Source organism: Bactrocera neohumeralis, chromosome 3 (assembly GCF_024586455.1).
Source record: "Bactrocera neohumeralis isolate Rockhampton chromosome 3, APGP_CSIRO_Bneo_wtdbg2-racon-allhic-juicebox.fasta_v2, whole genome shotgun sequence".
NCBI classification, from domain to species: domain Eukaryota; kingdom Metazoa; phylum Arthropoda; class Insecta; order Diptera; family Tephritidae; genus Bactrocera; species Bactrocera neohumeralis.
Window position 1 is genome coordinate 31,542,448 of NC_065920.1, and position 255,496 is coordinate 31,797,943.

Here is a 255,496-nt window from a genome sequence, read left to right on the forward strand (position 1 = left end):
TTATTATTATTGGAAAGAATGGCCGCGACTACGTCTAGATGGTCCATCCGTCCAATTTCCAATTTTCGATGATTTGTGCGAGCATTTCGACTGGTAACTAGCGAATGACACGCGTGATGTTTTGCTCCAAGGCGTTAAACGAAGCGGGATTGTCCGCATAGATTTTAGAGTTTGCACATTACCACAGAAAAAAGTCTAACGGTGTGATATCACACGATCTTGGTGGCCAATCGACCGGTCAAAACGTGAAGCCGGTCAAAACCGAAATGTTCTCTCAATAAATCCACTGACCGATGCGATGCGTGTCCTTATTGAAAACCAATGTCGCCGAGATCACGAGCTTCAATTTTAAGCAACAAAAAGTCATTTAAATATGGCGTGATAACGGTCCCCATTGACGGTTACGTTCTCACCGGCATCATTTTTGGAAAAATATGGACCGATGATTCCACCGGCCAACAAACCACTCCAAACCGTTCTTTTTAGGTTGCTCTTCGTCCCAAATGCTAAAGTTTTGCTGAACAAAACTTTTCTCGAAGACGTCGGATCTTCTTGGAACTTTTCAAAAGCCCATAGAGCGAAGCGATGTCGCTTTGGAAGGTCACGCAGCTTCAGTTCATGCACCAGCTGTATTTTGTACACCTTCAATTTAAGACCTCGACATAAAATGTGGCAAGTCGTTCTAATATACATATGTGCTGGTTTCAAAAAATTTAATTTTTCAATTGATGATGACTGTTGAGAAGCATAATTTTAATTTATAACGTTACAAGCAAATATTCTTATGAAGTATAATACGTAAATCATAATGGGATCAGTTGTAGTGAAATGTGGTTGAAAAGTGGTAGAAAAAACTTGCAAAAAATTATTTTAAAGCGCTGTGCTCTCCTGAGAATTCCGGACCCCAATCTTCCACCCTCTCTAAGTGGATATATCAAAAATCTTAGAGATAAGATTAGCAATTGCAATTCAAAAATTCTTTTTGAAAGAGCAAAAAGTAGGAAAACGAAACTCTGCTCACCTCTATGTCTATCATTCTTAATGTATTTTTTCTTATTTTAAGGATATTGTCTGAGTTATATGCTTCGCACTTGGTTCTAAATATTTGCTCGAAATTGAAAGAAACCTATTAAATATAGAAATAATTACAATTGACAGTCAAAAATACAAAGTAAATAATATTAAAGTGTACAAGTAAGGGAGCGTAAGATCAGGCGAACCAAATTTTGAACACTTTTCCAAATTCTAAGGATTACTATAAGTTAAAGAAAATTATTTCAAACTATTTAAAATATATTTTATTAAAACTAAAGCTAAGTTAGTTTGTCAGTATAGTTTAAAATATTTAAAGATCACTGCTCCCTAGCTATATTTGTGTTTCTAGAGTTCTTCGTTAGAGAACAGTAGAATTATTATAATTTAAATATTAAAATATAAGGCTGAACCCACACCGGATTAGACAAAAACGTCTTTGACTAATAAGACACAAAAACGTGTTGTGCTCTAATCCACAGCAAGCGAAGCACAATGCGACATTTTGTCTCGCTTGGTGTGACGATGAAATTGTGCCAGTCGTGCGTTCCAAAGTAAACAGGAATCTAGCGCCCCCTGGTGGCGCCGTCTATATGTCGACTGGTGCGTTAGAATCTGCTATCTTTATCGATTGTCCGATGAGACATTCTTCATGACATTTCATAGATTGGAAGTGAAGTTATTGCGTTTTAGGTGTCAGTATGTTTGTGTTATCGGTGCGAAAATGAGCTTCGAACAAAGGGCCAACATTAAATTTTGTTTTAAAATCGGTAAAACTTTTAACGAAACGTTTCAATTGATGAAACAAGTTTATGGCGATGATTGCCTATCCCGTAGCAGAGTGCACGAGTTGTTTTAACGTTTTCAAAGTGGTCGTGAGGACATAAATGACGATCAACATGTGGGCCAATCAAAATCCGTGATCACCGGAAATTCCATCGAAACTGTGCGTGAATTCATCAAACATCAGCCGAAATCATCATTGAAATTCATGGAAATGGAATTGAACATCTCCAAAACATCGATTTGTCGCATTTTGACCGAACATTTAGGCATACGAAAGGTATGTGCACGGTTTGTTCTGCACAAATTGGCTGACGACCAAAAATTGCTCAGAATCCGTCTCATCGATCGACGCTTGTTACCGATTATTTGACAAAAAATCACCTGATATGGCACCGTACGACTTCTTCCTTTTCGGAAAAATGCATTTGCCCATGAAAGGAAAGCGTTATGCATACGTAGAGGCCATTCAAAAGGCTTGCACCGGCATACTGGCGGCCATACCGGCCAATGAGCTAAAACACTCGTTCGACTTGCTTTTGGACTGTGCAAAAAGCCGTATTGAAGCAGAAGGAGACTATTTTGAATAAAATAAATTTTTGCCGAAAAAACCATTTGTTTTGTTTTTATTTTTAAGTCCTGTTTATTTGGAAAACATCTTGTACCAAAATTTTATATCAGTGAATGAAGTCATGATCACTTTCAAACGTTAAAAAATATACTATATGCAACTAATAACAGGATTTTCGAACTCCCGTCTAACTCTACTCCATATGATTGGTGATCGTATGTGAAGTATCTTAATGAATCTCAGGGAGCATTTTATTAGTATGTGGCAAGTTAATCGAAATATATAAAGTCGAACCAATACCATCCTCAACTCCCGCTTACTACTTATAATGATTACTGTTATTCTAACAAGTTTTGAACTAACGATTGCTTGTATCACCTAATAATTATCGAGTTAGATATATGATTACATATGTACATACATATATGCCTGTACAGGGTTTGTCCGAAAAGTAACAGTATTGAGTCGATTAAAAAAAAAAAATTATTGAACTGATAGTTACCATTCTTTAAAAACTTTCAAAATAGGCTCCGTCTGCGTCGATGCAGCGCTGCTAGCGCGATTTCCAAGCATTGAAGGCGTCACGGAAGGCATTTTTCGGAATAGCCTTGAGAGCCGAGGCGCATGCTGCTTGGATCCCCTTTGTCGTCCTAAAATGACGAGACGAGTTTTTCTATGCAAGAGATAAGATAAGAGATTGAGTAATAATTAAGATATCTTAAGAATCATGTGTTCCTTGGAGAAAAGTGGGGACGATCGTAGATCGGACCACTGCCACGCGCTCAAAACATTTAGTGAAAACCTATAAAGTGCTATGACCTAGCACAAAATTAAGATATAGAACAATAAATAGTCACATGGGATCGCAATAACCCCTGTGGGTTAAAAATTAAAAGAAAAATAGGCGTGGCTTCGTCCGCTAATTGTTTAATGTACAAATCTCCTAAACCACTTAATCTACAATAAGCAAATCCGCTTAGGGCACTTCCCCTATAACTGTACTGTTAAAAAGTACTTAATACACCGTCAGTAACTAAAACGACTGAAACTTAAAATTTTACACCAGAGTCGAAAATCACTATAATGGGTATGATTGGGGTAGGCATAGGTCTTGACTGATTTACTTTTGGCATTGAACTACTGTATGCTCACTTCCACCACCTGGAATATACTGAATTAATTTTATACATTTGAAGCACTAGAGCACATGATTATCAGAAGAAGATTTTCTCTGAATTTCGATAAGGCAGTTTATAAATTATACTGGGAAGTTGAAAACTTATAGAACGTTTTTAACTATTTTTAGAAGAAAAATATAAGAATTTCCTAGAAAGTTCAGTTAATATAGCTTTAGTAGGTTGCAAGACATATACATACATACATACATATGTACACTAAAGCTACTATTACAGGGCGGACCCATGCACACTTTTCCAAAATTTGGACCACAGTTGCTAATCACTACAGTTATAGCTAAATTTCCTAACGTTAATTATCACTTTTAATATTTTTTTAAATTAATGGCGTTTTGTCAGCTCCGAATTTTCAAAACAAAACTTTTCAGAGTGCCAAATGAGACGTGTACTATGTTTCATTAATCATTTCTATTTGCACGGGGAGACGAACGGGCGGGATAGGCAGACATCCGGAACTCAATTCGTCTTGACTTTCCGATCACTTTGATATACATATGTATATATATATATATAACTCTTTACGTATCTCGATTAGTTTTAGATGTTATAAACAAGCCTTGGGCGAACAAAATAAATAAGCTCTGTGAAGCATGTTGCGAGAATTTAAAAATCTGTTCAAGCGTTATATACTATATCTCCTGAGTATTGCAAGATTTAAGTCAATTATAACGGAATAATTAGTCATGGATTAGAGCAGAAGCAGAAATGAGTTTGTAGTCAGACAAATGCAAAAATACTTATATACTTAAGCGAAAACCCACAAAAGGGTCATAGCTAGCTGTGGTCAAGCAAACGTGAATAGCAGACGCAACCGGTGAGCTGCACGCCAATAGGTGAGCGACAACAACAATAACAGTGTAGACAAGCTATAGCAAGTGTTCATCACGCCATAAAGACGACGCTATGCGCTGGCCCTTTCCCGTAATCACCTTTTTTGCTTTTGCTATCTTAAAGTTATGCCAACTATTTCCACAATTTTTACTTAACAAAATGTTCGTATACATGTATAGTTTAGTATGTACATATGTATGTGTATAGTTGCATATAGAGGATTCTACGTAATCGCACGTTTTTGATTCAGCATATCCGTCCGAGCAAAACAAAACAAATTAATACCATCAGCAAGGAGTGCCCCATTTTCAGCTGTGGTGCAAGTAATGACCTGCCACTGCACAGTGGATCACGTTACGACATATTCTTCACAAATATTTGTGCAGGTATATGTGACTGGAGTAACTCAAATTAAGTAAAAAATTGTAAAAGCGCAGGTGCAGATAAATTTGAAAATATGATTAGGAACAGTGATTTTTTTTATATCCAAATGCACCGACATTTTAACTGAAGATTTGTTATATAAAATGAAAATTTTTAAAATGGCGATTTATTTCGCTATATATGTATGTTCATAGTTTCCACTTAGCTCGATACACTTAACGCTTCTTAAACACGTTTGTAAACTACATTTTCTGGAAGTCTGTCAAGCAAGCTTATGTGCCGGGGATAAACTACTTATTCCAATTGGGGTGAATACGGTGGATGAGACACCAATTCATCCCTACTTCCGTCAAAAGGGGCCAGCCGGTGCGCTATCATGAGGAAAGCGCCGTTTTTCTGCAATTCGGCTCAATAAATCGGTATATTAGAGCCCTGTGACCGTTTCCTCTCCGGCCGTTAACAAAGCCGTCACATTCTTCGTGAAGTCCACTGTTACTTTGCCTCTGCTGTTTACTAGTGGTTCCATGTTTTGTCATTGGCCACGGAAATATGGAGAAACTCCTCCGGACTTTGTTTAAACAGTGACTAACATTACTGTGAAATGATCAACCGGATGAGCAAAGGCGGCGCCATCAGACAGTTTTCTCATGATCAATAAGAATGCTTCATGCAGGATATGACTCATGCGATCTTTTAAGGTGCCTATGCCAAGCTATCTCGTGCGTCTTCAAACAAGTTTCTGTGCATATAAAATAATAGTTTTTATTTGCCCGCCTCCACTAACCACTGCAAATGACTCCGTTACTTATTTGACCATATCGGTATAGCAAAGATTTCGGTCTTGAATTCACCAATGATCTGATGTTTCTCGACGTAAGTTTTGCTTTACAAAGCAGCCTACCAAAAGACGTTTGTAGTAATCAAATCTGTCCTCGCCTTTTACACCGGAGCTTCGCAATGTTCTTTTTTTGCAAAAACTCATTAGTTTGAATCGCAATTACGCATCGTCTATTTGAAATCAGTTTCCTTTTCATCGTTTTTCATGTATTTTCGGGCAGACATAATAAGGTGGCGTCCATCGTTATTACTCTATCGACTACTTTGTTTAGTTTAAAAACTATGATCCAATGATGGGTCATACTCGTACATTAGTGTTTTATGGATCGCGAGTCGATTCTTGTTCTCCAAATATGACAGTATGTATAAAATATATTAATATGTTTCACGGTAGAACGTTGAGTCAATACAACCGAAGTAAAATTTTAATCGAACTAAAATTTGTTTTTTTTTTTGGAAAAATTACAAAAAATATTAAAAATATAGGTAATAATGGGTTGAAAAAGTCTTGCGGTATTTTTATTGTTTTTTTTTTTATTGAAATTGAAATGAATTTTTGATGACTCATGCCCAGCTCTTAACCGATGCTACGGCTGCTATTATGCCGGTCTCTTTCGACCAATTCAGCGATTTTAGCGACGACAGGCCTTCCGGAGCGTGGCGCATCTTCGACCACCTCTACACCAGAACGAAAACGTTGAAACCATCGTTGTGCGGTGAAAATGGAAACTGTATCGGGTCCATGAACTGCACAAATTTTATTGGCGGTTTGAGATGCATTTTTGCCTTTATCGTAGTAGTATTGTAAAATATGCCGTATTTTCTCTTTATTTTGCTCCATGTTTGCGACGCTATAACTCTTAACGACTTAAAAGAAACGACAATCAATCAAACACGTGTTAGCGCGTGAAATGAGATTTTCAAAAAGGTATAGCATGACCGATTTCTTCCGACGAATAAAACTAGAACTCTCTGAGCTTTCGAGATATGTATAAAAAAGCGCCATACTCGCGAAAATACCGCAAGACTTTTTTGGCAATCAATATATTGAAAATAGACTAGCCTAATGATTTTTTTATGTTCTAGAAATGAGGTAGAAGTAATAGTTCCTAATTTTGTAATGTTTGGTTCAAAGCTCTAACACTCGGCACCTCGAAAGATCGTTCTCCATGCTTCGCAGGCTAAAAACAGATTTGCGGTCCAATTTCGACAAAGCCAAAGACAAAGGTCAGTTTCTCGTTTTGAAAATTATTTGTAGTATTAAACAATATAAATACACATGTTATGTAAATATAAGTGAATTCTTTTAGAACTAGGCTACGTATTCAAAAAAAATATTGAGATATCCTTAGAGTATACATATGTACAAAAGCGATGATTAGAGACAGATTTTAATAGCTATTATCGGTTAGATTGCTTTCGAAAATATATTCAAGAGTTTTCTTAAAGCTTATTTAACAAGTAAATGATATTTCGAAAAGGTTTCGGTTGGTACTTTAATTTTAACTCATCATTAGCTAATGTCCTTTTACTGTGTACCGACATTTATCGCGCCATTCACAGAGCGTTTATGTACGGAGAACAATAGCGGTGACGGGGATTGAACGGTCGCTGAGACACATATCAACAATGTGCCGGCAGCCTCGCCTACTTGCACACGCTTCAGGTCATCATCAGGCCGCCTACATAAGGTATGCAAAGTCAGCGCCACCGTGTCGTATTAAATGAAAAAATTGTTGTGAAAACAACAACATTGGAAAGTGAAAGCTCAAGAATGGCGGTGAAAATAAATTCGCTTGCTGTGGCACTCCCAGTTCACAAATTCTGGTGTCACTTGCTGGCCTTTTTCTAGTTTACCACAACTTAGCATTCACCATCCTAACTTATGAGTGTACGAACACATAATAAAATGCTTTACATGCATACATACATATGTACATACGTAGATCTACTGCTATATCATATCAATATTAACGCACTATGCTCCCTGCTTTATGAGCTGAAAGCGGTGGGTGTATATAGGGTCGCGCGACATGTCACTTGGGCGAATATTGAAATTGCTTTATAACTCTTAAATTCATCGAATTTTGGAGAGTGGCGAATCGAAGTAACAACTGCTGAGAGTCGAAAGGCAGACGTAATTAAAGAGTTATATCACTTTAATTATTGTGAGTACTCTTGTATGTAATCAAATACTAAGTTATGACTTTGTTCTTGCTTTTACATAGTTCCCAGTGGCAACTTTTCCACTGTTACTCATATGTTCAATTATTCATTCATTCACTTAATATCACCACCCTGTATTTAATATACTGCACCCATACATGGGAAGATTAATAAATATACTCATTCTAGTAAGTTCGGCAAAGTTTACCGTTAAGGATATTTGAAATTCAGTATTCCTTTAGCTTTTGCACGTAGTGCTTCCTCCGAAAAATCTGCAACTTAGTCTACCATACCAAATTGAAAATATACATATACATGTAGACCGTAAAACAGTATTTAAAACATTGAAAATATCAAAAAATATCGCGTACATATTGTTTAAAAATACAAATCTGAAATTAAGTTCACGTGTTTAAACTTCCGATAATCAATACTTTGAGGCAACTCTTCAAATATCACTAAAATCAGTCAAATCTACTCAGCCTACTTACCATATTGGCAATGAACGTGGAAGAGGATCCCGAACCTGTGTGGCTGGAAACAGTTACTATTGGCGGTTTTCGTGTTTGGCATATAATTGCGATTTGTCTGGGAATATCATTAAGTATATGTAGGTGTTAAAGGACTTTTCATATATGTACATGTACATACATATATACATACATAAAGCGTGTTTATTCCTAATTGTATGAGTTGAGATATAAATATTAAACGAATGGAAATTTGATAGTGGGTTAGTTATAATTTATACATAGGTATAATAGTTTTTAAACCGGCATTTTTAAATAATACAAACAAATCAAGAATTCTCTTAAAATAAAATAAGTTTGCAATGAATAATAGATTACGAACTTCTTTATTCCTTCTGGGAATTACATATGTATATCGTTTGAAATCACATCTACAGTAACAAGTAAGATGTCTCAAAAAACCTTGTTTTCCTTGATGAGTAAGACATCACAAGATATATGTAAGAGTACATACTGACGAAGAGAAAATATTTCAGACTTACTACACTCAGGTGACTACAATGCCGGCAGGTGTATACTATAAAAAATAATACTCGTAGAATCCAAGTTTCGTGTGAGTGGTTTAAAAACTTAATATATTCATTGAAGTGAAAATTTGTTTTGAGGATCGAATACAACAAAATTATGTAGCACACTGAAATCCAATCAAATGAGCTGCTTTAAATATTTTAAATAGTTGTTCAGGGTATTAAACTTATAAAATTTTTAATGATCTGAAAAGTACGATTTTAGAAAAATATAATGCTCGCGTCGAAGATATCTAGCGCTTATCTCAAATTGTGATTGAACTTTTTCTCAACATTGTTGCTAATCCGCTATTTTTTTAGGTTGCATGTTCTATTTGATTTGTTATGAATGTCTGTGTGTACTCTGGCTGTAGCTATGTGATGTTATTTTATTTCTAAAGTAAAAAAAAATTCAAATGATTTTTACATGAATATTGAACACATGCTTATGATTGGAAATACAACTTTGTTTGTTTGTCATAAAACGGTAAAAATTAGCCTATGCTCGTCGCTTGGTTTTAAGCTAACTCTTCAGCAATTTACAGCCAAATCGGTTGAGACGTTCTCAAGTTATAAATATATACATACATATATTGCAAAATCGACGGTGATTTTGCAAAAAAAAAGGGAATACGAGTACCTGTACATAATCATCGTTACGCGGGCACATAACGAAATAGCGTTTAATTTGTATATAAAGAATGACCCATTTCGAGGTTCCCTACTTTTTTAAAGAAAAAACACAGAACTTCAAATTTAAAGGTGAATGTTTATTAGATTATCTCTTACAAATGTTAGCTGCGGCTACGCGACTCGCTCGAGCATTTCAACTTTTTTTTTGCTCCAAATCCTGAATCGAAGCGGAATTGTCCGCATAGATTTTAGACTTTACACATCCCCACAGGAAAAGTTTGACAGTATGATGTCACACAATCTTAGTGGCCAATCGAACGGCCCAAAACGTGAAATTATCTGCTCACCGAAGTGTTCTCTCAATAAATCCGTTGATTGATGCGATGCGTGGGAACCAAATGTCACCGAGATCCCGAGCTTCAATTTCAGGCATAAAATAGTCGGTTATCACGACGCGATAACGGTCGCCATTGACTGTTTCGTTTTCACTGGCATAATTTTTGAAGAAATATAATTTCTTTTCTGGTAGCTCTTCATCCCAAATGTGTTAATTTTGCTTGTTTACATACCCATTTGGCTCGAAAGGGTCGGATCTGCTTACAACTTTTTAAAAGAACATAGAGCGAAGCGATGTCGCTTCAGAGGGTCGAGCGGTTTCAGTTCTCGACTTTAAATGCACCAAGTCGTTCCCCACGTCAGTCCTAGTTGCTGCGAATGGTGCCGAATCCACGGTCTTCGAGTACACTCTCAGCTACGCCTGCTATATTTTCTTCACTGCGTGCTGTACGTGGTCTATTCGGTCGAATATTATCCAATAATGAATGCTTGGTCCCAATATATGGTGTTGCGAATAGAACGTTCAGTAGGCCGATTATGTTGACCATATTTTGAGCATAGCGGCGTTGAACGATTTGTAAACGTTGCTCATTCGTTAATCTTTCCATGATGAATTTCCAAACAATACTGAATAAAAATAACATGACAGCTTGACACGACTCAAGCGTGATCAGTCTGTATTTGGATCAGCCGTTATAAGATCACCTGTTTTATCACACAAAAAAGTACATTTTACCATCTAGGAAGTTTATAGTGTAAATTTTTGATGTACATATGTACATATGTATGTATGTATATCTGATTTAAAAAACTAAATCTTAAACAAATTATATAATATTGTTATTTATTTGAAATATTACTAATATATGTATAATGAGTATGCATTTACTACTTTTACTGCACTTATATTGAACTCGAAAACATAATAGTTGTATCTATCGTCCCCATTTAGTAATTATGGTCTGCTGTTGTATACGATTTCGGATACCACGCACCAAACAGGAAATAGAGGCAGACTATCAGCGTAAACAAATCACGAAGAAATTTCGAGAAAAACTTCAGCAAATCAAAAATTCTGACATGGACGAAATGGACCTGCAAAAAGGTAATTTTAACACACAATCAAAAACGTTTTACTCAGTGCTTTCTGGTTAATAAAAATATATTATTTTATGTTAAAAAGAAAAGCACCGTAATATTACAAATCAATAATTTCGCATGTACTAAATACCTTAGCACATGACATATTTTTACTGACTACTGTTTCAATTTATAAATAACAGATAATTGCGATAAAACATGCCTAACATATAAACGGTAATATCAGATAATCTTTGTACATATTACACAGGTCAACGATATGTGATCAAAATAGTTCATAATTATTATAAAAAAAGAGATGCAGAATATATCAGCGAAGTTACATGACACATGTGCGGTTCATTTTTTTTTCCTGATTTTTAACAGGTAGATTTAAGTAAGCTTGGTATGCTTCGCAAATCTTCAAATTTTTACTAAAATCATACTTTTTCTCTCTCATTTTAAAAAATTCGACGCTGGTACAGTCAGCTCGTCTCGAATATTTTGTACAGGTTTTTACAGGAAACAAAATTGTAACACAATACAAGTATTCCTCTGCAATTTGCAAACACATACTGTCGTACACAGCGAGCGGTACAAGTGACTCTCCCATACACTTCCCCCTCTTTGGACGGCAACAGCCCGCGAAGACCGCCATTACTCGTATATGGGCGCGAATACCAAAAATGTCAAGTCGCTATAATTGCTTAAAAAGCAAATATTTCAGATTTGTAATCGTCCCTTCCCACATATATTTGCTTACATATATAACCAGAATATATTAAGTAAAACCCTTGCTCAAAACCAAAAAAAAATTTACCTGTGTCATAAGAGAGCATTTTTTGTTTAAAAAGGAATTGTAATCGTGCGACTTCTTCAATCTATTGAAATAATTCAAGCTAAAGAGCTCAATAGAGAAGGCACCATCTTCTATAAGAGTGTATAGCTGCTGGCGTACGCCGATGATATTGATATCATCGGCCTCAACACCCGCGCCGTTAGTTCTGCTTTCTCTAGGCTGGACAAGGAAGCACAGAATATGGGTCTGGCAGTGAACGAGGGCAAAACGAAATATCTCCTGTCATTAAACAAACAGTCGTCGCATTCGCGACTAGGCTCTCACGTTACTGTTGACAGACATAACTTCGAAGTCGAAGATAATTTCGTCTACCTTGGAACCAGTCTTAACACCAACAACAATGTCAGCCTCGAAATCCGACGCAGAATAACTCTTGCCAACAGATGCTTCGGACTGAGTAGACAATTGAGAAGTAAAGACAAACTCTATAAATCATTCAATATTCTCGTCCTGATATATGGTGCAGAGGCATGAACGATGACAACATCTGATGAGTCGACGTTACGAATTTTCGAGAGAAAGGTTCTGGCGAAGATTTATGGTCCTTTGCACATTGGCAACGGCGAGTATCGCATTCAATGGTACAATGAGCTGTATGAGATATACGACGACATTAACATAGTTCAGCGAACTAAGAGACAGCGACTATACTGGCAGAATAGACAAAAACACTCCAGCTCTGAAAGTATTCGACGAGATACCCGCCGAGGAAGACCTCCACTCCGTTGGAAATACCAGGTGGGGAAGGATTAGGCTACCATTGGAATCTCCAACTCGGCTATAACCACGTAAACGGTGTCTAAAATAAGCGCACACTACTTTTAAAAGAGAGATGTTCCAAAAAATTTTGAGTGAAACACTGAAAAAGTGTTTATTGCACTAAAAAACATTTTCTATACCTTCTGTACTCAAAGGAATTAGTAGATGAGATATTTGAGTCACTCTGAAAACCAAAAGTCTTTTAACAAAAACAACAAGCCGAACATATTTTGCAATAGATAGTGAGATTTGGCATCAATATCAAAGTTTCCAGAGGCATGGTTATGTCATTCTATCAAAACCTAGATTGCCTGAAAACTACTTGAACCAATTTCGATATTCCTCTTTATACAATTTCAAAAGTCTAAATCGTCAAATAATTTCTAACGACTTACGTTCAAATACTATGAGGGGGGACCTATAATAACCATGCCAAGAATTGACTATCCTCTGGTGCATTTAGTACGCTTACTGTCAAAATTTAAGCCGAATCGGAGTCGTAGTTTGATTTTTAACTTCGAAATTAAAAGATACAAAAAAGGGAGTGATTCCATACTTTTTTTGGGAGGAAATTTGCAATGAAATCAAAGAACACTTGTATGCTGGGTATAGTGATTCTTCTCCTTCGATGGCTACTGTCAAACATTAATTTAACAACTGGCAATGTGGTCGGAGGTCGGGTTTTGAAGAGCCACACCTAGGTGCCGCGATAACTGCTTCCACATAGGATAACGTGACAACAGTCTAATATCTCGAATTAGCAAACTGCCAATTGAAGGAGCGCGAGATAGTTAAGATAGTAGGCACTTCAAGAGAATGCATTAGACATTCTTATAGTGCAGGTGTGATAAGCGCCATATTTGTTTACTCCGGGCAACAAGAGAAGCCGTAAGACCCCTTGGCGCTAGTAAGGTGTAAACCGATAGAAGTTTTTCTCCGTTTTGGGACTATTGAAACATGGATCCACTGGTGTATATCAAAGACATATCGGTTTCCAATTCCGAAATTGAAAAAGTCGCGCGTCGACCAAAAAGTTTATCCGGATGAAGAGATTGTCGCCACCATGGAAGACTCCAAAATTCATAATCGTCCTTATAGTGGTACGTTTGGATATCGAATATTTTTAATAAGGTACACATACAAGTATGTGTGTACATATTAGAATTGAGATAAATTAAGATTTCAATCCCATATTCATTATGGTGTCAGCGAAAATTATTTTCAATTTTAGTACTATTTCGACATTTGGTGCAATATGGAGCTGATTGTGCTGCTCAACGTTTATAGAGCAAATGTGTGTGACAACCGTCAACGTCTAAGAACCAACTTCGTCATACTTACAGTGAAACAAATTTGAAAAAAAAATCGTTAGTTACTTTTGTTAGTTACTTTATTTAAACCGTTATCTGCTATATATCTATTAGAAGATCAAATTTGAAAATATGTATAGAATTTAAATCTTTTTGGATGTAATTTGGATTAAAATTGGTTGCCCGTTTGTCTTCTCGAATATTTTTTCACATTAGGACATCTATTTTATTTTCATGGTTTCACCACCCCCCTCTTGCTTGAGAGATTTACCGATGTTGTAAAATTAGCCACACAAATAACGTTAATTATTATTGAATTTCAAAAATATTTGAACAAGTTATAGTTTACATATAGTTTTATAAAAATTTAAAAAAGGATAGTCCGTTTGTTTTGTTGTAGGCAAATAATCGCAATTTTTGCTTAAGATCCTTCATAAGCACTTGCAAAGAATCTTAACTGATGTCTTTGGTTACGTTTCGCCTTTTATTTTTAAAGTGCCTTTCATTTTTTACAACTTGTTGGGTTTTTAATAGTTTGGTTTTAGTAATGATCCAATAAGTCTTAATTGGTATAAACTCTAGAACTTCGGAAGATTCGTCTCTTTAGGAACAAAAGCCACTCCATTATCTTGGTATCCCCTAATAGCCATTTTTCCCTTAATGACATGTTACGAGATAGGCCAAAAGAGTACTGGACCCTTATGAAGCTGAATTAAAGGCAAACGACGCTGGCAACATTGCCCACTTGTTTGTTGTGTAAAACTGGCGCCATTGGATTTGTTTAAAGTTCTCTTTTACGTAGAACTCGTCGTCCATTACAACGCAGGTAAAGTAAGACACGAACTAAATTTTAATTTTCGAGAAACAACCCAACAAATTATGTTGATTCTCTTTGCGTTTTGGTGATACATTACCTTTGAAGGGACATAATCTATTCTATGTGTACTTTCTGTAAGTAGTAGTCCAGGATTTCGTTTCGCATAGCTCAACACCTTTTTTGGTGGATAGGAAATTCGAATCCCTGTTTTGTACCATTACCCGCCTTTCTTTTCACAGATGATTTAGTCGTTTTTAGTTGTTTAGCGATTTCGCTATGAGTCACGTTTTTTGCGCAGAACCAATCCGGGCACGTGTCGTATCTCTGTAAAAAATAATGATGCGGTAGTATGAGTGATATAGTTTTATCCATAAATTTTAATTTATCGTTACAAATTTTCAAGCTACGCGAATTTCGATGCGACTATTTTTTATTTGTGCCCATACTTTATATATTACCTCAATCCATTTTATCCATAAATTTTAATTTATCGTTACAAATTTTCAAGCTACGCGAATTTCGACGCGACTATTTTTTATTTGTGCCCATACTTTATATATTACCTCAATCCATTTTATACAGGGTGAGTTCCAAAGTAAACAGGACTTTTTGAATCTAGCGCTCCTGGTGGCGCCATCTATATGTCGATTGGTGCGTTAGAATCTGCTATTTTTATCGATTGTCCAGTGAGAATTTCATGACATTTCATAGATTGGAAGTGAAGTTATTGCGTTTTAAGTGTCAGTATGTTTGTGTTATCGGTGCGAAAATGAGTTTCGAACAAAGAGCCACCATTAAATTTTGTTTTAAAATTGGTAAAACTTTACGGAACGTTTCAATAGATGAAACAAATTTATGGCGATGATTGCCTATCGCATAGCAGACTGCACGAGTTGTTTCAACGTTTTCACAGTGATCGTGAGGACATAAATGACGATCAACATGTGGGCCAATCAAAATCCGTGATCACCGGAAATTCCATCGAAACTGTGCGTGACTTCATCAAAAATCAGCCGAAATGATCATTGAAATTCATCTCCAACACATCGATTTATCGCATTTTGACCGAACATTTAGGCTTACGACACACAAATTGACTGACGACCAAAAATTGGTCAGAATCCAACATTCCAAGGACATCATTGTGACCGATTATTTGATCAAAAATTACATTTTAACCATTAACCACTCCCCGTATTCACCTGATATGGCACCGTTCGACTTCTTCCTTTTCGGAAAATGCATTTGCCCATGAAAGGAAAGCGTTATGCAGACGTAGAGGCCATTCAAAAGGCTTGCACCGGCATACTGGCGGCCATACCGGCCAACGAATTAAAACACTCGTTCGATATGCTTTTGGACCGTGCAGAAAGCCGTATTGAAGCAGAAGGAGACTATTTTGAATAAAATAAATTGATTTTGCCGAAAGAACCATTTGTTCTGTTTTTTTTTTTTTAAGTCCTGTTTACTTTGGAACACACCTTGTATATTATATTCTCAGATCATTCAACCAGTTTTTAATTTTTTACTTATGTATTGCAACAAATGCTGTAAACTATCGAATTTGAGTTCCAATAACTCCTTGTAAATAATAATAATAACTACCTAACTGAAGCTTATACACACCTGTTAGAGGTAAGCGTGTCCTTTCTAAATCTGGTGTATCGACACCATTAACTTTGCCGTATTATGACTCCAAAGGTCATGGTCAAGAAGATTTTAAATTTGTTGATGTGAAAATATCTAGCACTTACATTGTACATTATATGCAATACTAACACACAACTACGTATGGGGACCTTATTTGAATTTGATGTCTTCTCCGCAATCGTTCTCATTAAAACAATTTGAGCAACATTTTCATTTATGTGATATACTGATACACAAACATTGTCATGAATTTCTCGTATTCGTTCCACAAACAAAATTTGCTAAAAATTCTTTGCTCAACAAAATCAACTATTATAAAAATCGAAAAATTAATTTTTAATTGTTTACAAAAGCAAGTGAAACTCGGAGATAATTCAACCTTTTGACGCATAGCAAATGTTGTAGTCAGGTTTGTAAGCTACCTTCCTGATACCCTTATTTAACTCGAGTACTTGATGATGAGGACTCTGAAGAAGAAATTATTATCATTTGCAATTTAAATTATTATCATTTGCAATTTTATTACGAGTACAACCGACGATCACTACAAAGCGTTAAACAGATTAGAATCTCTTTTCACTCAAACAAGTAGAAATTATGTATATGTCAGCCAAAAATTACAGAATACATGTTCTACGTACATAAAATGCTGTTATTGTGTTATTTATTTTTAACATTCTTCTTCTTCTTAATTGGGGTAGACACCGCTTATGCGATGATAGCCGAGTTAACAACGTGCCAGTCGTTTCTTCTTTTCGCTACGTGGCGCCAATTGGATATTCCAAGCGAAGCCAGGTCCTTCTCCACTTGGTACTTCCAACGGAGTGGAGGTCTTCCTCTTCCTCTGCTTCCCCCGGCGGGTACTGCGTCGAATACTTTCAGAGCTGGAGTGTTTTCATCCATCCGGACAACATGACCTGTCTTTAATTCGCTGAACTATGTCAATGTCGTCGTATATCTCGTACAGCTCATCGTTCCATCGAATGCGATATTCGCCGTAGCCAATGCGCAAAGGACCAAAAATCTTTCGCAGAATTTTTCTCTCGAAAACTCGCAACGTCGACTCATCGGTTGCTGTCATCGCCCAAGCCTCCGCACCATATAGCAGGACGGGAATTAGGAGCGACTTATAGAGTTTAGCTTTTGTTCGTCGAGAGAGGACTTTACTTTTCAAATGTCTACTCAGTCCGAAGTAGCACCTGTTGGCAAGAGCAATCCTACGTTGGAGGATGGAGTCATGTGTAGAAGTTCACGCAAGTGAGGAAAGTTCTCTGATCGCCATTCACTTGGGAGTGGCCAGAAACGATTCTTTTACACATGGCTCAAGCAGCTCACTACTTCCGGTCTTTGACCAAGTATCCTCTGGGTAGCCTAAGGACATCCGTCTCACTGATTGACTGATATTTTCGGTGCCCGACACTTAGGTCCGTCCACATATTCGATATCTGGAAACTTGAACAGTTTGCGACCAATCTTAAACTTTAGAAACCTTATCGTAAAGGCACTATTGGTTTTTATCCGATTTTAACCTTTTTTGCACGTTCGGTGAGTATACCCAAGAACCACAGATGTCCGTACCTATTGCTATTCATTGTTCTAAATAATCCCTAAGTTACGACAATTTATGTATAGGTTTGTGTATACTGGCATATTGTGGGCGTAGTTTTCCGATTACATCTATCTGCAATACTAGCTTGGGTGTGTATCAGGTTTCATCAAGTTATCTTAATTTTTACTGAAGTTATCGCTTGCACGGACAGCCCGTCGAACGGTCAGACAATTACTTGGAATGCATTTATATATAACTCCATATATATCTCAAATAATTTTAAGTACAACAAACAACCGTAAGGCGAACAAAATTATTATACTCTTTGTTGCACATGTTACAAGAGTATAAACATATAAGATATTCATACTTACAATCGCAATCTTCTATAAACAATCAATAATCTTTAATATCAAATATATGTAGGTACTTTTAAATGTAAATATTTACACATATATTCATCGATTTGTAAATATATATGTATACAAATTTGTAATGTACTCCATTGTCACTCACATTAAACAACTCTGCTTACTATCAGCACTTTTCATCTTTTTGTACAATCCTTGAAACTGCTTAATCCTACTTCTATAATTGCAAAACTAATTTTATCAATAAAACAGCACTACATTCTATCAAATTGGAAGAGTTTGAAGTGCCATAACATCCCTACACATTCTCTACATCCGCCTGCATGTCTTTGCTTTGTGCTTGTATATGTCGGTCCTTTACATACATATATCAAGCGATTTTAAACGAAAATGTGAGTAATTTATGCTAATAATTTATATATACATACATATATATACAAATAAGAATTTATACTCTTTAGATTTCTGTTTAAAAAATAATAATTACTATTCTTTCAAATCTGTTTACAGCCATCGCGCATATTCAGGCGGATTATTTATCAGCACAAAACAGCTGTGGCACCAGCGACGGTGACAATACAACCAAAGATCCATATAGCAGTTTAAAATTTAAGAGCAACATACAAGTGCCTGCGTAAACGAGCACTTATATACATATGAACATACTTACTTTCTTCATGTTATAAATTAATTATATCAGAAATATAGTTAAATATTAAAAAGTATTGTTTTGATTATCAATATTGCAATTGTTTTATTATTTTTGGATTCTATATCAAATTCTTTAATCGGCAGCGTTGCATACTGACGAAGCTGTGTTATTTCATAGTTCACATTATCTAGTATGTATTTTCAAATTTAATTTCTGTTTAATTATTTTTTACTTATTCCGCTTTTATACAGCGTCATTACATAACACGTTTACTCCGGTTTGGAACTTAATTGTACATATTTAGTTTAATTTCATTAGGGCTTTTACCAAATTATTAATCCTATTATGTATCGAGGAATTATTTCTTGTATTGTGGTGTTTTAGTTGATTAATTTAACCTTTAGTTTTTAATACCCTTAGCATTTTTTGTTTTATATATGCCGACAGAATATATTCCTGTCATGTTTTAAATCGCGCAAAATTCATTTATTATGTTTTTTTTTTAATTTCACGGCTTTTAATACAACTTCTTTCATGAAGTTATAATTATTATATAAATATAAAACAACTAGACATTTTCGGTAAATCATTCCTTGCGAATAAATGTTCTCCCCCTGTAAATAAATAAAATTTGCTCTTTTTAAATGAATTACACAAATACTTGACTAATTTCATTGAAAACGAACTTACGTAATTGTTTTCTTTTCCGTATTCTTAGTCTCCGGTCTAGCACGATTAAGCACTTTCAGGAAGTCGGACGTTTTTGCGCGCATTCTAGAATGAATGTACGCTTTTGAACACTGCAAATCAAAAGTGAAAATTTTCGAAATTTAATCAATTTGCATAAAAGAGCTATACAAAGTTTTAGCTTACCTTAATATGATAATGTAAATAATCTCGGAACATGTGTATTAGATTAATGGTGTTATCCCTGGTTTCCTTATTAGTATGTCGAGGGAACAACACTGAAAAAACCAAACAAAATTATTTGATTAATTATACTTTTAATGGTTAATAAGTTAATATGAAAAACAAGTAAGGATCGTTTAAGTTGCAGTCAAAATTTACATATACTGTCGATTTAATTGATCTAAATTTGTAACCAAACACAAGTCATCTGAGATAAAATGTGGTTTATTCAGGATGCCGTTTGATCTACAATTTAATTTAGGAGTATTTGAGAGACACAGACCAAACGATAGTAAATATCCCACTTTTAGCTCCACCTAACAATGTTCATTTATTTCTTGCTAGCTCTTTAAGTTTCCATTTGTAACCAAACACAAGTCATCTGAGATAAAATGTGGTTTATTCAGGATGCCGTTTGATCTACAATTTAATTTAGGAGTATTTGAGAGACACAGACCAAACGATAGTAAATATCCCACTTTTAGCTCCACCTAACAATGTTCATTTATTTCTTGCTAGCTCTTTAAGTTTCCATTTGTAACCAAACACAAGTCATCTGAGATAAAATGTGGTTTATTCAGGATGCCGTTTGATCTACAATTTAATTTAGGAGTATTTGAGAGACACAGACCAAACGATAGTAAATATCCCACTTTTAGCTCCACCTAACAATGTTCATTTATTTCTTGCTAGCTCTTTAAGTTTCCATTTGTAACCAAACACAAGTCATCTGAGATAAAATGTGGTTTATTCAGGATGCCGTTTGATCTACAATTTAATTTAGGAGTATTTGAGAGACACAGACCAAACGATAGTAAATATCCCACTTTTAGCTCCACCTAACAATGTTCATTTATTCCTTGCTAGTCTCTGAGATAAAATGTGGTTTTAAGTTTCCATTTGTAAATATCCCACTTTTAGCTCCACCTAACAAACCAAATCTTGGTTTACAAGTCATCTGAGATAAAATAACAATGGTTTATTCAGGAGTTTCCATTTGTAACCAAACACAAGTCATCTGAGATAAAATGTGGTTTATTGATCTACAATTTAATTTAGGAGTATTTGAGAGACACAGACCAAACGATAGTAAATATCCCACTTTTAGCTCCACCTAACAATGTTCATTTATTTCTTGCTAGCTCTTTAAGTTTCCATTTGTAACCAAACACAAGTCATCTGAGATAAAATGTGGTTTATTCAGGATGCCGTTTGATCTACAATTTAATTTAGGAGTATTTGAGAGACACAGACCAAACGATAGTAAATATCCCACTTTTAGCTCCACCTAACAATGTTCATTTATTTCTTGCTAGCTCTTTAAGTTTCCATTTGTAACCAAACACAAGTCATCTGAGATAAAATGTGGTTTATTCAGGATGCCGTTTGATCTACAATTTAATTTAGGAGTATTTGAGAGACACAGACCAAACGATAGTAAATATCCCACTTTTAGCTCCACCTAACAATGTTCATTTATTTCTTGCTAGCTCTTTAAGTTTCCATTTGTAACCAAACACAAGTCATCTGAGATAAAATGTGGTTTATTCAGGGATGATCCAATTTAATTTAGGAGTATTTTGATCTAACAATGTTCATTTATTCCTTGCTAGCTCTTTAAGTTTCCATTTGTAACCAAACACAAGTCATCTGAGATAAAATGTGGTTTATTCAGGATGCCGTTTGATCTACTATTTAATTTAGGAGTATTTGAGAGACACAGACCAAACGATAGTAAATATCCCACTTTTAGCTCCACCTAACAATGTTCATTTATTTCTTGCTAGCTCTTTAAGTTTCCATTTGTAACCAAACACAAGTCATCTGAGATAAAATGTGGTTTATTCAGGATGCCGTTTGATCTACAATTTAATTTAGGAGTATTTGAGAGACACAGACCAAACGATAGTAAATATCCCACTTTTAGCTCCATCTAACAATGTTCATTTATTTCTTGCTAGCTCTTTAAGTTTCCATTTGTAACCAAACACAAGTCATCTGAGATAAAATTGGTTTATTCAGGATGCCGTTCGATCTACAATTTAATTTAGGAGTATTTGAGAGACACAGACCAAATTATAGTAAATATCCCACTTTTAACTCCACCAATCAATGATCACTAATTTCTCGTTAGCTATTATACAACCATTTATGAGAGAGAAATGTCGGATACATTTGAGTGTACTTTGGCAAGGTTATTGAATATGTTTGGCAGATATCATGCCAAGCAAACAGTCAAGGCTCGTTCACAACAAACATTCCCTATCAACACATTTATAACACTTACTTCATACCGGTAAATGATCAGCGTGGCAAGCTTAGTCAATCTACGCTTGTCCATCGGTCTGTCCGATTTTATATACGTGAGCTAGTTTCTCAGTATTTGAGATAAATAGATACACCTTTTTTATTTGGGTTGGAAAGCCTAACTTCCTTAACATTTAAAGAAATCAACTACATGCATTTTTACTCACCGAAAGTAACGTATCCAATGTTATCGCCAACTCTTGCATCCGTTTTTGCCAATTCCAACGGTGGTTCACGATGTGAGAACAATACTTGTGGAGCTGTATGTGATGCACGGCGACCTTCTCTCAATTCCTGCATGAACACTTTACCAATAATCACGTCGTCCTCATCACGAAAAATCGTACTAAATACGACAGTTACACGATCAGACTTTGCCTCAACATAACTAAATGAAAAAAATTGTTAAAAAAATTCATAACTATGTATTATTTAACCAAAATTTACAGAGTTTCGTCGTTTCGGTAATTAATTACAGCACGCTTTTGGCCCTCTTCACCCTGTTCTTGAAAATCGAAATATTTTTCGAAAACAGATGCAAAGCAATTACGCTTCAACAGACCAATTTTTTTAGCAACTGCCTCCCAGTCAGCAGGTATATTTTCTAGGTCAATAAGTACTGAAACGTTGTAACCTAAAAAAAAAATCTATTAAGACTAAACTTTCATAAAGGAGTTATTATTTATTACCATCTTCAGTTTCTGTTAATAAGCCGCCATATTCACGCTTCAGCAATTCGTCAGCACCATGCTCTTGTAATTGCTTGTAGAACTTTAGCGAAATGCTTGTCTGTATGATAAAAGAAAATTATTGAATTTTTGGTATAAATAATATTGCTGATTTATGTTGACTTACCCTAACTTTAGTCTTATCGCCATTAACATTTGAAATGTGAAATAGCACACCATCAAAGTCAGCAATTCGAACATCAATAGACTCCGCTTTCGCTCTGTAATTTAGAAGAAAATATGTATAATGTATTGAAAATATGGCAAAAATTCAGTTGATAACTATAGATATTAAATTTAACAATGTGGCATATAAGATTGTTACATATCAAAGAAACACCTAAAAACCTGCACTTTACATTAGTCATTTGTATACTATACATACTGTTGCCATACATACATACATACATACATACATGCATGCATATGTACAAACAATAAATAACATTAATACTTCATCGACGAGTGTCGACCGAATGGTGGCATTATGGCTACGTTTGTTATCAGAGTTTGATAAGATTATATTGGGCAGTTATTTCAAATAATATGTATGCATATATGTATGTAAGCTAAAAGATCTTCAAGAATTTTTAATAATCAGACACATATATAATTGCATACATATGTATGTATATAACATTGAGTGCACATTTTACACACACACATAGCTTGTAAAAACAAATTCAAACATAATTGTGTGTTTGATTATTTATTTTTTTCATTTGAATGAATTGTTACAGAGCATACTACAATATAAGATACACAAATGAAAACACACTTTTGGTGCTGAAGCATAAACAACGTATGAGTCAATTACTCGTTAACTCTCATACATCTAATTTTCAGCTTTGGAGTGAAATTTATACTTTAATGTGGCTTTGACTGTTGCACGGATGATGATTAATGCACATAAATATATAGGTAAATGTGCGGAGCGGGTGACAAGTCAGTGTTAATAGCATAACAATTGCAACCATATGGTAAACGCCGGATATATGGTACATACATATGTATATACACATGAATATAAATGTGTACAAATGTACATAAACACAAAATGGTTTTTAATGAACATAACTAAACAATTACTCAACCAAAACTTTGATAAGAGCATTTTTGATAGTCAAAAGAAAACTTAATATACATACATATATACATACATACATAAATGCATGTTCAATTAAATTAAATAAATTTACTTACCCAGCTAAAGCATTACGAAATTTGACCAGAAGTGTCTCTTCGACGATGCGGTTATTGATTTCCAGTAAAATCATGTTATAACCTCAAAACAAATGACCAATACGCGTGAATGCAATTCTTACAACTTCAACTTCGCCTCCACTTTCCCTTTTCGTTTGGCGGTGAAATTTTGACAAAAGTATTATGGATGTTTTTAATACTTTCAGACAGTATGTACACTGATTTCTTAATATTTGGTATGTATCAGCACATTAATATTGTCAATTGGAAACTTGCATCCGTCTCTCGAATCTATTCAAATCAATCTCGATTTGGCCTGCCAACAACCGCTGTCAATTCACACTTGGTGGTCACTGGTTATTGACTTTTTAACATCACACAGAAAAAACCTTGTACGTGTGCTTAAGTAGCGCCAACTCTTTGCTGCGATACGCTGACTTTGATGACTGTCGTCAAGATCGGTGTAAACTTCGACTGCACCAACACCTTAGTTTTAGTTTATACTCGTACGTTACTACCGTTTTGTCCCCGTTCTAAAAATAATATATGTAAAATTTTAACAATAGTTATTCAAGTCAACTAAGTAAAAAATTCCAACACTTGATACGATTGCCATTTATGTGATTTGCTTATACTTTACATTTTTTTTATTCACCTTCTCAATATATGTATGTTTTTTCACAATTCCATTAGAGAGCACGACCGATATATATGAAATTTACTTAAACTACTTTCATAGCTTAGTAATTTTTTAATACTTAACGATAGCGAATCCTAAATAATTTTTCACAAATATCGCCGCTCCCGCAATGAGAAATCGTATGGTGTGTTTAGTCTAGTTAACAATTGCTGCAGTGTGTGTCATATTTTAATGGTGACAGCCTTCACAACTTGGGTACGTTCAACAAAATAGTTAATTTTTTAAAATACATTCAAGTGAAAAAAATTGGAATTATGAACAAATGGATTGATTGCTATCCTCCTGGGCTCAAATTATAAAACTTAGTGAGGGCCAAGTGATAATAAATAATGGTATTATAATTTTCGTTAAAGAATTTGACAAAAAATTAAAATCAGGATATCATTCCAAGTAGGGAAATCTACAACCGCTCCCAAATCGGGTCTGCTTAACCAAAACGGAAAGTCAAACCCCTATTATCAAAAGGTTAAGAAAGAAAATTTTATTGATTGCATCACTTTCTTCTTAAATCTATATCAAAATTTGATATTAACGGTAAGAAGTTCAGTACTTTAAACTTTCTTTTATTTAATTCAGAATTTTAATTATTTTTTTTTATAAACTATCTTTATGTATAAATATATAACCACAATAGTAACATTAGAGTTGAGATTTACTTCATTTTTATGTAATTAATAATCTTCTGTACCATCCACATCTTCTATATCCACATTGTTTAAAGTCTTAATTTGACATTCGCATAGAAATTGTACTATTCGACGTTCAGCTAGCGTTCGATTTGGCAAATTCAAACCATCCAGTAGTATATGCACTTTTTGGATCATACTAACTTCGGTATTAATTGACAAACTCACGTCGGATTGCATTTGTTGTTTTTGTTGTTCTTTTTGTTTTTGCAATGTTTTCAAGCACTCTTGTGATTGTTCTAAAACTTGTTGAATTCCTGAAATAACAACTGAAAGTTTTTGCTCGGGTTCTTCTAAATTTGTTCCTTCAGACATTTGAAAACTGGACTGTGAGGTATTTCCTGGCGGTGTTATTGATTCATCAATGACAATATCGTTAAAGGACTCGTTACTTTTGGGCATTATTATTAGTTCATCTAATGAGTTTGAATTAACTTCACTAAATGCGGGGTCAATATCATCTATATCTTCGCCGTTTGAATGATGCCCGTCTTTAACATATAGAAATGGACAATCTTCAACCCAAGTCTCATCTGTGGACGTTGTTGTTGCTGATTTAATTTTCTTCCTTTGTCTAATGGCATCTACTGGCAGCGGAATTCTTAAAAAAATTAAAACATTTGAACTAATGTACTTTTCTTATAATGTTGAAGTTTACCCTTTTCTATAATGATCTTCGAGAAAAGACAAATCCTGAAAATAGACCCACGTTACAGATCGCTCAGGATAAATTTTCTGGTGACGATATTCGCGTGCAAACCGGTCCCGCAATTTTTTCCAACGTTTGTAACACATCTCTTCTAATAAGGCATGCATTAGTTTATTTTATCAGTAAGGGTGTAAAATGAATTACCGGATATTCCCATACTCTCTGAAATGTCATGCCATGCGTCATTTTTCAGTGTCAAATTTTTCGAGTCCCTTATTTTATACTTATCATACAATACAGGATGTTCTTTTACTAATTCGATCAATTGTTGATTTTCAATTAATTCTTCAGGATCCACATCGTCATCATCTCGTTCTTCCTTAAATGCTTCAGCTTCAGCTTCACATTCTCTTCGGGGCTTCCGCCCACGTTTTCTTTTTTTGGGTTCATATTTTATGTTTAGTAGAGCTTCGCTGTTTGTTTGTCTATAAATGAGTTTCAAAGTTATTATCAATCATCATTCACTAATATTTTAACAATACCCATGTTTGTAATGCTCTCGTAAGAAGAGTAGATGTTCAAACATGTCCCAGTTAACCGCTTCCTCAGGATTTTCTTGTGCTCTACGCAATTCTTTTCCAAAGCGGTCGCGAATACTTTTCCATCGTGTTATACAAGCTCGCTCTTGAGAAGATTGAGGAAAGTTAACAAATACAACATTTTATTAGTAGATTCCTACTCACCAGAGCAGTTTAACTGTAGCGATAATTTCTTCCAAATATCATCTTTTAAAGAAGAAGTTTTAGGCCCTCTTGCGAGATTTCTATCATATAAAATAGGATGCGATTGTACCAGTTTAATTAATCGAACATCGTCTAATTGTGTGACCATTGTATTAATTTATAATAATAAACAAACATGAATTGTAGAAATACTTTTGTAAACAAACTAATAAATTGCATTTACTCTTCTTCTTATTCCGCACTGTTCACAATTAACTGTCAATCTTTTGAAAATCTAGCATTTTCGCCAATTCACATCGAACTTTCGCTTCGCTTGGCGTCAGACATTAGTTTTGACAGAAGTTCGGTGTACGCTTTTGAATGAGTACGTACACATAAAAAGTTTTCTACGCGAAACCAAGAAAATATTGGACAACTCTCATCTTTTTACGCTATGCTGAGCAATAGTTGCAATTTTTATTAGATAAAGACTTTGAATACAGTAATGTATTCCATCATTCTCGGCTGAAAGCAAGTCGTTCATTGTGGCTCGCCTTTTGTTTTCTGCGCGCTGTTGTTTCAGTTTCAACTGTCAAGTAAGGCCAGGAAAGTTGTATGTGAATGGGCCTTTATCAACACAGACCTATTGCCAATTTTGTTAAAACAAGTTTATCTCCTCTTTTACTACAGCTGTTAGTCGATACTGACAATACACTTGCTTGAAAGTAGTGAAAGTGTATGGTCGTGTTGATTTCGTTTATTGGACTTTAAAGGTAGTAAAACAAAAATGTCTGTGAAATCGACAACAGTGAAATCAGCTTCACAGCAACAGGGCCCTGCGGTCAAAGGTTACCTTTTTGTATACAACGCTACACAAGTGGTTGGATGGAGTTACATCCTCTTCCAATTAGTAAATTACTATTTGCTGCAAGGACCGGAATTCCGAGCTGGATTGGGACTTTGGGACTACACTCGCGTTGCAGTAATCGTATTCCAAAATGCCGCCTTTGTTGAAATTTTAAACGCAGCTTTCGGCTTAGTAAAGTCAAATCCTGTAATAACTACATTCCAAGTGCTGAGTCGAATGATGGTAGTTCTCGGAGTCGTTATGGCTACACCAACGGGTAAAGTGTCGCCTGGGCTACCGATAGCGCTTTTTGCTTGGGCAGTAACCGAAATCATAAGATATGGCTACTATGCTCTCAATATTATAAACTTTATGCCATACATTGTGGTTTTTCTACGATACACAACTTTTATAGCTCTTTATCCAATTGGCGTAACCGGCGAGCTGCTATGTTTTTGGTGGGCACAAGGATTTGCCAAATCAAATACAATTTGGTCATTGCAAATGCCAAATAAATGGAATGCCACATTTTCATATTTTGCTCTGCTCTGGTTTGTAATGCTCTTGTATATACCTCTATTCCCGCAAATGTACCTCCACATGTTTGCGCAACGCAAGAAGATTTTGGGAGGAAACGGCAATAAAACTCAGCAGACGAAAAAAATTAATTAAGTAATATATAATATTTACTATGTTATTTTGCATTTGAATATATGTATGTACATAAACCAATATATTTTAATTATCTTGCAAAACAGTTTTTGAACTTTGCAACACCTTTGGCTTATTATGCAAACATTATTAAGTTGCGCTCAAAACACACTTAATACAAAATACATCGAATAATTTATGTATACGAAAGCTCATTAGTTATACGACCACCGCTGAATGGCTCTTCACCCTTCACATTTTCGACTTGTGCAAATATAATTAAATACAGCTAGTGTTTTATAGCCGCTGTGTTGTTAATAAATTGCTTGTTTTGAGTATCTCGATCAAAGCATATATGTATACTGTTGTATTCATATTTAAACGGCTTATATAACCATGACTTTTGTAATGTCTTTAAGCAAATAAAAAAAAAAACAAATACACATTAAAGATTATTATTTAACTCAAGGGAAAAGTGTAAACTATTAATTACAAGATTAATAAAATTAATTTTATAAAAAAGGGGGAAAATTGTATATCTGAAAGATTAGTGTTTCTTGCTTATTCTGGTTCATATTGGATCGGTCAGTAATTTTTAAATTAATCTGTTACCTTTTACTAATTTTTTTAAATAAATGCATAGACGTGAATTGAGTTTTCTATTTAACTGAAGTATGCATATTTAATCGGTTTGTTATTGTATAATATTTGAGTGTAACTATGACATGCATATAACTAATAGCTCGTTAATATTATCTAGGTATTACGAAAATAGACCGTTATTCTGTAGACAAAAGCTTTTCCTTTTTCAATGTAAAATTCTTATTGAAAATTTCCATCGCTTTTATAAAACGAAAACATTTTCTTACTAACAATTGTAGGTACAATTCAATACAGTCCCTCGGACCCAATAGTTGTTGGAAACTAAAATTAATGCTGTGACCACTGAATGTTCTTCAAATCAATGCCTTCTTGAACCATCTCCCACAGTGGCGACATTTCACGTAGACGTTCCACATGTTTGATACATTTGTCAGCAGTGTAATCAACTTCCTCGATGGTTGTAAAACGACCAATACCAAATCTTAAAATATAAATATAAAGGTAAATATCGTTAACTAGGTATGATTACTTAAAGTTATAATTGATAATATTAACCTTATTGAACTGTGAGCCAGATCCTCATCGGTTCCTATGGCACGAAGCACATAGGAAGGTTCCAATGACGCCGAAGTACATGCTGAACCACTGGAAAGGGCCACATCTTTTAAAGCCATCAACAACGATTCACCTTCCACGTAGGCAAAAGACAAGTTTAAACAACCGCTATAAGTCTGTTCAGGATCGCCGTTGCGGATTACATGTGGCAAAGCCTGTGTTATACGGTCATACAAACGTTTTGATAGAAAATCGATCCATTTTTTATCATAATCCATTTCTTTCAAAGCAAGATCGCAAGCAGCGCCAAATCCAACCACCAGAGGTGCGGGAACAGTACCACTGCGAAGACCTCGTTCTTGCCCACCTCCACTTTGAAGTGGTTCAAGACGTACACGTGGCCTACGACGCACATAAAGTGCGCCAATACCCTTTGGTCCGTATATTTTATGTCCCGATATAGACATTAAATCGATATTCATTTTGTTTACATCAATAGGAATTTTTCCTACTGCCTGGGCAGCATCCGTATGTAAAAATACTTTTCGTGAACGGCAGAGTGCACCAATATCTGCTATCGGCTGTTTTACTCCTGTTTACCATATAAAAGGAATTTTTTTAATTGTCTTCATTAAGAGATGTCATTAAGTTTCTTTTTGATTTTAAACATTTGAACGTACCAATTTCATTGTTTACAGTCATAATAGATACTAATGATGTTTCCGGAGTGATAGATTCCTCTAATTGCTTCATATCAATGATTCCATTTGACTTAACAGGCAAATAAGTCACTTTGAAGCCCTCGTTCTCCAAAGCACGACATGAGTCTAGCACGCATTTATGTTCTGTTTGTGTAGTAATAACATGTTTTTTCTTGCTCGCGTAAAACCTAGGAATTAGCAATGAAGCCATAATCACAAATGTGTTAATAATCCTAATAATTTCATGCGTTATTTATACCTAGCAACACCTTTGATAGAAATGTTATTACATTCTGTAGCTCCTGAAGTGAATATGATTTCTTTCGATTCGGCGCCAATTAACTTTGCCACCTGTTCTCTTGCAGTTTCTACCGCTTTTTCAGATTCCCAGCCATATGCATGTGTACGAGAGTGTGGGTTTCCATAGTAATTCGTCATATAGGGCAACATGGCGTCTAATACGCGAGGATCCTTCAAACAAATTCATTAATAACAACAAATAACATTAAGAATTTTTAACATCAATTACCATTGGTGATGTTGCCTGAACGTCAAGATATAGTGGCCTACCTTCAACATGTTCCGCTTTTATATTGAAGCGTATTTGCTTCTTTCTAAAGTCTAAAATATATAAATATCATCAAAATACATCCGCAATTAACAAGCAATCATTTTTACCCTCAGATGTTAACGCCGGCTCTGCCTCAGTAGATTTAAATCTATTGTTCGGAAGAGCAAAACATGACGGAGCACTTACTTTCGGAGCTCTTTGGTTGATTTTTAGAACATTTGATGCAAGTACGTTACTTGGAATTCTTCCAACCAGCTGGAACATTTTGGTAAATTTTATTAGATAATTTATGATCAAATTATGCAGCAATTGTTTTCTAACAACTTTAATTTCACAAGTTTTCGCTGTTATCACACACGCCGTAGGTCTATCAGCTGATGGAACGAAAATGCGCAGAAAGAAATATAGAGGAAAAACTCACTTATAGATGTCCCCTCAATGTTTCCAATCAGAATTTGGCTATTTTACTCTTTTTTTATGAATGTTTAAAAACGAATAATTAATTTATTATTTTCTTATACCAAATAACTGCGGTAAAAAATACAAATACCAATAGCACTCGCAACATTACACTTTTTTTAAATTCTAACCTTTAACGTTAATTTGATATATTTTCTTTGAATGGCAATGCTATCGTTCAGATAGCTAGAAATATTTTTCTTGTCACATCCATTCCTCCAGGAGACGAAAGTATGGCATCAATCTTACGCACAGGAAAATTTCTTCGCTATTTCGCTGGTTTTACGCGAAATTTTGTTGTAGATTCAGTTAGACAAAGTGAAAATGGAAGCAGCCTGCTACAAAGTTCTCCAAGCGTTGGCATACAATTCCAGCAGTAAGTAATTATTTCCGGCCGGTGCCCTCCCCCTTCATCATAACATTACGCAATACAAAAGTAGTTTTTTGAAATAAAATAATTTTAATGTGCAATCTCCTTAATACAATTAAGCTTTTCAGTATTTGTTGAATTGAAATTGTATATATCTTTAAGAAAATTGTTTTTCTTAGTTCAAAAAAAATGTTTTAAATATTATCATATGTTTGTGATCTTAACCTAAAAACTGTTATACTCATGTTTGCACATTTCTAGTGGGTTCGCCAGCAGTCCAGCAGCGAAGTCGGATCTTAACTTAGAGAAACAAATACGCCGACTAGACCAGGATGTTCGTCGAGTCGGCAGAATTTCACGTCGCGATATTGAGGAAGTTCTTGAAGAAATACGCACTCAGCGATCAGCAACTAGTTCACAATCACTGCTCGTAATACGGTGCTGTGGCAATTTAGTGCCGGAAGAAATGCCTGAAGTAAGAACAGCACTTGTGCAGGAAATTTGGAAAACACTAAACTCTTTAAATGTGCCAATGGATATATCCCATTACAATGCACTGCTGCGTGTGTACTTAGAAAATGAACATCATTTTTCGCCAACAGATTTTCTCGCAGAGATCGAGTCAAAGAATATTGAACCAAATCGAGTGACATATCAGCGTTTAATAGCGAGATATTGTCAGCAGGGTGACATTGACGGAGCTACCCGTATATTAGAGTTTATGCGTTCAAAAAATCTTCCGGTTAACGAAAATGTTTTCAATTCCCTTATACTTGGTCACTCGCAAGTAAGTTAGTGGCATAGAAAATTACATTTTGATATTAAAATATATATGTATTTAATTTATTGATATAGGCAAATGATTTGGAATCTGCCAAAGGAATTCTGTCTGTTATGAAACAAGCTAACTTGGAGCCCAGCGCTGATACATACTCCACCCTCTTATGTTGCTATGCACGTCATGGTGATATTGATTCTATACTACGTACATTGGATGAATGTGAAAAAGCAGAAGTTATCTTGCTAGACAAAGATCTTTTGGACATCGTTTACGCTCTAAGTGTTAACGGTCACTCGGATAAAGTAGACCCAGTACTGGCAAGGTTGCGTATATCAACCGGATTCAATCAAGATGCTGTAAATGTTATATTGCGTTTGGTAAATAAGGGTTACGAGGATGTGGGTCTACAAATTTTGCGAACAATGCCACGTGCTACCCGACCTGATGGCCAACTCGTAGATACTGGTAACTTTTTTATAAAACAACTTGTCAAAGTGGACCGTCCCGTAGAGAAGATCTTGAGCATATGCAAAGTTCTGCAAGATGAAGGTATGTTTTAAATTGATTCAATACGCTGTTTACCTACATATATTCAAATTTTTGTATTTGTCATTCTCAGGTCTGAATCCTAAAGCTCTGTTAATCGCCACCGAAGCTGGACTAAATAATGGTGCGATTTCAAATGCACTTCCACTTCTTCGCGAATTGAAGAAGGCGGGTTTGCCTATACGTCAACATTATTTCTGGCCTTTGATTTGTTCTGCTGAATCCAACCAAATCATTAGTATTATCCGACACATGCAAGATGAGTTCAGTATAAATCCCAGTTCAGAAACTCTACGTGATTACGTCATTCCAAATTTAAAGGAGAAGAACTGGGATAAAATCGTGACAATTTTACGTGATGCAGGTATATCGAGTGCTAACGCAGCGGCTTCAGTTGCTTATGCGGCGTTAGCAACAAATCAACTAAAGTCCTCCGCCAACATTATGGAGTCATATCGCGCATTTTACTCACCCCAGCTATTTAGACAGCCCTTGATTCATGCGCTTTCTGCAACAGATGATTACGCCTCGTTTGTTCGTGTGATTAGACAGCTTTACGAGAGCATACAGAGCCGCTCAACAAGTGCTCAAAGAGCGGAACAGGAGGAGAGTGCTGAAATTCCAGCAACGGCTGAAGTGGTCGAAAATGATGGAGCTAACCAAAGTTATGATATTGTTGGTGTTATTTTAAATGACGTTTCCATATATTTCCGTCGCAATACCGTAGACATCTTGCGTAACATTCTTCCTAAGCTGGCAAAGGAAGGATTTACAATTAGCAATAAGAATGCTGCAAGAATTTCCGAACGCCTGGGTTCAGAAATGACAACTGAGATTTCAGAAAATTTGGGTAAACTTAGCTCTGGTGATCTAGAATTATCTCCTTTAAAAACTGCAGAACCGCGTAAGCGTAGTTTGGATTCGTTAACTGTTGATGGTAAAAATAATATATACATTGATTATTTGGTTTCTTTAAGACTACATTATATCCTTTCAGAACTTGAACGATTCATCGCAAATGTGGAAGCTAAAGGTGAAAATGCTAACAATTTGAAGCGTCAATTATTGGTTGCTTGCTTCCGTGCTGGCAATCTAGAGAAGACCTTGCAAGTTATTGCGAAATTAGAAGCCGAAAATTTCACTATTCCAACTGGTATATGGGCACAACTGATCGATTTGTATGCGATTGAGGGGAAAACAGCGGAAGCTCTAGAGCAATATGAAAAAATGAAAACAAAAGATCCCGAATTCGTATTAGACAACCTCAAAACAGTGCACATCGTTAAATTATTGATTAATGAGGAGCGCTTCGATGAGGCCATTAAATTCCTAGAACGTAATAAGAAAGTGGATTTGGTTGTAGATAGCGAAGGTTCTTTCAATTACACATCCACGGTATGGCGTTTATTAAATACACTTGCCGAAGCTGGTAGCGCTGATAAGCTGCAGAAACTATTTGACACATTAAAGGATGGCAATTATATATATCCCACTAATGTACTTTTGGGACCTTTGATAAAGGTATCTTTGTGTTCAGTTTTCCATGGCATAGAGATTATTAATTTATATATTTTTGTAATAATTTATAAAGGTACATCTAACAAATGACGACATCACAAAGGCTATGGAGACATTTGAGCAAATCTGTGAAAAGTATAAGTCAACACCGTGGAAAAATGAACTCGCATGCCGACTGATACAAAAAGAGGATGCTGCAAATTTGCAGAAGCTGACTGATTTAAGTACAAATATCCATGGTGAAGTTAACAGTCTGTATGATTTGGTATTTTCTTTCGTTGAATGTGGGCGTATACGTCAAGCGAGAAAGATTTTGGAGACACCTGGACTTCGCACTCGTCCACAACGTATCAACCACGCATGTGAACGTTACAAAAACGAAGGCATGGTAGAGCCTCTAGAAGGCCTAGTAGAAGCGACCAAGGACCTTAATCATATAGATCGCAACAAAATCTACTACAATTTATTGTTGAGCTACTGCAAGTCATCAGATGCAGAAAAGGCTTTAGGCTTATGGACTAAAATGCAAGAAGAAAATATAGCACCCACTGATGTTTTCCTAATTAAATTAGCAGAGCTATTGAATTCACAGAACATTAAGGTGCCTTTTGTAGTACCAAAATCAGAAGAAGTTTCTAAAACTAAAACTGTCGAATCAGTTGATAATTCTAAGAAAGTAGTCGTCAAACATACAAATAATATATCGCTTCTTCGGAAAGCTGTAAACGCTGGTGACATTGACGCCGCACTTAACTATAAAAATCAGTTGCAGTCAAATGAAACGCTGAGCATCAGTGATCTTTCTCATCTAATCGAACATTTAGTGCGTGCCGAACGTCTAACGGAAGCAACAAAATTTGTAAATGAATTGTTGGCGAATAATCGTTACCCCATTCCGAAAATTTTCAAATTTTATTTAAATAAAATCGCTGCCGCTGGCGATGTCCAAACTTTAGAGACAATTGGAGGGCAATTATCCGACGATCAAAAAAAGATTGTTTCCTTCGATAACCGTTTTTGTCACGCCAACATTGTAGCTGGAAAAACGGACCACTATTTGAATTCGCTATATGAGCAGATTTCTGCAGTAAACACCACCGAAGAAGCTGCGAAACTTGCTGAAAAGTTTCCACGTGGTGGTGCTCTTGGTATTTTGCAACAAAAACCTGAAGCCTTGCCTTTATGTGAGTAACAATTGTATAAATAGATTTTGAGGTATGACTTTAAATTTAAATTTTATTTTAGTCCAAAAAATCGCTGAAAAATATGCTGAGCACAATCAGTTGGGTCCAGTGAATGTACTTTGGATGCATTTACTCGCTCTAGGTGATGAGACTGCATCAAAAGCGTTATGGGATAAACATCTTTCGAATGCACCTCGCCTTATGTTCCAGCGAGTTTTGCAGACAGCGCGCGAGCAAAAAGACGAAAAACTCGCCCTAACGGTTATAAATCAATTGCGTGATTCAAAGATTTCGGAAGGAGCTATTGGTAATGCCTACTCCTGCTTAATAGACATTCATACCACCAGCAAAAACTTAGATAAAGCTTTGGACACGCTAAAAACCGCCATCAAAGACATATGCTTGGAGAATATAAATCGTACAGCTCTCTTGCGTCTTCAAACTGCTTTACAAGAACAAAATAAGGAATTCCCATATGAAATTCCAGAAAAAAAGTCACAAAGAGATAGCAGTAGTAGCTCACAGTCATCGGATGATGATGTTACACCGAAGCGACCTGAGACAAGACCAATTACCCGACCAACTAAGTAATAAAAATATATTAAATATGTTTGTAGCTCCTAATATTACCGCATAATTTTGCTTTTTATTTTATTTTAAATAAATGCTAAGTATCCCATGTTTATTAATATGTTATTTGATTTTAATTTTAGTTTATTAAACATATATGGCAGATCATTGGCAGATAAATAGCACAGTTTGAAAATAATTTATTCAAATGAGATTTTCTTTTATAATTATAAATAAGTGCATCACAATAATTTCCCACGTTAGTATATGGCTTGACTTCCACAACTTACTGTTTTATTGTTACCCCTTCAAATGGCATTCTAGCGAAATTTGATTGGGCAAAGAAAAAGCACGCATGTGGTTATTCGTAAAAATATGCATTATTAATTACAATCGTGGAGAAGATACATATATTGTTTTAACTGTATTTGTTAAATAAAATTAAAATACTTAAAATTTTGTGGAAAATCGCTTTATACTCTGGAAAAATCTCCAACTCAGATTGCCAATATTATGAATTGTTCGAGGAGAATTGTATTTAACGCCATACATTTCGATACATTAAATTATAATAAATTTGCTGAAAAATTAAAAAATCTTCAAAGCTTCTGCACGTAAAACAACGAAACATGCTGATAGAATTATAATCAGAGAAAGTAAAACTGAGCATCTTAAATCTTTTCGAGAAATTATGGTTGAAATAAATAAGTAATTTGGTGTAGAATTGCGAGGGGGCGTCTCAATGCTGCTCAGCTCAAACTTGCTACAAAATATTTAGAAAAGGATGACACATTTTGGAAAAGAGTATCAGAGAGAGTATTAATCGTATTGGATCCGATCTAAATCATTTGTTCATCGTCCCAGGAGTCGGGCATATAAGATACACCAAAAAAATTGTTAAGCACTGCGGTGTAGCTTGATGTTCTGAGGAGCGTTTTACTGGTAAGAAGGCTGTGAATTGAATTTTTATGTTTGAAAATGTTCCAAAGCCCGCAGCAAAAAAATGTGAAGAATAAGCTCGCTGCAGAAAATTTTTCGGTCCACCACAAAGTCCCTATGCAAACCCCATTAAAAATTTATAGAGCATTGTTAAGATGCAGATTGCAAAAAATAATTTCAAAAATATTGACCTATTTTGGACTGAGATGGTACTCGATTCCGTAAAGTAGGTACCAGAAGTTAGTAGATAGTTTGCCGCGACGATGCCAAGCAATTTGAAAAATTTCGGGCACACTACAAGATATTAATGCTTGCTTAGACATAACATTTAAAACATTTCTAATAAATTTTCTTAATTTCTGCAGAAAGGTCCTAGTGTGCTGTGTGCCCGGACCAAAATACGCAATTGAGAACTCAATAATTTTTTTTAAACAGAACAGTCGAAAAAATTCAAACAATTTAGTTTAGGCAACACAACATTTAAGGCTATTCGTTTGTTGGAACCGCCAATATCGAACCACTGTCATACAAATTGCACCATCGGAATAAAGTGCTTGTACAGAAAACTTTTTGATTTGGCGCAATATCTTCAAGAAATTTGGCAGAGATTATTACCCAAGACAACGCTACAATCTCCGTCGAAATTGTTCAGATCCTACTATTATAACATTTAGCTGCCATATAACTGACCGATCATGTCCTCTTGAAATTCCAGACTGGATAAGGAAGCAAAGCAAATGGGTTTGGCAGTGAACGAAGGCAAGACAACATAACTCCTGTCATCAAAAAAACAGACGTCGCACTAGCGACTAGGCTCTCACGTCACTGTTGACAGTCATAACTTCGAATTCGTAGATAATTTCGTCTATCTTGGAACCAGCATTAATAACAACAACAATTTCAGCCTGGAAATCCACTGAAGACTGGCGCCTTGTTGTTAACTCAGCTATAATCGCGTAAGCGGTGTCTACGCCAGTAAAGAAGAAGAACATATTGTTATGACAACTATAGCTTATAGGTGTCACCCAGAATGACCGATCAAAATCAGAATAAAGATCTCTTTATACCCCTTAAATTTATTCTGTTTAACGAATTTTATTTTAGAATTTGCTTGTCATTATAAGACCGTTAAATAACCCATATGCTAATAACCCACTGGTACCGGCATTTTTTTGTGAATAACGTTTAAATCAACGGGCAAAGTTTTAAATTCAATATTCTGTCACGGAGGACGAAATTTTGCAAATATGAAATTATAAACAAAATGATTATACTATGGCTTTTTTGTAGTTTTTTCAGCAATGTCTCGTAGAATACGTGATTTTCGAACTGAAGAAGAGCTAAGCGAGTTCGTTAATTCTATTGCGTGGTCGGAAAGCGAAGACGGCGGCGTTCTTGGACATCGAAGGTGCCTTTGATAACACGTCTCATAAGAGTGTAGCCAAGGCACTGGAGAAAAGGAATGTGGCAGCACCGGTGCGGACGACATTGTAATTATAGCAAAAGGTAAATACGAAGACACTCTCTGTGGCCTAATACAAAAAGGTCTAAACCTGGCGAAGAGGTGGTGTAGGGAGGTTGAATTGAATATCCATCCCTCCAAGACGACCGTAGTCCCGTTTACGAGACGCAGGTCCCTACCCGGGGACAAGCAGTGTCAAATACCTCGGTTAGACGCTAGATTCTACTTTGCGGTGGAAGCAGCATGTAAACCTGACCTTGGTCAAAGCAACAAAAGCTTTAATGGTGTGCAATAGGCTGGCGTGAAAGTCCTGGGGCTGTAAGCCAAGGATCGTTAGGTGGTTGTACACCATGATAGTGCGACCAATAATCACATATGGGGCGGTGCCCTGGGCCTAAATAGCGCCGCAGACTTCGGTAAAGACCAAACTATCGAAACTGCAGCGGCTAGCCTGTGTCTACATGACGAGCGCAATGCGCACTTGTCCAACGGCAGCACCGGAGGTTCTGTTAGAACTTACTCCGCTTCATTTGGTTATTGGTCAGGTAGCCAATCACACAATTCTGCAAATAACGGCAGAGGGGTGGGGCAAAGGCATGGTAATCTCGTCCCAGAGGATGGAAAAGATAAGTGGCGATACACCATCAGCCCTCCTCCCGAAGGACAGCACTACCAAAACAGTTAACTTCAAGAAAAAGTTTAAGGTCACCCTCGGCAGCAAAGACGAGTGGAATGACTCCAATCTCGAGCTGGCGTTGAGGAATAGCACGCTGAGGTGGTACACCAATGGCTCGAAAATGTCGGAGGGAATCGGTGCAGGGATCGCAGGCCCGCGCACTAAGCTCTCCATACCCATGGGAGAGTTCCCAAGCATTTTCCAGGCAGAAGTTTTTGCCATAAGTCGGTGTATAGAAATAAACCTCCATCGCAACTATCGCAATGAGCGAATAGCCATTCTCAGCGATAGTCAAGCGGCGCTAAAAGCGATCTCCTCTTACGAAATCAAATCGCTATAAGTGCACTAGTGCAGGCTGAACAGCCTTGCAGAACGTAACCAGGTACATCTAATTTGGGTTCCTGGTCACAGAGGTATAGCCGGTAACGAACTGGCGGACGAGCTAGCCCGCTCCGCAGCCTCCACCAAGATGGTGGTACCCGAACCCTTTATTGGGGTAGGTCCCCATAGCATAAAGGAGCTACTCTGCAAGGAAGAAGGAGTGGGCAGGGAAGAGAATTGGCAGCAAACACGTGGTATGAGACATGCCAAGTTGCTAATTGGAGGATACAACTTGAGTAGGTTCAAAGTTGTAATAAACCTCCCCAGGAACAAACTCAGGCTACTGGTCGCATGGTATACCGGCCACTGCAAGCTGAAGAGACATCTGTATAACATGGGCCTATCCTCTTGCGCTAACTGCCGGTTATGCGACTTGGAGCCTGAAACCCCGGAACACCTGTTGATCGACTGCACAGCAGTCTGTAGATGCAGGACTAAGGCCCTTGAATTCTTGTTTCCGGATAGGGATCGCATAGCCTCATTAGCACCCGGAAGTCTATTGAACTTCATCAATGTGCTGGGGCTAGGTGAGTCTATGTAAGTTAGGAGAGGGCACAATAAACCAAAGGTCGCGGTGCATTCCTCATCTTTCAGTCAATCAATCAATCAATCAATGCCGTCTTTTCAAATTTTAGTTTAAAAATTTAAAACGGTACTGTGCCATCAAAAGATGGAGTTCCTACTTTGGGCGTGACTTTTGACATAAACTACGCTTCCAACCGAGTTTCTAATGCAAGGACAATTGGGATTGCAGTCCTAATACCTCTGCTATTTGTAAGGTCATCTTTGATATTATCCTTGTGCCGATATTTCCGTTCACATCTAATTCCAATTTGAAAAAGAAAAACATATTCGTCAACACCAATGTTTTCCGATTTCATGGTCTCTCGAAACCGTTATTGTTATTCAACTTTTGTTTCATTAGTTGTGAAACCACGTTGCTGTAGCTCTTTTTTCAGTTTCGAATTATATCCTTGGAAGTTTATTCAACAGTTCCTCCTCTGACAGCAATTATAACGGATTTCTCGATAAAACATAATACCTTGTACCTAACTATTAAGTTCGAACATTGAAACTTTAAATAAAAATCCAAATTTAAAGGCTTTATATCTTGCATCTTTATCAATCAATCAATTTATTCAAGAAACGGTAAATGTTCAGCAGAGCGGCTTTTCCGAAAACGTGCACCAATTTTCACGGGAAATGTCTTAAAATACTCGTTTTTAGTTCTACTTTACGAATATGTTAGGCGCGTGCTTTTAAAAACAATATTTTCGGTAAAGGTTCAGGAGAACGGCTTTTCCGAAAACGTGCACCAATTTGCACGGGAAATGTCTTAAAATTCGTGTTTTTAATTCCGATTTACGAATATATACGGCGCGTTATCTATTTTTATGTTTTTTTGTAGTAAAAACAAAAGGAAAAATTATGATTTTGCACGATATTTACGCTATAAATGGCATCACTGTTCGAAATTCAATTGGATATTAGTGATACAAGCAGCGATCGGTTTCGAAATATCGATACTCTCGATATTAGAGACTAAACAAGAATTGATAAAAATGAGAGAAACATAATAGAAAAATAATAATAGTTGGAAAAATAGAAAGAAATTAAAATATCGATATTCTCAATATTCGGGTCTGAACGAGAATTGGTTAAAAGGAGAAATACGTAATAGGAAAATTTATAATTCATTATTATTGCAGAAAGAAGAAGAAGTTGGACACAGAAGAATTATGAACGCCGGGGTGTTGGACCGACCAGGGTTATTTTTTTTCGAGCGCTCTCATTTTTATCAATTCTTGTTTAGTCTCGAATATCGAGAGTATCGATATTTCGAAACCGGTCGCTGCTTGTATCAATTGAATTTCGAATAGTGATGCCATTTATAGCGTAAATATCATGCAAAATCATAATATTTCTTTTTGTTTTTATTACAAAAAAACATAAAAATAGAAAACGCGCCATACATATTCGTGAATCGGAATTAAAAACGAATTTTTTAAGACATTTCCCGTGAAAATTGGTGCACGTTTTCGGAAAAGCCGCTCTGCTGAACATTTACCCAAGAAACTTAACGTTTATTACTCGTTATTCGAGTTTACAACTTCTAACATTAACATTAATAACACTTTAATTTGAGCTGCGTCTGCGGTACAACTCGGTAGCCCTCAAAAAGAAAATTGTTACCAAGCATCGCTACTCGAACAGTTCTGGCAACTACGAATTTCGCTGTATGGTTGGTTACTGCAGTTCATCGTCGATTCCATTCTGTTCTAGCGTTCGCCTTCTCCACAATACGTCCTCTGAAGTAACCCTTATGGAGGACATACACACAACAATTAGTTGGTTGATTGAGTTGGGCTAGAAATTGCCCTTGTCGCCACATACGACACAACTAGAAGAGCGAGTATTTTGTGTTATATTATAGAAATACAGTACATTTTCAGAATAACCAAAAAATTAATATTTGAATATTCATATAATAAACTTATACTAGCGAAAATCAAAATATCGTTGCTTAAACATTATGACATAGTAGTCCAAAAAATTCGGAAGTTGTTGCTTTGCTTATTATATATGACGCGCTCTCTTTGACAGCCGAAATAAAATGGCGAAATCGTTTGAAATCGCATGACCAAACAAAACGCTACCCTACGCCTTTGCGCAAATGATTATCTTATGATAACAAATGCCCACATACAGATTTGGCAATGGCAATAGCAATTCACAAAATATGCCCTGTTATGGAGGACATACACACAAAAAGTTTTGATTATCATCCAACCAGTTTGCCACATACGAACTCTTTTAATTCAACTGCAACCATTTATGAATAACAATTAGTTGTAAACATGAATTCAATGCTCGATATATAACGCGCTCTTGGGACAGCCGAAATAAAATGGCGAAATCGTTTGAAATCGCATGACCAAACAAAACGCTATCCAACTTCACAAAATATCAAAAAATTTTGATTATCATCCAACCAGTTTGTACAACTCATTTCTGCGCCATACAAGCAATTTTAGAAAGTAATGGCCCGTTTCTACAAGCAATTTCTATTGCTATTCGCAACTCAGATATATTGCTATATACATCTTTTATTATTGGCATGAACGAAAAGTGCTTGAAGTGGATACTATTCGATTAGTGTGTGCATTATCATACTTTATTTTTGTAAACCAATTATTTTTAAGTTATAATTTGAAGCAAACAAAGCCAAAATAGTAACAGTAAAAACTTTTCGTAATCTCTATCTTCTATCATGTTGTATCCATTAGCAATATTGACTCTGGGATGATTTTCCAGTTAACATCTATTGCTTGTAGAGACACTAAGTAACCCGGTTTTGTGTAATAGTGATTTAACAAAATATGATAAATAATATTTAGAAAGATTTACACATAAGTTGTAAGGTGCATTTTATATTGTTCTAGATTTATCTTAGTCACAATTGCATTATATTTTTTGTAGAGTCTAAAATAGACAAGTGACAGCCGTATTAGTTGGTTCATTAGAAAACTTGGTTGAAAACAAACAAAAACAGTTATTCAGCTAACCAGCAGCTTTTACTTTTTTATTGGCAATTTAACCTGGCTGGAGGGACGATGGAAGCTGAACCGGAGAACTGTCCGGGAGTTGGTACAGAGAATGCAGGCAAGTCTAGCGCTTGCGCTGGTTGCCCCAATCAATCATTATGCAGTGATCCAAATACCAAATTGGAAGATCCTGGGAAAGCGCTTGTAGCTGAGGCAATGCGTGAAGTCAAACAAAAACTGCTCATCCTTTCCGGAAAAGGTGGTGTTGGCAAAAGCACTGTCACCACTTTATTATCACGTTATCTATCCCGCCAATACCCCGAACATAATTTTGGAGTTTTAGACGTTGATATATGTGGCCCATCGCAACCGCGCTTGCTTGGTGTTGAGGGAGAAAATGTACACCAGTCGGGTTCTGGGTGGTCACCAGTTGGTGTGGATGACAATTTATGCCTTATGTCAATTGGGTTTCTGCTCGGTTCACAAGACGATGCCATCATTTGGCGCGGTCCTAAAAAAAATGGCATGATTCGCCAATTTTTAAGTGAAGTAGACTGGGGGAAATTGGATTTGCTACTATTGGATACACCACCTGGAACTTCAGATGAACATTTAAGTATTGTGTCATATTTACGAAATAATGAGGCTCCTGATTCTTTAAAGGCTTTAATAGTAACAACACCACAAGAAGCTTCTTTATTAGATGTGCGAAAAGAAATAAATTTTTGCAAGAAACAGAATTTGCCTATATTGGGTGTGGTAGAGAATATGTCTGCATTCCGTTGTAGTTGTGGAGAAACGTCTGAAATATTTCCAGCAAAAACAGGAGGCGCAGCAGCGATGTGTGCGGAAATGAATGTACCGTATTTAGGTGCACTACCATTAGATCCGGAAGTGACTAAAGCTTGTGATTTGGGTGAAGACTTAACTAACATAAAAAATTCAACTACAGATGCTCTAGTCTGTATCTGCCAAAAAATTATTGGGACTTTAGAAATTGAAGAAGTCTATTAAAGTTTATATAAAATAAAGTTCATAGAACGAGGAGAAAATAAAAATATATGTACATTTTAATTATAGGTGTTCAAGTCTAAAATTGTATTGAACTTTTTGAAAAGATTACGGTACAATAGCACAAATTATTCAAGGTGGAAATAGGAAAAATATATTAGAACTAATTTGTATTATAAAAATTTTATAATATATTATGTGTAAAATAGTATTCACCCAAATAAAGAGTAACATACTATTGATAGATAGAAATAAATTAAGTCTTGCACCCCGACCTAAAGTCTATTGTGCCCACTCCACAGCACACTAATAAATTCTAGTGTACTGTCGGTTGATATGTGGTGACGTGATCCGTATTCTGATACATAGAAGCGAAGAGCTTTATCCTGCATCAAATACAGAAAGCAAATGTGAAAATTATGAGCTTGGATTGTGAACATGATATCTTGATAATTATTACGTAGCTCGAGCGCATTTGGATCCATTGCACTAGTTTGGTCAGCGATAGAGAACATGTCCTGTCGAATACCCAAAAAAAAAATAGTAGTCTCTTTGATTCGAAGAGTGCTGTTGTTGTTGTAACGGTTATCTGATACCCGCTTGAGTGGTAACGTCAAGTCTGATATAGGTGGGGCTTAACTCAAACTACTTCATTTTATCCGAACGTAGACCTCTCCCCACTACTGTTTAATTTTTACATCTCGGAACTCCCACAACCACCAGAGGGAGTTTCCATAACCTCGTACGCTGATGACTGCACGATATTGGCGTCGGGCAATCGAATCGATGGCATGTGTTCGAAGGTAAACAGCTACCTCTCCGACCTTTCTCGTTTCCTCACTGCACAAAATCTCACACTTTCCCCCACCAAATCCACAGCGACCATATTCACAAACTGGACGAAGGAGTATAGACTTGAGCTTAACATTGCAGTCGACGGCGTCAAAATTCCGACTGTCAATAATCCTAAGATTTTAGGTGTAACATTCGACAGTCTATGCTCCTTCTCTCCTCATACGACCGCGATTATCGCCAAGGTACAGAGCCGCAACAAAATCCTCAGGTCGCTAGCCGGCAGCACATGGGGAAAAGACAAAGAAACGTTGTTGGCAACATAAAAGGCAATCGGCCGGCCGGTCCTCAATTACGCAGCTCCCATATGGTCGCCTGGATGTAGTGGCACGCAGATGAGGAAACTACAGACCTGTCAAACCACTGCACTCCGGACCACTACAGGATTTCTTTTGATGTCTCCCATTGAACACCTCCACAGTGAGACGCTTATGCTCCCAGTTAAGGAGCATAATGAACTCTTCTCCAAGCAGATCCTGCTGGGATGCTTTCGCAGAAACCACCCTTTCAGCCATCTGCTTGGAGCGGAACCGCCTCCTAGGAGCATCAAAAGGTCATTCGTGGATTACGTCGACGACGTCGTACAGGACGCCGACCGGACTTCGGACGCAACTAACTTTCGACAGGTACTGACCGCCATTCACAGCGCAGCCATCAACACCTTCACCGACTCCCTTCCCGTGAATGGCGTTCTTGGAGTCAAACCACCACCCATCGCAGACGAAGAGCTCCAGCTGCCGCGAGGAACGCGTGTGACCCTAGCGCAACTTCGTTCTGGATACTGTAGCAGGTTAAACTCCTACTTATCCAGAATAGACCCTGACATACCCAATGTATGTCCTGCATGCATCGAGTCTCCGCATGACACTGACCACCTACAAACCCTACCCATCTAACACCTTCCTCCCTTTGGTCCGACCCCGTCGAAGCAGCACGTTTCTTGGGCCTTTCGTTAGATGACATCGACGGCAACACAAATGACATTTATCATCCCAACGGGGATTGAACTTCCGTTAAAACAACAACAACTGATGATGTTAAATCGTTTTCCAAGCAGATGAGAAGAGGGTTGTGTTTTTTAATTTAAAGAATGCAACCCTCACTATTTAAGTGTTCAATGGGATATATGAAGATGCATCCAGTTATCGTACGGAGTGCAATGTTTTGGAAAATCGGATACTCTTCGTCTGCGTTTCCCTACATCCAAGCTCTCATATTGATGCTGCATAGTTTATGACCGACCGGTCGATTGCCTTCTATTATGACAAGAACTTTTTTTTCTCTTCCCCACATCTAGCGACTGAGGATTTTGTTACGGCTCTTTACACTTCCAGAAGGGAAGAACTCCGGTAGTAGCGGAAAAGTTCTCTCAAAAGTTGATGGGCAGCAAGCTTCCCCTACTTCAGACAAACCTAAGGGTGCATACACCGGGTCTGTTGTAAAACGGAGTAACGCGACTCAGACAAGGCGTGCCAGCGACACTAACAACGCAAGTAGGACAAATCGCGAAGGGCAACAGCAGCCACCGAGTTCCTAAAGGCAGACGAACAATCAAACTTAGGTGACCGAAGTCCAACACTCCGGCCCAAGTCTTCACCCCATAGTGAGGGAGCAGCGCAAATATTCAGATGCTCTAGAAGATATTCTATAGATTATAATAGCTGTGTTGCCTCTTAGCTATCTGTCGAAGGCATGGGCACATCGTTGTCTAGATATAAAAGGAGTACGGGTACACAGTATCTTTCCATGGAGCATAATTGTTGCTAGTGGACGAGAGGTCTGCTACTTCGCTAAATGGTATATTGGAACGAAGTATGACTTACATTATAATGATAACCTGGCCACCTTATAATTACAAATTTTAATCGATAAATTTTTCAAAGCTATATCGACGTTCTGTTTAAATCGATATATTTTAATCATCTAGAGTTGTTTTGCATGGAAAATTGTAAAATTCAAAGCAAATTAAAGGCGTGCATTTAGAGTGAAATATTTTCATTTCGTAAAAGATGGCAGACAGTGATACCGATAGCAGCTCATCTAGCAGTGAGAGTGAAAGTGTAACTTCAAGTTCGTCAAGTTCATCGTCTTCTGCTGATTCAGCTCCAAGTCCAAAAGAATCATCTGCTAAAAAAGATGTTACTATTACAGAGAATGGAAAGGATTATAAATCTTCATCAGTTCCCTTGTTAGAAGAAAAAAAATCTTTAACACCAAGCGAAGATTGCTTGCCTGAGGAAGTCAGTGTAAAGAGTTGCGAAAATCGAGAGGAAAATGATGAAGTAAGGTTAACTAACACAGTAAGTCCTGACAGAAATAAAGTGTTAAGCGATTCCACTGTTGCGGCTGAATGTGATTCAAAGGAGAATAAAGCCCCTGGAGAACTTGAAGAAGGTGAAATAACTCATAACGAAGCAAATACCCAAGTAGTTGACGATAAGGATAGAGAATCAGAAGCATTTAATTGGCCGAATGGAAATATCGAACCAACCGCTACTGGTGATAATTCTGTGGAAAACACTATCGATTTGAACGAAAGCAAGGTTTGATTTTTTTTTATACTTTGTAAGTTATTAAAATAATAATTAATGTTATTTTTTGCAGGACCAACATTCCGAAAAAAAATCGGAATCCACTTCCGCTAAAAAATCTGACGAGAATAATAAAATACAGGAAACAAAAGAAACCCGTAGTGCAAACAAATCACGTCGACGCTCTAGATCTCGTTCTCGAGAGCCAATAAAATCATCTCGACGCAACCGTTCCCGCAACCGCTCTATTTCCAGACAACGTTCACGATCTCGTTCCCGTAAACGTTCCCGTCGGTCAGTATCCCTAGAAAGACGACAAGAGGAACGTAAAAGACGTCATGCCGAACGTGAGCGCTGCGAAAATGAAGATCGGAAGGAAAAAAGAAGAGAGAGAGGAAAAAGTCTTAGTGCTGAAAATTCGCCCAAACGTAATAAATTGTCTCCAACTCGTAAAGAAAAAGAAGATAATAAAAATGATGATAATGACAATGCTACGGTTACCGATCCAAAGGCAAAGATTACTGATCGCCAGCGACGAACTGTGGATCTGTTAACATCACGTACTGGCGGTGCTTACATTCCACCAGCTAAGTTACGTATGATGCAAGCCGAAATAACCGATAAAGCTTCAGCTGCATATCAGCGTATAGCATGGGAAGCACTAAAAAAATCCATTCATGGTTATATCAACAAAGTGAATGTAGACAACATAGCGATTATAACGCGTGAGCTCCTGAAGGAAAATATTGTACGCGGTCGGGGTCTACTTTGTCGTTCTATAATACAAGCCCAAGCAGCATCGCCAACATTCACACACGTCTATGCAGCTTTGGTCTCTATAATCAATTCCAAATTTCCTAATATTGGTGAATTGTTACTTAAGCGCTTGGTGATACAATTCAAACGCGCCTTTCGTCGAAATGATAAAGCGGTTTGTTTATCTTCGTCACGTTTCGTTGCCCATTTGGTAAATCAGCGTGTGGCACATGAAATTCTCGCATTGGAGATACTAACGTTGTTAGTAGAAACACCTACCGACGACTCAGTGGAGGTGGCTATTGCCTTTCTAAAAGAATGCGGCATGAAGTTGACTGAGGTGTCATCAAAAGGAATAGGAGCCATTTTTGAAATGCTTAAAAATATACTGCACGAGGGTAAATTGGATAAACGCGTACAGTATATGATTGAAGTGGTATTTCAGGTACGAAAAGACGGTTTTAAAGATCATCAGTCAATTATTGAGTCCCTAGAGCTGGTGGAAGAAGATGATCAATTTACACATTTGCTAATGTTGGATGAGGCCACAAATCCTGAAGATGTTTTAAGTGAGTAACATTGAAAATTAAACATCTATAGTAAATTTTTTATGTGTATTGAAATAGTTCTATCATTTATAATTTTTCGTAAGACTAAGAATTTTTTTGTCTTTTTAGATGCTTTCAAATTCGATGATCAGTATGAAAATAATGAAGAAAAATATAAAGGTCTTTGTAAAGAGATATTGGGAAGTGATGCTAGTGGTAGTGGGAGTGGTTCGGGCTCTAGCAGCGATTCTGAAAGTGGCTCTGGTGATTCGGATTCAGAAAATGAAGGAGAAGACGGTGGCCAAAAAACGGCTGGGGACATCATCGACAACACCGAAACTAATCTAATTGCTTTACGGCGTACAATATATCTAACAATAAACTCGAGTTTGGATTATGAGGAATGCGCTCATAAGTTGATGAAGATGCAGTTGAAACCAGGTCAAGAGATCGAGCTCTGTCACATGTTCCTTGATTGTTGTGCAGAACAGCGCACGTACGAAAAATTTTATGGACTACTAGCGCAACGATTTTGTGCCATTAACAAAATCTATATTGAACCATTTGAAGAGATATTCAAAGATACATACCAAACAACTCATCGTTTAGATACAAATCGCTTACGAAATGTAAGTAAATTTTTTGCACATTTACTATTTACGGATGCCATCGGCTGGGATGTGCTGGAGTGTATTAAACTAAATGAAGATGACACGACCTCCTCAAGCCGGATTTTTATAAAAATTCTCTTTCAAGAATTAGCCGAATATATGGGACTGGGGAAATTGAATACTAAACTGAAAGACGAAGTTTTAACGGAAAGTTTGGCTGGTCTATTCCCTAAGGATAATCCTAGGAATACGCGCTTCGCTATCAATTTTTTCACATCGATTGGCTTGGGAGGTTTAACTGATGAATTAAGACAATTTTTGAAAAACGCACCGAAATCAGTGCCAGCTATCAATGTTGAAATATTGGCAGTTAAGCCAGAAGAAAGCAGCTCTTCAAGTTCGTCATCATCTTCTTCAAGCTCATCAAGTTCATCAGACAGTAGTTCCACGACTAGTGATACGTCAGACTCTAGTGATTCAGAAAATGAAAAACGTAAGAAGAAAAAGCACAGCAAAGCAAAAACTAATAAAAAGAAAGGCAGCAACAAGGACTCGAAGAGGGAGAAGGTAAAGCGGAAGGCTCATTCAAGAAAAAATAAAGCCAAGAAAATTAACGAACATAATAGTAGCAGTAATTCTGACAATTCATCAGACTCCAACAGCAGTACAAGCGATGATGAAAGCAGTAGCGGAAGTAGCAGCAGCAGTGACGATAATAGGCGTAATCGTAACCGTAACAGCAGTTCTAAAAAGTCCAAAGATTCTTCCACAAAGTCAAAGAAAAAGTCGGGTAGAGCAAATGATGACAAGCTGGATAAAATGCAACGAAATCATTATCGTAATGATGATGAAGATAAAAGAAAATCAAGCAAAGCAAAAAGAGATAAACGGGACAACTCGGAACGAAATGAGCGCAATGAGCACAATGATGACGAGAAGAGTAGGAACGATAATAGATATTCTGACCGGCATATGGAGCACAGACGCCGAAGAGATAAGTCACCTGAGAGAAAGAGGGAAGATAAAGAACAAATACGTGAGCGAAAGGAACGTGCTAAAGAGTACGTTCGCCACTCTGATGAAGAACGACGAAAGGATCGTGAGAACAGACGCCAACGCAGTCGTAGCCGTAGTCGCAGTCGAGATCGCAGTCGTAAAGACCGTAACTACTATGACAAACGTAGTGTGCGATCAACGCGCAATGGTTCGAAAGAACGTGGATAATCGTTACAGTCAGTGTGACAATGGACTTAAATAGGCTTTAGAGCTATTGTGGATTTTTTATGTTAAAAAAACTGATACTGTACATGTCAGAAATATTTTGAAAAAAGTATTTTCTCTAAACTTGTATCAGAATAAGAGCTATAATGTTTACTTACACACAAATTTTTACATACATAAATGTTTGTATTTTAAATCATACAGATAAGAATTTTTAATTAATCAAAAGTCGTTTAAGGATCAAAGGTATCTGCGAGCATTGTCGTTCAATTGCTTTCAAATGAAATTTAAATACTTTGTATTACTCTGATTTGCGTCTCCCAATTTACAATGTCAATCTTTATGACTATTCATAGCCTGTCGTAGTTCATCTACTGATACCAATTTGTTTGAACGTTTTAATTTATTTTGCGCAGTTTCCCACATAATATCGAATTTTTCTGCATCTAATAAACGTTTAAATATGCGTCGCAGTTCCTCTTTGGTTCGTAATTTAGCGAAATCACTTGGGGCAAGCCCAAAATGCATTGGAATATCAGGAGATATAACATCTTTGACAGTTGTCGGCTCTTCTGCATTCTCCGGATCGAAGTGCTTCGATGGTATGGCTTCAGCGGGTGGTTTGTTTCGATCTTGACAGAGTAATCGGTAGGTGGTCTCTTTGTTATAAATATTTGGTGGCATTTTTGAGATATTCCCGGTTTTCGGTATTGGGTATTGTACATGTATGAGCTTCCATAGCTCTTCATATTTGACACCTTCTGTTGGTAGACCCTCGTTTTCAATCAATTTGAAATGACGTAGCGCTGTAGTTATCTTTTCTGAATTACAATAAACGCCCTCTTGCCTTAATATTTCAAACAATTCCTTCAATGTTAACCGTCCTGTTTTTTTAATGTCATGATTCTCCAAAGCCAATTTTAAATCTTGCATATGAAAGTTGTGGCGTTCGAATAGCTTCTGTCGCACTTTATTTAAATGTCCCAATGCAGTTATAAGAGGACTCGTTCCTTCACACTGATCTTGTATTTCCATAAGTGCTTTCACATTACATTCATCTGCGCCAGAGGGTGCACCGAAAGACATTTCGGGTGTTATATAACGATTTTCTCTAATAATAAAAGAAAAATAAGAATAAGCGTTAGTATCGGCAGTTATAATACCCTTCACAGCGCATTTTTTACAGCGATCGGTTTGTGTGGAAGCTAAATACTACAGGGGTCTGATCTGAAAAATTTGTTCGGAGATTGTACTATGGTCGCGGACAATAAAGATATCTTGTCAAATAAAAAAGTTTTCCATACAAGGACTTGAGTTGGATTGGTCAGACTGTACGTCCGATCTGAAAAATGGCTTCGGAGATTACCGATTCAAATTAAAAATTTTGTCATACAAAGACTTGATTTTGATCGGTTAGTTTATATAGAAGCCATGTCCATAGTGGTACTATATTGGTGGGTCCGCCAAATAAGCAGCATCTAGGTGAGAAAAAGTTTTTTTTAGGTCCCATTTAAAAACTAAGAGTATATAGTATAGTATTATTAAGTGAGTAGTGTATAAACATACTTAATATTCCAGACCAGAACTCAAAATTTCGGTCAAGGGTGTAATTACAACTTAAAATATTATTTCCTTTACCTATAAATACTGCGTCCCAAACGGCCCAAAGTCCTTTCAAGGAATTGCTTTTGCGCCTTACTGATAACAATAAGATTATCACATTGTTGAATTGCTCTCTTAACATATTTTCCATTGAAGTCCACATCGTAAACTATACCGAAGTGGTTATTCTTGTCGAACGGTTTTTTATAACTAAGAATTAAAATTTATTTCTTAAGTCTCAACAGTTGTGTGAAAATAGTATAATGCTTCTTACTGACGACTTAATTGTTCTGAAGGTAAGTAATGTCCATGGCTGATAATATACTTTTCATGCCAGCGAACATATTCGCGGTTCACTTCATCTGGAGACTTTCGCGGTAATATGAGATCATATAATGATTCGGATCGTATTGTAGAGTCCCCAAAGGTAGTATTATCGTTGGTTATATTTTGAGGTTTCGAGTCCAATGGAAAGACTTTACCGAGTTCAGGTTTCTTAAAATACATATTTTCGGCAAATTTTTCGCGGAATACAACAAATCTACTCTTTTTCAATTCAGGACTAAGTAATTCCTTTATGTTTTCCTCTGGTATATATCGCTGGAAGGGCAAAACATCGTTGTTTAAGTTCTTGTTATTGAGGCGGCATTTTGTGAGCAATATATTTTCCGCTGCCTCTTCCGTGGAGAAAATTTTCAGCGCGTCTTCCGCCTTCTCTTTCGAGACAAAACATTTTCCTGCTGCCCGCAAAGTCGGATTGCGATCTACATATTTACCGCAATTGCTCATGTCAATATATAAAAAATAAATAGCGCAATTTGGCGATACTATCTTTAATGAAAATTATAATATGATTTATCTATTGTCAAGAAGAAATTTTAATGCTTTTATTTTGTATCAAATAAGGTATTCAATGAGGTAAAAAGAAGCAAACGTGATTGTTGAGTAACATATAAAAAGTAAAATCAGGCATTTAAAAATATTTGTTGTGATTGTTGGAGTTAAACGAAGACGAAGAAGGTGAAAAACAATTCAAAATTTCTTTCTTCTGGAAATCACGACTTTGTGAGCTTGATAATGGTCGAATTGAATTCATTCGTAATATCGTATTCGTTAGCGTACGAAAGAAAACACTTTAAAGTCAACGGGATTGACTAATATTACACGATGTGTGGAAAGTCGGAAAGGTATTCCCCAAACTTAAATCTAAGAAATCCGCTAACCTGGGGAAATCTTATCATCCTATAACTCTTTTTTGCCCTGTAGTGAAGACACTTGAGGGCTTGTTATTCCCGATCTTCACTCACCACCTGAGTATCGTAAACCGTTAACATGATTTCCGGAAAGTGTACAGTACCACAAAAGAACTTGGACTTTACGTTCCCACGACAGTCGGGTCTAAGTAATGGGAATGGACAATTTCACGAAATTACTTTAGGAATGTTTTCTATCGTTAAAGCAACAAATGCCTTTAGCTTCAAGCCTAAATTAAAAACCACGCTTTGAGAGTACCATCATATTCTTCTCAAAAGCTTTTAATACTAGAAGACATCAAACACTCTACGTTCAAAAGTTATGTATTATTTTTTATATAATATTTTTTCGAGGTTAAAATTCTTTGTTAATAAGAGTAAACAGCGGGTCCGTACGAGGTGCTTCTTTCTTTTACTGCTTAGGTTCTTTATTTCGAATTTTCTGCAACAACTTGAGGGAATTCGCAGAGCCTGATACTTAGCTGATTGTACGATATTGACATTCAGGCTCTCTTAATAGCTTCTTCACTACAACACTCTTCCACACTAAATCCACGGCGACTATATTAACGAACTGGACGGATTATAGACTGGATTTTAATATAAAATAATACGACTGACAACAACCCTAAGAATACAGACGAAACCAACTTTAGACACGCAAGTTGCCCCCATATTATAGAGACCCTTGCCAACTTTGTTGTGGTTAATGTAGCAGCCCAAACTAGTACTTATTCAGAATCGACACCAACATACGAAATATATGTATGTTATATGTCCCGCATGACTCTAAACATCTCTTTCATCTAACACACCTTCCCCTATGGTATGAACCCGTCAAAACAGCAGGTTTCCTGGGCTCACTTTAGATGACTTTAAGGGGTCCCGGTGGTCTAGAACCCTCAAATTAAGGGTATTTTCTGGATTTTTTTTAGGTTTAAAAAAAGAGGAATCAGTTTAAAATTTTTTGCAGTTTATTTATACACTTATGAAAAGTACAAAAATATATTTTTGTTAAATAAAAAAATTTTTTAACAATATTAAAAATGACGTCCAAAAAAAGCTATCTTAAAAGATGACTCCCGGTGCCGTTGTTAATTTTGACTCTTCTGAGCATCTGAAACATAAAAACCAAATAAATTATTAATCAGTAGGAGTGCAGCTATCGTATAACCGACTATTGTGAGAGCATATTTACTGGTAACGCCTGTCTTTCATAGGATAATTAACATATTTTTGTTTTTTAAGTGAAAATGGTACAAAAAACATAACACAAGATCCCTGGGATTTAAGATTTAAAATCGATTTGTCGATATTAGCCGATATAAAAGATCGTTATCTTTTTATTAGCACTGTTATCGACACATCACTACCTCATAGTTTGTTTATATTCCAACATATTGTGACATATTCAGAAATATTTAATAAGACAAATATTAGATTTGTGTAGGCATATTTCCTATTATAGGTGTAACGTATTATTATAATATGCGCCGCAAAAGAAATAGAAAAAGAATGCCAATAAATTTGTTGCGACAATATCAACGTGAGCAACGTCATTTGACGCCGGGTGATAAAAAGCCGGGTAAGAAAAAACGTATTCCTAAATTGGATGCTGAAAGGAGAGATCATGAACTGTTAGTTCGGGCCACTGAACTTAAGCTGCAACAAATTTTGGAATCTGATGAGGTACTCTCAGATATTCCATGTGATATAACGCCAGAAGAACTTCATGGTGAGGTAATTATATTTACTTTCAAATAGTAGATAATTTTAGAATCGCTTTTTTGGGTCGACTAGAAATCTAGACACAACATTTTTGAGAATGTATGTAGTTATGTATTTATTTAAGGAAAAAAATCCTTCTTAAGTGAAGTATCTTAACAATTATACGTGCATACCATGTGGGTATGTTTGTATTCCTACAACTTTGCACTTATCTCTTATAAATTAGGTACATCTTCGATACAATCTGTGCGGCTCTGTTCGTTGATTTTTGATGTCCTAAGAAAACTTTCTTAGGGAATTTGTTTTTTTTTTTACAAAAAAATGTTAATATAGTAGATATTATTATATATTTTTTATCAGCTGTTTTTAATTGTACAAGTAGTAAATGTAATTTACATAAATAGTTATATTTTGACCCAAAATCATATTGTAATTTTCTCTTATTTTTTCAGATAGCGATAGCGAATGGTTATGCAACTACAATTTATATTGAACGTGATGGCTTATCAACACTAACAATAATTGTAAGTAGAGGCATATTCAAAAATGGTAATAATAGATATTGCTGTTGTAGCGGCGGAGTTGGCAGTTCGGATTTGTTCCGATTATATAGACACGATTTTCGTGAGAACGGTTATAAAAAAACTAACTCTTTTCGAGCGCTTTGTACTTTACTGTTGCAAAACGAAGAAATTACTTACAAAAATTATATAGATCGGCAAAATCAAATAGAAATTTGAATTGAACTCAATTGCATAGCTATGTAATCTGTATTGTATTTCTGTATTTTTCAATTAGGTAGGGCCGATTACTTGAAAAGTCCCTTACCTAATCTCTGAGAGTACGTTATTCAAGTATTTCTTTGTGGTTTACCCGAATGTTAATTTTTGAGGAAATAATTGCAAATTAAATTTGCTTTCAGATAATTACTAGTTCCTCGAAAATCCAATTATCTAACACAGAAGTTAGTTTTAAATTTGGTTTGTAAAGTCAATATAATCGAATAATATATAAATTGATTCCCGGTCTTTAGGGAGTTAAAATGGTACTAAACCTGCCACCTATATACCTCTTCGCTGAAAAATGCGCAGCAAAATAGGCGGGACTATTACTGGCTACAGGTGAATTTACCGAAAAGAGACGATGGAGTTGGTGTGGGGATAATACTATCCAGAGTTAGGCATAAGGCAGCCTTTTAATTTGGCGGTCCACTGCAGTATATTTAAAGCTGAGGTCTTTGTTATTGCCGCGGAGGTGGCCTCTAATGCACCTTCAGGCAATTCCACAGTCAACATTTACGTAGACAGTCAAGCAGTAACGTCGAATCGCATATCGCCCAGAAGTGTCTTGGGAAGGAGGGCTGCAGTGGAAAGGGTTGCCAGAAGCAGGCAACTTGACTTCTACTGCGTGCCAGGCCACAAAGGCATCGAGGGAAATGAAATAGTGGACGAGATTGCCAAGAATGGTGTACGACTAACACCCGAAAACGCGAACAACATTGGGAAACCCATGCATTGTCTATACGACGATCTGGACAGAAGCATAGTAAAGAAAATCAAAACCCGATGGAACGAGCTACCTTGATGCAAAACTGCAAAAGTCATGTGCAAAACGGTAGATCGGAAGTACACAAAATTCCTATTGGCACTCGATAAGAGAGACTGTAGGAAAATGGGACTCACATATCGAGAAGACTCCAGGAAATGTCGCATTGGCAAGACTACGCTGTAAGCTTCTGGGGTCCCCACGGTATGATACACTGGAGAAGGTATTGATAGTGGGACCGCAGAATCTGGTAAAAATCACGTCAAGCGCAGGTATCCTAAAGGACGACTAGTCCTCATGAACCTAGCAACTGAACTCCATCTGGTATTGCAAAAGACTATAACTGGTCTTTGCGTGTCTTATTGGAATACCAGATTAACCTAACCTAACCTTAGGGAGTTAAACGTTTTCCTGTAATATCAAAATTTCATATGAGAAATTACTAAATTACTATCAATATTAATATATTTACACCCAGAAGGAAAATTTTGAGGCCATAACAAATGTGTACATATGTAAATGATCAGCATTACAAGCTCAGTCGATTTAGCCATTTAACCATAGAAACTTGTATATTTGTAAAGTGTATAATAACTTCGGGGCAAACGAAGTAAATGTGTTTTCTAAGTTCATTTCTTCATAATTGAATTGAAAACTGACGGTTAATTTGCAATGTTTTTTATTATAAAGAATAACGGTAAAATGAATACGAAACATGAAAAATTAAAGAACTACAAACAATTATCAATATAAAACTAGTCTCAAATCACTTAAAGCTAAAATATACTACAGGGTGGGCCATATAAAATTTTAAATTTAAAAAGTCAATAAAAAAAACGGCTTGATATTTTTCAAAGGTCTAACATTTATTTAAAAGGTTGTTTTATGAAATTTATTTATGGAAAACAGTTTCGGACAAGTGACCACCACGGCTGAGTTTACAGTAGCTTATCCGATCCACCCAATTTTGGAGTACTTTCTCGATGGTTTCAGGCCTTATGGCAGCTACAGCAGTTTGAAAATCGTGCTTTAGGTCTTAAATTGTTTCTGGATGGTTGGCGTAACATTTATCTTTAACAACTCCCCACAGAAAATAGTCCAACGGAGTTAAATCGCAGCTTCTGGGAGGCCAACTCACATCACCTCTTTTGCTGATTATGCGATTTTCGAAGATAGGGCGCAAAAGATTGAGTGTAGCGTTTGCTGTATGGCACGTAGCGCCGTCCTGCTGGAACCAAATGTTGTCCAAGTCTTCCACTTCAATTTGCTTGAAGAAAAATTCGGTTAAGATTGCGCGATATCGCTCACCATTGATGGTTACGGCGGTTCCTTCTTCATTTTCGAAGAAAAATGGGCCGATGATTCCACCAGACCAAAATCCGCAATATTTTCGGTTGAACGCCGAAATGAATATTTTCGGCCACTTTGCACACGCTTGTTGCACAAATTGAACTGATGGCACTTTTTGTCTGTCCATTTTTTTTTTTGCCAAATTTCTCACAGTTTGGGTTGAAGACTCACCACTTTGGAAAAAAGTTTTCAATATTTCCCAGTTTTCTTCTAGTGAATAGCGGCCCATTTCGTAAATTTTAGACTTTTTACTGAATATCTGTCACTTTCCGAATGGTATTTGACGTTTCCAATGTCGAAATATAGATAATTATAATTTAAAACGTTAGATGGCCCACCCGTTAAAACTTCTAGATGGTTGTTGTTGTTTTGATTCTCAGAAGAATTTAAATTTTGTTCTTGGATTATTATACGCAAACTTTTTGAGCAAATAAGCATAATCACTTAGCACGTTACTTTTGAATCTGGGTCAATATGACAGAGCGATTGTAGTGAGAAAAAAAGAATTTATTGTAGAAATATTAATTGATTTAAGTAAATTCACACATACATAAATATGTATTCATAAAATTGAGTAGCGACAAATTATAATTGGAGATAGTATTCCCCAGCAAGTGGAATGGAACTGCTTACAAATAAATATATATACATATATTTGCATCTTCCCGATACTCTTGACATAAAGTTTTGCATATTTCGAAATGGCGGCAAATTCTAAACGGCTTAATAGGAATTCGTTTAGTTTAAGTGATACACACAACACAAAACTATTCTACTCTGGGATGGAGACATTGAAGACATAAATAAAATCAGTGCTTAAATGATTGTTTGAAATTTAAATTTATTTAAATGATTTTTTTATAAATGAAAGTTTGCAGCTTAATTAACCTCAAGTAACATTTAGCATCTTAATTGGCAAACAGAGCATTATTTCTTGATGATTTATGCTTCAAGTTCAAGGTTTTGAGCCGTTTGCGTCTATAGTAGTGATACTGCGTCAATTATGCATATATGTTCATATTATCATATTTGTTGTTATCTTTATATTATAAATGCTTTTAAGCGGCAATGAATGCAGTGGTCCTCCTGATTGCTGTCGTTAGTTAATATAATTTATACAAACGGTGGTCACAGTTTCTCTGATGTTTTATTAGTTATAGAAAACTGAAGCATTTGTATTCAATTAGCATCAACAGGGATAATTATCAAATTATAGCTATCTATATACATGTATCTATTAATTTAAATTTAAAACAATTTTTTTTTATAAATTTAATCGAAGCTGACATTTTGTAATACTCTTACAATATGTTACACAGAGTAGATTAACATATTGCAATACATGGTTTTTTCACCTTACCGTTGTTAGTAACACCTAAAATTTGGGACGTCTGTCCGACCGTCTTTCCATCCAGATGAAACTTGGTACATGGTACTTGTGTTATATGGGAAATAAGCGTGGTTGCTGTCCGATTTCGCTCATTTTAGCACTGTGACATAAAAATATGATGAAAATGTCACGTACTAAACGTCGGGTTCAGAGATATGTGATTTCACCAAAAAGTGAGCAATGCCACGCCCATCGTCCAATCCACACCGGCTCTCATAAAGCCGTCTCATACCATCTCGGAGGTAAAATTCAATGTCTCTGGCGTAATTAGTTATTGATTTATTGCGCTTTTAGTAGTTTTGAACAGTACCCTTACTGGCGGTTGGTTGCTCTAGCTTTAGTGGTTTAGGAGATATGTACATTAAACTTGTTAGAAGGCGGCGCCACGCTTACTTTTGCAAAACCAAATTGAAATTATCTATCTTAATTTAGGACTTAGTTATTGTACTTTATACGTTTTCGTTTAATGGCGTTTTGTGGGCATGGCCGATAACACCCATCTACGAACTCGGTATTTTTTTTTTTTAGTAGGAAACCCGCATACCAAGTTTCATCAAGATATCTCATTTTTTACGCAAGTTACAGTTTGCAGAGACGGACGGACAGACAGACAGTCACCCAGATTTCAACTTTTATCGTCATCCAGATCATTTATATATACTATATATAACCCTATATCTATCATGATTAGTTTTCGATGATACGTACAACCGTTAGGTGAACAAAACTATAATACTTTGTAGCAACAGGTTGTAAGAGTATAAATAGATGTCTTCATTGGGTGGCATTCGAAAAAAGTATGATTCAGGTAAAGTATGAATATAATATATAGTTCACCATGTCTGAAAATGTGCTTTTTTTTTCAAAATTGTTTGTTTGCTACCAATTTTCGAGGGCTCAACCATATTTGCGTGTAAACTTATTAATTGCAATTTTAATTGTTGCCATGTAAAAGTATTAAAACCGGTTAACGGTTATTGCTAGTTACCACAACTATATTTTTCCTACAGTGGCGTTCATGAAATACGAAAACATAAGAGCGCTCACCTATTACAACACGTTTTTTATTTGTCTTATATTGCTGATGCGCAAATATACCTGTAAATGAATACAAAGATAGTATGTATGTATGTATTTATATATGAATAAAAGCTAAGGTGTCAGCTAGTGTGTCAATTTAAGGTGGCGTGACTTTTAATGTGGCTTATTCTTACACCTTTCTAGACACGGCTGTTTGTCTAATAAACTTCCCAGCTTTTATGATTGCTGATGTTAAATAAAAACTTAAAAGTTTCAACTTCAAACTTTATAAACTAACATTTTATATTACTTACTTAAAAAATTATATTTCTTTATTTTATTGCTGATCAAAAGTTCAATCAAGCAATTAAGTTATTTAAAAATTCCGTATATGTACATATGTATGTGTGTAAAAGTTGTTCGTAAACCTTTCGCGCCTACAGAGGCTTTAATCTAAGTTTTTTGTTTTCTTTTTCCATTAGTTGGCGCAGCCACATCCAACAATAGCTAATTTAAAGAGAGCAATCGAATCAACCGCACGTGTACAACATAAAAGAGAGTTGCGTGAGCGATACGAAAGCCGACGACGCAGACGACATATGTCCGAAGAAACTGGAAATGCGAGCAATAGCAACGATAACTCCGACCATACTGACAACAGAGTGGCAGCATGTCAGCAACGCCAACAACAGGTTGAAACTAATGCCGCTTGGTTGGCGGCGAACAGAAGCACCGGAGAATTCGTCTACTCCACAACGCGCTGCGGTCATCCACATCGAACAACGGTTTCATGGCGTTTTCTATGGCGCGCCTTCATGTTGATCGATGCTCATACCAAAACGCCGCTTTTCGACCACGACGGACGTAAATTGTTGAGTGAATGCGGCATAGAAAACGGTTCAACATTACGCTTTTGCAAACGTGAAATATACTACAAACGTCGCCGGCAATAATCAGTGCAACCATTCTATCTATAAAGTTACCAAAAAATGTATATTCTAGTTTAAAATAAATCCGAAATCTAAAAAAAATATTAATAAAGAATAAGAAGCAAGTTGAAAGTGTGCAGCAGTGCCAACCAAACGACATTGTTTAAAGCAAATTGTGCGTCCATAAGCCTCCGCAATTCAAATGTTAAAGCTTTTCAAGATTTCCATGTCACACATCATTTCGCCACCACTACTACCACCGCGTCGCACAAAAAGTAAGAAGTCAAAATCACGAAATCTCCACCAAACCACATATACATACAACCGCATTGTGGTATTGTGTCGCAACGACGCATGTATGCCAGCCGCCAGCCTAAGAATACAGAGATGATCATGCCGTCAGCGGAGGTGAATTCAATTTGCTGCCGTCAGTCCTGGTTGATCACTTTGTCCGCGTTTACTTTTGTATGTATGCTGCAAGTTGACCTCAACCGCGCTGCCTTTGAGGAAGGCAACAATAACAATGTGAAAATCGCCGAACACAGCCTGGAACTAACACAGACCATTAATATACAGCGACAGGAATATTTGCAGAAACAATGTGAAACGTTGGGCTATAGCGCTCTCACCCTGGATGATTTGACGGATGAGCAAATGGATCATATGATTGTGGATAAGGAGCACAAGTTTCTTTACTGCTATGTGCCTAAGGTGAGCGTTCTTAAACAAAACATTATCGCGGATTGGTAGTTGATAATGTGGAATTAGCAATAAATATTATACATATGTATATTATATGTATATGTATATGTATGTATACATAAGTGTTCCTCTTGTTTCGTTCTGAAGGCAGACTCATATTTGTGCTTGTACTGGTACTGAAGCTGCTGTTGCGGTCGTATAGGCCCCTTACCATTTCTGTTGCTTTTTGATTTGACTTTAATTTTATAATATTATTTTTTCATCATATAAAACGTAAACATCATAAGGTTTAAGCTATTCAAAGAGGTTTTACTTTATCATAATCCAATTCCCCTTGTGACTAATACCTCAGGAATTAGTTTAAAGTTTTGTATCCAACAACCTTTTCATGTTGTTCCTTTTTAATTTGAGTTGTTAATAAGTAGAAATAGATATAAATATACATATTTTGAAATTTTTTTATTCGAAAACGAATAAAATGCAATTTATGTTTTTTGTTTCTTCATGAAAATCTAAGCCACAAGCCAACGAAATGTGGTCAGTAAATAATAATTTAATATTTTAATAGTTGCGATTGAGTTTGTTCACTTCAGCGAGTACAAAATTTTTGGTTTCGCATAATTTTTTTTGGATATATCAAAACTTACTTACGCTATCGCTTCTGTATTATATTATATATATTATTATTGTGAAATTTTTAACATGACATTAACATCGAAATTAGAACAATAACAGCGCTAATATTAACTGCGTGTATCCACAAAATAACGCCACGAAATATATTGATATTTGAAACCTCATAAGTATTTCAAAACGTGGATTAGATGTATGTATATGTGATTGTGCATTTGTATGCTAAATAACAATTTAAGTACATTCGAAATTTAAATTTCTTGCTGAGTATCTAATTACACCGAAAAACTATGCCGTAAACAAAATATGAGTTAAAAAAATTTCGGTGTTAAAATCATTGCAACAAAGCAAGGAACTAAAAATAAACACTATTTGATATTTTCACATAAAACGATTTTTGATTTGAGCGCCTCCAGATATGTCGAATTTATACAAGTATATGATATTCTATATACCGATAAGTTTTTCTTTTGAGGATTAGTGCGCACTCAAGTCTGTATTCTTGTAAAAGTTTGCTCGATTTCATGAAAACAAGTTAACAAAGACAGAAGTCAAGTGAAGTGAGTGTGTTATTGTCAGTTGGTAGGCAGTGGTATGGGTTTCGAGAGTCCCAACAACCACAATTATAGATATTTTTGTGGGGAGTGACTTTTTTTTCATAAAAAATATTTCGAATATTAATTAATTTAAATAAAATTTGTATATATGTACATAGTTTTAAAAGTAATTTTTGAAATGACTAACATTTATATTTATTGGGTGGTCAAAAAAGCCTTTTCGTATTTCTAATAAAACTTCAACTTATTTGTTTATATTTATAATAATAAATAAATAAATAAATATGTACCATTGTGGTCTAATTCTATTTCGAAAGCGAGCGAACCATTGTTGTGCTACACGAACTGATACAGCATCGTCTCCGTAAACTTCACAAATTTCATTGGTGGCTTGCGTGGCGTTCTTCCTTTTATTATACAAAAATGTCAAAATCTAGCGAATTTCACTCATTATTTTCACTCCTTTTTGGAGCAGCTGTAACTTTTTTCAAGTTTCCCGAATTTAATTTTTTTGGTTGAATGAAGCTTAAAATTTCTCTTTTCCAACGCTATACTACTGAGATCAAATTGAATTAATTTATACTTCGCGGGGGGATTCGCGAATCGGGGATTTTTTTTGTAAGTTGGTAGTACTGTTAGTGACATCTATTATAAATTTCACGCCAAAAATATTCATTTTCAACTAATATCGTGCCGCAGCCACCACATTCGTCTGATTTACCTTCGTGTAACTTCTGGCTATTCAGCAAATTCACATGACCACTCCGAGGACACCGTTTTGACTCAATTGAGGATATAAAAGCTGAATCGAAGAAGGCTCTGATGGCCATCACGACGGAGGATTTTTCCAAGTGCTATGATGACTGGAAAATTCGTTGGCATAAGTGTATTGCAGCGGGAGGGGATTACTTTTAAGGAGATGAAATGGACAATTTCACCTTTCAATTTGATCACAAAATAAAAACCAATGCTCCTGTGAAGTTTCAACAGCAGTCGATACGTTGTGCTTTCAAAATGAGTAGTCCACTAGAAGTGCGCGAAAAAATTATTCGATTTTGTAACGAAAAATGAAAACAACTGCTAGAAAAGCAAATGTTTCCAAGAATACCGTGTCGTGTTTTGTTAAAACGTTAGGCAAAGATCTGAATTCCAATAGGAAGCAAGAAAGTAGTAGAACGAAAGGTTTTAAAAACCCTGTTAAGAAGACGAATAGCGTTTTTTGCGAAAAAGCCCAACATATCAGGAAGAAAAATAGCGAAAAACTACAGTGTTCTGAAATTTTTGTCAGAAGAGTTAAAAAGGAGAAAGCTTGCATAAGTTCAGAAAGTTTTAGAACAGCACAAAATTTAATTTCTTCAAAAATTTTAATTGCTGCATTATAGATGATGAGACGTATGTGCTAGGAGACTTTTCTCAGCTTCCTGGTGTGTATTTTTTTGTTGCAGATAATAGAGAGAATGTCCAAGAGGAGTTTAAAAAACAACAAAATTCAAGGATTTCAAAGAAATTTTTGGTTTGGCTGCATTATAGATGATGAGACGTATGTGCTAGGAGACTTTTCTCAGCTTCCTGGTGTGTATTTTTTTGTTGCAGATAATAGAGAGAATGTCCAAGAGGAGTTTAAAAAACAAAAAAATTCAAGGATTTCAAAGAAATTTTTGGTTTGGCAAGCAATTTGTAGCTGTGGTAAAAGAGGCAGATCTTTTGTTACAACTGGAACTATCAATACTGATTTATACATCCAGAAGCGTTTGTAAAACTTTTGAAATTCAAGAGACGGCATGAGGTGTCCACACTTGTTTGAGTTGGCTTGGCGACTTGTCCGTTTTTTTTTATTTTTAATACATGAACTATTTCAAAAGCTATTGAAATTGTTTCGTGCACTAATTTCATTTTGCGCTACCGTTATGTACAAATGTGTGCAACTATATGCTATATACTATATTTACTTGGAAAGTGATTATTTATAAAATTATGCACATATATGTACATATAAAAAAAAAAAAATTATAAAATATGTATGTATGTATATGGGCAAACAACTTATATAATTTATTTACTTTCTAAACAGCTTTTGATATATTTGTGGAAGTGTAAATAGTTTTCAAAGCTATAATTACAACTAGCATATATTAAAAGTTATTTATACAGCCATTATTGAACATTGAATTACAGCGATTAGAGCTTATTTGCTATTTATTATAAAAACACAAATACATTCACGTGCGTGTCTATATCTACAGAAATATGTGTTTGTATTTCGAGCTGCAAAGTTTAAAGTTCAATGTGTCGATGTTGATTAGAACAAACTGTGCGAGTGTGTTTGCGTTTTGATAGCAAATTATATTCATACAATTCATTGGAAACTACAATTACGAAAGCATTACGATAACCATTAGTTTCTAGTAAATTTATATAACTTGAAGCAGAAATTGAGGTATAATTCCTGGAAAAGTATTAGCGTGGTTTTCTAACATGAAAAATGCATAACATATACATTTATAAATTTAAAGTCCTTTGATTTAGTATTTTTAGGTTATGTTTTGAAATAAGACGTACAAAAAATCGTTGAAGATCTTTATTAGTAGAGGTAAAACTCGAACTCAACTATCACAATGAACGTATAGCTATGTATACTAAGCGATAGTCAAGCGGCACTCAAAGCGATTTCCGCGTACGAGATCAAATCGCTTTTGGTGCAGGAGTGTATAGAACGACTGAATAGTCTATCAGATCGTAACCAAGTGCACCGTATTTGGGTTGCAGGTGACTATACTTGAAATGCCTGATGAGCTTGGCTGGAACTTTTTATTGCGGTTGGTCACCACAACATAAACGAGCTGCTCCGCAATGATGAAGCAGTGGGTAGGGAGAAGCATTGGCAATAACTCTTAGGCATGCGCCATGCCGAGTTGCTAATGAGTGGTTACAACCTTATAAGGTTTAAATATGTAACCTTTCTCCCAAGAGAAACTCAGGCTACTTGCCGCCCTCTACACTGGCAATTGTAAGCTCAAGAAGCACTTATTTAACATGCGCCTAGCTTCTTGTGCGAATTGCCGGTTCTGCAATTTGGAGTCGGAAACACCAGAACACCTGCTCATCGACGGAGGATAAATGCTCTTGGATCTTTGATTCTAAATGGGGATCCCATTGCCTCAATAGAACGTAGGAGTATATTGGAATTTATCATTTTGCTGTGGCTAGTTGAGACGTTCTAACTTAGGAGAGGACATAATAGACCCTAGGTGGCAGTGTAATCCTCATTTACTTATCTAATCGAATCTAATTAAACCAATTTTCAAAGTTGAATTAACTAATTTCAGGTATTAATTTGTTCTCCAGTGTCTAATATTTTCATGAAATAATTTACTTTGTATTCAACATAATTATACGAAATTCAAAATTGACCGATAATTAACATAATCGCATATTTTAGAATGATACACTTATTTCTTTATGAAAATAAAGCTGTAAATGATTTGTAACATGCAAATGTATAATTTTATAAATACATAAAAAATAGTTTTCCTTTTAACAAAAATAGAAAAGAGTATATGCAAATGTAATTCAATGTATTTCTTCATCACACAGTATGTCGCCACACTTGGTACACCTATTAACCCTGTCGGAAATTTCATTTATTCACAACAAGTGACATTGAAGATCTTCACAGTAATTCGCGTCAAGTAACAGATTCACGGAATGCAAACACCAAGCAGTTGCCTTACATTTTCTCAAGCCTAACCGATTTTATTCTAATTAATAACAGTAATTTTTCCGGTGATCATTCGCATTCCAATGATATTAGTTGTTTTGTTGCTTTAGAAAGAAGAAGAAAATAATTGTAAAACTCTCAAACGAATCTAAAATTTTATTCATAGTAAGCCCTAGAGAACCACTATAATTGGTTTTTTTCTAGCAGGGTAAGTGCCAAGTAATTATGTCTATTTAATTACAGCCACAACGTTAATGAAAATTTTAAAAGCGATTATGTGCTCGTCTATTTCTATGCGCAACAGATTTAGCGGCCACGACAGTTCACGTAAAGTGTTAAAATATTGAAGCTAAGGGATAGGAAGATGATAATACTCTCATATATAAGTACATGTGTTCATAAACGACTACCAGCTAAATGTATAATTACATTTATGTTCACAAAAATGGCATATTGATTAGATTAGAGTTCCCTGCTGACCACTTTACCCCTTTACTGTCAACCGTTCGTTAAATATTTCGCTATTTTGGGTTTGACCACCTTATGTGGGTATTCGTAAATACAAATCTCTTTTTCTAGTGTCAAATGCTTAGAAGTGATAAATTTGTTTGAGCTGCTGGGCTTAAAAATCTAACAAATTTATTCTGAATCTCCCTGTACTGACATTATGGTTCAAGTCATCCTTAATGGATGGCATACACACAACAATTAGTTGGTTGATTGAGTTGGGGTAGAAATTGCCCTTGTCGCTACATACGACACAACTTTTAATACAATTTTGAGGCCAACTTCATTTTGAATATTCACTTCGTTGCTTAAACATGAGTTCGGAAGTTCTCTTCGACAGCCGAAATAAAATGGCGAAATCGTTTGAAATCGCACGACCAACCCAAACACGATCCAACTAACACAACCAACTTGACAAAATATCAAAAAAATTTGATTTTCATCCAATCAGTTTGTACAACCCATACAACTGCCCCATATACGTAACAATCAGTTGTACAATTCGATGAAATTGGTACAATAATTGGTGCGTGTATGCCTTCCATAACGTTCAGTGAACTAATATTTGATTGCCTTTTAACTAATTAATTCAATGAATTTGTCTGTCGATTCTTTTTTTGCCACATGTCTAAAGTTTATTTCTCAATTTTAGACTACTTAACACTGCTTTCGTTGAGCACCAATTATTTTTTTGTAGATCGCGGCATTTTTTCTTTAAAATTTTTATGTTTGTTATTAAATATTTGGATATTTTGGCATATAATAGAATTACGGTTATTATATCCGAACCTGAATTACTAGTGAGTTTACATATATACTGTTATGTTAATTTGAAAATACGATTTAAAGTAAAATTTTAAATAAATCAGTTCTTTAGTACTGAAGCATATCTGAACTCGCACTGGCATTTAATATGAACCTGACTGTACATTAGTGCACTGAGGTTTTAACTTTTTTCTCAGAAATATTAAGAAATTCATATTCTTTGTTTTTCTAGTGCGAAGGTTAGTGAATAAAAACAATGTTTATGCTCTGAAATACTGAAATAGTCGAGATTGTTACTCGTATAAGTTATGTATGTATACTAAACAAATGTAAAATAAATCGTATTTGCTAAAAATTTAAAGTTTATTTCGTGTAAAATTAAAAAACGAAAGAGGCAAAACAAATTTAATTTTTTATGCTTATTGGAATTTTCAATACTGTTTTTTTGTTTGAAAATATTTAAGACCATCTCGCAAATTTCAAGCTTCAACCGCAGTTACTATAAAATAGCCTTGCTTAAAGCCTCTTAATTCATACATATGAATCAACAAAATAAATCAATCGAAACATGGATATAAATTAATACTTAAATCGAACATACCTTGAACACACTTATTGATGGACGCTAACCTTGCTGACGACTGCTGGACTAGTGGCTGTTGGCTGGGCGCTGAGTGCGCGTTTTTAAGGGGCCGGAAAAAGTGAAATGAGTTAGCATTTATTGCTGCCCTGATGCAACGAAATTTTTGTTAATATATGCAACTTTTCCAAATACAAAATATTCAGTTTAGTTTGCCTAGATTGATAGATATTGTACGTCCTGCGAAATACCGACAATCAACAGTTCTAGGAATATAATCAGTTCAATTTTACATTGCATCTGTATGTAGTGACCACATGTAAATACATGTGTATGTATGTACATTCTTATATAATGGAAATTCTTTCTCACATTTTCCGCTATATGTTTTGTAGGCAGTCGTAAATCCCCACGTGTCACCTGAGTTTGACAAACCTCGTCATTGGCCTTGCTCGTACATGCATATGTAGATATGTGAATGTATGTGTGTCTATTTTTGTATTTGCGGTATGTAAGAAACTATTACGGCACGAGCAATTTCATCAAAGAAATTAAAGTACAAACTATAATGTATTTTTGTAATACACATACATACATATGTACCTACATCTATACACATGTACATATGTACATATGTATGTATATGTATGCACAGTAGTGCTAAAAACAAAACCAGTTTTTTAAGCGAGATAGTAATCAGAATAAAAGTAATAACCAGCTGATAATCAGAGCTTGAAGTGGGGATATTAGTTTCTTACATAGGCGAGAAAGATTACGAAACTGCAAGTCGTCGTTTCCTCAGTTGGGGTAGTTTTTGAAGTGCTGCAATCAGTTTTTCTATTAGTTTGCCTTTGAATAATTTCCTCAAGTTCTATGTGTTAGTAAGGCTTGATCGTTGCTCCACAGTTCGCACTTCGACTATTGAACACAGTCCTTTGTGAAGCCAAAAAAATAGAATTTCTTTGTTCGATCGTATAAGTCAACAAAGCGTCAAGTGGCCAATCCAAATTTTCTCAGGCGTTTCATTTCTTTCTCACAAGTTTGGTGGGATATCTGAAGGTATGAGCTTCCAAGCGTTTAAACTTAAATCTCGCAAAAGTGGAACGATTAAGAAGGAAGTGTTAAGCTGTTTCCACATTGTCTTCTTCCATACAGCTTCATCTGGAGAAGGCCTTCGGTAGGACTCACAATCTTACAACATGGACGCCGATTGTGCAATGGCCTGGTAGAACCACCACAACTAGGGAGAGGCTAGCCTTACTGAGGGCAAAGAGCTCACTGTACATTTTTGTGAATCTTTTTCGAGTGAATTATTAGGAACACTATTGAAGCTTAACTTTGAAAGTAATTCTGTATCAATTGAAGATGTTTCCACCACAGCGTTAAGTCTGTTTTTTGTTTCTTTTAAAATTTGTTGTAAAATTTGGCGATGTATTGAAAAAAGTAACAAGAGAATTTTGTTATATATGTATTAGTTCCAGATTGATATGCTTTGAAATTATTCATTTTATATTTAGATTTCTTTTAGAAGTTATTGAAATTTGAAAACGACTATTGATTTTAAGAAGTGAAGTAATCAAATATCTTGGCTTTATTTGAATACCATTTTAAAAAGAATATTCATCAATTTAAATAGTTTTTATCAGTTACATATGCTATTTACTTGAGCACCACTGTTTTCCGTTGTACATGCTTAAATTCTATAATGGCATACATCGATCAACGATCAGTAAAAATTTTGTATAGTTCATGTGCGCATTAGAAACCACGCCAAGTCGTAAATCAATTGAAGAATTGCGGCATGTAGCGCTTTTGTTGTGTCAAAAGCCAGCGTGCTGAGTAGCAATGATTTGTATGGGGATTTTTATTATATTTATTCAATTAAAGGAATTGAGCACTAACCAAAAAAAAAATTAATTATGCTAAATTCAAAATTCATTCATTCATTTCATACACGTAAACGTTCAACGGCCAAGGGGTTCTCTACATACATATAGTATATTTAGTACGTAAAGCAGGAAGTGAAAATGATTCAAGTAGTATTTTTGCCAGTATTTTAAAAACCAACACCAGCGTTATGTATTGAATTTTTATACAAATCTATCCATATTTATCACATAGCCGTGCATATGTATGTAGATATTTTAATCGGTTTGCATGCAATTAATAGGTTCAGATATTTACATATCATGTTTGGAGTTCTTTTCCGATTATTAAGTACCTACTCCACAAGACATTTATTAGTGCTGTCGATAAACCTACAACTAAATATGTTATCTTATCGATTCGTTGATTAGTGTTTATGCAAGCCATTAATAGTTTCTAAAATTTGATAAATCGCTAATCAATTGTTGAGACAGAAGTGGCTTTTTATTTAAAACCTTTAATTTATAATGCATTAAGTTTTTAGAAGTTATTTCCCTAATAAAAACGGATTTACCATAAGATAATACACTAAATTTACGGGAAAGATTTATTTTCGCATATTTTGATAATAAAGTTTGACATGAGATTTAGCAGGCAGGAATTTATTGCCAATCGACCGCTGAAATACCCAATTTATTAGTATTCATAAATTATTTTTGAAATGCTCCCTTGATGCGCCTTGTATAATTGTATTTGTGAATACTAATAATTGAGTACTAGGTCAGGTGTTTTGGCTGTAAATTGTTTATATAATAAACAACATATGTTAAGATACTTTAAACATCGCTGTTGGGAGTCAAAATAGTAGGGGAAACCCAAAAAATATTTTTTGTTTTGTAAAACATCAACTTTGTTATTTAAAATGGTTGTCAAATGGTGGCGTTTTTCAACTTTTTGATACAAGTTTTCTGGTGCGATCAGTGTTTTGCTTGAAAATCGGTGTAAGTCTCGGCAGTTACCGCTTGTGAAGAGTTGACTTTCATTCCCTCTATTCGCGCCAGTATTATATTTCTGTCTGAGAACAGGAAAATGTTACTAGTTTTTAAAATCATGGAAATTGGCTAATGTTTTGATTGATTCCAATATCGCTAAATAATATTCTGTATTTTCAAGAACGCTGATAGCAATTATTCCATGCGCATTCCACAATATAAACGTCATAATTTTGAGAGCTTCCTTTTATGCTTTGAATTTAATGCCAACCTTTCAAGCCGCTCGACTTTAAAAACTCATACAATTGTCCTTACAGCATATTCTTACTTTATGATCAGAAGTTGTAAATACCAAATTTGTTGATTGAAAAGTAGTCTCAAATACTTTAAAAGAGTTAATTTCTCTACTTCCTATTTTTATACTCTGAACGGGGTTAAGTTTGCCACAAACTTGTAACCAAGAGAGAAAGAAATTAAGCCCATATCAAATATGTATATAAATGATCAGCAAGACGAGCTGAATCCATTTAGCCATGATTGTCTGCCTGTCCATCCATCCGTCTGTCTGTATAGCCGCGATGTATTCTTCAGTTTTTGATATATCGATCTGAAATTTTTCAAATGTTATTTCCTCCCCAAAAAGCTGCATACTCGGAACCACCGATATCGAATCGCGGCATATAACATCTAGCTGACTTACAACTGAATGTCGGAATCCAAATCTTTTATGGAATACTTTTCCATTTTAAAAGATATCTTCAAAAAATTTGGTATGGGTTATTGTCTAAGACAACAGTGCTATCTCCGAAGTAATTGTTCAGATCGAGTCACTTGTGCTACAGTGGTTGCCCTACAAACTGACGGATCAAAATCAAGCTCTTATATTGACAATTTTTTATTTGTGATATCTTCGGTGGTAACTTCGTTGCAACGATTTGTATGTTATTGCAACTCCATTAGCGTTTAGTTTGTAAACGTTGTTATAAATAATAACAATTGAAATGGAATGGAGTTAAAGAAAATAGTTTTATGGATCTAAGTGTGGAAATGGTAAGAGGAAGTAACAAAATTCTCATTGGATGTTTTTAATAAAATGCTGAATATTTTTTAAAAAATTGTTTGCTTTAACCAATAAAGTAACTGCGTAGTTCTGACAATTTTTCTGGCAGTAAGGAAAAGTAAACGCATTCTCCCTTTCAAGCTTTATTAAACATATGTACATATATTAGAGTGTATAAAAAAGCTTGATATTGACGGTTTGTTACAAAATGGCGGCTCCTTGCTTAACATACGGAATAACCTTTCTCAAGTTGTAGTTGTTGAGGTTGTAGCAGCAGAAAACATTCTCTAAATAATTTTAATGAATGCTGACGTACTGACAGTCCTTGTCGGATTAAATATGGTTCCCAAGAAAATTTCTAGGGACTTCGCTTATCTGGAAAAATCGGGATCCTAATCTGCATAAGACTTGGTAGTAAAATATTTTTAGCATTATATTAATTTTATCAAAATAAAAATGCTCTACTTGGAAAAAATTCCAAACCTTGACACAAAAAAAGTTTTACGACTTACATAACTTTTCGATACTACATCAGTTGATGGTTTTAGGACCCTAAAGTGTACTTTAAGCCGAAAATTTTAATTTTTTGAATACTAAATGTGCTATCATTTTATTTCTTCTTTTTTTCTAATCAATTTTTACAACAAAAATGTAGCGACGAAAAACAAATAGTCTTAAAAAAATGCATTTTTCTATTCAATACAAAACAAAACTACTTAACACATCCCCCTCCATGTTGACGGCGGCTAAGCAAAAGGTTTTCCGTTCTCAAATCGTGGTAATAACGGGTTTTTCAATAGGTACGCTACAAAAGTAGACCGATAGAGACAACAAACGACGCCATATTTTTTCCCCGCTCTTTTGACATTTATCTTCAGTAAGGTTTGCCATTTCATTGTGGAAAGATATACGATCCAACAACGAGTCGAAATTATGAAAACTTACTACCGAAATTCGGAGTCTGTGGCATCAACTTTAAGAGCAGGTTTTTAAATAAGAGCGCTACAAATTTTTTTTTTTAAATATAGCAAAAACGGGCCATCAAAAATAAATTTTTTCTTCCATTTGATATGACTTTCAGCAAACTTCAATCTTGCCTTACGATTCTTCGTCGAAAGTAGTGGTTTTTTTTAGCAACTTTGGGCGTTTTATGGTATCGGAATATTCGGCAATGTACAGGACATTTGTTTTTACACCAGCTTTTTCCGCGATTTGTTTAACTGTAAGATGATAATTCAATGCAACATGCAAAATTGCTATTTTTTGCCTAGATGTTACCGCTTTTGGCCGCCCGCTACTACATGCTTTTCCGTAATTTTCAAGATTTTTCAATAATTTCAATTTTTTTTATTCTCCACGAAAATTTAGAGCAATTTTTACTTCTGTGCTATTGAGCGACCCATTTTTGTAGAAATCTAGTTTATTAATTCTTGTTTTACGAAATAAATATCGTTATTTTATATAAAAAATTAACAGAAGCTTTATTGGCAGTTAAACAGCAATTAAACATAATTTTACCAGTTTGTCTATTATTATTTCGACGCGTCATAATTTTCTTTGGAAGTTGTTGTTTTATTTCAACTAATGTACCGTTATGTACACCAAGCGCACTTTTGTTACCACAGTTACTACGGTGAAAAACAAAATCTTCGCATATGTTTGGAAGAGAAAATTTCGCAAAAGCCTAATTGTGCTATCTTTATGTCGTGGAGTGTACACACTCGTACATTAATTGCAAGATTTGTACATACTTATGAAGCCTAGTCATAACAAGCCTTAATAATTGCATATAATTACATAGAGATATACAAGTAAATAGTTATGAATGTTACAAATATTTTTCCAATCTGCCACATTCCACTCAATTCCAAATGAAAAGTGAAATTTTCATGGCAAAAAAAAATAAGAAATTGATGTGTAATAAATGCATAGCAGTAGTTTAGAAATGAACAAGCTGCGCGTGCGCAAATATGCTGGCAAGCAGCCATGTGATTAAAGCAGTGCGATCAAACGGACAGATCAGATGGTGCACTGTGGTTATACGCAGTATGTGTACATACATACTTATGATGTATGTACGTATGTACATATGAATGGATGTATGTATGTATGTATGTATTTCACGCAGCTAAACTGCACTACGTGAAGGTGAAAGCTTTTAAATAACTGGAATAAAAATGTGCCGACGCAATTAACAGCCATGACGCAAAGATGCAACACTGACGAAACGGATATGAACATGCAAAATGCTTTTGAGTGTTTATATAGGGTAAACAAATAGCACTCACATTTATTTATCAGCATGTACCATATCTACTTAGTTAGGTAAATGTTGCTAAGAATTGATGACAAATGATGACATCAAAATTACTAGAAAAGGCAAATACGCCTACTTTTTTTTAACGCATCTATGATAAACAAACCGATAGTGGAAACCTTCTATTCACTGAAAAATGCATGACTCATGAAGCACACATTTTTTCATACACACGTGCATACATAACGCACATTGTAACACACTACTTGCATAAAACATCAAAAATCATTTAACAATTTCAAATTTTTATTTTTAACTTATCAATATCATACATTTATCTATAACCATTCAATATGAAAAATGTGTGTATGTAGTTGCCTTTTAATTTCCCGCTAAATGAAAAGGTGGAAAGCATTGTGTGTATATAATAAAACAGCTGCGAGCAATTTTGAAATACATAAATAATCAGACCGCAATATTTGCCCATAAACAATGATATGTACATAGCTGCTTTTATTTATGGGCGCAAAGTCAATTGAGCGATTCAGATAAACAATACTCATGTACCGTATTAACACAAATCTAATGTTATGAGTTTGGCACTATTCGACAAACCCGCACACATAAATCAAATATTTAATTTGGCTCTCGCATACTCAGTAATTTAGCACTTCTTCAATATATTTTGCACAGGTGGCATGTACAAATTGGAAGCGTGTATTGATGATCCTCACTGGAAATTGGCAGAATGGCACAGATCCGTTACAAATACCTGGTTCGCTGGCGCATTCAGTGGGCATGTTCCACAAGCTCAATTCGCTCAGCGATGAGGAGCGTGCTCAGGTGCTCTCCGAGTACACGCGCTTCATATTAGTGCGTCATCCATTAGAACGTTTGCTCTCCGCGTATCGCAACAAGTTGGAGGGCGATGCGCCGAGCGCGCGCTATTTTCAGTCGCGTGTTGGCCGGCAGATAATAAAGGCTTTTCGTGCCGGCGCTAACAATCACTCACTGGAGCATGGCGACGATGTCAGCTTTGCGGAGTTTGTGCAATATTTGCTTACGCCAGAGGTGAGCCGCACCAATCAGTCGTATAATGAGCATTGGGAACCTATCTCGAATCTCTGCAATCCATGTGTAATGAAGTACAATGTAATAGGTGAGCATTTGCCAAATACTAAAATAATACATACATATATACTGACAAATAAATTGTAAATTAATTTTCTCTTTTTTCTTATAGGGAAATATGAGACGCTGTTAGATGATTCTTCTCTTGCATTGTACTTGGCTGGTGCAGACAATCTTACATTCCCCACTGGTCACAAGCCATCCAGTACACGTGCACATTTGCGTTCATACTTCGATCCGTTACCCATAAATGCAATACGACGACTTTATGAGATTTATCTGGAAGATTTTCGACTCTTCGAATATGGCTTGGAAGATGTGCTAGGTTTTGAGTTTGGATGACTCTATATGCGTTCTTCGTATATGCGATATTTCAATATCAGTTACTCAGATGGATTTTTTCACCTTGTGAAAAAACAGTTATTCAACAATGACGCTTTATTTTTAATATTTGTGATGATATGAATGAATGAATTTTGAAATATGTTTTACAATTTAAATTAATTTAGTTTAGTTTGGATATTATGAATATAAATACACATGTATGTATGTATGCATGTGTAATTTTCATTTGAAAGAATTTGCAGTTTTTGTTTATTGTTCAAAACTGATCATGGTGAACTTCTATATTGACAACGTTCATATATGTATATTAAATGATATTATTAAAACAATTAATGATTTTAGTGTCCTTTATTTTAATTTGAATATCACGTTGCTGAAATAATTTTGGTCAACAGTGAACCTGTGGAAAGCGTTATCAGAAATGTTTCGTTAGACTGCGAAACAATTTAAACTAGCATTTCTATATTCCTGGTTTGATAATTTCTTAGAAATGTTTTAATGAGCACAGAAAGTTTGGGTTTCAAGAAAGTTATGTATAATAAAATGGGTGTCTGGAACTATTTTAGGTTTCTTATTGACGTGCTGAAGTAAATATTTTCTAGCAACAAAGTGAAGCGAACGCCCTGATTCACCCATATTTTAGCAAAAGGTGCATTGAAATCACCAGATCACCACAAAAGCCGATGGTTTGTCTGGAATTTTCTACTAGATAACACAACTACTGGCTAAATAAATTTCGGTCTAACTGTATAATTCAACTTGAAATAAATTTGAAAATCTCGTTATGTATCATTATCCAACAGTATATAGTTAACAACCAAATAATCAGTTTTATGAATCTTCAAGGGTGAAAGTCATTAGTAATTTCTAGACAGAGAAAATGATGATTGGGTAAACATGTAGGATTCTCTACATACATATGCAAAAATGCGGGGTATTGTCAATTACAATTTATTTTCTGCGCGACAAAAAGCATTTATGTCAGTTCGATACGAAAAACATATGTATGTTTTACATACATATCGCTCATTTGCTGCAAGACCGGCATAAGTCAAAAAAATCGATTTGCCAAAAAACGCGTTAAAAGTTTTCAACTGACTCCAACCTTATCATTAACTCAAAAATCACGTTTTTTGATTTATGCCGGTCTTGCAGCAAATGAGCGATATGTTCATATATGAAGAGCATTTACATTTTGGTCTTGGCCTTTTAAGAAATATTCTGATATTGACAAATAAAGTTGTCTGCATAAACAAGATGTTATTTGCAATAAACTTCTATATATGTATTAACATTTATTAATAGATTTTCGCATACTAAAAATGTATGTATATGGCAGAAAACTCTTTTTTATTTTACGATGTTCAACATCCTATTTTTTGATAACACAATGCGTTACATTAACAAACAAAAACATTTCAGACTTAGTTATTGTATCAATTTCATCGTCCATTTTTGGGTATATTCGATTAGTCATAGTATCGCTGCTTCAATGCTCTATATTTCTTTAACGAATAGAGCGCCTCCACTTCTTTGGCTACGTAACGTCCGTGTGCCACTAGAGCCATAATCTTTTTTGGATCCGTCTCGTCTTTATGCTTGAGAAAAGCATCGCGTATTTGTTGTCGGAACTTTTGTGGTCCATTCGGGCCAGGGTACTCCCTGCCCAGGTACTGCAACTGCAGACGAAATGTTTATACATTAACGTATACATAGTTGTGCTCCACAAAATATAATCAAATCTTATTACTTACATGCTTATAGAGTCCAATTACTTTAGATCTTATCTCTGCTGACATTACCAATAAGAAATTGCCGCTTCTTACAAAAATTTAATTATTTAGATTATTCCACAAAAATATATCGAAGGATTGATTAATTTCTACCAAGTAGAGCGATTAGAAAATCAGTGTTGCCACATCTCAAACTATGAGCATAAAGTATTTATAGTTTTCCGCTAACTTGTTTTTATAGTATTTAAATAATATTTATTTATTTCATTGTGTCTAAATTTTGTTGACTTACATTACACCACAAGCGCAATAGAACAATTGCGGATATTTTTTTATATTTTCAACTATAAATGTAATACATGGCAGCAATATTTTTCAATAAGTCAGATGACCAATTCTAATAAAAAGTTATCGATAAGAGTGTGGTGGAATTGCACAGTATTGAACATCTGTTTATACCTTTCAGGATTAAAAGATAGTTTATTACTTTACTTTTATTAAATTTGCAATTGTGTATTCTTTAATATTATATATAATCTGAAACCGGGTTTAAGATAAATACGGAGTGATAGGTTACGTTCTGCTGGTTAATAATTATATAGAGTTTTGCTGCTACATATTTACGCTTGTATTCAGTGAATTTGACAAACTTAACATCTTGCTAATTTATCAAGATAATTATATAGAGTTTTGCTGCTACATATTTACGCTTGTATTTAGTGAATTTGACAAACTTAACATCTTGCTAATTTATCAAGATTGACAATTCATCAAGTTATTTCTATCCCGTGTCATAAACAAAAGCTCTTTCCTTAATAAATTGTAAGAATGTGAAAAGCTCTTAACAATGACAGTAAGAAGTTCATAAGACCGGTGTAAAATACTCGCAACTTCGTCAATTTTGTTCCCATCGACTTGGAATTTTCAAACAATTTTCTTTAAATGTTATGCATTTAATAAGATTGACAATTCATCAAGATATTTCTATCTCGTGTTAAAAACAAAAGCTATTTCCTTAATAAATTGTAAGAATGTGTAAAGCTATTGACAATGACAGTAAGAAGTTCATAAGACAGGTGTAAAATACTCGCAACTTCGTCAACATTGTTCCCATCGCATTGGAATTTTCAAACAATTTTCTTTAAATGTTATGCATTTAATAAAAAAATATATAATATAAAAAATTTAAACTTATTTTTGGAGAACATAAAAACTAAGCAATTCGAGGTTAGATACACAATTTTTTTAGTTATAATACATACCAAGTAAAAAAATTTCTGGAATCCATTGAAATATATTTTTTTTATTATTTCATTGCGACCCGTTATGAAGCCTTTGTTTCAGTACATTAAGAAATTCAGCAACAGTATTAGTTAGGCCTTGGATGGCCTGCATTATCTCCTGGTGTTCCTGGCGCCTTTCACATGCAATGCGTTTCCTTTCCTCTTCAGCAATAGTATTGGTTAAGCCTTTAATGGCCTGCATCATCTCCCGGTGCTCCCGATGTCTTTCGCTTTCAGTGCGTTGCCTTTCCCCTTCAGCAACAGTATTAGTTAGGCCTTGAATGGCCTGCATCATTTCCCTATGTTCCAGTTGCCTTTCGCTTTCAATTCGTTGCTTTTGTTCCCCAACAGCATTCCTTTCTACAATATTAGCTATCAACGTGTCAAGAAGTTTTTTGCGATCCCCTCGTGATAGCTGTGTTGTGGCAGCATCCTTCAACAGAATAAAAAATAATTAAAGTGCAAAAAAACATATAAGTATGTATATTTTGTAATATTAAAAAAAGGACCTGATTTTCTAAGCTTTCCGATGGGCATGTAGATAATGCAGGCTTTATTGAGGCTTCTGCGCTTGCCGGTTGCTCTTGATTGAACGATGGTGGTGGCGAGGTGCATGATGACAGACGACTACACGAAGACGATGCAGTTTCTGTTGGTGTTGTTGAGCAATCAACAGTCAAAGGCTCATGTGACATTAACCCAAAGCCCTTTGCCCCATTAACAGCAGGCAAATCAAATGTGGATAACGCCTTTTTTTCGAAATCGCTCATCGGTTTGGAAGTTGGTTCTCCACTAGTTAGTCCCGGGCTCATTTTTAAACGCTTTCCACGTATGCGTAGTTGGCTCTTCCACACACCCAAAGTCTACATAGAAAACAATGAGCAAATACACCAAATATAACATAAACTAGTATGAAACCAGTTGCCTCTTTCCATTTTGCTACACTCCGTGTTGGCCCTCTACAGGAATTTAACTCCTCTGCCAGCTGCTTCCATAACTGCTGAATTTCCTCAGGCGACTTTGTCGAGTTTTTTCTATTGCCAATTTCCGGGTGTGCTTGACAAAATGCTACATATTGCTCAAGCTGCTCGTGGGTAGCTCGGTCGTACTTTGATTTTCTGTCAATATTAAATTTAAAGTTATTGTAAAATAACATCTGGAATTTATTTGAAAACTTACGTTATAGAAGAATTCATTTTGTCAATAATATTATGCAAGCAAAATATGCGTTTTCTGTGAGCATTATTTAGTCCACCACACGTGTGGGGAAAAGTGCTGCCTTCTGTATCTTTAGAATTTATCAAGGTTGCCAAAGAATAAAAATATCATACTTGATAAAAATTTTTACAAATTGTCAATATTTTGTTAATTCGTCAAATGCACCGAAAATATGAAAATATTGAAAATATTTTTTAAAATTATAATACTCTATTCAGCCCTATTCTGAGAAAACTTCAAAACTGATTTGTGAGGAAAAATTTTAGAGGGTTTAGAAAAAAGCATAAAAAACTCACCCCATGAGGTGAAAAGCATTTTGCTATGAACCAGCAGTTTTATAAATAAAATAAATGGACAACCAAGAAGAGTGAGTAATTTTGCAAATCTAATAAATTTGTTGCATATAATAATTTATTTAATTTTTAGGACTTTAAAATTTGAAAGAACAACTCGGGAGCAGCTTCATTATTACGCAATGTTCTGCAAGCAGCATCCTGAGTTGCAACGAGGAAAGCTAACTCCGACCAACCGTCAAGGACGGCAAATGTTGTGGTCGGAGTTAGCAGAAACATTAAATGCCTTAAGAGGGCCAACACGCACAGCAACCAAATGGAAGAAGGTAAGTTTAAAAGTGTTTATGTGTGTTTTCCCAAAAAATAATATGTTTTTTCCACACACAGACGTTAATGCACTGGAAAAATCAGTTGCGTTCCCGAGCGCGAAAATTTAAAGCTCACGCAAAAATTACTGGTGTAGACCACCCTTCACTTGCAATATTAAAATTTGAGTACATAACAACGGACGCAGTCCCTTCTCCTGCTCCATCTCCTTCACCAGTTTCAGCTCCAGATCCTGTTCCAGCAAAAGTTCCATATCGCTCCAAAACAGCCACATCATCTGCTCCATCTCCTCCCATCCTACCTTCTCCTACACCATCAACTTCTACTTCAATCGTTTCTGAAGCCCACAAACCAACAAGTGTGAAAATGCTTGGAGCAGTGTTAAAAAAAATAGAGGCAAACAAGACACGTGAGCAGCAGGTCATTGCTCTACAACAAAAAATTTTAGAGCAAAACGAGCAGTTGACGGGTGTATTGGTGCAAATGGCACGGGAGAGACGAAAGGAGCAACAAAAGGTCGCGAAGCAAAACCAACAGATGACGAGAGTATTGAGCCAAATGACGCGAACACTAAAAGCAACGACAACGGTGCTCAATAAACTTGAAGAAAAATTAAACAACTGGTAAGCTTATACTATTGAAAAATTAAGCACTAAAACAATTTATTAATTTCTCCATTTTGTAGATCATAATAAATTGGCGCATGTTACAAGAGAAGAACCATTTCATTTTGTCTCATCTATGTGTTCCTATAATAGTTAGGATTACATATTTTCATATGGAGTATTCATCAGATCTTATATTTTTAAAAAAGTATATTTAATAAAATAACTGAATTAATTAAACATAAACATATTATTATTCTCACATATATTAAATACATACATATGTATGTATATGCCATTTTATTCGTACTTGGAAGGAAGTAACATGTACAAAGAACGTAAGTTACATATTTATTGTACTAGAAAAATACATACATATTAGTTATAACGGATAACGATTTGGAAATATGTCTGTCACAAGAACAAGACGTAGCGTTCTCTAATTCTAACCCCTTCCTTAAAACTAGAATTTTCTGCAACTTCGGTGGCAATATCGATATTTTGGGATTCTTCTAAAAGTTTTTCGAAGCCAAGGTGTTTTGAGAGACACCGGAAACGTGATTTCAAAACACCGAAGGCTCTTTCAATGGTATTGCGAGCTTTGGCGTACAATATGTTGTAACGAACTTCCCTTGCATTTGAGGGTTCTGCGACTGGCGTTAACAGCCATGGTTCCAATAGGTATCCTTGGTCATCTAACACCCACGAATCACTTTGTGTTTTATATGTACTTATGAAGCGATGTGGCCCAAATACCAGAGTCGTGACAAGACCCGGGATATCTCGCCTTGACAGCGGTGAACAGAAGTCGACGAACACACACCTGATAAAAAAGCAAATATATTTAAAACATTAGTTAAAATACAAATAGTTGGAAATATATAGAACATTACATAATGCTTCTACATTAAGGCTGTAAAATCACTTCCGATTCTTAAATAAAGAGAGAGAGAGAAGTGGTGTCGTTTGTGGTCAGTGGTGCTCGCGTGTAATCGATTGCTCCAATTGTGCCCTTGATTCCGAATTTAGTATGAAAGAGAATGACCTGGCTACACTTAGAATCTCCAATTGGCAATATCGGTATCCTTTCCAACTTTCGTTGATACGAACCTTTAGCGAAAAACATAAGGTTTGCTGCCAATTTAATTAAACTTAGTATGAACGTTTCTCTGGCAAAATACATATTTTGTTGAGTGATTCTAAAAATCCGAGCTCACTTAACCGATACCTAGCAACTTGAAGCAAAAGACACCAGCTCAAGAGAACAAATGGAAGCGTTTTAGCAAAACTCATTTAGAATCCCCTACAGACAGTGGGATAGAATGATCTCTCAAATGTGATCATTCGATTCTATCGAATCTATCATGACAATATTGTTCAGATTTGTTCAATCATACCTTAAAGGCACTATTTGTGCAAAGTTTAATTCTGATAACTTACTAGTACTGAATTTACATACTGCAAAGTGAAAAATCCAGATTAAAATGAAATTATGATTGTGAAAAGTAAAGGTCATTGTTGTCCGATTTCACCCATTTTCACCATGTAAAGTGTAAATTTTGTTGAAATTGGCCTATTAGTTCCTTAGGTATGGGATTTCACCTAAACATTTACATTAATTACTAAGAAACTTTAAACACTATTTTGTCTGTGTAATTTAATGCTTCTGAAGTATTTATTTAGTACGTTATCGCACTTTTAGCAGTTTTCATGGTGTATTAGTAGGATCTAGAAGAAGCTGTTATCAGCATGCTTGGCTGATTCAACTTAAGTGCAGAGGAACTGCGACTGTGTGATTGAGCACGAATATAAAAATATAAATCTACCCACTGAGAATTACATTTTGAGAATATTTTTATTTTTCGTGAAGCTTTTTGCGAGTATTTTTTGCAATTTCGTGCTCGTGTGTTAATTTTAAATATATTACGATTAAAAAGTTCGTTCCCTACGTTATTTCTTTGATGACAACAGCTGTTCATATTGAAATATTGCACAGTCAACTTCACACTTAACCGCTTTACTGTTATATATTTCAACAGGTAATACATAAAGTTGTAAACAATTTTTATAAACTTTTTTAAATAGTTTATGTTAGGGCCTTATCGAAGATAGAAGATCGATAACAGCATTTTCGGCATATTTTACTGTTTTACTACCAAAAGGGCAAAAATGCAGTTGAATCAGAAGTTGTGGTAGGTACAAAATTTCGTTCTGGGAAATTCGATCCAAAGGATGAACTACGTGCTGGAAGACCACTTAAAGCCGATTGGAAAGTTGTTGGTCGATGAAAATTGTCGAATAACAACTCGAGAGACTGCTGAAAGATAAAATTTATCAAACGCGATCGTTCACGTTAAACAATAAAAAAATCGTGTTTAAATTGCACAAAAAAAAAAAGAAATTAAGAATTACGTGTTTAGGAAATTAAAAAAGTTTATCATAAATATTTAACACTGGGCATTTAAGAAATGCTATAGTTTTTAAACACTCACACCGTTAGTACCGAGTACAATTTTTAAAAACTATTTGGCATCGTCGAGCTTGCCAAAACGCCCAAAAAGCTCATCACTAATTTTGGGATTTTCATTGTGGATCATGCCTCCTTGATTCCAGTCCAAAATTCTTCAGCATTTTTCAATTATTCTTAGCAATCTAAAACTTGACGTCGTCCTATAAACTTTTAAATGGGTTTGTGTCGGGACTTTCGATTGCCCAGTTCAGCACATTAAAACTTTTTTAAAATTTTTAGCTAGTGCTTTGGATCATTGTCATGCGTCGTAATCCAATTCTTTAACACGTTTAAGGGGCTATACCAGTGTGACACTTTTTTTTTTGCTTTTTTCGATAGCTTATATATTCAAAAATATCCTGTGAAATCGGCGAGGTGGTATTTTAAATAGTTTCTGAATGGCAGCGTTCTAAATAGCGACCGCTCAGAGGTGTTAAACATATATAAGTGAAACCAGGAGACTAAAAGACGATTTCTTTAAAATATGACATTTCGACTTCAAATTTGCTGACATATTCTTCAATGAGAAAATAATATACTTCAAATTAAAAATCGATTTTGAATACATTTGCTATAAAATAGACTACGATCTTTTTGATTATCATGAAAATGTTTATCAATGTAAAAACGAAAAAAAAAACGATTTTTTGCGCGTTCAAAAATGGCGCCATTTTTTAATTTTTGATATTTTTCAAAGATCTTAGTTCATTATATAGAAAACATATTTAAGTTTAATAAACATTTTGAATTTTTTTGTTTCAGCTACTCAATCGACCGGAATCATGCCAGCAGTTGAGGCACTTTTTTTTTTGGCACTTCCGCAGACAGCACATTACTCCGTTATTTTTCAATATTTTTGTAAAAATTTTTTTTTTTTTAATATAGCTAAAAATATTCTTTTTTACCGCCCTAGAACGTCGAAACATTCAATCTAGTACTTTCTTTGAAAAAAATTCACGAAAATCGCCTAATTTTTCATGCGTTACACTGGTATAGCCCCTTAAGGGCGTATATGGCGTTAGATGTCTGATGTCTGATGTTTATGGTTTATGTTATATAGTTATCATAAGACAGTCTAATGTTACGGCAAGGTTGCGTGTGGCCTAAGTCAGCAGAAGTTATCGTAATAATGTTTACAAAGTTCAATGTTACGGCAAAAGCTGCGCGTTGACCGAGGCAGCATTCTTACGCCGGTAAAAACAGCAAACTGCAGTGCAGCGGATGGCTAAAATATAATTAGTATTTAACTGGGAGGTCATGCAGAAGTGGAGGATGGAGTTTGGTGTGGAAGTTTGTGGTGAGGAAAGTTCTCTGATCGCTATCATTCACTTGGTGAATGAACGTCTTTTACACAATGGCATCAAGCAGGTTCTTCAACGGTATTTGGCCAAGTATCCTCTGCACCCACGTCCCGACGGAAGAGAAGGGCGATGTGTCCAAAGATGCCTTCTATGAGCGCTTGGAGCGCGCCTATGAGAGCTGCCCCCGCCACGATGTCAAAATCTTGCTTGGCGACTTTAACGCCAGGGTGGGCAAAGAAGGTATCTTTGGCACTACGGTCGGTAAATTCAGCCTCCACGACGAAACATCCCCAAATGGGTTGAGGCTGATCGACTTTGCCGGGGCCCGAAATATGGTTATCTGTGGTACTAGATTCCAGCACAAGAAAATACATCAACCTACCTGGCTGTCTCCGGATCGAAAAGGCAACAACCAGATCGATCATGTTGTCGTACGCTCCGAGGTCCTAACATCGACTTGGACCACTATCTTGTTGCAGCCAAGATTCGCACCCGCCTCTGTGTAGTCAACAAACACAAGGAAGGTTCGACGTCGAGAAGCTGCAATCACAACAGATAGCCGAACGATTTTCTACTCGGCTTGCACTCCTGCTCTCTGAGAGCACTAGTCAACAACTCGGTATATGGGAACTGTGGGACGGCATTTCAAACTCCTTACGTACAGCTGCTACCGAAACCATTGGTTTTCGGAAAATGCAAAAGAACAGTTGGTACGACGAGGAGTACCGTGTCGCAGCGGAGATAAAACAGGCTGCCTATCTCGCAACGTTACGATCGACCACAACACGTGCGGGATGGGATAGATACCGAGAGTTGAAGAGGGAAGCGATAGGCATTTGCAGACAGAAAAAGAAAGAGGCCGAAAGGCGTGAGTACGAAGAGCTTGATAAGCTGGCTGACAGGGGTACTGCTCGAAAATTCTACGAAAAAATGCGGCGGCTTACACAAGGTTTCACAACCGGAGTATACTCTTGTAGAACCCCCAATGGTGATCTAGTCACCGATGCCCGGAGCATACTTATATTATGGAGGGAACACTTCTCCAGCCTGCTGAATGGCAGTGAACGTACAACGCCAGGAGAAGGCGAACCCGCTTCCCCAATCGATGACGATGTAGCAGACGTTCCATTGCTCGACCATGAAGAAGTTCCAATAGCAATTACCCGCCTGAAGAACAACAAAGCGGTGGGGTCCAATGGATTGCCGGCCGAGCTATTCAAACACGGTGGCGAAGAACTGGTAAGGAGCATGCATCAGCTTCTTTGTGAAATATGCTTAAACGAAAGCATGCACAACAATTGGAATTTAAGTGTGTTCTGCTCAATCCACAAAAAGGGAAGTTCGATGAGTCGACGTTGAGAGTTTTTGAGAGAAAACTTCTACGAAAGATTTATGGTCCTTTGCGCAATGGCCACGGCGATTATCGCATTCGATGGAACGATGGGCTGTACGAGATATACGACGACATTGACATAGTTCAGCGAATTAAAAGACAGCGGCTACGCTGGCTAGGTCATGTTGTCCGGATGGATGAAAGCACTCCAGCTCTGAAAGTAATCGACGCAGTACCCGCCGTGGGAAGCTGACGAAGAGGAAGACATCCACTCCGTTGGGAGGACCTGGTTTCGCTTGGAATAGCCAATTGGCGCCAAGTAGCGAAAAGAAGAAACGACTGGCGCGCTGTTGTTAACTCGGCTATAATCGCGTAAGCGGTGTCTACGCTAGTAAAGAAGAAGAAGATTAAGCTGGTGCTCATGGAAACAAGTCCATTTCCATGTGAAATAAACTATATGTAATAAACCCAAAAAAGTGTTTATTTTTTTATAATTTATACACTGCAAATGAAGGAAGTAACGACAAAAAGTAAGCATGTAATGTCATCCACTTGTTATAAGTTGTGGACCTACAAACAAATACCACTATGAGTAAAAATTAGTAAGACTTTGTTTATGTCGTTCCCCTCAAAGTTATCCTCCTTGGTCCCAATATAATTGTTCCAACGTTTTCTCCAATCTTCGAAACAGTTGTTAAAGTCATATTTGGAATAGCCTTTAATGTGCGTAGCGGGTCACGTTGAATGTCTTTAATTGACTCACAATAGTTTCCCCGGAGCGGTTGTTTGAGTTTGCTGAATAGTGAGAGGCGGAGCTAAAACAGGCGAATGCGGTTGCTCGATATTGGTTTAAAATTTGGCGAAAAACGCATGAGGAATCAATGTAATCGTGGTGCAAAAACCAAAAGTTGTTGGCTTATAATTCCGGCCTTATTTTACTAACAGCTTCGTGCAAACGACGCATAACACTCAATTTGTGTTCCTTGTTGACAGTTTGGCCGGTCGTTACGAATTAGGAGTGCACCACACTTCGATAATGGAATGATTTGCTTTGACGTTGTTTCTTTTGATTTGGCTCACATTTTTAATGATATTCGGCCGATTGATCATCTATTTCCCGGTCGTAGATTCAAGACTCATCACCAGAAATAATACGTTTCATGACATCCTGGTAGTGGGAAACCATTGTTTCACAGACGTTAACGCGAAGCTGTTTTTCGAAAAAATTTAGTGGTTTTAGAACCAATCGTGCTTTCACTTTTCTTAGGCATAAGTGATCTTTCAAAATGGTTTTCACTGATGCTCCCGATATTCCAACGGTGCCAGAAAGATCTCTTACTGTTAATCGTCGATTCTCAAGTACCAATTCCTTTATTTTATTGACGTGTTGATCATCAGTTGATTTTGATGGTCGTCCTGCACGTTGTCAAAGCGTTCTTGACCCGTTTTGAATAATTTGTACCAATCAAAAACACTTACTCGCGACAATAAATTGTCACTGAAGGTCTCTTCCAACATTCTGAACGTTTCAACACAACGATTTGATTCCGCACATAAAATTTAATGGAACTTCTTCGTGGAATAATTTCACTCATCGTAAAAATCGCCGAATGCACTTTATGTACTGTCATATACTAAACACTAATGATTAGATTGAAGCGACATTTGGCGCAGATGTCACTGACAGTCATACCAACCAAGAAAAAAATATTTCGACGAATGTGCTTTCTCGCGAAATTTAAATTAAAAAGTCTTACTATTTTTTACCCTCTTATTATTTGTGGCTTAATTAAAACAGAAAAAATTTTACAACCTATTTGGTAGAGATAATTTATTAATTAATATTAATTAATAATTATAATTGATTTTTTTTAAACTCTGCAACTTATTTGGTACAGAAAATTATAATTAATTTTTTCCCACCCAAAGAAAAAATGTTATCGATAGGTAGACAGATGTACATATTATCTATGAAAATTCTTGTTTTGAAGAATTCTAATGTAAAAATGAAAACAGCTTAACAAATATTTTATGGTTTTGAACATTTTTATTTTAACTTATATAAATTTTGTATTTATTTAACTACAGATGTTGTTCTCTTGTGTTATTATTTCACCTCAGTTTTTCTTTTGTTTCAATACATTTGTAATACTTAAATTCATAATAATATCTGCACATAGGTCATTGCATTTAAATAAAATTCTCTCTTTAAATACAGTTACGTTGAACTTGAATAAACTTTATTCCTGCACACTGCCGCATTGCAACGCCAGTGATCAACAGCTTCGTTATAAGTCATTTTAATTACTTTTATAATAATAATATTAAATTGTTTACACTTTAATTTATATATATATTTATAAATATTTATACATTAAATTGGTATGTAAAATATGCGAATGAGGCTGTGTATGTTTCGTGGATGATGAGCAGTTTGCCTAACAGTTTAAACATAATGCAAAAATCTTTGAGCCTAAATAGGGGTTATCAAACTGATTTAAAAACTCTTGTACTGAGTGGGTAATAAATTTAAAGATAATTACAAATAATTAAGCAGGCTCTGGATGGAAATAATATTAGCTAAAAACCGAAAGCGTAAAAACTTCGAGAAACTTTTCACTCAGAGTGCCGGTGCCGGTGCCGGTGCTAATGTTTCCCGTTTCTTCCTTTCAAACGCACAAAAATAGTTATGTATGTGTGTATATTTAAGCGTTCACTACTCTACTTTTTCAGCTCCCACCTATCATTGCTCCTTTACATACATCGTTTAATTGCCTTATTTTTATATTTTGCTTCGAACTTTTAATCTACTGAAACTTTGTGCATTCCGGTACGTGTGTGTACAACTATGGTATTTCATATCTATGTATCTATGCCAGTATATTTGTATGTATGTATATCAATTGTATTTAGCTGATTAATTCATACTATGCGTTGCTGATGATTATGTATAGATGATTATTTGTATGCCATTTCCATTTGCTAGTACATTTTATATCAAGATTTTTTTTGCTTTTATTTATTTTTGTTTCATACTTTTTGCATTTGTTTGTGTTATTTTTGCGCATGCTCCCAGTGATTTTGAATTTGTTTGTCTTGAATTTTATATAAAATATAAAATTGATATTCTATAGATTTATAAAAATTTTCGAGAAATGGTTCAATGCGCGGTGCGGCTAAAATTCCTCGGTCTATCGTCAGTTCCTCTCTTTGCAATAACACTGATCTCTCAATAAAGCTTTCAACATGTCTACAACGGAGTCTTTTACATTTGTTAATATTAAATTTTGAAGATAAGTTAAATTAAATTTGAATAACTTTTTGAGCAGTAGTTTTGAGTCTGCAGCTTCGGTTGGTTATTTGAAAAATAAATTCCGTTTCTATGAGAGAGAGGGGCATGGTAGTGCTGTAGCAAATCTGCTGTCTTTAAGCTAACTTGTCAGATCTGTACCAATGTGTCGGCTATTCAAAATGATAGTTAATTTGAGTTTTTGCGATTTTTTACTAGAGTTTTAACTTATTTAGTTTGATTACTTTTCATTCGTTTAGTTTTGCCTAGATGAGCAGTTTCATGGTTGTAAGTGTGCACACATATTTCATGTGTATATACGTATGTATATATATATATTTATATATATGTATGTATATATAAATTTTAAATGGTTTACAAATGACTACTTATGTATGTAAGTAGGAGTTCTTGCGCTAACTCTGCTAACCGTTTAACTCATAGGTATGGTACCCAAATCATTGCTGGGTACTTGTTTCTTTCGTTCTTTCAAAAAGAGAGAGTGAGAGAGAGGTACTTAAGTTCTTTCGTAGAGATGGAAGTTCAACCTAGCGATTTCGATAATTTACTAATATACATGCAAATGTCAGAGTTTGATATCGTTTTGCGGTAAATACAAAATGTGGTGTGTTTCAAGTGTCATTGTGTCATTGAAATGTCTTAATGTATGTAAATAAAACCAAATCAATCTTTTATTTTCACTTGCAATTTTTATTATACTCGTATTTATGTATGTAATTGTTAATAATATGTATGCCTCATTGTAATCAAAATTAACAATCTTCTTTTATTATTATTATTAAATAGTGTCGCTTTAGTTTTGTCTTTCTTTTGTGGTATATAGGTATTGTTTATATATATAGTATATATATATATATATATATATTTATTTAATTATCTCTAATTTTGGTTTTTATTATTTAATATGTATAATATATGTTTGTATAGTGCAACTATGTGTAATCTAATTTTGTTTAGTTTAACTTTTCATAGCAATTTTTTATTTATTTTTACACCGCCTACAGGTTTTTCGTGCATATCATCAACATACATGTATCATCGCCCTACCATACTACTCGACAAATGGCGCTTAGAACGGTACAGCCGTTCTCAATATTCCAACTTTGCTATGCGAAATTAAAGTTATCTTAAAATTGCAGCAACAATATATTGCCGTTTTATATGTATGTCAGTGTAACTGTTTTCAGTGTTCCATTATTTGTGTGTGTTGCCATTTAACAGTATTTTTAGTTTCGGTACGAGTTTGTGTGTAGACCTTAACTATATTTTTACAAGACAAAAACATATACATATCTTCATTATTAATGTTCTATTTAGTTTAAAAATCAATAGTGGTATCTTCTCCATAACAATGATATTTGTTGTTGCATTTACTTTTGTCACTTAAAATAAGTTTAGTTATGTTCGTTTTTATGCCTGTTTTGTTACCATTGAAATAACGTATATTTTGTTTTGGTTTAATTCTCTGCATGCTGAGTTGTCTGCCTTAACCATTTATCCTTAATATAGTATAAATTAGCAGTAATAACTATTATTGTTCTTAATATGTCTTTAAATATTTTAATTGTAGTATTAAATATGAGTTTTCAAATTCTAAATATCTATTATTATTTGTATATATATGTTTATATATATATGCGTGTATATATATATATATTAAATATAAACTCCAACGATTTTTACATAAGTAAATAAAAGCAGCATGCCACAAAAGCACATCTCTCAAATAACGATTAACGCGTCAGTGTGGTGAAAAGGTGAAAATGAAAGTGACAAGACATTACTGAATTTAATTGAGATGAACTCAACTAAAAGCAAAAGTTGAAAAGTGAAAATGAAAGTGACATGTCATTAATAAATTCAGCTGAACTAAATAAAAAAAAGAAAACAAAATAGAAAATATAAAAGTAGACTAGTAATAAAATTAGGCCTACACACGGTAAAACGAAATATATATGAATATACATAAATATAACGATATTCTTACAAAAAAAAAAAAGATTTAAAAATTAAAAAAAAAATTACTTAAACTAGTTATAAACAATGACTTAATCGAATACCGATTATCAATTTTTTAACGTAATTACAAATACGAAAAATTATATATATACATATGTATGTAATTGAAATGCTGTCACACAACACATAAAAACATGCTTGTACATTTGTATGTATTTACTAATATTATGCCGTCTCAATATATATAAGTATTTAAATTATTGTTTTGTTGGCTTCCAAGAACCGATGATATTTGCTTTTTGCAATCACGCGTGAAGTTAAACTTTCTACAATTTATTTATTTTAACATGATTCATTAAATATTTATTTTTTAATTTATTAATTAATTGTAATTAGTAATTTTTCTATATAGATTACTACACTTACATAGCCATACAAACATATGTATACGAAATGCAATCATGCTATGCACATACATATGCTGGTGTGTTGATGCATTGAAAAGAAATAGATGCTTACTTAAACATAACGGTTAAAATTTATTATTATATTTTGTGAGATGAAAAAAAATTGAAATATTTATGGTACATAAGTAAGTAATGATGATTATGGACATAAATGAGCTGTACAAATATATTCAAGCATTGGACAATAATTAGGGTTTCAGCTGGATAATATTTCTACCAGCTGTTTTGCGAATTTCGGGGGCACTGAAGTTAGTTTTGTTATTTGCAATACGCTGTGTAACATTGAAAATTGTTATTTGTAATATTAGTGCTATGTACTCTCTTTAAGATAAGTCTGACTTTATCAATTACGACCGCTTAAAAGTCGATACAATTTTGTGCGTACTCATAACTGTAGCGGAAGTGGAAGTGCAAAAAATTGCTTTAATTGAAAGGCCAAATCTCTGTAGCTTACATATTGAACAAGAAGGCATGTGAAAATCACTACTAAACTTGGTTTATAGTGGAAACTGGTTTAAAACAAATGCACAAAAGAGATTTGTAAAAAAGTTTGTCAGACTCCTTTAAGATTTTGTAATTTTATTGAAAGACTTTTCGTTTCGAAACCTTTGTCATAAGGGATATCTCAAAATCTTTCAAATTTGTGGAAAAGTTTGTCAGACTCCTTTTGAGATTTTGTAATTTTATTCAAAGACCTTTCGTTTCGAAACTTTTGTCATGAGGGTGATCTCTCGATCGTTAGAAAGGACGCAATAGTGTACCAATATTAAAAAGATTTTATTATGTTCTGAAATTTAAATTAATGCTTAAGGATTCCGTTCACAAATCCAGTTTTATTTTTGTATCGCTGTAATAGTAGACAAATTTCCCCTCTATAAAAGAATTTGGCTGGCAGAAACCCCAATTATGTATGCAAGTTTTTATTTTTTGTGTTCTACAATGAGCGTCTTTAGAGCATTATCTTACACGAAATTAAATGTAACATCCCATACGTCAGTGTGTTTTTTGTATTATTTTTGCTGCGTAAATATTAGTTTTAGTATTTTTAATCGCTTTGAATTGTAAAATTCATAATTTGCTGATGGCGTAAATGTTCAACAACTTTATTATTTAATTAAAATTTAAATACAATTTACATTACAATTGGAATAATGACAAAAATGGCAAACAGTATTAAGAAATTGAAAATCTTTTATTTAATGTTTGCACCTTTTAATTTATACTATTTTGGTTTGGGTTTAAAGGTTTAATTTTTACTTTCATACTTATTTTTTTTTTTTTGTATTTTTAATTAGCATGTTTTGGTAAATTTAGTTTTAACATTTGAAACATCGCCCTCAATACTTAAATACAATACATACAAATTATGAAACAAATATAATATTGTGAAAAAATGCTTCCTTTCTAAAGAATCGAGCTGAAAGCAGAAAACAAACAACTTTGGAAAGAGCATACGTAGATACAATGGAGGCATCTCAATATCTATATAAGTATATATAAATATGTATATATAATTATGTATATAGTACAATACGGTCACAATATATACTAGACGATGCAATATAGTAGAGTACAATACAATGCGTCTTAATTCATTGCATATGATTTTATATAAACATTTTAACAGGAAGTCAACAGTTACAGAGTTTTGTTTTTGGTTTTCATATACATAACTACACACACACACATATTTCTGTGGATATGCATGCATGTGATTTTCGTAATTATTTAAATATTTGTCTAAGAGTAGTTTTTGCATTTGGTTTGTTTTCATAACCGACTCGCCTCGCCGCGGCCATTTTGAATGCCAAAGCTGCATTTGACAGCGAACCGTTGCACAGGCATAATGCTGTGTTTACACCGCCTACTATATTTATTTCAATTTGTTACCATTTTCATTACATTTTAGAAATTTCTCTAGTTAGTTTTAACGCGGTGTGTTTGATTGTTGGTTTCGAGGTCGGAGTCGAGGACTAACAAAGAATTAAATTATTTTTGTTTGTGTATATATATATACAAGTATATATGTATATATATATATAATTATATATATATAGGATGTATGTATGTATATTTTTTATGCGAATTAGACGTTTCTTCTTCAAAGACTTATACTTTTTCTATGTGGAACTAATGATGAGCGGTTTGCCTGTTGTTGTTGTTCGGTTGTTCGGTAATTTGTTGTATATTATGTGTTTGATTTATTTTGTTTTGTTGTTGTTGCTGTTGTTTTTTCTTGTTGTTGACGGCATTGTAATTTATATTTGTTATGTTAGACTATCATCTCTAGCATTCATTTGCGGTACGGTACGGTTCGGGTAACTATTACATAGTGAGTATGCAAATATGTTAGTTGATTTATTTTGCGTTTACTACATGAATTCATTGTATTGATGAACAACTGTTAAAAATGTTTAATCAATAATCTTAATGTTAGAAATACATTTTTTTTAAATACAGACATACAAGTTATGTATTTATGGTAGTTAGTGAAAGCACCATGGTATATTTATATATAGCTTGTTACCTTGATCTTCACGTCTCACATTCTTCACACCTCCTACTTAGTACTTTCTACATAAACCGCCCCCGTCACTTTACTTCATATTCTTCAGTATTTCATCGGTTTCCTCGGGATCCTTCAATGTGTGCCATTGGGCAATCGGTCGTCGTGGTGAGGCCAACATATCGGACCAATGCCGCAATTCGGTGCCGGTAGCCATACAGCCGAGTATGCAGCGTCCAATCGGCTCAGATGTACCGATACGATCGTAATCCACAACAGTAACGACGAGACAGATTTTCTGAGATAATATCCAGTAAAAGAATTGCATCAAAATCGCAGCAAAACGTTTGCGTATTTGTAAAGAGTAAAATAGATTAGTAAGTTGTGTATAATATTTTATAGCAAATTTCCTGCATTTGTTGCGGTCACAGTTTTTTATGTTTCTTGTTCTTTTGTTTTTAATATAAATATTTTATTTATCTTTATTAAAAAAAAAAAAACTTTAATTAAAATTAATTATTTTAATTTTTCTTGACTTTGGGTTTGTTTTATAGTTTGTTGAAGAAGAAGAGTTTTTGTTTGTAGTTGTTAAAATAGGATCTTTCGCATGATTATCTGAGTGAGCAGAGAAGTGGGGGGAGTTGTGCACCACGAACAACTAGTTTAACGCTAGGTTTGTGCAATTTTGCGGGTAGGTTGGAGGAGTTGGATGGTGATTGTCTCAATTTAGGCATACTTAAATGTAATTACTCACTAACTACGATTACTAATAACAACGAGAACAAATTTTGTATATGTAATAATATCAAGTGTATTATATTTGAGCAAAATAGGGTAGTATTCTAAGACTAAATTGCAATTATTCTAATTAAAAAAATTGTGAAATGTTTCAAAACCAATGTACTCTATTCTGTACACTATCTTGATAAAAGACTTTTTATTAGACTCGGTCTAAATGCTTCTTAAATTAACTTTTAGTTTAGAAGTGCACAATTCTTAGTTGCCTAGGCTAAAATAATTCGCTGTAAGTTTACTCCTTATATATATAATGATTCTCAATCAGTATTTACGGTGTTCTATGGGGTTACATGGGTTACGGGTTTCAAAAAATCGATTTCTTATTAAATTCTATAACAGCTCTAGAATATTGTCCTAAAATTTCAAGTTGATCCGAGTAATAGTCCCGGAGATACAGCCTTGAGAACTTGTACGCTATAAGCTAACTAGGCTAAGTGTGCCGTCTTAAAACTCGTTTTTCTCGAAACTGTGTTTTTGAAGTTGTGTGGCAAGATTTCTCGAGAATTTTTTTCCAAAAATTGCAGAATTTCTTTTTTAATAGTGTATGTTTGTAACAATAAAAAATTCGAATAAAATATTTTATTTTTTATACGAGATAAAATTGTTGAAAAGGCTGTTTTTTACCCGAGGAAATCCATGTAACCCCGTATAGGCGGTAAAGCCACTAGCTAATGCGTCTAAGGTCGAAAAGGAAAAGCTTACGTTAATTTTTTATATTGGCCTCAGACTTTATACTATTTTTCATGGCATAAAATATGTATATAGTTTTTGAACTAAAATCACTGAGAAAGTGCATAAGTACTTAAGGGTGGTAGCGTTTAACTCCTTTCAAATGAGAAAGTTTTATTTAACTACCGTTTTTAAAAATTATAACCTAAAAAACTTTGTGAACTAGTGAGCAACCACATAGGAACTTAATGGTTCAAATATTCTCTTTAATCGAGAACCTAACATAACCTATATAATTCTGGTAAAGCAGAGCCTTTTGTGTACTGTATTTGAAAGAATGCTGAGGATACTCTTTCTCTGCAGTTTGGTTGGGATTGAGATGCTTTTCACTAGTTACATATTTGAAAATGGAAAGCATAAATTTGCTCACTTCGCACAAATATATTGAATTATACAAAAACGAATTTTACAAGCTAATTGCTAAGTATGTAAGTTGATCAAGCTGATTCAAAGTTACAAAAACGGAAGCTTTAACATAAAATAGCTTAGTGTTAGGCGTTTACTAGTCAAGATCGATCACTTAAGCGGCGAATTGTATTATTAAACACATGCAAATAAAGAAAAATATCAGCAGTAACGGTTTTTTCTAACCTAATTAGCTATTTGTTCTATTCTAAAACTATATTTGCACTAAGTATGTATGTATGTACTCATTTCGATATGTAATATGTACGATTATGCATTTACATTCAGCATTTTCTGGTGGTTTTGAGGCAGTGCTTATTGATCGCTTATCACAAAGTTAGCATACATAAGCTTTGTATGTGGTAAATAAGTATGTAAGAGCGAGTAGAATGGCCGTAGCGCCACCCATACATAAGTATAACGGTGCGATTATGTCAAACAGTGTCAATGGATATGAGATATTGCTGTAATATTTATTTATATTTTTTTTTGGTGATATTTAAATGAACAATTTCTTTACGAACACGTGGCTACGCGGCGTCTGGGTTGACGTCTTCGCCCAAAGAATAATGTTCATTAAATACTGGTAAACGAAAATGTATAATATTCAATCCCATTTTGCGAAGTTGTTTTTTTTTGCTGTGTGTGTGTTTTGGTATTGGTTGGAAGTCCAGCGTACAGGGACTATTGAGTATCACAGTTAGGGGGCGTGAGAGCGGTCAGCCTGACTGACACGAAACAACGCGGCTACATTCTTTTTGGGTCTAGCTGACGCTCGGGACATTACTACTATCTTAACTACATACATTGTAAATTTGTAAGTTAATTGTATAAAATATATGTATGTATATGTGTGTATAAACCAGTGTATTTCAAAAATTAAAATTAATTTCAAAAAAACTAATAATTTACAACACTGGACCACAAAAAAGTTTTGACGACTTGTAAATTTTATCTTCGCTATTTACACTTCTCAATTGTTTTTATTGTTTTATGCTTTATTTTTAGTTTTCTTTTAGTTTACTCCTCTCAGCTACTTGCGCCCGTTAGCATTTGTTACTATTCTTTGTTGGTTTTTCTTGTTGTGCAGTGTTCTTGTAGTTGTAGTTCTAGTGCTTGTTGTAGTTGTTGTTGTTTTGCGATTTGTTATTGCTGTTGTAATATCGTATCAAATCAGAAGACAGTGTCAAAACAACGAACCCATGGCGGTCGTCGTTATTGACGCCGACAATATTCACATGTACATATGTATAGTATATATATATTTATATGTATGTACATTGACTATTTTACGCTGCAGCTCCTTGGGAGCTTCTCAGTAGCGAAGCTTTGTATTACCAAGTGTTAGTTAGTTAGAAAATAAATAGGAGTGAAGGAGTTGTAAGGAGTACCCACCCCTTATAGTGGTGAGTATGTAAAATGTATCGTGGTGATATTCACTTCAAGGACGAAGTAGGGAAAGTTCATACGAAGAATACGATACGGAAAGAGCTGTCTTTGCTAGGTGTGACGTACTTCATTAGAAGCAGCCAATTACATTTTTCTTAATATGGTAGGGTGTATATCAATGGGTGGAAAGGTTCTGAGGAAGATTTACGGTCCTTTGCGCATTGCCAACCGCGCATACCGCAGTCGATGGAACGATGGGCTGTACAGGATATACGACGACATTGACATAGTTCAGCGAATTAAGAGACAGCGGCTACCAATGGATGAAAACACTCCAGCTCTGAGATATCAATGGTTATTTTAATTATAAAACTGACAGTAGTCGATGGCTGGTGACATAATACTATATGCAGTGGGCATAGCACGAAATCATTGAGGGTCAGTTTGTGTTATGGATTAGTAATATGACAGTCTTCATCGCTGATCCCTGAATGATTGTTTGGGATGAAAAGACGTTGGGGCATTACAATTGCGAATTCGCACTTTCATCTTTGGAAACCATTCAAATCGTTTATAAACTTCAGCATATTGTTCAACGATGTTTGGTTGGTCCTTACTGAGGAACACATCGGTGTGTTGATGGCTTATGAACGATCCCTGCCCCCACGTGTCTGATACTGACTAAGCTTTCGAAATATCTCTTCCCTGATTATAATATGAACTATAAAATAAATAAAAAACGTTTTAGGTTTTAGAATATCGCGGTAGGTGGTGCTGAAACCAAAAATTAATACAAAGCGCTTCAGGCTCAATATTGTCTTCCAAAGTTAAGTTGTGGATTGAAGATTTCCACATGGTGAGGTCAGTTTAGAAAACTATTTACTGTGTTTACTACAGCAATCCCTAAGAAATTATCATTGCGGATTTTTAATTGAAAGACGAGAATTTTTAAACAATGCAGTTCTTTCAATGTAATGCCACTGGACAATCTTATTTTAGGCGCTTTCATTGCCAAAGTTGCACAGTAAAAGTATACAAGGAAGCTACCTGAAACTACCAGTTTGTGGTTATTCAGTTCATAGCATACTTTTGTGAACAGGGAGACCAGAAGTGTAGCCTATTTCTAAGTAGAAACTTCTTACTTTGCATGTGAAACACAGGAAAACAGTTTTCTCAAGCAAAGGATGCTGCTCAATTGGAGTTAAATTGCTGAAGTGTTCGATAGTTACTAATAATATTAAAATACTTGTACTTTCGCTGAACTCCTTACCGCCTGCAGTGAATACCACCTGCATACATGCGATTATTTGCATTGGTTTGAGTTGTGTTTGAGTGTTGAGAGTGTCAAGTCGAAAGAGTTTTCGATTAGTGAATCAACAAAAAGAAAACTTGAGTGAGAAACTCAAACTACATAGATACAAAGTCCTTCTCCATGCACATATACAATTGTGTTACACGGGTTTTCGAGCTCGTCACAGCTGCTGTCAGCTGACTTTTACACGTCGTCATTTACGTATGAGGCATTGCTGTGTGTGGGGAAAGTTTGCGCTGAATTCGCGTGCAGACCACACTTCGGGTGGCGAACTAAGTATTTCTTGCAATCTATGTAGCCATACACTTGTTTAGTAATACTTATGTACATATGTACACCTGTGTATGTGTTTAAAGCCGTTAATTGAGTATCTCGCTACGAAAGCCTAAACTAGTTAGAAATTGGTTAAGGACTAATCGTGCACAGTCCTACGGGCTAACACCGTTCAATGTGATTGTTTTGTTTTTGTTTTAGTTTTACAATAATTAATTTGCTTTAATTTTTGGTACTAATATAAAAGCGCAAAATAATTAAAAAATAAAAATTTTTTTTTGCTTAAATTTTTTGATTTTGTTATTATAAATAATAAAGGAACTTAAATAATTCAAATACTCAAATATTTGTTAACACATTTATGTAAGCTACACAAAAATATGCCACTTTTTAAACAACAGTTAAGCCAAAAACAAAGTACGCATGTGTATATCGCTGTCAAAGCAAAAATAAAGCATTTTCGTACTCGTATCTATGTATGTATGTATATACACACAGCGGTACTCTTGCCGAGTGAAAATGTAGCAGCAGTTTGCTTTGCTTATTTACAACAACAAATTCTTGAATAATTTTCTTCAACAAAAATGATAATAACAGTAACTAAGCAGCCGACTTTTCCAAAGAAAAAATCAAAAGCGGCGAAAATGAAGCCATTTTGGTTAAAATTATGGTTATTGAGCGAACACCGATTACAAATAATCATTATTACTTAAGTACTGGTACTTTGTCTAAATTAAATGGTACGTAGTAATTTGTTTGTTTGCTTGTTTTGCTGTTTGGCGTCTGTACGATTACTTTAGTGTGCCGGATATGTGGTATATAACGGTTATTCAAACTCAATCGGTACTTGGTATGTACAAAACATTGAATGTAGACTTTCAAAACATGTAGTGGATTAGTTCGCTATGTAGGGATTTTATAATATTCTTGCGGTATATTTTTCTGTTTCAAAAAACATTGATAACTTTGCAAGTACAAGGCAGGTGAGTGGGAGCGGGGAGAACATTTAATATAACGTTGGTTGGGTGGTAGTAGTGGGGTTCATAGTAGTAGTAGTGGTGGTTGTAGTAGTAGTAGTATTTGTTGTTGTAGTAATAAGAGTAATTTTAGTAGGTATTTGTTTGAGCAGTTGTGATTGTAGTAGTTTTCAAGTAGTTAGTAGTAGAAGTAGTGGTAGTAGTAGTAAGTAGTAGTAGTAGTAGTAGTAGTAGTAGTAGTGGTAGTAATAGTAGTAGTTTTTAAGTAGTTAGTAGTAGGATAGTATAATACATTCTCGCATACTTGTATTTGTTCAAATGGTACTTCAAATGAGAACGACTCATTATAGTAAGGGTTGAGGGTGCATTTTTTGATACTTGTCTTCTTCTTTTTCAAACGTTTTCCATTTTGCATGATTGCAATTTTCACATATGGATCTATAAAAATAGAAAGAGAAAGTGAGAAAATCAAAAGTAAATACAAAATTTCAATTGCAATTCAATTCAGTTTGTTTACTTTGTTTAATTTGCTTCAATTTTCATTAAATTTTGGTTGAACTAATTTCTGTTTGTGGCTTGGGTTGTTTTGGTTTTTTTTTCGGTAATTTATCTTAAATATGTATAGTCCACGTTTAGGTTTATATATATGTAACTTGGTTATAAAATTTGCAAATTTAATAGAAAACAGCTTTACATATATATATATATGTATAAATATATACTATAATTGTTAATTTTCTCAAACCAACTTTGTAAACATTTATTATGGGGAACAACTTAAAGTACGGTTTCAAAAAAAAAAAAAGAACAAAAATTGAATAAAGAAATAAATCAAAATAAATAACTGAATAATTACGAAGTTAAAAGCAAATTATGCACAGCAAACGGTGCACTGAATCTTCCTAACTGCATATTAACTATAATACTATATTATTATTGCAGCTTCTTAATTAAGATATTTGCATATACTAAACACTAATGATTATTTTGATGTGACATTTGTCATTGATGTCACTGACAGTCATATCAACTAAGGAAAAAAATATTTCAACGAAAGCGTTTTAATTTATTATTGCAGCTTTTTAACATAAACTTGATTGCTAACTTGATAGAGTTACTCATAGATTTGGTAAAAAGTAGCCAAGTATTGCATCTTATTCTCTATAATAATGGGTTGTCAAAAAAGTCTTGCGGTATTTTTATTGTTTTTTTTTTTTATTGAAATTGAAATGAATTTTTGATGACTCATGCCCAGCTCTTGACCGATGCTACGCCTGCTACTATGCCGGTCTCTTTCGACCAATTCAGCGATTTTATCGCAATTTTCGACGACAAGCCTTCCGGAGCGTGGCGCATCTTCGACCACCTCTACACCAGAACGAAAACGTTGAAACCATCGTTGGGCGGTGGAAATGGAAACTGTATCGGGTCCATAAACTGCACAAATTTTATTGGCGGCTTGAGATGCATTTTTGCCTTTATCGTAGTAGTACTGTAAAATATGCCGTATTTTCTCTTTATTTTGCTCCATGTTTGCGACGCTATAACTCACGAACGACTTAAAAGAAACGACAATCAATCAAACGGTGTTAGCGCGTGAAATGAGCTTTCCAAAAAGATATAGCATGACCCGATGCGACGAATAAAACTAAACCTACGCGCTTTCAGCCCCAAGCAAGACTTTTTTGACAACCCATTATAATTTTGAATAAAGCAGAAAGTAAAACTCCACTAAGAAATCATATCGATGCCATAAGAGCGAAAAGTTAACACCAATATATTACAATCTGTTATTATGTGACTATTATACTTAGGCATACATAGACTAGGTTAGGTTAAGTCCTTTGTGAAACCGAAAAACTCCTATGGTTAGATCTCATTTATTGAAAATGCGCTAGGAATCCATCGCAATCCTGCTTATTTTACTTATATACACGGTGGTTCACTTGGATCTCTTAATAAGCCACATGTGTGATCTGAAGCTAAATCTGTAATTTATTCTGAGAACACAACTTTATAACTAAACTTGTTGAAAGGACAAAATGATAACTTCAGCTATTAGCGTGATCTATTGTTCTATAACTGTTAAAGCAAGAAAAGACGTAAATTTTGGTTACACGGAAACTATAATAATCCTTCACAAATATAGAAAATTACATACTTGTATAAGAATGTAATGTTTGTTTGGCAGCTATATGCTATAGTTATCTGATTTGAATATAATTTTTGGCGATTGTACCGCTGCATTGGAAAACAATCTCTGCCGAATTTCTTGAGGACATCTTTTTAAACAAGCAAGTTTTCTATATAGGGATTGGATTTTAGATCAAGCAGTTTGTATGACAGCTATATAACGGTTGATCCAAGTAGATATACTTTTTTCAATAGACTCTTTTTGATAGATCACGCGTGAGTCGTGTCAAGCTGACATGTTAGTTTTGTTCAGTATTGTTTGGCATTTAGTCACGGAAAGTCTCACGGCTGAACAACTTTATTACGAAAATCCACGTTCTGTAAACAATGTGTTTCGTGCGCTTCGCTCAACTTCTGGTCGACATAATTGGCCTACTGAGCGTACTATTCGTAACACCATCTTGAGACCCAGCATTCATCATTGAATAATATTCGACCGAATAGACCATGCCGAGCACGCAGGGAAGAGAATATAGCAGCCGTAGCTGAGAGTGGAGAGTCGATTTGGCGCCGTTCGCAGCAACTTGGACTGGCGTATGGAACGACTTTGCTCATTTTACGTCGTGATCTTAAATTGAAAGCGCACAAAAGTCTTAAAAAGTCCAAGAAGATCCCTCGTTTTCGAGCCAAATTTGCTTCAACGATAAGGTTCCCATTTCAGGTTCAATGGGTATGTAAAGAAGCAAAATTGCCGCATTTGAGACAAAGAGCAACCCGAAGAGATTCAAGAGCTGCCATTTCATCCAGAAAAAATAACGGTTTGGTGGGGTTTGTGGGCCGGTGGAATCACCGTCAATGGCCACTGTTATCGCGCTATGATAACCGACTACTTGCTCGTATCTCGGACTTTTGGTTTCAACAATACGGCGCCACTTTCCACATATCGCATACTATCAATGGATTTATTGAGAGAACACTTCGTTGAGCAGAAAATTTCACGTTTTGGGCCGGTCGATTGGCCACAAGGATCGTGTGATATCACATTTTTTTCTGTAGGGTGGGATATGTAAAGTTTAAGTAATCCCGCTTCGATTCGGGTCTTGGAGAAAAATATAATATCGTGCATGTCGTTCCGCTGTCATCAGTCGAAATGTTCGAACGAATCATCGAAAATTGGCCTCAACGAATGGACCATCTGAGACGTAGACGCGACCAATATTCGAAAGAGATAATCTCCAAAAAATAAATGCCAAAGAATGCTAGGTTGAATGATAATAAACATTTTCCATTCAATTTAAAGTTGCTGTGTTTTTTTTCTTTAAAAAAGTAGAAAACCTCGAAATGGATCACCCTTTACTATCGTAGTCCGGCTTAAAGAGGTTGTTTAGAAATTTTTCGTTGCTTTATAAAATTATTTGATTATTATGACAGCTGTATGTCCAATAAATGAGCAGCTTTTTGAGGTGAAAAAAGTTGGCATAACTACTACTTCGATTTTCTCCATGTTTCTCTTATTTTACAAAGACTGTTTCCAAGCTCCTGAAGACTCAGTGGCACCGGCATTTTTAAGGGCTTTGCTAAACAAATGCGTTTGTGGAAGACTAAATAAAACATGTAATTCGATTACTTACGAAAATAAGATAACACCTAACTAATAAACATTGAATAACATTTCTTTTTAACAATTATATAACCAACTGATTTAAAATTATTTAACGGTAATTTAAACGATTTCATCAATTCATATGTTTGTAAAAGCCTAGAAGAGCTGGATTTGATATTTTCAGAGGCAACACCGCTGCACGTAGGAGGGCGCATTAGGACGAAACAGTACGAGTTGAGAATGAAAGCGAGCGGATAAGGTAGCAAAGATGTACAGTTCAAAACGTGCGAGCCTCCTATAGCTTAAAATATACACATATTTTATATATTAGTTTTTAATTTTTTACATTGGAGTTCATTTGAGAATGCTTGGCAGGCTTTACAGCAGCTTTGTTGCATTTACAAATAAATATTTTTCATATTTAAATATACAAGTATAAACTAGCATATGCTATATAAGTATTTATGCAAAAATATTATTTTATTATTAGTCGTAAGAGTAAAGTAAAATAAGTAGGAAATTATGAGGAGCGCCGCACTGTGTTGCCATTTGAAAATATCGATGATTTTTAATGAAGGAGTGGTTGAAATTGTTAATCGTATAGTTAGAGAAGCGTAGAATCGAAATCGAAAGTTAGTTATAAAACACAATTTAGAAAGCTACGCCAAAGGGCAAATGAGAATGGACGATTTTAGCAAAACAAAGAAGTTCATATGAAATAAAGTTAATAAAATATTGCATGGATTGACTTTCAAAAGCTAATTTTTGCAAGCAATGGAAAAATATATATAAACATAGCGTACATAAAATCGCCCACTTGCTAAATTGGAGTAGTAAAAAATATGGCAACAAAATCTCAAGCAATTTTAAGAGTTTAAATTAATAATTTAATTTTTTTCTATTAAAAAAGTAATTAAGTAATTTTGGCATGCATGAACCCCCGAGAAAAGGCTAGTAAATATACCTACATGTACTAAGTAAAACAAAACTACACAAACACTTATTGGACACAACATTCAGTGTGTAACGGTTTTGCAAAAGTCCGATGCAAGGACGACAGTTTCACGTAGTGGAATGCAGATTTACAAGTTTTATAACTGTCTCGGGTTTCTCGCTGCTTATAACGGTGCAATTATAAAACCCGATTGCATTCAACGAAAAATGCAAATTTGAAAAACTGTCGAATTCCTTGCATCGCATTGGCGCCACAATTTATTACCAGACAATCCGCCGACGTCCATCTTCTTCAAGTTCTTTGCCTCCAAGATGACCACAGTTAGCTTGCCAGCAGTTGGAACGTAACGTAGTGAGAAGCAGATATCGCCAAGCTTTTCCTATATACATATATTTTTTTTACAAATCATATAATCGTATGAGAGAATTGTCAAAGAGAAGAGAAGGAAAGAGAAAAAAAATCCAAAAATATTATTTTTCATTTGATTTAACTCTTATTTAAGCACAAACAAATTATATATATTTCACACAATTGAAACATTAATAATATTTAAGCACACAACATATCACTTGAGCTACCATACAATATATATTTAAGTATTCAGTTGGGTACATACATACATACATACATCATACAAACATACATATAAGTCAATATGGCGCGTACATAGGTATAGGGTATACATATTTATACCATATTATTACAACAACATATATACGTTAATTATATAATTATTTATAAGTAATTGATTACACATCGAAAACGCTAAATTACACAAGTATGTAAATACAATGGCACACATACATATATTGGGGGTTCGTACTGGAGAGGTTGGTTTTTTGGTTAGATTTAGAAATTGTGTACTTAAGAGAGCACAATAGTTCATAAGGTTCCCTACGCATTATCGAGCGTTTGTTCAAAAAGTTTATGAGCATGACTTTTCTTCTCATTGATATGAGGTTACAAAACTCACTAATTTCGGAAATTGATATTTTTTTTTCAAAATTGAAAGCAAAATGCTTAATTGTGGTTAAGGCAGTAAGTTAAAAGTTCAGAAAAGAAGTAGAAGTAACGGCTCGTCATATAAAGGAAATAAAAAGTCCTAAGCTCTCGTAATGGAGACAAAAGCTAAAAATTTATAAGCACTTGCACTCACCATTTGTTAATACTGTAGGTCAGAAGACTAATTTCGAGCAACTCGAAGTTGCTAAGTCATTAATGGTGAGACAATCAAACACAGTTTCTATGAGAATAAAAAAAATCATCACATATGCACATACCTTTATAGTAAAGTCTCAAGTAAAAAAATAAATCATAGAAAAGCCGAGGAATTACATACATTATGATAAAAAAGTAGCCGGAAATTGTAAATGAAACGCAATTAATTAATTATTTAATTATTTATCAATATAAATTTTGTCGCCTTCAAAGAAATCCCGATTTTTCCAGTCCAAGAAGCACTTTTTGTTTCATCTCTTCGATCGACTGAAAACGGGTTTCACAGTTAGAGGAACAAAAAAAAAAAAATCACACGGAGCAAAATCTGGTGAATACGGTGGTTGATCAATGATATTCATTGCATTCTTGGCTTTAAATTCGGTCCCAATCGTGACTCGATGCGATGGTGCATTATCATCATGTAAAATTCATGAGGTGTTCGCCCACAATTCCGGCCGTTTTCGACGGATGTTCTCACGCAAATGCCTCAATACGACCAAATAGAACACCTTATTGACATGTTCCTCTGGAACAAATGCATTATGCACCAAACCACGAATATCGAAAAAAACATTGTGGACCACCTTTATTTTTGACCGGCTTTAGGAGGTTTTTTGGCTTCGGCTCGCTTTTTTCTTCCATTCCGATAATTGTTGACTTGTTTGTATGTCAAACTCATAAACCAAAGTCTCATAGGCTAGGTTATAATGCTCTCCATAAATGTGGGATCGAAGTTCGTACGATCAAACATGTCCAAAGAGATCTGTTTACGGTACTCGCTTTGAAAAAAATCAGCTTTATCGGACCAAGTCGTGTAGGAACGTGTTTCATATCCAAAATATGCACCGACATCATTCAATCGGATTCCCGAGAGTTTTCAAGCTCTCCTGCCATCTCTTTAACCCTTGCCTAACGAGTTTCAAACACCATATCTCTCACTGTTTTAATAGTTGAAGAGATTGAAGGCCGTCCAGACCGATACATGTCTACAACGATTTCTCCAACGTCTTTGAAGGCTTTGTGCCAATTGCAGGCTTGAATCACCGTAAGCCTTTTCCAACATTCGCAACGATTCCGCACACGAAATTTCATTAATAATACAAAATTTGAGACAGATGTTTGTTCAAAATTTTTATTCATTGCAAAATCGCAAAACACTACGGCGGTATACCGACTTAAGCAGTTGCTGTAAACAAATTGGTTGACAGATCGCGCTCATATTTGCCATGGTAATTAAGGGCAGTCCTACCAACTTAGCAAAATACATTTTTTTGAAATATCATTTATCCGTGGAATTTAAACTACAATTTCGGGGTACTTTTTTGTCACAATGCATGTATATAGGAACTGAAGGCTATGGAAATTATATTCAGTGATGACAACCTGTTGAATTGTCTGTAAGGAATTATCAGAGCCCAATTAACGCTGAGGCAATTTAACTACAGGGAGCATATATGCGTGTTCTCATACTCAGACTTTGACTCGAGTATTTTAACGCTGTATCTAGTATTGATAAACACTCAACGCTTTTCATACAATTACTTAAGCTAAGAAGATACTTAACTACAACACCACTCTAAATTCCTTAAGGATTATTTTTCTGATTTGAAGTAAGGAGATTCGAGTAGAGGCTTCGTTTAATTCGTTCAAAAGATATTATCATCAAATACATTACTTTGAATATCACCAAATTATACTTATTTATAAATAATTGACCAGTTTCAAGAATTCCAAAAAAGTATTAGATTACAACACAACAACAATTTCGCACAAACATCGATTTCAACACATACTTATATATGTATATATGTATAATTTGGTATATAATTGCATAAAAACGGTAATTTAGCGCAAATTTACAACTCAATTATAAATGAATAAATTCAACTTGAAAAGAAGAGAACAGAATTTATAAAGTTGTAACATAAAAAATTGTTAAAAGTTCTTAGTAGTTGCTAGAGCTTCGATTTGGTATTAGACAGAAGTAAGTGATTTTACTTAAGTTTAAAAGTTTTCAATGTTTTTCGATAGTTGTTTGCGTTTATCCCTTTGTGGTGTGCTAAAATTTGTTCTGCTCAAAGTGTGGTGGGCAACGGTCGGTATTCATGACAACTGTACTGTGGATGGCTGTTGATCCCTGCTTGTGCTTCCTATACATACCAAGTTTAGATAATGTGTACATAACTTAGATTTTGAGTACTAAAATAAAGTTTAATATGAGAAAACATAAAAGAAATAAACATAAAATTTCCACGCGTCTTAGATATTCTCTTAATTAAGTCAATTACCATAGTTCTGTTTTCTCATAATTCATAAAGTACACTATTTTCTGCGTTACGCAGTTTTCAAATAGATCAAATTGCTGCAGTAATAGAGTGTTAAACTACTCAATTACTTACTCACTTATTTAGTATTTACCGGTTACATATTCTCAGGCAATCGGGATTTAGTTTCTTCATAAGAAATTTAATACAATTAATTTAGATTATGAAAACTAAGGCACCATGAAGAGAGTATTTTTTTTCAAAACTTATTTACTTACAATTCAGCAGTTACTTGGATTGATTACTTGATATTTCATTTAATAGGTTCTAATGGCCGAACTTCTCCAAATACGCGTTTCAAAACTTATAATTAATATAGTATTTGCCATAAATATAATATGAAAACCTATTGCGCAATTGACTAGCCTTTGTTATAGTTGAAAAATTGAATGTTATTGACAAACTAATCGAGTTCTATTTACGAATTTATTTTGTGAAGCCCTCCTAGAATCTCGTAAAATAATTGTTTGAATTTTGAATTCTGTATTTTGTTTCCTGATATTAATTAGCAGATCTTTACATTTATATTCAACTGCAGAGTCAGACACACATTTCTTAGCAATTAATTACTAATTGACACTCAATTAATTTTTTGCTTAATATGGTCTAAATTAAGCTATCTATCTGAACATTACCAAGTCATTAAGTTATTTTTGCTTAATTTTTTATTAATATTAATAAAGACAATAACAATAATAAAAGGAAAAGTGAAATTAAATAAGTAAACTAAAATAAATTAGTATTTTTTCATATGCAAATTTTGTTTTCACTTTCGTTTTTTATTGTATTTTTTCGAAAGTAAAATGTTACAACTAACTTTGTTCATTTACACCCAGTTGAAAACGCTTGACACAGACCTAGTCATGTCACAGTATTAACTCTAATTGAAAAGTGTATTTTATAACTAAAATAAACTGAATAATTGAGTAACTGTATTGTTTATATACAAAAAACTGGGCGTCCATAAAACCATCACTCGTAAAATGAGTCACAGTGTGAGTTGTAGAAATGAGTTGCCATCAAATTTTCGGTTCTCATTTGTATATGTTTATGTGTATGAGTGCGTTTAAAGCCTTATAATGCTAAATAGATTTGAAAAATGCATATAAAATATGAAAAGTGAAAATTTCAAATATGCTTTAAGTTCAAAATACTTAATTATATTTAGTCACCAAAGAAAACACTATCAATTAGTAAGGTAATTCTTATTGGCATTCAAAAACTAAGTTACATATATACTATAAATGTAGTAAATAGAGGTGACATACATAGAGAAAAAATGTAAAGTAAGACTTTGGTTCATTCTTCAATAAATATATGCATATAAAGAGTTAATAAAAAGTAGCTACTTTTCTGCCAATTTTAGTATTTTTTTACAAGTTCAGCTCCGATATCGTACAATTTTGCAATTTTTGCTTGTATTTTTTTTCATTACTAGCAAAAAAGTAAGTTTAGCTTTTACATAGAAAATAAGTAGGATGCTATAGGTTTACCACTTACCTAAATGGTTCAGTTTAACGTCTTTTTGTTGCTGTCTTGTTACTTTTATAATTACGAGTTTTCATGACTTGAATATGTGTGTTTGGTAATTTTTTGAAAAACACAGTTTTGAGATGTTTAAATAATTTTTTTTATTAAAACTAAAGAAATGTGAACGAAAACATAATTTGAAAATAAATTTATAAAATTAATTTTTACAAATTTTGGTTGTCTGTTTGAGTAAATATTTGTTGTTTGCTGTTTGTGTCGAAGCTCTTTATATTGAAACTTAAGACATAAATGATATAATATAAATAAAAAACATAAAAATACGGTTATATTTATGTATGATAATCAACAGAGCAAACAGAAGAGTTCAGACACCAAGCCAGTGAAAGAGAGAATTTTAAAAAACTAAATGCTTTAGGGAAATACGAACTATACGTTGGGGCTCTTGCTATAGTTCTGAATAGGGGTCTATTATAAGCAAAGGGGTCTGAAAATAAGTATTGTACGGTGTCGCTTTTTAAAAAAACTGAGTATTTCTGATTTGGATACTTCTAATCATTTCGTGGTTTTCAAAGTATAGATTACTTTCTCATTGATATTTTCTTCTTCACACATCACGAAGCTCGATCCTGTCGCAGATTTGTTTCCGGATTTTGACTGAGAATGATCGGGCTTCTTCAGTTTTTAATATTTTATAGATCCGGTACTATCGATAATTATTAGTATACTGCTCCTTATTATTCAGAACATTAGTTGCCTTGTATCAAAAAGCTGTTTCGGATTTGTTGAAGTAGATAGAATATCAATGCTTCTCTTTAACTTTCTTTAATGAATAACTCTGGACCTGCACGAGAGTTGATGTTAGCAGACATGCATGAGTAATTTCGGTATCGTCTTTGTACGAATAAGAGTATTTGGTTTATGGACAGAACGATAATATTTTGGAAAAAAACTCGCAAGACAGATTATATTGGTGCGGGAACGTAGCATAGATTATTAGTATTTTGGCAACATCATAAGAATACATAAAAGTACACCAAAACCCCGCAATGATGCCTTAACTTCTTAGTTGATTTCCTCGATAGGTACGAACAAATGTTGAATATTACAAAAATATTAGATTTTTTCCAAAGTAATTATCAAAGTACTTTCAAATTTCCCGATTCGTACTATTAATTTTCGCTGAACTAAGTTTTTAATGGCTCTACGACACCATAGTCAAGCCACTATGTTCTATGGAGTCTTTATGTGGTGGAGAGCTCTAGAAAAGACCACACTTGCAAAGAAGGGTGCCTAACCTCGCCATAAATAGCATCGAGTGTCTTTGTGATAAAACTGTTATGGGTGACAGGTCACAGCGGAATCGTAATCGGTAGAATGGGAGCGGATGGTTGCTTCCGTATCCTCCTGCGTTCTACTACTAAGTAGCTGGGCCTCCCGGAAGCTTGCTCAGCGGTGGGCCACCATCGGTACATGCGCTGTCGCAAAAGCCGTTTGGCCCAAGATCAAAGGCAAAAGATTTAGTAATTTCTATGCCCTCAGCAAAGCTAGCCTCTCCCTAGGCTTTTAACGGGCTATTGCTCTAGTGGCGTCCACGCAGTAAGGCTAGGAATCCTACCAGACGCCATCTATAGTTCGAACACAGGAGTTCGCCACTTTTCTGTGGCCTCTCAAAGGACTACATACGGCAGCCCACATGCGATCTTTGATCAGCCATCTAAGCTAACCTAACCAACATAAGTTTTTAATTAGAGGTAAATGGCCACAGTCACATTTCACGGAAGAACGAATCGAACAAACAACTGATGTAAATACAATATGATAGTGTGATAAGATGCAGCAAATAGGTGCTGTAGATGAGAGGGCATATACTCTCGAGTATTGCATTTAACTGAAATACTTGTACTTTGCTGTTGGCTTAGAACACATAGAACTCACAGCGAGTAGGGAAGGCTTTAAATTGTTGAAATTGGCTTAATTTTTCATACTTAAAAAAATTCTGGGCTATCGTGTACAAATAAGAAAAGAACTCTGAGAATAATTAGCTTCAGCTGACCTCTAAAGAGGTATGAAAATTCTCTCTTGATGTAAAAGTCGCAAGCAAATCAGTTAAAATAACAAATAAAGAATTATGCATGAAAAATTATTTAAATTAAAGAAAACATTAAAAAACAGAACAATTTCTTTTAGCAAATTGAAAAGTGCAAATACAATTTCTGCTCACATAGGGGCGTCCATTTATTTCGTTACAAAAATATCAAAGGAATATGCTTAACATTCGGGATGTACACCAATACATCGAAATACGAGTATATATGTTAGAATTTCAATAATTGTTTATATATGCACATTGATTATCACTAATAGCAATACCAATTCGGAAAACAACGAAAATACGATTATAAATACTTCGGTAATGTGACAACAACGAAACAAAACAATGAGTACTTTGGAGATAATCCGTTTGATGAGTACTTACGTGTGAGTGGCCATTGCGTTAACCCAGTTTTATAACGTTAAAGTTGAGCGAATATACGTAAGAGATTTGAACAGATCGAGGTGGTTGTGGTGGTGGTGGTTGGTAGACGGTTTTGCGATGGAAAGTGGTTTGAAGTTTTTGATTTTTGTTTTCGTTTTGGTGAACCAATCGCATTTTTTCATAATTCATAATTCGTAATTCGCATTTTTATTTTTTTTGTTTGGCAAATGATGTGATTGTACAAATTGAAATGAGTTGTTTTTGTAGTTCGTTTTCGTTTTTTATTTTCGATTTTTTTTTTTAATTTTTGTTTTTGTTTGACAGATCAAATCGTTTTGGTAATGGATTGAATTGTAACGGTACAATATTACGGGTGGGTTTGATTGGTCGATTTGCATTTTAGCGATACGAACGGAAGTAATGTAACGTGTTATAAAAGATAAAAGTAATTAAGAAGAAAAGAATTAAGAGAAGATTAAATATTTTCAATATTAATTTAATGTTTATATAATTTTTGTTTTTGAATAGCGAAAATTTTATAAAATTTATATAAGTTATATAATTTGAAATAATTTCTTTGCATATGGGTTGAAAAAAGCAATGCGGTTTCGAAACAAAAACAATTTCGAACGAAATGTATTTAAATTATCTTCTTCATACAAATAATGTAGAGCAACGGAAAAGTTCAAATATTTTACGCATCATAATGAATAATAGTCTAGAAAAGTTGAAAATAATTTATGTAAGCAAAGCATGCAGGTAATGGCAGCAGAATTTCGCTAATATACTTGGTGAGAAAGATCATAATTTTCAATATTTTTTTTGTATAAATGTTTTCGTACATTTTTGTTGCGCTAACTAATTAATTTAATAATTTACATTGACAAGATAAAAAAAAATGAAAATTGTATTTATATTTGGAAATTGTAATGCATTAAAAACGAGCGCGTACACTTGCTTCGGCGTGTTTCAGACTCATTCGCATGCCAGGCTTTTGAGATAATTCAATTTCAATATTTTTACAGTTAATCTGTGGCATTTTTCAATATGGATAATCAAAAATTCGATAATTGGTGTTGATTGTCATGTACTTAGAGTAATGCTTGAGAAATTTCACGGTATGCCATGTGTGTTGGGTGTGTGCATGAGTAATTTTGTGTGGTGGGTGTGCGTATGTGCTGGAGTTTACTGTATGGTAATTTTGTTGTAGAAAAGTGTATGTGGTGTTAAAGAGTTGTGGTTTCCAGAATCGTATGTATGTTTGTAATGCTGCAATCTTCAATCAAATCAGTGTCTTGAGTGCGTCAAATTTTGTTTTTGTTGTTGTGCCGCTATGCTACTGGAAATGAGTTCAGTGCAAAGGATGAGCTCTTCAAATAGTGTATTAATTGTATTAGAAACACTTTGAGGAATATTTCAATGTGCCCGGTTTTTAAATTTAAATAAATCGAAAATAAAATTGTTTGGTTTAGCAAATTTTACATGGCTTATGCTATTAACATTTACTTAGTCTAATCTTTAGCTCCATTAAATAACATTTAAAATTTGTACTCAAAAACGGACAGTACCACAAAGCCTTAATATTAATGTATACAATTTGCTTCCGTAAAATGTTTACAGACGCAGCCATGCTGGTATTAAAGGATTGTAAAGCATTAAATGACAACGTTGTTGGAGTAAAAGTAAGATTTTCTCTTACTAAACCTGTTTTTAATATTACAAAACACAGTTTTTTCTAGTAATTCAGAGTAAGACACGAATATGTATGGGCTAAATTAAGAAATACTAGTGTCATATATTACTTATAATTTCAATCAGTAAATGAAATGCCCTTCATATGGTTCCGCAGCAGCAAGGCAGTATACATCTTCTTCGGCTATTAACAGCCTCAGGCGCATTGGATACTCTCTAGCATCTATTCGGCTATTAGGGTCAGATCAGGCCTGTTCCAAAGTCGGCTGGTCATGAAATTTCCATAGCTAATAGTGTCTATTACTTATATAAGCCGTAAAGGTCTATTAAGTAGTCTCGCGTTTGTCCCTCAATTCAAACAATATTTCTACTTTTCTCTTCTACTATCGAAAGATGAAAATCATTCGAAAATTGGTTCGATATAAATCACAATAATAATCATCAACTGACCAGATATTCACCATGCGCCAAAGTTTGGAAAATCCACTTGAAAAGAGGATCGACACACACCACCTCTTCGTTGATTTCAAAGCTGCTTTTCACAGCACAAAAAGGAACTGATTTCATGCTGTGATGTCTGAATTTGGTATCTCCGCAAAACTAATACGGCTGTATAAACTGACGTTGAGCGATACCAAAAGCTCCACTAGGATCGGAAAGGACCTCTTCGAGTCTGCATTAACAACAACAACAACGTCAGCCTCGAAATCCAATGCAGAATAATTCTTGCCAACAGGTGCTGAGTAGGCAATTTAGAAGTAAATTCCTTTCTTGACGAGGAAAGATCAATTTCTACAAGTCACTCATCATCCTCGTACTGCTTTGTGGTGCAGAGGCATGGCACAATTTCAGATCAGTATCATAAAATCTGAAGTACTATGAGTATACATATATATATATACAGGCAAACAGACGGACATGACTAAATCGATTGACCTCATAACGCTGATTAGTTATATACATTTGTATATAGATAGATAGATTGGGAGGATATGTACCGGGACCATAGATCTATTGTGCCGTCTGATGTTGTTTCGTTCAATCCTAGAATTCTCAGAATATCTGGGATTCTTCACAGATCGATGGATATAATGCATAACTTCGAATGCACGACTCCTAGATGTGTCAGCTTTCTTCCTTTAGTCACAGGGCTCTTTCATATTCTGTGCATATGTTGCGTAGTCTGCAGTGCCCTGTAAGAAATCTTTAAATTTCTTAAGTAATTTTTGCTAAGTAAAATAATATTTGTTAAATCTTCTGGTGCTGTAGCTGTCTATTAGTTGCTTTGATTGTCTTATTCCATCACTACTGTCTTTTATTTTCTTTTCCTTATGTCTCATAGAAACTAGCTATACTTTATTCCGATTCCCCAGTTGCATTTAGTTTCCTGACACATTCTCTTACCATAAGCGTCAGTGGCGGTTCCAGAATTTATTTTTGGGGGGTTCTACAGTAAAACAAAATTCCTTCCAACAATTTTTTTATTGTTGTTACTTCGTAAGTTCTTCTGAATTTGAAGTAAAATAATTTTTCGCGCTCTGATTTTATGAAAGTAGTAAAATAGAGTCCTATGAATTCAATCTATTAACTGATTTTCGTCAATCGTTTATTATTAGTGAACTGCTAATCTCTTATTTTGATCTTCACCCAAATTTTCATAGCCAAAACCCCCAGTTGATCTACTATTTGATGATAATGTCATCAGTGTAGCTTGGCTGTTACTGGAAATTAACATATGCCGATTAATAGTCACTCGTCTGAGTATGATCTTTGCGTTTGAGGTGTTGACGAATACTGAACCGAAAAATGCTGTTTTTGGACCCATAATCCCATTTGTACTTTTGGCTCTACCTGTGTTAAGTCGTAGATAATTTCGTCTACCTTGAACCTAGTTATCTGAGCTTGGTTCCATTATATTTATTAACTTAAAACAATGCTGATTTTGAAAACAAAATAGTATGTAGATACTTTAAAGAGTCTTCGGCGTTTCCTTCGAGGTATGACAAATTCTCAAATATACCAATATGACCTAAAAGGTAAACGAAATTCCTAATATGGATGCTTTCAATTTCAATACTTCTATCGAACAAAAAACTTTATTTAGATAACATTAGTTGACAAAGAGTACCTACAAAATTTTTAAAATAAATTTAGAATTGCAAATGTGAACATGCCATTGAGGTTTTAGGTATTTGGTGTATGAGTCTGAACATACTTTAAGTGTAATTTCGTGAAGTAAAATTCGAAAATGGCATCTACAAAATAGTTCGTTTTAAATGTGACGCCTGAAATATTTTTACAGAGGAATAAAGATTTCTAAAAAGCATAGGCTTGTTTTCTTTATATTCATTAGTGATTTTCCAACAACGTTGTCATTTTCAAGTATATATTTTTTAATATTTCATTCTCGTACAATAAAAGCCGGAGGGTTTTGCTCTGCAATTCATCTGAGTTTCTCAACAAAATAATATTGTAGCATAAATGATTGTATTTTTAATTTATGAATAATTAAAAAATGCCCACAAATCTCATATTAGATTTCATTCGATCATTTTTGCGCCGGTTCTTCATTTTAATTCTATGGTGAAACTGTACATTTTTATATAAGTAATTAGTTAAATACTCAATAAGTTTTTGCGACAAAATTAAAACACAAAAATTTAACTACAATATTAACAATGTGAGAAAAATGCAGAAAATATTTGTTTTTAGAATTCGAAAAAAATTTATATTGCATAAAAGTGAGGTGGTAATTAAAGAAATATTAGTAGTAGTACAAAGAGTAATATTCATATGATTTTTTGTTGTTGTTTTGTATGTATTTATTTACCTTCTACGAAAGGTCGGAATCAAATCAATTTTATTTTTATTTTTTTTTTTGAGTTTGAGTAGTGAGTACGAGTAGTAGTAGTAGTACATAGTAGTAGTAGTAGTAGTAGTAGAGGTAGTAGTAGTGGTTGTAGTAAATAGAGGGGGAGTGGAAAAGAAAAACTTGTTTAGAGTTTGATTTAAATGCTTTTGTTCATTGCAAATGTTGTCTTAATTTAATTTTAAGTTTGCTGCTATATAAAAATGTTCAAGACCTTGAGTGGAACTTAAGCGCCTTGATAAGTAAAAATGAAGTTAAACTTTTATAGTAAAATATTATAGTAAAATTGCTTGTTGTGCTGTTGAAATAACTAGGAAAATCATAAAATTATTTGAGAACCAAATGACCTCTAATACATATAATTCATATTAACAAAATTTCAAATGCTTTAAGGCACTTTCTTTTGCTAGGGTAATAAAGGTTGGTTGTTAAGCTTTTTCATTTACTCGTAATGCTTTTTTATAGGTAGCGGGTTGTTGTTAAAGTGGAAACTTAAAATTTATTTTTCGTTTATTAAATGCATTTTGAACTGGGTGTGTTGAGCTAAACGGGTTGGTTTCTGCGCTGTTTCATATTAATGTTGCCAGTGGTTCCTGTAAATTTCTTTATGTACTGAGGTTGTGCATTTGTCTGCTGCTTTGTATGTCATTACGTAACACAATTAACTGACACACACTGTTGCGCGAAAAAAATTCCAACTATACACACACACAAAATATACTCATTACACGCGAGTTAACTGTTTATAGCAATGCAGTATCTCTAGTATTATTAAATTATGTTAAACAAGTGAGGAAGGGCTAAGTTCGGGTGCAACCGAACATTTTATACTCTTGCAACTGGCTAGAGTCAAAGCGACATACATTAAGCTGCTAAACGTCAACCAGAGGATCGGAATTCAAGCAATATACAGGGTGGCTCAAAACTAATCCTGCTATCAAAGGCTGCTATAAATTTTGCAATTGACCTCTAATGTCAATTCTGTTTTGACATTTGTGTAGTAAACACATGCGAAATACACGTCAATAAACAATGATACGCTACACTGCGTGCCACAAGCGATATGCTGAAGGATGCATTTCCCCGGCGTCTAATCTCCCATTTGGCGATTTGCACTGGCCAGCAAGAGCGCCTGATTTGACCGCTTCAGACTTCTTTTTGTGGGGTTTTTAAAGTCGCGGGTTTATGTCAACAAGCCTCGGACTCTTGCAGCTCTTAAAGACAATGTCCGTCAAGAATGTGAGGATCTATCGCCGGAAGTTCTGGCCAAAGTATTGGAAAATGTCATATGAAGGGCTCAAATGACAATCAACTGTGGCGGCGGCCATTTACATGATATCATATGCTCGACTTGATGTAAAAAAATTTAAAAGACCAAATAAAAATAATCCACAAGCAGAATCAAAGTTTTTCATTCTCCAAAAAACATCGGAAGGTTAGTTTATATATATAACTCATATGTACAATGACATATTCGATATATGGTTTGTTAGAATAACGACATATGTAGTATATCGCATTCGGAGGCGTATTTTTGCCACTACTACATACCATGAATATGCCATGTTCCCGGAGATTCATCAAGGTACTTCACATACCACTACCAATCATATATAGTAAAGTCACCCGGAAGCTCGAAAATCTTTATATTTCAAGTAGATATATAGGAGCTAAGGGCAGTATTGACCCGATTCAATTAATTTTTGACTCACAGACGTACCATTGTCAGGAAAAGATTATGCCTGAATTTCAATTATATATCTCATATATTGACCGAGATTTTCATAGAAAAGTCAGCTATAGGTACCGGGGTCCAAATATTCGGTACCTAGAGGCTTGAACAGTTTTTGTTGGATATGGACAATTTTTGTTTATAAGACGGCATACGCTCAAGGCATTATTCGGGCAAAGTTTTATACTGTTATATAATTGCTTCTTATTTTGTACACGGGAAAGAAAAGACAACATCCGTCAAGAAGATAAATGGATAAAATTGTATTATATGGAAAGTAGGCGTGGTTGCAGTCCGATTTCTCTTATTTTCGGGCTGTGTAATAAAAATGATTTCATCCATGTTCACACTGTCGGTAAAAGTTCCTATACTATTTGCGCTAAGTGAATTTGGTTGTTATAGTTCTTGTGGTCTTATGTACATTAAACCTATTAGAGGACGGTTCCACACACACTTTTTCCAAAATTTCCAGCCCAGAGATGCTATTGCTATCTTCTGTGCCAAATTGTGAGTTTTTGTGGGTGTGGCAATGATCTGATTGCGCCCTTCGCAGAATACACTTTACTTTTTAGTCATGTATACCTATATCATTAATATGTATATCTTAATTTTTACTTGCGTTGCAGCTTGCAAGGACGGACGGACGAACAGACAGACATTCACCCGGATTTCAACTCTTCTCGCCATCCTCATCATTTACATATACATACCCCTATATCTATCTCGATTACCTTTAGGTGATACGTATAAACGTTAGGTGAACAAGCTATTATACCCTGTAGAAACATGTTGCAAGAGTATAAAAATTGTATAACTGCACTTTGAGCTTTTAATTGAACTTTGAACTTTTAAAAGCGCTAGAAAGCTAGCACTTAAGTTAAAAACTCAAACCCGTTAAATTATTTATTGCAGTTGTTTGAAATGTATATTTATACGTAGGGACTTAGAAATATATTTAGTTTATTTTTGTTGTTGTTTTTTGCTTATGTATTTTACTCATTACGTTTACATTTAGAAGAAAGTAATAATAAATTAGTAGAAGTACAACATTTTTGTTAATTGAAAATAAAGTGAAAATGAAAAAGTTAACTCTTAGCAGCTGGCAACGCTGTGCGCCAGCACAGCCAGTATCACATACCTGTCCGCCTTCACCTTCAACGCTGACCAAGTCTCGCCATTCCTCGATAGTTTGCGCCAAGTCAATTGTGCAGAGTGGCACCTTCACCTCGCCGATTTGGTCATGCTTGGAGAAACGATCGAAATCGAATATGGCAAATACGAGCGTCTTGTTCATGGCATCGGCATAGGGCAAGCTCTAGCAGTTGACGACGAGTATATAAATTTTCTCATTAGCAAATTGTAGAATAGCAAAAATAGGTATATTACCTTAAATGTGAAGGTTTCATTGAAGACCGGGTTCAGTGTTTTGCGATGCACTTTGGTTTCGAACTTCTTCTTCTTGTCGGGTAGCAAATAGACCTTAACGTAAGGATCTGATGTGCCGCCCATATCAAGCGCGGGCAATTCTTCGGCTTGTATAACGGTGACCGCTAAGCTGTTCGAGTTGAAGTCATATTCGAGCTATTAAATGGAAGAGCAAAGCGACATACAAGAAAAAGAGAAACAAAAAGCGTAAAAAATAGCGAAAAAAAGAAAAAGAGAGCAAGTGAAGAGTATTGAAGCAGTTTCACGCAATCCAGCCATTTGCGGAGCGGCGATATTAAAAACAAACATACTTATTAGTTCATTTGTAATTATTTCTTGGATGTTAAAATCAATTAGGATTAGGCGCAATGTGTGTAAACTTATTGTTTATTACTTAGTGAATCAGTTTGTGCAGTTGTGACTTGATTAAGATATGTGGTCTATACTAATATGTGGGATATAAAATTTACTGAAAACAATTTTTCTCAATCTCAACATTTAGAAATTTAATAATCTACCAGTGTTGTTGGAGTGTGGAGGACGCAAAGTAATTAGAAATGTAGATATTACAAAGAAAATTGGTACAATATTGGTTTAACAGGGCAAACCGTTAATTACTTAAAAAATGAGAAACATGAAAATTTAATATTGAATTGCGCGAATAAGAGACAACACCTGCCTGAAATATTAGGCGTTGTCGCCAGACGCTAAAGAATTTTGAGTGGAAGCAACGATTTCACCCGGCGAATCTGCGCTAAAAAAGCAAAAACTTGTCTATCGCCCAGAAAGATTATGGTTTTCTGGGATTCACAGGGGTGGTTTGCATCGACTATCTGGAGAGTGATAGTCGGTCAAAGGACTCTATCTATTATGTCTTTTTATTGGGCTGATTCAACGTTGGGTTGCAGGAAAATTGCCACATTTAGCGAAGAACTTATAGAACCGCCTTCGTTATAGCGTAAAATCCGAAGATCGAATTGATTTCGCTAAATCTTCTTGCGGAATTCTTTAACTCAGTGCCCATTTTTGTCTACCCCCTGTTCAGTAGCCCTTCGTTAAGCTTTGCTGTCAGGATCGACTATGAGACCATGCTCTTCCTCAACAAACCGAAGAGAAGATTTTAGTATAATATTATTTATGGTTGCTGGTTCTAGTATAAGAATATATTTGTTAGTTAGTTTAGGAACTGGAAACTTTGTTTGTTTTCATTTTACATTTTTTACTTGAACATTAAGACATCTTTATTGAATGCTATCGATTTGTAATCTCGTCATCAGCAGCTTATGGCAGTGGTGGAATTTTGAAATCCTAAAGTAATTCCGAAAATGTAGCGAAGTTTCATAGTGACATATTCATGTTTCAATCTGTTGATAAGATGGTGACTGGGTCCTATTCCAAATTAGAGGCCAAATGTTGAGGAGAGAGTAAGGATTGTCTTACATTGCTGTATAGGAGCTATAGGGAAAAAGTGGGGACTCTCATCGAAGGTGGTGGTTTGGCTCCATGAAACCGTAGTTAAGCCAATAATGGTCTATCATGCATTCAAATGGTGTAGGGTGCTGAAGGGTTACACTTCCTAAGGAGGTTGATCGTGTACAGAGCTACTCTTACGGCATCTCCGGTGCACTACGGACTACATCAACAACGGTACTTATTGGCATTTAACACATAGTACCCGTGGACATTGCCGGAAACTGTATTGGTGCGAAGAAATTCTCTATTCCTTCAAATGCATTCCTAAAAACTTGGATCACTGCGTCGCAGAGACTACTCGGCTTTTTCTCTGCTCACATACCGACAAGGGACATGTGGATAGGGAGGATTCGCTGGAGAAGAGGCGCAGTGAGAGTTTCAAGAACGGGTCGAAGCTAGAAAGGAAGGTTGGAATGACAGTTTTCTGTAAAGAGTTCCTCCTCGATCATAGCTTTAGGCTACCAAATTTAGTAGTTTAGTGTTTTTCAGGCAGAAGTGCTTGTTGAACAAGTGGCGGTAGACATGCTTTCCGGAAGTAGAGCCTCTTTCAGACAAGTGAGCATTCATTTCGACATCAGAGCGGCAATACTAGAGCTGAGGGCGCTAACTATGCGCTTAAAGTTAGTCTAGGGGTGTCTGTCCTTACTAGAAATAGCATCAGTTTGCTTCATCATCAGACTCGTTTGGGTACCTAGTCATAATGGAATTGCAAAGCACCCTTGCGCTCTATCCAGTTGTATGGGCCTTATGATCTATTATGGTGTATAGGAATTTCAGTTAATAAAACGGATCGGCATTTTAAGCTGTTCAAGTGAGATCTCTGTTGGGATCGAACTCATAACCTAACCTAGCCATAAACATATTCTTTTAGCAAGTCAAGCGTGTGCAGGGAAATTAGTCCCCGTCTTTGTTTATTATATCTCAACTTTGCTCTCACCGTAAAGTTAACATAAGAAAGTATATAACATTTAAGATATCGAACTCAATTCCATACCAAAAATGAGCTCATTAAAAAGGCATAGCAAGCCTTTTTTGAAACTCATCACCCATTAAAGTTATATAAACTATCTGGTTTTTAGAAAGAAGTAAAGCATCTTTTGGGGTTTTGAAAAGTAATTGGCCAACATAAAATATTTTACGTGTTCTATCAACTGTTATGAGAGTACTCCAACAACACCGGAGAGTTTTACTTACATTATTGAAAAATGAATATTGGTTTAATTTAATTGAGTCAAGAGTAAAGGAGCTTAATGTACATGAGTCCAAAAGTTATGATAAAATTGGAAAAATGCGAATGCAAATTTTATGTGCAACAACAATATTGGTGACATATCAATCTTATGTTATGTAATTCAACTTTACTTTTGAGACAGAAGTATTAACAAATTATTTAATATAAAATATTGAATATTATAAGAAGAGATCTGAAAGAACCGTTGCTACTTTCTACTTAAATTCTTTACGTTAACGTTTGCTTTGCTCCTTGTGTGCCTTGACAACACGTTTGGTGTTGTCTCTAGAGTGTGGACTTTTGTACAACGCCAAGATGCTAGAGAGCTCACAGTAAGCTTACCTTAAAATTCAGTCTGCCTAATTTTTGCTCGCTTTGTTTATCCTCCTCATCGCCTTCTTCAGCATTTTCGGTGAGTTCCTCCATATCAGGCTGAACCTATGACATACCAGAACCCAATAACTACTAAGAAATGATAGCGTTGTTGATACTTACTTTCTCTTTATACGCCGATCCTAATAATTGTACCGATTTCATATCGACACCCTTCTTACCCTTACCATCTTTGGTTCGTCGCTTCTTTAAGAAACGACGTACACAAAAGAAGAGTATACCAAAGACGACGAGGAATACCAGTATGATAATTGCCACCACGCCCCATGTGGGCAGACCTGTCTTCTCGGCAATCACTTCGGTGACCACTTCGCCGGCATGTCCGATTTTCTGGATGGTAGACGCAGTTGTTGTGGTGGGTTCCTCTACAAGTTGGTGTAGACGAAAAAATATTATAGTACATGCTATGTATGTAAATGCGGGTTATTTGTAAATTGGATGTACCTTCGGCCTCTGTTGTGGTTTTGGGTGTCAAAGTGGTGAACATTTTTTGACTCTCCGCCTGCTGTTGTTCCGCCTGTTTTTGCGCGAGCTCACGGAACACCTCACGCTGCGTGGTCTCCTCTACTTTCTGATCGGCCGGTTCCAGACTTTGCGTCGACTCTTCCGGCAGCTGCTCTTCGGTGTTCGTATTCGTGTTTGGCGGCATTTTGTGCTACTGGAAATGGAGGAAAATGGAGAAATATTGAGTAAATAGTTGTTGAGAATAACGCTTTCTTAATTTAAGTTACTTATAAAATTACATACAACCGACTCTCGAATTGGCAAAAGAGGTATAGTCCACTTTCACTCGGTATAAAATGTCGTGGACGTGCTGTGTCAGCCTAATTGAATTGATAGTTTTGCTTTAAATGTGTTTGTAAGCGGGAGAGCCCGTGGATTTTATGATAAATAGCAATATCGGGTGTTGATTCGATTCTTGATTTTAAGAACAGTAATCACGCTGTAGAATCAAAGAAGACTTTTAAGCTGATACGATGAATTTTCATCTTCGATGTTTCCCTTGGTCGGATTAAATCGGGATAAATTCCGGTATCAATTCGTGTGAATTGCGCAGCTTCGCGCTGTTTACTGTAGCAGGTTAAACTCCTACTTATTCAGAATTGACTCCGACATATTAAATATATGTCCAGGGTGCAATGAGTCACCGCATGACTCTAACCACCTTTTTACATGCCCAGAAAGCTATGGTCCGGCCCCTATGCCCCGGGCATACCGTTGGATGACCTCGATGACAATTTATCTCAACCCTACCACCCTAACGGGGACTAGATAACCGTTACAACGACAACAACTACAACAGTAACTGTTCATATGAATGAATAAATTAAATATTTAACATAAAAGATTTTCAAAATCGGATTCTTGAACACCTATTTGACGAATATACTTTTTTGGAAAAGTGTCACAGCAAATTGAAAGCTTGCCACACAATAGTTTAAAGTCACTTCAACGGAAACGGCTTTTGCTTTGTGTATGTACCTAAGGAGATTTTGTCATATTCCTGTAGTATGGCTTTACAAATAATTGTAAAGACTGTTATATAACTACATATCGTCTTTATCAAATTTATAATTTTCCATTGAAACCCCGCATGCATGGTTGAGTATGTATTCACGTTTGCGTGAATGAACTTTTGCTGATAATGTGCCCGGAAACACTACAACTGCCGTCTCAATTAACGCCAATTCCACTAACCGCTTTATTTAATGAATTTTCTTGCAATGAAATGTGTGGGTATGTGCTTTTATCGTTTATGTATGGTATGTGCTCATTTATAAGAACAACTACAAGCTCCATGTTATTCAACGAACAATTTCGATTACTAAAGAAGCATACTGAACCATTATATTGAAGTACTCATACGAATTCAGCAATTTTCAATTGATCAAGTTATTTCAAAAGCAATATTGATTAGAAAAGTAAAAAAATTATCTAACCCGTCAGAATTTACTCTAAAAATATAATATGTATATACTTTCCACCAGGCTTGTGCGCTGCGTTTGGGACCCGCCACGTAAGGACGATGAAGCAGACGGTCCTTTTCTTCACTTCATCAGATTCTTTGCAGAATATGGTCGGACGAAAGCATGCCCGTCGATTGGAATTTCAGTGTGCTCCGCCTATTTTTCAAAAAGGAAGACCCCGCAATCTGTGTGAACATCGCATAGCTTCGCATGGTTCTATTTAGCATACTGTGTGTAAGACTGCAGACCACCGTCAACAAACTGATTGGACCTTATCAGTGTGGCCTTAAGTCTGGAAAATCAACAACTGACCAGATATTCACCATGCGACAAATCTTGGAAAAGGCCGGTGAAAGAAAGACTGACACACACCACATCTTTGTCGACTTTTAAGGCGCTTCGACAGCACGGAAAGGAGTTGATTTTATGTCAGTATGTCTGAATTTTGTATCCCACAAAACTTATATGGCTGGATAAACTAACGTTGAGCAATACCTAATGCTCCGTCAGGAACGGGAAGGGGATCTCTTCGATTCGTTTGATATCAAACGAGGTTTCAGACAAGGCGACTCTCTATCGTGCGACATCTTCAATCTGCGGCTGGAGAAAATAATTAGAGCTGCAGAGCTGAATAGAGAAGGTACAATCTTCTATAAGAGTGTACAACTGCTGATGTTGATATCATTGCCCTCAACAACCGCACCGTTAATTCTGCATTATTCAGAATGGATAAGGAAGCAAAGCAAATGGGTCTGGTGGTGAACGAGAGCAAGATGAAATGTCTCCTGTCATCAAGCAAACAGTCGTCACACTCGCCACTTGGGTCCGGCATTAGTGTCATAACTTCGAAGTCGTAGATATTTTGGTTTATCTAGGGAACAGAATTAATACGGACAAGAACGTCAGCTTCGAAATCCAACGCAGAATAACTCTTGCCAACAGGTGCTACTTTGGACTAAGTAGGCAATTGAGAAGTGAAGCCCGCTCTCTACGACCAAAGACCACGTTCCGAGTTCCAATTCTACAATTCACTCATCTTCCTGCTATATGGTACAGAGTCATTAATGATGACAACATCTAATGAGTCGATGTTACGAGTTTTTCAGAGAAAGGTTCGGCGGAAGATTTATGGTGCTTTGCACATTGGCAACAGCAAATATGGCAGTCGGTGGAACGATGAACTTTATGAGATATACGACGACATTGACATAGTTGAGGGAATTAAGAGAAAGCGGCTACGCTGGCTTGGTCATGTCGTCTGAATGGATGAAAACAATCCAGTTTTGAGAGTATTCGACGCCGTACCCGCCTTGGAAAAGAAGACCACCACTCTATTAGAAAGACCAGGTGGAGAAGGACCTGGTTCCACTAGAAATCTCCAATTGGCGCCAAACAGCGAAACGGAAGAACGACTGGGGCACTGTTGTGATCTCGGCTGTAACCGCGTAAGCTGTCGGGATCAAAATCGCTATCATTAATACTTCTCGAGATATTCGCTTTTTAAGTAAGGCTATATAGAATTTTTATAGATGGTATGTATTAAAAAATCTATGAAAATTGCATACAGCCTTACTTAAAAAGCTGAATATCTCGAGAAGTATTAATGATAGCGATATTGACCTCGCACCTTTTTTATAGCAAATAAAATTTTCTAACAAGTTTGTCATGTAAATTTTTTCTATAGCTCTTGTCATTTACGAGATAAATACAAAAAAATGCGAATTTCGTGGAAAAATCAGGTTTAGAGCACCGTACTACCTCGCCGGTGTGAGTTACGACTTTGTTGCACTGAGCACTTTTGTAGAGTGAACAATTCTGAGAAATACTTATGCGCCTAAAGTCAAAGCGATGCCATAAAATACCTCTGATCTGTAGGAATTTAAAGATAAAAACTCACGATTGCAGTGTATTTTCTATTGAAAATTTTTACATGCCTTGGTCCAGTTCTTAATGTTAATATTAAGGGCTAAAATTTTCAGGGAATTTCTTTTAGGGTATTTCCAAGGAAATTTCGTGACGAGACTGAAAAGAAAACACCCTAATGTGTACCTTAAATCAAAAATACGGTGAGTTCAAAAGTGTTCACGTGCAGTAAAAAACTCCGCATTGCAGCTAGATTTTAGTGAAGTAAACAGTAACATTTTTTGTTTTTACGATAAGTAAAGTATATTTAACTAAAAAATTGTTAACCTAATCAAGCACTTCATTTAATAATCTTTGACAGCTATAGTACCCAGAAAGTAATAAAATTCACGTGCACAATATTTGAACTTTGAGGTAAAGTGGCGATTGAAGTTCAATAACTAATAACTTGTGTGGCCTCCTTTAGCTTTTATGACTGCTTTAATATGGCCAGGCATAGATGCAACAAAACAAAACATAAATATTCACTCCAATTACTTTAATTATATATTTCCAGTTAAAATTAGATCTATATGTATTTAATGTCTCTGGCGTATTTATTTATGGATTTATCGGTATTTTAGTCGTTTTTAACGGAACCTTTATAGGGGGGGTAGGCGGCATATCACCTTATTTCATCCAATTTTATAGTGTCGGCTGAAGTGCTTAAGTGATTTGTTCTGAGCGAATTTGAATATTGTGCTTTAAGAGGTCTAGGAGATATGAGTATTAAATCTCATAGAGGGCAGGGCGGGCCCATATCAGTTTTTTTTTTTATTTTTAGCCCACAGTTGCCTCTGTAACCCCTTAAGAAAGCCACCGGCTACATATTTTATATCTAGCGAAGCCATCCATAACAGCTGAGTAAATTGGTTTTGATTGAGTTGAAAAATTGTATCGGATAAAATAGGGTAGAAAATTCAAGCGTTTAAATAGTTTTGATAAAGAAAATAACCAAAAAGTAAGTTATATTAATAAGCTATTGAGAATAAATGTTTGAAAATTGTATAAAGGGTAATTTTTATAAAATTCCCTTCCACCCGTCTCAATACTCTGAACAGTCAATCAAAGTTGGTGAGGGCATGTAAGCAGCTTGGTCATTAACGCATAAGTGAAATGCACGTAAAACCACTCATGACCAATTAGTTACTGTTTTTTTATGGCTTAACTGTCGTTACAGAAAGTTTAATGGTTGATTTAAGCCGGCACTTTTACGAGTAACCTGCGGTATGGTGAAATTACACGTGATTACAGTGAACTGCAGAGTAATCTGGGAGGTTATAGGAAAAATCAAATTTTATGTGCATAATAGATTTTATATGCCACTATTACTCATTACGAAATGAACTTTATTTCAATTATCATGAACTGAACTTCTTTAATATGTAATCCAGAAAAAAAACAATAATTTTTTAGTATATTTGGGACTTTTGAAGCTGTATAGCAAGTAAAGTACTAATAAGAACCTGTTTTCTCTAATACTGTAGATATTATTTTTGTTTAATTTCTTTCTAATTCCTCTTTTCGAAATCTGTAGCAGAACGGTGGAAAATATGCAACCAAGCCAAGAAGTCTCTTATTCTTAAATTACTTGTAGCACTCGTTACGAATCAACATACGATATCGAATACTAAAAAAATCGATATTATATATTATACACCCAACTCTTTTTTTACTCCTTAAAATACATATTTCATACAGGTGAAAAATTGGTAGAGCAAGCAAAAAACAAAAGAAATCTGTTAATCCAGAATTAAGAACAGAAAAATTTGAATATAACTAAAGAAAAAATATTTACTCCATAATTATTCGTTGCTACTTGATAACAAGCGCAATTGTTTGCGATGAACTGGACTAAAGTCGGTAACATCACATGAGATATTCATCAAATTATCCAATAGTGACTTTCGTCCGGTAATAGAGTTTTGAATTGTCGGACTACTTTCGAAAGGTCTTGCGCCGTCGACTTTTTTACAAAAAAAAAAAAAAATTCAACCGTGTAACTTCAAATCCGTGTAAAAAGAAACCATGTAAAAAAAGAATTGAGTGTATATATGAATAGATTCAAGAACTGTAATTTCATCCAGAAAAAACAGTGGTTTGATGTGGTTTTTGAGCCGGTAGAATCATCGCTCCATTTTATATTAAAATCGATTTCATGATAGCCCACTATTTGATGCCTGAAATTGAAGTTCGTGATCTCGGAGAAATTAGGTTTCAACAAGACGGAGAAGAGAGAACATTTTGGTTAAGATAGAAGATAATTTAAAACTTTGAGCCGGTCAATAGGCCACCGAGATATCACACCGTTTGACTTTTTCCTGTCAGGATATGTAAAGTATCAAGTCTATTTGGACAATTTCGATACAGACCTTGGAGCAAAACATCACTTACAAAATTAGGGAATCTCGAAATGGATCACCCTTTACAAGCAGCCAAAACAAAGTATTGTCGACCAGTCAGTGTCAACAATTCAAAAAGAAACATTTGGCGAGAAGTCTAATCCGGTATGTTTTTGCGGCCTTAAGATCATTCCAATTTTTCACAAAGGACACACTTAGGACGGACATTTAGAAGAAGAAATGTCAAAACGGTCGCCTTATATTAAAGTTTTATAAGAAACACATCGTGTCAACATTGTTTTGGACCGATTAAGCCACAGCACACTACGTTCATTCATCTTTGGCTTTAAAGAACAACAATGTAAATTTTGTTAAAGAGGGGAGAACCCTCCAAACGCTCCAGAATTGCGCCCAATAGAGAGGTACATAAAATTTTCAATTCAGAGAAGAGTAATACTGCTATCGCATTCGCATATTCCATGAAGAGTTGATTGTCTCCTTGCTTGTTGAGTAATTTCTTGAAATCCTTACTAAAAAGTATATTACTCGCATACGAGTATAAATATATTTTATTGATTCAAATTTATTGGCGCTAATTACATTGAATTTTGTAAGAATTTTTTTTGGTGTCTAGTGTTCAAAATACTATTGAAAATATTCCATAAATGTATAACAATTTTAGAAGTTCAGCAATATACTAAGGCGCCTTCCAGCATTTGTACGACAAGGCAATTCATTAGCGTGCTTGAAATTAGATTTTGCGCAGCTTTTATTGCATCACTGTGCCATTTAGTTAATCGCTGTAAGGGTTTTAAAATTTAATATTACAAGGAAAATAAATTAATTTGTCCATTTTCCCAACCATTTCGATGGAAAAATATGCAAAAGCACTACTCATTAACAGTAAGTCTATATTTGACACATTTTTTCACTGCACAAATGTACTCGCACTTTCAATACCAACGGTCCAACTGCAGTCATGTCAAATTCAACCCAGTTTCGAGGAAATGCGGGCAACCTCAGGGTGATGTTAAAGTTGGCATTAAGACCACAGCTCCACAGCTTATTACTCAGTTGAATGTGGACTATGTTTTCGAGGTGGCTGTGCAAGCTGTATATATGTATGTATATAGCGTATATACGAATATACATATACAAGTATATCTATATATGAACATTAGTGCCGAAGTGTGCAGTGAGTCGTAGCGCAAATGACGTCAGTTGGAAAGGCTTTGGTGCTGCTTGGCAGCTGTTGATGGCGCCTTCGCTTCGCCACGGTAGACGAACACAGACCCTGTCATAGCCATTTTTCATGTCAAAATGGGAAAAACATATACATGCTATATACATTTATAATAAGAAGGTAATGTAATGTAAATAAGCTTTGCTTGTATGCGTAAGTGTGTGCAACTGAGCTTTATGGCGTGAATTTTAGGTCTGCATCACTCAAATATAACGCGTTATACAGTTAAGTGTAGGAAAATATAATGTCGAATACAAGTATATTAACTTATATATTAACGGCAACTTGTAAGTTTTCTATATAAAATGCACACATATATATATCTCAGCATATATGTGTAGGATACAGGTAACAGCTGCAAGAAATTGCTTTCATTTTGATGGCGGTCACTTTAGTTTTGCTGAAGATTGTCAAAGATTTTATGTGTTTGAAAGAAATTAGGGGGATGTCTATGTCTTTCAAGTACGAAGTTTTATTTTAAGTTGATTGTGTATGCGTTGTTTATATTTATACTGATTAAATTTGCTTAACTTTGGCCAAAAAAGAAATCGATAAATCAATTTTGGTGACTTCTAACTGCTTCAAATCGAAAAATAATGTATATACAGTATTTATTGAAATTTTACGCTTCAACTTGTTGTGCCGGGAGCGCCAAATATTATGTTATGTATGAATTCGTAACTGCGGAATACGGATGCTTGTCATATATACTTGTATATACATTAGGGTGTTTTTTTTTTTGAAATATTAATTTTTTTCAGTCCCATCATGAAATTTAAATAATAAAAAAAATTCCCTGCAAATTTGAGCCCTTAATATTAACATTAAGGACTGAACCAAGGCATGTAAAAATTTTCCATAGAAAATACAGGACAATCGTGTTTTTTTATCTTTAAATTTCTATAGCTCAGAGGCATTTTATGGCATCGCTTTGACTTTAGACACATATTTCTCAGAACTGAACACTCTACAAAAGTGTCCATTGCGACAAAGTCGAAACTCACACCGGCGAGGTAGTACGGGGCTCTAAACATGACTTTTTCAAGAAATTCGCATGTTTTTGTATATATCTCGTAAATGACAAGAGCTATAGAAATAATGTACATGACAAACTTGTAGGAAATTTTATTTGCTACAAAAAAGATCCGAGGTCAAAATCGCTATCATTAATATTTCTCGATATTCGACTTGTTAAGTAAAGTACATACCATCTATGAAAATTCTAAAAAGCCTTACTTAAAAAGCCGAATATCTCGAGAAGTATTAATGATAGCGGGTTCGACCTCTTTTTTGTGCACAAATTTAGTCGTAAATTGTTTGTAAGGGAAAAAAAGTTGTAGATAGTAGATAATGTTACTGTGAAGCTACAGTTTAAACTTCAAGGTTTGAAACTGCAGTTTCGAGAAAAACGCATTCAAATCTTTATGTACTATGCTAATATCAAGTCAGCTACGGTTTCGGCACTACAGCGGACTCGAGAGGAAATCTGCTTTCAGTAATTTATATACAAACTTCAAAATGTTTTTGTATTACCAAGCTGTACTTTAAGGCAAAAATAAATTAATTTTGCGTCTTTCCTTGGCTGGTATAACTTCTTCGTCTGAAGAAACTTCAAATAAATTCAATATTTTTCGCAAACAAAAATAATTTAAAGGCATTTCTCAGAAAAGAAATTCTATAAAAAGAAAGGCTGGAATAATGTTATTTTAAACTATTAATAAGAATTTAATTATCCTCTTAATACAGACGCATTTTTATAACCAGAAAAGAGTATATAAGGTTTGGCATAATGTTTGTAAAAAATAAAAGGAAATATTGGGGACCATAAAAATTACATTCTAAATTTTTTTTTGGCAAAAGTTTGAAAAGTTTTTTGAGGAAAAATATTGGACAAGTATTTTCTTATTTCGACTCAATATGACAAGTTTTTGAGTTCGAATTTTGCAAATTTTCAACTAATAACAAGTAAGGAAGGGCTAAGTTCGGGTGTCACTGAACATTTTATACTCTCGCATGATAAAGTGATAATCAAGATTTCATTATCCGTCATTTACATTTATTTTTCTATTTTGTCTGAAAAATTTAAATTCGAGATATTTTTGCAAAAATAATTTCTCAAGCATTTTCGCCAATAAAATTTGTGCAGTTTATGGAATACAGTTTATTTTTCCGAAAAATAAGTGTTTCTGAGTTTTTTCTTAATACGGTTTCAACGCATTTTTGATCCATAAGGTGGGCGTGGCATAATGACGCCACGAAATATTGAAGGAAACCCTAAAATTACGCTGAAGGCCCATTTTTTTCGGAAAAATATTGCGATAAAATCGCGATCCTTGGCCAATTTTCGACTTAATATCGAAGACCGGCTTAGTAGCACACTTTATAGGTTTTCGGTCGAAAATTTGTGGGAGCAAAATAAAGTGATTTTGCCCATCTTCGATAAACTTAACCTTCTATCTCAAGCTACGCAAAAAAATCACCAAGTTTCATCATGACATTTCCATTTCTTTCAACATAAAAAAGAAAATTTCAACTCTATTATAAAACTGAAGTGGTCGAAAGAGACCGGCATAGTAGCAGGCGTAGCATCGGTCAAGAGCTGGGCATGAGTCATCAAAAATTCATTTCAATTTCAATAAAAAAAAAAATCATTAAAAATACCGCAAGACTTTTTTGACAAACCAATATCTCAGATCAGGGATATGCATTGAATTTATTCGAGTTGTTTTTTTATAAATAAAAGGTATTTAAAAAAAAAATTTTGTTTTTTCAAATTGCTGGCGCTGTGAAGCACGTTTAATATTGAATGCCGCTTTTTCTATAAACTTGGAAAGTAATGCTCACTGCGCTAGTAGCAAACGCGAGAGACAAAGTTCGAAAATTTGTCAAAATCACAGTTTTGTACGGTCCACTCCAAAATTTAAAAATCAGTAACTGAAAAGTCGTATACACATTTTTCAATAAGAAAACACTGATTAAAAGTAGTTCCATAGTGAAAAAAATATTAGTTTGCCATGTTTTTCCAAGAAATTGTTTATTTGTTGGAACGGCTAATGTCGGACAACTATAACAGGCAGCTGCCATGTAAACTGATCCATCCAAATCAAGTCTGTTTATGGAAAACCTTTTTTTGACAAGGTATCGTCACGAACAGGGCACAGAGTACTCGCTACAATCTCTGAAGATATTGGTCAAATAGCACCACTACAGCATTTAGCTGCCATTTAAATTGACCGATCAAGAAAAATGGGCTTTTTACACCATTTTATGCTATAACAAGAAAAAACGTACCCTTCACAAGTGTATTTCTTTTAGTAACTATGTGTCCAGTTTGCATGGAAGCTATATGCTATAGTAATCCGATCTGAACAATTTTTTCGGAGATTATGTTATTACCTTAAGCAGTAATCCATGTCAAATTTCGTGAAGATACCACGTCAAATGCGAAAATTTTCCAAACAAGCCCTTGATTCCGATCCTTCAGTTTGTATGGCAGCTATATGCTATAGCTAACCGATCTGAACAATTTCTTCGGAGATTACATTAATGCCTTAGAAAATAACCTATGCCAATTTTTGTGAAGATACATTGTTAAATGAACAAATGAGCAGCTTCTTGAAGAGAAAATGCAAAATTTCAAAACGATATCTTAAAAACTTAGTATATATACAGACGGACAGACAGACAGACATACGGACATGGCTAAATCGACTCAGCTCAACATAATGATCATTTACTTGTATATACATATATACCTTATAGGGTCTCCAACGCTTCCTTCTGGGTGTTACAAACTTCGTGACAAACGTAATATACCCTGTTCAGGGTGTAAAAATGCACTTTTAAAGGGAATTATAGCTTCAGTGCAGTCGATGTTAACATTTTTTTGGTTTTTGTATACAAAAATCCAACCAGCACTGCGAATTTGAAGCGCTCAGTGATTTAATTCTGCTAAGGAACTAAGCAAGCTACTAAGTTTTGAAGTACCACAAATCAATTATGAACTCACTTACTTGTGTTAAATAATTTTTTTTTGTTTTTGCTGCTTTTTGTGCTTGAGTAAAAGAAAAATAAATTTGTCTGCAAAGTTGGGCACTTAACTAGTGTCACAAAATTCAACACAAGTACGGATTTACTTTGGCTAGTTTCCTGACTCAAACACTAAGCAATACAATGAAATGCGGAAATGACGGAGGTTTTAGCTAGAAGCAAACTCCTGACACCGTTGAAAAAGAAAAAAAAAACGAAAAAAACATTCAAAGTACAAAAGAGAATATTTTTTACCTTTGCTCATTCGTCACCTGAAATCTAAAACTACGTATCATCAAAAAAATCGAAGTTGAGTTTCTTATTGCTTACTATTTCCTATATCATGTTATCATAAAATTTTAACCTCCTCAGATATAACCAATATATGTATAACCATTTTATAACCAAAACTCACAAAAATTAAAATTTTGTTCCAATTTGTGTGGTTTCTATTATATAGTTTTTCCTTCACCTGAAAACTTTTGAAAAGTGATGTTACGTTATTTTGCATTTTAGCTGAGGATATGTATGTATGTGTTCGTATGTTAAGGTGTCTTGAAGAAGAGGTTTTCCACTGTCGCAATATGCAAACATATTTTCTTAGAAAGGACTCTCTTTCTTGCACGGAAAATTGTAAGAAAAATGCAATTTCTAATGCTGGCTGACATGTGTGTGTAAGTGCACTTGAGCAGCCGCTTTCTGTGTGTTGTAATCTTGTTGCAATGCAGTATGTTCCAAGGCACTCGTGTGTGCTGATGGCTTTAATTTGATATGGTCGCATGCAGGAGTGCCTTTGCATGAACAAAATAGCAAACTTTTTCAATTTTTCATTTTACTTTGCGCTCGACGTCATTCTAAGTTAAATGAAATGTTACGTATACCACATGCTGGCCCGTGCGAAGTGTTCATGAATGTTGCGTATACGCAGCGGTGGTTGCGCTGATTTGGCAATAATTTTGCGCAATTCATCAATAAATTGCGCGCGTACCAAAGTAATGCAGTGAAATAGCGAAAATATTTGTTTTCACATCATTTCCATTTAATTATCAGCAAATTAATTGTGATTTAATATAAACAAGAATTTGTATTGGCTTACTTCACAGCAGTTTATTTGCCATTTTGTGTGTGTGACGCCGGTGCGTTTTATTTGATTGTCAATTTGCTGCTCGCTGTGCAAACACACGACGACTTCGCAGCAATACAGTTAAGTTTGTAGTGCGCCAGCAATGACTCTTGACCCGCATACCCAGCTCCCACTTCGCGCTCAACTCAAATGCTGCCGGCAGTTTGAAGTACCAACTACAAATTTCATTTTCATTTTCGTTTTCCTTTATCAGCAGGAAGTCATTTGCTTTGAACGCCAACTCACGGAACATTTTCTCCAACAGAAAGTCATAAATTGATTTGAAGCTCTCCGTTATTTGAATGACAGTGACCTGGGAATGCGTCGCAGTGCTTACCGTTATTTAAATAATATAAAAGCCAATTTATTGTGAGAAAAGGCAGAAAATTGCATAAGCAAGGACTTACACTTCATTAAACATCTTTTTGCTATTCACTTTTCTTAGCAAATTTCTTGGAATGTTCAACATTCAATATAGTTATTTGAAATATTTCAATATTCCTCGCTAGAAATTGTAAATTGCTGCTTGTAATATGCTTTCTATAGTTTTCCGTCACTTCGCATCAATTTGCTGTGGTGCCCAAGCGCATAGCAAATATTTATTGAAGCAAAGGCGGCACTACAAGTGAGTAAACACTTTCGTGCAAATTAAACCTGGGACGAAGCGTAAACGTCTCCGAGACGACAGCGCCTTTTAAAGTGCATTTTTACTATTTATAGAAATTCCTTTGCACATATAGTTGGCGGATATGCGGAATAAACTAATTTTACAAAATTTAGTTAAGAAATATATTGAATAAATGCGACTTAAGCTAAAATTTCCTCAAAACGCTTCTAAAGGTACCTTTCGTATAGTTTATTGCTGTGATATTAAACGAAAATTTAGTATTAATATGGAGACCCACGGAGCCAGAAATGGGTCTCATCGTTGAAAAAATTTGTCTTGAAGACGTCGAATCTTCTTGGAACTCTTCAAGTGTCCATAGAGCCAGAGCGATATTTATTGAGAAAGTCGATTGCCTTCAGTTCTTGCACGGACAGTAGTTTACATACTTTCAATTTAAGATCTCGACGTAAAATGCGCCAAGTATTTCCATACGTCAGTTCGAGTTGCTACGAACGGCGCCACGGTCTTCGTGTACACTCTGAGCTACGGCTGCTATATTTTCTTCACTGCGTGCTAGACGTGGTGGGTCGAATATTTTCAAACAATGAGTGCTGGGTCTCAAGATGTGTGATCGTTTTGCAAATAGTACGCTCAGTAGCCTTACCATGACGACATACCAAACAATACTGCACAAAAATAACATGATAGCTTGTCACGACTGACGCGTGATCTGCCAAAAAAGGCTATTGAAAAAAGTACCTTTACTTGAATGACTTGCTATTAGTTCAGAAAATATGGTAACTTTGGTATTTTTGGGGAAAAAGCTTTGTTCGTAACATAACTTCGGTGTATTTGACCAATTTGATTGCCATAATTACGATAATAGCTAGTAAATCACTTTCATTTCCGACAACTCAAGAGTGCTTTTTGTTTTATGAAAAGTGGTTTTCTAAAACTCATCATTTTCGTATAACCTATGTATTTATACCTGCTAAACTCGTGAAACTTATAATTAGATGAAGTTATTTGCCTAGATGAAGTTATTTTACATCGGTTAAGATCGGTTACGACCGGTTGGATCGTTATTACAGTAAAACCGAAGAGTTCACTCTAAAACGGTTTTCGTTTGGATGCGAAATATTTATGTCCATAATATTTTATTTTAGATGGGATATATTTTTTATTCTTTACTCTACATTTATAAATAACAATTTTCAAAAATGTTTTCTTAAAAGATTCATTTCATTTGCGTGAGACCTGAATTGCGAGACCATTTTCTTTGAATAATTATGCTACTAATTTCTAGATATACATATTGTTCACTGGGCAATGTGAAAAGAAATAGGAAAGCAAAGGAGATAGCAGAAATAACGCTTAGGCAAGGTCACTTTAAAAAAAAACATACGAATGTGATATTGAATTGATGTGAGCTAAGATTTCAAAGTACTTTCATATATTCTTATATGCATTAGCACGTTCATTCAATAAAAAATATTGAAATATAATAGTTTCTGACCCTCCATGCGATTCTTCTGCCATAAAGACACTATCAAGAGTCATTCTTATTCCACAAAAACTTTGCGTTTAATGAAGTATACAACTAAGCAGCCGTAAACATTCAATTCTATTAGAATTTCTGCACATAAATTACGTCCCCTTAATTAAGTATGTCTGAACACAATAACCAAATACTTTGTAAGTGTTATTTCCTCTTTTCATATTTGTTTCCAATTGATCACCGCCGGTGGCACACAATAATTAATCCTTCTTATCCAATATATCTATGTACGTAGGTATTGCCAGCCCCGAAACCGTTGACTTGCTGGAGCTTCAACGCGCATTGCTTGCCTTGAACACCCACTTGCTGTGCATATTAATTAAATAAATAGCAGCAAGCTGCTTGGCGAATACACACGAGAAAAGAGGCAAGCAGCAGCTTTGGTGGAAAAGTACAGGGAAATTATAGCAAGTGATGAAGAAAGCAGAAGCACTAGGAAGGAAGCACTTCAGTGTGCGCACATTGACTCAGTAGACACTTGACTGACAGATAATTACAAGTGGCAGCTGTGGAGATTGCCAGTTTGCTGCGCTCGTGTTGCGCGTCAAGTACAGTGGAGGCAGAAAGTCTGTTCATATACATAAAATATATACGCACGTTGTATAGATGTAATGTCATGATTGTGTGTGGGCATGAAATAAGAATTAAATATTTTATAACGGTAGCAATTAAGGTTATCAAATATTTTTTATAATAGCTGAAGGTGACAGCTTTTACAAGAAATGTTTTTTCATTAAATTTGTTTGATTGATCTGCTTGGGTTGTTCGGTCTAATAAAATTCGAATGATTTAAAACAAAAAATTGAAATTGTTGCCACCATTTTCAAAATTTCAAATAAATATTAATAAATAATAAAAATTGATAACAAAAGAAGGTTGGGGACATTAAATGGGGGATGGGATAGATACCGAGAGCTGAAGAGGGAAGAGATTTGCAGACAAAATAGGGAGAGGCCAAAATGCGTGAGTACGAAGAGCTTGATAAGCTGGTCGATAGGGTAATGCTCGAAATTTCTACGAAAAGATGCGGAGGCTAACAGAAGGTTTCAAGATAGGAGCATACTCTTGTAGAACTCCCAGAGGTGTTTTAGTGACTGTTGCCTAGAGTATACTGAAATTATGGAGGAAACACTTTTTAAGCCTGCAAAATGGCAGTGAAAGCAAAACACCAGAAGTTGGTGAAGCCGATTCCCCAATCGATAACGATGGAGCGGACGTTCCATTGCCCGACCAGGAAAAGTAAGGTTCTATCGAGCGTACTATGTGAAAGCCCATTGCCAACAAACTAAGTGGTCCTTATCAGTGTGGCTTCAGGACTGAAAAGTCAACGAGTGACCAGATATTTATGGCGTACGCCGATGACATCGATATCATTGGCCATAACATCTGCGTCGTTAGTTCTGTTTGCTCCAGACTGAATGAGGAAGCGAACCAAATGGGTCTGGTAGTGAACGAGGGCAAGACTAAATATATCCTGTCATCAAACAAACAGTCGTCGCACCTTCCCAATTAAGGGTCCGGACATTCCAGGTGCATGCCCTAAAATCACAGTCCTTATTTCGTTTGCCATGGTCGTCATCAAGAAGGGGTTCTCTCATCCGAGGCAGTTGGTAATCTTTCATTGGGGGGGCTTTTTACATGGCGCACAACCCTTTGTAGGGGATGTTTCGCCTTCTCACTTTAGCTCGCCTTCCAACGGATATTCTTAGGCTACCCAGAGGATACTTGGTCAAAGACCGGAACTTGTGAGCTGCTTGAGCCATGTGTAAAAGAATCGTTTCTGGCCACTCCCAAGAGAATGGCGATCAGAGAACTTCCCTCACTTGCGTGAACTTCTACACATGACTCCATCCTCCACGAATTAGGAGAAAGATAATCGCCATAAAAGAAAAAGGAAATATTAAAATGAAGCTAGTTCAAACCATAGTCATCTAGAATCGGTAAAATAATGTCAATAGCACAATGCTGGTATTAAATTGAATATGTTTTTTTGATCCAATTAAATTTCTATATAAATATTTATATTTGATGAACGAGCAAGTTTTTATTTTAATATTTTTTATGAACAATTGCCCTATAATATTCCTATTGTAAATCCATCACCTTATTGAATTTAAATCGATTACGGTGCAAACAGTTTTATATTATTTTATTTGTTAAATGTAAACTTTAACCACAACTGCCAAAAAGGTTTTTTGTACACTTTCTTGAACAAGTACACAATTATTTGCAGAGAGAGCAAAAAAAAAATAAATATTATCCAAAATTCCAAGACAATTTTTGATGCCATTCATTTCAGTTATAAAGAACTAAATAAAGCCAAAATTCCGAGTTCACTTTTTATATTCTCAACCTAATCTGCTTTCCGCAGAAATGAACTTTACCACACGCAGTATGAGGGTTGGGAACTTTTATGCTTGTGTGCAAAGTGAAAATAGCTGTGTGTGTTTCAGATGACTTCATCGATAAGCTGCTTTCGCATAAAACCGGACAAAGGAAAAGAGCGTAAAAGCGAATGTGGAAACTATAAAATGGGCAAATATAACTGAGAGATAAGAAAAAATGTATTGCGAAACTTTTTGCTGCTCAGCAGGCATTGTAATCACAAAGGCATGAAAAGCGCTTTTTTACATTACGAATTATTAAGTAATTTGATTGCCCATGTCTGCGACGGTTATTGCCATGATGTGTTCTGTATGTGGCCTCTAAAAAAGGAGCTTAGAATACATCAAGAAAATAAATTATGTAGAGAAACCATTTAGCTGACAGACGTCTGCCGCTGCTGCTGCAATTTTATGAAGAATTGAATTGTTGTGTGTTTCATCTTCAACTGCTTGCCAGTTAAAGGCAAAGTTTTAAAACGTGTATGTAGAGTTTTTGCAAATGACCCTGAAGTTTCGGTTTTCGCCCTAGAGAAAGAATTTATAGTAAACAAGCTATTCTTTCAATTTAAATCGCGGCTAAATAATTTAAAACATTTTATAAGAGATTTAAGAAAACAAATATCTACATCTTTGAGAAAGTGATATTTTTCTCGCTCACAAAAAACATGCCTTTAAAAATAATACGCAATTATAGTTATGCATCAAATGTACTGTATTCATCTAGTACTCCATGTCGTATGAGCAATACAGAATGTATAGTATGAACCAGTATGTATGTACTATACAACCTTGATTTTAAAAACAATTTAAAATAGTGAAACCTCATCGTTCGTTTCATGTTTTCTTCTCTAACTCAGCACTGGAGAGTATTATACAAGGTGCGTTCCAAAGTAAACAGGACTTAAAAAAAAAAAACAGAACAAATGTTTTTGTCGGCAAAATCAATTTATTTTATTGAAAATAGTCTGCTTCTGCTTCAATACAGCGTTTTGCACTGTCCAAAAGTATGTGCGAGCCTTTTGAATGGCCTCTACGTCTGCATAATGCTTTCCTTTCATGGGCAAATGAATTTTTCCGAACAGAAAGAAGTCGCATGGTGCCATATCAGGTGAATACGGGGCGTGCTTAATGGTTAAAATGTGATTTTTGGTCCAATAAACATCCTTAATGATGTCCTTCGAATGTTGAATGCTGAGCAATTTTTGGTCGTCAGTCAATTTGTGTGGAACAAACCGTGCATACACCTTTTGTGAGCCCAAATGTTCGGTCAAAATGCGATAAATCGATGTTTTGGAGATGTTCAATTCCATTTCCATGAATTTCAATGATGACTTCGGCTGATTTTTGATGAATTCAAGCACGGTTTCGATGGAATTTCCGGTGATCACGGATTTTGATTGGCCCACATGTTGATCGTTATTTATGTCCTCACGACCACTTTAAACATGTTGAAACCAATCGTGCACTCTGCTACTTGATAGGCAATCATCGCCATAAACTTGTTTCATCAATTGAAACGTTTCGTTAAAAGTTTTACCAATTTTGAAACAAAATTTAATGTTGGCTCTTTGTTCGAAACTTATTCTCGCACCGATAACACAAACATACTGACAATTAAAACGCAATAACTTCAATCCATTCTATGAAATGTAATGAAATTTTCCCTAGACAATCGAAAAAGATAGCAGATTCTAACGCAGTCGCCATATAGATGGCGCTACTAGGGGGCGCTAGATTCAAAAAGTCCTGTTTACTTTGGAACGCAGCTTGTAATATTCGTCATCGGTTTGCCATTTTTCTGCTCGTTTACTTTGGGTGCAGATCTCTTGTTGAATTTTCGATGAGTCGAAATCTGTGCATGAGTATATATTCTTTGATGAAATCAAAATACCGCGGTTTTCATACATTTTTTTCCATTCTACTCAATATTTGTTTGCGTTTGTTTCAATATTCTTTTGAAATCTATTAAATAGCTCAGTGCTTTCAGATGATTGATTTAAGGCGAAATGTACCATGTTGTTGTTGTTGTAGCTGCAGAATTCTGCCGAGTTCATAGACCTTGATTGGAAAAATAAAACCGTGTCCGTTCCGGTTACGTAGGCTCGACTGTCTTGGGAACGAATCAACAACAACAACACCAGTGCGACTAGCTTATTTGAGCTTCTGGTATAATGTGTTCGAATCACCAATTTCTACCGGTTGCCAACTTGAAGGTAGCTAACGTTCTAATGAGGCCAGAAGTATAAATTTGACCAAATCTATAACTCTCTATTCAGAAAATTGAGTTTAAATGTTTAATAACTGGGATTGATTGTACGAAATATGTGAAATTTAACTTTAGGATTGTTTAGGTATTGTATTTAAAGACCGTACAAAACATATTTTGTAGATTTCGGTTATTGAAGTGTTTTAAAACTATTTAGAAATTTCGATATTTACTTTGTTTAATTACACTCCTCGAAAAATTTTATGGAAGAATTTGCGACTGATGTGGTGTGGATGTATTTGTAGTGTTCTGTTTACAAATTTGAGATCAAAAATGTTCCATCTTTTTTTTTTGACTACATCTCAAAAATCTCAAGTGTTAGGGAATTTGTACTTCCGTTTTCAGTTTTGGTAAAAATGTTATTTTCCATTACTTTATGAGGAGAAATTGAATGCTTTTCAAAAAAGGCTATTTCAGCACTATTTGAAGGGTTATATACAGTTAGAATTTTGACAAAATCGATTTTTTTATTTTCCTTTGTTTTGCTTTACTATATTTAACATTACTTTAACGAAATACTTTTAGTTTTTTAATTTCAGAGGATCTCGTTCAGAGATATAGTGGTCAGCGCAAAACGTCTTTTTTGAGAGGAGCTATCGGAGATCAGCTGTTATTCAGAGCTAACTCTTATAAATCGAATTCTGTTTAAATGTTTTAAGCTTAACTTGACCAGAGCAGATTTTTGTGAATAAAAAGATTGATAATAAATATAATGTTACATGACAAATGGTCCGGTTTTTGGTCTACTTTTGCTCTCGGAACTACATTAAAATTTCATTAGCAATTTTATAAATAAGTGCTATCGGCTGCACCATATTCCCTTTAAATATAACTTCGCGGTCAAAATCGATCTTTTTCTGTTGCCGAATTAAATTTTCTGTATATACTCAGGTGTATAATTTCGCTTATGATTTTGAAAGCTCCAAATAACGTATAGTGAGTAGACCTAATCACTAGTTCGGTCACAATTAGCACCCCTTTCAGTCTCACTAATTTAATATCCCTCATTTTACCTTCCTGGCCATATTTTCTCGGCACGCACTTAAATACGCGTGCTTATTTATTTCCCCGCATGCTGCTCCGTGTGGGCGTAGTGAGAACACTCATTCACATAAGTAAGTGGCTTTTTCGCCGGCGGCTAATTGAGTTGCATTAACTCGGTTAGCGACTGCCATTTTAAGCTGTTCGACGCTGTTGAGCTCGTTACAGTAGCCGCACAGCTGTCTCTGATATTACCGGTTCGGTTACTGCCGTTCTAACGGTATTGTATTGCATAGTAATCAACATACACGGCTTAATTGCCTTGCGTATGCAACAACAATAACTACATTTCTTCTGTCGTCGCAAGATATTGTGGGGTTCTTAATTGCGGCTAAGTACACGCACTAGGGTGGGCGAGTATAATCAGCTTATGGAAATAACTGTGCTTATGGAGAGAAAATTCTAAATTGGCAATGAAAAGCTCTAAGCTTGTGTACTGCGTATTGGCGTTGGGAATTTTATTTGATTTTTCAACAAGTCTGATTAACCGTTTATGCCAATATCCGGCGGTTTAAATGCAAAATGCAAGCAGTCGAATCTTTGAAAACGGTACATGTATCCAGATATCGGTAAATTAAATGGGCAATGAAGGGAGAACGTAAGTTTCGTTATTAAATTATTTGTCAGAACTTATAAAGTATAGTTACACAAACGAATACCAGTAGAAATATTTGGAAATTCGATAATGTGGTTAGTCTCAGTTATAGTAATGGATATTCAGCGCAATATTAAAGAAATAATTCCTGCGAAATAATGCACTACGAATGCTTATTAAATATGGATATCTATAATTCCATTTAATTCTCCAATATCCTGAACTGCCCTAATAATGATATTCTTTCGCGTGAAATGGCTTTGGCTAATGGTTTGTACTTCTATTCCTAATCACTTTTGAAACGACTAGTATAAATGCTCGTTTCTATTAATTGACTAAGAAATTAGTAATGCATTTGCTGGTGCTTTATTTTCGTCTGGTAATTCTTTTGATGCTAAATGTTCTGTAAATAGTTCTTATATACTACGTTAACCAGAATTTACGAAATCTACACAGCAGAACGTCTAATATCTTCATTATGCTATATGCCTGTTTTTCATTTCCGTATACTTAGCTAATTAATGTTATGTTATTATAAAAGATATTTAAGGAGTTACATGAGAAAAAATTATTGAAAGAAGACTGTTTTTTACTCGAGGAAACCCATGTTACCTCTTAAATAATACGGTTTTTATTTCCGAATTCTTAGCTAATTAATTGTTGAAGATTTTTTAGGCCGGAAGCCCTTTTCCAATGTAATCGAAAGAAGTGAGAATTAGTTATGCATAGTGCCACCACGAAATGTTTTAGTGAAAGTAAGTATGAAAAGAGCAAGCACATGCTTTTAATCAGGACTTCAGTGAATATTATTTCTTAGGCAAAACTGCCGAAAATAGCTTAGATCTGGGTCAAGCCACGTCAGTGTTTCAGTGAAATTTCGCAAAATCGCCGATTTTGAAAATTAGCAGTTCATCTCTGAAATCTCTCTTCTGGTTTGAAAAGATAAAATTCTAGTATTGGTAAGGTTTGTTTCGTCGAAAAAAGACCTTTTTTCGTGAATTTTTTTAGAAAAAATTATTGCTGTAGATTTATTTTACTTATTATTATATGAAAGTACAACATTTGAAGGATACTTAAAAAAAGTTTTATCGAAAAATAGCGAGGAATAACGGATTTATAGTCGATCTCTGCAGGCACCTCGAAAAAAAAATGTTGTGCGGTGACCAGCCTACAGCATCACTGGATCATCCGAAACCAAAAAATCAAAATGCTTTCCTTAGTTTAATAGTTTATCTTTCAATTGATGTCGAGTTTTTTTTAATTTTTAAATTTTTCAATTTTTGGTACCATTTTTAAGCCAAAATGACGATTTTAGACGAAAAAATCGACTTATTTGTTATTGTAAAATTCTTAGAAATTAAAATTTTTGGAAAAACTCGACGTCATTCGAGAGCTATGTATATGTAGAATATTTGTACAAAATTTCAACACGATCGATGCAGTAGTTTTTCTGTAGGCTGGTCACCGACTTTAAAAATGACATATTTGGGAAAATCGATTCAAAGTTTTGTACACTCAGCGCAGGTAGCTGGAGGTACCGTTGTTCAACCTGCTGTAACTTCGTTAGTTTTTCTCCGAATGACCTAAAACTTTCACACAATATTCTTGAGATGTTGATGGTTCAGAAAAAAAAATTTAAAAAAATGAAAAAAAAAGTTGTCAAACCTTGACCCCCCGCCCCCCCTTAATGTATAATGTAAGAACGTTTTCTTCTTTTAATTGTTGAAAGTAAGGTTTTTAGATCGACTTAAGTGACCATCACTGATAAGAAGCCTATTATGATCAACAAAATTTATTACTAAGATTGTTATTATACTAAATTTTCAAATAAAATTTTTTAACGACTTGACTCTCTTACAATTAAGTTCTTAAAGCTGTATTTCACAGCTTCCAAGCGCGTGCATGAACTTTCATTGCGAATGTAAACACTTCCATTAAAACCGTTTATCATATTTTTTAGTTTATCTATTTGTTTTTGTTTTTGTTTTTGGTGCTGCAAATGCATGCTGCTGATGCGACGACGCGTATCCATTTTCTGGAAGCGTGCAATCTCGGCTTTTGGCTTTGCTCCAACAACCTTGACCTGGCACCGAGCACTCTCTGTCTGCTGCCAACTTTGGCTGAGGTAAAGAAATGAAAATAAATTGTAACATCTTCAACACTGAAAAACGTTTGGCATTGTTCAACATCCTTGCAATGTAGGAAACGCGCTAAGAAAACCACGGAAGGACGTCATAATGAGTGGCACACGAAAGGAAAGAGAAAATATAACTTTTTTTTTAACTAATGCAAGGTAATTTTGTAGGCGCAAATGTGTGAATGTTTAAGGTACAAGTTATTGAGTGTTGACATTTGGTTCTATATATTTGTAGTTATTTAGCACCTTCCCACTTAAAATTAAAGGTAGTTCGGCTTGTAAGAGAAACGAATAAGCAACTGGCATAAATCAAATATGCTCAATGCTACTTGGTAGTATAAATCAAAGAGAGAAACAATAGAAAGTGGTTAGATCACTCTTATGAAGTATTGCGTTAGGAATTTTTATTGCTCTCAAATGTATATTTCTTTGCATGAGTACAGAGTTTAAGCAGAACGAGCAGAGAAAACAATACGGGTAAATAGGTATATTGGAAAGCTTCTAGATCTGAATATTTTATCTCATAAAATAATATTATAGCAATGAAAAAATACGGAATAATGTGGAAGTTTTATGAGAAAAATTTATGGTATAGTTATAGTTATTGATGAAAACAGTTGAATATAAGTATTCACGCCATAGTAGCTCACTTGGCTTCGTTTTGCTTCCAATAAAATCAAGTGGCTCTGTTTGGATCCGAAAAACATAGAATTTTTAAGGAAAATTCTCAAGCCAGCAAGTTGACTAGGATCGCTCAAAACTAACGGTATTCTAGGCATTATTTTATTGTTGGTTGGTTAAAAGGGAGGTGCAAGAGTGCCAGGCTCTAGACGGTTTTATTTTGGTTATCATTAGACCCATTGTGCTCCCGGGCGGTAAGCACAATACCTTAGTCAGCAACTCAGTGGATTTGATAAAATATATATTTTTTTCCACCGGGCCGTGGAGCAGTGGATTATATTCCGACTCATTGAAGACGGAAGAAGAAGATCATTTTCAATCGGAAAGATGATGTTTCAGCGCCTTATCATTCTCGGTATGCACCGAGCATTCCGCCGAATCTTGTTTTACAATTTTGTTAAGGTGGAATCTTAATGGCAGATACAGGTAGGTGTGATGTCCTCTACAATATTACTAAATTTCTCTTTGCCTTGATGTAGATGCCTTTTGGTCTGCTTTGGTCTCCACCATCAACACGACTTCAAAATAACTTGTTGCTAGTGTTCCGAGACCTGAGCTGTCCTAGGTTCCATTGCTTCAAACAACCCTTGAAGGAGCTGACTGGCTTGACTGTCCTCGCTTGGCACACTTGGCGCTTGGTTATGCCATGTTATGTTTACGGGCTAAAAGACTGAATTATTGTCATTTAGTTTGAAGCTACCTTCTGCGTACTACAGAAAAAAGGCTGCTTTGTTGTTAGTTCCGTAGAAATATAGTTTTTGAATTTTTTCAGTTGTAAAATTTTACTCATTTTGCGATATCTCACTTATTTAGTTTTTAAAATTTAGTTTAGTTTTAGTTTAAAAAATATTTCTCAAATATCTTGAAGTTGAAAAGGCTACTGACGTTGGATTTTCAAATAAGTGACAACTGTCCTCTCGAAAGTAACTATTTCCCAAATCTAAATAACAAAATTTCGATTGTTTGAAACCCTGCACAAAAATATTACCGAAGTAAATTTTCCTTAAACCTTTTTCAAGACTTTAGATAATACCTGTTTAACTTTTTTTATTTATTAAAATCTTTTTCAATTTAAATAAGTACTAAAATTATATATATGTAAAAAAGGCAGCACTACTCAAAATTTAAGTTTTAAACGAATCTTTAAATTGTAATATAGTAAGCCTCTTATCTTATAAATTTTATTGAAGAACATTTTTTAAACAAAGAAGTCTCAGAAATCAAAAAAGTTATTTCGCGTTTTGCAAGTGACGAATTCTGGTCTCAGCTGTCTTTAGAAATATTAACTTGACTGAGTTTTGCACAAATCATAGCCTCCTTTGAAGTAATTATTACTTTTGGATCGACGTATATTGTGACAAAAAAGCACCCTGAAATTTTAATTAAGTTCACCAGATAAATGATATTCTAAAATAATGTATTTTGTTAAGGCACGTAGGACTATCCTTAATAATTATGCCAAATATGAGGGCGATCTGTTTGTTTGCAGCAGCAGTTGCTTAAGTCGGTGCACCTCACTGGTGAGTTGCGATTTTTATAATGGATAAAAATATCGCATAAAGAATTTGTCTCGAATTTTGTATTTCTAATAAAATTTTGTGTGCGGAATCTTGGGAAAGGCTTACGGTGATTCAGTTTTAGCAAAAATACAAGCCTATGAGTAGTACAAAGCCGTCAAAGACGGTCGGGAGATCGTTGAAGACATGCCTCGTTCTGGACGACCTGCGACTTCTTCAACTGATGAAAATATTAAACAAATTAAGAATCTGGTGCTTGAGAATCGTCAGATAAGTGTTACAGAGTTGGTAAGCTCGTCATCTCTCGCGAGTCCACTCGAATGATTTTGGTGGATATTTTGGATATGCAACGCGTTCTTGCTCGATTCGCCCATAAAGCTTTTTTTTTCAAAAAGAGAATCGTAAACAAGTCTCTTTGGACATGATCGAGCGAATTCCGCTCTCACGCTCATGGAGAGAATTATAACTGCCGATGAGACATGGGTGTATGAGTTTGAATGGAGGAAAAAACGAGCCGAAACCAAAAAAACTACGCCAAAAACCGCGCAAAAATTAAGATGATGCTCATGTTTTTTGTGGTTTGGTGCATAATAAATCTGTTTCGGAGGGACAGAAGGTCAATAAGGAGTTCTATTTAACCTCTAGCCACGATTGTGACTGAATTCAAAGCCGAAAACGCTATGAATACCAGCGATCAACCACCGCATTCACCAGATTTGGCTCCGAGTAATTTTTTGTTCCCCAACTGAAATTGCCACTCCTCAGAACCCGATTTCAGTCGATGGAAGAAACAAAACGAAATTCGCCGAAGCAGCTGAAGGCCATCCCAAAAAGTGTTTATGAAATCATTTGTTGGGGATTACTTTGAAGGCGACAAAATAAATATTGATGAATAATTTAATATTTTGCCTTTTATTTACAATTTCCGGGTATTTTTTTGTCACAATGTATATCATATCAAAAATCTTTTCACGGAGGCACACTGTGTAGCTTTGAAACTTTTTATAAATTTCTTTTATGTTTGGTTTATGATATATAAATATATATATAATTGTACATATATTTGTTGTTGAGAAAGAAAAACAAAAACAAATATTCAATTTGTAAGTTACGCAATAACTTTATTTATTAAATAATGATATTCGCTTTTCAGGTCGAAAATCGATTGTAAAACTGGCGTTTCAACGGCTGAATTCGTAAACGCGAAGAGTGAGTCTAAAACCAAAAACAAAAAACAAAAACAGGAAAATGATTGAAATATATGCCATAAAAAAGCGAGTTCGCTTGCCAAGAAAAAGCTGCCTGGAACCTGATATTATAGATATATAACATGTTGTACATACATATGTATAAATCCAGTTTTTTTTAAGGAATATGTGCCACTTGGCTAGCAGCAGACCGTTTACCGCAGTAGAATCCATATTTTATATTTAATATGAGGACAAGATAATGGAAATTGAAATCACAAGTTTGCGGCGAGAGATTATTTGCAACATTTTGCTTTATTTTTCAACTTTTCCTGCACATTTTGTTGGAAAAAATTAGATTAAAGTTACATATTTTCGTTTTGCGGTTGCAGCCTGCTGGCAATGCCAAACGGAGCTACACGGAGCCACTCGAGGCACTTCACAACCGCCCGTTGCTTGCGTTGTTCGCATTTTCTTGTTGTTGGCTGCTGAGAAGTATTCGGTATAAATACATATTCCTCCACGTTTCTAGGTATGTATGTACATATGTATGTATGTGTGTAGAGGTTTTTGTTGGCTGCGTGTTTCTGGCATTCTCTGCTGCCTGGTAGCACATTTCCAGCGTAGACAAGTGGTCTCCAGCTCAATTGGAGCGTGTGCGAGTGTGGGTGCTCGTACGAGTGCTTATACGCCAGCTCACACACACATGCGAACACAAACTCACTTTGCCATTTTTGTGTAAAACATTTCATGTGGTCCACATGGAAAGGTGTGTATAGACATTCATGTGTGTGTTGGATTGTTTGTTTGCACCCAAATTTGTGTGTGTGTGTGTGTTATGTTGGTGTAAGGCTACACGGATTCTTGTCAATAGCTCTAGCTATGAAGGAGGTTTATTGTTCTTGTTTTATTTGTTTTGTATGCTTGTAGGCGCCCACCGACCTGCAGGGAACAAAATAAGCTCGACACAATACTCACGCGCCAGCAATGAAAGCGAAACACAAAAGCACAAATCTCAAAAAATGGCATTGTGTGTATATGTGTGCTTATAAATTATTGTGTAGTTACAGTGGAGAGAAAAATTGTAGAAATTACCAATTTATAGCTGAATGAGACCGAAGTTATTCAGCTTCGGACCAGTTGAAAAATGAGTTGCGTAGAATTTATTCTTTATGCCTTGCATGTTCTAATATACGAAATAAAAAATATAATATATTAATATCTTTAAAAGTTAAAAGTAGTTTGCAACACCCTGAAGGAAATATCAGGGACCCTATAAAAATTATAAGAATTATTATAAGAAAATATTATATACCGAATTTCATTGAAGTCGGTGTAGTAGTACTTGAGATATGGTTTTTGGTCCATAAGTGGGCGACGCCAGGCCCATTTTCAATTTTTAAAAAAAGTTTGCCATTTCTTCCGTAAAATGTAGTGTTTCTGACGTTTTTGGTTAGTCGGTTAAAGCACTTTTAGTGATTTTCAACATAACCTTTGTATGGGAGGTGGGCGTGGTTATTATCCGATTTCTTCCATTTTTGAACTGTATATGAAAATACCTGAAGGAAACGACTCTATAGAGTTTGGTTGACATAGCTATAGTAGTTTGCTTATATGCCCCTCCCTAATGTGATCCTTTGTGCCAAATTTCACTTTAATATCTTTATTTATGGCTTAGTTATGACACTTTACAGGTTTTCGGTTTTCGCCATTTTGTGGGCGTGGCAGTGGCCGATTTTGCCCATCTTCGAACCTAACCTTCTTATGGAGCCAAGAAATACGTGTACCAAGTTTCATCATGATATCTCAATTTTTACTCAAGTTACAGCTTGCACGGACGGACGGACAGACGGACGGACGGACATCCTGATTTCAACTCTACTCGTCACCCTGCTCACTTTGGTATATATAATCCTTTATCTGTCTCTTTTAGTTTTAGGACTTACAAACAACCGTTATGTGAACAAAACTATAATACTCTCCTTAGCAGCTTTGTTGCGAGAGTATAAAAATTACGTGCCACATTGTTTGTCCGCGATGGACTCCTAAACTACTGAACCGATTTTAACGAAATTTAGCACACTGTGTCCAGTTTGAAGCAACTAAGAATATAGGATAGTCAAAACAATTCATAAATAAGAAATACAGTGAAAGCTACATTAAATGGACGCTCTATTAAGCGGACATATCCATTTACATATTGACCGGTCCCACAATTTGTTGATATTTATTAAGTACAATCCATTAAACGGACAACACTAATAACTGGACAGAAAGGCTGGCTCGCCAGTGTCTGTTTATAGGAGATATCACTGTATATATTTTTAAACATATTCAAACATGTATGCACAATTCCCATAAATGTATAATACAGTTGAACTTCCATGACTTAAACTTATATAACTCGCTGTTCTCCATAACTCGAACTCTTAAAGTAGCAATAGAAGTCCAACTGCATATAAATTCCGTGCCATAACTCGTAGTTTTTTTGTGGATTATGGTGATTTGAGTTAGGAAAGTTCAACTGTAACTATAATTTTCGGTAAAATGCCAAATCTTAGCGGCCATTTCCTCAATGTCTGTTTAACAGCCATTTGTCAGTTAAGTTCTGATAAACTTAACTAGATGCTGTTAACCGAACTTCGAAAACAGCCTTAAACTCGTTATTTTTTCCAATGACATTTCTTTGTATGCAAAGTTAAACCTCAAGTACAATCCCCTGCATTCTTATACCGTCAAAATCGGGTTTGTCTTTATTCGTAAATGAAATTTTCACTATATTGAATAGTTTATTATATGAATAATAGTATAAAATGTATACCATAGCAACGCCTGGCTGGATCCACTAGTATGTATATAAATAATAAACGTGATGAGCTAAGTTGAGATAGCCCTGTCCGTCTGTCTGTATATCTTTATATATCCGAACTAGTCTCTCAGTTTTTGAAATATCGATCTGAAATTTTGCACACGTTCTTTTTCTCACAGGCAACTGCTTATCTGTCAGAGTCACTGATATCGGACAACTATAGTCTAGAGCTGTGATATGAACTGATCCATGAAAATTAAGTTCTTGTATAAAAAAATGTTTTATTTGATAAGATATCTTTACGAAATTTGGCATGAATTATTTTTGAAGACTATGTTAAAATATTCAAAAATTTTTAGATCGGACTACTATATGATATAGCTGCCATACAAACTGAAGTTTAGAACATAAGTTCCGGTTTGAAAAACTTTTTTATTTTATAAGAAATTCTCATGAAATTCGGTAGAGATTTTTATCTAATGCAACGCTATAATAAGTGATGAAATTTTCCAGATAGGACTTTTTCATGATATATATATCTATATAGGTGACATACAAACTGAACAATAAAAATTAAGTTTTTGTATGGAAACCTTTTTATTTGTGAAGGATATTATAGCTTCAATGCAACCGAAGTTAACAGTTTTTCTAGTTTCGCTGTTTAAATTAATATATTTTTTGGTTATATTTCATAACTAACATTTTTTTGGTTCATTTCGAACTGGTTTGAGACTAGTTTATTTTCTTGCAAAAAATATCATTAGCTTGCCCCGCTTCACTAAAAAAGCCTTGTCAGCTTTCCAGTTAAGCTTGAAATGTAAACTAGTTTTCAGTTGCACCGTAACTAATATAATTCATTACTGGGTCTACACACACAGCTACATATTTTTACAACTACATTGGCAGTGTTGGCAAAAATTGCTGCAATCGCTGGATTTTTATAATTTTTCTTTTGTGTTTGTGGAGTGCTTTTTGTTACAGTTACACAAAAACAATCCTAGCTGTACATTTCTCTACCTATAAGCACATATGTATATTATTATAAATTTATGTACAAATACATGTTATTTTTGTTGCGTGTAACTGAGCGAGCGTTCGTAATTTTCAACAACACCAACAAATGGCTTTTTCTAATACTACATAAGTTCCGATCTGTTTGTATGCGTGTGTGTGTATGCGTGTTTGGTAGCGCAAATTGTTTTTAACGGTGTGAGCATATTTCTAAAATGCCTAACTGTAATTCGAGCTACCAACATTTAGAAAGTCCTACTTTCATTTTCTACTCGCATCGTTGCGGCTTTAATATTTCGCTCACAGAAGCTTATATTTTTGCATGCGAGCTGTAATTCATCGTGCTGCAAGTACTTTTTTTGACTTCTATGGCACGTGGGTGCAATAATTTCACACCAGCAGCGCACTCATCATTCGCTTGCCAAGCGCAAATTTACATTCAGAAGCGTTTACTACTCATTCATTATGCATGTGTGAGGAAAATTAAAACTGAATTCAATTATGGGCCTCTTAGAAAGCGAATGTTTTTGCGTCGGCTGTGGATGTGAGTATTTCGTTTAATTTATTTAAAGCACCGTTATGCGTGAGAGCATGTACGCGGTATTTGTATTAAACTGCTTTCCGTTTGGAGAAGATTTCGTTTGCTTGTCTACAGCGGAAAGGTTTCCATTGATTATTTCCCGAGTCCCGTAGGAGACATGCGCAGAATTGCTCGCTTATTTAATTAATATTTGAATATGTATAGTACATATATAAATGTTTATGTGTTGGATTTCAATTATAAATAGGAAATTTTGAATTGAATATTAAACGTATTTTGGCTTCCTTGTCAGTGAGGCGTTTTAAATTTCCGCCAAAAAATTTGAATGACTGATTTTCCAGCACTGACCAGTCATTGGGTTGAGCGTGAAAAGTGTAGAAAATTGTTTCATTGTAGGAAGACTGCAAATTTGAATAATATTTTTATATTTAGTCATACCTTTGGCGAACACGAAGACATAGCGGAAGCTGACATAGCCTACTTACAGAAAATGTCATATCGTTTCGGTAAATATTTCGAAGTTACACGCAAATTTCAGAAGACATTTCAGAGTGCTTGGAAGTGCATTCCAAACTTTAAACTTTTTTCTCAAAACGGCTAAACTAATTAGTCTCAAATTTTAACACGAGCTTCTTAAATATATTTTTTAGTAATTCATCGTTCCACTCCGATAAATATTGTGTATAAACAAATTTTTTCGGAAGTTTTTGACGACATCTGTCGGAGAAATGGCTGGGTGAATGAGATGCGTTTTTTCACCAGCGGACACGATTTCTCATGTTTCGAACATCTGAAACACAAAAACCCAATTTATTCTTAAAAAGTACGTAAATGGTTATCGTCCCTCCTAGAATCATGAAAAAATGTTGATAAATAAAAAAGTAATTAACGTTTTTTTTTTTAATATTTCCCCATAATAAATTATAAAAAAATATGAGGGACGATAGTCAGGCGTTTGGTGAACATTAAAAAAACAAAACAAGCAAGGAAGGGCTAAGTTCGGGTGTCACCGCACATTTTATACTCTCGCATGACAAAGTGATAATCGAGATTTCATTATCCGTCGTTTACATATTTTTCAAATACCGTATTTGTGTAATGTTTTATTCCGCTATCATCATTGGTTCCTAATGTATATAATAAAGGAAAACAATGTTTTGTTCTCGAAGGTAACTTTATTAATGATGAAACAGTTTGAATCAAGGTTTACAATGAGCAAAACTTACAATTACCCAGCGGGATAATGGTTCACCGCTTACATTTTTCTTTGAAGAATGCTTCGAAGATAATTCGATGTAGAATTCTTCGATATCAGGTAATGCATAAAAGTAAGCTATGCGGAACCTCGCTTACATTTTTCTTGAAGAATACTTCGAAGAAAATTCTATGTAGAATTCTTCGATACCAGGTAATGCATAAAAGTAAGCTATACGGCTAGATTCTACTGTGTTCATATTTACAAGTCAAGTAAGTACATGAAAAACGACAAATACAAATTGATGGAATAAAATTTATAAGTAAATTTTTTTCATTATTTCGTCAAATCATCAAGCAAAAAGTTGGTCGTGTTTTTGTTTATTTTTTTGTGTTTAAACTTAGAATAAAAAATAAAAGAGTGTTCTTGAAAAGACAAAGGCCGTTTCTTCAAGTCTCGTTACTTGGATGAAAAACGAAAAGAGACTCAGCCACAAAATTAAAAGCAGCATACCAATTCGAACAAAAAGGAACGAGAAAGGAGTTCGCGCACCTTTCTGCGTTACGACGTCGTTCGACCAACATCTCCGCTTTCGCAGCATCCCGGTTCTTTCCGCTAGTTACCCTCGTGTATATACATATATTCAACGTTTTTTAAAACCTGCTGTTTTCAACCTTTGATCATTTTATATATACTATATATAATATGTATTTAACGTTTTTAAACTATTTTAATTTGTAATGTTCAGTTAAACACATTTTGTTATAAGAATTTTTAAGTGCATTTCGCAAGAAATAAAACATTTATAACGTTTGTATTGAATCGAGTGCGTTTTTCTTTTAAACAAAAGGTGTGAGTGGCCTATAAGGTGAGTTTTTGTACGTTAACTGTGGCATCAAAGAATTCTTCGTTAACTATGACATCAAAGAATTCTCCGTTACCTATGGCATCGAAGAATTCTCCGTTATCTTTGGCATCGAAGAATTCATCGTCCCTATGGTAAGCGAAAGAGGTGATCTGTTACTTTTCGTAGGACATCGCCGTGTTAATTTTCATCGGTCGGAGTAAGCGATACAATCATGCTGCATCGTTTACCTTGCTCGCTTACCATTGTCTACCATATCCCGCTGGGTTAGAATCCAAAGTGAGAGTATGGAACATTCTCCTGGTTTGTTGTTGTTATAATTTAAATCTATAATACAAAGTAATAAGCTAATAGGGAGAGAATTCGTTGTTATAAGAACTTTAACTAAAATGCAATGACAAGAATGAGTTTGGTCAATAACGTGAGAGATTAACTTAAGCTTAATATAAGTTGTTGGTAGTAAGGGCAATAGTATGTGACTATATATTATACAGAGAAGGCATCAGATGGAATTCAAAATAGCATTATATTGGAAGAAGGCGTGGTTGTGAACCGATTTCACCCATATTTTGTACATGTCATCAGGGTGTTAAGAAAATATTATGTGTATACCGAATTTCATTGAAATCGGTGGAGTAGTTCCTGAGATATGGTTTTTGGTCCATAAGTGGGCGACGCCACGTCCATTTTCAATTTTTAAAAAGCCTGGGTGCAGCTTCCTTCTGCCACTTCTTCCGTAAAATTTAGTGTTTCTGACGTTTTTTGTTAGTCGGTTAAAGCACTTTTAGTGATTTTCAACTTTTTATGGGAGGTGGGCGTGGTTATTATCCGATTTCTTCCATTTTTGAACTGTATATGGAAATGCCTGAAGGAAACGACTCTATAGAGTTTGGTTGACATAGCTATAGTAGTTTCCGAGATATGTACCAAAAACTTAGTAGGGGGCGGGGCCACACCCACTTTTCCAAAAAAATTACGTCCAAATATGCCCCTCCCTAATGCGATTCCTTGTGCCAAATTTCACTTAATATCTTTATTTATGGCTTAGTCATGACACTTTATAGGTTTTCGGTTTTCGCCATTTTGTGGGCGTGGCAGTGGGCCGATTTTGCCCATCTTCGAACTTAACCTTCTTATGGAGCCAAGAAATACGTTTACCAAGTTTCATCATTATATCTCAATTTTTACTCAAGTTACAGCTGGCACGGACGGACGGACAGACGGACATCCGGATTTCAACTCTACTCGTCACCCTGCTCACTTTGGTATATATAATCCTATATCTGACTCTTTTAGTTTTAGGACTTACAAACAACCGTTATGTGAACTAAACTATAATACTCTCCTTAGCAACTTTGTTGCGAGAGTATAATTAAGCAAATCGGTTGAGTAGTTCGACCAGAATCATGTCCGCCAGTTTGAAAAAGTGTGTTTTGAGAAAAACGCGTTTGCAGTTTGAGGTGTGCACTCCGAGCGCTCCGAACGTCGAGCGGTATTATTATTTTTGGGCCTTTTTCGAAACCTTCCAATGGTAAAGTGGGTTTCTACATTATTTCTAAGGGTATAAGGGAACAGAAAATGCAAAAAAAAATTTTTTTTTGAAAAAAGATAACTCTACTGACCCCTTAAGGCCGAAATTTTGGCCAGAAATCTTTTTTCTTTTGAGAAACCGCCATTTTGTATTTTGCTTATTCTTTCGATTAGCTTTACTAGATTTAATATTATTTTAACGAAATCTTTGTAAATTTTTAATTTCAGAGGATCCCGTTCAGAGATATAGTGGTCATCCCGAAACATCTTTTTGAGAGCAGTTTACAGAGATCAGCTGTAGTTCCTTTCCAAATAAATATTTTTATTAACACAAAGTCTTAAAATACAGTCAAAAGATACTATAATAAAAGCACAATGCTCTTGCGGTTTAACGCTCTTTTATTTTTACCCGGGAATTTCCCTAAATCATCTATCCGATTGCACATATAAATATATTAAACCAACCAAAGGTCTAATACGTTATCTCCGATTGCATGGTATATTACTTTCGGCGAAAATTAAACCCGATGTTTGAAAAAATAGATGTAAAAGAGAAAGGAGCAATAAAAGAACTTTGGAAAAACCACGAGGTTTATTCCAAAAGTATCGCGAATTTTGTATTTCTTGTTCATGAACATCAATTTTGTATATTGCACTTCTGCCATAGTTTTTTCCAATATCCCAAGCACTTGTGATCTTCTTTAGCTCCTCCTTCGATGCTCTTTTATGAGCCTCTTCAGTTTTCGGAACAAAGAAAGGAATTGGGGGCCAGGTGTTAAGAATATAATGGCTGTGGCATTCTTAATGTTTTTTTGGTCAAATGTTCGCGCACAAGCAACGAAGGGTGAGCAGGGCCGTTATCATGGCGCAAAAGTAAATTTTTGTTCTTCCACAAATCCTCAAACTAAAAAACTATTACCATTGTTTTATTTTATTTCTTCATTATTTTCATTAATGTTTTCACGGACGTTTTTTGACGCTCACATTTTTGCGACCCTCTGAAAAATTTTTTTATCGCCGATAAACGTTGTTTCTGTCCAAGGTAGCTTCCCAATATGCTACAGTTAACATTTGGAATGGGTCTGTGCACTTAATTTTGTTTTTAACACAAAATTGTATACAGATTTTTTGGAACAAGCAAAAATAAGCTGTCAAAAGTTAATTAAATATTCAAAATGGCCGAGTTTGTTAGCATAAGTAAGGGATATGAGGACGAACAAAGCGCAAAAAAAAATCGAAAACCGAATGCACGTAGCCCGCGAAAATTGAAAACACAAACTGCTCAAAAGCAAGATAGGTGACTGAATGATTTGACTGACTTATCATTTTATTTACTTTTATAAGTATATTCTTTAATATTTCTTTTTGCTTTTGTTAAAAATAATTCTTGGTTTTTATTTGTTTTTAGACATGGCAATTATTAAATTTATTTACATGTTAAGATAGCCTCGTTTAGCGCTTACGCTCTACTTCGACTGTGTTATATACTACTATGAGCAAAAAATAGTAAGATTTATTCATAAATTTAGAATTTCTAATTTATTCTTAAAACCAAAGTAATCCCCCTCTGCCACAATACACTTGTGCCAACGTTTTCTCCAGTCCTTGAAACACGTTCACATTTAATATCTTCAATTGATTCAAAACTGTTTTCCCGGAGCGGTCGTTGGAGTTTGGTGAATAGCCAGAAGTCATACGGAGCTAAACACGTCGGTTGCAGCACGAAATTTGGCGAAAAACTTACTGAGAATCAATGCAGTATGCGACGACATTTGGTACAGATGTCACTGACAGTATTTCGACGAATGGATTTTAGCGCGAAATTTAAGGGAGGGCTTAGGGTTTCAAGGTAAAAAAAAGACTTTTTTGGCGAAATTATTTGTACAAGTAAAATCAAATTATAATCGTTCTTTGATTTTTTTTTTTCATTTAAAAATTTTTAAATTTAAAGTGTAAACTGATGTTTACCTCTAAAAATTCCGCCATTTTGTAGGTGGAAAACACCTTTAATTAAAAAAACAAAATTGCCAAACGTTGGGGGCGGTATTTTATATGTTAAAAATTTGTATAAATTTTGGAAATGAATCGGTGAAGTAGAAATGAGAGTGAACACGGACTTTGGAAAACAAGTTTTTAGAGAAAAGCGTCTAAAGTTTATGAACTAAAAAAGTGACGAAAAAATTACCCTATATTGTCAAAAGTGTGCTCAATAATGTACAAAAAGTCCGAATAAAATTACTGAATCTATATTTAAGAAACAAATTTGAAAAAACAGTATTTTTTTACTTTAAAAACCTAATCACTCCATTAAATTTGAAAGTCTTACTATTTTTTGCCCACAGTAGTCTATACATATATATATATGTAAATAAAATAGGTAAAATAGAACTACTTACTGCCTATAAAAAAATGGGTTGCAACATGGCCCTGAAAAGTCACCTTCTGGACTCCCATCTGGATTTTTACCCCGAAAATCCTGTAAGTGACGAACATGGGGAACTGTTCCACCAATACATTTCTGCTATGGAAAAACGGAGTGGAGTGCCAGTTTGCTTGCCGTTTACTGCTGGACATTGTTTAAGATATGCTCCAAAAACAAAAAATCGCCGAAAAACGTCGACAGTGACATTTTAAGGTACTCTTTAGTTAATAAAATAATATATTTGTCGCTATAACTATAGGTGATAGAAGAAATATATAGCCATTTGCTGCATTTGTGGAAATTTTTACATAATAAACACTTTGTTCTGTTCTGTGTGGCAATTGTTTTCTGAAATCATTAACAGTTTTTTGTTATTAATAGGTCTAAGACCTGCTGCCTTTACTCCATACATTTGCATATATCTTACCAACCTTGCGCATAACATTAGTGTGAATTATATTCCATAAAAAAAGAAAAAAGTTAACCTCGGTTGCACCGAAACTAGAGTAATCTCCAAAAATAAAATAAAAAAATTCCATAAAATTACTTGATTTAGATTGTTTAATTTGTATGGCAGCCTTATGCTTTAGTGCTCCAATCTGAAATATTTATTCAGATATTATAGCGCTGCCTTTGATAATTCTCTCTGCCTAATTTAATGAAGATATTTTGTCAAATAAAAAAGTTTTCCATATAAGTTTTGAGTAATGCTCAGCATATTGGAGAGAAAACGAGGTGTGCAATTTTTCAGACCCATATCTCAAATATTGAGGAACTAGTTAAGGTAGAGATAGATAGCGGAGTCTCCGACGTTTTCTTTTGGGTTTTACAAACGTCGTGGCAACGTTTGATTTATACAAAAACGGTGTTTAAGTGACACGATTGCCTTTCCAACTTTTAACATTTTGTCGCTGGCAATGTTATAAGTATTTTATTTATTTACACTTATCATATACTTATCAGTAGTCAACGTATTTTAGCTATATACCAGTTTCTTATCTGATACATTGTTTGCCATCAGCTAATGAATTATTCATATTCCTGTGTTATTTTTAGGCATTTCAACTTGCTTCTAACTGTTGTGGTGGAACCACAACTGCAAATAGATGTTTGGGTGTTAAAGTGAAATACAACGCGGCATTAGAGGAAACAGGAGATTTGCTGTGATAAGATAAGAATCATTGCCGGGGTTGGTTATGGTGCACATATATAGTATATGGAAGTCTGACTATTCAGAAAAATACGTACATTAGGGTATTCGTTACTTTCCAATTTGATGGTGTCTTTACAAAGATAAACAGTTTTTGCTCTAAAAAGGGGATAATGTAAAGAAGCACTTTATTTCCAATTTAAATTGTGCCTAAAACATTTTACTTTTCCCAAATCTTTTATAAGGGATTTTTTTGTTATTTTACATTTTTTATCTTCATAACCAAATAAATCTTCAACTTTGAAAAAGTGTTAAGCTTGGAAAAAATAAATTTGGCCCTCTACAAAAGAGATTTTTTTCATAAAAATATTTTTTTAAGCTTTATACGCAGCTAAAATTATGCGTCAAATGTACTGTATTCATATAGTACACCATGCCGTATGAGCAACACAGAATGTACCTGTACTTTACGAGTATTAAGCACTTTTGTGAATACTCAGGTCTTTTCAGGAATTAGGCACGGCTTGAATTGAATAAAGTGCTTGTTTATGTTAGATCCCTATCTTTATAACAGAAACTGAAAATTCAGTGGGTGTTTGCAAAGGAATAATATAACGATTATTAACGACAATTATTTTAATCTCTTAGTGCTGATTTCGGTTTGTTTGATTATTTATCAAGTACTAATACTTTCAATTTGCATTTTAGTAAATTACGCTCAGTCATGCTATTATCCGATGAGTCGGCTTATTGCCAACTTTTTAAGCAGATAGTACTATGGACTCAGTTGCTGTAACCGGCCACCAACATTTTGATGTCGGTGTCTAAAGTTTTTATTAAAAAATGCCATACTCGATGATATTATGAATGGACCTCAATTGTATTGATATTCAAGTTTTGTGTAATATAATCGCTTAATCCTATATATATATATATATATAGTAAAATTAATCTAACTAACACAAATTTTCATATTCATCATACTAGTGCTGGGAAAGGTATGCACATATACTATACATCCTTATTTTTGTTAGGAAAATAAAATACTTAATTTTAATATGATTTCGCACTTATTAACCTAAATAAACTGATAAAAGCAAAGATTGGGCGCGATTAGAACTAATGGCATATTGGAATGCATGGATAGGCAATTACACCGGTCAACAAAAAAAATATTTTTTTTTGGGTTTCTGTTCTAAATATTAATCTTTAGTTCTTTAAGTTTGCTTTGGGCTGATCTACATCGATAAGTATATTTGGGTTTAATACGAGAGAGAGATCATATGAGTATAAAAGAAATACAAAAATTATTCACTTTTAGACAGCAATTTCTTGTTATTTTACATTTATATATTATTGGTTATCACACATCTTGAATAAAAACGACACTTGTATCTAAAAAAAATTTTCTAATTATATTCTATAGTGAAATTGTAGAAAAAATATAAAAATCATCGAAAAATTGCTCTAATTTCTACGAAAGCAAACTTTAACCGGAAAAAATTTTTTTTTCCTTATTTTTGTCATAGGAGAAACTAAAATTTAACATGTAGATGTCAGACCCAAAAATCGTGTTGACCGGTGTTATCATTTAATTATGACAACTCACATATTCAGCGGGAAGTTCGATTTTTTTATATTAGATATAAGGGAGCTAGTGAAATTTTTTCCCCGATTTTAACCAATCTATTCAAGGACACATTATTATTAGAAAAATATTTTCTCTCTATTTAATTGACATGTCTCAAAGAATTACATATATTTGCATGATAAAATTAGACATAAGCCTTGCGAAGCTAGAAAGACAAGTTAAGTCAAGTGAACTTTTGTGGCTTGCGATATATACTTTAAGCCTATTAGGGGACGGCACGCCCAGTTTTTAAAAAGTTATAAAACAACGACCACTGTTTGTACTTCGATACCGGTACTAAATCACAGTTTTGCATCTTAAGGGTTATATAGGTTTCCTCGGGTAGAAAATATACTTTTTTCATAATTTTTTTTCTCGTACAAAAAATGAAATATGTTATTAGTATTTTTATTGTTACAAACATATACTATTAACAAACAAATTCTGAAATTTTTGAAAAAAATATTTTAAATTTGGCCTTTGTGACGCCATTTCCGGTGACCCATCGGAAAAAAGATGCGCCCGCGTTTGCAGGATAACTTTTTATAGGATCATCTGAAGTGAAAAAATACGTATTTTAGGTAAAACCTTAGCTTGGAGTTAAAACGGAGGAAAAAAACTGAAAATTGGACTTTTGGCAGACTTTTTTTTGCATAAAAACGAAAATTTTTTATTGAAAAAAAAACTCCTTTGTCTAAGTCTTTTTGAATTGTATATCAAAAACCTGTAAAATTTCATGAAGATTGGTTGAGTAGTTATGGAGAAATCTTGCCAATCGACTTCGAAAACACAAATTTAAGAGAAAAACGCGTTCAAAGACGGCACAATTAGCCTAGCTAGTTCGATTTTTTAAAGCCCGTAAATCCATGTACCCTCTTAATATGCAATATGCTCGGATGTCCAAGAATACATGTATCGAGTTTCAACAATATATCTCAACTTATATTGAAGTTGTCATTTGCTTGGACTGACGAATACAAAGATAGTCACTCGGCTTACAATTCGCCTTCTCATCTTCATCATAAATATATATATTACACAGAGCACAATGCTATATCTATTTCAATTAGTTTTAAGTGATACAAACAACTGTTATGTAAGTGAACAATATTATCACCTATATTATCTATTGCTTACATATTTCCCAAATGCCAGTAAAGAAGAAGAAGAATTTTCAACAGCAAATGCTATTTAGCGCTCACTTAAGAAAGCAGGAGATATTTCCAAGAATTTATGTGAAATATATTGATGAAAAAATTAAGTCACGCCTCAAAACGAAACAAAATAAAATAAGAGACTCTACTGCACTCATTCACATAATTGAGAATATCTGCGTAAAAAAGTAATAAAAGAGGACAGCAGACAGACGGACGCGTCACCGCAATACCAACCGCATTACCGTCATCAATGCATCAACGGGACAAAAGGCATAATAGCCACCGCAGCATATTAAGCAGAATAGAAGAAAGTGGAGCACGAAAAGCAAAAGTGCAATAGTGAGCAGCAATATTAAGAAAATTTATAGTCACAAGGGGTTGTGAATGTGGGTATTTGTTGGTTATATCGCTACGCCCACCTGCGGTGAACCAGAAAATTCGTTCTGCTGCTAGCAAACAAAAGAAATGATATAATGACAGTTTAAGTGCCAACGTTAGGATATTTCAGCGTACCGTAAAAATAGAATATGTGTTGAAAGGTCACATTGAAAAAGTAACTGTCGCCATGCATATTTAACTCTGCAGCGTACTCAATACAAATTTAAGTTCACTCAAAGGTTTAAGCTACGTTTCACCGTATTAGTGCGGTCAAATTAGACAGAGAATAAAGATGGAGTTTTGTAATTTTACAACGATACTGAATGTTAGTTAATATGCTTAAAGCATTAAAATTAAATATTTAAACTCCTGCTCACTCTTATGTGTGGAGTAAAAGACTCGAGGTTTAAGGGCGAAAAAATACATAAATTTTTCATGATTTTTTACGAAACGAATAAAAGTGTCAGATAAAACTTAGGATGTGGAGTCTTAGCAAGTAATGTTTAATGATGTTTTGAATATGTTTGCTAACTTTCAGCTTAATGTAAATCTCTCTTTGGCTTGCCAGGCGTTAAAGAGTAGCCGATCGAACAAACTCTATGAGTTTTTCAAACAAACAGGCGGCACTTGTAGTGCAACCCTGCGCTAGCACGTCCTCTGACGCATTTGCAATTGTGCTACAAACTGTCTTAGTGAAGAAATTCTTATAAAAAAATATTTTAGTAACTCCTTAGTTTTGCTTTTTATAAACTATAATATAATATTGGGTAGTCGTTTTTTCGCATTTTGTCAATAGATGTTGCTACCAATCATATTGTGTCATAAAGTGTTGTAAAGGTGACATTTTAAGTTTCAATTAACCAAAACCAAACCAAAAAAAATAAACTCGGGGAAGTTTAAAAAAAGTTCAAGTCCAAGTTGAGCTGTTCTAAAATGAGTGAAAATAATGAAGAAATTCGTTATAAAAAGTGGGCCATCTAACGTTTTAAATTGGAATTATCTATATTTCGACATTGGAAACGTCAAATACCATTCGGAAAGTGACAGATATTCAGTAAAAAGTCTAAAATTTACGAAATGGGTCGCTATTCACTAGAAGAAAACTGGGAAATATTGAAAATTTGAAAGTTTGACCGAGGATGGTCAATTTTACCGAAAAATCATCTTTTCGGACGAGGCTCATTTCCACCTCGATGGTTACGTTAACAAGCAGAATTGTCACATTTGGGGCGCTACGTGCCATACAGCAAACGCTACACTCAATCTTTTACGCCCTATCTTCGGAAATCGCATAATCAGCAAAAGAGGTGATGTGAATTGGCCTGCCAGAAGCTGCGAGTTAACTCCGTTGGGGTATTTTCTGTGAAGAGCTGTTAAATATAAATGTTACGCCAACCATCCAGAAACAATTCAAGATCTAAAGTACGAGATTCAAGCTGCTGTAGCTGCCATAAGGCCTGAAACCATCGAGAAAGTACTTCAAAATTGGGTGGATCGGATAAGCTACTGTAAACTCAGCCGTGGTGGTCATTTGTCCAAAATTGTTTTCCACAATTAATTTCATAAAACAACCTTTTAAATAAATGTTAGACCTTTGAAAAATATCAAGCCGTTTTTTCTTTATTGACTTTTTAAATTTAAAATTTTATATGGCCCACCCGTTATTTTGAAATTTGTGTGTAAAAAAGGGAAGAATGCCACATAAGTTAAAAGATGATAAAGAACTTATTAACCTCAGGCAATTGTTTAGTCAAAGAAAAGTGGTCGTCCAAATATTCATAATGAATAGACGTCTAAATAAATCGGTTTAGCTTATATAGGTTATTTTCGAAAGGATTTTAAATATATTTCTAACTCTCATTTCCCATTCTCTCTCAGTAACTCTAGATTTAAGTTTCAATGCTTATCTAAATGCATTATTGAGAGAATTTCACTTCATAAATCGGCAAATTTTGTATCTAATGTGAATTGATCCACTGGAGGCGATGAAACTACACGAAGGTTAATTTTTATTATAATTTCGGATGAATCTTCACAGCCTACACTCTGATCAATTGAATCAATATGTATATGTATATAATTTTTAATTTATTTATGAAATCATCTATTTTGTGTACGAGTTTAGTTACGATTTCTGTTTTAATCTTTAATCTATAAGTTACAAAATAAATAAGTTGAAATAATTAAGGAGTTACATGGGTTTACGTGTGTCAAAAAATCGATTTTTTTTATTGTGTTATTAAATTCTACAACACCTCTAGAATATTCTCCTAAATTTTTAATATTTTTTGATCTGGGTAATAGTTTCGGAGATACAGCCCTGAAAACTTGTGCGTTCGAGGCGAGCTAAGGGTGCCAGCTTTCAGATTTCTCGAGAACTAATCAACCGATCTTCATGAAATTTTAAACAGGTGGTTGAAATAGACTTCTTACAGATTTGGATGAAGAATTTTTTTCCGATTACAACTATTAGAAAAAAATAAGTCGCGAAATTTTCACTGCAATTTTCATATTTTTGTAAAAGTTTCTCTCAATTTTCATTGTTTCCTTCGTTCAAGTTCTAAGTTCTAAGTTAAAGTTTTAAATAAAACACGTAGGCGCCCCAATGGCTGAGTCTAAAAAGTTTTTTTTCCAAAAATTCAGAATTTCTTTATTAATAGTGTAAGTTTGTAACAAAAAAAATCTAGTAAAATTTTATATGAGAAAAAAATTGTTGAAAAAAGGCTGTTTTATACCCGAGGAAACCCATGTAACCCCTTAAGAACAATTTTTATGAAAGGTAGTCATGGAGATGCTTCGGAAAATGAAGCAGTTCTATTATATGTATTTAAAATGCCTTTGTTGTCACTGTTGAATCGAGCCTGACATAACTATTGAGACAAAAAATGCAAGTTATTTCACTTCGATTCCTTACTTTTAGTTCAAAATGAGGTTAAACGCTTTATCATCGATATCAGGTGAACATCAATAGAAATTTTGCGCAGAACCTCTATCTTCAAAATTCGTAACGCCGATAATTCATACATAGGTTATAAATTTATGAAGTACTATGAACCCTTTCGCTAATAGTTCATCTTATTCCGGTATTGCATTATCAGAAAACATTTTTTTAGGTGTTTTACTAAAAGGCGCAGATATTAAAAAAACTGCAGTAGTTCTTGCATTGCGGATAATATACAGATAAGGATTTTTTCTTGTCAGTTACATGCCTATGAAGAAAGAATTTTAAGGTTAGTCGACTACTTTCAGAGATATTTACAATTGAGAGACTTCGTTTTTAGCTGCAGACCTTCCCTAAAATCTTTACCATTCGCTCCACTTTCTCACATAATACTCTTCATGTTTGGAAATATTAGATATTAATATAATACTTGTATTATATCTGATAGGGTACAAAACCTATATCCTGACAATTTTTAGAAGAATAATTGAGAAATAAAAAAAAAAAAATTCTGATCGCGTTTTTCTGTGGGTGCAATTATAATCTGATAATGAATACTAAGTTTTATAAATATAAATATTTATAATGGCAATATAACTAAATTATTTTGAAGTAAAATTACTCTATTTGAGCTTTGTTGCGTGATTTTCGGTAATTTATTACAAATTATTGAGAAAAACGAATAATAAGTGGTTTGATGCTTTGAATATTAATACTAGCGATAAGATTGTATCAAAATTTATAGGTTATAAACTAATATTTAATATATTTATGCAATCATATTTAACAATAATCAAATGTAATGTGCGGAGAGTAGTCTTTTTGTTAGGGTTGAGAACAGCAATTACTTTAACTTAAGTGGGTTCCGCAGGAAGAGGATATTACAATGCAGGCAAAAGGTTTAAAATACTAGACGTAAAACGAAAGCTTAACCTTTTCTGAATATATAACTACATACACATGTACACCCTATAAAAACATTTAGTGCATAAACTTGTACACGAAAGTAGCTGGGAATTTCGAAAAAGAACGACGGATACAGCCGAAATTGATAACAAACCAGAGTGAGAATAAAAAGAATATAATAAAAATGAGAGAGTACGGCGTTTCGAGAGAGCAAGAGCTTATTTGTAACAGCAAGCTGTCATAGTAAGAGAAATACAGGTTCTCTGTGAACTGATACTTCAAGTCTGAGAAATTCGAATATCTCAAGGTGTTTTGTGAAAGAAACTCACATCCGAACACACACGAAACCCACACGAGCGTAAATCTAAGCGGATTGTGGGAAATATTGTGTGCCAGTAGTTAGAGCAGACGTGATAAACTGTTTGTCGCATTTCGTAACAAATAAAGAATGAAAGTTCGCAGTTTCAATCGGTTTGAGGCAAAAGAATAAACGCAAGACGCGCGGCAAGGAGCGTGGCTAATGTCTTTTTATACGAGCACAACTATACGCCACGCATAGTAAATCTGTATGTATGTATGTACGTATGTCAGTGCTATTGATTACTTTGCGAGCGCAGGAATTGAGCAGAGCGTTGCTACACAGGCACTCGGTAATAGATTCAGGCCGCGGGCAAGAACATAAAAGCGTTACAATTTTTATTGGCAACAAAAATTACAACCACAACCTCATCAATGTGTAGATAGAGGGCACTCGGCTGGCTGGCTGCGTGTGGTGCGCCTTCTTGCGACCTGCTTTTCAGGCCTCCAATGTACTTTATTGGGATACTATTTCTTGTGGCTGAGACGTGCAACGCGACTCGCAGCGCGCTAATGCTATCAATGTTGCTCAGGATTTTATGTGTAGACACCATGTTGCCTTTGTCCAAGTAAGGAGAGAGCGGGCAACTGCGATTTGGCAACATTATGTATGTGGTAAATACAATATATATTGGTACATACTATAAGTGTGTCAGTATGTTTCATGGCTTGAAGCCTTTGCTTGTTTTGCTGCTGGCAAATGGGAAATTTCTCTTCAAAGGTCTTGGCACGTTTCAATGCTAACGTTAAGCATGGAGTGGTCCGTGACGTAATGCTCACGCAGCAAACAAGCAAATAACGCGACAAATTGGCGTATGCAAATTTTGTTTTCAATTTAATTTCCATTTTTTGCCTTTACTCGCTGTTTGCAGATATTTGTACTTATTGGATGGCGCTACGTGTCTGCATTTTTGGAATCCTAATCAAATAATGTTCATATTGGTTACAGACAGCAATCACTCAACCGCTCAGATTTCATGAAAGGACTGATAAGATGTTTCAAAAAGAAGAAACAAAATTCATGTGAAAGGTGTGTAAAAATTCAGCTTGAGTATTTATAGAAAGGGTTTAATGGTTAAAAAAGGGTGTGAAGTAATAGAAGATGCTACCTTTATATGGATACAGTGTACCTTTTCATTGAGTCAGAATAAATAATGTCTTATAAATGAAGCACTACTGTGGATTTGACACGTAATAAATAAATTATGCCGTTAAAAGGTGTTGCGAGCTGCGTGTCTTTAGACAGTGCTGAAAATAGCTTCTTCGTGAGTTCATACATTCTATTCTCGGCAGCATACTTTCGAAATTATTAGGGCAGTGTTTGCTTTTACAAATTATTTAAGGGTTACATGGGTTTACGAGTTTCAAAAAATAGATTTTTATTATTCTATTAAATTTTACAAGACCCCTTGAATATTGTCCTAAATTTTCAAGTGGATCCGAGTAATTGTTTCGGAAATACAGTCTTGAGAACGTGTGCGCTCGAGGCTAGCTAGGCTAAGTGCGCCGTCTTTAAACGCGTTTTTCTCGAAACTGTGTTTTTGAAGTCTTTCAATATTTTTTCATTCGTCCAAGTTCTAGTGTGTGTTTGTTACAATAAAAATTCTAATAAAATATTTAATTTTTTAAAAGTTTTAAAGTTGTTGAAAAACACTGTTTTTACCGTAGGAAATCCATGTAAGCCCTTAAGAAACCCTTCCCAAACCTTTTCGCAGAAATTAGGCAATTGCAATTTTCACACTCTTCCTTTACGGTCTACATCAAAGCTTAGTGGCTTTTATGTAATATATTCCATAGAAGATACACATTATTTCACAGCTTTTGGTATTTTTACTTTCTCAACTATATTTCTTCTATGTTACGTTGGTTATTCTTAATATTTTTCGTTCTAGTTCTATCCCAAACAATTAACAACTGCAAACGTTGCTATTATTTATCAAAATATTCTCCATAATCATCTCTTTATTATTATATTAATATTAGCAATTCTTGCGAGCTTTCGTCGATAGAGTTCATGAAGAGCAATCTTTGCATCCTTAGTTCCACAACTGTTTAGCATGTAGTTGCCATGGACAATAGTTTGAATAACAAAAAGTTTTGGTCTCTAGTTTAATTGATTTTCATGGAATTCTTTCTTTGGCGAACCCAATTTCCACCCAAACTTTCTATTTTCTGTTTTTGTTAAATTGGTAGATTTTTTATTTTTTATTTTTTTGCGCCTTAACAGATTTATGCCAAGTTTAAGGTGCTTTGTCGGAACTTAAAAACTATTCAAATACATGATTTTTGCTGGCTTCATAAAGGACTGGGCTAATCAATCTTAGTGTGATTCCCGTTTTGACCAACAGCTCTAGCACCTAACCTAATGTGTGATAAGTGTTCGTTTAATTTCATTGAATCTTACAAAAACATACGTTAATTTGTCTGATCCACGATTTGGGTTTGTATTCAGTCATGAATGCTCGGCGCATATAGATTTTCGGATTAATGAAGGCTCTAATATGTATAGACATATTTGTGATTGGCTCGAATACTTTTGTTAAGTGGTCGATCGAGTTACTACTTCTTTCAGTGGCGTTACTCAACCTAAATTTTGATTGAAATTCTGCCACAGAAATTCCACTGTTTGCACCTACTGGTAGAGTGATTTATGTACTGTCAGAAAAGAGCAAGGCTATACTAAAATCGCATTTCACTAAAAAAATGATGGTAACATCGGAACTAGCTTTCTGCTATAATTGGACTTGGACGAAGGACTATTTGAAAAAAAAATGTCGAGAAAACTTTCATTTTTGTTGAAAAAATGTCTACAAAAAATCCAATTTTCAGTTTCAGTTTTTTCCTTCGACCAATTTCTAAGTTAAGGGGGCCTATTCTGTAACTCGATTCGAAATGTATTCTATTCGAAATTCGGTTCTACTTTATCATTATGCGAAAGTTGTGCCACCCTGTGCCAGAACAAATACGTACAATTTTCGTTTTTACTTTCTACAACTCAAAAGCTAACGAATATTTTATTCGAAAATTGGCTTGAAAATCCGAAAATCGAGTTACAGAATATAAAAAATCCGAATTCGAGTAAATTGTTTTTCGAATCGAGTTACAGAATAGGCCCCAAGGTTTTAACTAAAACACGGGTCACCGGAAATGGCGTCGCAATGGCCGAGTTTAAAATATTTTTTCCCAAATTTTCAGAATTTCTTTGTTAATAGTGCATGTTTGTAACAAAAAAAAATTATAAAAAAAATATTTCATTTTTTATATGAGAAAAATTTTTTTAAGGAGGCTGTTTTTTACCCGAGGAAACCCATGAAAATCCTTAACACAGTCCATTTACTCAACTTACACACTCGTTGAAATCGGTAAGATGGACGGAAAGCACTGAGACAATGATGAAACTTAATATTCCAATTTAAAATTGGAAACCACGCGGTAGCACAAGATTGAGTGGACGTTCTTTATGAGGCGGGAGGAACGAGTTATTTGTGTTTGGAAAAATCCATTGTACTTTTTAGGACTGATAACTATTTTGAAGTGCAATTTGTGAATTTGCTGCGCTTTTCAACTTTGTACTTTAGTGATAACGAATTTTTGTGAATGCGCCTGAATTAGGCAGCAATTTTGTAGTTTGAATTGATTTATGGTATAAATGATCAGTTAAAAATCTGAAACCATATTTATTTGGTACATAGAGTAATGTTAGGTTAGGCATAGACCAGTTTGGTCCTTTGCGATACCAGATGGAGTTCACTTGTTAAGTCCAAAAGGAGTACTCATCTTTTAGGATACCTGTGCTTGACATGAATTTTAACAAAATCTGCGGCCTCACTGTCGAAACCTCCCCTAGTGTATCATACTGTGGGGACCCCAGATAATTTCAGCGTAGTCTTGCCAATGCGAAACAAGTGCACAAGAGATGCTCCATTGTTTCTCTGGTGCCTTGCTCTAGCCATTTCCTGCAGTCCTCTCGATCTGAGGGTAATGTTAATGTACTAACGTAATCAAATTGAAAGGTGAATTTTTAATTTATACTTCGCGTGTTTTTCGAATCAGTAAACTTTTATCTGTAAGTTGGTAGTACTGTTAGTGATATCTATGCTAAATTTCACGTCAACATATTAATTAGTATTTGAGATACGCGTCGTTTTGTGAGGCTCTAAAAGTGAATTCTTCGATTTTTCTTAGGTCTGAATTTATTGAACAAAGAAGTCCGATAATGCACCATCTCATACCACATTGGGTTATTCGTAATCATTTCGCCACGTTTTCAACGAATATCGCGCCGCAACCACCGCATTCGCCTGATTTACCTTCGTTAAACTTCTGGCTATTCAGCAAATTCACATGACTACTCCGAGAACACCATTTTGACTCAATGGAGGATATAAAAGCGGAATCGAAGTAGGCTGTGATGGCCATCAGGATGGAGGATTTTTCCAAGTGCTATGATGACTGGAAAATTTGTTGACATAAGTGTATTGCAGCGGGAGGAGATTACTTTGAAGGAGATGAAATGGACAAAATTCACCTTTCAATTTGATCACAGTAGTATATTACTTTTTAGCACTGTTTTTCTGTTAAGGTAAATTTAAATTCCGAAAAGTGAATTGAACGCTTAAATTAGTGACTTTCCTATTATATAATCATTTATGATATTCGTAATCGGCCCAACCATAGGAAGGTTTATAGACACTCAGCGTGTATTCGTCATGCAAATTAAAGTCTGAAATTCTTGTTTTTACTCACCTTTTATTTGTTTAACGGGTCTGTTGAGTATCAGCAGAATGACAGCGAAAGTCGCGTCTTTAATTTGTTGTTTTTTGTTTTATCTTTTGAATTATAGTCTCGATTTCCGTTTCTACGCCACGCTCTTTCACGACTCAGCTGATGATTTGCTATTCGTTGTTATTACTTTTTTCGCTCAAAAACACGAGAGCGAAACTTTAGTTTTTTTTTTTTGTATTGAGAGCACTTTTCTACTGCATTAGTGTTGGTAGTTGTATTTGTTGTAGCATTATTATATTAATTATAACTTTCTACTTATGCGCTTCTTTTGTTTTATTTGTATTTCTGTGTATTTTTCGTTTAGCAAACAACGTTAAATCAATACAAAGCACTCGAACAATTTTGCACGCATCCGTGTCGGTTCGTATAGCTGCAGAGAGCAGAGCGGCAAGCAGTGTCAAGCGTTATTACTGCTGCTGACGACGCGCTTTCGTTGGTTCGCTTGTTTGTTTGTTGTTCTTGGCTGAAGTTCGGTATTGTTTTTTTTTGCCGTGATGATGATGCCGTTAGCGCTGCGTAAACGAGGGAGGTTGCACGTATTAGCAGAGCGGGAAGTAGGCGAAGGCGAGGGAATAAAATGTGTATTAGTATTAGTGTGGGTTTGATAAAAGGAGGATTCCATTCAATTGTGTGGAAATGCGCTTGTGCGACGGAAAAAATTACGAATAATCGAAAACTATGTTAAAAGTTCAATGTGTGTGTGTGTGTGTGTGTGAGTGTGCTTAATCAGCTAATTGCGCGTGGCCTCGTGGAGCTGTGTGTTGGTTGTGAGTGCTTGTTTCTTGGTGGGTGTGTTGGTCGGTGTCTTAATGTCACAATGGACCGAAGACACAAAGAAAAGTCGCAATTTGATGGTCGACATTTAGGCGCATCAACGTTTGCGGCGCTTGTGTGCGTGTCAATGAGAGAGAAGATTGTATAAAAAGAAATAAAAACAACAACTGCCATACACTGCGGAGCTAACAGTTCTCTAAAATTACTAATGTTAGCCAGAGTGCTTAAGTTATGCTCTCCTTCTCCCCATTGACAGCGCGCTTGTGTGTGTGTGTGGGTGTGTGTGTAAGTGTAATGTAAGCTTTTCGCTTAGCGACTTTGGGGCGACTTTCGGGATAGAGATTTTTTCTTACAATGACAGGCACTGCTGATGGACCGATTTGATGTGGCTGCTCGTATTTTCAGCAAGTTTCACGCTGTAATTCTTTTCTCGTCCTCTCTAATGGCTGTCCTGCAACTTCGCTGCGGAACCGTTATTCAACAAAAATTATTTAATTATTTCGCTTTCTGCGTTTTGCTGTTCACGCTAGTAGAGCTACGTTGTTTTGTTGTAATTACGACAACATTTTCCAGAATTTAGCTTCTCTCAGGCGCGTAATGTTCGACTTAAGTTGGAGGGGCTTTGTAGTAGAAAGAAATACCGAAAAAAACTGTGAACTGCCGCCGATTACACAACACAAATGATATGGAGAAATTTCACACTGCTCACAAAGTGCGCAGAAATTTCTTGATATCAGCAAAGAAAATTGCTCAAAATAAAACTAGAAGAGGAAATTATAACTGTAAATGTGTGCCATGCATATTTTCTTTGGTTCAATGTTGCCCCTACAGAAAATCAATAAATTCATATTTCGTTGACCGTTCGCAATTTTCGAGGTCCGCTGACCGAGTTTTCTCTGCTGAGTTTTTTTTTGTTTTTAATTTTTCTCTAAGATTTTTTTAACTCGAATTTAAGTTTGCCTCTGTTAATAGTTTTAGCACTCTATCTTGACACTTGAACTCTATCGCCAACCACGTAAAATATATGCATATACACATATGTATATATATATATACATATATATGTATGTACGTATAGCAATCAATTGCTTTCTCCTCCGCACTCCCACACTTTTTTCACTATCGACACACTGATTATTTTTCGTTCTCTACCACCAATGAAAGTTGCCTGTAATGGCTCAGCCTTCAATCGCGTTGGCTCAGCTTTTCTATTAACGGTATTCTCAAGTATTCACTGGCTTCAAATAGTTTTCACATTAAGGTTTCAATTTTAACATTAATTTGTTCAAATTCTAAGTAAGCTCCTCAATATAATTTTAAATAAAAATTTAGATTTTTCTTCTCTCTATATGTGTTCACCTTCAGCGCTGCAATTATTCCTCGTCAACGTTCACGGTCGATGCTCATTCGCGTTTTGAGGTATTACAGTATAGAAAATCCTATGGAAAGCGCTCATCGGCCAGCATTTCCTCATAGGTTGGAGTGTGACAAACGATACGAAATCGATTTTTTACCCAAATGACACGAATGACAGGCAAGCACGCAAGCAGTCGGAAACACTGGTGGAGCTTTGAAAGCTCCAAAGACCGTTAATGCAAAATAAATGCTGGTTATGTCGCGTAAAGCGCTTACAGCCACACATTGTCGTGGTTTTGGCTTCCAAAAATACGAATAAACGTTTCTATAAATATAAAATAAATTTTGAAACTTTCATAAGCTGCTAAAAAGAAATACCTTTCATATAGACCTTATAGAAACACCAGAGTTGCTTTTGTGAAAAGGTTTACAAATATTTCGCATTGGCAAGCCCTTCAATTTCGAATTCCCTTGCAGCTCTCAATGCTCTTAACATGCCTTGTACCTCATTCATACATTTCTGTCGAAAAAAGTAGGCTCTCATTTGACCCTTTACCTCAGCAGGCAGGCATAGCGTTGCCATATAAAATTTTATATCAATTAATGCGATCCTTTTCCTCTTAATTTTTGAAGATGAAACTATTAAAAATCAACTCGTTATTAACTATGAGTTGTTGGTTACATTGATACTACTAAAATGCTAGTTTGTTAACTTAGTTCCTATACTTTAAGTCCCAGATGAGTGGTTACGGACTATGACTGATTTTTTAGCGTATATAAAGAAAATATAGAATTTTGGCCTTCACAACGGACAACCATCTCTAGCAGTCCTAGTGGAATTATTCGTGGCTCTACGAGAAATCCTTCTTTTTAGCTAACCTAACCCATACTAGCGCCTATCCTTTAAGTCCCAGTTAACTTGTATGGACTATAATTGACTTTAAAGCGAATATCTGGGTAATATAAAATTTGGGTTTCGCTCACATTTAGGCCTTGCTTTCCAATTCCTAAGTAACATATACCACAGAGTTTGTCTCTAATATTAGGACAAAGAGAGTCATCAAAGAGAGGAATGTAAGGTAACTGTATGAGTATAAACGATGTGTCAAAAAAGGTGCGAGCTTTTTAAGCCAATTTCTCGCAAAGCTTCACGTATTTCACTCTCTGCTAAGAGTGTGGCTTCAAAAATACCCGTGGTAGGACAAATTAACACAAAAACCAACAATGCCTTATTATATCTCCACATGTATATATGTACATAGGTATATACGGTAAGCGATACTGTGATAAGAGGGCGACTTTTCTCAATGACACAACATGACTGACGCACGTCGGGGTGGAAATGTGGTTGTGAGCACGCTGATGACGCTTGATAAATGAGCTCCAGAGGGAATATGTCAGAGAAAGTGAGTAACAATAAGGAAGATTTATATATTACCATTACTACGTTTTCTATTTAGTTGAACAGGTTTGCTGAAAGCTTTTTAACCCACTTATCTTTATCCTCCAACTTTGCAAGTTCTTAAAGGTTTTTTGAAGTTCCTTAAAAATTTAAAAAAGCTAGCAGGTTTTCGTCTATTATGTCGAAATAAGATTCGTATTCTTATTACCGGTACAAAACACTTGACGAACAAAATTTTAAGCAACACAATTAAAGTGTGTTATTATTAAGCCTAAAATTATAAAGCTCAGTTTACTAACATAAAAGCTTTTGAGCAGGCCTGTAAAGCCTTAAAAGCTTTAACTGTGTTTAAAGTCTGTTAATGCTAGCAGTTCAACTTTACCAATAGATGTCGATGCTGGCAATTAAACATTTTTCAATGCTTGCAACTTGAAAGGTTATATTAACGGTTTTTTGCTATGAGATATAAAGTAATTGTTGGTAAATCACATGCAAAGAGGAAAATATTGTGCTTTATTAATTTCGGAATTTTACGAATTTCATATATTCTATGGGATTTTAATTTTTATTTGGTAATGCTATCTATCATGTGTAGAAGTTCACGCAAGTTAGGAAAGTTCTATGACCGCCATTCACTTGGGAGTGGCCAGAAACGATTATTTTACACTTGGTTCAAGCAGTTAAGACTTACGGTCTTAGACCAAGTATTTTTTGGGTAGACAAAAAACAACCGTTAGAGGGCGAGCTAGAGTGAGTAGGCGAAATATCCCCTCCCCAGAGTTGTGCGTTGGGTTTGGGACCCGCCACGTAAAAACCCTACTAATGAAACGAAAACAACCCCTGCAAACGTTACCTGGTAGTCTCCGAATCGAAAAGCCCCCAACTAAATCGATCATGTTGTGATAGACTTAAAACACGTCTCCAGACATCAGAAGGATTTTCTACTCGACTTACACTCCTGCTCTCTGAGAGCACTCATCAGCAACTCGGTAGAAGGGAACTGTGTGACGGCATTTCAGGCTCCTTATGAATAGCTGCAAACGAGACCATTGGTTTTCGGAAAATGCATAAGAACATTATTCCCGTTACAACTTTTCGAGTTAAAGGTTCTGCGGAAGATTTATGGTTTTTTCCGCTTTGGCAACGGCGAATTAAGAGACAGTGGATACGCTGGCTAGATCGTATCGTCCGAATGGACGAAAATACTCCCACTCTCAAAGTATTCGACGCAGTATCCGCCTGGCTGCACTTGGTTTCTCGAATTCGCGCCAAATTGTTAAAAGAAGAAACTATTGTCGTGCTGTTGTTAACTCGGCTATAAACGTGTAAGCGGTGTCTACCCCATTAAAGAAGAAGAATGCCATCAAATTAATCTGGACTAAAATTAGAAAAAATCTGTTTACATCGGGCATAGACCCCGGAACTGTTTTCCCATTTTTTTCTTTATTTCTTTTCGTCAAGTTTTATTATTTTTCCTTATGAATATCGAAATTTAATGTTAAAGTGAATGACATTAGCGGATATAAATTGAAGTTCGATAAAAACTTTGCCATCGAAAAGAAATACATCATTTCTAATCCTTTTCTTTTCAGCTGACAAAACTCCACTGGAACTGTTTTGGATGTTCTTGGACGACGAAATCATTAACATGATCGCTTCTAACTCGAACATCTTCGCTCAGAAATAAATATCATCTTCGGTAACAAATGTTTTGCTTTATCGGCGTTATTTTTCTTTCTGGCTACCACACAGTTCCTCAGATCGGCTCAGCTGGATCCTTGGGCTGGCTATCATGAACTAATCAATGACTCGACATTCTCTTCGGACACTAAAATTGAGCTGCATCTGATGGACGACAGTAGTATAGCCAATATAGACAGATTTGCTAAGCTACGACACCTGATGGATTTATTAAACCAGAAACACAGGAAAGTTAGGATTTTTGCTACTCATTTATTGATTGATGAATAGATGATGTCCGTATTTCGGGTGTCACAACTGCAAAATGTTCATAAGAGGGAAACTAATTCGCTATAACTATCTTATTTGCCTTGATTTGCTGAATGGTAGGAAGATTCGGGTAATCGACACTGTGAGATCATATTTGATGAGAGTAGCGAACAATATACTAGCAAACAAAAAAAATTGAAGAAAAATTGATGCTATATATGATTCGAAAACACCAACAATTGCGAAGTGATATTCGCGTCAAACTTTATTGGATCGAATTCAGATGATGATGTATAAGCTATACCACGAAAACTTTACTTCTACTTCTACAAACGAGAACACTTCACGAGTGCACGAGTGGTTTCAACGTTTTCAAAGTGGTCGTGAGGACATAAATCACGATCCACATGTGGGCTAATCAAAATCCGTGACCATCGGAAATTCCATCGAAACTCTGCGTGAATTCATCAAAAATTAGCTGAAATTATCATTGAAATTCACTTAGAGTTTTGAAGCGTTTGGTGCGCCGTATTCTACGTGTTCGGTCCGAATATTTCGAAGATGAAAGTTGACGTTTGTTGCACGACAATGCGCCGTCTCATCGATCGACGCTTGTGACCGATTATTTGACCAAAAATCACATTTTAACGATTAACCACTCCCCGCATTCACCTAATATAGCATCGTGCGACTTCTTTCTTTTCAGAAAAATGCATTTGCCCATGAAAGCAACGGGTTATGCAGATGTAGAGGCCATTCAAAAGCCTTGCACCGGCATACTGGGGGCCATACCAACGAGCTAAAACACTCGTTCGACATGCTTTTGAACCATGCAAAAAGCTGTATTGAAGCAGAAGGAGACTATTTGAATAAAATAAATTGATTTTGACAAAAAATCATCTGTTCTGTTTTTTTTAAGTCCTGTTTACTTTGGAACACACCTTGTAAATTGGGATGTTACTTTCACTCGGAGATTAAGGGGTTTCCTCGGGTAAAAAACAGCCTTTTTCAACAATTGATTCTCATATAAAAAATTAAATATTTGGTTACAATTTTTATTGTTACAAACATACACTATTAACAAAGAAATTCTGACATTTTTTAAACTCGGCCATTGCGATCCCATTTCCGGTGACCGCTCGGAAAAAAGATGTGCCTGCGTTGGCAAGATAACTCCGTACAGAAACATCTAAAGTAAGAAAAAAACGTGTTTTAGTTAAAACCTTAACTTAAAAATTAAACGAAGGAAAAAAACTTAAATAATTGAAAAAAAAATTGTAAAAAATCAAAAAAAATCCTTCGTCTAAGTCATTAAGAATAGTTTGATATACCTGTGTAAAATTTCATAAAGATTAGTTGAGTAGTTCTCGAGAAATCTTGTCAACCGACTTCAAAGACACGTTTCGAGAAAAACGCGTTTAAAGACGCCGCACTTAGCCTAGCTAGCCTCGATCGCAAAAGTTCTCAAGGCTGTATTCTCGAAACTATTACTTGGATCAACTTGAAAATATAGGACAATATTTTGGAGGTGTTGTGGAATTTAATAAGACAATAAAAAACTCGAGTTTTTGAAACCCGTAAATCCATGTAACCCTTTAAGGATTTCTTTCCCTTTATTTGATGATATGTCTCTTAGGACTTTGGAGATTACAAAGCCGCTTGTAAATCTGTATATGTAAATGTGTATATTTCATGATATGGGCACACTGTTTCTAATGATAAGAAGGTTTGGTTTTAATTGTTGTGATCTCCGCTTGGACCACTGCAGTGGTCTGGTTGCCAGAAAGCGATTTTGGTATCTAATTTTGCTAAAAAGACAGCAACTTCGACTCACTTATCCATTTGGATCCACTAATATCCACTGTTTATACCACCCCTGAAGTGGTCCAAGCGGAGATCACGGCAATTAAAAAAAAGCCTGTTTCAACTTTGTGTTCCTGTCCACCTCATGGCTTTCTTCATTTTCTCTGGGGGTTTCGAAAACCCATGGTATTGAGTAGAAACGAGAACGTACTAAATGTCTTAGAATGTCCCTTATTACAGAAAAGTAATAGGGAGGATTCCCTAAGTCTAAAGGCTGACTTAGTAAATTCAATGAGCTGCACGAGGCTCTCCTTTCACATGTGTAAACTGCTTCAACTGCTTTCATTACCATAGCGTACAAGTTTGGTTTCCATAAAAGCTTCCTGTCTAAAATTAACTAAGAAGAATTGATTGAATGTGAAGATACTGATGAAGCTGGATGTGATGAAATCGTTGAACAATAACATAATGCCTCAATTCGTGTGAAATGGACATTATGACAGAGCAGAAAGACGAAACGGAAATGTAAGCTTGGGTCTGATTATTATCCTTTTCCTACGTGTTTCACTGTAAGAATATGCCAGCAAACGATCTATGGTATTCGCGGCATTTTGATATTTATAATGCAGCAATGTCAGTGGTTCAATTAAGGTGGTGTTAAGGTTTTTTGTTTTGATGGCGCTAATACCTCTTCTGTATGTGTGTCGTTGGGTAAATCAGCACCAATTGACGATATATGGATTATGAGGAATCACAACCTTCAAGAAGGTTATACTCCAAATGCGGCAATAACAGAAGATGAGCAGCTATTTGCTTGCCGAGGACGAACCAGGTTTACGCAGTATTGTATTCCGTCCAAGCTGGCAAAGTACGGAATAAAGATTTGATACGTTTTCAATTCTTCTAAAAACTACCCTCTCAAAAGACAGATCAACACAGGAAAACGGCCTAATGACGAAAGTGAAATTAACCAAGGTGAAAGAGTGGTACTGGGCTTGGGAATTTCGGTCAAACAGTGTATTGCGGTAATTTTTCACATCACTCGAATTATCAAAATCCCTGGCGCAAAAGGGCTAGTTATCGTAGGCACAGTGCGCGCAAATAGAAAATTAGTTCCTCTATGCTTTTCGCTAAACAGAAAGGCAAGGTCATATAAAAGATGTCGACCCCTACATCAGAGCTTGTTTGCTATCCCGAATGAAAATATGTTTCTGCTATCATACGTTGCCAAAGTAGATAAGTATGTGTTAGTATTGTCAAAACAATATTTTACACACATAATCATGAAACAAATACAACCCGTCAGCTATCTTAGACTATAAAGAAAATAGTTCCGGGGTTGACCCAATGGATAAAATGCTATCTGGCTACAGTTGCAAACACGCAACAAGCATATGGCCATTAGCCATTTTTATACTCTTGCAACCTGTTTCTACAGAGTATTATATATATTTTGTTCATCTAACGGTTGTGCGTATCACCTAAAACTAATTGAGATAGATATAGGGTTATATATATATAAAGGATCAGGATGACGTGATCGTCCATCCGAGCAAACTGTAACTTGAGTAAAAATTGAGATATCTTGATGAAAGTTGGTGTGCGTGTTCCTTAGTAAAAAAAATTAAGACTTCGTAGATGGGCATAATCGGACCACTGCCAAGTCCACAAACCGTCATTAACCGTGAACCCATAAATTGTCACAACTAAGCTTTAAAATAAGATATAAAACTCTAATTTGGCACAAGGGATCACAGTAGCAAAAAGCACCCGTGGGCTAAAATTTTGAAAAAATGGGTGTGATCCCGCCCTCTAATAAGTTTAATGTTAAATACGCCGAAAAGATTAAATTTTACAATCGAAATGGTAAGAACCGGTATGGTTTTATGGGAGCCGGTGTGAAAATTGGACGATAGGCGTGGCACCGCCCACTTTTTGGTAAAATCACATATCTCGGGTCCCGCTCGACCGATTTTGATTAAAAGTAGTACGTGGCATTCTTCATATATTACTATGTAACAATGCGAAAATGGAGAAGTCGAACAACAACCACTCCTAGTTCCCATATAGCACAATGTTAAATTACATTTGGTTCTTTCACTTTCCAGTAAACAAATCAGGAAGAATTTGATATAACGGGATAAGACTTTGTACTAATAATTACTTTAAAGTATGTCACCTTATCACCAAAAATTGCCCAAATGCAAAAACAACTATTCAAGTCCCTGGGTACCGAATATGTGGACCCTAGTACCTATAGTTAATTTTTGACCGAAAATATCGGTCAATTTCAATTGTATACACCATAATACAATTGAAATTCAGAGATACAGAGATCCGGCACTCGAACGGTAACCAACTAAAGACCGTTCGCCCAGCTGTCGTACTGGAATCAGCTGTTTATAAATTTGCTGAATGACAGTTCGGTGTATTGTTCACAAGTGTACAAAAGCGTTTTGGAAAAAGTGAACGAAAAAAAGTGATCAGCGATGGAATTCAAACGTAATAGTGCTTCATATTTAGCTGGAAAATCACAGCCTGCAATTGTGCGTGAGCTCAAACACCTTAATGTGAATAAAGTTTTACGTTACAATGACACTGGTAGCATCGCAAAACGCCATGGAGGTGGTCACCAAAAGACTGCAACGTCACGTGAGATGGTTCGGAAAGTAAAGAAGCGACTTGAGCGAAATCCACGACGAAGTGCCAATCAAATGGCTAAAGAACTGAAAATATCCGACCGCAGCATCCGACGCATATTGAAAAATGAACTCAAGGTCAAGCCTTACAAGTTCCAAAAGGCCCATGATCTCACACCGAAGCAGCAACAAGTAAGACTTAAGAGAGCGAAGCAGTGGCATTGTGTTTTTTGACGAAAAAATTTTTCCAATTGAGCAATTCGTAAACTCTCAAAACGATAGGGTTTACTTGACTGACCGTTCATACGAGAATCTAAGCCATCGGTTGGCCACCAGGAGGCAGCACCCGCCACAAATAATGATTTGGGCCGCTGTCACCGCAGATGGGCGCTCTCCAATTGTTTTTATCGAGCCTGGCGTCAAAGTAAATGCGACATAAATAGGCAAACAAACATTTCGGTCGCAAACCATGGATGTTTCAACAAGACTCAGCACCGTCTCACAAAGCGCGAGTGAACCAAGAATGGCTGAAAAACAACGTTCCGAACTTCATTACGACCACACAATGGCTCTCGAATTCACCAGATGCAAATCCAATGGATTATTCTCTCTGGGCCATTTTGAAGAGCAAGGTCCGAAGTAAAAAATACACCAGTCTCGAGATGCTGAAGAAAGCCATTGTCCGTGAGTGGGCCAAAATACCGGCAAGTCACATTCGGGCAGCTTGCGATTCGTTTTTTGACCGTCTCAAGGCCATAGTTAAGACAAAAGGTGGTCAAATCGAGCAAAAGTGAATTGGTGCTGAATTTATGATTATTTTCACACATTTTGTACTTTAAAATAAATAAAAATAATTTTCCAAACCGAATTTATGGCTTTTTTAATTGGTACACTTCGAGTGCTGGATCGTGTTATCCTTTCCTGACAATAGTAATTCTGTGTTTCAAAAATGGGTTGAATCGGGTCAATACTTCCCTGAGCTCCCATATACCCAATATAAAGATTTTCGAACTTCCGGATGACTTTATATTGCAAATATCGGCCTATATTTGAGTTATCTCAATGAAAATTGCAGAACGTGTTTTACTCATAACACTATATCATTATGATTAAAATTGATGTATTGGCATGTTAATAGTTAATAGCCAAAATCGGGTCGGTACTTTCCTAACAAAACTTGTACCGAATCTGACGGTCAGCGTATGAGTTACATATGTATGTATATAATATCGTATATGTATATAAAAAATTGCTGGGATTGCGATTCTCTGGTTGACGTTATACACCTTAAGATATTTCTCTGGCTTTGATTCCTTCAAGTTCCTTAAGGATAAGTCAACCACTTTGTAATCAATAAGGAGTCCAAAAATGTTTGAATACATCAACTTCATCCTTTATCCTCTTTAACACAGCGGAAGGTTGTGACATAATATGTCGAATAAGAATTGTTTGGTCCAATATGCAGAAAAGTTGTTTTTGCCTTAAGGGTTATTGCATTATTCATTAAACCAATTCAACATAGATTTGGATATTGCAAGAAACATTAATATTGGTGTACTTGTAATTCCATAAGAGTAAAAATATTAACTTTTCCTATTTTTTCTTGATTTGGCCTTTTCTCCTCTTTACATAAATCTCGAATATCTTATTTGAACAATTTTTTTTGATAAGAACACATCTAGCATACTATATATAAGTCCAGAATGCGACGTCAAATTAGATAGTGTGAGCTAAAGGCGTAAATTAGGGTCATTGAAATGTATTTAAACCGATTACGGCAACAACAAATTCGATTGATGTACGCACAAAGCATTCGCCCTTTGAAGCTAATTTACGGAGAACAGCTTATGGACATGCATACTATGTACAGTTATCAAAGGCAGCAGTTGCAGTATGTCAATGGCATTCCGGTTGATGTGATTATGCTGTTGTCTATCAACGTTGTTATGTTGTTGTTGCAACAATAGCATTTGAGTTATTCGCTTTTCCTTACAATTTCGACTCACCAATACATAGGCACATATTCAGTGTTCGTATGTGTGTGTGTCCGTGCAATTGGAGTTGCCACTGTTGTGAGATGTGCCAACTAATTCATGCCATTTAAATAATTCAACTGTGCCTAATTGGTTGTAATGAGCGCAATAGCTCAGCTGTTGCTGGGCGTTTCAACTGTCATTTGTGGCAATTATGACAAATTCATTTCGCTCTCAGTGAACTCAAAGTTTACGGGAGTTTAAAGATGCAACTGGGAATTCAGCTTATGGGCTAATCAGTTTGTGCGTGTTTATTGCTTGCAGTTGATTTGGGGAATCGAAAATAAAAAAGTGAATAATTGTTGCTGGCGATTTCAATTAAGATACGATTCGAATAATCCACTTTTTAAGGGGCTATACCAGTGTGACACTTTCAAAATTTTTTTTTTTTTTGCTTTTTCGATAGTTTATATATTCAAAAATATCCTGTGAAATCGGCGAGGTCATATCTTCAATAGTTTTGAATGGCAGCGTTCTAGATAGCGACCGCTCAGACGTGCAAACATATATAAGTGAAACTTTAAACGCGTTTATCTCGAAACGACATTTTTCAAAATTGCTGACATCATAACTCAACGAGAAATTGACCGATCAGCTTCAAATTAAAACTGGATATAGTTGAATACATTTGCTATACAATAGACTATAATCTTTTTGATTGGCTGAAAAGTGTCAATTTGGCATTAAAAAAACCACTATTTTTTTCGTAAAAAAAAACGATTTTTTTTTTCAAAATTACGCCATTTTCTTAATTTTTGATATTTTTCAAAGATCGTAGTTCATTGTATAGAAAATATATTTAAGTTTAATAAACATTTTGAATTTTTTTGATTCAGCTACTCATTCGACCTTAATCATGCCAGCAGTTGAGGCACTTTTTTTCGGCACTTCCGCAGACAGCTCATAACTCCGTTATTTTTCAATATTTTTTGTAAAAAAAAATTTTTTTCATATAGCTAAAAATATACTTTATTACGTCCTTAGAACGTCGAAACATTCAATCTAGTACTTTCTTTTAAAACAATTCACGAAAATCGCCTAATTTTTCATGCGTCAACTTAAGTAAATATGTATGAATGTGTATTCGCTCAACCCTGCCAAAGAACGCTATACATAATTGCAGATAGCTTTTGATAGCTCATTGAATATTAATTCGTAACGCTTACCCTTTAATACACCTTTCAACACATTGTCAATGTGGCATTCTTAACATCGATACCCGCTGTGTTTTAATAATTCAATTATGTTGCTTTTTTGTTTTGTTCGCGATACCGTTATTTCATTAAAAGGCTTTTATGTGGACATGCCTGTAATGTTGAATTAAATACCGTTGAAAGCGTTAATGTATTTTGATATGTTCACTGGTTAGCGTCGATACATTTCATTACGTTAAGGCAACAATTTTTCTTGTTTAACCATTAGGATAAGGGAATGCGAAATGGAATAATGAATGAGTGAGTAATTTTATAAAAATATATAAATTTGGGATCCACTGAAGTGTCTTTAAGTGCCTTGGTGACAATCGGCTATACGTGCAGTACTTCGCAAATTTTTGATTTCAAAATTTGATGGACAACTATTTAATCGTTTGCGGCTCTGATTAATGGAAATATGCTCAGCTGCGTTTGACCATTCGCGATGGAGAGGTCAGCGGACGAGAAGAAATTTGTTTTGCAATTAATTGAACAAGATGGAAGCTTACAGTAACCGCGATGGAAAAACAATAATGAATTGTTGCTAGATTATTGCAAAATACGGTACCCAAACGAAACGGTGGAAGATTTGAAGCGAAAAATTAATGTATTACGTACTAATTTTCGACGGGAATAAAAAGATTGGTTTAATGCAATAAAAGTGGGGCAGAATTTATTTTACTATACGGAGCTGCAATTTTTGATTGATGTGAAAACACCATGCGCACCAAAAAGTATCACAGGAAGTAAAATGAAACCACTTGTTTGATTTTTTAATTTTATTTCATAATGCGTAATTAAATATACATATGTAGATAAGTGGTATTGTAGCATTGTGTTATTTTAAAAACTTTGTTTGCCAAAGAACTGCGCCTTCGCTGATGTTATTGGTTCATAAGCTTCGCGAATAACTTTTACTATTGAACTCTTATACAGTGAGGTATGTATAATCATCCATCCATCCATCACTATGGATGAGACTTGGGTCTATCACCATGATCCTGAATCAAAACAAGAGGCTAAAGAGTGGTGTGAACCTGGTTGTTCGGCTTCGAAACGAGTTCGTGTCCGGAAATCGTCAACGGTCATTTTAATTGTGCCCCTTTTGGTCCAGTCGCCTATAAAACCGAGTTTGTCTTGTTGCTTGACAAGTTGTGCGTTATGCCAGCAAGTGTTTTTTCGCGCTGCTTTTAGAAAGGAATGCGGCTAATGTGTGCTGAGCGCAGTTTAATTATCCTTGCTTTCTACAACACAAACAAATGCCTTTTCAGCGAATTCATTGCCTTTGTCCTCATCATCAAAGCACTCTGAGCAGGCCTTTCAGCGAAATCGTTTATTCCTTTAAGCGATTCATGTTTAGTGAAAGCGGATGCGGTCGTGTGTACTGTGCTATATGAATGATTCCGTCATAATATACATACATACATATATATAGAGCAACGGTAAATATATACATGTATACAAATATAGGAATAAACTTGAGCATCAAATCATATTTATTTGCAAGCGTTTGTGGGAGCACATGTCCTTCGGCGGCGTCTTCACATGCCATGACAATCTGTGTCAGTGTCACGTACGACTGTCTATGTTTTGTTTCGGCATTTTTTTTTTTTTTTTACCGAGTTTCGATGACAATCCTGTCTCGTTTTGCAGCAACGCAAATACCAGCCTAACAGCCGATGCGCGTGTAGTGGGTACTACATATGTATGTAGAGCATGTCGTCGCAAGTGGAAGTGTCGCTAAAACGAAAGTGAATTTGAGAACAAAAACGAGTGCGAAGAATTGAATTGCGAGTATGAAATTCCGATGTCAGCGGTTGGGGTAGTGTCAGCATTTGAATGTCTTTCCAGCAGCCTGATTGCGCGTTTCAGCACGTACCGAATGGCGTACTTAGCAGTGCACGAATACACACATGCAATAGTCGATGTATACCCTGTAGGAAATGAGTTGAGTGAAACACTACTGCAACCCTTGATATACGTTCTCCAAATCACGGAACTAGTGCGACACTTAAAACAAACTGCAATCTTATACGCACATGTCTTCTCTCTCTTTAAGAGGTTCGTTATGCGTTTCGGATCTGGGAAAGACCATAAGTAAAGGTGTTTTTTAAGACATGTGTTTTTTAATTTGAAATAAAACACAAATAAGACAAGGTTATGACTAAGAATTTCAGTTTCTTTTAAAGAAAAGGGGCTCACATTGTGTATTGGAAATAATTTCGGACAAGCGACCCACCCTGGCTCGAATAAAGTTCAGCCGAGAGGTCTAATTTTCGATCATTTTTTGCAGCAGTATGCCAGCAATAACGCGCACAATATTCTCTGCCATTGCCTCTTCTCGGAGTTATCTGTGTAAACAAGCGACTCTCCATAACCACACAAAAAATAGTCCAACGGTCTTAAATCGAATGATCTTGGAGGTATAATACACGCGTTGGATTTCAATAGCCCCAAACCAATATCCTACGCAAAATCGTCTATAAAGTGGTTGACCTAAGCTCCTATTGTTGTCGTGATGGCGGATGGACTCAATCAGGTCTTCGGTGCGTGCTGCATGGCGTCTCTGAAGATCAACTAGATCGCGTGCTGCAAAACCCATGCATTGCTGCTCGAATTAATGATTTTACTGGGCGATTATGTGAAGCAAATATTAAAGGCAGCTTGCGAACCGAATAATTATTTTGATAATAAATATACATGATTTGCAAACGTCTTCCGAGGTAAGTCTCTTTGTTATAAAAGGCAAACCAAACCGATTGTTAATCAATTAATTTCTGTCAAAAAAATCAGCTTCTAAAATATATTACTTCATTGAAAGACACGTACCTAAGAAAACACCCGTTGCAATATACCTAACTCTAAGAATTAAACTTCTTTACAACAAGATAAATAAAATTTATTGAGACTTCATCGTTAGTAGCTATTTTAAATGTGTGTTCCCCCGCCGGGGGAAGTAGAGGAAGAGGAAAACCTCGTCCTGGTTGAAAAGACAAGGTGGAGAAGGACCTGTTTTCGCTTGAAATATCCAATCGGATTCAACATCCTAACAAAAAGCAAAATTGAATTAATTGTGATTCGAGTTTAATAGAGGTCGTTTTCTTACAGGGTAAATGCTTGCCATATACATATGTATGATGGTTGTTTTGTGACTTGTGGCAATACGGCTGATAGTGTGAGACATTTGTATCTGATTGATTCGCTATTTCCTTACTCCATCTCCGTTAGCAATAAAAAGGACTCGGTAGCAAATGTTTTCGATTTACGGAGACTGCTGCCGCGTCTTCTGCTGCTTTAATCCGCTTTCAATTACACGCTTCTGGCTATTTACAAGCGAAGTTCATTTGCTGACAAAATTACTGCGCCTATAATGCCGCTGCGCCTTAGCATATTCCGCGCAGAGGCAACTCTGTCATGCGTGCCGTTACGCCAACATTCTGCTTGCTTTATCCTGCGCCGGGGATGTAAGCCTTAAAGACGTCAGCATTTTCACTTTCCGCCGTTCAACTTTACGGCGTACGTTGAAGATACAAATTTTCATTATTGCTTATGCTGTTGTTGTTGTGTTTGGTGATCTGTTGTGTATGCGCAATTGATGAATTTATCGTTGACAGTGATTGAAATTATTGTTGCAGTCAAGCGGAGAGTGGCAACCGCTTGGCGCTGTTGTTGCTTTCAGTGTTTATGTCGAAAATTTCATTTCGCTGTTTGAGTCACGCATTTTAAGCCGCAACCCAACCCATCATTACAGCCACTGCTCGCTGCCGCTTATGTGTGGTGTCAGCTGGCTCACCGTCATCGCGACGTCGTTGCGGCTGTCAAGTGTTTCCTGGTGATAAGTTTTGATGAAGGCATTTCCGTGGCATTTGGCGACATGGCGTATTGACGTCTGACCATTTTCCAGCTATGCAAGCACTCGTCCACACCCTCCCCTCTCCCACGTTCTACACTTGTCAAGCGATTTTTTAGTGCGTGAGCCCATCGACGGATATGTTTGTTTTCGTGATGGAAATTCAATCAAACCAAATTACTTGCACCATTTGATGTGAACGGTTTATAAGATTGCTCAACGTTACGATGACACACTTTTCTTGCAGCCGGTTTAAAGTGGCGATATGTGAGGATTCAAAGGGTTTAGAGTTGATATCAGCGGTGAGGACAGCATCCTTGAGTGCTTGAAATAAGAAACTACCGTTATATTCACAAAAGTATTAGGCCCATAATCTGTATCTGAATTAAATAACCCAAAAATTACATATAACTTTCTCAAACATTATGAAAGTATTTGAAGGACAATAATATTACCTATTATTTTAGCTGAGAATGAGTTTTAAGTCTTCACATTCTCACAAATTGTATTGTTCTGAAGAGCTGTTCTAAAAATAATTGGTATAGCTGAAGATGCTCGCTCGAGGAAACACAGTCTATTGGAAAACGATATTTCTAAAATCTTCTGTTAAAGATGTCTAATATGTAATTAATCAGAAGGACTGCTAACTTTATACTCGACCCCAGTTATCGTAGACTGACGCTGTCGTTTTTTTTAACTGATCAACAAGTATATTTAACAGATCTTATATGGAAATATGAAGTAAAATTACTTACTAGTTCTTCGCAATTTCGGTTCGTTTGATCATCTGAATCAATTGAAGCTTTCATAATCTCTTTTTCTTAGAAGCCTAAATGATTCACGTCTTAAAAAAGTTGAAGCTTATGTATAATTAAATCTGATTTATTTAAAAAATATTATTATTCAATAAATTAGAGTCTAGTTTCTTTGAAGAAAAGAAGCTGCTTATGATGACTGAGTGGATTACAATCTCTGCTTTAGTTAGCAACATTCGCTTGTTGTTTCCGATCCTAAAAATTGCTCTTCGTAGTTTTTTATGTTTGTAGATAGAAAATTGATTTTACGCTTGTTTCTTACTCTTTTCTTTTTTACGTCAAAACATCGAGAATGCGAGCACGCAAAATTTGAGGATCCGATATCAGAGATCGGAAACGCGTATGAGAGTAATCGAAACATTATAACTCAGTCGTCAATTAAGCTACAAAGCTCAAATAACATGGAGAGAACACTTTTCGAATTGAAGGCTTCGTCATCATCATGATTCCATCGGCCCACAAACCACACCAAACCGTTGTTTTTCTAGATGCAATGAAAGCGCTTCATTCTCTTCAGGTTGCTCTTCATCCCAAATACGACAATTTTGATTGTACATAATCATTAAGCCAGAAATGGGCCTCATCCCTGAACAAAATTTGGCTCGAAAACGCCGAAACCGCTTGGAACTTTTTTAGAGTTCGGAAATCCTGATGTTAGTTGTATGGGGGCTAGATCAAGTTTTCGCCTGATTTCATCCATTTATGAGATAAAGTTACGCTCTCTCAATATTATTAATATAATTAACATGTTGACCCATATATGCGGTATCCGCAAGGTCGAAAATATTTATATTTTGTATATGGGGGCTAGGGAAGTATTGACGCAATTCACCCCCTTTTTGACGTACAAACATACCGTTATCAGGAACGTATTATCCCTCAATATCTTACACATTGACCGATATTTGTGGTAAAAAGTCAACTAGAGATACTGGGTTCCAAATATTCGGTTCTTGGTAGCTTGAATAGGTTTAGTTGAATATGAGCATTTTTTGGTCCACCTTATTACTTCAAAGGCATTATTCCTGAAAAGTTTTATCCCGTTATATTAATAGCATTTAGATTTGTACACCAGAAAGAAAACCATCAAGTGATATTTATAATTGTTTGTATCGGAAGTAGGCGTGGTTGTAGTCCGATTGAGCCAATTTTTGTACTGTAACATAGGACTGCCACGTACTAAATTTAATTAAGATTGGTTGGGCATGCTCCGATTATTGTAGGTTAAGCGGTTTAGATGTGTACCTTGCTACTGCGACTCCCTGTGCCAAATCACAGTTCTATAGTTAATTTAGTGCTTAGTTATGGTACTTTATAAGTTTTCGGTTAATGACGTGTTGTCGGCATGGCAGTAGTCCGATTACAACATCATGATTATCTCGTCTCGAACTCGTTCTTACTTTTTGGTACGGAACGTTTGTTCGAAGTTTCATCGTGGAAACCAGTAGTAATACCAAAACTGGGACAACGCCTGCATTATAGGCAATCGATTAAATAATTGGGCGTAACACCTTTGAGCACTAAAGTATATTTTTCCTGCTGCTTTGATAACTAGATTTTATTTCAATTATATTGGTTAATATGTGAGACTAGATGCCTCAGCTCGAAGGATGCTTTAGATTCGGTTGGTACTAAAGCTTGATAAAAAGCGTTCAGACCTTCATCTAGCTTTTAGCATAGTGGATTCCAAAATAATATTAATGATATGGATCATACCATAATCATTTTCCTTCTAAAACTGGTAGGGGTCGACATATTTTTGAACATTTCTTCGCCTGCTCTAAAATCTTCTTATATTTCATATGTTAACGAATGAGGTTTGAGAAATGTATTTTCCACCCTTGGGAGAAGACTAGCATTGAAGGTAACTCTGACAGCAGAAACTAGTTTTCTATTATATTAGACGTTTAGATAACTTTTTGTTTGAAAAAAAAAATAATGTGCTGACACATCTCTATCCATTAGGAAGATTTCAGATGAAACTTTTTACATGTTCGACTAGCCTTAAAGGTAATTTTAGTACCACTATATACTATCTAGGAATAGGAGGAATTATATTAGTCATGGGATACATACTATGGGAGTCTGTTTCTGCTTATAAATGGCGAAAAATTCTCCCGTACTCTTAGCTAAGTGCGTGTTCGGTGGAAAACAACAAAAAAGCATTGGGCTAACTTTCAAAAACATCATAATTCGGTTATCCGTGGTGCAATTTTTGAGTATAATGCAGAAGAGTTCGCCACCCTTTAATGAAGACTGTGTTTTGGCGCTTTGTATACTCGATATTACTCTAATTATCGAATTTTACCTTTTTCTTTAATAACTTTCTCGTATTATTGGTTAATATATTATGTAATCGTTGATACTCCTTTTGAACTTTAATATAAAGTATGAACAATAAACAAAATATACGAATATTGTCAATGGAAAGACTGTTTGTTCACATCTCGTTGATCTGGGATTTGTCAAGAAAATCAATATTTTCTCCAAGTGACATAGTCGCACCTTGAGTTGAAAGGAAAATCAAACCTGCCCGCCTCGCTTATATAATCTCAGTCTGTTGACGCATGTTGACTAGGATGCAAAAGTACACTTGTTCAATACTCGTATGTATTTACGTATATGGATCTACTGGCGTGACTGTCAAGCTGTATATATGTATGTGCCTTCATTCTACTACTACTACAGGTCTACTTTTGTAGCATGCACTCACTTGATGGCACTCTCTGAAGGCCAAGATGCGCTTAAGCCGCTGTTAATCCGCTGAATCACAAGCGTCGCGTTCGTGTGGAGGTTGCGATTGAAAAGGAAAGGAAGGCTAAATTGCTCGTGGCTGTGGCAGTGGCAGTGGCAGACACGCAGCGTGATTTAACCGTATAGATTCGCCTGGTTGCCTGACTGCAATTCAGGTTCACGTACACGCAAATATACGCACGCATGGAAGTGTGCATTAATACAACCGCAGAAGGATGTTTGAAGACGGATAAGCTCACAAACAAACATAGATTGCACGAGAAATGAAAATATATGCGAGGATTTGACAATGTCAACGTGAAATGGGAACTTATGGTCTCGCGCTGGAAATGTGACTACGCATAGGAACAATTTGTCTCTGACTTTAAGTTCATATCAAGAGATCCACATCCTCTACTTGTAATTGCAGTGTCTGATTTCAGTTAACATATCAATTGATACACATTCAGTGCAATATAAAATTAAACTCTAATCACGTTTCATTGGAAATTCAATTAAGATCGAATCTAGAATACTTGGGACAGTTATTAAGATAGTATTACTTTGACTCTCATAGTGGTCGCTTCTCTACAGACAAGAAGGCGGATATAGAAGCTCAGACTTCTTATTAACAATACTATATGTATGTTTTCGGAGCCCTAAAATTTGCAACCTTCCTTTTGTCGTATAACACTAAAGAGTTTATTTCAGTTGAGAGATATTCAGTATTCTATCAAGCCAGTTCAGAGCAACAATGAAACAACTTCAAACCGCTACTTCACGATGCGTGCAAAAGTATATTAATATTAGGTTACCGACCAAAGGATTGGTGAAGAAACCTGGAACGTAATTCAGAGCCAAAAGGAAGCAAAATGTGCTAGAGATGATGCAACAATACCTGAGATTTGCAATGTTATAGCACAGCGCTACAACCAGAAGAATAAGGAGGTCAAGAAAACTTTTAGACGAGATAAGCGTCATTGGACTGTTAGTCTAGTTTTGGAAGCCGAAAAAACTGCACAACACATCAAGATCAAAGCACTGTACGACGTTTCACAAAATTAACGCCAGTGTCAGTGAAATCTCACGTTTAATAAGAATAAATGATGGAATCCTATTAACGACAAGGAATGAGCAGCCCAATATGTCCAGAGAGCATTTTGTGGAAATACTAAAGTCTTTCAACACGAAAACGTTCGAAAAAGTTGTACCACAATGTCGAGTATCTTAAGATAAGCTCTGAGGCACCATCTCTGCGAGAAATCATAACAACAATAAAAGGCTTAAAAACAACAAGTCGTCAGGATACAATAGAATGCGGGCAGATACTTCGAAAGTGGGTCAAAATACACCCCGAAACTACTGCTAAACAATTTCAAATACATTTGGGTAGAAGAGAATTTATCCGGGAAATGGCTGCAGGGTATTGTGGTCGTTTTCCTAAGGAAGTTGACATTTTACAACGTAACAACTATGACGCAATTATGCTTCTCTCCATTACACCCCAAGTACAGTCCAATATACTTTTAAGTCGCATTAAATAGGAAATTTACCAATATCTCCTCTTCAACTTGTTTTCGTTGACTCGTTTCGTGTGACAGCATACAATGAGAAAGCATTATGGTAGACTCTCAGATGTAGAGAAATTCCTGAGAAGCTTACAGCTATGCTACAATCAATATACAATATGCAGACATGCAGGTGTAGAATACTTCGGACTACTTTTTCTTTTGCAAATACTTTTTCTTATTGTTATCGATGAGACCAATTGGAAGCGAAGAGAAATCTACTGGAACTGCATCGAACATCTTAATTTTAAGATCTGTGCACGAAGTCGTGTATGGTTCGTTTAAAAATGAGCTTTGTCGAAACAAAATCAAAGAAAATGACCATTAAAAGCAACTGAAACATAAAGAAGTTATTCATGTTAAAGACTTCACTTGCCTAGGCGGTAAAATAGCAATAGGCGTATGTGTATGTAGAGCTTTTCCAAATCTGAAACTCGACTCATGTACATATACTTTAAAACTTAAATCAGACTATTTAAATCCAACGTTGTCGCTGTACTGCTCTATGGATGTGAAACTTGCTCTGTAACTGAACCTCGTAGTAGAAAGTTTCATAGCTTTGAAAACAGCTGCCAACCGGGTATACTCAAGCTGTGGTGGCCATACGTCATCAGCAATGATGACCTCAATAAAAATGGAATTTTGAAGCCATGGCCAACTATTTCAAATTGCAAAAATGGAGGTGAATAGAGCACATACAGAGCAAGGATGCTACCGAAGTTTGCCGACGAGTTCTTTATTGCAACCCCCAAGGAAATCGTAAGAGAGCGCATCTTAAGACTACGTAATGGAACATGAAACGAACTAAAGATTCAAGCAAAAAACAAGCACAGTTGGAAATGTATTCTTGAGAGCTTATGCTCCAGCGAGAGTTAAGGAAATGATGATGAATCATATATTTAAAAAACGTGTCTAACTTTCTAGCATCAAAAATTTTATCAAAGTACGTGAAGAAACCACTTAATCATATGCAATTATGTATGTTTTTTTGCATGCATTTTTTTACTGTAAAATATCAATACTATATAATTTAGTACTTTTTTTAAATTTTCTCCTAAATAGCTAAACATCTGCTGCAGGGATTCAATTTATTCTGCTTAATTAATTTTACTATGCTTTATGGCAATCTTCGTTCAATGGAAATCATCGCCTATGCGAAATTCACTTATTCATTCATTCATTACGTTCTCACGTAACCCTAACTTTCGCACCTTTTATCAAACAATGACTGCTGGCGGATTTACTCGTTTCGTCTTCCTTTTCCGACAACTCTTTGCGGAATTAAAGATTTATGAGTTTTCTTGATTTATGAGTTTCGCTTTATTGAGGTGAAATATTGAGTTTGCAAATATGTACTTTACACAAGCATACACACCTAATCCACACCAGTAGTCATAACGTCACATCGAGATACGTATATTAGATACATATATAAATCCCGCTGTGAATAAAGCAGAAAAAGACGTGCAAATGCATTTACATAAAATAATCTACATTCACAAAATGATACAGCGCCAATGGACTTCAATGACATACATTCTAATCTATGTATCTATATATTTTTTATGGAAGGTTTGCTGTAAACCAGTGTAAGATCAAGATACGAACTTTTCTAAATAAGTTAATTATTTCGTTAGCTGTACGCCATCTTGTTGGAACCGAAGGCCGTCCACCTCAACATCCTACAATTCATTAATCATGACTTTATGGCGTTCCCCGTGAACGGTAACCAAATAACCGGTTTAATTTTTAAAAAAATACGGACAAATAATTGGCCGTGCCCATAGGTCCAAACAGTAGATCCAAACAGTGACTTTTTAACCGCGATGGAGGATAGTTGGGAAAGTTCTCAGAGCACCACTCACTTGAGATTCAATATATTATTTTACATATGGCTCAAGCAGCGCATGACTTTCGGTCTTAGACCAAATAGTCTCTGTGTAGCCAAAGATAATCCGTTTGAACGCGAGCTAAAGTGAAGCTTAGAGCACACCAAGTAGTGACTTTTTGAGGACATAACAATTTTTCAACTATGGCTTGCTATCTTTACTCCAAATGGGACAATTTTGTTTATCAACTAAAAGTGAGCTTTGTCGCTGAACAAAATTTTTAAAACATGAAAATTTGTTTTATTGCAAAAATGTTTAGCACTAAGAGTTTAAAATGTTGAAGATTTTTTATTTCTAGGCTGAAATTGTTAGTGGTGCTTAAAAGGCAGTTGGTATTTTTTCATCCATGTATATTTGCCTTCGCACTTTATTTTGCTTCGAACGGATGTTTTCCGCTATCCAGAAAACTTATAAGATATGAGCTGCTTGAGCCATATGAAAATATTTTGACCCAAGTGAATGGCGATTATTCCTCACTTGCGTGAATGACAGACTCCATTGTTCGAAAAAATTATTGAAATCATTGAAAATGCACATCTAAAAAAGCCAACAATTATTTAATCGAGTGAATGCATGTAGTTTTAATTGCCCATCAAAAAAAAGTATTCGGGATGTGTAGAGAAATTCTTGATAAATGAATGATGGTGTGCATGAACTAATTACACTGGCTTATGTTTCGTGAATATCTGGCTTCCGGAAGGATTTCTAAGTCCCCAACAATAATCTGCAAATCTTCCCTTGATAACGCTTCTCCATTAAGGTAACGCTCTGATGATAAGAATCGCTTACAAATCATTGGTTGTGTTTTAGTCCAACCTATAAACATATAACAAAAACTTCTGGGGTCGTTAGAACACTTTCGATGGTTTATGATTTAAAATAACGTAAGTTAATCGAATGCAAAGTTATACATTTCGAGATTCCCTACTTTTATACAGAAAAATCACAAAAATTTCAAATTTAACGGGGGATGTTTATTATTATTCGAAGGAACATTCTTTGGCACTTAATGTTTTCAAGATTATCTCTTTCGAATGTTAACCGCCGCTACGTCTCAGATGGTCTATCCGTTGAAACCAATTTTCGATGACACGTTCGTGCATTTCGACTGATAACTGGCGAATGAAACGCGTAATGTTTTGTCCCAAAACCTGAGCCGTAGCGGCTTTGTCCGCATAGACTTCAGAATTTACATATCCCCATAGGAAAAAGTCTAACGGTGTGATATCACACGATCTTGATGGCTAATCGACCAATACATTGATTGCCGAGATCACGGTTCTCATAGGGCGATAACAATATCCATTGATGGTTATGTTCTTACCGGCATCATGTTTGAAGAAATATGGACTGATGATTCCACCGGCCCACAAACCACACCAAATCGTTTTTTTTTTCTGGATGAAATGGCAGCTCTTGAATTACTTTCCAAGTGCGGCAATTTTGCTTGTTTACATTTCCATTGATCCAGAAATAAGTCTCATCTCTGAACAAAATTTAGTTCGAAAACGTCGGGTCTTCTAAGAACCTTTCAATTTAAAATCTCGACGTAAGATGCGCTAGTTGTTTCACACATCAATCCGACTTGCTGCGAACGGCGCCGAATCGATTCTCCACGGTCTTCATATACACTCTCAGCTATGGCTGCTATAGTTTCTTTACTGCATGCTGTACGTAGTCTATTCGGTCAAATGCTATTACCGATTATGTTGAAATAAGTTGAGCAAAGCGTGTGAAACACTTTCTTTAAAGAACGTCAATTTGTAAAGATCTTTTTTTTTACGATGAAATGCCCAACAATATTGAAAAAATTACATGACAGCTTGACACGACTCACGCGTGATCTGTCAAAAAAAGTAGTACATTGTTAATGAGGATACAAACTAAAATCATCAGTTTTTTGTGGTTTAGAATGATAGACCTCAGTTTTGTTTGATAAAAAATAATAAATATAAATCAGTGTGATACTTTTTGAAAACAGTGTTTGTATTTTTTATATTTTCTAATTATAAATAAATAACATAAGAAAAGTTACGGTTCCGCTTCGCTTGATATGAATAATATGTCGAAGAGCAGTGAGTGGAGAAACTTGGATAGTTCGAACATGTGCCTAAAGTACTGCGCATCCCAAAATGAAGAATCATATTATTTTTAAGTTGGTTTTTCGTTTTGTGACAAAAATAATTCAGTTAATAATTCATAATTTCAGGCAAGAATTTAATAACTGATATAACTGTTGTTGGTTTGAAAACATCTCTCTTTTATATTTTGAGAAGATCCTAATACCCCAATTCTCTTCTTTAATAACTGTTGGATGTCTTACGAGGCTCACTAAACTTAGCGAAACGGGAATGCAACAACTTACCGCATGTACCACTGTCTTCATCATGAAGATAATGCTGAATTAGCTGTCTTAATCTCCTATGTATACTCCATAAATAAATAATTTTGAAATTTTCAAATAGTTACTGAGTTAGTTAGTCTTCTGTTTGTCTTCTTCATGCAATGGGCTGTATGTAAGAAAGGATTGTAGCATCTATTATGCTGTCAAGTCGCCAAAACCAATTTCGGGGTTTATTGATCGAGACCAATAACAATCGAGTCAATGTGAAAAAATTGGTCGATATATAGACATATACTAGAACATTTTCACTACAAGTACTCGAAGAGTCGGTCACTTGTTCATCAGCACATTGATTCACTCACCGAATGCTGGCGGGAGTTTGTATTAAATTCATGGCTGGTAAAGTATGTGAACGCGTTTATTGCAAAATACCCTATAGGCAAATATACGCACAGAAGATATAATAATATTTGAATATATAAACTAGGCTTTATTGTTATTGTAAATCAGATTTATTTATTCAATGTTTTTTAATTATTCTCTGGGTAACATTACAACTCTGGTTAGAGTCACACAGTGGTCTCATGAACCATTATAGCTGCAAATTATGTGAATACGAGAGCGGTCACCTTCGATAGCGTCAAAAATTGGTTTAATTTATTTCAGCGCATGTTCAGTTTTGTTGATCCACAAATCGTATTTATTTTTAATCGCTGTTTAAGCATAGTTTGGAAGAGGTTTTTCGTGACAATAGGCGAAACATGTATCCACCGGAGTTCACCAGAGACCAAAGAAAGTTGAAACCGTGGACTTAACTCGGCGAACTTGATGGTAAGAAGGCGATGACTGCCGGCAGGACGGTTGATGGCCACCGTTTCTTCGCATTAATAAGATTTGATGCTCATGGAGCTCTAAAATGCCGAATTATTGGGTGATTCGACGCTAAATTGCAGAAAGAACGATTCCATAACAATACGCTGACTCAAATCTCCTTCGTCACAAGAGCCAATTCTGTCGAATTAGGTTTGTAAGAATGTTTTGTTTTGAAGAAGAAGTTGTCGATTTTGAAGGTTATCGTTGCTTTCTTGTAGATCTCCAGATATTTTTAACATAAAATTTTCGGTTAGTATTCCTCTAACAGTTCACTACTTTTTGAAAAGAAAGAATACAATAATACTTTATTTTGGAATTGAGACTTTTTAGAAAGAAGCTTATTGAACGGTAACGGTGAAATCCTCAGTTGAATTTGTCTAACAATAAAGAATGAGATGTCTACATTTTCTTACCAGTCAAGCTCTCTTATAGATTACTCCACACACATATACATATCCATGTAGTATGTGTGTTCGTGTACATATTTTTGAGCTGTGTGTTTTTGTATTTTGAAACGTGATGTCGTTGTATGCAGCACCTGGCTGCCTTGCCTCATGCGATTGCCGGAATAAATTTTGTGCACCTATCTCTTAGTCACACACACACACACACATTACACTACATACACTTGCACCTTCTCTAGTTATGTATGCACTTCAGACCCTAAAGCATAAAAAACACCACTCCCAGCCCTGGCTGACAAAGTGACCAACTTACCAAACGGGAATGCAACAAATAATTCAACACTGTTGCTGTGCTGCTGGTGGCTGCGGCCACCGCGCTGGTATGTGCGCAGCATTGGCTGTGACTGCGGCAAGGCCACGCGTACCAGCTGTTTTCTATAAACTGCAGCATGCGGTTGAGATTTTTTATCGTCACTGCTGAAGCGTTGGGAGCAAGCAGCAACGCTTAAAAAATGCCACCAATTTCTGCTACAATAACAACATTGCCCGAGGGTAGCCGTGTTTGCTTCGTTTGTGGCGCTTGTGGCCCTAAGCGGTTGGTAGCGGTGAATTTTAACCCACCAGCCAATGTGCGGGGTCATTGGAACACGTGAGTGTGTGGGTGGCTTCCAGTACCTATCGTATATATGTTTGTTGTATGTAAAGTTTGTTGGTTTGGTTGTTTACCAGTTAGACGCTTGTTGGCGCGTGTGCTGGTAATAAATCAGTGGCACATCCTGCCCGAAGTGCATCTGTTGATCTCGTTGGTCGCAGATGTTACCTCATTTCGATTTGAAATCGATTCTCAGTAACACTTTTTCTGTCGTGACTTGGAGTTTTTCTGTGTAATACATTGGCAACGGAATCTAGTATATAACTGTAGTCACTTTTTGTGCATGGGCCAATCAGTATTTTTGGCTGCGTCCTTCAGTGGATGCGTGCGTGCGTTTGGTCGGGTTGGAATTTGTGTTACACCACTTATTCACGAGTTCGGTTGGTTGGAGAATTGGATGAATTCAAGCGATGTCACGGCATATCAAAATAAAGTGTAACAATGTTGGTGAGACACTTAAATTGGAATTGACAATTTTGTATTTTTTCAGTTCAAGGATGAAATTAATTGTGAATTTATTTTGTATTATTTTCTGAAACAGCAAGAATTTTTGGGTAAATTTTAGTCAAATGAATTAAAATTTACCCAAATGGCTTATGGCTATCAATATAGCGGAAAAAGCTTTAGTTCTGTGAGTCTTAATTTGTCATTGGAGGGTACCATTTGGCAGTCCTAAAAATAGGTTGGAAGAAGGCGTTGTTGCGGCACGGCTGGATAGATTGCCGTTTTAAATTTAAGATTGAAACATCGTGGATCTCCCACTTTCTGTTTTCATTGATAATATTTCTGATGGTCTCAAGGCGCTTTTACGATATATATGCGTATAGTTCGACCTTAATACAAATGACCGTTGTCCTACTGTATTACGTTCCAGCTCAGCGTCGTGGATTTTAATCCTAATACCTGATTTATTGTATTTCAGAATTCCAGAGATATACACCATCCATTCGACGGAACAACCAGTTTATGTTAGCAATAAGTTAAGCAACAAATTTGATTAAAACGTACGCTTCATGTCCTCGAAAAATACAAAGCTGACATCACCGTACTCCAAAAGTGATGGACGGGACATGGCTATACGAAATATGCAGCATGTGATATCTATTAAAGGTGCCATGAGACTATGTACAGTTCTGAGATTCACCCCGATGAGTGGAATGACAGCCGCAATCGGCAACAATGTTGAATTCCATCAATTCAAACTAATATAAATACATATGCACACGCCCGACAGAAGAAAAGGTCGACGATACCAAAGAGCAATTCTACGAAAGCTTGGAAGAAGCGTATGAGAAATGTCTTCGTCACGATGTTAAGATGGTGCTCGGCGACTTCAAGGTCAAGGTGGACAAAGAGGGCATCTTTGTATGGACGGTTGGAAAATTTAGGCTTCACGACAACGCATCCGATAACGGACTTCGACGTGGCGCATAACATGGTAGCTTGTAGCACCAGTTTTCCGCATCTAAACAACCATAAAGCTACCAGGCTGTCCCCTGATCAAAACACATGCAATCAAATTGATCACATGTGCTATACGGAAGGTACGCTTCTAGTGTACAAGACGTACGTTTTGTACGTTTTGCCCGAAGTGCTAACATCGACTCGGATTACTGTCTTGTTGAAGCTAAGGTAGGCACACGCCACACAGCACATCGTAAGCTGGACGTCGAAAAGCTGCAACCACAACAGACAGCCAAGGATTATCATACTCGGCTTTCAATCTTGCTTAACCAAAGCAACTCCATCGCGAGGACATATACAACTAGTGGGACTCTATTTCCCCGTTCTCTTCATATCGCTGCGGTAGAGGTGGTAGGGATACTGATCGCAGAAATACTTGGTATGATGGTAAAAGACCGATATCGCGAAAAGAGGAAGGAAGAGAGACGTATTTTCAACAGAACGAAAAGATAATCAGAAATACGTGAGTACGAAGAATTTGAGATGCTGAATTGCAGGATTTCGGCTCCTGTAAAGACAGGAACAGATACTCAGATTTCACTCGTAATGTGAAGGGAACACTGCTCGAACCTATCAAATGGCAGAAGCAGTACTGCGACGGAGGAAGAAGAATCCGCACCAACAATCTACCGCGACAACATTGTCGCCGCGCCACTCGACCAAGACGAGGTGAAAATAGCTCTATGGCGGCTTAAGAACAACAAAGCTTCAGGGACGATCAGCTGAGCTATTTAAAGCCGACGCGAAGGTGTTTGAAAGGCGCATGTACCAGCTGCTAAGAATGATTTGGTCAGATAAATACATTCCCAATGATTGGAATATGAGTGCATGCTGCCCTGTCTAAAAGAAGGGAGAACCATCCAGCAGTCGGGCTAACTATCACGGAATTAGTCTTCTTAATATCACGTATAAGGTTCTTTCGACTGTATTGTGGGAAAGACTTAAGTCCATTGTAAGTAAACTAATAAATAAACCCATGACGTTTTTGTCGATTTCAAAGCCGTTTTGGACAGCACTGATAAGAGCTGCTTGTTCGACGCTATGTCCTAAACGGGTATCCCAGTGAAACTCATACAGATATGCAGAATGACGTCGAGCACAACCATCAGCTCTATTACAATGGGAAAGGACCTTTCCGAGCCGTTCGCGAAACGAGGCTTTAGACAGGGTGATTCTTTTTCGTGCGTCCTCTTCAATATAATGCTGGAAAAAGTACCATAATACGTTCCGCTAATCTGAACCGCAGTGGCACTGTCTATTCTAAAATTAGAATGCAGTTTTTAACAGTACCGTTAAATGATGAGTGGACGGGGTTATCTTCAGATTTCATACATTTTCACGCTGTCGGTAGGAGTTCTTACAATATTTGTGCTGAGCGAATTTGATTGTTGTAGCTCTAGTGAGCTGTGTGCGTTAAACTTATTAGAGGGCGGGAAGAGGGCCACTTTCTCAAAATTTTTAGCCCACAAGTGCCTGTCGCTACTGTGTCAAATTACAATTCTATATCTTAATTTAGTGCTTAGTTATGATGCTTTATTTTTTTTTTTCTTAATGGAATTTTGTGAGCGTGGCAGTTGTCTGATAAAGCCCATCTACGTAATGATGTTAACAACATTAAAACTGTCATGCTTCGAAAAAGAAAAGCTGGAAAAACCTGAAGAACTACGTTGAAAACGTACTATGGTTAAAAAACCGGACCTGGACGTAGATAATGACATGTAAGATTTAAGACGAGAAATAAGGAATGTCGCCCTTGAAGAAATGCGAACGGGTTCTCAGAGTTTTCTAGAGAAGAGTTTTTAGTGACCATTAAGTGGCACATACCACGGTGTGTTATGTTGGGACTAGGAAAACTAAAAGACTGAGTTAGCACATATTTGTACACAAGTTGTCCTATATATAATGGTAGTCAATTTTCAACATTTCTTGCGATATTTTTATTTGGTGTCTGAGTTATCCATGAGCTGCTAAAATACAAAATTCTCAAAATCTCAGGTGTGAATTGTTTACAGAACCGATTTAAAGGACAATAATCACCGCGTAGAATAGTGGAAAAATGTTTTCTCTGTCCAATCCGTTAGCGTCAGCAAGATAAAGCAGTCGTCCACTGAAGCCTTAATGCAAAAGGTTTCCAATAGGCCAGAATGTGAATATAATTTTTACACAATCAAATCAGCGGCGAAATAGTTTTTCCCGTCTTGTCTATATAAATTGCAATTAGAATAAAAACTATTTTTTTGTACAACCGAAATACTACCGAAACTCAAGAAAAAGGCGGCCATTAGATATATTTTTATTTTAGCACAAAAAGTGGATGGACTCCAGTCCACCTTTTTCATAACTCGTAGTTTACCCAAATTTAATTGAATTTAGTTTGGGTAGATCGGAAGTACACAAAATTCCTATTGACACTCGATAAAAGAGACTGTAAGAACATGATGGGAATACTAACTGGTCACTGTCTGGTGGCGACACACGCCCGCAAAATGGGGCTGACAGATTGAGAAGATCACAGAAAATGTCCAAAGCAGGACACCAGGGAAATAATGGATAATCTCTTGTGCACTTGTCCCGCATTGGCAAGACTACGCTTTTGGGGTCACCCCGGTATGATACACTTGAGCAGGTATCGATAATGAGGCCGCAGAGTCTGTTAAAATTCGCGTCAAGCGAAGGCATCTCAAAGGCTGACTACTCCCTTGGACAAGCAACTGAGCTCTGCTCTATGCGTGGTTTATTGGCCTACCAAAATAACCTAACCTATTTTAGATTAGTTAGGATTAGTTATTTTATTTTATTTTTCATAGGAGTGCATATGAAATATCTGGTTTTTCCTCTTGAATTAGAGGTTGTCATGGTATTCTATTCTAAAAAGCATCTATAGAACAGGTATAAAATTAAATTGAACCACTCAAGAAAGATACAAACATTAAACTAACTAATATATGGTGAGTCAACTTGCAACGATCGCTTGGTAGCCGGCGTTCCAACTCGTGCCCGTCACTCACAGAAAATATTGAATTTATTACAAGAGAAACGTCAAAAATGCAGCGTCCGCTGGAGCATCCTAAAATGTGCCACGCTTACACGCACACCATCCACGCTATCACAAGTGTGTGTGCGTACGCGTCACGAAATAAAATACCCCTCGTACACAAATAATAAAAATCGCACAATATGGCAAGGGCGATTTTGATAAATGGTCAACGCTTGCAGTGCAGATGTAAAGTATAAAATGACGTGCTTTCACATGCTCCAAACCTGCTCTTATTGAAACATTTATGTACATATGTATATATTAGCGTGTGTATGTACATATGAGGTTGTGTGTGTAGGTGCGCCCATTTTTTGTTATTTATTATTTTCGTTTTAAGCTTTTTGTTATTCGAAATATTTTTGGCAAAAAAGTTAATACATAAATTGCCCAAAATGGCGATCGACTAGCTAAAATGGGCGCCAAGCTGCTGCTATTGTTGTTATTGCAATGGAGCAATTTGTATTAAGCGAGCAAGGCAAGTGTCGCAACAAACTGTTACACAATGAAAAAGTCAATTGCTCACGAGTATTGTATGTATTTGGAGAGCGCACAAAGTGTAACACTAAATGTCAACGCCGTTTATGACATATGGCGGCGAGAAAATAAAATGAACTGGAGCTACTATTTGGGTTAGTATATATGTATGTGTGTATAAACACATATAAAGTAAACATATGCAGTACATAAATGTTATTGGAGTTTACTTTCTCCTTCGTTTTAAAGAAATACGTTGTTCTATGCAAAGCTAAGGCTAAACGTAAGTCTAAGTCTTTTAATTAAATGCCAATTTTCAATTTTGTTTTAATTTTGATTTGAATTCTAATTCTAATTTTCTTTTTATTATACCCTGAACAGGGTATATTAAGTTTGCCCCAGACCCTATAAAGTATATATGTATGTATATAAATGATCAGTATGTTGAGCTGAGTCAATTTAGCCATGTCCGTCTGTCTGTCAGTCTGTCCGTCTGTATGTATAGAAACTAGTCTCTCAGTTTTTAAGATATCGTTTTGAAATTTCGCAAACGTCACTTTGTTCTTCTTCTTCTCAATTGGCGTAGACACCGCTTACGCGATTATAGCCGAGTTAACAACAGCGCGCCAGTCGTTTTTTCTTTTCGCTACGTGGCGCCAATTGGATATTCCAAGCGAAGCCAAGTCCTTCTCCACTTGGTCCTTCCAACGGAGTGGAGGTCTTCCTCTTCCTCTGCTTCCCCCGGCGGGTACTGCGTCGAATACTTTCAGAGCTGGAATGTTTTCATCCATCCGTCCGCTGTCTTTTAATTCGCTGAACTATGTCAATGTCGTCGTATATCTCATACAGCTCATCATATTCGCCGTGGCCAATGCGCAAAGGACCATAAATCTTTCGCAGAATTTTTCTCTCGAAAACTCGAAACGTCGACTCATCGGTTGTTGTCATCGCCCAAGCCTCTGCACCATATAGCGGGACGGGAATTATGAGCGGCCTATAGAGTTTAGCTTTTGTTCGTCGAGAAAGGACTTTACTTTTCAATTGCCTACTCAGTCCGAAGTAGAACCTGTTGGCAAGAGCAATCCTGCGTTGTATTTCCAGGCTGACATTGTTGGTGGTGTTATCACTGGTTCCTAAATGGACGAAATTATCTACAACTTCAAAGTTATGAGTATCAACAGTGACATGAGAGCCAAGTCGCGAGTGCGACGACTGTTTGTTTGATGACAGGAGATATTTCGTTTTGCCCTCGTTCACTGCCAGACCCATTTTCTGTGCTTCCTTGTCCATCCTGGAGAAAGCAGAACTAATGGCGCGGGTGTTGAGGCCGATGATATCAATATCATCGGCGTACGTCAGCAGCTGTACACTCTTATAGAAGATGGTACCTTCTCTATTTAGTTCTGCAGCTCGAACTATTTTCTCCAGAAGCAGGTTGAAGAAGTCGCATGATAGGGAGTCGCCTTATCTGAAACCTTGTTTGGTATCGAACGGCTCGTAGAGGTCCTTCCCGATCCGAACGGAGCTTTTGTTGTTACACAACGACAGTTTACACAGCCATATTTGTTTTGCGGGGATACCAAATTCAGACATCGCGGCATAAAGGCAGCTCCTTTTCGTGCTGTCGAAAGCAGCTTTGAAATTGACGAAGAGGTGGTGTGTGTGTGATTCTTCTTTCACGGGTCTTTTCCAAGATTTGGCGCTTGGTGAATATCTGGTCGGTTTTTGATTTTCCAGGTCTGAAGCCACACTGATAAGATCCAATCAGTTTGTTTGACGGTGGGCTTTAATCTTTCACACAATACGCTCGATAGAACCTTATATGCGATGTTGAGGAGGCTAATCCCACGGTAGCTGGCGCAGATTGTGGGGTCTCCTTTTTTATGGATTGGGCACAGCACACTTAAATTCCAATCGTTGGGCATGCTTTCGTCCGACCATATTTTACAAAGAAGCTGATGCATGCTCCTTATCAGTTCTTCGCCGCCGTGTTTGAATAGCTCGGCCGGCAATCCGTCGGCCCCTGCCGCCATATTGTTCTTCAAGCGGGCGATTGCTATTCGAACTTCTTCATGGTCGGGCAATGGACCGTCTGCTCCATCGTCATCGATTGGGGAGTCGGATTCTCCTTCTCCTGGCGTTGTGCGTTCACTGCCATTCAGCAGGCTGGAGAAGTGTTTCCTCCATAATTTAAGTATGCTCTGGGCATCGGTCACTAGATCACATTTGTGGGTTCTACAAGAGTATGCTCCGGTCTTGAAACCTTCTGTAAGCCGCCGCATTTTTTCGTAGAATTTTCGAGCATTACCCCTATCGGCCAGCTTATCAAGCTCTTCGTACTCACGCATTTCGGCCTCTTTCTTTTTCTGTTTGCAAATGCGTCTCGCTTCCCTCTTCAACTCTCGGTATCTATCCCATCCCGCACGTGTTGTGGTCGATCGTAATGTTGCGAGGTAGGCAGCCTGTTTTCTCTCCGCTGCGACACGGCACTCCTTTTGCACTTTCCGAAAACTGATGGTTTCGGATGCAGCTGTACGTAAGGAGTTTGAAATGCCGTCCCACAGTTCCCTTATACCGAGTTGTTGATGAGTGCTCTCAGAGAGCAGGTGTGCAAGCCGAGTAGAAAATCGTTCGGCAGTCTGTTTCGATTGCAGCTTTTCGACGTCGAACCTTCCTTGTGTTTGTTGGCGTGCGTTTTTTGCTGCACAGAGGCGGGTGCGAATCTTGGCTGCAACAGGATAGTGGTCCGAGTTGATGTTAGGATCTCGGAACGCACGTACATCTAAAACACTGGAAACGTGTCTTCCGTCTATCACAACATGATCGATCTGGAGACAGCCAGGTAGCTTGATGAATCTTCTTATGCTCGAATCTAGTACTACAGAAAACCATATTTCGGGACCCGGCGAAGCCAATGAGCCTCAACCCATTTGGGGAAGTTTCGTCGTGGAGGCTGAATTTACCGACCGCAGTGCCAAATATACCTACTTTGCCCACCCTGGCGTTAAAGTCGCCAAGCACGATTTTGACATCGTGGCGGGGGCAGCTCTCATAAGCGCGCTCCAAGCGAAGGCATCTTTGGTCACATCGTCCTTCTCTTCCGTCGGGGCGTTGGCGCAAATCAGCGATATGTTGAAGAACCTCGCTTTGATGCGGATTGTGGCTAGACGTTCATTCACCGGAGTGAATGATAGTACTCGGCGACGGAGTCTCTCTCCCACCACGAATCCAACACCAAACTTGCGCTCCTTTATATGGCCACTGTAGTAAATGTCACAAGGACCTACTCGTCTCTGTCCTTGTCCCGTCCATCGCATTTCCTGGACGGCGGTGATGTCAGCCTTTATTTTTGCGAGGACTTCAACCAGCTGGGCAGCGGCACCTTCCCAATTAAGGGTCCGGACATTCCAGGTGCATGCCCTCAAATCATAGTCCTTATTTCGTTTGCCATGGTCGTCATCAAAAGGGGGGTCTCTCATCCGAGGCTGTCGTTTAGATTTCATTGGGGGGGCTTTTTACGTGGCGGGTCCCAAACCCAGCGCACAACCCTATGTTAATTATAGCATATAGCTGCCATACAGACTGAATCATCGGAATCAAATGCTTGCATGGGAAACTTCCTTATTTGACGATTTATCTTCACGAAATTTAGTATGAGTTATTGTTCATAGAAATAATGTAATATCGGAAAAAATTGTTCAGATCGGTTGCCTATCGATCGGAATCAAGTTCTTGTATGAAAACTTTCACATGTGACGTGATATCTTCCCGAAATTTGACATGGATTACTGCTTAAGGTAATAACATAATCTCCAAAAAAATTGTTCAGATCGGATTACTATAGCACATAGCATCCATATAAACTGAACACATAGGTACTAAAAGAAATGCACATGAAGGGTATATTAGCTTCGGTGCAGCCGAAGTTAACGTTTTTTCGATTTTGAATTTTAATTTAATTTTAATTTTGATGATAATTATAATTTTAAGTTTGATTTCATTTTAATTTTAAATTAAATTTTAATTTTAATTTTTAATGCCAATTTTTAAATCTAAATTTCGTTTTGCTTTTATTTTTTTTAATATAAATTTTGATTTTAGTTTTAATTTAGATTTTAATTTTGGTTTTGGTTTTATTTTTTTTGTGATTTTAATTTAATTTTGGTTTTGATTTTAATTTTAATTTAATTTTAATTTTGATTTAAATTTTGTTTCTATTTTCATTATACTCCGAACAGGCTATGCTAGATTAGGTTAGGTTAAAAGGTCGATCCTAAGAAGGATCTTATTGAACAGCTTAGAACGTCGGTCAATTGTGCTACCTTTAAAGTTCTACATACTGGCTCATAAGAACTTTACATATCGACAAAGCGCCTTAGCCTGTCATACGTTTTTTGAGACGACTGATAACAGTTTCGGCTATATCTTCTGATGTTCCGAGGGTAAGATTACCCACATGTTTTAACTTCAGTCTTGAAGAGCTTGGACAATGGAAGAGAAAGTCACTGCCACCGGTTGCACATTACATTTGCTCGCTCCAGCCATGACACTACATCGTGCAAAGAAGTTCCACCGTGCTTATAATGTACAAGTCTATGAGCACCTACAAAGTTTTTTTGTTAAGGTTTAGGTTCGTTTGGCTGGTAAGGTTCAGATAAATTATAATCTAAGTCATCCAACCGTAGGAACAGGAAATGCATGTCTGAAGTTAATTTCGTCCGAAGACTGGTCGGCGTATTGTCTTATGTCATCGACGTAGTTAAAGAAGGACCTCTTTATGCTCCTAGGAGACGGTTCCGCTTCAATAGGTGACTGTAAGGGTGGTTTCTATGAAATGAAGTTCAATATGCTCCTTAACTGGGAACATACGTGCATCATTGTGTAGATGTTCGATAGGGGATATCAAGAGGCATCCCGTTATAGTCCGGAGCATGTCTCAAGCTTCCTCGTTTGCGTTTCACTGCATTCATGCGACCATATTGGTGCGGACCGGTCGATGTTGCCTACAGCATTTCTTTGACTTTTCCCCATGTGCTACCGGCTAGCTATAACCTTCGAATACATTGCTCAAATCGGACCACTATTACATATAGCTGCCATTGAAGATAAAGATCTTTTTATCACCTTTTATGCAAAAAAAAAAAATTCAACCCTGAATGGTATTATAGCTTCGGCCGAAGGTTTTTTGGTTTGAGGACAATTTTTGCAGAAAGGCTTTGTTGATACTCACTATCTCATATTTGGAATTATGATACAGAGTTATGAAAACCAAAATAAAAATCAAAAAACCTCAAATTTTTCTTGTAATTTTTCGACTTATTTTTGACAATATAAACTTCAACAAATAATGAAATAAATGACGCAAAACCTGCAATAATAAAATTGAATATAAAACCATTTGAATTTTTGTAAACTCTGCTAAAGAAAACATTATTTGAAATTCACAAAGTTGCTCATTATGTTAAAAAGTGACTCTCCATGTAGATATTTTCATTTGTGTGTTCTTCCAAAAAGCACAAAGTTTGCGCACATTTGCATGCGAATACCAAAGCGGAACATTTACATAAGTAAACAATTATGATTACGCTCCATTTGTGGTACACAGGCGCATGCCAACAGCACACTCACGCTCAGGCGCAAGCAGCAAGCAGAAAATGCAAGTGATTTAATAAAAGCCTCTGCATAATGTAGCATAAAAGTGCATTTGTATTTCACACACATACACACACACACTAACACAGCAGAAGTGAATACGTTTTGCAAACGCTAAGCGAACTGCTGAACTGCATTAGTGCAAAAAATGGAGCTTTCCATAATCACATGCATGCAGCGCCGTGTAATAACGACCCTATTCTAATCCCCGCTCAACTTTACTCCTCTCTCAGCACTGCCTCCTCTGCCCTCACTCATACACGCAGCCATACACAGATGTACTCATGCACGCACCTTTGTGCCGCACGAGCCACTTCGATGAGCTTGACACGCTTGACTGGCAGCGCGAGCGCATCATTACTTGCATTTTTGCACCGTTGTTGCGCCTAAATGTATGCAAAACTTTTCTCCTGCATCTCATTGTGTGCACAATTGAACAGAACGGAAAATTGCTAATGCAGGCAACCTCAGCAGCTAAAGCCACTTGCACTTGCTGCACATAGAAGGCGTGTGTGCGTGTGTAGTGGTCGTTTAGGCGCACAAAGGCTCACTTCTGTTCGGTTGTAGTGCTTGCCTACTAGTTTGCTGGCAAAAGAATTTACTTGCGCAAGTAGAGTAGAAAATATGCGTGAATTTCATTTATGAATACGAAATTACTTGAACAGCAGCACCGCACGGCAAGTGGCAAAAATAATGTCAAGCACGTGAAGTTGTAAACGTGCGGCAACAATAACTACAACAACAACAGCAAGAGCTAAGTAGTTGAGCGAGTGTTTTTCGATGTGCCAAGTGCCTACAGCTTCTCCATAGAGTTTCTTATGTTTTGCATTAGCTATTTAGCATTGCAAAGTTCTGCTTTTGCATAAGAATGTGAAATCATTGCATGGCACAGCGGCGCAGCTTCATTATTAGTCTAATCGATTAACAAACGGGTTACTTAAGTAGCAGGCTTAGATTCGCTAAAGGCGGTTTCCCAGTAACAGACTTTTATAAGCTTTTTGATTGATTGACTGTATTTGCATTAAAAAAGTGGAAATTATATTAAATTTTTATAAAAATTGAAATAAAATGTGAACTTAAACTTAACCTTAACTAAAACTTAAGCTTAAAATTAACCTCAATTTAAACTAACTGTTAACACTAAAATCAAAATTAAAACTGTTTCCAACGTTTCATCAAAATACATCAATGCCGTCATCAATCATTTGGCGCAAAGCCAGCCGGATGTTCGAGAATTCTCATATTAGTTATGTGGGGGATAGGTCAAGTTTAGGCACTAAGATACACTGCTATAAGCAAAATACGCTTTATCAGTTTCATAGAGATAGCTCACATATTGGCCGATATATTCGGTATAAAGGAATGTGAGAAGAATGTCGCAGATCAACTGAAATCGGTCGGACGGTTCCCGAGATATGTGATTTCACCTAAAAGTTGTCGATGGCATGCGCATCGTCTAATTTTTACCCTAGCTCCTAGAAAGCAATCTCATACCATCTCCGGTGTAAAATTTTAAGTGTCTGGCGTGTTTAGTTGATTCATCGGACTTATAGTAGTTTTTGACGGTACCGTTATAGGGGATTTATCTTGAGCGAATTTGTTTATTTGAGTTTGAATGGTTTGGGATACTTGTATCTAGATTAAAGCTATTAAGAGGCCTGGCCACAGCCACTTATCCAAAATATTTAGCCCAAAGGTGTCACTCACTATTGCGATCTCCTGTGTTTATAATTCTATATCTTGATTCAGCGCTTATTTGTGGCCCATTATACATAGGTTGTGCTTACAGGCGTCTTGTGAGCTTTGGAGTGCTCCGATAACGCCTATCTACGAACTCATTCTCCGTTTCTTGGCAAGGAACAAGTAAACCAAGTTTCACTACATCTCAATTTTTACTCATCTTGCATGAATTTATTAGTCTGTGGCGTATTAATTGACCTCCAATATACTTATGTTATAAAATACCGAATTTGATTGTAATTTATTCACGATTTCATCGAATAATAGAAGTTTTAATTCTTTCTGAAGGAAGTTCCCAGTCTTTCATGGTTGTAAGTTGTAAGAGCATAAAATGTTCCGATTCATCCGAATTTAGAGTTGTTCTCATCTATGCCCAGTCCATTTAAATAATCCTGAACGATCAGATTTTGGGATTTTACTAAAAAACACTTACAGGTATAGACTAAATACTTTATTGAGATTAAAATGATGAAATTTAACCTTTCTGTAGTTTATATACTGATACTCATAAGAAACTAGGTCTGAACCCGTAACTCCGCTCACGTGGAGTTTGAGACTGGCCTCATTATTGTGTTGTTGCGTTGAGAATATTATGCGCTCATCTTATGTTATGTTTGAACTCAACACTTTAGCTTTTCCACTATTTTTTTAGGTTAAATGTTGTATTTGGTACTCCGGCAGTTAGATGTCATTTTGTTTTTTGAAAATAATTGGGGGTTTCATATAACTAGTGTCATAAAGTTTAACGTTATAACGAACCGGAAACATATGTAGCTAGGGGACTCACAACTTGTCATAACGCTTCGTAAAATCAAAATTGAGCTTATACAATTAAAATTCTTGGCTTTGGCAGTACTTCGTCGCGAGGCCTCTTGGGTGTATTCTCTGCAGTGGTTGGCATCACGAGAAAACTTCGTTGTGCTTCCTTATTTGCAATGTGCTCCTCTTAAGCACTTGCGTGTATCTTTTTTATCAAACCGAGAAGATCTCTCATGGTGTTGTTGATAGACTGCTGGGGTGAGCGCTTTATTTCGATCAACTTCTTAATCACATCCGCTCGTTCAGCCCTACCGTATCCACGAGGTTGTATGGCCAGGGGAGTGGTGTCGCCTAAGGCTGGTGGCGATGATCCTGCTCCTGTCAACACCAAGGGTTTTGATCGCGAACTACCCAATTTTGGTGCCCCCTTAAGGGTGATAGCTTCCATCGTACTTTGGGAAGAGTTTTGAACTTTATTATCACCATCGCTCAAGCTTCCAGTGCAGCTCCTTCTTATGATCCCAAAAAAGTAGCTTTTTGTTGATGTTATTGTTTTTGTTTCTCATGTTGTTCTCCATATGTTTGCTTTTACCAGCGCATCGTGTAGGGACCATACCCCAGTTCTTTGAGGCCTTTCTTTCGCTTTAACAGTCCCGAAAAACATGGACAGATCAGGGCTCGCTCGCGGCAACGTAGAATACTACTCCTGCGTTCAATGCACACTCCTTGACCACGATCCGAAGGCCTGGTTCCTGATACACATCGCAGCGGACACATCAACAGAGCATGCTCACATCACCCCTTCCATACCGCCAGCAGAGAAGTCACTGTCGACATTTTGAGGGACTTCCAGTGCGCCACTATCTTGATGACAGCCACACCTAACATGGTGAATATACGCTGTATAGGAAGCCGTCCATTGTGGGCCTGACGCGCCTAGTTTTTTTATAGTTGGGGACATGCATTTCTATGAGGCGGCGGCAATTCGCCAGAGCCCAGCTAGAGATTCCAAATTAGATAGAACAGAACACTCCGTCTGGGTCCCGGCTTCTCGTTAGTAAGTTGAATGAACATATCTCCTAAACCACTAAAGCTACAACAATCATGTTTTCTTTGCGCCAATATTATAAGAACTCCTACCGATAGTCTGAAAATAGATGCAATCGGAAGATAACCCCGGTCATTGCCCATATGAAGGTGCTGTTCAAAACAACTAAACGTAATAAATCAATAACTAAATACGCCAGTATTTCAGTTCCAATACACAAATCAACAAGGAATTAGTATAACGGGATAAAATTTTGCATTAATTATTACTTAAATTGCCCAAATCCAACCGAAATTGTTCAAGCGCCTAGGTACCGAATATGTGGAGTCTAGTATCTATAATTGACTTTTGACCGAAAACATCAGCCAATTAATGAAATATACAATTAAAATTCATACAGAATCCTTTCTAGACAATAGTGAATCTGTGTATGAAAGATGGGTTGAATTGGATCACTACTTCCCTGAGCCTACATATACCCAATAAAAGATTTTCGAACTTGCGGGCGACTTTATGCTGGATATATCGACCAATATTTGAGTTGACTCAATGAAAATAACAGAACATTCTTTAATCATATCACTTTAACTTTGTGCCTAAAATAAATAAAATTGGGTGAAAACTAGACCTACCCCCACATAACAATTGCCAGGATCTCGAGCAGTCTTTTTACTGTCTTAGTTTTTCGACCAATGGTCCAAGAAGCCAGCTATCATTACATCAAAGCTCACTTGGCACCATTTGATTATTATGGTTATGCCTGTTCTAGATAAACGAGAATGAATGCACAGCTTCCAAAGATCTTAGAGTTCTCAGGCGTTTGTGGGAACATAGTCCAACGACTGGATTGTCGTCTTTGTACCAAGGTATTCTCGCTGTTAGGGATCGTTTCGAGATAAATGTACACAGTTACGTAGTTATCGTTTACCTATATTCACCACTAAAGTTTTCAGTGCAATCACTTCCGTTTCATCACAGCAAGGTGATATTTTGTATTTCAACCGAGCAACAAATGTTATGACAACATTTCACCGTAATCAAGAGGCGCTTTGTCGCTAGCTCTTCAGGCACTGCAACCTAACCGAGCCTCCACAAAGAATACGTGCCTGAATATGGTGTGCTTACCAAGAGCTGCTCGACGCTGGTTCGTTGGTTGACAGCCTCAGGTATTGTAAAATGTAACAACATATCTAACTTTGTAAAAACTAGCAGAAAGCAACAATTTGTTGCAAATTAAAATTCAATTAAAACTGTCAGCATTGGGTAATTGCACGCCCAGCTAAGCGAAATGTCGAAGCATCACCCGGCCGCAACACTCTGCCATACCATACAGCCAAATAAATACATTCACATATCTATGCACACGTTGCTGCTAGTGTGTTTGTGGCAGCAGATGAAGCCGTTACCACCTGCGCGTCACGTCGGACAGGAACGTGCAACATGCTGCCATAGTTGACTGCCGCTTCTGCCAATTTCACTGTGCTGGCATTTATGGCACAACTACGCGCTCACAGAGCGCCATCTATGAGTATGCTTATCTATGGCACACACAGACGCCCACAGACAACAGCCAGTCAGATGAGTTGCGAAATGTTGTTAAGATGTTGTAATTGAGTAGTTGAAATTGTTTTAAAAAATCATTTCGCAACGACTTGATTTGATTAGGGAGCATTTGCTGCCACACGTCCCTGCTGCCTGTCTGCCACCTGCTGTCGGCTGCCACCGAGGACTGGCGATTCGCCATGCCGTGCCACACTGGCTGCTTGAATGGATGAAGTTAAATGGGATTTTGTCAGAGTTCTGCGCGCATTTGCTTTCTTGGTGAGTTCATCACTTTTTAATTGCTAACGCTTCGTGTTGCTCGCTCCAGAGTGTTGGACGTCTAAATAATTGACATATTCACTGGGCGCCTTGAGCGTGCGTGTGTGTGCGCTTAGTGCTCTAAAGAGGATTACGAGATATGTATTGCGTTTAAATGCTTCGTTTAGTGAAGTTTTTCACATTCATTTAATTTGCGATTTCTTCTGAAACTCCTGGCAGAGCAATTAGTTTTGCTACTTTCAATTTAAGCGCCACGTTGGCCGCTTGCCGCTTTGGTTTAGAACATCTTCTGCTCTTAGATTATGTTTTCTGTATTTGAGAAACTATTTTGTGTAAAGAGAAAATCACTAAAACGATATGGCTCCTATGAAGCCTCTCATGCCTTCTTGGGTGTAAATTTTAATGTTTCTGTTATACTTATTTAGTGAGTTGTCGGACTTCTAGTAATTTTCAACATAACTGTCATAAGAGTGGTTTTAATCCGATTTCACCCATTTGCAGGCTGTTGGAAAGGATACTGAAAATATTTATCCGGGACGAATTTGATCTATTTAACTTGGACGGTTTGAAAGATATGTATATAACCTATTAAGGGTGGGGCCATGTCCACTTTTAAGAAATTTTTCAAACCACAGATCTCTCTTCTTTGTGGGATTTGTTGTACTAGTAATAACGGTAATTACAACGGGTAATATAAGCCTTTTTTCAACAGCCGTTTTTGATAGATGACGCTTGAGTCATGTCAAGCTGTCATCTTATTTTTGTTCAGTATTGTTTAGCATTTCATCATGGAAAAATTTACGCTGAACAACGTTTACAAATCGTTCTACTTTATTACGAAATCTCATGTTCTGCACAGAATGTATTTCGCGCGCTTCACTCAACTTATGGTCGACATAATCGGCCTATTGAGCGTACTATTTGCAAAACCAACACACATCTTGAGACCCAGCATTCTTTAATAGGCAATTTTCAATCGAATAGACCACGTACAGCACGCAGTGAAATGAGAGTGCACACGAAGACCGTGGAGAGTCGAGTTGGCGACCTTCGTAGCAACGCCGACTGACATATGGAACGACTTGCGACTTTCTTCAAGTTCCTAAATTGTAAGTGTACAAAATACAGCTTTAGCTTCCCATGCGACATCACTTCGTTCTATGGGCACTTGAAAAGTTCCAAGAAGATCAAACCAAGCCCATTTTTGGCTCAATAGGTGCGCAAATAAGCAAAATTGCCGCATTTGGGACGAAGAGCAATCTGAAGAGATTTAAGAGCTGCCATTTCATCCAGAAAATACAACGGTTTGGTGTGGTTGGTGGGCCGGTGAAATCAACGGACCATATTTCTTTAAAAATGATGCCGGTGCGAACGAAAACGTCCATAGCGACTTTTATCGCGCCATGATAACCGTAAATCTCCTGAACAAGACGGTTCCACTTCCCACACATCGCATCAATCAATGGATTTATTGAGAGAAGACTTCGATGAGCAGATAACTTCATGTTTTGCGAACAATCCAGCTTCGATTCAGGCCTTGGAGCAAAATTACGCGTGTCATTCACCAATTACCAGTCGAAATCCTCGAACGAGCCATCGAAAATTGGACTCACCGGATCGACCATTTGAGACGTATCCGCTGCCGATTTTTGAAAGAAATAATCTTCAAAAAATGATTGCCAAAGAGTGCTCTTTGGAATGATAATAAACATTCCCTATAAAATTTGAAGTTTATGTGTTTTTTCCTTAAAAAAGTAGGGTATGACGAAGTGGATCAACCTTTACAAGCGATTCTTTGTTGTCTTAAAGTTGGGTTGTTTCAATTTCATTTCGACTTATACGAGTTGAAGACTGTAATTTTCTGTCCTGATTATCAAAAATTATCTTTCTTAACAGATAGCGCTCGCCAACAACAACGGCAAGAATCTTAAAGTTTCTCTGACTACTTTTTGGCTTTTGAAACACTTGTGAGTCTTTCACAAATGAACAAAACAGTTATAGTAAAAAATTAGTTTTTTGTATGGATACTTTTGTTTTCCGAGAAGAGAGAAGAGTATTTCTCAAATTTTAAATTGTTCAAGTGTTATTGAAATATATTCTGCTTTCCAAGACTCTTGTGCCTTAAACATTGCATGCAACAATTTTGAAAGAATCTCCAATTGCACACAGATTCAATTAAATTGTGCATGTAAAAACATAAAAACCGATTTTTATTACTTTCGCATGAAGAATGTGACTATTGGGGAAAGAAGCTGGTCCATTGGTTCACAAAAACTCGTGCAGAAACAAAACTCCAAAACAAAAAACGGCACCATAAAGTTTCACGCAAAGGTGCGCTCAGACGGTCCGGTATATACAAACATACATACGAACATGTAAACTTAAACTTGAACGTGTGTATCACAAAGCCGAAGTGAAAACAGAAGATTTCGACTCTGCCATCGATGTGCAATAAAAACTTGTACAAACTATCAAACTTTTTTACACTTCCGAAGTAACAAGAAATTTGTTAAAGCAAAAACAACGAGCAGGATAGAAAAATTAATAGCGGAGGCCAGGGGATAAGAGGCAGCTTTAAGCGCATTTCAAAGGTGTACACGCTGCGTGGCAGGCAAAATTTGCCACCGAATAACACGAATGCGCACGAAATTCAAAAAGTAAACTTGACACGCTCTAAAGAAAACCGAATTCTGCGTTGAGTGGAAAAAGACGCGCTGCGCTGCAAAGCATTTCAACATTTCAATTCCCTGCGGAGCAGACAAGTAAGCAGCAGTATTGCATTTCGGCCACCGCAATCCACGATGAGAGCCGTAGTCGCACTTGTGACACAAAGCAAGAAGAAGAAGAAGAGAGTGGTGGAAAAATCAGCACCAACTTGTCGCATTACAGCAAGCAGCTTTGTCTTCTTATTTCTGCTTGCATTTCAATAACTCCGGCTTTTCTTGCGGATTTGCAGTGCAAATAAAAAGTGCAAAGCGGAATTTACACAGCCATATAAGTACATAAGTGTGTGTGTGCAAGAAAAATAGCAGCACCGCAGAGTATCTCGAAAATTAATGAAAAAAACTTTTTGCATAATCCCAACCTGCGGCGAGATGAGATAAATACGAGTTAAAAGGAAAGTTTCGATGCGTAAACGCAACATAACGATGCGATAACTGTGCTGCCAGATCTTTCTTTCGCCGTTTTACTTGCTGTTGCACTGGCTCATGTTGTTTAAGATTTTGCGCGGATTGCACTTGTTTGGTTCCTTCTTGAAGATATTGTTTTTGCAAAATTGAAATTTTTTTAAAATAAATATCGCTTTGGATTGGTAATGGCGTTCGAGATATTTATAGTACGTTTCAAGTAAGCAATCATGTTTTCATTGTTTTATAAAAATTAGTGTTTCGGGTGTGAGGCATCATCAGTAACCGCGATGATTAGAGATGAACTTATAATTGGAGGTTGCTTCATTTTGCCAGTTCCCTGGACACCATTTAGGAGTAAATGCAAGAGTACCTTACTGTGGTAGCTAGCTGGACAGAAAGAAACGGCTTAGTAAACTCCCTGATGCACATTTTTCTTCATTGTGGGGATCTCCGGTTTCAGGTCGCTGTAGTGTCTGTCAAGCAGAAGTTGCAGCTATTCAGGTAACCGCAGATGTACTTCTCGGAAGCGGAGCTTCTTTTGGAGTGGCATAAAACTACTCCGATAGCCGAACTGCTATACAGGTATTGAACTCGCTTACAGTAAGCTCGAAGCTAGTCAAAGAGTGCATGACCTCACTAGCGCTCGCATCAAGCCAAGTATGGGTACCTTTTTGGGTGATTGGCACAGTGGAATCGGTGGAAATTGTAAAATCGAAGAGCTTGTAAGAAAAGACATCAGCTTCGGAACGTGCCCGGGCAACTGTGGGGTTGTAAAAGCTTTCTGTTCGAAAGTGAAACGTGAAAGGTCCATTGATTAGCAAAGCTTACATTGCGCAATGATAGGTGTCCTACATAGACACTATTTCATTGGTACTCACGCGGTGAGACTAAATATTCTGGAGGACGCAACTTGTCAAAGTGGCAATGGGGAAGATGAAGTGAAAACATTTTTATGCTCCACTGTCCAGCTTTCGCCAGACTAAGATTTAATCTTCTCAGTTATCATACATTCTACGAACAGGCGTCTCTAGCTGTCCAAGTGCTATTATTTGTGGCGTCACGAGAAATCAACCCATTTACCTAACCTAACCTCACCTAGCTACGAAGTTACTTTCAAAATGTTGATAATAAAAATTTTCTGATGAACGAGAAAGTTATAGACACATATTTCAAATATTCGTACGTTTTTTATTTAGTGTTTAGACAGAATCTCAGTCGTACTACGGCTACTAAAGCATTTTAGACTACTAAAAATATTTTTGAATTAGCTTTATCGAACCCCGAAGAGTGTCCTCTTGGAGACTTAAACCAATTCCTAGCGCTAAGCTATTGCTTAAACTTGAAGCTTATTCGATTTGACACACTTGAGAAGTATATGTTGATATGATCTTGTTAACTATGTTCGAAATATATAGTATCACTGGATTTCACCAGAATTGAATTATTATCAAAACCCGTATTTTTGTTCCACCTCTGGCATATGGAACATTTTCTTTTTTTATTGCTTTAGGAAAAAGTATTCGGAGTACCAGTTATAGTCGCTTTTGCACTCAAGCAGTTTCTACATAAAAAATCTTCACTATTTACAACTCGAAAGTACTCGAGTACAACCGAATCTTGAGAAGTTTAAGAGCAACTGAATTAAAGCTTCACTGAACGACAGTGACTGAAGCCAAGCAAATAAAGAGACAACAAGCAACCGCCTGAATGCACTGGACAAACAGGTATCGGTCTGGCTTTGCCTCACTGTAGGTGCCCTTTTATCACCCATTGAATTTTGCCAAGATGAGTTGTTGGCTAAGCACTAAGACACTCTTTGTTGATATGAAGGGGGAAAATGGTAATTTGTTGATAAATCTGCAAGTATATATAAATTCTACTCTGGCGCTCCGATTTTGGCACCGGTTATATGTAATATTATATGAAAATGGCTCAATATTGGATTGTAGATGTAAAGCTTCCCATAAAATTATTAAGATACCATCATTTCATTAAGTGAATCTCTTAGACTAAGTGGTGTATCCATTACAGAAAATTAAACAAAGACTCTAATAGAAGATCCAGAGTCGATAATTATAAGCGTCATTATAGTGGAACTGTGAAAATGATCTAAGAATGCTCTCTGGTCTATGTACCAATCGATCTTACTAATTGAATTTAGATTGCGATCTGCATGGCAAAATGGAAACAACTCAAGTTTTATTTCATTACACATGCACTGCGAAAGAGGACCTTCGACTTACTATATGACTACGATCGTATGGTTAAAAAAATTAGTTGAGTTGACATTTTCTAGGTATATTTAATTGGCATAATGACTATTTCTTTCACAAACTGCTTAATAAGTTTAAGAGCTATATAAATAAATCAGTCGTTCGTTGAACATTCAAGTCCTACGTTCACTATCTTTAGCAACTATTTCACTATACAAAGGAGGTGGAGTCTCCGGACGTCGTCGATGAGGCATTCTCGACGCTGTGGTCAAACTATCCAACTCGTTATCCAAATTCGGCGCAACGGCGCCATCCGGACTATCGGGTGGTGTATTCGGTGCAAAGCTTGCGGTGTTACGTTCACGATCTCGGTCACGATCACGTTCACCAAAATGTTGACTCAGACGATTATTGAATAGATTGCTGCGACTCAAGCGACGTATTAAAGTCGCTGTGTTCTCATTGATGGTCCGATAATATTGGTGACGCGCTGGTCTGCCGAAGAGCCGCGAAATGAAATTGTCGCTACCAGGGCGCGCAAGATGATCATGGCGTACTACTGCACGTTGTGTGGATGGAGCGCGACGCTGACGTCGGCGTGGAGGTTGCGGATATATAACTGGTACTAGCTCTTGCGTTGGCTCAGCTTCTCTTGCTGAAGGTCTCCTAATTGCATCTACAGCTGCATGTGAAGTCGGTGGTTGAGGTGGAATTGTTTGTTGGCGGGATGGTGATACCACAGCGTAGGGGGCATCATAAGGATCTTCAACTTGCATTTGTCTGGATCTCAAAGAAGAACAACGCCAAATGCAGATGATACAGCTGCCAATAAAGATGGTCAGTGCAATGCCGACCGCACTGCCACAAATGAAAACGAATAGTAAATCAAAGTCACTATAGAGCTTTGCCCTAAAATCTATTCCATCGTTCCAAGTATGCTTCGGAAATGTCGTATTGCCGTAGTAGTGACACCAACGGCGACAAGTATCGTTGGTGATTTTATCGTCGTACGTGTCGGAAGGTACTCCATCACTCTCCTCATTCTCTGCCACATCAAAATCGGCGTAGTCATCGGTATCATCAATTGATGTAACTGGAAAATGCCAGCCTGTAAGAACTCCGCTACGAATGTTGTCATCAAAGTCCTCCTGTGAGTCACCGACGTCATCCGTCGCAACTTCCATCTCTGCTCTACCTTTATCTACATGCTCGTTCATGAGCTCGATGCGCTCAAATTTTGTTGGAGCTTCATCAACGTGATCTGCTTCTTGACAGTAACTGTAGTCGACTTCAACGTTTCGCTCCTTCAACTGTTGCATTGCCGTTTGCAGCGTTTGATCGCAATTTAAATTATTTTCATCCAAGTTAAGTACGCGCAGTTGCTTTGGTGGTAGGGCCGCGAACTGATCGATGGTAATGATGAGATTTTGCGTCAAATCGAGCTCTTGCAGTTGCGGCAGTCCGCTGTAGTGTTCCGGTAGCAGCACATTTATTTGCGCATCAGCCAAATTGAGTTTGCGGAGAGACTTGCTGTTTAGCAGCGGCTCATTCGGCAGGGACAAGAATTTGTTGCCTGCCAAGTTGAGTATGTGTAATCTACGATTCGATTCGAATAGTCTTGGATCGATGGTTTCGAGACGATTATACGAGAGATCAATGACGCGTATGCGTTTCAGTGGGGTGAAGACATCCAGAAAGATGGTGTGTATAGCATTGTGAGCGATGGTTATGTTGATTAGGTAGACATAGCCCTATGGGAAAAAAGTTGACAAGCGATTAAAGGTTTATAAATATTATATGTATTTGATAATTTTCTTACCTCAAAGCAATTATTATCTAGAATAGTGATATCGTTGTAGTTTAAATTCAACGACTGGACTTCAAATGGCACCCCTGAATTCGGACTTATCAATCGTTTCCCACTGAAAAAAGAGAAATGTAGTTACAGTAGAAATTCGATAATCCGACTACTCTATAATCCGGAAATCCAGTAATCCGAAGGGTTATATTCTTACTACTGGCTATTCTGCAGTCCGAATTTATTGCAACTCTATAATCCGAATTGTATGATGTGCTCATATAATCAATGGAATGAAATGATTAACTGGAATTAACGCTTTTTAACAGCATAGCTTTCATAAATGAAAGAGGGAATGCATATTTTGTCATTGTGTATCAGTTTTGCAAGTGATCAGTCGCAAAATGAATAGTATATAATAAACTTTGTGTTTATTAGAAAAAATAAAAATAATCGATGAAATAAAATAAGGCAAATATAATAAAGAATTAGCCAACAAATACGGAGTAGGACGTTCGACTATTTCTGATATAAAAAGGAAAGGTTATAAGCTTAAGAGGTTTGTATGCATAACTGTTACAATTAGTTTGCAAGTTTTAATTTTTTATCCATTTGTTTTAAAGAGTATCGGAAAATGCAAGCGCTAAAAATCTAAAACGGCGTCAAACTTTAAGAGAAGTTAAATTTCCAGAGTTTGAAGAACGCCTATACTCTTGGATTTTAAGGCAGCGGGAACTTCAAAAGATACTTTCACGTGAAATTGTATGCAAAAAGGCCAAACAAATGTTTAAAGATAGGTATGGCAGTGGCAAAATATCATATGGATGGTGTCAAAAATTTAAGAAGAGGTATAATATCCGTTGTTTAAAGATTTGTGGCGAAAAACTATCCGCACAAGATGATTTAGTACCTGCATATATACGGCAGTTGAAAGAACTTCAATCATCAGAAGACTTATGCGACACACAAATTTATAACGCAGATGAGTCGGCCCTTTTTTGGAAATTACTTCCTAGTCAAACTTTGGTACATGCTAAGGAAAAATCTGCGCCAGTTACTTTTCTTTGCTGTGCAAATAAGACTGGAGATCACAAATTGCGGATTATGGTTGTAGGAAAATCAAAAAAGCCGCGTTCTTTCAAAAATCTTCCTCCAGTAGAGTACTACGCATCTAAGAATGGTTGGATGACTTCATATATTTTTTCGCAATGGTTTCAGAATTCTTTTGTTCCACAAGTTAAACAATACCAAACTGAAAACAATCTGGACCAAAGAGCGTTACTAATAATAGATAACGCTACATGTCATCCTACTGAACTTGCTTATGAAAATTACAAATGTTTATTTTTACCCCCTAATTGCACCAGTTTAATTCAACCTATGGATCAGAACGCCATTAGAATAACCAAACTGTACTATAAGAAATCGCTTTTATGTCATATAATGGGAGGAGGTGGAGATTACGATAAGTCTTTGAAGTCTTTTACGTTAAAGGATGCATGTATTTTCCTCAAACATGCATGGAACAAAGTTCGAGAGGAAGTTTTAAAAAAGTGCTGGTCAAAAATTTCTCATGAAAATACCATCCCTGAAGATGATATTCCTTTGGCTACTCTTCGACAAAATATGATGTCTTCTATAATACAAGGTGAAACTGAAACAACGAATTTTATGAGAGATCTTGTTGAAATTTGTATGAATATAAATGTAAGTAATGATAATTTGAATGAATGGATCGAAGAAAACTACGAAAGTGATATTGCAGACGATATTCTAACGTTGTCAGATCCTGATGAACCGGAAGTAAATGTTGAAAAAGACGAGCAAATCTCAAATGCTGAAGCAGTTGAAAATTTAAAAAATATTATTCTATGGGCACAGCAAAAAGATATTGAGCAAGAGAAAATATTATTTTTAACGGATTTGCGAGATGAAGCGCTGGAGCTTTGCACAAAAAATGTTAAGCAAATAAATATAAAAGATTTCTTTAAATCGTAAAAAAAACTTAATTTTTTGTAACTTCTCAAAGTAAATCTATGCATATAATTAAGAGTTAAATGTTTGTTTTATTATTAATAAATGAATTCATGTTTGGTTTTTTATTGAAATTTAGCATTTTTATACTCTCGCAACAATGTTGCTAAGGAGAGTATTATAGTTTTGTTCACATAACGGTTGTTTGTAAGTCCTAAAACTAAAAGAGTCAGATATAGGGTTATATATACCAAAGTGATCAGGGTGACGAGTAGAGTCGAAATCCGGATGTCTGTCTGTCCGTCCGTCTGTCCGTCCGTCTGTCCGTCCGTCCGTGCAAGCTGTAACTTGAGTAAAAATTGAGATATCATGATGAAACTTGGTACACGTATTCCTTGGCTCCATAAGAAGGTTAAGTTCGAAGATGGGCAAAATCGGCCCACTGCCACGCCCACAAAATGGCGGAAACCGAAAACCTATAAAGTGTCATAACTAAGCCATAAATAAAGATATTAAAGTGAAACTTGGCACAAAGGATCGCATTAGGGAGGGGCATATTTGGACGTAATTTTTTTGGAAAAGTGGGCGTGGCCCCGCCACCTACTAAGTTTTTTGTACATATCTCGGAAACTACTATAGCTATGTCAACCAAAGTCTACAGAGTCGTTTTCTTCAAGCATTTCTATATACAGTTCAGAAATGGAAGAAATCGGATAATAACCACGCCCACCTCCCATACAAAGGTTATGTTGAAAATCACTAAAAGTGCGTTAACGGACTAACAAAAAACGTCAGAAACACTAAATTTTACGGAAGAAATGGCAGAAGAAAGCTGCACCCAGACTTTTTTTTTAGTTGAAAATGGGCGTGGCCTCGCCCACTTATGGACCAAAAACCATATCTCAGGAACTACTATACCGATTTCAATGAAATTCGGTATATAATATTTTCTTAACACCCTGATGACACGTACGAAATATGGGTGAAATCGGTTCACAACCACGCCTTCTTCCAATATAACGCTATTTCGAATTCCATCTGATGCCTTCTCTGTATAATATATGTATACATTAGGAACCAATGATGATAGCGGAATAAAACTTTACAAAAATACGGTATTTGAAAAATATATAAATGACATATAATGAAATCTCGATTATCACTTTATCATGCGAGAGTATAAAATGTTCGGTGACACCCGAACTTAGCCCTTCCTTACTTATTCTTATATACCTTCACATATAAAAAATTATCCAATAATCCGAATAATTCAATAATTCGAATCGGGTCTGCAATCAATTATTCGGGTTATCGAATTTCTACTGTATATAGTTTTACGGTTTCTTTAACTTGTAAGTTTGAAAGCAAAACTCTATGTTTTGGAGTAGGTTTGGTTCCCAAACTCCCACAACAAATTTCGTATATGTTTCTCAGTTAACCCAATTATAACAGCTATAAAGTTATGCCTATAAAGGGAGTACAGTATGACAATAATGCCTTGTGAAGCTATTAATACAAAGGTAAATAAAAGTCATTTACACTAATGACTGGAAGGGTTTTCATAAAGGAATGGGCGTGAGAACGCTGTCGGGGGTTATATACTAGATTAGATCACTTCGAAGAATAACCGTGGCCTAGAAACACGTTTTGAGCAATGTTTTATGCTATATTCGTAATTTGAAAGTGTGCTTGCACAGTTTTGTGACCTGCGACGAAGCATAGTTTTATACTTTAGTCGGCGTACCTGTTCCAAAGAAGACGTTGACTGTGTTCTGTGACTCATAGGTATCTACTAAGCCATCTTTTCCGGCAAGGATCGTTATACTGTGCAGTCTTTCACTAAACGTATTCTTCGGAGTGTTTAAAGGAGTTAGAAACTTGTTGAAAAACAAATCATCATTTTCCACTATATTCGTATTTCTTTATAATTATATTGTTTAACACGTTGAGGACGGCGCAGCTTTTGAAACCATAGTGCGTGACCCACCGTTGATCACGCCGTCCTCAACGTGTTAAGCATTTATGTACAATATTACTATACAAATGTTTCTTTATATGTTTACATTTTCCTCAGGAAACAAACTTCGGAACTTATCAGCCATTAGTCATAGATAAATAAATCATATTCTTTTCTAAATTAAGTCGTTGAAATTCAATGCATTTGCTTCGAGTTTGTCAATGACAAACCGATATTTCATATATATACTTTTATATATACATACATATACACCGATAGCCAATTACACAATGCTTACTCATAGCACACGGTTATTGAACATTTGAGTGCCATATTATAGTAAACTTTTTAACTTATTACTTTTTAATTAAATAATTCACAGTTATGTATTTTGTTGTCCCACCTGCAGTCCGCATGATTGAGGTTCTCCAATAAATTGCAGTTGCAATAAGCTGGACACGTTTTAGGTGGTCCGCATTCAACCAGTTGCATCAACAGTGCAATTGCGGAAAGTGTTGACCAACCGAATAGAACTCTTTTGAGCCCGGAAAACCACATATTTTTCGTTCTTTCTATTATTTGTTGTTAAACTACAAGAGTAAATTAACTGGTTTTATTTATGAACGAGTCATTTTGTGAAAGTCTTTTATGTATTTTAAATATTTTTTTAGCTTCGTTCAGTATTGTTGTTCGAATCGTACTGAGCGAAGTTGCACAAGAAATGACTAAAACGCCAGAATAATTTTCGAAATTAAAGAAAGATATTTCGATAAGGAACTAAAGTAGGCGCTTGCTGATACGAACAAAGAAGTGCAGACAATACTTTCCTCTTCTTAAATCTATTTGGGATAGACAAATATTCCAGTTAATGTGAGTCCACAGTACTTCTGCATATATATGTATAAAACCGTTTAAGTAATTGTTGTTGTGAGTTACTATAATGCTGCCAATCTCTGCATGTAGCTATCATGGAAACTCTTATCGAGCTCTGTTGGGTTTTACAGATAAGATAAGATTAGATAACGCACCTCATCTGATTTCGAATGTTTGATCTTCGAATATATTAATGTTTATGTTCGAAAACTGACTAATATTACCTATTACTCAACCGGCAAAGTAAATACATTTCTTCTGTTTACATTTTATAATGGTCAAAAAGGGGAACTATTTGTTCGCTTTATATAGTAATTAAGATAGATGAGTTCATAGTCGTTATGCCGGTGGTATTTAGCTTTTTCTGAGCTTTCCTTCGATGTTTGAATTATCATATCGACGAGTCAAGTAACACAATAAGATATAATTCAGAGTGACTGCTTAAAAGTTGGACGGCTGACCTCATTTTTCCCACTTTAAAGATCACATATCGTATTTAATTTTAGAAAGCTGAGTTGAGTTCTTTAATTTGATTATAAAACAAGAAAAAACTTTAACTTCGGCTGCACCGAAGCTGATATACCCTTCACAGGTGCATTTCTTTTAGTAACTATTTGTTCAGTTTGTATGGAAGCTAAGTATATGCTATAGCAATCCGATCTGAACAATTTTGTCGGAGATTATATTATTACCTTAAGCTGTAATCCATGTTAAATTTCGTGAAGATACCACCGCAAATGCGAAAGTTTTCCATACAAGCCCTTGATTCCGATCGTTCGGCTTGTATGGCAGCTATATGCTCTAGTTAGCCGATCTGAACAATTTCTTTCGATTTTACATTATTTTTATAAGCAATAACTTATACCAAATTTCGTCAAGATATATCGTCAAATGTGAAAGTTTTTCGATACAAGAACTTGATTCCGATCGTTCAGTTTGTATGGCGGCTATATGCTATAGTTAACCGATCTGAACAATTTCTTCGGAGATTACATTTTTGTCTTAGAAAATAACCTGTGCCAACTTTTGTGAAAATACATTGTCAAATGTGAAAGTTTTCTATACAAGAACTTAATTCCGATCGTTCAGTTTGTATGGCAGTTGTATGTTATAGTGATCCGATATCAGCAGTTCCGACAAATGAGCAGCTTCTTGAAGAGAAAATGACGTTTGCAAAATTTCAAAACGGTATCTTAAAAACTGAGAGACTAGTTCGTATATATACAGACAGACGGACGGACGGACAGACAGACGGACATGGCTAAATCGACTCAGCTCAGCATACTGATCATTTATATATATACTTTATAGGGTCTCCGACGCTACTTTCTGGGTGTTAGAAACTTCGTGTCAAACTTAATATACCCTGTTCAGAGTATAAATATGGGACTACATGTTCAACGGCACCAATTTGTAGATGATTAATTATTACGTATATTAAATTATTCCGTGAACACATTTGAATCTTTATTATTTACAACATGAAATTTATGTATTATTATAAAATTCTACTGCCAACCTCTCATAGAAACGATCTTAATATTTTAGCCTCTCTAGTAAGATGAAGCAGTGAATCAGCTCGATTTTATTTAAGGGATTAATGTTGTCCTATAAATGGATAGCTTCCAAACTGCCTTCAATGAGCTAAAGGGCTTTTGAAATTGGAATATACTTGGAAGTTTAACATTTAATTTGTGGACCGTGACAAGTAGTAATGGAGATCTGTCTCTTTTAATAAGACTTCTGAAGCTACTTACTCGATTAAAATTAGTCACACTTAACAAGGTCAAAGGCACTATCGCTGAAAGTTATACTATTATGTTATAGTAATATGTTGATTTCCGAAAATGCAAAACTTACACGTTCCTTATTGGACTGTATTTCTCCTTACAAATCACGTATAACAATTACGACGAAACATTTTGCAGAAAGGTTACTCTGTGTACTTTTAGATAACCTAAGATAACCTAACCTAGATAGACCTGCCATAGCAAGCGTAGTCTGGAGATTCAAGGCTTTAATGTTTTATAATTTTACGAATATTTGTTGATAATGTTATTCGTTCGGAGGAGATTTAAATCCGTACTTCTGGTTTAGGAGAATATCTGGAAGAAATTATCGAAGCTTTTGCAAAATGAGTGAGTGTTAGTCATAAAATTTAATATACACAAAAAATTGTAAGACTTTTTAATTTAAGTTTCACGCCTAACAGTCGTCGCACTCGCGACTTGGCTCCCACGTCACTGTTGACAGTCATAAGGTCGAAGTCGTAGATAATTTTATCTATCATGGAATCAGTATTAACAGCAACAACAATGCCAGCCTTGAAATCCAACGCAGAATAACTGTTGCCAACAGGTGCTACCTCGGACTGAGTGGACAATAGGGAAGTAAAGTTCTCTCTCGACGAACAAAGACCAAACTTCATAAGTCACTTACAATTCCTGTCCTGCTATATGGTGCAGAGGCATGGACGATGACAGCATCAGATGAGTCTCCGTTGCGAGTTTTCGAGATTAAGGTTCTATGGAAGATGTGTGCATTGACAAAGGGCGAATATCGCTTTCGATGGAACGATGAGCTGTACAAGATATACTACGGCATTGACATGATTCGCCCAATTAAGAGACAGTGGTTAGCATGGCTATATCACGTCGTCCGAATGGAAAAAAACACTCCATCTTCGAGAGAATTTGACAAAATATTCACAAGCAGATGAGGAAGAATACCTGCACTCCGTTGAAAAGACCAGGTGGAGAAGGACCTGGTTTCGCTTGGAATATCCAATTGGTGCCAAACAGTAAAAAGAAGAACCACTGGCGTGCTGTTGTAAACTCCACTATAACCGCATAAGCGGTGTCTACACCAATAAAGAAGAAGAAGATGTCTGCCAGTGACATCTGTGCCAAATATCACATCAAAATAATCATTATTGTTTAGTATAACCTTGTCTTTCTGAAGTATATAAAGAACATTAGGCGATTTTTGCAATGCCTAGAATTATTCAACAAAGAAATTTTTTTAAATTTTGTGTGCGAAATCATTCTTCTGGTGTCGAAACGTTCAGAATGTTGGAAAAGGCCTTCGGTGATAATTGTTTATCGCGAGCAAGTGTTTTTGATTGGTACAAATTATGCAAAGAGAGTCGAGAAAGCGACTTCCGAAGGACGTCCAGGACGGCCATCAGCTTCACCTGATGATCAGCACGTCAATAATATAAACAAGTAAGGAAGGGCTAAGTTCGGGTGTCACCGAACATTTTATACTCTTCGAAGAAACCACATCAAATCATGTGAAAAATCAATGTTTTGGTTGCAGTTTTCTTCGATTACCGAGTTGTGGTGCACTGCGAATCTCTTCTGACCGGCCAAACTGTCAACAGGGAATATTATTTTTGGCACGAACATATTCGTAAAAGGAGGCCTAGTTAACTCTTGAATTTTGCACAACTATGATGTATGGTCACTTACATAGGTTTTTAGGAATAATGGCTCAAAAACGCCGAGGGGCGGCGTTCCAAACTTTCCATACATTTTTGACGTTTTCTGAACATTTTTCAAGGAATAAACCGACGGACGAGTTTGCCCGCTATGCTGGAAACAGCTGCATAGTGGGACTGGAATTTTACATTACGGTTGACCCCCATTCTATAAAGGAGCTGCTCCGCAAGGAAGAGAGTTTGAGTAGGGAAAAAAGTACTGGCAACAACTACCAGGCATGCTTCAGATAAAGATGTTAATGTTTGGTTACAACGTCATTAGGTTTAATAGCATAATTAATCTCCCGCTAGACAAATGCCAGCTACTTGTGGCTTTTTAGAGTGAGCACTTCAAGCTGAAGAATCGCCTGTTTAACATGAGTTTAGCCTAACTGCCGGTTCAGTGACATAAAGCCGGAAACTCCTGAGCATCGCCTCAATGGATACTGGAATTTTTCAGAGTGCTAGGTCCATGTGCAAGTTCAGTTTACTTCTATATATTTATCCAAAAGGATTTAAATATGATAAGAAGGAATTTAATATCTCTAGTGAAGAAATACCATCAGCTGAGGATAAAGTATTTTCACCCTGTCAAGAAAGTATCGGAATTTAGAAATAAAACGAAAATTTTTCAATCATAATCCAAATTTATTTTATCGCTGCACATGTGCCAACGCTTCTTGCAATCGTCAAAACATTTTTTATAGGCCCTTTCCGGGATGGCCTTCAGCTCTCGCGTCGAATTTGTTTTGATGTCTTCAATTGAGTCGAAGCGTGTTCCCCGAAGTGGATATTTGTTGAGTGTTTGGCCAAAATTTAACACAAATACGTGAACATTTTTTGTAAAATTCCACTAACACTACTGAGGTCGACTGACATAAACAGCTGCTGAAAACACACTGGTTGACAGATCGTGCTAATATTTGACATCATAATTAAGAACAGTTGTGCCAAGCTAGTAAAAAAATTTAGCTGTCTTCCATACAAGCGGGATATGAGAGAGGGAAATGAAGAGTTCCCGATACATTCTTGACCGGCTGTATTATACAATAATTCTTAGACGCCTAATTGAAATTGTATCTATTAAATTGCAAACGCGTTATTTCACCAACAGCTCCTTTATTCTCCTACTTCGCGCCATTCATTTCCATTGCATTGTCACATCACACTTTTCTTGTTGTTGCATCCATCTCCTGGAAATGGCGGATCTGTCGGTATTTTCTACTAAGCCATAAATTAAGTGTGGCTAAAGCGGAAGCGTTGTAAAATTGTGGCAAAGCGAGCTGCAAGCCAGTGCAAAGTGGTGAAGTGCTAAAGTGGCAGCGGAAGAGCGGAAACAACCGCTGTGAGTGTCGGCTTGGAAGTTGCAAAGGGGAAGAAAATAACGCCATCTGGAAGCTGGAGCGAGTACAAAAGACGCTTCGTGGGCGGTCGGGTCACTGGTTAGTTGGCTGGCTGGTCAAGTGCAGTGTGGCACTAATACTTAGCAGCACAGCGGGTAGTTAAAACGCTAGCAGCTAACTACTTGTATGATATGCCGCCAGCTGCGCGGCGTGTCACGAAACGAGTAATGTTGAACGCGTGGGCAGGAGCGAAATGTGTGTGACAGGAATTGAGTGCATTTAGAGTAGCCATTGCGGCTAAAGCATTATTCATGGTGTAGCAGCCTCTCTTGCAATACCACAGTTGCTTGCGGAAGGAAGTGTTTCATTTCCGTTTAGTGAGAGTTTTCTGCATCGAAGAGAAGCGGTCGGAGGTGCTTTACTGCTACTGGCAAAGCTGAATATTACTGCTTTTCTGGAGTATAAGCTCCGTGATCATGAAGTGCATCAGGAGCGCTTTACTTCCGCTTGCTATTAATCGTCGTCGTCGTCGCCGCCGTAACGTAGCATGAACTTGGAATATACATCTCTGCAATAAGAAGTGACCAGCCTCCTAGACGGATTATAAGATTATGTTAAATTGTGGATTCCAAAGTGCCTAAAATTAAGAGTGCTTATGTATATTACTAAAATTAAGGGTTTAACGGTGTATTTTTTTTATCCTGAGTAAAGGATTTTGAACAAGTAAGGAAGGGCTAAGTTCGGGTGTCACCGAACATTTTAGACTCTCGCATGGTAAAGTGATAATCGAGATTTCATAATACGTCATTTACATATTTTTCAAATACCGTATTTTTGTAAAGTTTTATTCCGCTATCATCATTGGTTCCTAATGTACATATATACTCGTATTATACAAAGAAGGCATCAGATGGAATTCAAAATAGCTTTATATTGGAAGAAGGCGTGGTTGTGAACCGATTTCACCCATATTTCGTACATGTCATCAGGGTGTTAAGAAAATATTACATACCGAATTTCATTGAAATCGGTCTAGTAGCTCCTGAGATATGGTTCTTGGTCCATAAGTGGGCGGCGCCACGCCCATTTTCAATTTTTAAAAAAAAGCCTGGGTGCAGCTTCCTTCTGCCACTTCTTCCGTAAAATTTAGTGTTTCTGACGTTTTTTATTAGTCGGTTAACGCACTTTTAGTGATTTTGAACATAACCTTTGTATGGTAGGTGGGCGTGGTTATTATCCGATTTCTTCCATTTTTGAACTGTATATGGAAATACCTAAAGAAAACGACTCTGTAGACTTTGGTTGACATAGCTATAGTAGTTTCCGAGATATGTACAAAAAACTTAGTAGGGGGCGGGGCCACTCCCACTTTTCCAAAACAATTGCGTCCAAATATGTCCCTCCCTAATGCGATCCTTTGAGCCAAATTTCACTTTAATATCTTTATTTATGGCTTAGTTATGACACTTTATAGGTTTTCGGTTTCCGCCATTTTGTGGGCGTGGCAGTGGGCTGATTTTGCCCATCTTCGAACTTAACCTTTTTATTGAGCCAAGAAATACGTGTACCAAGTTTCATCATGATATCTCAATTTTTACTCAAGTTACAGATTGCACGGACAGACGGACGGACGGACAGACAGACATCCGGATTTCGACTCTACTCGCCCTGATCACTTTGGTATATATAACCCTATATCTGACTCTTTTAGTTTTAGGACTTACAAACAACCGTTATGTGAACAAAACTATAATACTCTCGTTAGCAACATTGTTGCCAGAGTATAAAAATTCGGTGTTTAATAATCACGGAAAATGTTATATAAAGTGAAACAGTTAAGTTAATCGAGATAGCTAAAGAGTTACAAGGGTTTTCCAATAGGGATGATATGATTTCTAAATGTCTTTCGGCTTGTAATTTTTTTGTTGTATTTAGTAATGTTTACAATTTCATCATTTTCATCGTTCTCCAATTGCAACTTTCCATACGCTTTTGCCATTTTATGGTCGTAATAATCGTCCACCTGGGCTCGATATTCGTCGTGTTGAAAATGTCGAGTACACATTTTCTTTGCATAACGTTGCCAATAAGACAAAGAACCGCTCGAAGTTATGAAAATATTTCTGCCGTATAGGTAATGTTGCTGAAGACCGCAGTCCGCAATCCGCAATTTGTCGATTCCAAGACGAGCTAAAGAATTGAAACTGTCTCAGCCAGCTGAATTTCGAAAAAGGATTTGGGCTTGCTATTGCTATTGGGTCACTGGAAACGTCATGAATTTGCTGGTTTTGTCTTCGATGAACTCGAAAACGAAAACGAAGACGAGGCCAAATGAAATATCTCCTGTCATCAAACAAACAGTCGTCGCATTCACGACTTGGCTCTCACGTCACTGTTGACAGTCATAACTTCGAAGTTGTAGATACTTTCGTCTACCTTGGTACCAGTATCTACACCAACAACAACGTCAGCCTCGAAATGCAACGCAGAATCATTCTTTCCAACAGGTGCCACTTTAGCCTGAGTAGGCAATGGAGAAGTAAAGTTAATTCTCGACGAACAAAGACCAAACTCTATAAGTCACTAATTATTCCCGTCCTGCTGTATGGTCAGATGTTGTCTGCCGAGTCAACGTTACGAGTTTTCGAGAGAAAGGTTCTACGAAGGATTTATGGTCCTTTGCGAATTGGCCACGGCGAATATCGCATTCGATGGAACGATGAGCTGTACGAGATTTACGACGACATCGAAATAGATTATAGATGGATGGACGAAAACACTCCAGCTCTGAAAGTATTCGACGTAGTACGCGCCGGGGGAAGCAGAGGAAGAGGAAGACCTCCACTCCGTTGTTATCTCGGCCATAACCGCGATTTTTATGACAGTATTGACGACGAAGATACTTGAGGTAGAGTACTTTGAAAGGAACCCAATGAAAATCGTTTGTATAATGTTCAATAATGACTCTTTTCTAATTTGTAAGTTGCCTTTTATGTATATTTTGGGATTAGAGAACAAAGAGAAATTTTAATCACCGAAAATCGCTTTATTATTTTTCAAAATATTCTCCATTACGATCTATATACTTTTTTTTATCAGCTTGCGCCAATTTTCGAAGAACTTATCCCACTCTGATTGAGGTATCTCTAAGACATGCCTTAACCGCCTCTTTGGTTGACTAAAAACGTTGACCTACTAGTTTGTCTTTTACATACGGGAATAAAAAGAAGTCATTTGGCCCTAAGTCATAACTATACGAAGGATGACTTATCAAAATAATGTTTTGAGTGTTTAAAAAAGCAGTTGTTTTTGAGAATAATCCGTCTTCGGTAATTGGTTTTCTCTATTTCTCATCTTGAAACATCCATACAGTCGACAGTTGTTTACTTTCGAGCTCATATGTATAAATCGATGATTTATCACCTGACACGATGTCATAGGCGATATCGTATTTTTTTAAACTTTTCCTGACCAATCGACATCGGGCAATCGCCCTTTTTTGAGCGATCGACAAATTGTGTAGGCTCCAAACAAATCAAATGTCCATACAATTTTGAGTGTCTGCAGATGCCACTAATGCCTATACTTTTCTCACGATAGGTCCCATGACTTTCGTGCAATATGCACACAGCATCAATAGTTTCCGAAAAACAACTGATTTTCAATGAGTTTCACGAAATTCGTTTTGGAGTGATCTACGACCTCGATTGAATCCACCATACCATCGATAAACACTGGTCCTTGATAGAATTTCATCGCTAAAGATTGAATTGAGTTGATCGATGAACTGTTGGGAAAGAAAGTTGTAAAAAATAATCGCGCGAAAATATTCGAAACTTAATCAATTTTTTCCGACATGAATATTTTAAGTAACTGTAAACAACACGAATAGCGCTCGTATGTCAAAATATTGCCTGAGTATGTATAACATCAAAAAAAAAAACTTTGCGATAAAATTGTCAGTTGCCAGATTGCCACTAAATTTAAATGACACCTACGTATAGTATATAGTTTGCTTATTTAAAGAGAAGTTATTTTAAAAGAGCAATGCTCAGTTTGTTGATCAATTTTAACTTTATTCGAGTACTATCCCATTTAAGAATCCCAATTAATTTTAATTTTTCGTTTCCATTTTGAAACTCGATTCTGAAACTCGAATGTATGCAGCTAAGTTTGTACAAGTTTTGTGTGCAAGTTGGTAAAGAGATCAGACAGTAAATCTTCACACCCCCAATTTACCAAATTGCAATTCATTTTTAACTGACCATAAAATTTGCTGCTGTCTGCTGGTCTTTGTCACCCCAGCGAATGTGAGTACAGTGGGAGCGCAGCACTTGTGTGCTGACGTTTACTCACCACATGGGTGAGAATGTGCAAATGGACCACTAATGACCGACGCCATCTAATGACGCAAAAGTTGCTGCAATTCGCTTCAGTTGGCCACAGACCCATACACACACAGACACATTGGCAAACGCGTTGAATTGTGTCTCCTCAACCGCTCGTCGCCTTGTCGTAGCCACTCGCTCTGAATGACAAAAGTTTTGCTCATTTACGTTTTTGCGGGTAGTTTATTGAAAATATTCCCCCAAAAGTTTTTTCTGTTTTTGGCATTATTTCACACACTCATGTGCTTATTGATTAAATTTATTGCAGTCGCTGAGAGAAAGGGACTCTTCGAGTGGGAGAAGTGTTGGGTTATGAAATGAGAATTAAGTGAATTCATTTAAATTCATTTAACTTGTGCAAAACGCTGAGCGAGTTCTTCAAAGTTTCAACATGAAATTATGGCAACCAATGGTTTTTTAATTTAATATTTTGTTAAAATTTACACTAAGAGAATTAGCTTTTAGTTTAAATTTGGCTGGGAAATTTCAATAATATAGGCAGATTTAACGTCCAGAATATATTATTCGAAGAACAGTGTGATATATCTAATGTAGGTGCTCCTGTGATCAAATTGATAGGTGAATTTTTAATTTATACTTGATGTGTTTTACGAATCGGTAAATTTTTAATTTTCTTGTAAGTTGGTAGTACTGTTAGTGATATCTGTGCCAAATTTCACGGCAAAATATTCATTAGTATTAGAGATACGCGTCGTTTAGTGAGGATCTAAATGTGAATTCTTCGATTCTTCCTAGGTCTGAATTTATTGAGCAAAGAATTGCGATAATGCCCATCTCATACTACATTGGTTATTCGTGATCATTTTGCCACATTTTTAACTAATATCGTGCCGCAACCACCGCATTCGCCTGATTTACCGCCGTGTAACTTCTGGTTATTCAGCAAATTCCCGTGACTACTCCGAGAACACCGTTTTGACTCAATTGAGGATATAAAAGCGGAATCGAAGTAGGCTGTGATGGCCATCAGGATGGAGGATTTTTCCAAGTGCTATGATGACTGGAAAATTCGTTGGCATAGGTGTATTGCAGCGGGAGGGGATTACTTTGAAGGAGATGAAATCGACAAAATTCACTTTTCAATTTGATAACAGTAGTATGTTTCCATGTCGGAAATATGCATCTATTATACTACATATAGTTCTACGGGACTTCTGTCCGTAGTCAATTATCATCGCATTAAACAGTTACATTACTGAATCTATTGAGATTTTGGTAAATTAACTAAAAATTTTACAAATATAAAAGGAGATAAAAAACTCTGAAAAAAAGATCTTAAACATTTCCTTCCAATGATTTCGTGGAACACACTTGAATTAATCATATGTTATTTTAAAGGGTACTAAAATTGATAGGTAGGTAAAGTGGATGTAAACGACGCACATAGACCTTCAGGAGATCCAATGTAAAACCATCGAGACTAAAATGCTCTCACTTTATTATGTCTTCTCTGAACCATCTGTGCACCCGATAAAATTCATGAATCCATACCATGTGTTATTATCTCTTCTCCTTCTACATTATGACAGCTTCTTGTAGTCATTCTATGGCGTTCTCAGTTTGCTGGGAGCTCTTCTGTAGGCAGATTGAGGTTGCAGGCTATGATGAGCTACATTATCTGATCTGGAAGTGGCTCTGGTGCCAGCCGGCATCTGTGCATGACGGTGGTGGACCCGGATTCTTAGCACCACTTCAGCGCCACATTTGTTACCGCAGCTTGCACTCACATTAATTGGGCTCTGGTTTCCTTCGCAATCTCTTTCATCCAGCACACTAATAAAAAAGTGGTTCACGGCCTCATCCGCAACGATTATCTTTGCTGCTGCTGCTAGCTGTTCAAGCTCAAAGTTGGGTAGAATCACTTTCGCGCATTCAACGGACTGCTGGAACTCCTTTGCAAGCTCCTCATTCAGAGTAGCACACATTTCATTGGTCCTTAAAATCAGGTAATTTCATGGCAAACCAACTACCAGCAGCAATAATTTGTCATCCCATTTCCCTCCTTGCTTTGTAGCCAGAGTATTGATGCCTGCCTGAAGCTAGGCTTAGCTTTAGTCATTTAATATTGTTATTGTCATTGGTTTGGTTCATATTTTGGACCCATGAGTAGAGGAGGAAGTAGGTTTTCTTGTGCATTACCCTCGTTACGCACCTAAGGTCATCACTTTGAAAGCAAAGGCGAAAGGCATTCATAAGCTTTGTTTGCGACTGGGTTGTTTAAGGCCCCAGTAAGGTTGATCCTCTTCACGGGTCACATCACACATTGATCCAGCTCTTTTTGTACCCCTAAGCTTAGTAAGACTTCTAAGTTATTTTATTTATAATTGGAAAGTTGAGTCTAACTATACATACTTGTATTTATAAATATATCAATGTATGTTGCGTGTTGTTATTTCCAGCACTGGGCGGGTGTTTATTCACGCGTATTTTTTTTTATTAAACGTTTCTCTTTCATTTAGCCAATTTATGTGGCCATTTCACTTACAACAACTACTTATCATTGCGAATATTCATGACCGGCCATATGCTCGCATACATGCAAACGGTTCCAGCTGTCGAGTGCGCTTGGCCGCAGTCTTTATTTCCGGCACATGAATGCCAAAGTTGCAACTTGATTCAAACGATCAGCAAATGAATAGACCGAATGGCAAAAAGGTATTACAATGGTACTCGTCGTATGGCCACTAACGGCCTAACAGCCGCTATACCGCCGATATTCCTTTATCGCCACACGAAGGATTATTGTGTGAGTGTGCGTCTGGTGGTGGTGGCAAGAAGTGCTTGCTGTTAGTGGCATTGTGCGTTGTGGCGGCAATAAAGAAAGTTGTGACACTCGTGTGGATGCAACAGTGCTAAAAATGGCAACAATTGCGAACGAAACTAGGCGGACACAACAACAGCAATATGCCAACGCACAAAAAACCGCAAACGATGCTGGTGGTCAGTTAAATACACCGCACAATTGCCACAAAGCTCCCACACAGGCACACCAACGCGTCCACATGCAAATATGCACATACATTGTGTGTGTGTGTGCTGTGCTGTGAGCCCAAACACACAGTGATGCGTGCGGTGACACTTTGGAAGTGTTGCATGCAACTTGCCGGCCAACGGACAGCTGTTTAGAACCGCCGATGGACGAGGCGGCAAACTTGCACAGTGCGGACATTAACGCAGACAAACGCAATTTACATGCTCACTTGGCAAAATAACAACAACAACACCAACAACAAAGGCACATTACAATGAAAACGAACTCGACAAGAGCATGAAAACAACAGCATGACAAAATGGCTGGAAAGAAGTAGTTGCCGAGCGCAAAAGAGCAGTAAATGAGAATTTATCCACTCGGACGACAGACAGCGCATTCGTGTGTATTTGCGTATATACTATATGTATGTACGCTGGCATATGAGTCGCTGTGCGATATGTAAACTTTGCCTCTCCGGTTGCGAACCGTGCGGAAGCGGAAGCCGTTGTCTAAGGCCGTTACTCAGTACCCTTCCCCCGCGCGGCTTAGTGCGCAATATCCTGTGGCTGCGATAACATCAAAACAACAACAAAAACACATTACCACAAACACGAATACAGACGTACAACACTGATGAACTACTACTTTTTTGCTTCCAACGTGTGAGTTCGTCGCTGACCACCGAATAAACAAACACATCGGACACAAACAATGAGGCTGTGAAATTCATAGAAAGGATAACTTTTTTCAGATGATAAGGTATACGCAAAGAGTTGATGGCGAGTCGTAAACGGTTGGAGCATTAGCTAGTGCGAAGGTGGACTAGTTGCGGCAGTTGTCACAAATTTTCGTCAACGGAAAGTTTGACATTGTTTTCCTTTGAACTCCCACCATTTCCTTAGCAATTTTGGCGTATTTCGTTTAAATTGCCTTATTATTTAGAGTTGAGTTGGAACCTTTCTGTAATATTGTTTATAAAGAAAGCTTCACTAAATATTTCATGTCATTGTTGACTTCAAGGTTAAGTGATGCCGTTATGTTATGTGATCGCGACTATAGAGAGATCATGGCTCACAAAAACCACAAGAACAAGTGAAGAAGGGCTAAGTTCAGGTGCAACCGAACATTTTTTACTTCTGTAACTTGCAGGAATCACGGCCGGGGAAATACCTTGAGGTGGAAAACGTCAACCAGAGGATCGGAATCTAAGCAATTTTAAATATATATACATTTCACTTTTACACTGATCAACAAATTCGAAAAAAGGTTTGCTAGAAAAACGAAAATCATTATGCATATGTAGTATAAGGGAGTCGGGGGTAGTGTCGACCCGATTTTATCTATCAACTATTGCCATTTACGAAAAAAATGTTTCCTTGGTTTCATTAAGGTACCTCACATACCATCACCAATCATATAGAGTAAAGTCACCCGTATGTTATATGCTTGTTATATTTGGGCTAGGTCAAGTTTTCGCCCAATTTTATCCATTTTAGGCACAAAGGTACACCGTTAGCAGTAAAACAGATTTTTTCATTTTCATTTTGCTAACTCAGAATTTTTTTTACCCAAGTTACCAGACAGACGGACGGACAAAAAGTCACCCGGATATCAACTTGTCTCGTCATCCTGATCACTTATATATGTATATATAAACTACCTTCATATATCTACCTCGATTACTATTAGGTGATAACCTTAAGTCTAACGTTGTGATATCACACGATCTTGGTGGCCAATCGACCTTCCCAAAACGTGAAATTATCTGCTTAAATTAGCACGAGCTTATATTTTAAGCCTCAAATAGTCGGTCATTATAGTGCGATAACTATCGCCATTTTTGAAAAGATATGGACCGATGATTCCACGGCCTACAAACCACTTCAAACCGTTGTTTTATCTGGATGAAATGACACCACTTGAATCTCTTCAGAATGCTCTTCGTCCCAAATGCGACAATTTCGCTTGTATATGTACATATCCATTAATCCAGAAATGGCCTTCATCGCAGAGCAAAATTTTATTCGAAAATTTCGGATCTTCTTGGAACTTTTCAAGTGCATATAGAGCGAATCGATGTCGCTTGGGAAGCTTAAGCTATATTTTGTACGCTTTCAATTTAATATCTGTCCTAAAATGCGCCAAGTCGTTCCGTACGTCAGTCCGAGTTGCTTCGAGCGGCGCCGAATCGACTCTCCACTCTCAGCTACGGCTGCTATATATTCTTTACTGAGTGCTGGACTTAGTCTATTCAGTCGAATATTAACCAATAATGAATGCTGGGTCTCAAAATGCATGTTGGTATTGCGAATAGTACGCTCAGTAGGCCGATTATGTTGACCATAAGTTGAGCGAAGCGCACGAAACATATTCTTTACAGAACGTGAATTTTCGTAAAAGTGTTTAACGATTTGAATACGTTGTTTAGGGGTAAGTGTTTCCATGATAAAATGCCAAACAATACAGAAAGAAAAATAACATGACAGCTTGACACGACTCACGTGTGATCTGTCAAAAAAAGGGTATTGAAAAAATTACCCTTGTGCTTGGGTCATCCGCTGTATATATATTAGGTATTGACAAAACTTTGTTTTAAATAATTAAAAATTTAACATTTATTGTTCAATTTTATAAACATATATTGTGAATAAAAAGCACCCGGAAATTGTATGATATTTCAAAAAAATGTATTCGACTAAAATGGTAAGACTGCCCTTATTTACTATGCCAAATATGAGCGCGATCTGTTTGTTTAGTCGTTACGCCTCAGCAGTGGGTTGAGATTTTCACAATGGATAAAAGTATCGAACTAAGAATTTATCTCAAATTTTGTATTTCTAACCAAATTGCGTGTGCAAAATAGTTGCGAATGCTGGAGAAGATTTACGGTGATTCAGTTTTGTCAAAAACACAATGCTACGAGTAGTACAAAGTCTTCAAAGATAGTCGAGATCAATTGACGAAAATAATAAAAAAAAATGAAGGATATGGTGCTTCAAAGCGTACGTTCGAATGATTTTGGCGGATATTTTGGGTATGAAATGCGTCCTTTCTAGACTCCTATCGATAAAGCTGTTTTTTTTCCCAAAAGAGTACTGTAAACAGATCTCTTTGGACACGCTTGATCGTGCGAATTCCGATCCCACAATCATGGAGACCACTAGAACTGCCGGTGAGACATGAGTTTATGAGTTTGATATGCAAACAAGTCAACAATCATCGAAATGGAGGAAAAAACGAGCCGAAACCAAAAAAAAACAACGCCAAAGCCGCTCAAAAATCAAGGTGATGGTTTAAATTTCGTTGTTTGATGCATCACGAATTTGTTCCGGAGGGACAGATGATCAATAAGAAGTTCTATTTGATCGTATTGAGGCGTTTTCGTGAGAACACACGTCGGAATTGTTGAAGAACCATTCATGGATTTTACACGATGATAATGCACCATCGCATCGAGCTACGATTGTGACCGAATTTAAAGCCAAAAACGCAATGAATACCATCCATCAACCAGGGTATTCACCAGATTTGGATCCGTGTGTGTTGATCGAAGAGATAAATCAAAATTCGCTGAAGAAGCAGAAGGCCATCCCAAAAAATGCTTACAAAAAGTGTTTGGAGGACTGAAAAACTCGTTGGGATAAGTGCGGATTATTTTAAAGGCGACAAAATAAATATTGATGAATAATTGAATTTTGCGTTTTATTTTATTTTTTCACAATGTACATTGACCCACACATTTTAACCAAATCTTATATGGAGAGTGGGAGAGGTTATAATCCGAATTCACTCATTTCCAGAAAGTGGGTAGGGATGACAAAACCATTTGTCTGGCGCGAACTTGGTTATTATAGCCGAATGGTTTAGGAGATATGTACACTATACTTAAGAAAAGGTGGGACCACGTCCCTCTATTAAAAAAAAGTACATGAAGCATAGGTGAATTAGAAAATGTGATATAAAAGAAAATTTTCCGACTCAAGTTGTCGGATTCCTGTCCCTCGTATTAACGTAATGAGCGGCACCAGAAGAGTGTGAACGCAATCTTATCCAAACAAAAATAGAGACGACAGAAGACTAGTTATATCCTCAATTTCATCCGTGGAGCCGTGGGAATCAGAGCTTAAACTTGTCATTTCTAGCTGAGTTTTGCATTTTTGTAAGAGTTCTCCAACATTTCAATACCGGTTCGATAGTGCGAAACTCAGATATCTTCTGAGAAAGGCTGCATTGTTTGTTTGTGGCGAGTTATCTGTCAGATCAAAGATGTTTTTTTAGTTTTTACAGTTACAAAGTTTTACAGTTAAAGTGAGTGAAAGCTTTAGCTGAAAAGCAGACCTTTATTGTGGTTAAGTTATTTTAAATTCATTTCAAGTTGTTCAAAGGGCTGTAGATCAAGTCAAAATAATTAAAAACTCAGAAAAGTCTAATTTCGAATTACAAATGTGAAATGGAATCCCTGAAGTTTTCTTAAAATTTATGAAATTTGTGCATTTTATGGATTTTACTTCACATTTCTGAGCTAATCATTATAAAAATGTGCTAATAATTATAATTAGCTTCATTGCAGACGTTTAGTGGGTTCTAAGTGAGATTAATTGAGTTAAAATTATTTTATAGACGGAATTTCTTTAACCTGCAGAAAGGTTGTAGCATTGATCAGGTGTAAAGCAGGAGGTGTATTGCTTGTTACTCGGAAATCGCACTCGCAGTAAAGTAAGATCTTTTAATTCAATTCGATGAATGTTTTACGTATGCTTACGCAGTTGATATGTGCTTCTTCACGAGCTTTTACCTTCGTACATTTACAGGTCGGTAGGAAGCATTTTATGGCGCCAGACAACAGAACCGATGTAATTTTTGCGCAAATCGACGGAATCCCTATAATGGCTAACCAATTGACGCTTTATGGCTTTAGTGTGGGTAATTCAATAACGCGTCGTTTAATGTGCCACAAGTGACAAATTCCTGCTGATAGCGATGCTTGTAAGGATAACGGTCATGCCTTGTAACGTACGCACACAGGCGCACAATTGCCGATAATGAAAGCAATGTGTGTTTTTACAGTCGTTTACTCCGAAGGTGTCACATATGCTCTCTCACTCTCACTCTCTGTGGGTATGTATGTGTGACGAAAGCCATTATGTGGCATCTGCATGCCCGTCGGTAGGTCTCTTATGAGTGTATGTGTGTGTGTCCTTAAATACACTTGCTTGAGTGGCACTGCGTCCTTCGCCATTATCGCAGCCAATAATGTAAGACAAACGACAAGTTAAATGGCTGAATAATTTCATTTTAATAAACCAATAATGTCAAATTGCAGCTGTGCTCGGTCGGACGTTGAAGCAGCTGCGAGCATTGCCTTGCTTCCGTGTGCTACTAATAACCAGCTCAGTTCAGCAACGAAAATTAAAAGACCATAATTCAGATGATAATTGAATTAAATTGATAGCTTTACGTCTACAAAGTGCACTTAAGAGCACTTCTTCATTATAATTCCTTTATGAGTGCTGCAAAACATATACACGGCTGCATATGTATACTAGGTACTCTCAACTTTAATAAAAAGTGAGGTTAAGTGAGTAAGGCCATTTTTGTAAAATGTAAAGTCTAAGGATATGAATTCAATATTAAATTTTTGTGTAAAGGACTCTAGCCTCTATTCCACTGATATGCAGGATTTTGATATGTATTATGTTGTTAGTATGTGGGGGTCCCTAATGAAGCCTACAAACCATGTTCTTCAGTTAGTAATGTGTGGTATTTCCAAATTATTTCCCATATGTCTAATAATACATTTTCAAATCTCCCTCAATAAACATGTAAAATACCGAAGCAAAAAAAAAAATGAGCATATATATTATTGGATTTAATAAAGTTTAATGGCAAAGGGTGTGAATTTAGTCTATGAATTACTTCGACTCATACATATTATGGGAATATGTCGGTCATTGTGTGAATTACCTTCACAAAGTTACGAGGAAATATATCTGAGCAATATGAAAGGTTAATGCAAAATCATAGGCTTGGAGCCAATATTCCTGCAAGAATCAAAGTTCTAGAAATTCCTTTCGGAAAATATGACAGCTAGGGGTAGTATTGGCCTGATTTTATCTATTTTGCCAGTAACACTTACAATTACTATGTTATATACTAATAAAATGTTCCTTGGGTTTCATTAGGATATCTCACATACAATCACCAAGCATATGAAGTAAAGTCAGCCGGATGTTCAAAAATTCTGAGATTAGTGTTATAGGGGCTAGGTCAAGTTTTCGGCCAATTTTATCTATTTTAGGCACAAAGATACAGTATTAGCAGTAAAACACGCTCTCCCACTTTCATTGAGGTAACTCACATATTGGCTGATACATATATGTGGTATAAAGTTACCCGGAAGTTCAAAACACATTATATGTATTAAATATATGGGGCCACAGGAAAGTATTGACCCGATTCAACCCATTTTTAATACACAGAGATACTTTTATCAAAAGAAGATTTTCTCTGAAATTCAATTATATATCCTATACTTCTTCTTAATTGACCGATATTTTCGGACAACAGTCAAGCGCGTGGATACTTTTGTTATAGTCCACATTTCCGGAATTTGCAGGGGCTTGTAGTCAGTTTTGTTTGGGATTGTAAAATCTTTTTGATCATAAGTTGTCATCACGTTAAGGGTATTCACACATTAGTGTAAATTTTATCCCACGGTTATATCAATTGCTTCTTGATTTGTATACTAGAAAGTGAAAGAATCAAGTGCAATTTAAAAGTCGTAGTTGTAATGAGAAGTGTGTCGCGTACTAAATTTAGACGAAATCGGTCGATCAGGTCCCGACAGTAAGAGTAGGCGGTGCTACGCCCATTGTTCACTTGCGTCCGGCTGCTTTAAAGCCTTCTCATATCATCACGGATGTAAAGTTTTTTGTCTGTCGTATTTAGTTATTGATTTATCGTACTTCTTGGCGTTGTTTTTTGCCATTCAGAAGGTTGGAGAAGTGTTCCCTCCATAATTTAAGTCAGTGTTGGGCATTGTCTATTTTAGCTTTATCACCATGGGGGATATATACATTAAACATATTACATTTTTTGCCCATTGAAACCTTTAGTAAGCCGCCGCATTTTTCTATATCTTAATTTAGCATTAGTTGTCGGCAGCTTATATGTTTTGATACATCCATCTTCGGCCTCCTTCTTCTTCTGTCTGCAAATGTGTACCAAGTTTCATGAGGATATCTCAAGTTACATCTTGGACGGACAGACGGACGAACGGACAGACAGACATTCACCCGGATTTCAAATTATCTCGGCTTAGTTTTAGGTGATACATACAACCGTTAGTGAACCAGCTATTTCTATATATATTTCAACCGACTAAACCAATGGTTTCTATAGGCTGCAGCTGTAGGCATTGGAGTTTGAAATGCCGTCCAGACATTGTTCCCTCAATACCGAGTATTTTGATGAGTGCTGGAATCTGGTACTACCCTCATATATATAGAGCAGGAGTGTAAGCATGAGCCTACTTAATCGTTCGGCTGTCTGTTGTGATTGATTTTTGACGTGAGAACCTGTCCTTAGCATGGAGGTGTTTGTTGAAAGAACGTGCGTTTTTTGTCACAACATGATAGGCGCACCAGAAAGATGTTCGGCTGCAATCAAGGGATAGTGGTCCAGATCTATCTTAATTTAGAAGAATGTTTAGTTGTGGACGGCTTTATATGTTTTGAAACATCCTGATCTGCTTACTTGGCAAACACATTCTTTGAGTATGTGTACCAAGTTTCATGAGGATATCTTCATTGAAAATATATCTAAGGTATACATTGAAAAACAACCGTTAGATGAAGAAATTCAGCATTAAACTCTATATATATTTCAACAATTTTTCGACTATAACATCAATCAAGCACTCATATCTGTAGGTCTGCGCTAGGCATTGGCACCTTCTTTGATACCAGACGTCCAGACATTGTTTGACTCAAAACGGTATTTTCAAAGCTTCTCAACAATCATATATAATTCAAGGCTAACATGAGGCCTACTTATTCTTGATGTGACAGGAAAGCTGCTCGAAAGATTATTGAAACTCCGCAGTGAGATCCACGTTGTACTTAGCATGGAGGAAGCCCTTTTGAAAGAACAATTTTCTGTCACAATATGATAGGCGCACCAGAAAGCCGGTGTAAATCACCGCAGGGATCCGTAATTGAACCAGATCTATGGTCGTTGAAATTCTAGAAGAATGTTAACTAGTTCGCCATGCAGACGGCATCGCCATAGAAAAAAGGGACCTGATGCTGCTTATTGGCAAACACATCTCCCTAGAGGTGAATATGCAAGTTCATACAGAAACTATCCAAACGATGAAAACCCTAAAATGCTAAGGTATAACATTGAAAAACAAACTTGTGTATTGGGCTCAAATTCAGCATTCTGCTAAAAACTCAGCCAACATATCTATATTCCTATCAAGACTTATGGAAAATATTGAAGACCCGCTTACAAGTAGAAGGAGGAAAGTCCATGAGCAGTGGACGCAGCACAGTCAATGCTATTAGATAGTAGCGAAATATGGGCCGATATATTTAACGTGAAACATAGAAAGAAAGTACTAGCTAAGGTGCAGAGGACATCAGCCATGACAGTCGCCTCGACGTACCGCATTGTATCCAACGCCACAGTGCTGGGGATAAGTGACATTATTATAATAAATTTTCGCGCAAAGAAGAGAAGAAAGCTCTGGTCTTGGAAGAAGAATGGCATAGAATGAAGTACAAGGTTAGTTCCAAAGTAAACAGGACTTAAAAAAACAGAACAAATGGTTTTTTTCGGCAAAAGCAATTTATTTTTTTAAAAATAGTCTCCTTCTGCTTCAATATAGCTTTTTGCACGCTCCAAAAGCATGTTGAACGAGTGTTTTAGCTCGTAGGCCGGTATGCCCGCCAGTATGCCGGTGCAAGCCTTTTGAATGGCCTCTACGTCTGCATAACGCTTTTCTTTCATGTGCAAATGCATTTCTCCGAAAAGGAAGAAGTCGCACGGTGCCACATCAGGTGATTACGGGGAGTGGTTAATGGTTAAAATGTGATTTTTGGTCAAATAATCGGTCACAAGCGTCATTCGATGACACGGCGCATTATCGTGCAACAAACGCCAACTTTCATCTTCGCGATATTCGGGCCGAACACGTCGAATACGGCGCACCAAACGCCTCAAAACTCTAAGGTAGAATACCGCATTAACGTTTTGGTCGGGTGGAAGAAATTCTTTGTAGACAATACCCTTGGAATCATAAAAACAAATCAGCATTGTCTTCACTTTTGACTTCTCTATGCGCGATTTTTTGGGTTTCGACTCGTCCGGTGTCTTCCATTCAGCACTCTGGCGTTTTGTTTCGTTATCATATTGGAAACACCACGTTTCGTCACCAGTCACATTATTGTAAAGGCAGTTTTTGTCCTTTTTGACCTCTTTAATGATGTCCTTCGAATGTTGGATTCTGAGCAATTTTTGGTCGTCAGTCAATTTGTGCGGAACAAACCGTGCACACCTTTGTTCGGTCAAAATGCGATGAAGCGATGTTTTGGAGATGTTTAATTCCATTTCCATGAATTTCAATGATGATTTTGATAAATTCACGCACAGTTTCGAGGGAATATCCGGTGATCACGGATTTTGATTGGCCTACATGTTGATCGTCATTTATGTCGACGGGATAGGCAATCATCGCCATAAACTTGTTTCATCAGTTGAAACGTTTCGGTAAAAGTTTTACAAATTTTAAAACAAAATTTAATGTTGGCCCTTTGTTCGAAGCTCATTTTCGCACTGATAACACAAACATACTGACACTTAAAACGCAATAACTTCACTTCCAATCAATGAAATATCATGAACTCTCACCGGACAATCGATAAAGATAGCAGATTCTAACGCATCAGTCGACATATAGATGGCGCTACCAGGGAGCGCTAGATTCAAAAAGTCCTGTTTACTTTGGAATGCTCCTTTTAAACATGTTCACAGCAAATAGTCGAAAGAGCGAACATTTGAACTCTGGCGAGATCGGTGGTCAAAGGAGCGCATCTGGCACAATTGTGAGGTACACTGCTACTTAACACAGATGCTTTTCGATAACAGTTACGTTCGAAAATACGTATACGACATGGGAAAACAGAAAGACCTGCACTAACCATTATACGACGCATACCATGGCTATTTCAGAAAACAAGCCTCGAAAATTTTGTACCGAAAGTTTAGAGGAAAAAAGGGCAGATGAAAAATCCAGGATGAAAGGGAGTAGTGCTGGGGTACCTCACTCACACAGGTTGGCAATCCCTATACGGCATAAACACAAAAAATGGGTTCTCGAGTGAACATTTAACTATCAAGTCTCCCTTCAAGTTAAATTTGCTTAAGTATTTACGCTAACTGAAATTTCTAATTTACGAGTATTTCCTGTAAAAAGCCGAAAATCTAAAATTGAAATAAATCTGCATTGAATAGAATTTATACATGAATAAATCACAATATGGGCGCAATGTACAGTTCGCTGGCGCGCCGAGGCGATTGGATATTGCCATATTATTATTTTATTTATTTATTAGGAAATATTTCTCGCGCTCATACTTGTTTGGATTTATTCAAGCAGAAGCGGCAGAAACGGCAGCAACAACGACACGACCAACTCGCATAAATCTTGGCTGGTATAAAATATACGCACACTTATACCATATATGGGCGTGAGCTACACTTGAGCAGGAAGTTGCGCCAAAAAGTATGCAATAAATCTGCGCATTTGCTCATCATGCGCGCCCAACCCAAGCGCTGCTATCTACACTAGCGCTCCGAAAATTAATATCGCTCTGCGGCGCGTACGCAATGAAATGTGCAAAACTTTTCGCATAAACCATTGCGGCCGCTGGCGCTAAACTTGTGCAAACACACATACATATAAATTATATTATATATTATATTTCTACACACAAATATACACACATATACACATATCAACAGAAAGTTTCACTTATGCGCGATTACAAGTATAACTTCACATATTCACTTGTTGTTGTCATTAACGGTTGCTTTCAATGCCCTCAGAGGCAGAAGGGTGCTGTGTAGGGTCATTTAATGTCGAACCAATTCATCAATACTGTCGTAGCGTCTGAATGTCGTCAATTGAGTGGAAAGAGCAAGTGAGCGAGTCTTCGCGCTAAGTGTTGAGGCGTGAGCGACTCAGACCGGAAGCAGGGACAGAGAGAGTGAACGACAGGGTGGGGCTATGTTAATATTCACTGATAATTAAACCTGCGTCTGTCACACTCACCATTTGCACTTCATTAAGAAATTTATCGTCTCAAAGGCAGTCGAACACAGTCAAGCGCATTGAACTGTCAGCGCGCGCCCCTCGGCAGTCGGCGTCCCCTCTACGAGGTACCATGCTTAGTGTCGCTTTTACGACTTTGGAAGCAGCCAAAAATCAGCAGACGCATGAAAATGGAAAAAATATCGAAATTCGAGTGGAAAAAGTGCCAGGAGAAGAGGTGTTGCCGGGGAATCCAATTGAAAAAGCTACTGGCGTGACGTTGGCAGCGACACAGAACGCCGTTAGACGAAAAATTAATGCAAAACTTTTGCGTGTAATTATCATTAGGGGCATTGTGACTGCTATGCGTAGTGCTGCAGATGTGGTTGCTGATGTCAGCAACACAGTTGCTTACGCCTGCGCCCCCTGCCAACGCGCCGCGTCCTCACGCTTTAATTCCTCCTACATTCTTGCGTGTTAAGTGAAGCGAAGCGAGTCGCGTTGAAGTGGCGCGGAGGACAAAGTGAATTTTCGCCAAGCCGCTGTACGCGCTGGCGTGTTTGTGGCGGTGCCAGGGCGTATGAGTAACTTTTGTAACTTCACTTTGTTTTTCAGCTTTTGTGGCGAACTTTTGTTTAGCTGTTGGTGCGTTTAAATAGAATTTGGCGCCAAAATGAGCGCAGCAATAGCGTATCAGTTCTGTATTAAAACAACAACTGTGTGCAGCCAGCAGTGTAGCGCATTTGTCTTCGGCGGATTCTAGAATTTTAATTAATGCCTTTTGCAGCAGCTACATTACAGTTATGCGCAATGTTATTTCGAAACTGATTACCTTTTGTTGTTGCTGGTGCTTGCATTCGCATTGGCTAATGACGTGTGTGTAACAGTTTTGTTGTTGTAGTTCTTCAGCAAACTTTTATCTCTGTTAATAAACTGCTACTATTTACGCAACAGCCACATTTGCATCGTTTGTTGTTGGTATCGCAACAAAATTAAATGCGGGATAAGTTCGATTCTAGCTTCTAAATTACACATTATCGCTAACTCACATAATTATAATTAAAACTAACATTTTGATTTACGGTTTCGACTATCCATATAAGTTTTCTGAGTAATACTTAGTTGCTTGTAATAATATATTTTTGGAAAGTTAAACTGGAAAAACAAATTCAGCGCAAGAGGAAAGAGA

At 36.1% G+C, this 255,496-nt stretch overlaps 16 protein-coding genes across 28 annotated transcripts; 8 read left to right on the top strand and 8 right to left on the bottom strand.

Moving 5' to 3' along the window:
- The first annotated feature begins 8,050 nt into the window (after positions 1-8,050).
- Positions 8,051-18,941, top strand: LOC126753918 (transmembrane inner ear expressed protein). Of its 2 annotated transcripts, XR_007666219.1 has the most exons (4): positions 8,051-8,410; positions 10,758-10,910; positions 18,453-18,592; positions 18,711-18,799. XR_007666219.1 is itself a non-coding variant. In XM_050465693.1 (3 exons), exons 1-3 carry the CDS (start codon positions 8,302-8,304, stop codon positions 18,836-18,838), a joined length of 390 nt encoding a protein of 129 aa, XP_050321650.1. In that variant the 5' UTR covers positions 8,051-8,301; the 3' UTR covers positions 18,839-18,941. The 2 variants fall into 2 exon arrangements, 1 of the variants encoding a protein (XP_050321650.1); XM_050465693.1 differs by lacking the exon at positions 18,453-18,592 and having other exon boundaries at positions 18,711-18,941.
- LOC126753908 (actin-related protein 2/3 complex subunit 2) lies at positions 18,924-24,849 on the bottom strand. Of its 2 annotated transcripts, none has more exons than XM_050465679.1 (9): positions 24,655-24,849; positions 24,000-24,532; positions 22,924-23,017; positions 22,758-22,857; positions 22,516-22,702; positions 22,236-22,456; positions 19,726-19,817; positions 19,543-19,652; positions 18,924-19,466 (listed from the first exon to the last, which is right to left on the bottom strand). In XM_050465679.1, the coding sequence occupies exons 2-9, from the start codon at positions 24,071-24,073 to the stop codon at positions 19,439-19,441; spliced, it is 906 nt and encodes a 301-aa protein (XP_050321636.1). In that variant the 5' UTR covers positions 24,074-24,532; positions 24,655-24,849; the 3' UTR covers positions 18,924-19,438. The 2 variants fall into 2 exon arrangements, with proteins under 2 accessions (XP_050321636.1, XP_050321637.1); XM_050465680.1 differs by having other exon boundaries at positions 24,640-24,849.
- Positions 24,850-25,241: 392 nt separating this feature from the next.
- LOC126753904 (uncharacterized) lies at positions 25,242-27,007 on the bottom strand. 2 transcript variants are annotated; one of them, XM_050465671.1, is made up of 5 exons: positions 26,778-27,007; positions 26,577-26,718; positions 26,239-26,519; positions 26,044-26,182; positions 25,242-25,986 (listed from the first exon to the last, which is right to left on the bottom strand). In XM_050465671.1, exons 1-5 carry the CDS (start codon positions 26,923-26,925, stop codon positions 25,371-25,373), a joined length of 1,326 nt encoding a protein of 441 aa, XP_050321628.1. In that variant the 5' UTR covers positions 26,926-27,007; the 3' UTR covers positions 25,242-25,370. The 2 variants fall into 2 exon arrangements, with proteins under 2 accessions (XP_050321628.1, XP_050321627.1); XM_050465670.1 differs by having other exon boundaries at positions 26,044-26,185; positions 26,778-27,006.
- Positions 27,008-27,403: 396 nt separating this feature from the next.
- Positions 27,404-28,697, top strand: LOC126753916 (very-long-chain (3R)-3-hydroxyacyl-CoA dehydratase hpo-8). The gene has a single exon (XM_050465691.1). The coding sequence runs from the start codon at positions 27,544-27,546 to the stop codon at positions 28,273-28,275; it is 732 nt and encodes a 243-aa protein (XP_050321648.1). The 5' UTR covers positions 27,404-27,543; the 3' UTR covers positions 28,276-28,697.
- Positions 28,698-28,904: 207 nt separating this feature from the next.
- On the bottom strand, positions 28,905-31,051 carry LOC126753901 (cysteine desulfurase, mitochondrial). The gene is made up of 6 exons (XM_050465661.1): positions 30,792-31,051; positions 30,643-30,734; positions 30,373-30,584; positions 30,093-30,301; positions 29,413-30,004; positions 28,905-29,338 (listed from the first exon to the last, which is right to left on the bottom strand). The coding sequence occupies exons 1-6, from the start codon at positions 30,946-30,948 to the stop codon at positions 29,185-29,187; spliced, it is 1,416 nt and encodes a 471-aa protein (XP_050321618.1). The 5' UTR covers positions 30,949-31,051; the 3' UTR covers positions 28,905-29,184.
- A 279-nt stretch (positions 31,052-31,330) lies between these two features.
- LOC126753890 (leucine-rich PPR motif-containing protein, mitochondrial) lies at positions 31,331-36,227 on the top strand. Its single transcript, XM_050465638.1, has 7 exons — positions 31,331-31,519; positions 31,775-32,300; positions 32,369-32,843; positions 32,914-33,777; positions 33,838-34,361; positions 34,432-35,542; positions 35,604-36,227. The coding sequence occupies exons 1-7, from the start codon at positions 31,377-31,379 to the stop codon at positions 36,131-36,133; spliced, it is 4,173 nt and encodes a 1,390-aa protein (XP_050321595.1). The 5' UTR covers positions 31,331-31,376; the 3' UTR covers positions 36,134-36,227.
- Positions 36,228-42,881: 6,654 nt separating this feature from the next.
- Positions 42,882-44,189, top strand: LOC126753907 (cytosolic Fe-S cluster assembly factor NUBP1 homolog). 2 transcript variants are annotated; one of them, XM_050465676.1, is made up of 2 exons: positions 42,882-42,987; positions 43,051-44,189. In XM_050465676.1, the coding sequence occupies exon 2, from the start codon at positions 43,185-43,187 to the stop codon at positions 44,127-44,129; it is 945 nt and encodes a 314-aa protein (XP_050321633.1). In that variant the 5' UTR covers positions 42,882-42,987; positions 43,051-43,184; the 3' UTR covers positions 44,130-44,189. The 2 variants fall into 2 exon arrangements, with proteins under 2 accessions (XP_050321633.1, XP_050321635.1); XM_050465678.1 differs by having other exon boundaries at positions 42,894-42,992.
- A 2,702-nt stretch (positions 44,190-46,891) lies between these two features.
- LOC126753892 (pre-mRNA-splicing factor CWC22 homolog) lies at positions 46,892-50,846 on the top strand. The gene is made up of 3 exons (XM_050465640.1): positions 46,892-47,521; positions 47,583-48,834; positions 48,943-50,846. The coding sequence occupies exons 1-3, from the start codon at positions 46,988-46,990 to the stop codon at positions 50,646-50,648; spliced, it is 3,492 nt and encodes a 1,163-aa protein (XP_050321597.1). The 5' UTR covers positions 46,892-46,987; the 3' UTR covers positions 50,649-50,846.
- Positions 50,714-53,136, bottom strand: LOC126753900 (EF-hand domain-containing family member B-like). Its single transcript, XM_050465660.1, has 3 exons — positions 52,522-53,136; positions 52,284-52,457; positions 50,714-51,756 (listed from the first exon to the last, which is right to left on the bottom strand). The coding sequence occupies exons 1-3, from the start codon at positions 53,034-53,036 to the stop codon at positions 50,979-50,981; spliced, it is 1,467 nt and encodes a 488-aa protein (XP_050321617.1). The 5' UTR covers positions 53,037-53,136; the 3' UTR covers positions 50,714-50,978.
- Positions 53,137-54,933: 1,797 nt separating this feature from the next.
- On the top strand, positions 54,934-61,564 carry LOC126753910 (uncharacterized). Its single transcript, XM_050465682.1, has 3 exons — positions 54,934-55,240; positions 55,681-55,752; positions 61,016-61,564. Exons 1-3 carry the CDS (start codon positions 54,989-54,991, stop codon positions 61,484-61,486), a joined length of 795 nt encoding a protein of 264 aa, XP_050321639.1. The 5' UTR covers positions 54,934-54,988; the 3' UTR covers positions 61,487-61,564.
- LOC126753905 (carbohydrate sulfotransferase 11) lies at positions 61,513-76,810 on the top strand. Its single transcript, XM_050465674.1, has 3 exons — positions 61,513-62,173; positions 75,793-76,258; positions 76,343-76,810. Exons 1-3 carry the CDS (start codon positions 61,817-61,819, stop codon positions 76,570-76,572), a joined length of 1,053 nt encoding a protein of 350 aa, XP_050321631.1. The 5' UTR covers positions 61,513-61,816; the 3' UTR covers positions 76,573-76,810.
- A 1,090-nt stretch (positions 76,811-77,900) lies between these two features.
- On the bottom strand, positions 77,901-78,493 carry LOC126753919 (electron transfer flavoprotein regulatory factor 1). Its single transcript, XM_050465695.1, has 2 exons — positions 78,330-78,493; positions 77,901-78,254 (listed from the first exon to the last, which is right to left on the bottom strand). Exons 1-2 carry the CDS (start codon positions 78,372-78,374, stop codon positions 78,045-78,047), a joined length of 255 nt encoding a protein of 84 aa, XP_050321652.1. The 5' UTR covers positions 78,375-78,493; the 3' UTR covers positions 77,901-78,044.
- Positions 78,494-78,657: 164 nt separating this feature from the next.
- On the top strand, positions 78,658-82,222 carry LOC126753911 (translation initiation factor IF-2-like). 3 transcript variants are annotated; one of them, XM_050465685.1, is made up of 5 exons: positions 78,658-78,943; positions 81,028-81,176; positions 81,236-81,428; positions 81,490-82,052; positions 82,115-82,222. In XM_050465685.1, coding segments are annotated over exons 2-5 (774 nt in total). In that variant the 5' UTR covers positions 78,658-78,943; positions 81,028-81,159; the 3' UTR covers positions 82,116-82,222. The 3 variants fall into 3 exon arrangements, with proteins under 3 accessions (XP_050321642.1, XP_050321640.1, XP_050321641.1); XM_050465683.1 differs by having other exon boundaries at positions 78,658-78,894; XM_050465684.1 differs by having other exon boundaries at positions 78,658-78,880.
- Positions 79,592-80,864, bottom strand: LOC126753906 (uncharacterized). Its single transcript, XM_050465675.1, has 4 exons — positions 80,771-80,864; positions 80,517-80,709; positions 80,101-80,454; positions 79,592-80,024 (listed from the first exon to the last, which is right to left on the bottom strand). The coding sequence occupies exons 1-4, from the start codon at positions 80,785-80,787 to the stop codon at positions 79,620-79,622; spliced, it is 969 nt and encodes a 322-aa protein (XP_050321632.1). The 5' UTR covers positions 80,788-80,864; the 3' UTR covers positions 79,592-79,619.
- A 6,980-nt stretch (positions 82,223-89,202) lies between the features above and the next one.
- On the bottom strand, positions 89,203-176,810 carry LOC126753903 (synaptotagmin 1). Of its 7 annotated transcripts, none has more exons than XM_050465664.1 (12): positions 176,707-176,810; positions 175,701-175,967; positions 174,535-175,085; positions 124,762-124,972; positions 124,420-124,682; positions 124,267-124,362; positions 121,182-121,376; positions 120,934-121,110; positions 106,258-106,372; positions 101,607-101,740; positions 95,441-95,717; positions 89,203-95,314 (listed from the first exon to the last, which is right to left on the bottom strand). In XM_050465664.1, the coding sequence occupies exons 4-11, from the start codon at positions 124,964-124,966 to the stop codon at positions 95,511-95,513; spliced, it is 1,392 nt and encodes a 463-aa protein (XP_050321621.1). In that variant the 5' UTR covers positions 124,967-124,972; positions 174,535-175,085; positions 175,701-175,967; positions 176,707-176,810; the 3' UTR covers positions 89,203-95,314; positions 95,441-95,510. The 7 variants fall into 7 exon arrangements, with proteins under 7 accessions (XP_050321621.1, XP_050321626.1, XP_050321624.1 ...); XM_050465669.1 differs by having other exon boundaries at positions 106,258-106,366; positions 124,267-124,356; positions 124,762-124,975; XM_050465667.1 differs by having other exon boundaries at positions 124,267-124,356; positions 124,762-124,975.
- A 47,466-nt stretch (positions 176,811-224,276) lies between these two features.
- Positions 224,277-230,599, bottom strand: LOC126753897 (uncharacterized). Its single transcript, XM_050465655.1, has 3 exons — positions 230,323-230,599; positions 226,010-226,112; positions 224,277-225,941 (listed from the first exon to the last, which is right to left on the bottom strand). Exons 1-3 carry the CDS (start codon positions 230,475-230,477, stop codon positions 224,364-224,366), a joined length of 1,836 nt encoding a protein of 611 aa, XP_050321612.1. The 5' UTR covers positions 230,478-230,599; the 3' UTR covers positions 224,277-224,363.
- Positions 230,600-255,496: the final 24,897 nt, after the last annotated feature.

What these genes read in the sequence shown, in the direction of transcription:
- LOC126753907 (XM_050465676.1), top strand. Translation starts at nt 43,185, where the DNA reads ATGGAAGCTGAACCGGAGAACTGTCCGGGAGTTGGTACAGAGAATGCA.
- LOC126753916 (XM_050465691.1), top strand. Translation starts at nt 27,544, where the DNA reads ATGTCTGTGAAATCGACAACAGTGAAATCAGCTTCACAGCAACAGGGC.
- LOC126753908 (XM_050465679.1), bottom strand. Translation starts at nt 24,073, where the DNA reads ATGATTTTACTGGAAATCAATAACCGCATCGTCGAAGAGACACTTCTG. An exon ending in ATTAACAGAAACTGAAGATG is followed by an intron (nt 22,703 to 22,757) that starts GTAATAAATAAT and finishes TTTTTTTTTTAG; the next exon opens with GTTACAACGTTTCAGTACTT. An exon ending in CATTGGATACGTTACTTTCG is followed by an intron (nt 19,818 to 22,235) that starts GTGAGTAAAAAT and finishes TGGTTTTTTCAG; the next exon opens with TGTTGTTCCCTCGACATACT.
- LOC126753904 (XM_050465670.1), bottom strand. Translation starts at nt 26,925, where the DNA reads ATGGTCACACAATTAGACGATGTTCGATTAATTAAACTGGTACAATCG. An exon ending in CGAGAGCATTACAAACATGG is followed by an intron (nt 26,520 to 26,576) that starts GTATTGTTAAAA and finishes ACTCATTTATAG; the next exon opens with ACAAACAAACAGCGAAGCTC. An exon ending in GAAGATCATTATAGAAAAGG is followed by an intron (nt 25,987 to 26,043) that starts GTAAACTTCAAC and finishes AATTTTTTTAAG; the next exon opens with AATTCCGCTGCCAGTAGATG.
- LOC126753906 (XM_050465675.1), bottom strand. An exon ending in GTGTAGCAAAATGGAAAGAG is followed by an intron (nt 80,455 to 80,516) that starts GCAACTGGTTTC and finishes TTTTCTATGTAG; the next exon opens with ACTTTGGGTGTGTGGAAGAG. An exon ending in CGGAAAGCTTAGAAAATCAG is followed by an intron (nt 80,025 to 80,100) that starts GTCCTTTTTTTA and finishes ATTCTGTTGAAG; the next exon opens with GATGCTGCCACAACACAGCT.
- LOC126753890 (XM_050465638.1), top strand. Translation starts at nt 31,377, where the DNA reads ATGGCATCAATCTTACGCACAGGAAAATTTCTTCGCTATTTCGCTGGT. An exon ending in TTATACTTGGTCACTCGCAA is followed by an intron (nt 32,301 to 32,368) that starts GTAAGTTAGTGG and finishes TTATTGATATAG; the next exon opens with GCAAATGATTTGGAATCTGC. An exon ending in CAAAGTTCTGCAAGATGAAG is followed by an intron (nt 32,844 to 32,913) that starts GTATGTTTTAAA and finishes TGTCATTCTCAG; the next exon opens with GTCTGAATCCTAAAGCTCTG.
- LOC126753905 (XM_050465674.1), top strand. Translation starts at nt 61,817, where the DNA reads ATGTATGCCAGCCGCCAGCCTAAGAATACAGAGATGATCATGCCGTCA. An exon ending in TTTACTGCTATGTGCCTAAG is followed by an intron (nt 62,174 to 75,792) that starts GTGAGCGTTCTT and finishes TATTTTGCACAG; the next exon opens with GTGGCATGTACAAATTGGAA. An exon ending in AATGAAGTACAATGTAATAG is followed by an intron (nt 76,259 to 76,342) that starts GTGAGCATTTGC and finishes TTTTTCTTATAG; the next exon opens with GGAAATATGAGACGCTGTTA.
- LOC126753911 (XM_050465685.1), top strand. An exon ending in CAGCAACCAAATGGAAGAAG is followed by an intron (nt 81,429 to 81,489) that starts GTAAGTTTAAAA and finishes TTCCACACACAG; the next exon opens with ACGTTAATGCACTGGAAAAA.
- LOC126753910 (XM_050465682.1), top strand. Translation starts at nt 54,989, where the DNA reads ATGCGCCGCAAAAGAAATAGAAAAAGAATGCCAATAAATTTGTTGCGA. An exon ending in CAGAAGAACTTCATGGTGAG is followed by an intron (nt 55,241 to 55,680) that starts GTAATTATATTT and finishes TTATTTTTTCAG; the next exon opens with ATAGCGATAGCGAATGGTTA. An exon ending in TATCAACACTAACAATAATT is followed by an intron (nt 55,753 to 61,015) that starts GTAAGTAGAGGC and finishes TTTTTCCATTAG; the next exon opens with TTGGCGCAGCCACATCCAAC.
- LOC126753918 (XM_050465693.1), top strand. Translation starts at nt 8,302, where the DNA reads ATGAACGTGGAAGAGGATCCCGAACCTGTGTGGCTGGAAACAGTTACT. An exon ending in GGGAATATCATTAAGTATAT is followed by an intron (nt 8,411 to 10,757) that starts GTAGGTGTTAAA and finishes GTCCCCATTTAG; the next exon opens with TAATTATGGTCTGCTGTTGT. An exon ending in CGAAATGGACCTGCAAAAAG is followed by an intron (nt 10,911 to 18,710) that starts GTAATTTTAACA and finishes ATCTGTTTACAG; the next exon opens with CCATCGCGCATATTCAGGCG.
- LOC126753900 (XM_050465660.1), bottom strand. Translation starts at nt 53,036, where the DNA reads ATGAGCAATTGCGGTAAATATGTAGATCGCAATCCGACTTTGCGGGCA. An exon ending in TCAGAACAATTAAGTCGTCA is followed by an intron (nt 52,458 to 52,521) that starts GTAAGAAGCATT and finishes TTTAATTCTTAG; the next exon opens with TTATAAAAAACCGTTCGACA. An exon ending in TTGGGACGCAGTATTTATAG is followed by an intron (nt 51,757 to 52,283) that starts GTAAAGGAAATA and finishes TTTTATTATTAG; the next exon opens with AGAAAATCGTTATATAACAC.
- LOC126753903 (XM_050465664.1), bottom strand. Translation starts at nt 124,966, where the DNA reads ATGCCGCCAAACACGAATACGAACACCGAAGAGCAGCTGCCGGAAGAG. An exon ending in GATCGGCGTATAAAGAGAAA is followed by an intron (nt 124,363 to 124,419) that starts GTAAGTATCAAC and finishes GGTATGTCATAG; the next exon opens with GTTCAGCCTGATATGGAGGA. An exon ending in ATGAAACCTTCACATTTAAG is followed by an intron (nt 121,111 to 121,181) that starts GTAATATACCTA and finishes GTCAACTGCTAG; the next exon opens with AGCTTGCCCTATGCCGATGC.
- LOC126753897 (XM_050465655.1), bottom strand. Translation starts at nt 230,477, where the DNA reads ATGTGGTTTTCCGGGCTCAAAAGAGTTCTATTCGGTTGGTCAACACTT. An exon ending in CTCAATCATGCGGACTGCAG is followed by an intron (nt 226,113 to 230,322) that starts GTGGGACAACAA and finishes CTCTTTTTTCAG; the next exon opens with TGGGAAACGATTGATAAGTC. An exon ending in TAGATAATAATTGCTTTGAG is followed by an intron (nt 225,942 to 226,009) that starts GTAAGAAAATTA and finishes TTTTTCCCATAG; the next exon opens with GGCTATGTCTACCTAATCAA.
- LOC126753892 (XM_050465640.1), top strand. Translation starts at nt 46,988, where the DNA reads ATGGCAGACAGTGATACCGATAGCAGCTCATCTAGCAGTGAGAGTGAA. An exon ending in TCGATTTGAACGAAAGCAAG is followed by an intron (nt 47,522 to 47,582) that starts GTTTGATTTTTT and finishes TATTTTTTGCAG; the next exon opens with GACCAACATTCCGAAAAAAA. An exon ending in AAATCCTGAAGATGTTTTAA is followed by an intron (nt 48,835 to 48,942) that starts GTGAGTAACATT and finishes TTGTCTTTTTAG; the next exon opens with ATGCTTTCAAATTCGATGAT.
- LOC126753901 (XM_050465661.1), bottom strand. Translation starts at nt 30,948, where the DNA reads ATGTTCCAGCTGGTTGGAAGAATTCCAAGTAACGTACTTGCATCAAAT. An exon ending in GCCGGCGTTAACATCTGAGG is followed by an intron (nt 30,735 to 30,791) that starts GTAAAAATGATT and finishes TATATATTTTAG; the next exon opens with ACTTTAGAAAGAAGCAAATA. An exon ending in GACTGTAAACAATGAAATTG is followed by an intron (nt 30,005 to 30,092) that starts GTACGTTCAAAT and finishes TATGGTAAACAG; the next exon opens with GAGTAAAACAGCCGATAGCA.
- LOC126753919 (XM_050465695.1), bottom strand. Translation starts at nt 78,374, where the DNA reads ATGTCAGCAGAGATAAGATCTAAAGTAATTGGACTCTATAAGCAT. An exon ending in TAATTGGACTCTATAAGCAT is followed by an intron (nt 78,255 to 78,329) that starts GTAAGTAATAAG and finishes TTTCGTCTGCAG; the next exon opens with TTGCAGTACCTGGGCAGGGA.